Raw genomic sequence first — 288,358 nt, forward strand, 5'->3', positions numbered from 1 at the left:
TATTTTTTTAAATTTAAGAATATAGATTAAATTGGCATTTTAAAAAAATGTTTTTCTGGGGATTGGATAGTTGATGAGTAGATTTTTCTTTTTCATCTTTCTAAAAAGCTGAGTTTAAAAAAATCAAATAATTCTATGGAAGTTATGATTTTAAAGTCAATTCTGTGAAAAGGAGCATTCTCCTGCTCCCACTCCCATTTTTTATTCTGTAAAAGCAACCACTTTCAATTGAGTTTTAAAAAATTTATCTCCATATTTTTCAATAGCTTTTTCTTGATTTATGAATTTTAGGTTATTTTTACTGATTTTCTGTGTAGAGGAAAGTTTAGGTTTACTTCTCTGCCCCTAACATACACACATCTCAGTCCCTATCCCCTCGACTTTGAATCTAGGTATATGGTAATTTTGTTGACTATGGAATGATAACCAGAGCTCAGTCATGAAGTAAACTGATGACTTTAACTTTCCTGAACAACTTGTTTTCCCTGGAATTAACAATTTATCTTTTTTATTTTGTTTGTTTATGTACTTATGATTAATTTGACCCCAAACCATCCACCACTTGTCTAAGTCTTCTCTTGGGAAGCTCAGACATAACTAGAGCCTTCTGACTGGAGAACTGGTGTGTTCCTGGTGCATACTTTCCTTCTGGGTCTTCTACTCAAACTGTTGGTTTCCTTTTTTCGGTAGCCTTTCTCTTAGTTTATTTCCTCATTTTCATAGAGCTGCTTCTTTAGTAGCTTCCTGGGAAAGGGTGCATGGCTCATAATTTTTTTTACATCTTGCATATTTGAAAATGTGTTTTCACGATCCCTTTGTATAAAATCCAATTTTTTCTCTCAGGAAGCTTTTAGGATATTTTTGGCCCCTCTATTCTGAAATTTCCTAAGGTATAGCTTTGGTGTGGGTCTGTTTTTCTCTATTTTCTGGGCATATTTCATTCTGGAAACCATGCCCTTAAGTCTTAGGAATTTTGTTGTTGTTGTTTGTTTAATTTCCCTCCTCCACCACCCTAATCTCTATTAACTATTTCTACAATTCCTGCTGTTTCTGCTGTAGTCTTCTTAGACTAGTTCTTTGATTTACTTATGTTTTCTTTGATTTTCATTTTTTGTCTTTTTGTTGTACTTTGTGGGAGATTCACTTCACCTTTATCTTCCAACTCTTGAATTTTACATTTCTTCAATCATATTTTCAATTCTTAGAATATTTTTGTGTGTATTCCTTTATGAGTTTGTGCTTTTGTTTGTGGTTGTAGCATCTTATATCCCTGAAGATATTAATGATAATTTCTTGATGTTCTTAATGAATAATGGATTTTCTCCAAAATTGCTTGCTTGCTTTTCCTTCCTTCCTTCCTTCCTTCCTTCCTTCCTTCCTTCCTTCCTTCCTTCCTTCCTTCCTTCCTTCCTTCCTTCCTTCCTTCCTTCCTTCCTTCCTCTTTCTTTCCTCTCTCTCTCTCCCTCCCTCCCTCCCTCCCTCCCTCCCTCCCTCCCTCCCTCCCTCCCTCTCTCTCTTTCTTTACTTGTTTCAATTGATTTTAGAAAGAGAGGAAGAGAGAAACATCACTTGGCTGCCTCCTATAGGCATCCTGACTGGGATCGAACCTGCAACCTGGGTATGTGCCCTGATGGAGAATCGAACCAGTGACACTTCAGTGCACCGGACAATGCTCAACCAACTGAACCACACTAGCCAGGGCTCCTTTCTTTTTTTATCTCCATCTTTATCATGTTAAAGAGATTTCTCAGATGTCTAGTAGTTCTTGCTTGTATTTTTTTTTAATAAATATATTTTATTGATTTTTTACAGAGAGTAAGGGACAGGGATAGAGAGTTAGAAACATCAATGAGAGAGAAACATCGATCAGCTGCCTCCTGCACACTCCCTACTGGGGATGTGCCCGCAACCAAGGTACATGCCCTTGACCGGAATCGAACCCGGGACCCTTCAGTCCGCAGGCCGACGCTCTATCCACTGAGCCAAACCAGTCAGGGCTTGCTTGTATTTTTTATAGTGTTACTTTACTAGAGACTCAAAATTATGCCTAGAAAACACACCCTAACTATTTTAATTATCATCTTTCTTGGAGTGGGATAGCTATTTTAAATTTGAAATTGGGAAGGGAATATTATCTGGATAGTTTTCAATCCTGTGTTTAAACACGAGGGTTTTATATATATTCTATGTGGCTTTTCTCCAGTAGTGGGCAATAGTAGCACATCTGTTGTAATGAAATATGAGGCAGAGGAGGTGCCAGCTGCTGAGAGTGAGGATTTAGGGGTTTCTGGGATCAGTGCACATTTTCTCTCAGCCACTCCTTAGATGTTATCTTATTTTGCAATATATAATTTATCTTGGTAGCCTAATGCCACGAGTAGTATTGCCAGATAAAACATAGGACTCCCACTTACATGTGAATTTCAGATAAAACAACAAATCATCTTTTAGTATACGTGTGTTCTAAATATTGCATGGGACATGCTGGGACTAAAAAGGATTGTTTTTCTGAAATTCAAATGTAACTGGGAGTACAAAAGCTCCCTCTTAGGTGAGGGGAGATACATCCTAAGACCCTCAGCGGATGCCTGAAACTGCAGGTAATACTGAACCCTAGATATATTATGTTTTTTCCTATGCATATGTACCTATACAAAGTTTAATTTATAAATTAGGCATACTAAGAGATTAACAACTAATAATAAAATAGAACAATTATAACAATATGCTGTCATAAAACGTACATGAATGTGGTCTCTATCTCAAAGTATCTTAGTGTAGTGTACGTACAGTGTGGATTATGCTGGACAAAGGGATGATACATGTCCAAGGTGGGAAGGAATGGGACAGTGCAAGTTTTCATCATGCTACTCAGAAAGGCCCAGAGTTAAATACTTAGGAATTATTTATTTCTGAGATTTTCCATTTAATATTTTCAGACTGTGGTTGACCACTGGTAACTTGAGACCATGGAATGTGAAACTGTGGATAAGAAGGGACTATTTAGCCGAAACCGGTTTGGCTCAGTGGATAGAGCGTCGGCCTGCGGACTGAAAGGTCCCAGGTTCCATTCCGGTCAAGGGCATGTACCTGGGTTGCGGGCACATCCCCAGTGGGAGATGTGCAGGAAGCAGCTGATTGATGTTTCTCTCTCATCGATGTTTCTAACTCTCTATCTCTCTCCCTTCCTCTCTGTGAAAAATCAATAAAAATATATATTTTTTTTTTTAAAAAAGAAGGGACTATTTATGCCGGAAGCCGGTCCATCCTTGCTGCTTGACACAGTCACTGCAGGATAGAAACATCTGCACAGCATATGTTTCAAGGGACCTGGCGTATATAGCATACTGTTCTTAATATGTTTGCTCCCCTTAACGCTGTGTGTTTTAACCAAGGTCACCTCTCCAAGAAAGGTTGTTTCCCCAGGTAGGAATTTTTCCCTGAAGTCAGGGAGGGGATGCCTCTCCTAGAAAGGTTGTTTCCCCAGGTAGGAATTTTTCCCTGAAGTCAGGGAGGGGATGAAACTCCTTAACTAAGTGCCAGGCGGGTAGTTAATCACTACAAACAATCATGCTTAAGCTACATAATCTTTACTCCCTGGAATGGAGATAAGAAACGCCCTAACCTTTGTAATAGAAATTGACAGGATTAAAATCAACTGGTATAAATATGGATGTAACAAGACAATAAACAGCAGAACTTCGCTGGAGATCCAGACCAGAACTTGGCTGGAGATCCTGGCTAGAGATCCTGGCTAGGCTGCTGATCAACTGAACACTGTCTCCGTGTCCTTCCTTCTTCGCCGACTCCATCCACACCTTTGGGGACCCCTGGACCTGCTGGGGTTGGACCCCGGCATCTGGCGCCCGAACAGGGTTCCCTTAGGTAAGTCCCCCCATATTTGGGACGGATAGGACTGCACCGTAGGGTGCTTCAGACCCCCCCTATAGAGGATAAGTAGGGTAAGCGGGTAGTTAGTACAGAACTTAGATTGACAAGATGGGTCATACTGAGTCTAAAGAAAAAAGACTCTGTATTAATCTTTTAACGCATATGCTTGCTAGCAGAGGAGTTAAGGTTACTCCCAGTCAGACAGAAAGTTTTATAGAAGACGTATGTGAATGGCTTCCTGAGGATGGAACTGTTAATTTAGAAACTTGGACTAAAGTAGGAGAGCAATTAAAGAACTATTACAGCTACCATGGATCTGAGAAGGTCCCGGCAGTTACCTTTTCTCTCTGGAATTCAATTTGTGAAACCTTGGCACCAGAGGCAAAAACGGCTGAACTTTCTCAAAATTTAAATAGTCCCTCGGCTCCACCCAGAGAAGATACATCATTATTGTCTTCAGCTCAATCTAAAAGCAATTTAGCTATGCCTAGTGATCGGGAGGAGAATAAATATCATAAACATGACCATTGGTCCTTTCCAGTCAGTAGAGAGGAGAATGGCCCTCCCATTCAAAACAGGCTCCCCAAATTAGAAAGGAAGCCTAAACCAGGTCCTGTGGCTCCTATGAGCTCCATGTCTAAATTTCAAAGGGCCATAAGAGAAGCTGAAGCTAATGGAGATCTTGAATTCTCACTCTGCTTCCCAGTTACATATGAGAATGAGTCTGGTGGGAATAGAAACCCCACCTTGGAGCCTATACCTTACAAAGTACTTAAAGAATTAAAATTGGCCTGCTCTGAATATGGACCTCTAGCTCCTTACACACAAACCTTGGTAGAAACCCTAGCCAGTAAATGGATGACTCCTTATGATTGGTCACAGGTTTGTAAATCCTGTCTCTCAGGAGGCGATTACTTATTATGGAAAACTGAATATGAAGATCTTGCTAAGAAAGCTGTAGCCACTAGCGAAAAAACCAGAAAAGGAATAACCCTAGACATGATATTAGGAGAAGGTGATTTTAACACGGCTGAGGAGCAAATGAATATGCCCACAGAGGCACTTACCAAAGTAACCAGTTGTGCAGTAAGTGCCTGGAAATCCCTACCTTATACAGCAGGAGAAACAACCACCCTTACAGAGGTTAAACAGAAGGTCGAGGAACCATATCAGGATTTCCTTTCTCGCCTCATACAGGCAGTCAAGAGAGTAATCAATAACAAAGAGGCAGCCGATATCCTAATCAAACAACTGGCTTTTGAAAATGCTAATAATACCTGTCAGGCTTTATTAAGGCCGATTCGCAGAACAGGAACTATAAATGATTTTATAAAACAGTGTGCTGATGTAAGTCCAGCATTTATACAGGGTGTAGCTATAGCTGCAGCTCTCAAAGGGGAGACATACCCTCAATATGTACAGGCTATAGGACAAGCCAGCAATACTACAGGTAATAAAAGAAATATGAACTGCTACTCTTGTGGCTTATCTGGGCACTTTAGCAGAGAATGCCCAAATAAAAATAATAATACTCAGGCCAGATGGCAAGCTCCTCGACAGCCTGGAAATACATTAGGGAATAATATTAATCCTCCAAAAACCGTCTGTCCCCGATGTCAGAAAGGATTCCATTGGGCAAAGGAATGTAGATCAAAATACCATAAAAATGGTCAGCCTTTAAACTCTACAAATAGCTCCCAAGGAGGTTATATCCCATCACCTCAATCGGGAAACTTGAGAAGGGGCCAGCCCCAGGCCCCTGCAATAATAGGGGCATCAACCTTCAACCCCTTTGCAAATTTCGATCAGTCAGTGACCTCTTCAGGGCAACCCCAGGCAGTGCAGGATTGGACCTCCACTCAACCACCCATGCAGTACTAACCCCAGACTCGCCAGTAGCAGCCATTCCTACAGGAGTGTCTGGGCCACTGCCTGAGGGAACTGTAGGTTTAATATTAGGACGGAGCTCCACCTCGTTACAGGGGATCTTAGTCATCCCAGGAGTTGTTGATGCAGACTACACAGGAGAAATACAGATTTTACTTTCCCCACCCACCACAACTATACAGATTCAGCCCAACCAGAGAATTGCCCAATTAATCCTATTACCAATACATAAAATAGGGACAGCTGTTACCCAGGAAGCTAGAGGGGCCGGAGGCTTTGGATCTAGTGATGCAGCATTTTGGATACAAGAAATCCATGCTACTAGACCTACAAAAATTTTACAAATTCAGGGAAAACCAATTGAAGGTCTATTGGATACAGGAGCAGATGTTTCCTGCATAGCAGAGAAGGATTGGCCCTCTTCATGGCCCACGCACACCACCTCCACTTCCCTAGTAGGACTAGGCAAGGCATCTAATGTAAAAAAGAGTTCTCAAATTCTAACTTGGACTGATGAAGATCAACATTCAGGAACATTCTGTCCCTATGTAATTACGACTATCCCCTTTACATTATGGGGAAGAGATATCTTGTCTCAAATGGGAGTTGTATTATATAGCCCCAGTGATAGAGTAACATCACAGATGCTAGACACGAGATTTAATCCAGGAAAGGGATTAGGAAAGGAAAGTTATACCTCACACTCCTCGACAGGATCTGTAATTGGGGCCATTGCCCTTAGGACTGCTGATCCCATAGTCTGGAAATCGTCACAACCAGTATGGGTTGAGCAATGGCCCTTAACATCTGAGAAAATATCAGCAGCCCGACAATTAATTGATCAGCAATTAGCAGAGGGACATATAGAGCCATCAAATAGTCCCTGGAACACACCCATATTTGTAATAAGAAAGAAATCAGGCAAGTGGAGACTTTTGCAAGATCTAAGAGCCATAAATGCCACCATGGAAGATATGGGCTCCTTACAACCTGGATTGCCCTCCCCTGTGGCAATTCCACAGGAGTATTGTGTTGTTGTTATTGACTTACAGGATTGTTTTTTCACTATACCTCTTCACCCAGCTGATTGTCAAAGATTCGCATTCAGCATACCATCAGAAAACTTTAAACAGCCTTATCAGAGATACCAATGGAAGGTTCTCCCACAAGGGATGAAAAATAGTCCTACATTATGTCAAAAGTTTGTAGATCAGGCATTGCAAGTTATTAGAAAGAAATTTTCAGATCTATATCTTATTCATTATATGGATGATATTTTACTAGCTCATAAAGATAGGGCTACTTTACAGGAAATTCTTACTCAGACCATCCTTGCTTTAGAAGAACATGGTCTAAAAATAGCCCCAGAAAAGATTCAGACTGAACCTTCTTTTTCATACTTAGGCAGAATATTACATACCTCTACTATCACCCATCAGCCTCTACAATTAAGAAAAGATCATTTAAACACATTGAATGATTATCAGAAACTATTAGGTGATATCAACTGGGTCAGGCCATATCTAAAAATAACCACTCTTGACTTAAAACCTCTATTTGACATTTTAAAGGGAGATTCTAACCCTAAGTCTCCCCGACAATTAACTGTAGAAGGAGAAAAGGCTATAGCAAAAATAGAACAGGCCATCAATAAACAGCAACTACAGTATCTAGATTATTCCAAATCTTGGGCCTTAATTATTCTAGCCACTAAATATACTCCTACAGGATGCTTGTGGCAGGAAGGACCATTAGAATGGATACATTTACCTGTCACTCCTAGGAAGATTGTACCACCCTATCCCTCCCTAGTGGCCACTCTCATTATCAAAGGTAGACGACGCAGTATCGAACTCTTTGGAAGAGAAGTTACTGAGATAATAATACCTTATAAAAGAGAACAATTAGACACACTATTACAATTTGAAGAAGAGTGGCAAATAGCTATAGGTAACTTCCCAGGACAAATTTTACATCATTTGCCAAGATCACCTATATTGCAATTTCTCTCCCTACATCCGTTTATATTTCCTATTAAATGTTCAAAAGAACCATTATCACCTCCTGCCTCCTTAGTATTCACAGATGGTTCCTCTAATGGTAGGGCAGTAACAATCATTGACTCAATAACCCATGTTCAACAAACTCTAGAGACGTCAGCTCAGAGAACAGAGCTTTTGGCAGTCATTTATGCTTTTGAACAATTGCAAGAGGTTCCCTTTAACTTGTACACTGACTCTCAATATATAGTTAAATTATTTCCTCATATTGAGACCGCCTCTCTCCCACAAGGAAGAACAGCCATTTTCTCTTTGTTAACTCAGCTACAAACTTGCATTCACAAACGAGAAAAGGCTTTCTATATTGGACATATTAGAGCTCATTCCTGCCTACCAGGACCCTTAAGCGAAGGAAATTATCAGGCGGATTTACTAACTCGCCCAGTAGTTTGTACAGCTCTAGAAGAAGCCCGGCGGTCTCATGCCATTCACCATCAAAATGCTTCTGCTCTCCGTCTATATTATCGCATACCTAGAGAAGCTGCTCGAAGTATTGTGCGTGACTGCGGCCATTGTCCTACTCATTTTCCTAGCCCTGCTACTGGAGTTAATCCAAGAGGACTTAGACCCTGTGACTTATGGCAGATGGATATTACTCATGTCCCATCTTTTGGCAAACTTTGCTATGTGCATGTTTGTATTGATACCTTTTCTCATGTTATCCTTGCTTCTGCACGTACAGGAGAAGCCTTTAAAGATGTAAGTCAACATCTATTCCAATGCTTTTCCTACCTAGGAATACCAAGGGCACTTAAAACTGACAATGGGCCTGCCTATACCTCTAGAGCTTTTAAAAACTTATGCTCTACATTCGGCATCGCACATACTACAGGAATACCCTACAATCCTCAAGGCCAAGCAATAGTAGAAAGGGCTCACCAAACTTTAAAAACACAAATTAAAAAATTACAAGAAAATGAGTTTAAATATTCCTCTCCTCATCATGTTCTACAACATGCTCAATTTGTAATTAATATACTAAATGTAGATTCTGAGGGAAATTCCCCGATGTACAGGCATTGGAACCCTGATCTAACTAAACCTAAAGCCCTCGTCAAATGGAGAGACTTGCTTACAGGAGCCTGGAAGGGACCTGATGTACTTTTAACCCAGGGGAGAGGATATGCTTGTATATTTCCACAGGACGCAGACTCACCTGTGTGGATTCCAGACCGTCTAGTCCGACCTTATGTCTCACCGCCCGCCATCTCTGCCTCATCATAGCACACCTGACCAGTGCCCGTCTGCAGCAGATGTGCAGACCTGAGCTGGAACAATCTGTCCATTGGGAGGATCACATGTGCCTCCGTTTTGTCTTTCCACATGTCCCAGCTTTGCCCCACATCTCCTTTCCTTTTTCCTTTTTTTAAAATCTAACTACTTGTTTGCTGGTTCTTTGGCCTTTCTCCTTCTTTCCTGAACACAGCCTTTTCTAGAATCTCCCTACCCTACTGTTCCAGGAAGGGCATCTCCCTTTTATGCCGTGACTAGGGGTGTTTGGTATATGCCCCATACATGGAGTTGTCTTGGGCCAAGAGCCTGACATCCTGGGCTGAGAAAGCCCTGTTCCAGGACTCTCCTTTGTCCTGTATTGGCCCCTCTTACCCTTGTGTCAAGAGGGACCCTCTTCTTACAATCCAATTGCCCATAGATGTTGCCTGAGCTCTCTGTTCATGCTGAGGTTGAAGCCGCATGGTGGCTGGTACCATGGATCTGTCTCTGGCCCAATGGCGTAAGCTGGGCCCTCTCTAGAGAAGAAACCTGAGTTCCCTATGATCAATGCCAGAGCCCCGCCAGCAGGCAAGGGGATCCCAAGGCAGTTGCTGGGCATGGAGGCCAGAGGGACATAGGCTATCAAGGAGACAAAACTGAACCTCACATCACCCTACTTGGCCCAGAGATGGCTGGTAGTCAACGACGGGTAAGACTCCACAGGGTGGGGCAACCTAAGACAGGCACAGTCGGGGGCCAGTAGGAGAAAACTTGGGGTGCAACAAAGGTGGGGCACAGACCCCCCTCCCCAATGGTGCAGGGGCTTGAACACTCGGCCCTTCTGAGGAAGGTCTCCTGTCCCCATGGCTGCTTCCTGCTTCCCATGCCCAGCTCAGATTAGGACCCAGGTAAAGACAGAGACTGGCTGACAGCAGCTGCCCTCTCACTGAAACAGGACTTGTTTCCCATTTCTACCTGGGACCACAGGGAAAGGGGAAGCTGAAGGAAAGGGCTGTGTCAGGATGCTGCCTTCTTCCCTTTCTTCTCCCTCTTTTTTCTAAACACTTCCATGCCTTGTAGTTCTTTTGCTTTCTCTTCTTTTTCTACTACCCTCCATTTTCCATATCAGCTGGATCCAGAGGGCACAGCTTACTCCTCCTCGGACATCAACACCACCATCAACCACGGCCCTGATGGACCCTTTGATGCAGCCCTTCAACTTGCTGACGCTTCGGGAAGCCTGTCGCCAGTGACGCCGCCCGCTAGCCAGACCAACAAAGACAATCAAACCAACAACTTGAGGACAGCTGAAATCCCTTGACTGAAGAGGCTGGCAACCTTCTACAGGAATGGGGCTCCTTGTGCACTCCATCCACTATGTTTATGGTTATACTCACTGTCATTGCTTGCCAGTCTTCTTCTGAGTTTTAAACGGCCCAATCTGAGAGGTGGCCACTGATTTGCATGTGCTATCATTTAAAAAATAAAAAAGGGGGAATTTGCCGGAAGCCGGTCCATCCTTGCTGCTTGACACAGTCACTGCAGGATAGAAACATCTGCACAGCATATGTTTCAAGGGACCTGGCGTATATAGCATACTGTTCTTAATATGTTTGCTCCCCTTAACGCTGTGTGTTTTAACCAAGGTCACCTCTCCAAGAAAGGTTGTTTCCCCAGGTAGGAATTTTTCCCTGAAGTCAGGGAGGGGATGCCTCTCCTAGAAAGGTTGTTTCCCCAGGTAGGAATTTTTCCCTGAAGTCAGGGAGGGGATGAAACTCCTTAACTAAGTGCCAGGCGGGTAGTTAATCACTACAAACAATCATGCTTAAGCTACATAATCTTTACTCCCTGGAATGGAGATAAGAAACGCCCTAACCTTTGTAATAGAAATTGACAGGATTAAAATCAACTGGTATAAATATGGATGTAACAAGACAATAAACAGCAGAACTTCGCTGGAGATCCAGACCAGAACTTGGCTGGAGATCCTGGCTAGAGATCCTGGCTAGGCTGCTGATCAACTGAACACTGTCTCCGTGTCCTTCCTTCTTCGCCGACTCCATCCACACCTTTGGGGACCCCTGGACCTGCTGGGGTTGGACCCCGGCATATTTACTGTATTTTTAAAATTATTTTGAGATAATTATAAAGTCACATGCAGTTTCAAGAAATAATGCAGAGCTTTCATGTACCCTTTACCCAGTTTTCATCAAGGGTAATATATTGCAAATCTTGCTGCAATGTCACAATCAGGATATCGACATTCATATAGTCAAGATATAGAACAATTCCATCGTCACACTTTTTCCCCCTCTTGCCCTTTTATAGGCACACTTGCTTCTGTTTTCCAACCATACTAAAAACCCCTGGTAACCACTAATCTCTTCTCCATTTCTAAATTTTGTCATTTCAAGAATGTTATGTAAGTAGAATGGTACAGTATGTTAACATTAGAGAGACTGGCTTTTTTTCCACTCGGCATAATTCTCTTGAGATTTAGCCAAGTTGTTTCCTCTATCAGTACTTTTTTTATTGCCAAGGAGTAGTCTGAGATATGGATGTAGCACAGTTTAACCATTCACCTGTTGAAGGACACCTGGGTTGTTTCCAGTTTGAGGTTCTTACAAATAAAGCTGTTTTTATGTATATTCATGTACAGGTTTTTGTGGGACATAGTTTGTTTCTTTGGGATAAATGCCCAGGAGTGTAATTCTGGGTCATATGATAGTTGCATGTTTAATTTTTAAAGAAACTACCAAACTTTTCTAGAGTGGCTATACCATTTTACATTTTCACCAACAATGTATGAATTTCTCTGCATCCTTGCCATTATTTGGTGTCACTATTTTTTTTAAGCCATTCTGATGGGTGTGTAATGATATCTCATTGTGGTTTAATTTGCATTTCCTTAATGGTTAATGATGTTGAACATCTTTTCATGTGTTTATCTGCCATCTGTATATTCTGTTCCATAAAATGCCTATGCGTGTCTTTACCCATTTTCTAACTGGACTTATTTTAATAAACTTATTTTAGAATATTTAGATTTACAAAAAAATTATTGCTATACTACAGACTTTCTACTTTAAATTAGTTTTGTAGATTTGTTACAATTAATGGACCATATTAATACATTCTTATTAACTAAAGTCAATACTATATTTAAATTTCCTTGGTTTCTATCTAACATCCTTTTCCTCTTCTAGGTTTCCATTTAGGATACCACATTACATTTAGTCATCACATCTCCTTAGAAGCCTCTTGGATGTGACAGTTTCTTAGACTTTTCTAATTTTTGATGACTCTGACAGTCCTAAGGAGTTCTGGTCAGATATTTTGTAGAATGTCCCTCAAATGGGATTTGTCTGATGTTTTTCTCATAATTACACTTGGGCTGTGGGTTTATGGAAGACCACAGAGGTAAGTGCCCTTCTCATCATGTAACAGATGTATATACTGTCAACACAACTTATGCTGTTGATGCTAACCTTAATCACCTGGCTGAGGTAGTGTTGTTAGGTTTTTCCACTATAAAGCTGCTCTTCCCCCCCTCCCCCCCTTTTTCAATACTGTACTCTTTGGAAGAAAGTCACCATATGCAGTTCCACACTTAAGGAGTGGGGGAGCTAGCTTCCACCTCCTTGAGAATGTTTATCTACATAAAATATTTGGAATTTCCTTGCAAGGGAGGTTTGTCTAATCTCTCTCACTTATTTTAGTCAATAATTTATATCAATATGGACTCATTTATTTTATACTTTGTATTATGATCTAATACTACCTTATTTTGTTACTTATATTGTCTTGATTTGGCCATTGGGAGCTCTTTCAGTTGTGTCCTTTTGATATGCCCCCTCATTGTGTGGCTTTTTTCTTTAAGTCCTTCCTTCCTTTCTAGCACTACAAGGTTCTCCAGACTCATCTTGTGTATTTCCTGTTCTAGTTGTAGAATCAGTTATTTCTTCAAGAAGGCCTGGTTCTTCTTATTGAAGAAGGGTATTAAAACCAAACTTGGGGTCCATTATTTGTATTTTCATTGTGGAATTTTAAGAATTCTTTGTTTTCCAGATATGACTGCTTTGTTGGATATGTGGTTTATAAATATTTTATCTCAGTCTATAGCTTGTCTTTTCATCATTTTTTTAAAAAAATGTGTTTTTATTGATTTTAGAGAGAGGAAGGGAAAAGGGAGAGAGAGAAACATCCATTTGTTGCCTCCTGTACATCCTGCACCAGGGATGGAATCTATGACTTGGCTCGACTTCTTGGTGCATGGGACAATGCTCAACCATCTGAGCCACACCGGCCAGGGCATCTTTTCATCTTCATAACAGTCTTTTACAGAACAAAACTTTCAAATTTTGGTGAAATCCTATTTACCACTTTTCCTTTTTAAGGATTGCCAGGTCTCTAAGATGTCCTTGTTCACCCAAGGTTCCAGAAGATTTGCTCCTGGTGTTTTGTTTTTTTTTCTTTTCTGAAAGTATTATACTTTATAGTTGCATGTGCTACATTTACATTTGCTCAATCTGATCACCGTTGCCAAGAGGACTTGGCTTGATGGAAACCTCCATGGGCTAGGAAAGCCACCTTGCTGTACCATTTAACTGAAGTTACCAGCTTTCAAAACAAACAGCCCTCAATGAAGTAAGACAGAGAAATCATAAGGAAAGTATAAATTACTTTCCTCATAGTAAAAAAATCTAAGATTATTCAAGTTGAGGGCAGGAACTATTCAGTTGCACTAAATAAAATAATAAAATGCCTTTTCATTAATGGTTATGGACTTATGAAAACCACCAACTTTGGGCTGGAATAGAATATCACACTGGATGTCTACGTTTTCTTCTAGTTCTAACATTCTGATTTTATAAACAAAGTAAGTGGTACAGCTGAAATTATAGCTCAGGTCTTCTGTGTTCCTGATTTAAGCACCTTTCCTCACAGTAGCAGCCTGTATACTTTTCTTTTTTTTAAATACATTTTTATTGATTTCAGAGAGGAACGGAGAGGAAGAGAGAGATAGAAACATCAAATGATGAGAGAGAATCCCCCGCCCAGGATCCAGCTGGAAACCTGGGAATCGAACCAACAAACTTTCAATGCATGGGATAAAGCCTAACCAACTGAGCCACACTGACCAGGGCTCCACCTTCATAATTTTTACTGTTATCAGGTTTTCCGTGTCCCATAGTATTAATTTTTTTTTTAATATCTTAACTGCCGTTTTATTTCCATCCAGGCCCAGGGACAATTTAGAAAGGGCTCTGTTCTGAGGGCGCAGACTTAGGAGGGCAGAAGGCTGCCGATGCGGTGTTGAAGTTAGCCTGTCAGTCATCGTGATTGAAACATAACCGGGTGGCTTCCGCAGGGTAATAAAATGCTGAGCAAAAGGTTGCCGAATTGGAGGATGTAATAAAGTCTGCTTGGCTTCATTTCCAATGCCGCAGAGTCCTGAGAACAGGCCCATTTCCTTATGCCTTGGGATTTGTTTGAGTTGCTTTTCATGCCTGCATCACTGAAAGTAGGCCCGCAGCGCCCCGGCTTCTGCTGCCATTTCCTCCTCCGATCTCCACAGGGCCGGGGAGTCCGCTTCCTCTTTGTCATGTTTCTGGAGCTCATCATAGACGCTGTCATTCCTGTGAAAGTCTCCAGCCTTCCTGGGCAGAACATGGATGTGAACGTGCTTCACAGTCTGTCCGGCTTCGGGGCCATCCTGCATAGCAAAAGTAAGAGAAGTCCCCTGGAAATGCTTTTCCACCGCCGTGCCGACCCTCTGGGCGGCTTGAAACAAATCAGCCACTTCATCAGGACGCAGGTCTCGGAAGCGCTCCACTGGCCGAAGGGGACACACCAGGACATGCCCTGGGACCACAGGTTTCCTGTTCACGAGGGCGAAGGACAGTTCTGTCCTGAGAAACACCACAGAGGGCTTGATGAGATGTTGGCCGAATCTGAATGACATGTTCTCTCGGTTGGAATCTCTGTCCTTGGCGCCTCTGCACCTCCTACTCAGTCTCAATGCGGGTCTTTCTTTCCTTCTAGTTGTAGAACTTCCACTCAGCCAGCTTTCCCGTGGGTCTGGATGATAGCTGTTCGTTGGGGTCCAACCCCAGCAGGTCCAGGGGTTCCCAAAGGTGTGGATGGAGTCGGCGAAGAAGGAATGACACGGAGACAGCGTTCAGTTGATCAGCAGCCTAGCCAGGTTCTCTAGCCAGGATCTCTAGCCAAGTTCTGTCGCAGCCTGTATACTTTTTAAAAATAATTTTTAATTGATTTTTAGAGAGCGAGAGGGATAGGGAGAGAAACATTGATGTGAGAGTGAAACATCAATCTGCTGCCTCCTGCATGCCCCCTACTGGGGATCGAGCACATAACCCGGGCATGTGCCCTGACTGGGAATCGAACCAGCAACCTTTTGGTGCACAGGAAGATGCCCAACCAACTGAGCCACACCAGCCAGAGCCAGCCTGTATATTCTTGATCAAAATGTAGATTCATGACCTCTCTAATTACACAGAACATCTGAGTGTTGGGTCTGAAAGATCTACATTTTAAAGAATCTACTTAGCATGTTCAAACATTTATTAGGGTTTGAGAATCCCTGTCACAGCCCAAAGCCCTGGTCTTATTTTATAGTCAGAGCATCAGAGATGAGTTTTCTCAACTCTGGATGCCTAGGTGTCTACCAGGGACCGAGGACTGCTGCCTCTAAAAACTATGTATCCTTGTACCTTGATAGGCACTCAACACATACTTTTAGAATATTGAAATATTGTTTATTCTGGAAAGAAATGAGAATTCAAATTGATGCCTAAAATTATTCCAACTTTGGATATGAAATCCATTTGACCCTCAGATTCTTCCTTTTGCTATTTAGGCAACTTACTGGCCATTAGCATTAATTTTTGCTCTGGAGCATGAAGTCTGCAAACTACCACCAGAGACCAAATTTAAGCCTGGTTTTGTAAGTAAAGTTTTTTTTTTTTAAATATATTTTATTGATTTTGTACAGAGAGGAAGGGAGAGAGATAGAGAGTTAGAAACATCGATGAGAGAGAAACATGGACCAGCTGCCTCCTGCACACCTCCTACTGGGGATGTGCCCGCAACCAAGGTACATGCCCTTGACCGGAATTGAACCTGGGACCCTTCAGTCCGCAGGCCAACGCTCTATCCACTGAGCCAAACCGGTTAAGGCTGTAAGTAAAGTTTTAGTGGGATAATGTCTTATGGCATCTCTCAAAAAACATACTCATTGTCTCTGGCTGCTTTTGGCCACAACAGGGGAACTGATTAGCTACGACAGAAACCTTATGACCCACAGGAGCCTAAAATATTTATCTGGCCCCCTGCACTAGAGAATTGAAAGGGAAAAAGTAGAGCTTATTTCAGATTTTACCTTTTAAGTCTTTGTTGGCAGACTTGTTTTTTAAATAACTGATTTAGAGAGAGGCAGACATCGATTGGTTGCCTCCTGCTTGTGCCCTGACCAGGAATCAAACCCACCACCCTTCAGTGCACGGAGCCATTAGCCAACCAAACCACACTGGCCAGGGTTTTGCTGGTAGATTTGTTATTTAGCTGCAAACAATAGCCAGTGAAACTAAGCAGTGTTTTTTGAGAGATATACCATAAGACATTATCTCTGATACTACCTACTGGGCCTTCTTGGGAACCTGAAATTTATACTGGTTAAGGCAGTTTTTCTCAAAGTGTGGATCTCACACTACCTGAATCTAAACCATCTGTAGTGCTTGTTTTAAAATGCAGACTCCTGAATCCCACCAAAGACTCACTGAAAGAAAATTTCTAGAGGTAAGGGTGGTCTTTGATTATTCTTTTGTAATCAAAGAGTAATTGATCCCTGCTTGTTATAGCATTCAACAAGATATATTTCTTTGCTTACCTGTTTGTCTCTCCTGTAAACTCCTTCAGAGTACGTATTGTATTATTCAATACTTTTATATCCCAAACCCTAGGGTGGGCATATTTAATTGCTATAGTTCTCAAAGGGTGGTCCATGGACTCTGGGGGTGAGGTTGTAGAAACCTTTTCAGGGATCACAAACTATTCCTTAATATCTAAGACATGATTTGCCTTTCCCCCCGCTCTGTTGATACAAAAGTACTGGTGGGTAAAACTGCTGGCGCCTTAGGCAGGAATTAAGGCAGTGGAAACAAACTGTACAATCAGTCATTGTCCACTGCTGTGCATTCATAATAAAAAACAGTACCAGTTTCACTTAAGAATACTCTTCATCAAGCAGCAAAAACCAATTTTATTAACCCTAAGTTCATACTTTTTCATATTCTATATGACAAAATAATATGCATAAAACATTTCCACCTTCTGAAGTATGCTGGTCTCTTGAGGAAAAGGCACTTGACTATTTGAATTGGTAACTGAACCAGCTACTCTTTTTTTCATGGAACATTTTTATTTGACTTGCTATTGCAATTGTTAGGTATTTGGCAGAACTTTTCTTGAAAATATGGGAAGGGAAAAATTCCCCTTTCCTTCCTCTGGTTCTTTTGGCTGGCTGAATAATCAAATCAACAAGAAGAAATTGACAAGAGAAAATAAAATTTACTTTCATGTGCATAGGAACCCCACATACATGAGAGGTTTAAACAGAAAGGGAAAATGGATATATAAAACATTTGAGGTAGAAATCAGGGAAGGCACCTTGGGGCTTCAGAAGGTCATTGCAGGGAGAGCACATGTTCAGTAATTAGTAGTTTGTCCTACCATATAAGTAGGTCCAAAAAGGTTATCCCTGATAATCTCTTATTATGGGCAAGGCTTCTCATTCAAAGTCCTCCAGATAGTGAAGGGTGTGGGGGAAGAAGTTTCTCTTGAGCCCACAAGATCTCCTTTGCCTTTAGCTCAAAAATAATCCACATACCACTTAACGCACATCATGGGATGGCTCTTCTGAATCCCCACAAAAACAAAGTGAGCTTGTCACTGCAAGGAAAACAATGGACAGTATTTGTTGCCAGTGGTAAAATCTGACCTTTTCAAGAAAAAAGTAGAATTTTGGAAAACTTTGCTGTGCTATGAACTTGACAGCTTTACAATACTTAAAAGATTTTTCTGAGATTGGTGGTAATTTTAAAAAATATTTAATAAAATCTGGTAACATTTGGAAGACTGCATAGCTCAAGTGAACTAGCATTTTCCAAGACAACAACACATGTCATAAATAGTTTATAGGTAAAAGATCCATTTAAAGTGCCAAGCAGACCAATGGATTTTAATGTATTAGAGTACTACAAAAAATTCATTGATATATTTTCAGATTTCACATTGCAACTAATTTTTAAGAAGCTACCATTTGCTGAATTTTAGTGTAGTTATTAAAAAGAATATCTACAATTACCTGAAAAGGCTATGAAAATTACTCTTTCCTTCTCCAACTACATAGTTGAGTGAGGCTGGATTGTCTTCATATACTTCAAAACTAAAATTGTAATAGATTAAATGCAGAAGCAAATTTGAGAATCCAATGGTTTTCTGTTAAGCCAGACATTAAAGAAATTTATGAAAATGTGAAGCAACATCATTCTTTTCTATGATTTTTAAGTTATTTTGAAAAAGTTATTTTTTTATAAAAATATTTACACAAAATGTTATTTTAAAATGAATAAATTTTAAATTTCTCAGTTTTAATTTCTAGTATAGTAAATAGTTATAAGTACAACCTACATACACATCACTCTTTAGGATCCAGTTCTGTCACTTAAATTACTCTGATTTTAGGTAAGTTATTTAGGTGCAGGCTGTGAAGACAGGACTGTTTATAATTTTGGCTCTATATTTGCTGGTAGTACGGCTTTTGGTAAGTCATTTTACCTCTGCAAATAGGGAAACTATAGTATCTACTTCATTAGGTTGCTCTGAGGACTAAATGGGATTATACTTGTAAAATGCTTACTTTACACCTGTGCCTACAACATAGTAAGAGCTCAGTAAATGCTAGTTACTATTTTTATTAGTTTATTATATTAGCCAATCATCTGACAAGATCCTAGAGAATGGGGCGCAGTCCTGGCTTTCTTCATCCTCTCCGTAGAGAACAGAAGTTATTTAGGTGTTATAAATTTGAGAAGGTATAAATAAACTTGTTGATATATATGCGAGGCTGTTAAACCTATAGGATAATTGATGCTATAAAATTTTCCTCTTTCAGTTTTTCTTTTTCTCAGTGTCTAAAGAAATAACAAAACTGATGCCCAGCAGGTGTGGTTCAGTGGCTGAGCGTGAACCTATGAACCAAGAAGTCTCTGTTTCTATTCCCAGTCAGGACACATGCGGGGGTTCCAGGCTCAATCCCCAGTAGGGAATATGAAGGAGGCAGCCAACTGATGTCTCCCTTCCTCTCATATTAAAAACAAAACAAAACTGAAAAACATTACCTAAACCCTTGCCCTAGAATACTCAATTATTACCCCAAAGGAGTTGAGGTCTTCCAGAGAAATAACTGGTCAGCTTCATGACTGTGGGAAATTCGTTTAACTTTTCACTTCATTTATGTCATCTTGTTTGAACAAAAACAAGCTCTCCTCTACCTCTATTAGAGATACCTTTTTTTGCAGCCCCTAGATCCAAATAAATGCAAGGGGGCGGGGGCCAAGCCCTAGTCTAGAGATAACCCTTTATCCTTGCAAGTGCCAATTGCATCCGTTCTCCCCAGCACCCAGATGTGGAAGTCTGGATAGACATAGCTGCTGGCGCCCTATCGTCCTATTTTCCACCAGGGGCGTGGCACCCAGCGTCTCCCGTGGCTTCCCGCACCACCCCTGGGGGCCCATCAGTAGGGTAAGGGTTAGCCAGAGCGTCTGGGCAGGCGGCCTGTTTTCCCAAGTATTAAGCGAGAGGGCTGGGCTTTCCTCCTTCCTCTAACTCAAGTGCCAAGGGCTGCCCTACAGCTACGAGGTCTTCTTCCGCAACCCAGCCGCCTACTGACCTCCGGCCTCACACCGCCCGCGGGCTCAGGGCGGAGGGCACAGCGCACTTACGACCCGCACGCCCAGCGGCCCCGCGCTCCGGCTCTCTGCCCGCAGGGAGGAGCCACATCTCGCGCGATTCCCTCCACCTCTCGCGACACTTCCTGGCAGTACCCCTGCGGCCCTCCTCGTCCCACGCGTCGTGTACGCGCCGGGGTCACAGCCGCCTCACCTTTGCTCTCCGCAGCCTGGTGCGCTGCTCGCCCGCAGGGAGCGCGGTGGAGCCGAGCGTCGGGCGCGAACCTGGCGAGGCCACAGGCTCCGCCCCGCTCCGCCCCGCCCCACCCCGCCCGGGCTCTGGATAAAGGCCGCCGCGCGGGGCTATGTCGTGTCCCCCTCAGCGAGGGCAGGAGAGCGTGAAAGGCAGCGAGGTTGCCAGGTGAGTACGCGACGGCGAGTTGGGGTGGGCGGTGGACCGGTGGACCGCGGGAGGCCCGACTGAGGTGCGGGATGGAGACGGGGGATGGAGATGCCGGGGCAGCGGAGGATGCGATGCCCGAGGCCGGGAATGGAGGTGCTGGGAGGACCCGGCCGGGTGGGGGTGATTTCGGTTCCAGGGAAGTGGCCCTTTGTGTCGACTGTGCCCCAAGTTGCCTTGTTTCCATGGGTGGCCCCGCTCCTCTCGGCGGGGCCGGAGGCGGTCGGAGACCGGTCCCCGAGCTCCAAAGGTGCGAGATCTGAGCTGCAGGCGTCGAGGTTCGTGGGGCCGAAGAGACACGCCCCGGTGGCTGGGTGATTTGTGTGGGACGCGGAGCTGGAGCGGCCGACCGCCCGGGGAGCGTCCGCTCCGGAGGCCAGGTGTTGGCCACCCCGCTGCGCCGGGGGCCGAGCGAGGGGGGTTGTGCGCGCTCCGCGGGGGTGGGGGGCGCCGCAGGACACTCCCCAGGTCTGCACTGCGGGGTGCGCTGAGCGTTCCGCGCGTGAAGGCATAGAGACGCGGCGGTCCGGCTTTTAAGGGAAGGCGGCTCTCGAGGTCACCTGTTACTCTACCTGGGACGCGGACGGTGCGCGTGCGCACAGTGGCCCCAGGCGAGGGTTTGTGTGTGCGGTCAGAATCTGTATCGGAGTCCCTAATTCGGCACACCTCAAGGATCAATGAAAAACGACTAGTTCTTAAGTGAATAGTTTCATTTTCAATATTTTAAGATTCCAGTTGATCATGGAAGTGGGTAATGATAGGGGGCCTGGATAGTAGGCGTTAAGAGGGAGCAAAATTTTTGCCTTTGGCACCAGACTTAGATTGGAAATTGGGGTAAAGTGTTTTTGTTGCAATCAAGTTTTTGACCATGTGTTTCTTGTGCTTCTGGGTTTGTTTTATAACTTGTCGAAAACCATGCAGTTTTCTGAGAGAATTGGGAGATCAGTACAAAGTGGTTGCTCTGACTACAGGAAGCATTTTGTTTAAAGCTCTCTCCTCTCCACCCCTCCATCCAGCTATTAATATAAAATAAATTAATCGCTGCTTTAAATTATGTAACCCCCCTAGATTGCTGGGTTTTTTAATTGTTATTTTGCAGAAATGACTGTTAATAGGAGGAATATAATTTTTCTGATAGTTTTCTTTTATCTTGTGTTTTAGAGAGAGAAATGTCATCAGTGGAATCACACCAGAAACAGTTGACTTGTCAGATCCATCCCCATCACCAAACTCATGTAGTTCCTTTGAGCTAATAGACATGGATGCTGGCAGTTTGTATGAACCAGTTTCTCCTCATTGGTTTTATTGTAAAGTAATAGATTCTAAGGAGACATGGATTCCTTTCAACTCTGAGGATTCACAGCAGCTGGAAGAAGCATGTAGCTCTGGTAGGAGAAAAATGATGACTTACCATAGACAAAGACTTAATGTTCTCTCTCTCAAACTATAATATTAGTCCTTATAGCGAATGCTATTAAAAGTAAATTTTAGATTTTCCCCCCTAGGCATCCCTGATAGCGTTTTTATACAGAAGCTCTGCATTACTAGTAACCCAGACAATTGATAATGTTTAAGAATTTGGTCTTTATCTCAGTACCTATTGTAATTTCTGCATAGTTATCCAATAATATTTCTTAGTTCTAGGTTATGTTTCAGTTTTTGTTTATAAAGAGTGTGTATGTGTGGGGAGGTCACATTCACATTGTAACAGAATGAATTCTTTAATTTGTCACTTGTTTTTTTCTTCTTTTATGAAACATGATGCTAGTTACTACTTTATCATCATGATTGTCATGGTCATTAACTTACCTTTTGGTCCCTCGAGGAAAAAATTCAGAAAAGCTGTCTTATATACATTAATATATATATAGATAGATAGATAGATAGATATAGATATATAGATATATTGATTTCAGAGAGGAAGGGAGAGGAAGAGAGAGATAGAAACCTCAGTGATGAGAGAATCATTGATCGGCAACCTGGCATGTGCCCTGACTAGGAATTGAACCACAACCTCCTAGTTCATAGGTGGACACTCAACCACTGAGCCACTGGCCAGGCTTAAATACATTTTTGTTGTTGTTAATCCTCACCCAAGGATATTTTTCCATTGATTTTAGAGAGAGTGGAAGGGAGGGGGAGAGACAGAAAGAGACAAACATTGATGTGAGAGAGACCCCTCAGCTGGTTGCCTCCCGCAGACGCCCCAGAGGTTTGTGCTCTTGACTGGAGTTAAACCCAAGACCCTTCAGTTCTTGGACCAATGCTCTATCCACTGAGCCAAACTGGCGAGGGCTATATACATTTTCTTTCTTTTTTTTTAAAGGGACACTACTATCTCCTCAGAAAAAGAACAGAACAGTGTTTGGGTATTATTTTTTTCATGTTTCATTAAAACCAATAATGGTTTTGATGGTTTGTAAAATAGTGGAAGGTAGCAATTAAATTCCATTTTGTTTAATGTTTATCCAAGTAGAAAATGTTCATTCATGTGTTTCTTGACATTATTTAGAGTATAACTCAGAACTGTATTTCGGGAGATTTATTTTTATATTTGTACTTCTTTTCCTCTTCTCAATTCTTGTTAGGAAAAGATTGTAATGGGAAAGTTGTCCCCACCGATGGGGGCCGGTATGACGTTCATTTGGGGGAGAGGATGCGGTATGCTGTGTATTGGGATGAGCAAGCATCAGAAGTGAGACGATGTACCTGGTTTTACAAGGGAGACAAAGATAATAAGTATGTTCCCTATTCAGAGAGCTTCAGCCAAGTATTAGAGGTATTCCTTTTACCCCTTTAAACTAATTTTCTTTATTTTTTTTTCTTATTTAATCTTTTCTTCCTCTATGGCTTATATTGTTTTGAAAATTTCAGCAAGAGTTTGGTTCTATCTGCACACAGTTTATAGTCTTTCTTTGTGCAAATTAGTTTCAGGATAAAGTAGTTTTTATTTCCAGATTTTAAAATATACTATGGAAGTTGTTATGCCCTTAAATGAAAAAGTGTTTTCCCTAATGGTGATTATTGTTAATATTTAAACTATGACCACAGGATTTTCTTTTTGCCTTTTATTTTTCTTGCTCTGAAAACTGCCTGAAATTTGCTTAAAGTAGGACATTATTATTATTGAAATAAATATATAAAAATGTGAACAATGATGATCTCTAGTCTAGATGGTGGAATTAGGATTGATTTTTTTCTTTGTCCTATATTAATGTTGCATTTAAAAAGAATTTAAAATAAATTTGATAAATCAAGAGAAAGAGCTATATATGTAATATATTCCTAATTTTATGGAAAATATACATGCATTAATATTATTGAAAGAAATATATAAGAATGTGAAAAATACTTATCTCCAGTCTAAATGATGGAAGTAGGAGTGATTTTTTTTTCTTTGTCCCATACTATTACCTGTTGTAATTTTAAAAATGAATTCAATTAATTGGAATAGGATATTCTTATTGTAATTGTTTACTTAGTAGTATCCTCTTGAATAAGGTTAGTTTTAATAGGAAAGCAATAAGAGAAATGTAATGAAATGTGTTTTCTTTTTGTGTGTGTATGTGTGTGTGTGCGTCTTTGTGTGTTTTCTTTTAAGGAAACTTACATGCTTGCTGTAACTCAGGATGACTGGAAAAAGAAACTGGAGTCTCCCAACAGAGAAATTATTGTATTACACAATCCAAAGGTAAAGCAAATTAAAAAGCCTTTCTCTAATATTGGGATTGAAAGTTAATTGCATTACTAAGGAGAACTTTTATTGGTTTCTTTTTCTTAGGAATTCTTCTTTGGATGACCTTTGGGAATTTTATATTATGTGAACAATTATGAAACTTAAAAGTTGTAGCCACTACCATTTTTATTTACCTGTTCACTTTATACAGAATATTTTCTTAGGGAAAGTTATGCCTCTGTAAATTCAGACTATCACTAATACATTACGTGGCATGTTTTTCCATGTGTAGGCTATTGTTGAAAGTCTGTTAGCTTGATGTTTGTTTTCTTTTTTTTTTAGCTTTATTGAGATAGAATTGACAAAATTATAAGATTTTTTTAGTTTTTTAATTCTCATCCAAGGCTATTTTTATTGATTTAGGAGAGAGAGAGAGAGGAAGAGAGAGAGAGAGAGAGAGAGAGAGAGAGAGAGAGAGAGAGAGAGGGAGAGAGAGAGAAAGAGAGACATCCATTGGCTGCCTCATGTACATGCCCTGATTGGGGATTGAACTCACAATCTAGGTCAGTGATGGTGAACCTTTTGAGCTCGGCGTGTCAGCATTTTGAAAAACCCTAACTTAACTCTGGTGCCATGTCACATATAGAAGTTTTTTGATATTTGAAACCATAGTAAAACAAAGACTTATATTTTTGATATTTATTTTATATATTTAAATGCCATTTAACAAAGAAAAATCAACCAAAAAAATTAGTTCACGTGTCACCTCTGACACGCGTGTCATAGGTTCGCCATCACTGATCTAGGTGCATGTCCTGACTGGGAACTGAACCCATAGCTTTTTGGTGTACGGAACGATGCTCAACCAACTGAGCGTCCCAACTGGGCATAAGATATTTAAATTGTACAACATTAGCCAAATATATTTTCAGGGTTCTCATTTCCAACTGTAGTAATTGCATATCAAAACTCCATTTGAGATTTGACTATGTATTATGTTTTGAAAAACATGTTCCTGCCCCTCATTGTATAAATAGAGATGTCTTTAATGTAGAATATCTTCATATCTATTCATTGTGAATGTTTTATTTTATTGATTAAACTACTATAGAACCAGAAAAGATTCAGTGGTATGTGCTGAAAATAGCTTATAGGATTAAACAGTTTTTGGCATCTTTTTTATTTAAGCTTATGGTGCATTACCAGCCAGTTGCAGGGTCTGATGAATGGGGTTCCACACCCACTGAGCAGGGTCGACCAAGAACAGTGAAGAGAGGGGTTGAGAACATCTCTGTTGACATTCATTGTGGTAATGTTAATTATTAAATTTTTTTTCTGATATACTGATTTATTTATGGCTTACATTGTGACCTTTTTCTATGGCTTTGGAGTATCTCAAGGCTTAAACATGATCTTTAATTACATCAGCTTATTTGGAGTTAATATTAGCATCACTTCACCTACTACGAATCTTAATAGGTAGAGAAATCTCTTTTAAAGTTGCTAAGTATGTATAGTAGGATGGATAAAATTTTGCAGTACTAATCAGAAATTCATTAAGTACAGATGAACTGACTTAGTCCTAATTCTAAGAAATATGATTCCACCTGTTTGATTAGAAATTTAGTACTTGTAACTCCTGTAGTTGAAGATTTTCAACTAAGGAAGAGTATTTTCCAGTACAACCTTGATAGTTATCCATTGCTATCTAGGGTTGTTTATGTTTAGTTTTATAATGTATTTAACTGGATTACAAAATTCTTTTTATCTTGCAGAGGTGATAGCTTGTCTCTTGCACAAAGTCTTAGATATACTATAATTAAAAAGATGGGTTTATAATTTTAGGTTTCAAATACATGCCAGACATTATTGGTACAACTGATAAAAATTGAATATTAGGTAAGATTATTTATTAATGTTAAAAATTGCTTGAATTCAATAACTGCACTGCGGTTATGTAAGAGAATATTCTTAGGAAATATACATTTAAATATTAAAGGTTTAAGAGTATGATGTGTGCAGTCTGATGTATGCAACCTGCTCCTAACTGGTCAGAAAAATAAATGTGTATGTATGCATAATGAAGCATATTGGTAAATGTTAGAGTGTTGAATCTGGGTAAAAAGTACATGTGAGTTTCTGTACTATTCTTCCAGGTTTTCTGTAAGATTGCAGTTATTTCAAAGTAAAAAGTTTTAAAAACGTGGAATTTTTTTCACAGACTTATTTTAAGATAAATTAGAAACAAAGTAAAATCACTGTGCTTTTACTAAGAGTTATGTGCAGGATTATTTTGTGTCCATTAAATTATCTGCTCATATTTCATCTTGCTTATTTTTATAACCCATTCATTGTGAATGTTTGATTTTAGAATATGGGACTAGTTCTGTAGAATAATTTTTCTTTTTAATTTCATTTAAAGGGGAACCTTTACAAATAGACCATTTGGTTTTTGTAGTCCATGGGATTGGACCAGCTTGTGATCTCCGCTTTCGAAGCATTGTACAATGTGGTAGGTTTGCAAAGCATGTAAGATTAGGTCACTTAAGGAGAATATTAGTCAGTGCTCCTGTGAGCTGAAATAAAATGTTGTCTTTAGTCTGTTATTCCAGCTGCATAAAAACATTTGGAGCGCTCAAGACAGGTGGCAAGATAGTAAAGCTTCCCATCTGAGGCATAAAGTACTAGTGAATTCCGTAGGCTAATAGTTTATACTCTTAACTAATAACTCTTGAATGAATAAGCCCTTAATCCTTTAAAATGCTTTTATGATGTGATAATCCTATGCCTAACCATTCCAAATTTAAAGAAACTGTTAAGATGATATAGTTTAAATGAATAACAGAAACCAGTCATTTTTGTAATTTATACTGTGATAAACCTCTTGAAATACTAATTGGACTATTTAGGTCATTAGCATAACTTGATCTTGAAAGGTAGTGTCCTCTAAAACTTGATAGTATTTAAAGTCTAATTGTCCCAATTTGACTTATCCTACTGGCTGATGCTTCTAAGCCTAACCCTTCTTAGAAGGTTAAGATTGCTATAATATGAATTTCAAACAGCTGTGTATTTTTTTAAAATCTAAAATATTGGGTAGTGGTTGTTTGTAAGAACTAGAAAGTTAGAATTGGAATCTGACTGCAAGTTATGTGATATTTTTTTTTTCTTTTTAAAATTGAAACAGTTCCCATGACACATTAGAAATTTTGAAGTTAGGTTTTTCTTTGATGAAATATACTAGTATTGTATAGTAAAAGCAAGTATTAAAGGAACAGCTTTCCTTATATGCATTCATAATTTTTCTGAATACCACTTTGCTACTTTTGACTCAAGTGAATGCATGTTCTAAGCAAATGTAGATAGAGATTATATTTATATGATCTATTGCAAATTCATTGCTTCACTGTTGATGCATAAGTTAATTTTCTTTTCAGTTAATGATTTTCGCAGTGTTTCCTTAAACCTGCTACAAACACATTTTAAGAAAGCCCAAGAAAATCAGCAGATTGGGAGGATAGAATTTCTTCCAGTCAACTGGCACAGTCCTTTGCATTCTACTGGTGTGGATGTGTAAGTAATACCAACCATGATTGTAATGTGTTCTCTGATCATTAAAATGCTTAGGGATATTTCTGCAATAACTGATTGTATATTTAAAATTTTGTTCAATGAAAAGATTTTTGTACTTCTGTCTTTTTTTTTTTAGAGATACATTATTAAATGCTAAATAATCCACTCAGCCGGTATGGCTCCATGGTTGAGTGTCAACCCATGAACCAGGTCACTGTTTAGTTTCTGGTCAGGGCACATGCCTGGGTTGTGGGTTCAATTTCTAGTAGGAGGCGTGCAGGAAGCAGCCAATCCATGATTCTCTTTCATCGTTGATGTTTCTATCTCCCCCTCTCCCTTCTCTCTAAAATCAATTATAGAGATATTTAAAAAATAATAAATGCTAACTAGTACCTTGGTTTAACTAGTCCAAGTTAGGAATAAAGAGCTGTTTGTTTTTTCTTCTAGTATGTTTTACTGGCTCATTAGTATTTACCATTACAGCTTTTCTTATTTCTTTAGCATTAAAGCCAAACATTGCTTTCTCCCTATAGAGGATAAACATTTCCATCTTCGGATGTCAAAAGTCCACCTACCTTAAGATGTATATAGTATTTTGTTGTTTCTTTTTTTTTAAATATATTTTTATTAATTTCAGAGAGGAAGCGAAAGGGAGAAAGAGAGATAGAAACATCACTGATGAGAGAGAATCATTGATCGGCTGCCTCCTGCACACCCCCCACTGGGGACTGAGCCTGCAACCCGGGCATGTGCCCCTGACCAGAATTGAACCCGGACCCTTTGGTCTGCAGGCCGACACTCTGTCCACTGTGCCAAACCAGCTAGGGCTTTTGTTGTTTCTTTTATGACCATATTTAGATAATATTTGTCCCAATTTGGGAAAAAGGGAAATCCCCAAACATTAAATTATTAGCACTTATACCTTGGGATATAATTGGTACAACTCCTTTTATGTGATGGTTTTCTTAAGTTACAAGCCCAATAGTTTTGTTTGTAAATTTTATGGTAATGTCAGAGAAGATTGCCTTATATTAAGGATATTCAGCTATGCGCTCTCCAGAAAGAAGTATGTTCATCATATACTTCTACGATAGAACTAGGAGATGCTTCTTTAGAAGATAAAGAAAGCTGTCAGCATTATTTCCATGCTGGTCTTGGAAATGGCTTCCCTGATTCTGTGTCTCTAAGTTCTTAATGACCTAGGATTTGAGCATATTCCATGTGCCAGATGCTCCACTGTAGTGTTTATTTTAATGGGATGACGTTCACATCATATTTAAGCTGATGCTCAGAGGTGACTAAGGTCATTTAGCCTTCTCTAAACTACAGAAACTGTTGAATCTTTAAGGAATTTCTCTGGGAATTTTGAGAAAGTTAACTGGAAGTTGATTTAGAAAATGTCAGCATGGTTTTCCTTTGTGAGACATGAGTTCTGTTTGCCTTTGGCTTCTTTCAACTTTAAGAAATTCTACATTGAGAGCTGATCTAATTTGTCATTTGGCTTGTGATCAAACAACTTTAATGCTGAGGATTCTGGGGAAACCCTCTTGTATCTTTTGTATTTTTAACATTAAAAAAATGATTTGGAGAGAGAAACATAGATATGAGAGCAAAATATTGTCAGCTGCCTTTTGCATGCCCGCTACTAAGGATTGAGCCAGAAACTCAGGCATGTGCCCTGACTAGTAATAGAACCGGCAGACTTTTGATGCATGGGGTAATGCCCAACCAACTGAGCCATACCAACCAGGGCTCTTTTGTCTTTAAAAAAATCCTTTTTATTACAGAGAATTCTTTACACAAAAGTAGCATATATGATGAATTTTTCTGTACTGATTATGATTACCCATTCCCAATAAGCCTCAACACATTGCCAGTTTGGCCCTATCCCTGTCAACATACCCCTGTCTACTGCCCATCCCTCCATTATATTGTTTTTGAGTCAAATCACAGATATATTATTTCTTCTGTTAGCTTTTTCTGAATACCACTTTGCTACTTTAATGATGTGATAATCCTATGTAAATGCTTCAGTTTGTATGTTTTAAAGGACTTTTAATAAAATACAACCGTAATACTATTCACACCTAAAAATTCTTAATATCAGCAAATATACAGTGTTCAATTTTCCAATTTTATAATAAATCTTATGATTTATATACACACACATATATAATATATACATACACACAAAATCGATGTTTTTCTCTCTCTAATAAAATGCACACATATATACATATATACATACATAGTTTAAGCTAGAATCCATGGGTGCCTTTTAAGTCTCTTTTAATTTCTTTTTTTTTTTTTTTTTTTTATATTTTATTGATTTTTCACAGAGAGGAAGGGAAAGAGATAGAAAGTTAGAAACATCGATGAGAGAGAAACATCGATCAGCTGCCTCCTGCACATCTCCCACTGGGGATGTGCCCGCAACCCAGGTACATGCCCTTGACCGGAATCGAACCCGGGACCTTTCAGTCCGCAGGCCGACGCTCTATCCACTGAGCCAAACCGGTTTCGGCTCTTTTAATTTCTTGATTACTTTTTCATCTGTTATTTTCTTGCAATTTATGTATTGAAGAAACTGAGTTGTTTGTCTCTGAATTTTGTTGATCACATCCCTTTGGCTTCATTAAACCTTTCTCTCTGTCCTCTATTTCCTATAAGTTGATAATTGCCTCTTCTATCTTTAACTATCTAAGTCTAAACTTGGAGGCTAAGCTAGATAACTTAGAGGAAGTTACAGAATGTATTTTGGTTTTCTTTTTTCTTTTAATATATTTTATTAATTTCAGAAATAGGAAGGGAGAGGGAGGGAAACATTAATGATGAGAGAGAATCATTGATCGACTGCTTCCTGCATGCTGCCCTACCTAGATGGAGCCTGCAACCTGGGCATGTGCTTTGACCAGGAATCGAACCCTGATCTCCTGGTTCATGGGTTGACATTCAACCACTGAGCACTCCGGCCAGGTGTATTTTGGTTTTCTGCTTAAAACATCTTTCCTTTTTTTCAGAGATCTACAGCGAATAACCCTGCCCAGCATTAATCGCCTAAGGCACTTCACCAATGACACAATTCTGGATGTCTTCTTCTACAATAGCCCCACCTACTGTCAGACTATTGTGGACACAGTTGCTTCTGAAATGAACCGAATATATATACTTTTTCTGCAGAGAAACCCTGATTTCAAAGGGGGTGTATCCATTGCTGGTCATAGTTTAGGTAACAAATGAATTCTCTGTAACCAGAGAGGACGATCACACTTTTAGGACACCTGTTTTTGAAGAACAATGTCTTTTATCAGTATCAGATGCAGAGGTCTAGAACTGGTCTGTGATGAAGAATTTGGAAAGGGTTGGAAGGGTGGTGGTGGAGTGGAAAGAAGACTCCCTGCTTCATAGATTTTGCTACATGGGTAATTGACTTATTATTTTTTCGTATAAAAGACAACTATTTAGAAATTGTTCCTTCTTTCTTCTATTTTACTTATAGGTTCGCTTATATTGTTTGATATCCTAACAAATCAGAAAGATTCTTTGGGGGATATTGACAGTAAAAAGGTAATTTAGATGTTCAGATAGGTTCTCTTTGCTTAGTAAGAATTTTTTCACTTAGTTTAGTCTCATACCATAACTTCAAATTTACATTTATTTTAATAGACTTGTGATTATCTCTGTCATTCTTTGATGATAGAAGCAAGATAGCAATACACTTCTAGAAATATTTGCCAGTCTAAAATAACTATACATATCTTATTTTCCATTATGAGTATATACTACTGATCTATTATTAGAATTATAAAATTGAGCTGAAATGGAGTTTGCATATGATAAAATGAAGAATGAATTAGATACAGATTGATATAATTTATAGTAATTGTTTGAAAGCAGTGGGAGGACTTAGTGTTTAAACATCTTTTAGTAAAATAAAGTCCTCTGAACACTTATCTCTAGTGCTGAGTTAGTACTTAGCAAAACTGTCTTATATTTTTTCTCTCTTTGATGCAAATGTCCTGTGAGTTCTCCCAGGGCAGGGGCTTTGCCTTAGATTGTTTTATGTCTTAGACTATATCCCTAATAAGAGCTCAGTAAATGTTTTGTTAATGATAGTGAACAATGCTTTGATAATTATTCACTCATTCATTTATTTTAAAACATATTAAGTTTCAGATGAAGTTGCAGAAACTTAAAGATCAGCACCTCTTAATTTATATTTTGTATAAATCACAATTTAAAGTTAAGATACATCTCTGTGGAAATCTTAGCTAGTACATATATTTATTGTAAAATGGTATTAATAAAGGAAAATATAAGGAATGTAGAGAATAATGAGCTTTACAATTTAATTTTTAGGATTCACCAAATATGGATCAAGGAGACACACCGACAATAGAGGAAGATCTGAAGAAACTTCAACTCTCTGAATTCTTTAGTATCTTTGAGAAGGAGAAAATAGATAAAAAAGCTCTGGTAAAAAATAACCTTTTATAACTTCATGCCATACCATTTTTAATATTTTTAATTGTTTCATCATACTGCTTAGTAAGAGCCTGCCCTTTGGAAGCATTTTAGTCATAAATACTTTGTTATCATTAGTAATGTTCTTTAGCATTATTTATGTGTCTTAAAATCATATCAGGTGATCTTTGCTTTGTGGGAGTTTAAAGTTCAGAAAAGTCATATTGATATGCATATAGCAATAGAGCAAAGATTAAAAAACAGCACATCTCAGAAAACATGAGAGCAAGAAGAAATGACCAGTAACTATTCCAACTCTTATTTTCTGTTATACTTTCAAGAGCACTACTATAGATATTTGCTTGTTTAGTTTTTGTTTTTTTTGCCACTTATATTGTGTTTTTACTTTAGTTTTGATATGTTAATTCAGTGGATATTTAGTAAATCTTTACTATATTATACCAAGTACTAAAGATAGAGTGGTGAATAAGACAGAAATGGTCCCTAACCTCATGGTGTTTATAGTTTACGGCTAAAGACACCTATTAAGTAATCGAAAACAAAATTAAATTACAATTGTGATAAGTTCTAAGTAGGAAAAGTACACAGTGGTATAAGAATGCATAGTAGGATGAACTGATCTAGTTTGGGAGGGTGAAGGAAGACTTCCCTAGTCAAGTGAGTAGCACATCAGCTGAGTCTTGACTGTTATTCTGTTTCATGCTCTCTGTTTGCTTTATGTTCTTACTGTTTGTGTCCAGGAGTAGGAATATTTCTCAGGATGTGACAGCCAAGTGAGCATGGAAATCAAGGAGGGTTTTTCTGTCATGAACTTAAATACCTACTTCTGTTGATTTTTAAAAATAATACAGTGTTATCTATATTAATATAGCATTGATACTATAGTATTGATATTTTAAATTCTTCTTTAGGCTCTTTTATGAATAAAATACTATTTCCTTCTCTAAGTTATTAATGATGTACTACTAGGAAGCCCTAGTAATATAAATCAAAGAATAGCAGAGTACTTAAGTCTTATCCTTCTAAGAGAACAGGGCATTTAATTGATTTTATTATACCTAGAAATAAGAAAGATATTTGATTTTCTATCCCTAGGCTTTATGTACAGACAAAGATCTTCAGGAAATTGGAATTCCCTTAGGACCAAGAAAGAAGATATTAAATTACTTTAGGACCAGAGAAAATTCAATGGTATGTGCTTAATATATATAGTTTATAGCAGTAAACAATTTTTTACATCGTATCTTTTTGCTTTGTGAAGTCTAGAGAGCTAAATAATTTTGTTAATTGGTTTTTGGCTCTATTCAAGAAATTAAACACATTTATTGATGCCTTGACAGTATTATTAGCTTAAAAAGTCATATCTCCCCTAGACTCTTGCTACAATTCTCATTTTTCTTTTTTTTGTCTTGTAACCGCGTTATTGAAATATAATTTACATCTCATACCATAAAATTCTTCCTTGAAGAGTTTACAATTTAGCCCTGACTGGGTAGCTCAGATGGTTAGAGCATCGTCTCAATACACCAAGGTTGTGGGTTCAATCCCCCATCAGAGCACATCTTCTAATTAATATATATACATATAAAACAGAGAAATATGCTAATTAACTGGGACGCTGCAACAGGTCACCCGGACAGGAGGTTGCGCGTGCAGCGTCAGGGGCAGGGGCAGGGGCAGGGGCGGCAGAGGCCTGATCAGCAGCAGCTGCAGCTGCTTCAAGGGCCGGAGAGGGAGGCAGGCCTGACGGGAGGGTGGGCGGTGCCGCGCGATTTGGAATCGCCCTGGGCTCCTAGTACTAGTATAAGAATCAGTCAGTGAATGAATGCATAAATAATTGGAACAACAAATTGATGTTTTTCTCTCTCTAATAAATAAAAAATATACAATTCAGTGGTTTTTAATATATTCAGAGCTGTGTTACCATTACCACCGTCTAATTCCATTACCCTCCTCCCCACCAAAAGAAACCTCATACCCCTTAGCAGTCACTCCTATTCCTCCCTGCTGTGGACCACTGATCTGCTTTCTGCCTTTATGGATTTTCTTATTCTGGGCATTTTCCTATAAATGGAATCACACAATATGTGCCTTATTGTAACTGTCTTCTTTCTCTTAGCATAACATACTCAATGTTTGTCCATGTTGTAATACTACTAATACATTCTGTTTGGCCCCTAAATTCCTTTCTGTATTTTAGTAGTTAATTATTTTTCAACTTTTTTAGCAGGTTGCTCAGTTCTTATTTAAGGCCCAGTATTTGCATCATTTTCTATACCCATAGAGACATTCTACTTGCTTTCATCAGAAAGGTATAGCACTTTATTGAACTCCTTAGCAATCCTCAACATTCTTTTCCACAGTGCTCTGCTATTGTTTCCTCTCATGATGGTTGCCTAGATGGCTGTGTACCACTTTCATCATTTTAGAGCAAATAGGGATGTCAATTCATAATTCAAGCCAACTTTTGTTTTTATCAACTTTATTGTGTTTTCATCAGCTTTATCTTGTTTTCTGAGAGACTTGTCTTGGAATTATTGGCTGTCATTTCAGAACTTTCCCACACATTTTTTCAAACCAATAGAAAACTATATAATCCTTTGGATATTTTTTTACTGCATAGTTCCACAAAACTATTTTTATTCTTTAGGGCATTATTACATCAACTCCACAATCAGCTTCAGGGTTGAATATGTCTAATATCCCCAAAGAATCTGAGTTCTGCAGTAGTGCTGATGGTACTGGAAATGACTATCTGGATGTTGGCATTGGGCAGGTAACAATACTAATTCTCTTTGTTCATTTTATCGCCTGCCATTCATATGGTAAGAACAGATGTAACTTGTTATTGAGAAATGCTTTTAGCCCTGGCCAGTGTTTCTAAATGGTTAGAGGGTCTCGGGTTTAATTCCTGGTCAAGGGTATGTACCTGGGTTGCAGGTTTGCTCCCCAACCCAATCCAGTTGGGTGCAGGAGTCAACCAGTTGATGTATCTCTCTCACATCAAATGTTTCTTTCTTTTTCTCTCTTCCCTCTTTGCCCCCGTCCTCCGTTCCACTCTTTCTGAAAAAGCAATGGAAAAATATCCTCAGGTGAAGATTAACAAAAAGGAAAAAAAAATAGAGTAAGAGTGATGCTTTTATTTTCTCCTTCCAGGTATCTGTAAAATACCCTCGACTCATCTATAAACCAGAAATATTCTTTGCTTTTGGATCTCCCATTGGAATGTTTCTTACTGTCCGAGGACTAAAAAGAATTGATCCCAACTACAAATTTCCAACATGCAAAGGTTTCTTCAATATTTATCACCCTGTAAGCATTGGACAGCTCTTGTGGTTTACCTGAATATTAGGTTTTATGGTAAAGACCATATAATTTTCTGTTGTGTTGTTTTACTTTTTATGTACTCTTCTCTAGTAATGAGATAACATAAATAGTATGAGTTCAGAAGTGATATGGCAGAACAACTGTGCATTTAAAAAAAAAATGAGCTTATAATCATTCTTGCCTGATAAACATTAGCAGTTCCTCAGACTATCTTCAGCAAAGGTATAGGTAGCTGTTGTTTTTCCTATGTAGTTTGATCCTGTGGCCTATAGGATTGAACCAATGGTGGTCCCAGGAGTGGAATTTGAGCCAATGCTGATCCCACATCATAAAGGCAGGAAGCGGATGCACTTAGGTAAGACTGAGTATAGAACTTGCTAATTCCAGACCTCTGGTCAGTGCAAACTGACTACCTCATTCACTTTGTTTAGTTGTATTGGGCCCTAAACTCATGGTAAACCATGTAATTTTCTTTATTCATATGTGTTTCAGAACTGAGAGAGGGCTTGACCAGGATGAGTATGGACCTTAAGAACAACTTGCTAGGCTCACTGCGGATGGCCTGGAAGTCTTTCACCAGAACTCCAGACCCTGTCTTACAATCTTCTGAAACCACAGAAGAAACTGAAGCAGAACCTGTGTCAAGTTCAGAGAAGCCTAGTGGTCAGTGACACTGCACATTGATTTCCTACATCAGGCCTGATACGAGGGACTCCATGGTGTATAGTTCTTATTCTCAGAGGGACTTCTTACTTGACCCTGTTTTATTGTATAGGACCCATGCTGTGAGTCATGATGGGCCTTCATCTCTGCTAGCCTTTTCTATCATTTAATACCCACAAATTATGGAAGAACATTATTTGTGAAGAAGAATGTCAAGAGAAGCCAAGCATTGATAATGAGACTTTATTAAAACATCCCCAACTTGGGATCTATGGGGGTAATGTTAAGAGCCTACTCTCTGAAGCACCTTTTTTTTTTTTTTTTTTAATATATTTTATTGATTTTTTACAGAGAGGAAGTGAGAGAGATAGAGAGTTAGAAACATCGATGAGAGAGAAACATCGATCAGCTGCCTCCTGCACATCTCCTACTGGGGATGTGCCCGCAACCCAGGTACATGCCCTTGACCGGAATCGAACCTGGGACCTTTCAGTCCGCAGGCTGACGCTCTATCCACTGAGCCAAACCGGTTTCGGCTGAAGCACCTTTTACAGGGGAATGTCTGTGTATTCATGGGCCAGTTTTGTTTCCCTGGCTGGGGACTAGCTAGGATACTCTCCTCTTAGTTTTACAGTTAACATTGTATTTTTTTATTTAGTTTTCAACTGTCTAAAGAGTTTTATCCCTGTGCTTGCATTTCGTTTATAAACTAAAGGTAAATGAATTAGCTATCAAAGGTGCAAGAAAGAAAACAGGGATTAGATAAATTCAGTGTGATCTGAGAGCCTTTAAAGGAAGATGGGAGAGAGCTTTCTGAAGAGAGAGTAGCTCATCTTACAGTAAACTTGGAGTCCGAGTAGAGGTAAGGAAGCCTGGAGGCTTTAGGATCTTATTATGGTTCTTCCATATCCAGATGTTAACACAGAAGAGACCTCTGAGGCAGTTAAAGAAGAAGTCCCCCCGATCAATGTGGGAATGCTGAATGGAGGCCAACGCATTGACTACGTGCTACAGGAGAAGCCCATTGAGAGTTTCAATGAGTATTTGTTTGCTTTACAAAGCCATCTATGCTACTGGTAAGTGTGGGCATTTTTTGTTTTATTTGTTTTCATGTTTTTGGTCTAATTGTTTCATAGTCTCCAGGGGATCACTGATCTGCTTCTGTCACTATAGATTAGTTTGCACATGACTTTTATATAAATGGAATCATACTATATACTCTTTTTTGTATGGCTTCTTTCATTCACTGTGTTGTGTGTATTGGTAGTTCTCTCCTTTTTATTGCTGAGTAGTATATATCTGTACCACAATTGGTTTAGCCATTCATTCACCTGTTGATGGACACTTGGGTTGTTTCTAGTTTTTGGCTGTTACTGAACTGCTGTGTTCAAGATTTTGTATGAACATATTCTTTAACTTCTCTTGGGTAAATATCTAAGAGTAGAGTGATGGGTAAAATGATTTTTAAAAGAAATTGCCAAACTGATTTTCTGCCAGCATTTTCCATTCTCATTAGCGGTGTTTGAGAATTCCAGTTGCCCCATAGCCTCAACAGCACTTGATATGATTGGTCTCTCAACCTTTCTAAATGGGTTGTTATGGCACCTCATTACAGTTTTAATTTGCATGTTCCTAATGCATAACGACATTGAACGTATTTTCATGTCTTTGCCATCCATACATCTTCACTGGTGAACTATCTATTCAAATCTTTTCCCCATTAAAAGTTGGATTATCTTAGTAAGTTGCAAGAATTCTGTGTTCTAGTTACAAGTCCTTTACAGGTATATTTTTCCCCAGGATGTGGTTTGTTTTCCATTTTATTTTGAAAGCAGAAGTTTTTGATTTTTATGAAATCCAGTTTATTAATGTTCATGTTTCTGGACATTTTTAAGAAATATCTGCCAAATCTAGCCTTTAAGATTTCTTCTGTGTTGTAAAAGTTATATCGGTTTAGCTTTTAAAGTTAGGTCTATGATCCATTTTGACCGAGTTAATTTTTAATATGATGTGAGGTTAGGATTAAGGTTTATTGTTTTGCAATTGTCCTAGCAACAGTTGTTGATAAGTTTATTGAGAACCACTGAATTGCCTTTGCTATATTTTGTCCCATTGATCTATTTATCTATCATTATGCCAGTAAAACAGTCTTGATTACTATAGCTTTGTAAGTCTTAGAAATCAGGTATGTGGGTCCACCAATTTTATTATTTGAAGTTATTTTAGCTATTGAAGGTCCTTTGCATTTCCATAGAGGGGTGTGTGTGTGTGTGTGTGTGTGTGTGTGTGTGTGTGTATATATATATATATATATATATATATATATATTCCTAAATATTTTTATTTATTGTCTAAAGTTTTACATATGTCTCCTTTTCCCCCAATTGATCCCCCCCACCCCCCAGCCATTCCCACCCTGGGCAAGCCCCTACCACCCCAGTGTCTGTGTCCATTGTATGCATGCATATTAGCATAACCAAGTCCTTTGGTTGCTCTCTAACCCTCCCCTCCCCTACCATTTGTCTCTAGATTCATCTATTCTTGTTCATCAAATTATGTTGATCATTATATCCCACATATGAGTGAGATCATCTGATATTTATCTTTCTCTGACTGGCTTATTTCGCTTAGCTTAATGCTCTCCAGTTCCATCCATGTTGTTGCAAATGGTAAAAGTTCCTTCTTATTTTATAGCGGCATAGTGTTCCATTGTGTAGATGTACCAGTTTTTTAATTCACTTATCTGCTGATGGGCACTTAGGCTGTTTCCAACTCTAATAGAACTAGACCTAATAAATGAATTTGGCAATGTAGCAGGATACAAAATTAACACCCAGAAATCTATGGCCTTTTTATACACCAATAATGAACTCACAGAAAGAAATAAAAAAACAATCCCATTTACCATTGCACCAAAAAAATTAAGATACCTAGGAATAAACTTAACTAAGGACGTAAAAGACCTGTACTTGGAAAACTTCATGACATTGAAAAAAGAGATAGAGGAAGACATAAACAAATGGAAGAACATACCATGTTCATGGATTGGTAGAATCTACATCATTAAAATGTCTATACTACCCAAAGCAATCTACAGATTGAATGCAATACCTATTAAAATACCAATGGCGTATTTCAAAGATCTGGAACAAACGCTCCAAAATTCATCTGGAATAAAAAAAGACACTGAATAGCCACAGCAATCCTGAGAAAGAAGAATAAAGTTGGAGGGATCACAATACCAGATATCAAGCTATATTACCAAGCCACAGTTCTCAAAATTGCCTGGTACTGGCACAAGAACAGACATATAGACCAATGGAACAGAACAGAGAACCCAGAAATCGACCCAAGCCATTATGCTCAATTTTATTTGGCAAAGGAGGCAAGAGCATACAGTGGAGTCAAAACAGTTTCTTTAATAAATGGTGCTGGGAAATTTGGACAGATATATGCAAAAAAATGAAACTAGATCTCCAACTTATACCATACATAAAAACAAACTCAAAATGGCTAAAGGACTTGAATGTAAGATGGGAAACCATAAAAATCCTATAAGACTCCATAGGCAGCAAAATAGCAGACATGTCATAGCAATATCTTTACAGACACAGCTCCTAGGGCAAACAGGGGTGAACAGTTTGCTGGCTGGTATGGCTCAGTACTGAGTGTTGTTGACATATGAACTAGGACAGTGGTTGGCAAACTGCAGCTCGGCAAACCGCAGCTTGCGAGCCACATGCGGCTCTTTGGCCCCTTAAGCGTGACTCTTCCACAAAATACCGGCTCTTCCACAAAATACCGACTTCTACGCATGGGCCACGAAGTTTCAACTGCACTGTACGTGCGCGCCCGAACGTGGTATTTTGTGGAAGACCAACACTCAAGGGGCCAAAGAGCCGCATGTGGCTCGTGACCCGTGGTTTGCTGACCACGGAACTAGGAGATCACGGTTTGATTCCTGGTCAGGGCACATGCCTGGGTGGTGGGCTCGATCCCTGGTGGTGGATATGCAGGAGACAGCCAATTGATGATTCTCTCTCATCATTGATATTTCTATCTCTCCCTCTCCCCTTCCTCTCTGAAATCAATAAAAAATATATTTCTTAAAAAGGGAATAGTTCTTGGTTATTTACTGCTAGTTTTTTTATATTACTGGACATACCGGTAATGCTAGACTTCCAAACCACTGCCAATTACATAACCTTTGAGTCTGACTTTTTGCAGTAGTAAAAAGATGAATCTGCAAGGTGTTGCATAGATTGAGTTAATATATGTAAAGCATCTAGTTGCCGAAACCGGTTTGGCTCAGTGGATAGAGCGTCGGCCTGCGGACTGAAGGGTCCCGGGTTCGATTCCGGTCAAGGGCATGTACCTGGGTTGCGGGCACATCCCCAGTGGGAGATGTGCAGGAGGCAGCTGATCGATGTTTCTAACTCTGTATCTCTTTCCCTTCCTCTCTGTAAAAAATCAATAAAATATATTTAAAAAAATATATATGTAAAGCATCTAGTATAAATGTTAGTTCCTTCTTTTTTTTTTTGGTATACTTTATTTTTTAAGTTCCTTCTTTTTACAACATAATTTTTTCTCCTTACAGGGAGTCTGAAGATACAGTATTGCTGGTCCTCAAAGAAATCTATCAAACCCAGGGTATCTTCCTTGATCAGCCTTTACAATAAAAATGAATCTTCTATGGCTATCTAATGTAAGTTTTTAAATGTCATGTATATAGCATAGTTCCTACATATTAACATGTTATAAAGAACTAAGGAGTTGGGCTCTTTATAAATATACTTTTCTGTTGCCTGTCACTAAACTCTAATTTTTCTATGAAATGTTTTAGTTATTATTCATTTTTAAAGGGACTCTGATTAACATTCATGGGGAAAAGGTATATAGTGCTGTGATTAGTGTGTATGTGAGCGTGCATGTGTGCACACGGGCTTTGCTAGTGATTTGGCCCAATAATATTTGTCATTTTTAGGATCCAAACTCAGAATCTTAATAGTTCTGATCATCTAAGAATTACCATGGCAACAGTTATAATTTTAATTACAAACAGCCCATCCTGAGATTTACTCGGTCTTTTAGATGTGTATTATATCTAACTAGAGGCCAGGTGCACAAATTCTTGCACGGTGGGGTCCCTTGGCCTGGCTGCCTATTGGGGGGCTGGCTGGCTGGGGGGAAGGGACTGTGGGAGGTTGGCTGGCCAGGGGGAGGGGTCGCAGGAGGTTGGCTGTGGGAGTGCACTGACCACCAGGGGGCAGCTCCTGCGTTGAGCGTCTGTCCCCTGGTAGTTGGTGCGTATCATAGCTACTGGTCAACTGGTCATTTCGGTTGTTGGGTTGTAACGGTCACTTAGGCATATATATATATAGTATTTATTAGGTTCTGGCATTCTCCCTTGGTGCCTTCCAGTTGTGCCTGCATGGTGACTTCTTTTCCCCTTTCTCCCTAGATGGACATGGAGGGGTCCTTCAACAGAAAATCCACCTGTTTGTTGCTGCAGTTTTCCTCTCAGCTGCGTCATTTCTTGCATGTTGCCTGTCACTCACCGTTGGGGGCTTTGGAAGATTATCTTCCATTTTGGAAGTGAGTGGAAAAGCAAAGGAAAGACACCCTATTATTTTTTACCACTGGCTTCATATAAATACTTGCCATTCTTTCTTTATAGCTGGGGGTGGTTTGCGTCCTTAATTCTTTGATGACATTATATAGGTACCAGACTTTATTGCCTATCACTTGAGATGGTAGTAAATCTGCTTTGAGTTTGATTTGTTTTGGGTTGGTAAGATTTTTCCTAGGAAATGTTTTAGTTTGGAAGCACACTGTTGAGAGTCAGCAGGTAATTGGGGCACATTCTTCTCTCACTAGTGTTCTCTGCATTGAAGGCTACGTCTAAATGGATATGGAAAAGACTGTTGGGCAGTCAAATTCTGTTGAGCTATCTTTTCTTTTCTATGAATTCTGCATGAAGAAAGACTAAAATGTAACTTGAAGAAATTATTACTTACTCTCTACAATTGAGTGACAGGTTTATTGTTAGGAATCACTGATGCTATGCTGTTCATTGTTTTTCCAGCTGTTTGGATTCCTCTGAGAGTCTAAAGTGGACAGTTTAGTTCACATTTGGTACACCTTTATAAAGCAAAGATGCTGTATATCTCGATGAAGTCTGATTTATTATTTGGTAGTAGCTTCTGTTCTTAAGTTGAGGGTAAAGCTATAAAGGCTGACAAACCTGAAATTATACAGCCTTGAATAAGTAAAATCTTACTCTTGCATTTATGGTGAAATACAATTTGTGTCAGTCACCTGCCATGTTAACTTGAACGGAGGTAGTATTGTGTGTCCTCTTTAAAAACACCTTGTGAGCATCATTGCCTACTTAGGGACCCATACAGCAGAGCGCTTATTTAAAAGGCTCACGGCACAGGCAGTATTGGTTGAGCAGGTAGGTTTGGCTATGCAGTAGTCAAGGAACAGCTACTCCAGAGTCAGTGTCAGAACATGCAAAGTGAGATGTATCTTGAAGAAAATGGGTGAATGTGACTGATTTTTTTCCAAGGCATCTACTCACCACTGTCTTTCTCATTGGTCAGTTTGTCATTGTCTTTGCAGTGTTCTTTGTGATACACTCCTCTCAGATTTCCACAGGCCATTGAGTGGCATGCCAGGCAAGCTGTTTTTTGTTTGTTTTTAATAAAGGTAGCAAGGTATTGTGAAAGCACTGGCATTTAACATTCACTTAAGCCATCCCTTGGAAAGTAGTGTTTATCCCTTTCTGAAGAAAAAAGGAAGGGGAAAATTAATTACTGTCATCTAGAGATGGTAGAGGTGAGGTTGGGGTATAGGTCAGAGCCTGGCCTTTCTTTGCCCATCTGCTTTATAGACTAATGATGACTAACCCACTAAGTAGTTTCAGATAATATTGAATACTTTATTTCCTTTGTATGTAAATTCTGAGTTTGAAATAAGGGTTGAGAATTAAGTAGCATTCAATATATATTAGAGGGGAAGCTTTTGCCCTTCATATCAGCAGAATTGGTACTATTTAGAAGTAAACCAAAGGACAAGCAAGAGTGAGTATAACCAAAGATGAACGGCATAACCCTGGATAGCTGGATAAACCACTGCTTGTTATAAGAAATGTTTCTATCCTGCTGGTATGGGGCAGTAACTGTGAAAGAGCTTTATATGTTGTCTATCCACCTATGGTGTTATCATGATTATATATTATAGAGGGTAATAAGCTTGATTTTTTCCTCTGGAAACAAATATTTATTTATGTAGTTGTACAGCTTTATAAAGAAAAGTAATGAAGGCAAATAACTTAGAGCTAGAAATTCTTAAGTATTTTTAGAATCTACCAATTTCAACATCTGCAGAATAAGGCAAGCTTGAGTGGATAGCAAAATTGTCTCTTAGTTTCCGTCTGTCCTTAGTAGTTGAATCAATGGATATCCTTAATGAAGTTATACTGTCAGTAAAGGTTAATTGTTTCACAATTAACCAGTCATCTCTGTACTAGTCATAACAGTGAAACATTAAAAAATGATGACCAAATGGATGTCAAATATACTCTTAAATAACACCTAACATAGCAAGTTTCACTTGATTCAGAGAACTGCTGGGTAGGTGAACACGTGGAGGTGCAGTGCAGGGAGTGGTGCGCCAGGAGAGGGCATGGAAGTTCCCCATCCCTTCCCACCCTGGCCTTGTGCATTGTCTCCATCTGGCTGCTTTTGCATTCAGCTGTCAACGTAAGAACATCCAGACCTGCCTCTCTCCGTCCTTGCATGTCCACTGCCTTAATCATAAGCCCTAAAGACGATTAGTTTTGGTCAGCAGCAGCCTTAAGTACGAAGCCTCGGGTCTTATTAACATGACCATTTTTCTTCTTTGTATTTTTTGCAACTTCCCCAAATCTCCAGAAAGATCAGATATGCTTATTTCTTGTTCAGTTAACAGCCAGATGAAGAGATTTCATAGGGCCAGGTCTTGAACAAAGTTTCTGTTGTCTTAGAACTTGGGGGCCCTTGCATGCTGGCCCATGAAAGGATTCCGATTCCTCAACTTGGCAACCCCAATAAGCTTGATTTAAGTCCTTTATTCAGTTGTATATCTTGTTAATCATTTTTTTAATTAGTTGACATACAATAGTTTCAGGTGTACAACCCAGTGGTTAGACATTCTGTAGTTTACTAGGTGACCATCCTGATAAATCTCGTATCCATAGGACACCATACATAGCTACCAGACTGTTATTGACTATATGCCCTATGCTGTACTTTATATCCCATGACTGTTCTGTAACTACCAATTTATACTTGTTAATCCCTTCAACCCCCCTCCCATCTGGCAACCATTAAAATGTTCTCTGTATTTATGAGTCTGTTTCTGTTCTGCTTGTCCGTTTGTTTTTTTAGATTCAAGTGTTGATAGGTTAAGTATTACTGCCATTTTATTATTCAATTTTGGTCTTTTTTCCCCCCTTCTTCCCCTTCCCCCAGAAGACCCTTTACCATTTCATGTAATACTAGTTTGGTGGTGACTAACTTCTTTAGCTTTTTCTTGCCTGGAGAGTGCTTCTTTATATGATCATCACTTTGAATATTTCTTGCCAATCCCATCAGGCTTGCAAAGTTTCTGTTGAGAAATCAGCCGACAGTTTTATGGGAGCTCCCTTGTAGGTAACTATTTTTCTCTTGCTGCTTTTAAGATTGTTTTTAACTTTTTGCTTTTTAATTATGATGTGCTTGGTGTGGGTCTTTTGGGGTCCATCTTGTTTGGAACTCTCTGAACTTCCTGGATTTGTGTGTCTATTTCCTTTACCAGGTTAGGGGTTTTCTGTCATTTTTTTCAAACAGATTTTCAATTTCTTGCTCTCTCTTCTCCTCTGGCCACCCAATGATGCGACTGTTGGTATGCTTGAAGTTGTCCCAGAGCTCCTTACACTGTTCTCATTTTTTTGGATTATTATTTTGCTGTTCTGATCGGGTGTTTTTTGCTTCCTTATAGTCCAAATTGCTGATTTGATTCTTAGCTTTTTCTACTCTATTGTTGATTCCTTGTAAATTATTCTTCATTTCAGTTAGTATATCCTTCATTTCTGACTGGTTCTTTTTTTATGGTTTCCATGTCGTTTTTCATGCTGCTGAAGTTCTAAGTTAGTTGAGCATCCTTATAATCAGTGTTTTGAACTCTGCATCTAGATTTCTTGTTTCCATTTTGTTTAGTTCTTTTTCTGGAGTTTTGTTCTTCATTTGGGACATTTCTTTGTCTCCTCATTTTGATAGTTTCCCTGTGTTTGTTTCTGTGTATTAAGTAGAGCTGCTACATCTCTCAGGCTTTGTAGAGTGACCTAATGCAGTGGGTTTCCTATGGTGTCCAGTGGCATAGCCTCCTCGATCACTCAAGCCGGGCACTCCAGGTGCATCCCATGTGTGGGCTGCATACCTCCTGTAGTTGAGCCTTGATTATTGTTGGCACCTCAATGGGAGGGATTTTAGTTGTGTATTATTTGCACTATTTCTGTTGTGTCATGTGCAATCTCTTGACCAAGCCTATTTTAAAACTCTGGTAGAGTACCATTTTATACATAGTCTCAACTCCAGAATTGGTATTGTTTGCATGGAAAGATTAATAGCACTGATTAGCTTTGTAATATTTTGCACTTTTTGAAATGTCTGGTTTTTTTACATGATTATATTTAAAACTCGAGTAAATACTGAAATAAAACCATATTGACCCGTTGCCTACCGTTACCTGGTTCATTCACCATAAAGAAATTCTGTATAATAACCATTTTCTCTTCCCCTGTGGATTGCTAAACACATTTAAAAAATAAAACTTTTGAGCAAAAAGCTAATATTTAAGTTCTTTTCCCTTGCCTGGTGTTTTCATTGTCATAGGCAGATATAGTTGAGAGTTTATAGCATGGCGGTTTAAAGGCAAATACTGAGACTGTCCTTTGAAGTTTACAGAAATCAGCTACTACTGTAGTATAATCACTTATGTCAGAAGGGGAAACCAGTGCTTTACTCTGAAAATGTTCCAGCTCTCAAACGCTACACACACATTCACCATTTTATCTGAGTATCGCATTTACTAAAGGGAAAAGATACACTGAAAATATGTTATAGAAATTAATGTATAAGACAAGGTCATATCTAATATAATAAAAGAGAAACATGCAAAGTGACCGTACCTCTGCTACGCCCAACAGCCAATCAGAGCAATTATATGCAAATTAACCCAGCCAAGATGATAGCCGCAGCCACGGAGCTAGAGCAAGCAGGAGGGTTGGTTGCCCCAGCAATGGAGGAAGCCAAGCTTCCTGCCTGCCCTGACTGGCTGTGGCCTCTGCTCAAGGCAACAAAGTTTTAATTATAGAAGATAAATAAATCCCAGATACCTGCTTCCAGCCAGCCTCCACTGGGAGCTTAGGTGGCTGGGGGCCGTGGCCAGCCTGCAAACAGCCATCAGCCCCTCACCCAGGATGGCCACACCCTCATGGGGTAAGGGTCCCCCCTGGGGGGCTTGGCCAGCCTGCAAATAGCCATCAGCCCCTCACCCAGGCTGGCCAGGCACCCCATTGGGGACCCCCACCCTGATCCGGGACACCCTTCAGGGCAAACCAGCCGGCCCCACCCATGAACCAGGCCTCTATCCTATATAATAAAAGGGTAATATGCAAATTGACCCTAACAGCAGAACAATTGGGAATGACTGGTCACTATGATACACACTGACCACCAGGGGGCAGACGCTCAATGTAGGAGCTGCCCCCTGGTGGTCAGTGCATTCCCACAGGGGGAGCTTTGCTCAGCCACAAGCCAGGTTGATGGCTGCCAGTACAGCGGTGGTGCTGGGAGCCTCTCCCACCTCAGCAGCACTAAGGATGTCCAACTGCAGCTTAGGCCTGCTCCCCACTGGCAAGTGGACATCCCCCGAGGGCTGTTGGGCTGCCAGAGGGATGTCTGACTGCCAGCTTAGGCCCAATCCCCCTGGGGAGCAGGCCTAAGCCAGCAGGTGGATGGACATCCCCTGAGGAGTCCCAGACTTGAGAGGGCACGGCCTGGCTGAGGGACCCCCTTCCCGAGTGCACAAATTTTTGTGCACCAGGCCTCTAGTTTAACATATAACCTCAATAGAGAAAGTTAGTTGTAGGTACGAGAGCATCCATTCTAATGATATCCTGTAATTGTTCCTTTTAGTTCATTATGAAGAGGGACAGAAAAAGATTTGTCCTTCAGATAATGATCTCTGTTATTTTTCTTTCTTGCCTTAGCCATTTGGCAAAGTTGATGCATTTGGGAGGATCTTCGGTCATGAAGGGAGAGAAAGAAGCTCATGAACACAGTTAAGGACAAATGAGGTAGAAACAGTCATCAGTTATTAGCACTGAAACCACACTCCTAACCATTTTCTTTTTTATTGTGTTTACTTAGTAATTTGACAAATCACTTATGTCCACAGTATTAAAAATAGACAGCACTATCTAGCTGGACTTGGATAAGATATGCAAAGCAGTGGTAAACCAGCCAGAAACGGATACTTCCCTAGTTAAGGCTTAATGGAACTGTCACCAGAGAAAGTAAACAGAACTAAAATAATCTAGTTGGTCATGCCCTAAATTTTAAGATTTTGAGGTATAGGAAATGAAGTTTTGAGAATTGACTCTAGCTTTTAGGATAAAGTAGGGCTATGTAAAGGCTTCCTTGTGACAAGATCCTTCTAAGGGAGGCATTTATGCCCTAGCCAGTTTGGCTCAGTAGATAGTCAGCCTATGGACTGAAGGATCTCGGGTTCGATTCCAGTCAAGGGCATGTACCTCAGTTGGACACTCAATCCTCAGGGTTGGAGTATGTGAGGGAGGCAACCAATCTATGTTTCTCTCCCTCTGTCTCTCCCCCTCCCTCCCACTCTCTCACAAAATCAATGGAAAAAAATATCCTTGGGTGAGGATTAACAACAACAAAGGCATTATATGTAGAAACACCTCTGTAGACCTTGGGATACCAATCTTATGAACCAGATTCGTACGCTGTTGGAGTATTATTGAAGGATCTCTTATGAGAATGCATGGCATACAATAGTGAAAAGGAACCTCCTCATGATGAATTCATGTGAGCAGGGGAAAAACTGCATAATCATATGGAACAGAATGAAATGCTGATGTCCTCACTTGTATCTTTTAACAGGTGAAAAGGTAGGAAATTCTTGTCTTCCCATGGTCCAGAGAGGAGGGGCCGATTCACCTATTCTTCTCCATTGAGGTAGCTCCAGTTTCTAAATATCAAGATGATAAGGATCCATAGAATTCTTTTGTGCAGTGGGTAGTACAAGTGTGTTGTGAAATGGTTTATGGCATTCTGCATCAGTCAGAGGAGGGTAATACTGCCGGTAGCAGACATAGGCAAATGTCAGGCCAATCACGGATCCAGTTAGAACATCTGAAGAGAGAGGAGATGAAGTCTTCTCTTAATCATATTAGACTAGCGGTTCTCAACCTGTGGGTCGCGACCCCTTTGGGGGATTGAATGCCCCTTTCACAGGGGTCGCCTAAGACCATCGGAAAACACATATTGTTTTTGTGATTAATCACTATGCTTTAATTATGTTCAATTTGTAACAATGAAAATACATCCTGCATATCAGATATTTACATTATGATTCATAACGGTAGCAAAATTACAGTTATGAAGTAGCAATAATTTTATGGTTGGGGGGTCACCACAACATGAGGAACTGTATTAAAGGGTCATGGCATTAGGAAGGTTGAGAACCACTGTATTAGACTCTTCAATCATGTCAGACAGCACACAGTATAGAGAACTTGGCCCTCTAGGTTATTCTCATTGTTTGGGTTGCAAAAACCCAGGTTTAGGGCCTTCTCAGTTTGACCATAAAGTTTATAGGATTATCAGATTGCTCTCTAAGCACCAAAGCAAAACACATTTTTAGTTAAGTATAAGAAGCCTTTTTCAAGTACATTAGATTAACAAAGGTTCACTTCATGCTATTAACAATTTTCCTTGTTTTCACCACTTAAAGCATTCTAGAGGAAGGAATAAACTCTTCAGGAGTCGTCTCTCTTTTAAAAAAATTAGTTTACGTTGAATGAATTTTAGTTTCATTTCTGAACAAGATCTCAGACAACTTGATTTTTATTTTAAGACAGTAAATAAATTTGAGCTTTGAGGTTTGTTGTAAAACATTTCTTATACAGTGGGGCCTTGACTTACGAGTGTCCCGACTAACGAGGTTTTCGAGATATGAGCCGTCTCTCGGCCGATTTTTTGCTTTGAGTTGCGAGCTAAAATTCGCATTATGAGCCAGCTTCAGATACCCCACCACTAGTTGGCGCAGCGAACGTCACAGTGAACGCCACATCAGCCCAGCATCACGTGTCTCACTCGTTCACAATTGACTTGACATATGAGTAATTTGAGTTACGAGCTCCATCACGGAACGAATTAAACTCATAAGTCAAGGCCCCACTGTAGTTTATTCTAAATTTATGATGCTCAAAATAATGGAAAAATTAGGACATTAATTCTTGGTTATCTCTTTAAAAGGTCCAGTCTCCTTTCTCATCTTTCATATAGTTATAAATGCATTCTCTTAGGATAGGCCCCAGACCATCTCATACTCACTGGTTTATTCATTCAACAGACTCTTAATGAGCATCTCCTCTGTGCCAGGTGCTGGAGATAAAATGATGAGTGATAGATACATGGAAGCTTCCATGGCATTAAGACCTTGCTTACCTTGCCAGTGATGCTTGTAGTCACAGGTGCGGGACAGTGCAATCACAGTTGCTAGAAGAAGAGGTGACAGAAAGGCACAGAACCTCCAAGATTTTCCACGGCCTTGTGGTGTGAAGCAGTGTAACTTCCCTGCCAGGTAGAAGGAAGCAAAGGCCAGCCCAGCAAATGCAACTAGAAGAGAGAAGACCTGTAAGTGTACGATTTAAAGGAAGCTACTCACTAATCTGCAAGTAGGAGGCCAGGGGACACGAACATATTTTATCCCTTTTTTTTGTATATTTCTGGAGTAGAACACTGATTATGAGGGAGAGGGAAACTAAAGGAAAAATTAAACACTTTATTTTGTGATGCAAAATTAATTATTTATCCTAATAGTTTTTGGAGTACTGGGTGTATGACTTTGGGCAGGTTACTTTACTTCTCGATGCCTTAGTTTTCTCATGTATAAATGGGAATCGTAAAAATAATAGTACCCACTTCATTGGGCTAGTAGAGTGTCAAATGAGGTAGAATCTAAAATGCTTTCCACTAGCTGGTGTGGCTCAGTGATTGAGAGTCAACCTATGAATCAGGAGGTCACGGTTCGATTCCTGGTTTGGGCACATGCCCGGGTTGTGGGCTCAATCTCCATTTTGGGGTGTGCAGGAGGCAGCCACTTGATGTTTCTCTCTCATCACTGATGTTTCTCTCTCTCTTTCCCTTCCTCTCTGAAATCAATAAAAACATATTTTAAAAAATATAATGCTTTTCAAAACACCTGACACACAGTGTCAAAGGTTAGTTAATATTTCTATGACTAGTCCCAGGTGGTAAGATCTAACAAATAATACAATAGTAATAGTAATAAAATGTTCACATCTCATGAAGGTAAACTACCTCCCCTATTTTTGAATATTTACCCTAATATTTGAGGCTCAGGCTTGTGAAATCTTGGGGTTCTTAAAAGATACAAGAACAAGAGTAGTACGATGTTTCCATCCTCACAAGCTTCCTACGGTAAATGCAATGATCCCCCAAACCACAGAAGTAGAGTCCGCAGGGTAGGCATACAGGAAGCATGTCCACTAGGGAAGCTCTTACGGCCCTCATTCACCACATCCTCATCTCCTGTGCACGTCAGGTCAGAATGGGCTTGCCCATCAGGGAAGCAGCGGTAGAAGAAGTCCGGGCGTGGTCTGGAAGAAATGAGCAGATGCCATTTCTAGTCACAACTCCAGAAATTATATTTTAGTGTATCAGACACCCATAATCCTGTTAACTGTTGGTTAAATAGTGTCCCAGGCAAAATCGTGCGATTGGGACCGAAAAGAGCCCAGTGTCATCCGCAGGACTGAGGGGCAGGGAAGGGAGCAAGAACAGGCTGAGAGCAAAGAAGAGAAGGATGAGGGGAAAGATGTGTGCCGAGTGCCATCAACCATCTCTCCTGCCGCGGGAAGGCCGAGGCAGGCACTGGTGGCTCCCTCTTGTCACTTACCTCCCCACTATCAGCTTTACTGTGTTGGTAAAAACACCATTCAGAACCAGGGCAAGGCTGGCAGCTGGAAGACAAAGAAACCCATCGTTAGTGGCATCCACTTCGAAGGAACTGCATGGTCACTGCCTCAGTGACAACAGACATGGCCTTTCTGAGTTAGAGGAATGGTCGGGCTCAGGCTGACTACACAGTGGGGAATGCCAGCTGCGCTCCAAAGGGTCTCGGTTCAACATACCCTGGTTGTTGCAGGTTCAATCCCTGGCCTCTGTTGGGACGTGTGCTGGAGGCAACCAATCGATGTGTCTCTGTCACATCAATGTTTCTAGCTCTCCCCTTCCCTTCGACTCTCTCTGAAAATCAATGGAAAAAATATCCTCAGGTGAGGATTAACAACAACAACATGATTCTGGCCCTCAGTTGGCTGCTCAGGGTGGCACAGGAGAACTTCTGTGCAGGCTGAAGGCATTTCTGAGGCACACATCACCCAGGGCATGCAGGCACACCTGTGAGGCTGAAAGTTCTTACAGTGCTATTTCTCTGTCTCCCAGGGTAACAAGTGGGGTCCAGGGCAGATACAAGTACTTCAGGAATGTAGAACTCGGTGGCTTCCACACACTGAGGCCACACCCTGCCTTCCCAGTCCAGCACTAAGGCAAGACACCAGCTAGAAAGGGTTAGCTCTCACCCAGGCAGGCTTGTTTGCTGTCCGTTGTGTCCGCCTTCTTGAGACATTTGGCCAGGAGGATCAGAGACAGTGGAGAGAGAAATGCAATGACCTGAACCAGAAATGCCAAAGGTTAACAATCAAACAAAACCACAAAACCAGTTGGTGAAGGAGCTCCCACACGCAGTGGTTCTCAACCTTCCTAATGCCGCGACCCTTTAATACAGTTCCTCATGTTGTGGTGACCCCCAACCATAAAATTTTCGTTGCTACTTCATAACTGTAATTTTGCTACCGTTATGAATCGTAATGTAAATATCTGATATGCAGGATGTATTTAGGCGACCCCTGTGAAAGGGTCGTTCAACCCCCAAAGGGGTCGCGACCCACAGGTTGAGAACCGCTGTCCCACAGGAAGAGGGATGGAAGTGACAGAACTCATGTCAGACCCAACCGCTTCCCAGGAAGACAAACTCAGGTTCAGCCTCTCTAATGGCCCGACACCCTCGGGCACTGCGCTCACAGACCTTGGCTCCCAACGCACTGGCGAGGGCGCCCTAAACCTGACTCAAACATTAGGAAGCAACATCTTCGCACGTTATCAAAGCGAGTAGTAAGCTCCCCACAAAGCCCATTTTGGAGCCAGAATGACCGCTTTGGCTTCCCAGCTTTAAAGCCCAGTTTGCAGTCCCCAGGGGCAGGAGGAAGGGCTCGTTCTCCACGCACAAACATCGACTTGGTAGGGAAATACTCTGCTTCCACATACGGATTCCGGTACAGCCACATCTCCTCGGGCTGGATAAGCCTCTGGAAGGGAGGGAGCAGCTCTGTTACCCTGAAGGGAAACAAAAAAGTGCGGAGCACGTTGGTCTGCTTCCCTCCGGCTCCCCGCGACCTCGACCTCGGAAGAGCCTGCAGCGCTGCGGGGCCCCTCCCACCCGGTCCATGCAAGAGGGTGTCGCGCCCTGGAGTCCGATCCGTAAGCCGCTTACAGGAAGGCCGTGAACAGTGCGATCCGCACGCCCAGTTCGGCCCCGAGGGCCGCCGCTGTCTTCCTCATCCCAGCCATGCCGCCGCTCAGCCCGGACGCGCGCTGACGTGGCAGCCGCTGCGGCGAGGACGCGAGGCCGTCCCGGAGGCTGGGTCTCAGCGGCTGTCAGCGCCCCCTGGCGGGCACTCGGGGAACTGCACGCAGGGGAGGCGCTCAGCCTCCTTAGCCGGGCTCACAGGCAGTCAGCCGTCCAGGAAGGAGCGGCAGCTTGGCGTGTTCTCAGATCACCTAGCAAAAGGGACGGAAAGCAAGCAGTGCTGCTCTCCGGTGCATTCGGCAAGGAGCTAGTTCCCAGTGTCCTGCCACGCAGGCTACCTTCCCGTCTGATAAACCAATGGGATGAAAGTGGTTTCAGCTTCCCAGTCATGTCCTTCGCCAACTGGCCAGTGCCTGGATATTCTCAGAGGATACCAAAGCACGTAGCACCATTCTCCAAGGACCTTTCCTCCACTAACACAAAACCTCTGCATTTCCGGGTCCCAGTTTATTAGCAGCGTTGCATTTTGAAGGAAGGTGTACTTACCTCGCACCCAGGACTTGCTGTGCTGCAGGCCTTGCTGACTGAGAGTTGGCACACTGTGTAGGGCGGCACTGCAGCCAGTCCCCTCCCCCCCAGGAAGGCCTCTGGCCCAGTGACTTATAGCAAGAAACCACAGGCAGTGAACAAGTCCACATATTTAATTTGGAACATACAGGACAATTTATTGAAGTCAATCTCAAGCAAAATCTGAAATCAGTGGAATGTCATTAAAAACCTTTCCAAATTAATCCTCATGGAAGCAAAAAACCCCCAACAAAACAAGCCACATTTGAATTCCAAAGTATTTATAAAATAAAAAAGGCAACATCTCAGTAAATATAATATACAAAAATTGTATATTCCTACCAGCACAGATAGCAGTAAGCAGCTTAAATATTACAGGCAATCCTAAATACACGGTAACGAGTCAACAATAAGCTATCTATATACAGGTTAACCAAGCTTTTCACACTCCACACTATGCAATAAAACATAGGCCAATCAACAAAATCCCCAAAATATATATCTTGAAGTCTGTGTGGCAACATCAAGTCGATATACAGTAATGCCCTAGTGGAACACCCCCAGGAAAAATGGTCACTAATCCTTTAGTGTCGAGCTTCTAGCCAAGTCACAGAAACTCAAAAGAGATTGACTTTAGTGAATATTGGTGCTTTGTTATTAAAGACTCAAGTCTCAAGTGATTTAGGTAAAATAACATTTCACAGGATCTACAAAGTTTATTACAGATAAAGTACAGAAATAACCAATCTACAAAGGTTGTTATCATAGATAAAGATCACAAGGAAATGAAAACAGAATCTGTAGGTATCTGTGTTTGTGCAATATCACAAGTGAGTAAAAATGAATTTCTCATATCAATTCAAATTTGCACACACCCTTGTATATAAAAAGAATCTTATTATTAGCCAGTTGTAATCATCATTTAGCAACTTGGTTGTCTGTGGCAATAATAATTTTCTTTTTTAACATAGGGTATGTGACAGCATAAATGAAATAAAGGGAGAGATATAAACAAATTTTATCCAGTCCACTTCCAAACTGACAAGAATACCTATCAATACCTAATCCAGATAATCTGCATTCACGCATATCAGAAGTCTGGTGGGCAGGGAAGGGAGTACTGAACCTGAGGGTGCTTCTTACCAATATGCAGATACAGTAACGTCACATAAGAAAACTAAGGACTGAATAAATGACTTTGGCAACTACTCATCTTTTCCCTTTTATTACATGTTAATGACTTTCAGAGGCTACCAAAAAACAGGTAACTCTCTCTCTCCTCCCCCTTCATACGTATGTGCCACAGCACCTAACTGGTCACTTAAGCAATGGACTGACAAAAAAAAGAATGGAAATGGTTTTTAAACACACAGGTTACACCCAGCATTTCAAGAGTGTAACATAAGTGCAAATTCCCCCCACCCCCTTCCCAGGCAGGCATACATGAGAAAGAAAGAAGAGGTGCTTAGGTTGACAAAAGGATAAAGAACATACATAGGAAATATTCATCAAAATGCTGCTGGTGTCCCATGCAGGAGTCTCTCCCTCAGATGTGTACATTAGATCTGAGAAACCTACTGTGAACACACTCTCCCACTTGCAGAACTTCACCTTTAATCCGAGTGAAAGAGGAGAAGAGACTAGGCTATTTTCAAAACAGTATATAAAACAATGTTTTCTACTTCATAAATTTTAAAATAACTGTTAACATAAGGAGAATCTGAAGAATTTCAAGTACTTAAAAAACCTGAATTCATGAGGCAGAGGTCTCAAAGTTAAAGTGACTACTTCGCACCTGTGGTAAACATCATCGCCCCCCTCCCTTATCCTACTCTCCCACCCCCTTTTCTCCCTGTGCCCCACCCCAGGTAAAAGTTGGTAGACTTCAGTATATACAAATTTCCAACTTTTCAATATTTGTCAATACATGACAAAGCTGACTAATTATATCTATGCCCTCGCTAATCTGAAAATGGGAGAAAGTTCTCTTCTTTGTTGACAAATAACCACAGACCGGTTCTATGTGGCCCTAGGTCAAAGGACATTACTCCAAATGATCATTTCGTGTCTGCAGCAACTTGGACAACTTGGGGGTGGCTAGATACATCAGCCTTGTAGGAAGTATGACAAGTCTAACTGCACTGCCCATGGAGCCGCTTCCCAGGATCATCGTACCTCACGGACAAGCACGTCACACATAGCTTCCCAAGCGTGACTGTTTTCTTATCCTGCTGGGACACAGCATGTGGCAGCACCTTGACTTTAGGGTGAACGTTAAAGGAAGCTTTGTGTTTAAAAATGAAACAAAAGACAAGCAATAAATGCTGGGTAGTCCAGAGATTACATTCTGTACAGCTGGCCTATGTATCCGTTTCCAAACTGCAGATCTGGTTGGACCCTGATTGGAACACATACCATGCAACAAACGACTCCATAAGGAGGCCCTACTTCATGAACCAGGAAAGAGTTGCCCAACAACCTGCCCTGTCTCAGAGTCCTTTACATGATTACCTCAGAATTGCACAACATTATTTACAAATACTTGGGAATGGCAGAAGGGAACTGGAGCAGTCTTACCTGCCCCCATTATTATTATTATTATTTTAGTTTTGAGGTATGTTCCTGCCTTGAACATACAAGTTTCGATGATTCTAAAAGTAAGCCTATTCTATAACTTAGGCCAGATTATTTTTGAGAATTAAGATAGAATGGGAGCTTGTTAAAACAAACAGGAAAGTAAACCCCGCCTCGCCCCTAACTCGAGCCCTGATTAAACACTGAGGAAGTGACTGTGTCCTCGGGCTGCTTCAGCCTTCTCAGCCACTACGGCCGCTCCTGCTTCCTCATGCCGGCCACGGCCCAGCCCCTCTCTCACGGCACAGCGTCTGGAATTTTTATCAGGATTTCATCTTTAGTTTGTTACTGATCCAATTTCCGATGCTTTATGATGATTATAAAAAACCTTATTTTCACTTCTTCCTCCCAAGAATTAACATGAGGTTAAAAAAAATACCATTATCCCAAGCTGCTTTAAGTTATTTCATTTTGGACAATAATAAAAACCAACCACGTATGCTCTGACCACATACAGTTAAAAGTTAACAAATACCAACCTCAGACTGAGTGAGCAGTGTGTGTTTGGAATATTTCATTGGGGAAGCACAGACAAGCACAGTGCATGTATACTATGCACATTTAAAGCACAATTTATTCTTTTTCTGCTTCCAGAACCTGCAACTTCACATGTATTCAATAGTCAACAGTAACACGACGGAGGTGTAAGAAGAGCTCCTTGGCACTGGCATGACTAAAACCACTTTTTAGACCATGAAAGAACACTCATGCACAGACCCAGAGCTAGGGTTAGCTATTTTGTTTCCTACCCTGATTTCTGAAATGTCAGAACAAACCTATTAGTCACCCCGCCCCCCTAATTAAGAAGGCTCAGCAGAGCTCTATTATATATACACAAACAAAATGTGACACAATGAAGAACTGCATAAAAATACTTAAACCTAATGTATTTGTGTTTATAGACTAGACCCTGGCTTACCATATAAAAGTCATCAGATATCAAATAGCACTAAGGAGATAAGATTTCATGTTGGATATTGTTTTAACAAGAGTTACATTTTGAATATGAAAGGAAATCCTTCATGTTAGTAAGTTTAGAAAAGCAAACATTTATCATATATATATATATAAAATAAAGTTTTAGTATGATAAAACCTAGATTTTCTTAAATTATTTTTTAAAAGGACATCAAGCTATATAATTGTTCAAGAGCAAAGGTTAGTGTTTTGGCGAGATGTAATCCATGTTACTTGCAGCAATTACAGTTGCTAACATGTATAGCATTTTCCATTTTGCTCTTTCTTTTGGGACCATATCTAATCAACAGAACTATTGGAGGCCCAATAAGTTACCTCAAAATTAATTGCCAGAATCAGGCAAGTGGCAGTTTAGGAGCTTAAGTAAAGGAAATGTAGTGTTGTTTTTTGTTTTGTTTTTCCCCCCCACAAGACAAAATCCAGTATAATTGCACATTTACATACAAAAAAAAGAGAGGCACAAAACAGCTTTTCTTCTTTTTTCCAGAGAAGAGCTCTAAATTGATAAGAAAAAGAAACACATATAACACAACTGAAGGAGTGTGGTAGAGCATCTACCCTCCCTACCTTCATAAGATTACTAGGTACTTCTTGAGGGAAAATAAATGTTATCAGGTACCAGCAATTTATGTAAGCAGTCAAAATTCACAGAGAAAGTTAACTTTCATTCAAGCTAATTCTAGACTTCTACTTAGTACAGTGTTACAACAATGTCTGACATTACTAATTATTTCATACAAGGAATACTGGGATATACATATTCCTAGGGGTTAAAAACAAGTGAGTTTTGTGGGCAGACATCTTTGTACACTTGCATCTATGAGATGCAAGCACCACAGCCAATCATTTTGGCTAACACTGCTTCCTTGGGAGCTTTTCCTAAGTGGTTCCTAAGATGAAGTGTATTTGTGTGGCTACTATACACCCTGTAGAAGGGCTTCCCCTCCCTTCTTCTATGGGGACAATGTTAAGTACCAGATAATAGAAATTGTTGACATATAACTTTGAGATGTGCCTGTCCCTACCCCTCCCCCAACCCCAATAGGAACTACACCAAAAAGAGCTATTCAAAAACAATTCAAATTCATCTGTGTAGTTTCACCAGGAAACTTGAGGAGTCAGTTGATAAAGGGAATGTTTGATTAGGAGAGGGAAGCAGAGACAAAATAAAATACCCTTAATTCTTTCCAAGTCAACCAGGGTGTGACAGCAAATGGTGCTTATATCATCCAACTTTTTTGGTCTGTGCCTTTTGTCTCCTCCCTCTAGCTGCCTTTATCTGTCAAGAAATAGGAATGAGCCTGGCCAGTGTGGTCAGTGGTTGAACGTTAACCTATGAACCAGGAGGTCATGGTTCGATTCCCTGCCAGGGCACATGCCTGGGTTATGAGCTCGATCCCCAGTAGGGGGCGTGCAGGAGGCAGCTGATCAATGATTCTCCCCTATTACTGATGTTTCTATCTCTCTCTCCCTCTCCCTTCCTCTCTGAAATCAATAAAAATATGTATAAAAAAGAAATAGGAATGGCCACTCTAATACTGCATTCATATCTACATAAATGCACTTCATCAAAAATACCCACTATCAATGGAGAACACTTCAAACTCAGTAAGTACATCCATTTCTTTTTTTCTCCAAACCAAAACCAAAACCAAAATCACACTATATAACTTTCTAGGTAAAGTTATTGTATCACAAAGCCCACCTAGTTTAAGACCACAGAGGTAAAATCCACAGGAGCATTTTGTTTTCAAGAGGCCAGATTCGATGCTTCCATAGAACCCTTCTCAAAGGCTATGAAAGACATTTGAAAGGAAAGAGAAGTTAGCCTACCTACTACCCAGTAAAGAGGTATATAAAGATCGTCATATCCTTTGCTAGAGGGCTTTCTCCAATTCCTACTTAACACACTCACACATACACTGATTAGACTATCTGAACTACACTTCTCAACATTTTAAAAAATGAAAATAAATAAAGGAATGATGGCGACTTTTGCTTTTTACATCCAAGGACTTTACACTTATGTCATTAACAAAACTTTCTTTTCTCTTTGTTCTTATTTTAAAAGCAAAGACATATCTTTTTCCAACTGCAAGGCCTTGAAGCACAATAAAAGGCAAGCAAGGGCCAAGGGAATCGAACCCTCCACTCAAGAATCACCAAAACAACAAAATCAAACAAAACCCAGATATCACCAACTGCTTCTGCCTCAGGACCAGGCTCCCAGTCTCTTAATAAGGCAGTACTGATGGCAAAGGCTGTGCACACTGCAGCAGTCTCTCCTTTACTAACACACCATCTATTTACGTCCTGCTTTTCCTTTTTGTTCAAAGAGAAAGGAAAAAAGGAAATCACCACCCATTCATTCTTTTGCTTCTTCTCCATGATCTTGTGATTCCAATTTACATTTGATCTTGCTCCAGTATTCTGGTGGCACAGGAGCCCCGGGGTCATGTTCGGAGCAGCAGAGAAGGCCTTCCAGTGCAGAGGGGACCAGAGCCCCCTTCCCATGATCTTTACAGAAGGAACGTGGACAGAACTCACAGAAGGAAACAGCTGCACTGCTGCACTCATCACACTGATGCCACGGGCACTCCCATTTTCCTACGGGGTGGGCAGGAGGAGAAGAGCCCAAGTTAGTGCCTATCTTGATTACCCACGAAAAACCCAGGTTCCCACTTTCTCTGGAGACTGGTCAATTGAATACAACTCCAAATTTCAGCCAAACATTGGTCTGGCTGGATGAACCATTAGGTACAGACGTGAGAGACTGCCCACAGTAGTCACCTATCTATATATATAAAAGCCTAAGCGACTGTTAGGATGGGATGACTGGCCGGTCGCTATGACATGCACTGACCACCAGGGGACAGCTGCTCAATGCAGGAGCTGCCCACTGGTGGTCAGTGCACTCCCACAGCCAACCTCCTGCTGCTGGTCAACCTCCCACGGTCCCTACCCCTGGCTGGCCAGCCCCGATCGGCCCTGATTGCCAGCCAGGCCAAGGGACCCCACCTGTGCACGAATTCACGCACCAGGTCTCTAGTGGTAATAGAAAGGAGAAACCAATCCTTGCTGGCTCACATGTATCCCTAATTCACAAACAGACTTTCACTAGCATAATTTTTGTTTGCTGTGGTTGTTTGTCCTAGTCAATGATTCCTATTCCATGGCTCCACTAAGGACAGTGGAATATATTCTGAGTTATACATAGTTGGCAAAAATGCAAGTCTGAGAAAAGGTCTTAAAGATCTCGCTTACCATATGGTGGCTGAGTCAGGTTAAGGCATAGGAGGTGGTATGCTTTGGGACAGTCCTTTTTATCACACATGACCAGCTCTCCACCATCTCCACATTGAAAACAGTAATCTTCATGCATCTGCTTTGATTCTGTTTTGATTTTTCGTCTCTTCTGCTTTAACTTAGCATTTCTTGCCCTTTCTTCAGTTGTTGCCACACATGTTGACTGGCAGGAAAAAAGGATCATACTTTTAATGATCGTAATGCATGAAGCTTTACAGAGAAGGGAAAATCCTACAACACATTCATTTAATTTAATCTGTTGTTCAATTAACTAAAAACACCAGGAGGACTCATCCCATAAAATACTAAAATAAGCTGGTGTGGCTCAGTTGGTGGGGCTTTGTCCCATGCTCCAAAAGGTGGCCAGGTCAATTCCCGGTCAGGGCACATGCCCAGGTTATGGCTCAAACCCCAGTGGAGGGCATGTAGGAGGCAGCTGATCAATGTTTCTACCGCTTTCTCCTTCTCCCTTCCTCTCTCTCTAAAATCAATAAAAAATATTTTTAAAAAATTACAAGGACACTGAGATATAATTCACATACCATTAAAGCCATCATTTTGTAAAATTAATTATCTTTTTAAAAAGATTTCTTTTAGAGAAAGAGAGAGAGAGAGAGAGAGGGGAAAGGAGAGAGAGAAACATAGATTTGTTGTTCCACTCATTATGCATTCATTGGTTGATTCTTGTATGTGCCCTGACTGGGGATCAAACCCACAACTTTGGCATGTTGTGACTACACTCTGAGCTACCTGGACAAAAGTCACCATTTTATAGTATACTAGAGGCCCAGTGCATAAAATTCGTGCAGGGGGGCGGGGGGCAGCTCTCAGCTCAGCCTGCACCCTTTCGCAATCTGGGACCCCTTGGGGGATGTCCGACTGCTGGTTTAGGCCGATCCCTGTGGGCAATCGGACATCTCTCTTGCAATTCAGGACCGCTGGCTCCTAACTGCTCGCCTGCCTACCTGCCTGCCTGGTCACCCATAACCACTGTGCCTGCCTGCCTCATCACCCCTGACCACTTGCCTGCCTGCTGACTGCCCCTAACCACTCTGCCTGCCTGCCTACCTGATTGCCCCTAACCCCTCTGCCTACCTGCCTGACCGGCCCTAACCACTTGCCTGCCTGCCTGATCGATCCTAACCACCTCTGCCTCAGGCCCCGCCGTGGCAGCTTTGTCCGGAAGGACGTCTGGAATGATGTCTGAAAGGTCGTTCAGCTGTTCGGTCTAATTAGCATATTACGTTTTTATTATTATAGACTAGAGGCCCGGTGCACAAAAATGTGTGCACTCGGGGGGAAGGGGGGGGTCCCTCAGCCCAGCCTGTGCCCTCTTGCAGAATGGGACCCCTCGGGAGATAACGACCTGCTGGCTTAGGCCTGCTCCTGGGTGGCAGAGGGCAGGCCCAATCCCTAGGTATAGCCCCTGGTCAGGCTCAGAGAAAGGCTGATTGGGGAGTTGGGGCGCCGCCCCTGTCATGCACAGAGCAGGGCGGATCGGGAGGTTGCAATGCCACCCTCAGTCACGCTCAGGGTAGGGCTGATTGGGGGGTTGGGGCACAGCCCCCTGTCACACTCAAGGCAGGGTCGATGGGCAGGTTGCGGCACCACCCCCTGTCACGCACAGAGCAGGGCCAATTGGGGTTGGGGCGCTTCCCCCTGTCACTCACAGAGCAGGGCCGATCAGGGGGGTTGGGGCTCCGTACCCTGTCACGCACAGAGCAGGGCCGATCAGAGGGTTGGGGAGCTCCCCCCTGTCACTCACAGAGTAGGGCCGATAGGGGAGTTGGGGCACCACCCCGTCACACACAGAGCAGGGCGGATCAGGGGGTTGGGGCGCCGCACCCTGTCGCACTCAGGGCAGGACCGATGGGGAGGTTATGGCTCAACCCCGTCACACACAGAGCAGGGCTGATCAGGGGGTTGGGGCACCGCAGCCTGTCACACACAGAGCCGCAGGGCAATCAGGGGGTTGGGGCGCCTTCCCCTGTCACGAACAGAGCAGGGCGGATAGGGAGGTTGTGGCCCCGCCCCGTCACACACAGAGCCGTAGGGTGATCAGGGGGTTTGGGTGCTGCCCCCTGTTACGCTGATCCCAGTGCTGGGAGGCATATTACCCTTTTACTATATAGAGGCCTGGTGCACGGGTGGGGGCCGGCTGGTTTGCCCTAAAGGGTGTCCTGGATCAGGGTGGGGGTCCCCACTGGGGTGCCTGGCCAGCCTGGATGAGGGGATGATGGCTGTTTCCAGCTGGTCACACACCCTTCAGGGTGGGGGTCCCCATCAGGGTGCCTGGCCAGTCTGGGTGAGGGGCTGAGGGCTGTTTTCAGGCTGGTGGGTGACTGAAGCTCCCAACCGCTCCTTTTTTTCTTTTTCTTTTTTTTATTCTGGGCCAGCTTTAGCTCTGAGGCTCCAGCTCTTAGGCCTCGGCTGCTGAAAGCAGGTTTCTGGCCTTTGTTTACCTTCTGTATTTGAAACAATGTTGCGATCCTGCTGGCCGAAGCAGGTTTTTGGGGTTTTGTTTAGCTTCTATATTTGTAACATAGCTGCTTAGAGTTGCAGCTCAGAGGCCGGCAGGCGGGGAACGTTGGAGTCTTCTGTCACTGAAGCAAGCAAGCCTCATGTTAGTTTCAAGCTGCCTGGCTGCCGGCCGCCATCTTGGCTGGCAGTTAATTTGCATATCGCCCTGATTAGCCAATGGGAAGGGTAGCGGTCGTATGCTAATTACCATGTTTCTCTTTTATTAGATAGGATAATTAAGTGGGTTTTAGTATATTGTGAATTTAAAAAGAAGTTTTCTAAAAGGATTTTGCTAACTTCAAATTCTATCAGAAATACAAATACATTTTCAGAAACTAACAGATCTTACTAAGATATGCTTCATTGGAAAGTCAGAGTCTAAACTCTGGGTAAACACCACTGAAGATCAGTGAAAGAAACCAGGTACCCATTTGCCAGTATTTTCCTGAGATGGTCATAAGCAAACTTCTGCAGTAGCCCCTCCATACTCCTCCTGGCTCAGGGCATGCCCCTGCACACTGACCTTGGGCCGCACTCCAAGAAAACCACTGCAGTTCTCTGCCCCACAGTGGCACTCCGTCCTGCCGTTGCCCAGGCAATCCAGGTTATAATTAAAAGTTAACTCCATTCCTAAAACAAAAGAGAAATAACTATTCATATTCAAGTCACAGGCAAGAAACTGCTGTCATAGACACTCTCGTAATGAAAAAAAGAGACATCAACTTTTCCCTCCCCCACATTCTACATCGAAGACAGTGATGGAAAAAAGAAAAAAGGCAAAAATATATCTAGAGGAAAACATCCCGACCCACCCATGATTACAGCAAAAATAAAGTCTACAAAAGTCGTCACATCCTTTTCATTGAAGTGGTCAAAAACTATGTAATAGAGACCAGGATTTGAAATCTCTGTTTAAGAAAAATGAGTTCTAGTTTAGCTCTCTTTTCTAAAGCTAATTTAAACTAGTTTCTGAATGAACAATATGTCTGTGGAATTATGACGGCCACACTGTTTCCAGTAATTAATGCCTTGTATTATGATCAGAAAAGAGTTTCGGTTTACTATCTACACCAAAGATCCAGTGATTCAAATTAGGAGGCCCAGCTTTCTTTTAGCTGGGCTTGAACAATCCACCATGAGTCTAGAAATACAACTGAAAGTTGCTACAAACTTAACAAAGGAGAAACTAAGATTTGCTGTTAAGATGCTGGATGGGTAAGAAAAAATGAAAACTCTTGCTTCAGAAGTGTTTTACATCTAATTTGAAACAGAATGATCTTTCAAAATAAACCCGCCCCCCCTCAACAAACCAAGAAACCCACTGATGTTAACACAGGCTTTTAATACTTTAAAAAAAGAAAACAAAAGCTTAACCATCTGGTTACATTATATAGACAGCAATAATGTGGAGATTTAATTCAGAAAGATTGTGCATATAGAGAATTCTGTAATATCCTCTCTTACAGAAAAGCTCTTACTAAGCTCCCCTTTGCAGAATACCGATTTTTACTTCTTACTGGCAGATAACAATTCTAAATGTAACACTTTATCTTATTTGAATAAATATTTGAGGACCAAACCTTGAAGAATGTCCTGCTTTCAAAGGATATACTTGCTTCCTAGGGAGGGGGGCATGGGGAGCAAGTTAGTTTTTTTACCTGCAGGAATATCACAAAGAGCAAAAAGTCCAACTCGAACGTCTCCATTCACTGTCCACTTTTGTGTTTCACAGTTTGGATTACAACTGTGGTTCATAAAGCGAGAGTAATTTCCTTTTGGGCCGGCATCAATTATACGGTCCTTCAGAAAAAAAAGAAAGGAAAGGTACCTTTGATATAAAACTAAAATATAAACATCTTAGAAACATCCAATGCAGTCAAGAGCCACCAGGCAGCAGCATTTTGCTACCAGCTGATGCCTGACGACTGCAAATCTGAAAATGTGGTGCTCTCTGTACATTTAGTAAGTTATCTACTTTCTCTCATGACTTTCAAATCAAAACAATCAAGATGAAGTGGAAACAAACAGACCGTGGAATAATGCTTAGAAGATTATCTGGTCTTTGGTTTAGGAAAAGTATTTCTGAGAGAGCTCTGAGTGCAGACAGCTCCTTGTGATGGGAACAAGGGTGCTGAGCTGTCGGCCCTCCTTTCCTGCTCTGAGCAGAAGCACAACTAGAACAGGGCTAGAGGCTCAGGGCTCAGGCCATGAAGATTAAGTAGGAAAAATGAGAAATTTCTCTTCTGAATAAAGACTTGCAGACATGCTTGAGTGATTTTCTTTCTTTTTTGATTAGTAATAATCACACCTTGGATAAGCCTCACTGGCTATGATACTGCCACTATGCAAAGCAAATAATTTTTTAATTGTTCTAATTTTACTTGTATAGTAAAGTCTAAAATACAATACAAACCTCCCCATTGGGCCCTTAAATTTAAATTCTGATAATATGGATAAGCCCTATAAGATGGATCCTCTGAGTGTTATAAAGATGGCTGGAGGGGTCACTGGCAGTGAAGATAGGATTTAGGGGCCAATCAACAATCTATACATATAAAAGCCCAGCAACTGCTATGGCGAAATGACCAGAATGACCGGTCGCTATGATGTGCATTGACCACCAGGGAGCAGATGCTCAACACAGGAGCTGCCCCCTGGTTATCAGTGCGCTCCCACAGCAGGAGCACTGCTTAGCCAGAAGCTGGGCTCATGGCTGGCGAGTGCAGCGGCGGTGGCGAGAGCTTTGCCTGCCTCTGTGGCAGCGCTAAGGAGCGGTGAACCAAGCGGTAAGGAGCAAGCAGGTGGGTGGTAAGGAGCGAGCAGGCGGGCGGTAAGGAGCGAGCAGGTGGGCGGGCAGTTAGGAGCGAGGGGTCCTGGATTGCGAGAGGGCACAGGCCAGGCTGAGGGGCACCGCCCCCCCATGCACGAATTTTGTGCATTGGGCCTCTAGTCATAAATAAATGGCATTGTATGTTTATGGAATATATATTCATGAAAGCTGTAAAAAGTTTCAAACAATACCATATGAGTTAAAATAATATTTCTTTTACATGATCTCCAGTTCTTAACTTTAATGACATTCTGACTTGATTTTAGGAATGGCCTGGAACACAGGAAACATGGGTACTAATCTTAGCTCTTCATTAAACTGTAACAAGGTATTCAACCATTTACCATGGCTAAACCTCAGTTTCTTGTTCTCTGTAAATCAGAAGACCAGTGAAGAAATTGAATGAGATAATGGACACAGGGTGCATAAATAGGACTTACAACTGCATGTATTAAACCAGCAGTTCTGTCATTTCTCTTATGACAGCATCCATTTCTCCTAACTCATTAAAAAAGTTTAAATGTGCAGAACAATTTTCAGAGTTAGAATTTTGGCTAAATCTGAATTTTAATGGTGGCTTATAACTTAGAATTAGAGCTCCTTCCCTCCTTCAGTGATAAGGCAACTGAGGGCAAGTCTTTCAGTGCCTAAGAGGAGCTGGGACCAGAATCCAGGTGTGTCAACCTTTCCTGCTTCACTCTTACATGACCTGTGCAAGGCTGCAGCAAGCGTTCATTTTGTGCTCTGGTATAATTAGCACATTATAGTGGGAAGCACTCTGGCTACCGCTAATCATTATACTTTGCCTGAAAAAAAATCAAATTAGAGGAAACAGTTCAACCTAAGATCATGAAAACAAAAACAAACAAACAAAGTAATTTTACCTTGGTGACAGTTAACATATAAAAATTGGTTACGCTGTTCTCGTGGGCTCGCTTGATTCGCAATCTGCATTCTTCTTCATCAATTAATTCGCCAACATATTCATTTACAAATTCACCCTACAGAGAAGCATGCAATATGAAAATATGAAACCAATGTATTATATTAGAAAGCATTCCTTAACACAGCATGTATGATCCAAGAGAATTAACCAAAAAGAACCATAGAAATATAACTTCAACCATCAAAACAAATAGTTGCTATTATTCATGAGCATTCAGGTGGCACTATTTTTCTTGTACCAGTGCTGCAAAATATAACGATCTGCTTGTCTCTTTTTGCTGACAATATTATTTCAATAGTCCAAGTGACACAGTTATGGTCTATCACTGGGATCTGGGATAAGGCAACCTCGAGCCTTGAAACTGTACTATAACATTATAAACCATTTATTATGGTTTATATTTGTTATTCTATGAAAATGAATGAATACAGAAAAATTAAAGTGCTGATATCAAATATGAGTGCATGTGCCAAAACTTGATATACCACTGTGAATAAATATCTCTAGCTATTTTGTAAAAGAAATACTTTTGATGTCCAAAGTGACAAACCGTTAACATCAAAGAGTTGTTTACTGAACCACGAGCTGTAAATTAAACTGTGAACTAAAAGAAAATACAGACCTTAGAAAGTGCTAGAAATCTGTTCTTAAAGACGATAAAGAGAGGGTGTAGTTCAGTGTTTATACATGTTTTCCAGTTTCTAAGAAGCCACCTCACAGCAGGAAGGGCATGCTTGACGCTGGCACACGGTCAGGATTTAGGTGTGAAGAGGGGACTCAGTGTGTTTTCAGTTTCATATTTGGCATCTGTCACCTAAATGTACCAAAAATCTTTCCCATGTTGCTACAAAGTCTTGATGATTCTGCTTTTCAGAGACCATATATTTCTAGCTGTTTTGTAAAAGATCAATTATCTTACACTAGCAATTCCTCAAGTGCTAAAGGGCAGAACAATCCTGATTATATTTTCTTTTCTCTTGATTACAGTTGACCCTTGAACAAGATAGTTTTGAACTGTGCAGGTCTATTCACACATGGATTCTTTCAATAAATACCTGTACCATTTTCCATCCGTGGCTGGGAGCCCACAGACAGAGGCTGACTGTGTGCACTGATGTATACCTTTTACATAGGGGACTTGAATATCCTCAGATTCCGGTGTCTGGAGGGGCCTGGAACCAGTCCCTTGTGCCACAACTCGTTTGGGGAAGTCAAAAAAGTTCAACTATGTGTGTGGTCAGTGTCCCTAACCTGTGTGTATTCAAGGGTCAACTGTATATCATGAATTAAGTAAATTAAAACACATTTTAAACTGATAAGAACAGATACTACACTTGATCTTAGCAAAAAGGCCGAGAAGCGATAAAAAAACACATTTTAGAATAAATACAACTACTATTAAAAGGTGTTAAAAAGACATTAAGCTGTACAGTTTTCAGGATGACTCCAAACATTCCCCTGAAATCATAGGCAAAAAAATTTGTATGTGTGATATGCATGGCATTAAAATAATATTAAAAAAATTTGAATCACATAACATTTTACATGCTGATGGCCTTTGAGCAGCCCAATACACATATCCAATGCACTAGCAAGTCCTATTGGCTCTAACTTCAAAATGTCAGAAATCCACCCTCTCCTCTCCTGCACAGCTACAACCCTAGTAGTCTATGCCACCATCACCTCTCTCCTGGATTATAATGGTCTCCTTTTTATCACTTTCCCCATTACCATAAATTCTCCATACTACAGCCAAATTATTCTTTTGAAACTCAAATGTGGCAGACAGACTCTGAAGGTGGGCCCCATGACCTCTGCTTCTTGGTCTTCACATGGCTCTGTGATCCTCTCCCCTCAAGTGAACAGAACCTGTGACTTGCAATAGAGCATGACAAAGGTGATGGATATATGTGATTACATGAATCTGTTACATTATGACTTTAGCATACATCTTGCTGGCTGTAAGGAAGCAAAGAGCCATGTTGGGGAACCTCATTTGGCAAGGAATTGCAGGCAGTCTCCAGAGGACAACAAAACAGTAACAACAAATGAAACAAACAAACAAAAACACCTGAAGCTCTCAGGCTTACAGCTGGCAAGGAACATAATTCTGCCAACAGCCATGCAGGCAGGGAAGCGGATCCTTCCTTAGCCCAGGCACAGGAGTGAGAATCCAGCCCTGGGCAGCACCCTGACTGCACCGAGAGGACCCAGCTAAGCATTACCCGGACCCCTCACCCACAGGAACTCAGATAACCAAATGTGTGTTATATTTTAAGTTGCCAAGTTTGTGGTAACATTGTTATGCAGCAACAGAAAACGAGTACATCAAGTCTCAGATCAAATCAGTCCCTACTAAAATGCTCCAGAAATTTCCCATCCTGTGGCCTGTAACGCCCATATCATCTATTGATGCTAGCCTCTTTCCTGTCCCCTACCTGCCACTCTTCTCCTTGCCATTCTTCTCCTGGTGCTTTCTTGTTGTTGCTGGAATATACTGAGGTACTTGTACTTGGTTTACTTTAGTCTGAAATACTCTTCTCGATATCCATCTCCGTGACTTTCTCCCTCACATATTCAGGTGAAATGTCCCCTCCAGGCCTTCCTTAGCCAATCAATTTAAAGTAGCAATCCCAGTCACTAGCTATCCCCTCTGACAGCTTAGTTTTCTTTGCAGCATTTAGTGGTACTCAGCATTAGATATCTGTTCATCATTTGTCTTGTTCACTACTGTTTTTCCAGGTACTGCTGGAACAGTACCTGGCACACAGAAGCTTCACAAGTATGTACCAAATGAATGAGTCTCATCACAAGCAATCTAACCTATAGAAACAGGTGCATAAAGAGAGATGACCAAGAATGTTCACTACAGAATTTTAAAAAATCTGTAAGAGTGTGTGTGTGTGTGTGTGTGTGTTTGCGCGCGCGTGTATATTTATTGGAAAATAGGTTATATAAATTATGGTACATAATTTGATACATTTTACTATGGAATACAGTGAGATTGTTTAACAAAAAGAATGAGTTGAAAAAACAAAAAAAACAGTAAGTTGAAATCTCTATGTACTGATATAAAAATATATGTATGATATATTAAGTGGGAAATACGTATGATCATATTTGTTTTAAAAACCCTACAAATACAGAATATATGAATATATATTTGCATATGTGTTAATACTTACAACTGCACAGAAAAAGTTCTAAAAGGCTACATACCAACCTATTAACAATGGTCATCTTTTGTGAGACCAAGAATTGAAGGATGAAGGAGGAATAGCTTTCTTGTACTGATTTACTTTACTACATTATGTGGTATTTTTTAATCACAAAGGTGATTTTTTAAAAAGGTAGAAATATGACTCAGTGATTGAGTGCCAACCTATAAACCAGGAGGTCACAGTTCGATTTCCGGTCAGGGCACATGCCTGGGTTTCAGCTTTGATCCCCAGTAGGGGGCATGCAAGAAGAAGCTGATCAATATTTATCTCTCATCATTTTTGTTTCTATCTCTCCCCCTCTCTCTTCCTCTCTGAAATAAATAAAAATATATATTAAAAAAAAAGTAATTACAAATTCTCACTAGGTCCACCTCTCTCAATGAATATATCTCCAAGTTCTATATATTGGCATTTGGCAAGCAGGGGTAAGGGGCAAAGGGGGGCAGGGCAGGAACTTGTTATAAAATGCAGAAGATACTGTCCCAGATATTTCTGTGTGATACTGTTTTTAAGGGCCCCAGGCCCTAGCTGGTTTGGTTCAGTGGATAGAGCATCAGCCTGCAGACCAAAGTCCCAGGTACAGTCAAGGGCATGTACCTTGGTTGCAGGGCCCTGTACAAGGCTCGTGCAGGAGGCAACCAATCGATGTGTTTCTCTCACATCTATGTTTCTCTCTGTCTTTCCCTCTCCCTTTCACTCTCCTTAAAAATGAATGGAAAACTATCCTCAGGTGAGGATAAACAATAATAATAATAATAACCTCAGGAGATTCTCAGAATCTCTAAAGTTTGAGAGCCTTTGAGCAGTAGGATATACTGGTGATTTTCATTTTTTTCCTTTGAGTTATTTGTATGTAGAAAATGTTCTGCAATAGACAGTGCATTTCTGTGTTAATCAAAGGGACTGTTTTGAAAAATTGCCTCAAAGTACTAACTTGTTCCGGTTGCTTTTGCGTATATAATCTAATTTGAGACTAGCAGCAACGCTGACACGTGTAGGGCAGGGGTTACTGTGTCCATTTTAGAGATGAGGAAACTGAGGCTCAGGGAGGATGACTGACGTGGCCACGGTTTCACACCTAATGCATTATGACACTGGAGCAAAGTCCTGGGCTTCGCCTTTACTAGGTCTTTTACATCCAGGTCTATTTTGCTTAACAAGTAAAAAATTACTTTAAACAGAAAATGACCCATGTCCCTTCTGCTTTTTATGACTGATCATTAGACAACCAAAGTTTTGTATGTTTTATCACTACCACTTCCTATAGCTTCTTTGCCTAAGAAGTGCCAAACTCTCAACTTGGGAAATTTCAAGATTCTACCAGGAACCACCATACATTTCATCCCCATTGAAGCTTCTTTGAGAGGCACAGGCCCTGATCTGTCTCTGACCACCAGTGCCCCTGCCCCAAGTTACCTTCTTAATGCTCCTTTTGGTCCTGAGGCCCCAGCCTCTTCGCTCCGTTTTGATGATTTCTGCATCAGGGTAGAGCCTCTTTGTGAAGCACTGGTTCTGGCAACGATCTCCGGCTGGGCACACCTGCGGGTGACACTCGTACTGCAGCATTCTGTTCAGGCACTCGGATTCTAAGCCGCAAGGGTTCTCATCGGCTGGCTTGCAGTTACAGCGGGGAATCTCTGACAGGTCTGCAACCTGGATCTGTACCTTTCCTATGACTTTGTTAGCCTAGAAAACAAAATCACAGATGAGGGGGAGGAATTTAAACAGAACACCTGAAACTTCCATGCTGTTCTTGGCTCTGCTACTGCCTTGCAGCATGACTATGAAAGGCTCGTTATTGTAATAGCAATTTCCCCACAAATAAACTAAGAATAAAAACTGCCTCTTCTTAGTTGGCAAAAATACCAAAAACTTGATGTGAATTCTCATTTATCTGTTCTGTGTATTTCTCCTTCTACTAATTGATGGAAATTTCATAACTGGAAACAACTCTGGACTGTCTGGACGAACGGGGCAAATCTCTCTATTCTCATTTGGTGGCAGGATAACCTGGTAGAGCAAGTAGGAACAGGATTTCCCATCAAACATGTCGCTCCCAGGTGCCAGAGCACTTATCTGAGACCTCATCCCCACAGCACACAGCTCCCGCTCCCAGCTCCCTCGCTCCCATCTGACTATGACACTGCCAACAAAAGCTCTGTTTGTTTTACAGAAGATTGGGTGAAAATTAGCAAAAGTTTTCACAAGTCAAAATGGGTTTTCTCACTACAAAGAGAATATTGCACTTCATCTTGCCCGTCAAATACCGATCTCTCAGGGTAGAGACTCACTTTGATGTGTTTGTAAGGAGGAGGTTTTCTTGAGTTTTTTTCAATCTCTAGTGCTTCTTTACTTTCTCTTTGTGCTTTCAACTCCTGGAAACGTTTTGCAGCTTCTTCCAGAGCTGCCAATAAGACCAAACAAAGTATATAAATGCCAACAAACAAACAAACAAACAAACAAACAAACAAACAAACAATACCTGTTAGGAGAGCAGTTTTACTCTGCCTTCACAATGCACTTAATAGGGCTGCTTTTTTCTTTTTAAAATTGTTTCTGGAAATAACCACTTACCAGCAGGATCGGGTAGCACTGAAATAGGATATGACTCACTGTTGGCTGAACACTGCTCTGTGCAAGCTGCAGCCTCAAGAGATGAGGTTCTGCTTCCGTGATCAGAGGCTTCCACGTGAACCCAAGGGGAGCCTTTCACCTGGAACTAGCTTTAAATTCACTTTGCTCTTGCCCAGAAAGCCAAACTTCCGGGTACCTTGTTGCAAAACCAGTTGTAAGGCTCTCCATGAGAAGCTCTGCTACTCTTCTGTGGTAAAGGAGCTTCATGTGATTAAGAAAACTATTCCCAGAAAAATCTATGTCTAGAAAGATCACTGAAGAAACTCCGTTCACTTACTCAGCAGAGCCTACCAAACTGAAAATGTTATTTTCCTAATTGATTAGATTCTGACATGGTTCTAATGGGGTTAACCTGGTGAAAATTCTCTACTACCAGAATATGTCATATGCGAGGTGGAAGATGTTGAGAAATCAACAGTGAATTCTTAGTTTTGAGCCATTGTAAACATCATTCCAACTTACCTTTTTTGAAGGTCTTGTTAATACTAGTCTGTCCCTCAGCAAAGCTTTTGTCTCCTTCAACATAAGGGAACACTCTGCCCTGGTGCACCCAATAGTAGTCATGAGAACCAAAGAAGAACACAGGGAAGTCCCCCAAGTTATGCTTAAGGCCCTGGATGTTCAGTGGCACAGACCTGGGATTGCAGATCTCTGCTGGCCACCATCTGAAAACAAAAACAATTTTAGACCAAGGGTATGAAAAACAGACTATTCTTTACAGGGCTGGCAGGAGGGAATAAGAGGTTTTTTACCGTGACATTTTCATTCAGACTCTAAGGACACAAAATACCTTGATCATCTTTAATCTTGCTCAAACCACACAGCATTTAAAATCATATTAGTTAATGAATTTATTAATGAAATAGTGAACATAGACTAAACAAACTAGGCCCTAAACATCCAATCCAGCTATTTTCTTTAAAAAATTAATATCTCATATTTATAAAAGAATATATATCATGGAAATATAAGCTATAAAGCATAATAAAATAATACTTAACCCACTACCCACCTTAAGAATTAGAAATTACCAATATTATTCCGAACCAAATTTCTATCCTAGAAAAGTTGTTTTTCTCCAAACTTGGCATTCTTAAACCAACATCATCCTCCAAGGTGTAAAAGTTTATTTCTAGTAGTCAAGGGGCTCATTTGAGAATAAACTGATGCTATAGCAAAGAATGACCATTCCCATTCAAATGAGCATTTTCTGACTAATCACTCAGGGTAAATACTTTTTGGTCAAATGTACTAGGCTTATGTCACTGTGTATTTCAGAATCTAATTCATCTTGGATCACAATAAACGTGGACTTGGGGACAGAATGAAACAGAACTGTTTCATGCCATGATGACTGAAACCACAGCAATCCCTAAATGAAACCATCTGTGAGGCGCATGTGACAATTTCCAGCAACTGGGCGAGTCAGCAATTGAAAGGTGGAGCTTTTATAGTATGTAAAACCATCAATATGAATAGTAAACATACACAAACTTAAAATTTGTCAGCCACTTATTTTATAGATGCCTAATAAAACCATTTATCTAATACTTGTATTATTTAGAAGCTAAATGACAGCATGGCCACACTCTCAGGGTCATAGTGCAGAACTTGAATATGCTTCATCTAAAAGGTACCTGTCCATCTAAGAATTAATGAAAAACATGGGCAAGAGCCTGTGCTCAAATTGTTCAAACAAAACAAACCAATGTTTTGTGTAATCAGTGTTTGGTTTCCCTCAAAGTGGACTAGGAAATGGCTATTTCTAAACCATTTAAAGGCAGTTAAGTATGTACATGCGGACTGCACTCATGGGGTCAGGAAGAGGCACTCTGTGCCAGGGGTTGTTCCAGGTCCTTATATTTCCCCCAGGAAGCTGCACACTGGAGCAACTAGTTACTGAAAAGAAACAGCTTCATGTGGCCCAGCTGGGCCTGACTGGAAAAAATACATTAAGACTTAGTCATGGATGGAAGTCTTTGCAGAACATACAAGAAGAATCTGATCTGCATATAAATCTCACTGGGCTGTGAACTGGAGAACTGCTTTGGGGTTCTTTAAATGCAATGTAATTAAAACTTAAGTATTTAAGTTAAGGCAAAGATCTTTTTACACTCATAACTTCTTAATAAAGAAAATATATAATGTACAACATGGTGACTATAGTTAATAATACTGTATTATATATTTGAAAGTTGCTAAGAGAGTAGATTTAAAAATTCTCATCAGGAGAACAGAAAATTGTAACTATGTATGGAGAAGAATGTCAACTAGACTTATTGTGGTGATCATTTCACAATACTATATACCAGTGATGGCGAACCTATGACACGGGTGTCAGAGGTGTCACGCGAACTCATTTTTTTGGTTGATTTTTCTTTGTTAAATGGCATTTAAATATATAAAATAAATATCAAAAATATAAGTCTTTGTTTTACTATGGTTGCAAATATCAAAAAATTTCTATATGTGACACGGCACCAGAGTTAAGTTAGGGTTTTTTCAAAATGCTAACACGCCGAGCTCAAAAGGTTCGCCATTGCTGCTATATACAAATACTGAAACAATATGTTGTACAACTGAAACTACTATGTCAACAATATCTCAAAAAAAGCCCCCCAAAATTAAATATAAAGAAAATATTCTGAAATTTACTTGAAGAGCTAAAGGTTTCTTATATTGGTTTAGGTATTTGTTATCCAGGAATGTCTTATCTAGTAATTGTCAAACCCATGCCCTCCCACCCCCAAATATATATATAATATATTAATTATAAAAGCAGAGTTTCTTTTAAAAATAAAACAATGCACAAATGTATAACAGAAAAACTGAAAATGTCTCTCCTTGTAGTCTCATGCCTAACACTATTAACATTACATGTGTTTCTTTCCATATTATATCTAGAGCTACAATTTTTAAAAATTGTATAAATACATGGAAAGATAATGTACATACTGTTTAACATGTTTTCTAAATTCAACTATATAGCGGATATCTTCCTATGTTACTATACAGACCTGCATTATTCTTTTATTGGCTTCAAGATACTCTACAATATGGATATAGTATAATTTATTTGACAAATCCCTTATGGACTGAGCATTTGGGTTATTTCAAATAATACCACAATGAGTACCCCAACAAATACATTTTTGCCTGTTTGTCCAATATTTTTTCCTTAGATAAATTTCTTGAAAGGGAAGCGCTGGGTCAAGAAGTATACAGAGTTACAATTTTAATACTCATTTCCCTATGCCCTCCCTGGCCGCAAAATTATTACTCTTTTATATCTCTGCCAATCTGTTAAGGGGGTTGGGGGGGGCTCTTTGTTTTTAGTGAACATTTATTTTTTAGTGAGGCTGGGCATTTTTCACGTTTATTTTCCATTTGCTATTCTTTTGCAAACTGGCTCTTTCTCTTCTTTGTCCTTTCTTTTTCTAGATAAGGTATTTGTCTTTTCTCATTGAAAGTAGAATAGCAAACACTTTATCCTGGTTTGAGATTTGCTTTTTAAAACTTTATAATATCGTTTGCCATACAGTCTAAAATTGTTTATGTATTCAAACTGTCCATCTTTTTAGGACTTGGAGATTTCTTATCATATGTTAAAAAAATAGTTGGGAGAGCTTCTCAATGCCACTTATCTCAGCTAAATAACAAAGATTTTAAAGTTAAACAGGTAAGCAAGCAGTATATTTAAAACAGAGAAAACAACATAGCCCTTGCTAAAAGGAATTACAGTATGTCTGAGATTCTATAGAAATATATCTTACTTAGGATTCTAATTGAAAAGTAGAATTCTCTTGAACAGTATCTATTTTCATTGCAGAGTTTTAAAAAATATGTCACTATTCTTGTGCAGTGAAGGCTTGTAAAAAAACAGGCTTCTTAAAAGGAGAGAGTTTTATTAAAATAATAGCAATCACACATACTTCTTACTCATTCTCTTAAGAGCTAAAGGCTCTTAATGAAACAATCTCTCTCTTTAAATCCTAAAATGCTCTCTTTTGCACACAGGTTAAAGTATGGACCAGATTAAGGGGCAAAGAGGGCTATTTTGGCCAGGGAAAAACTTGATTTTATTAGAAATCACAGATCAATATAAAGTTAATTAGGGCACAAAGAAAACATCTTCTCCATTAATCACATAAGACTTTTTATTCCAAAATCTAGTAGCACATAGTTCATTAATATAAAACAACTTCTGGAACTTAAAAACAAAAGCCAACCAACCAATCAAAAAAAATTCCACAACTAACCTTCTCAATCTTGTAAAAACCCAGACTCAAAATATGTTTCTTGCCCAGCTGGTGTGACTCAGTGGATAATCGTTAACCTATGAACCAGAAGGTCCCGGTTTGATTCCCGGTCAGGGCACGTGCCCGGCTTATGGGCTCCAATCCCCTGTAGGGAGCGTGCAGGAGGCAGCTAATCAATGATTTTCTCTCATCATTGATGTTTCTTTCTATCTCTCTCTCTCCCTCTCCCTTCCTCTCTGAAATCAATAAACATATTTTTAAAATAAAATAAATATATGTTTCTTCTCTCTCTCTCTTTTTTAAGGAAGTAGCTTTGCTATTCTACCTGTCTGCTAGCCAGTTTGTAACAGTTTATGAAACTAGGTCTAAACAATGATTGAATACTTCCTCTTTGTCCTTGGAAAAACTTGCCTGTAATTTCCCAATTTGACCCAAACAATCTGCTTGTAATGCAGTTTCTTGCCAGCTTTACAGTCATTACAATTCCAGCAGCCTTCTGGCATTTCTATGCTCAGGCATTCTGGATGGAAGGAAGCTGGGCACGATTCACAGCAGAGCAATCTTCCACCTTGAAACAAATAAACAGTCTTAATAACTGAGAAAAGAGCAAAGACAAAAAGAAAGAAAAAGGAGAAAATTATCATTTAAGTGCATTAACTTTGATTCAAATTGGGAGAAAATAACAAAGGATGGAGTCATATCTATGGTGATGGATTAAAATAGAAAGCAAATGAACAGATTTTGCTTCTTCCCTTTTCAGACCTTCAATGGCCAGAAACTCAGCTTTTGAATAGGAAGAGAAACATTATTGTACTCCTTACCCCTGTAAAACGTGGGCTATTGAGCTATCCGTTTAGTAGGAAGTTAAAATTCCTAACATATGACAAAATAGGTGTATTAAAAATCTTTAGACTGAGTAAATTTGAGAGCAGATTTTCAAAGAAATATGTAGCAGCTTACTTTCTTTTCTCCTTGAGAGCTAAGAAAGCAAGCAATGGTCATCTTTGTATTTTAATCCAGTGCCATAGTCGACTAAATCACTTTATAATTAAATTAGCAAGAATGAAAACAGGCAATAGGTTGATCAGTATTTCTTACTTCCCATAAAAGGATACAAAAAAGCAAAAGGATTGCACTTGCTCAAGGTGATGATTACATATATCATCATTACCTTTTTAGTGAAGATAAAGTCAAACAAGCTATAGAGCAGTGGTTTGCAATTTTTTCATCACCAAGGATCCCCTTCCCTTCCCTCATGAACTTATATGCTTCCAATATTTTATCAACCAAAAATAAAACCCAAAAACAAACCCCTACACTAAAAAATAACATTTTTCTGATGTTATTAACCAGAGAAATATAAAACTGCCAATCAGAGCTTCTGAATCCAATAACAAAACTAGCATTATCACACTGTATTATTTAAATCATAGCCAAATATAAAGAAACTCATGCAGCCATAGTTTGTGTGCTTCTGTTAGATTTTCTGAAATATTAAGAATAGTTCAAAAATGTTACTTACATAAGTCTTTTCTGACTTCATATTGAGAACCACTGCTTTATAGTATAAAATTAAGTAAATATCAGTGTGGAATGAAGTACTACACGCAAGGAGATCCCTCCAACTTGCCTAGAAAAATCCTCTCCTTTTAAATACATAAAATGATCTCTGGATTAAGACCAAAATAGGTGTGGCTAACAAAACAAAATAATATTTCTAAATGCAAAGAAATGAAAAAGATGGGGGAGGGGAAGATTAGGTATTTCTAATAGGTATTTCAACAAGTGATGGAAAAGGATGTTAACTAATGAAGATGAAGTATGATAAAGACATTTACTGCAAAAAAAATCATCCTCCCATTGGAAAATCAGGTCTATAACCCACAAGTACACTAAGATTTAAAGTCTCATTAGCTAGAGGTTAGGAGCCTTCTCTACAACTTTATCAAATCACATGCTCCAACCTTTTGAAGGTTAGCTAGCTATCAATTTTCCAGAAAATCTTATCTTACTGCAGACGTTCAAACTTCTGATTGTCATAAAAACAAAAAGAAAAAATCCATATACAATCAGTGATGAATTAAATTACTATATTTCCTCTGCTTAAAAGCTTTTTCTTCAATCATTGGGATTTGTTCCTTTGTCTGCAAATCTTAATATGGATTAACAGTTCCAATTCCCCAACCTAGAGATTAGCTGTCTGAGTGCTCTTAGCCTAGGAATTCTTCTATAAGTTTAAACTAAAATGAGAAAGCCCATTTTTATAACAGAAAGAAATAACCAATAGAGAGAGCAGCCTTTGCAAATAGCTTTTAGAGGGCATGTCATTCTTAGAGCTGACGGGGAAAAGTAAGGCTGGCCATTTTTAATATTATAGAATAGTCCTGAATTTTAAGTCTTATTTCAGAGGAAATACAGACCGAGAGTTATCAGTGAAAGTCATCATGATTTTTTGACAAAAAACAAAAACAACAGAAAAACAGGGAAATAGAAAAATAAAAATATGAACAATCCACCTTGGTGCTATGCAAGAAAACTGCTTTAGGATGCATGAAAAGATGTGGTTCAAGCTAAGCAAACAGAGGGCTCAAAATAATTTCAATTTATGTCAAGGTCAATACCAAGTACTGAAAACAAAATAAGCAACAATTGCATTAATCTCATTTCAATGGCACCAGCAGGAATATAAGGCATTTCCTAAAACGTCTCAGGCAGTCTAATTTTATTGCATTATGGAGTTAGTCAAGCCTATGCCCATCTTTGTTTTGGAAGTTGGTGGTGTCACCAGTAAGGTGACTTCAATGGAAAACTGTGACTTCAATGGAAAACAAAGAAAAAAACCTAATACCTCTCCAACATACTTCTCCAGGTTCTAATCAGCTTGCTTAGTTATACTTCCTTTTAGTCATGGGTTGCCTCTTAAGAATTCTGACAAAGAACAAAGATACATCAAGCAGGCAACACAAAGGGAAAAAAAGAGGCCCATTTCCAATGTACACACTGTATTAGATATGAATTAATTTTTCTTTAAAGAATCTGCACTTGGCCCCAGATCATAATGGGAATGCATACAGGAAAAGGCATTCACCTTCCAGGTTAATTTACTTGCTGAGACAGTAACTTCCCAAATAATACATTATTGTTAAATCACTTTTCACCTTTATTACAAGTATGCTATGTAAAGCTAAACACAGAAGATTTTCTTCCACAGACTAAATTAACTGGGAGAATATAAATATACATGTAGCTCCTGATTCTCTGTGGATAATATGTTATCTATAAGCAATTCTTCAGCTCACCTGGACTGCCTTTCAATATCCAATATTTGGGGTACCCTCCCCAGCTGCCCACCAATTATCCTGAGAGAAGGACAACTAGTTTTCATAGCAACTGAATAAAACATTTAAGAAACAAAATGATAGAATGTATTCTAAAATAAAACCTTTAAGTATCAGTATCTTTATTTCCCTCTATTTAACAACCTATCTTACTATTTAGTTAAAAGTCAGTAACAAATTATATTGTGTCTAGTCTATTCTAACATGAATGTTAGTTCTACATCAGGCAAAAGAGAAAGAGCCCTTAGACTATTCCTCTACACTAAGCAAAATCCAAGTCTTTCAATTTTAATAGCCCATAGATATATAAAATGTGTGAAAATTTATTCAAGGAGAAGAGTAAGTAAAAATTTGCAATAAATGGAATTATTTTAAGCCCTTTTTAATAAATTTGCAGCCATATGAAGACAGTTACAACCACCACGGTAGAAAAGCAACAGATGGTGCTTGACAGGCATACATTTCCCCCCTTCATTTAAAAAAAAAAATAGGAAATGCAAAAAGAAAGCAAGAGATAAACTATTTTGATTATTACCTTTCTCATATTTCTTTTTGGAAGCTGACGAAGAAGGAATCATAGGTAATTTCATCAACTCTGCACGATTTGATTCATTCAGTAGGTAGTGGGACTTATAGGCATATGAACTGAACATGGGGTCTGAATGATCCTGAACTATCAGCCCTATACGAAACAAACAGAAAGAGATGAACTGCAATGAAACTACCCATGATTCCATGAGGAGAAAAAATAAACCAGTCCCTATTATGTAGCTGTGCTTAAAATTGGGAGGAAAAAAGAAAGTATGAAGAAAAAGAAAGATCTGACAGAAAAAGCTATCTATAGTTATTAAAGGGAGTTTAAATGACTCAATGCCTTATTCCCTACCTAGAAACCTATATACCCAGAAGAAAACTCCAAATTAATTTTGAAGATGTAAACTGCATTTAACATCATATGAAAAACTCTCTATGAAAAATAAAACCACATTCCTTAATATTTAGAATTACTATAATGACAATCCAGACAACAAAATAACATATCACTTGACTGCTAGAAATGAGAACTATATCCATAATATAGAACCTTGATCTAATGTATCAAGTAGCACTTAAAGGAAGAACTGAGTCTCTCCTCTTTCCTATTCATGTCTTAGATATTCTCAAACAGGTTCTAGCTTTTTCTGCCAGATAATAAAGCTTTTCTCTATCAATACAATATGTACTTTTAAAGGGGACATACTTTGTTGAACTTTACTAAGGTAATACAAACCATTTTTTCTCTGCCATGATATAAAGTAATTAACAACTTTAAAGGTTTATAGAGTCCTTTTGATCTACCAATACAGCTCTATCTTATTTGGAGGAAGTAAAATCTGCTCTAACCCACCTGTGACATTCACTTCTCTCCCTCCCATTTCCCTTCCCCTAGTTAAGTTCATAACATAGATAAAGGCAATTCCTAAATCTGGGGAACTGTGAGACCAGGGAAAATTTCTCTATTTGGTTATTGGTCAGTTTATAATGATCTAGCACTTTATATTAAAACTAGAGGCCCGGTGCACAAAAATTCGTGCACTTGGGGGGGGGGGGGGAGTGTCTCTCAGCCCAGCCTGCACTCTATCACAATCCGGGACCCCTCAGGTAGGGTCCAGTCCCATTGCAGCATGGCTCTAGTTCCCTGGACCTGTGGGCCAGTGGGGAGGGACCAAGAGGCCAGTCTGATCGCAGCATGGCTCCGGTTCCCCAGAGCCTGCGGGCAAGGGGAGGGACCAGAAGTCAGTCCAATGGCAGCATGGCTCCGTTCCCACAGCTCCCTCCTGTCGCCGCGCTGTGGGCAGCCGGGATACAGGGCTGACTTCCGCCATGACGGCCAGGACCCTAGTGTGCTGTTTGGTCATCTGTCTGGTCGTTTAGGTCGTGACAGACCCTGGCTCTTTATATATTAGGATCATGACAACAGTTTCACAGAGATCATTTTGAGAAGAGGAAAGAGTTTTTGTTTTTTAAGGGGATACCATTTACTTTTCTGTGGATCTTATCTTCATTAGTGCTACTGTACACTGAGATATTCAAGAAATATCTCTGATCCAGATGACAGAATGGAACTTGAAATTGCTAATTGGTAATAAAAGGCATATGATGTCAAATGAATTTCATACATTTAATAGAAAAAGGTAGTGTAAAATAAAATAACGTGGGTTTTAAAATAAGAAAGATCAGGTACACATGGTCCCTCTATTTAACAACTTTTAAATATTTCATCTGGGCTTCAGTGTTCTCATCCACATAAAATGGGGAAATAACTTCTTAGGGCAATTGTGGCAATTCATTCAGATAGTTAACAGGGGTCCTCAAACTACGGCCCGCGGGCCACATGCAAATACAAATTTTGTATTTGTTCCCATTTTGTTTTTTTACTTCAAAATAAGATACATGCAGTGTGCATAGGAATTTGTTCATAATTTTTTTTTAAACTATAGTCCAGCCCTCCAACGGTCTGAGGGACAGTGAACTGGCCCCCTGTTTAAAAAGTTTGAGGACCCCTGAGATAGTATTTAGTAGAGTTTGATTTACAGATGCAAAATAAATTGCTATTATTATTATTTTTTAAAATATATTTTATTGATATTTTACAGAGAGGAAGGGAGAGGGATAGAGAATTAGAAACATTGATGAGAGAGAAACATTGATCAGCTGCCTCCTGCACACTCCCTACTGGGGATGTGCCCGCAGCCAAGGTACATGCCCTTGACTGGAATCGAACCTGGGACTCTTCAGTCCGAAGGCCGATGCTCTATTCATTGAGCCAAACCGGTTAGGGCAAATTGCTATTATTATTAAAATTAAAAGAAAACCCTAATCTAACTTCTCCGTTTAAAATTACCATTACAAAGAAAGGCATAGAAGTTAGCTAACTATTATTTTACACCAACCTCCTGATGAAAGATGCTGAGTAATATTCAAGGGTGGGCAAAGTAGGTTTACAGGTGTGAGTATGCGAAACGCAGAGTTTATTCTTGTATTATTATTTATTAATTATTGTATTATTTGTTGTATTATGTATATCTACTTTTGCACACTCCTGTTTATGACACTGAAATATAACTGAACATTTTCTATGCACCATGGGGAGGGCGAGGGAGGAGGAATGTTCCTCTAAACCAGGAGTGGGGAACCTTTTTTCTGCCAACCACTTTGATATTTATAACACCATTCTTAGGCTATATAAAATTATCAACTTAAAAATTAGCCTGTTATATTTGGTCAAACATTTAATTAACTCACCCCTAATGCCTTGGCAAGGACAGACCAAATGATTTCTTGGGCCGTACATTCCTCACTCCTGCAAACCTTAAAACATTTCTAAAAAATATTTCTAGATATTTGTGTCCTTAAGAATTAGCTTAATGATTTTAAACAAGCAATAACCAAGAACTAAGAAAAATCCTCTCAGAGGAGGGAAAAACTGTATGAGACAAGAAACAAAACAAAACAAGCTAAGTTTTCTAATAGCAAAAACAAACGATTAAAGTACTCCTTTAAATGTGTGGATTTATTACAATTAGGTCTCTTTTTAAAAAAGGAAACTGCTACAAATAATGAATAAAGAACACATATTATGTATTTCTGAAAAACTTTTAAGCCTTCTCAAATCCCAACATTTGATCAATTTAGAATAAGATTTTATAAAATTCTGGAAAGGAAAATAAAAGTTACTGTTTACTGGACAAAGTTCCAGTTAAAATACTTGGGAATTAAATAATCTTGCTTAAGCAGGCATTTAAATGTAGTAATACTTTAGAATAATTGCCAAATTGATAAGATGCAAATACAGATCCTAGTATTAAAACATGGGTTTTTCCTATTTCCATTATCTCAAGCTTTTAATCAAGGCATATAAGTTAAACTTAACAAAATGGCTAGATTTTCTACAAAACAAGGTTCCTTGACAATGGGCCATTTTTCTACCTGTCTTAAGTTGAAAATACCTGTTTTTAAAGGTTTCCCAATTATTGAATGAAATAGAGCCAAAGAAAATATTGGTTAATACATACTGATGGTACTTGATTGATTCAAAATGTACTCCCAAGTACATCAACATGAGAGTTAGTAACTTGATATTTAAAATGTTGGCTCAGTTACACATGCACAAACAGAAACACAAACTAGTAAAAGTGAGTAAAAATAAGTAACACACACTCCTAGTAAAAGTGAGTAAAAGTAAAATTAAGTGCTTTACTCATTTTTACGAGAAACACAAACCAGTAAAAGTGAGTAAAAGTAAGAAACACACACTCCTGGTAAAATTAAGTAAAGTAAGTGCTTAGATAGTAGAATAAAATACTAACAAAGCCATAGAGACTTTATGTTCTCATTGACACTCATCTGTTTAAAGGTCTCTAAAGCTAGCCACTCAATTGGATAAGTCAGTATTTCCATCCTATCATTACTTTCTTAGGGACGGGGTTTATTTTTTTTATTTGAATCGTTTTAGTCACCTGTTACAATGTGGCACGAAATATGTCAGACCTACTTCTCCATGTACCAGCCAGGTTTCAAAGAAGGATACAACTATGTAATTGCTCTAGTGAGGAAAGAAAACTCTGGCATACTGGAAGCAGTACACACAATGGACCCCGCTGGCTGCTACAGAAAGGATACCATTTATTTAAACTTTTACTGCCCACTTCCTCTAGTTATTATTTTAAAAATGTGAGACACAAAAGTAAAGTAACTCAAGATCTATAATACTACCTAAATTCTATTTAAAAATATTTTATGGTACTTTCACCAAATTAAAGAACTGTCTCCTAAAGAAAAAAAAAGATAAATATTCTGTATCATATTCGACTAATGAATTTCTATTTTATGTTTATCATGAACTCAAGCTCACTGACCTCCTGAGGGACACAATATTGTTTTTAGTTGATCAATCTCTTGACATACCTACATATCAACAGCCTGCATTTCTGGCTCTTAACTAACACCACCACATATGTTGCTTTGGCTGTATCCCATCAGGCCTTCCTCAATGCCAGACTAAAACATGATAAAATACGACATAAACGACTAAAAAATAAATGTGCTCATTTTGCCTTCCAAGTGAAATCTCAATAGGTTGTAAGCTCTGGATTAAAGAATATGACACGGGAAGGCCCTGCTTTGAATAGAAGAATTGTTTGCAGAAGGAAATAGATTAATCTTTTGATGCTCCAAGTAGAAATGCTAAGGACTTATGCATAATTCTAAGTTATTAAAAAATTCAGACTTTAGCTTAATTTATGGAAGAATTAATATTCTAACAATTTGAATGTCTAATGATATAAAAGGGACTAGCTACTGGAAATGTTCATCTGTCTTGGGGATATTATTGAAACTCTATTTTAATGCCAGTGAACTCAGAAAGAACTAAGAGAAAGGACTGACACTCACCTCTCGCACAAACGAAACAAAAGCCTACATTTACAGCAGAGGATGAATTACTGCTCCGTTTGGAATGATTACTACAGATGAGAATGTAGGAGGACACGAATATGCTTCCAGCAGCAACACAAGCATCTCCAGAGTGATAGGCTACTGGACATCTCAAACACCTCATCATGCGACCTGTTTAAAGACAAATCAAAAAGGAATCTACATAATAAGGCATCAGCTGGATATATAAAATGAAATTTTTGGAGTTGGGTTCTTTTGGGTTCCTGTGTGATGCTGAATATAGTAAGATAAAAATATTTTCTTCACTTGTTTGGCTCTGTCATTCCTATGCTATATGGCCCCTAAATGCAGCACCCTTCTAGAGATCAAAGAAATATTTGTCTGCTCCGATGCTGGGGAGATGGTGGTCTCCAATATTGCAGCTGTTTAAGGAATTTCCAAGGGTAATTTTGAACATATGGAATTTTCTTCTCATTGTCTGAATGAGAACCTAATCTCTACTTATTATGCTATCTACTGTGGCTGAGCTCATGTATCTACAGACAAACAGAGGGAGAATGCCTGATGCTCCTTATAACAATATGCTTATTATTTGCTACTGAACTTAAAAAAGTAGCTCTTTTTTATCTTAGCTCTGTTTTACCTTTACTTGCTTTGTGGATATCTTTCTCCATAGAGCAGGCAGAACAGCAGTGCTGGGGACAGCGGAATCCTTTTGATTCAAAGACGGCAGTGGGGAATTTGCGGACACAGGCTTCATGATAAAATTTCCCACAAGCACCGACAGAGCAACGCTTCACATCTGTACCAGACACCTTACATGAAAAACATGGGTGCTTTCCTGGGAAATTGGTGAAGAACAGAGATTAAATAAAAGCTAATTAAAGCATATTCCTTTTAAATAGAAGCAGCTACTGAGATGAACACGGAAAATAAATGGTTAAATTAAAATATTTAATAAATTTTGTTAGAATAATTGATTTGCTATTATAATTGACTAGAGGCCTGGTGCATGACATTCGTGCACTGGGGGTCGGGAGGGGTCCCCTCAGCCCGGCCTGTGCCCTCCTGCAGTCTGGGACCCCTTGGGGGATGTCTGCCTGCAGCAAAGGTGGGAGAGGCTCCTGCCACCAACCCTTCCTTCACCAGCCATGAGCCCGGCTTCTGGCTGAGCAGCCCTTGCTCCAGTGGGAGTGCACTGACCACCAGGGGGAAGCTCCTGCATTGAGCGTCTGCCCCCTAGTGGTCAGTGTGCATCATAATGACCGGTCATTCTGCCTTTCAGTCTATTTGCACATTAGCCTTATATTATATAGGATTTGGAGATGTAGCAGTATAAATAATTTAGATCTCCACTTTTTACTCTACACTAAAATTATTTCCATAGAAAACCCAAACCAGAATTTTTCAACACCTGAGAGGTGAGAGTGTCAAGGTCTTTCCAACACAGAATAAGTAAAAGAAACTACCAAAGAAAAGGCAGATTCCATTAGATAATCACTTAAAATTTCCATATGTAAAACAGGGATAAGATGAAAACTCAAAATTACCCCTTCAAAACAAAAAAATGACAGCTAGACATCTTATTCTAACTGTACAAAATCAGGGACAAAAAAGAAAATATTAAAATTACCCACACAAAAGACAAGTATCTTCAACAAAGCAACAATAACACTAATAGCTGACTGAAAGAAAAATAAAAACCAGAAAATAACGAGATGCTATCTTTAAAGCTGAAAGAAAATTGTTACCAAGCCAGAATTCTATATCCACTGAAAACATTCTTCAAAAATGAAGTGAAATTAATATACATTGGGAAATATTAAAAACAAAAACAAAAATTGGCACTTTGAAAAAGATTAATAAAACAGATATCCCTGCCTGGCCAGTGTGGCTCAAGGGTTGAGCATCGACCTGCGCACCAGGAGGTGGCTGGCCAGTTTGATTCCCAGTCAGAGTACATGCCAGGTTCTGGGCTTTGATCCCCAATAGGAGGTGAGCAAGAGGCAATCAATTGATGCTGCTGTTTCACTCTCATTGATGTTTCTATTTCTCTCCACCTCTCCTTCCCTCTCTCTCTAAAAATTAATAAAAACATATTTTAAAAAAGCTGATATCCCTGGTAACAATGACTAATTAAAAAAAAACACACACACAAGAAAAAGTAGCAATACATATAACTATCAGAAATAAATAATGATATATCACTACATATCCTACAAAGTTAAAAAGATAATACACGGTGATCATTACATTTTTGCCAATAAATTTTACAACTTAGATAAGTAAACAGATTCCTAGAAAAACAGAACTTACCAACAATGGCACAAAAACAAATAGAAAATATTATTAGTTATATAAACTATTAAAGAAAGTGAAACTATAATTAAAAATCTTCCAACAAAAGAAAACTTTAAGCCCAGATGGCTCTACTGGTCAATCTGCCAAATATTTAAAGGAAGAAATAATCCCAATTAGAATGGAAAAAAAGAAGGAACACGTAAAAGACAAACAGATGTGGAAAAATATATGCAACAAAGATGATAAAGGATTGTTTTGTTACACAATGTTCAAATATAGTGAAAATATATGCAACCTATATAAGCAAAGATAGCTAAACAAGACTTATAAAGAACTATCAATCAAAATAGAAACAAAATAGCCTAATAAACGCGAGCAAAAGGAATGAACAGACAATTTACAGAAAGCAGAAAGACAGCCAATAAACATGAAAAATGCTCAACTTCACTAGTAATCAGATAAATGCTAATTAAAACCACAAGTTACATTTTACTGTAAAAATTCATCAATAGGAAAAAAACTTTCAAAGTCTGATAATATCAGTTGTTGATCAGGGTATAGGGAGAAAAGGTACTCTTGCATAGTGCTCGTAGGAATTTAAATTGGAAGGAACTACTTTAGAAGGAAACAAGGCAGAATCCATTTTTCAAAAAAGTACATCCACTTTTTGCGGCCTAGAAATTATACTTCTTACTCTCTACATTAGAATAGACTTGTATACGTAAAAGGATGCTGACTAAAGCACTGTTTGTAACTGCAAACAACTGAAAGCAACTCAAACTTCCCTCAATAGGAGAATAGTTAAACTGTGACATAGGCATACTATAGAACAGCAATTGAATATATTTGCATTGACATAAAAAGAGCTCAAAAACCAATGGAAAAAATATCCTCAGGTGAAGATTAACAAAAAAAAGGTGATAATGTGAAAAAGAAATTTATATTTATTTACAGATGTAATGACTCATGCATTGATATTTTAAAACAGCAATACAATTGCTTTTTTGTAGCATAGTATAATTAACATGACTGCTTCATGGTGGTAAGGAAATTTCTAAAAGATGTTCCAAGAGACAGTATTTATTGGAAAAAAATCTGCATATAAGTGGACTCATGTAGTTCAAACCTGTGGTGTCAACTGTGATTGTTTTTGTTTAAAAAACTTTTTTAAAATCCTCACCAGAGGATATTTTTTCCATTGCTTTCTAGGGAGAGTGAAAGGGAGGCAGGTGGAGGAGCGAGACACACATCAATTAGTTGCCTCCTGCACACACCCTTATTGGGCTGGGGAACTTGCAACCAAGGTACATGCCCTTGACAGGGAATCGAACCTGGTACCCTTTGGTCCGCAGGCTGATGCTCTAAACACTGAGGAAAACTGGCCAGGGCAGTAATTGTTTTTTGTTCTTTTTAAAATTGTAGTTAAAATATAAAACATGAGCCCGGCTGGTGTGACTCAATAGTTGCGCGTCGACCCAGGAATCAAAAGGTCGCAGGTTTGATTCCCAGTCAGAGCTTGTGCCTGGGCTGTAGGCTCGATCCCCAGTAGGGGTATGTGCAGGAGACAGCTGATAGATGATGTTTCTCTTTCATTGATGTTTCTATCTCTCTATCCCTCTTCCTTCCTCTCTCTCTAAAAATCAATTTAAAAACATATTAAAAAAATATAAAACATAAAATTTGCCATTTTTAAGTATACAGTGACATTAAATCCATTTACATTATTTTGCAATCATCACCAATATACAGCTCCAGAATTTTTTCATCATCCCATACTGACTACCCACCACTCTTCTCTCCTAACCAACCCCTGGTAACAACTGTTCTACTTTTTTTTTTTTTTTTTTAATATATTTTATTGAGTTTTTACAGAGAGGAAAGGAGAGAGATAGAGAGTTAGAAACATCGATGAGAGAGAAACATCGATCAGCTGCCTCCTGCACACTCCCCACTGGGGATGTGCCCGCAACCAAGGTACATGCCCTTGACCGGAATCGAACCTGGGACCTTTCAGTCCGTAGGCCAACGCTCTATCCACTGAGCCAAACCGGTTTCGGCAACTGTTCTACTTTCTGTCTCTATGAATTTGATTACTCTAGGTAACTCATGTACTAGTAAGTGGAACCATAAAATATTTGTCCTTATAAATGGCTTATTTCACTCGGCATAGTGTCTTCAAGGTTCATCCATGTTGTAGCATATATCAGTATTTATTTCATTTCTTTTTAAAGCTGAATAATATTCCATTGTTTATTTATCCATTGTTTACTATTCTACATGTTATTTATCCATTCATCCATTGATGGACATTTGAGTTGTTTCTACCTTTTAGTCATTGTGAATAGTGCTGCAACCAACATGGGTGTACCAATATCTGCTAAGAGACCCTGCTTTCAATTCTTTTGGGTATATACCCAGAAATGGAATTACTGGGTCACATGTATTCTATGTTTAATAGAGGAACTGCCATACTGTTTTCCACAGCACTTATGCCACTTTAAATTCCCACCAACAGTGTACAAGTGTTTCAATTCATCCATATTCTGCTTTCTTGGTAATAGCCATTCTAATAGGCATGAAGTGGCATCTCATTGTGGTTTTGATTTGTATTTGCCTGATTACTAATGAATGATGTTGAACATCTTTTCATGTGCTTATTGGCCATATGTATAAGTTCTTTGGAGAAAAATCTATTCAAGTTCTTTGCCTAATTTTGAATTGGGTTGTGGGCTTCTTGTTAAGTTATAGGAGTTCTTTATGTATGATTTTGGATATTAATTCTTTGTCAGATAGGTTATTTGCAAATATTTTCTCCCATTTTGTAGGTTGCTTTTTCACCCAGTTGATAGTGTCATTTGATGTACAGTACTGTGTTGTTGTTTTTTGTAATAGAGACATCATTTTATTGATTTTTTAAAATTTTCTTTTAGAGAGAGGAAGGGAGAGGGGGGGAGAGAGAGAGAGAGAGAGAGAGAGAGAGAGAGAGAGAGAGAGAGAGAACGAACCACTGATGTGAGAAACATCCATGGGCTACCTCCTGCACATACCCCCAATCAGGAATGAAACAAGAAACCTGGGTATGTGTCCTGATTGGGAACTGAACCAGCAACCTTCTGTTGCGCAATATGACACTCAACCAACTGAGCCAATTTTTAATTTTGATAAAGTCCAATTTGTTTATTTTTTCTCTTGTTGCCTGTGCCTTTGATGTCATATCAGGAAATCACTGCTTAATCCAATGTCACAAACATTTCTTTTATGTTTCCTTCTAAGAGTTTTATAGTTTTAGCTCTTATGTTTGAACCCTGACACATTTTGAATTATTTTTTGTATATGGTTGTTAGTTAAGGTTCTAATTTCATTCTTTTGCATGTGGATATCCAGTTTTCCCAGCATCATTTGCTGTAAAGTCTGTCATTTTCCCATGAAATGGTCTTTGTACCCTTCTCAAAAAATCATTCCTGTATATGTGAATATTTATTTCTGGACTCCCAATTCTATTCCATTGGGTATATGTCTGTCTTTATGCCAGTATCACACTGTTTTAATTGATGTAGCTTTTAGTAAATTTTGAAATGAGGGCATATGAATCCTCCAACTTTGTTCCATTTAATTGTTTTTAAAGCAAATTTCCTTCTTAAATTTCTTAATAGATGTGTACCAATTTAGTTTATATCTAACCATGGCAGAATTCAGCTGGATTCCAGAGTTAGGAGAGAAGCCTCAAAAGAGTGTTTTAATACTGAGCTATTCGGTCCTTCCTATCAGTAGTTGGAATCAGAGATTGCAAACTTAAGTGTTTGAAGGGACTGGACAGGTTATATAAATGGCTGGAGTGACAGGGTTTCAGAAAAAGGGAATGACAGAGAATTGAGGAACCAGGAGTACATGCCTGATCCATGTTCACACATTCAAAACAGATTTTGAAGGACAAATAAAACAATGTGCAGATAATCTGACCCCAAGCCTGCCAGTTGGCCAATTGTTCAAATGTTTTACTGTAGGGTCTACATGTGATGAATAAAATATCTTATGTAGGAAAAAATATGTTATATGTTCAAAACAGCTTTAATAGCTTAATTTTTGCATGTGTATGTTTGTGAGAGAGCAAGAGCAAGAGCGAGAAAGCACATGTGTGTTAAAATATATGATACATGATCTCTATCCTACTTAATCAAGGTGGTAGAAGGCAATGGTAAACAGCAAGGATCCGGGGGTCAAGCTGCCTCCTGGGCATAACTGCCAGTTTCATCAACTTGTTTTCATGACTTTGGACAAGGTACTAAACTAAACCCTCTAATCCTTAGTTTCACCCTCTGCAAAATGAAAATAATAACAGTATCTATCTTATTATGCTATGAGGGTAAAATGAGATCTATATAATAAAAGCCTAAGTAACCATTACGGCGGAATGACCAGAACAACCAGTTGCTATGATGTGCACTGACCACCAGGGGGGCAGACGCTCAACGCAGGAGCTGCCCCCTTGGTGGTCTGTGTGCTCCCACAAGGGGAGTGCCACTCAGCCAGAAGCCAGGCTCATGCTGGTGAGTGCAGCGGTGGAGGGGGAGCGCTAAGGAACAGTGAGCCGAGCGGTAAGGAGCAGCGAACCGGTCCCGGACTGCAAGAAGGCGCAGGCTGGGCTGAGGGACGAGGGACATCCCCCGCCCCCGGCAGTGCACAAATTTCAGGTACTGGGCCTCTAGTAATAGGATATAATGCTTAGTATTAACAGCACCTGGCATTTACTCAGTGTTCAGAAAAAATTACCACTCTAACAATTTTAGCATGCACTGATTCAAATAAAGAAGGATAAAATCAAATAAAGAAGGATAAAACTATTTATGAGAATCCAAAGAAAAAGGGAAAAGGAGTAGGAAAATAAAGTGTCACGGGTAAGATGAGCATATCATAAATACTTGATAACCAGTTGGCTCATAGTTTCTCACAGCAAAAAATAAAACAAAAAACCGTACATAGTTCCTGGATGCACTACCATGCTATGTTCAGTTGACTCTTCACTTGCCTTGTTACAGATTAAACAACTCTACTTCCAGCTTTCCATGACTTTAAATAGAATCATGGGTACACAGGGAAGAAATACAAACTTGTCTACTTCTTTCTCTATAAATTATTTTGATAGGTGGTAGTCTGTATTGGGGTGGGGTGGTGAGAACTAAATGGTGAATCCAAAACCTGCATTTTTTATTTTTTTAAATTATTCTTAATATTTTTAACTGATTTCAGAGAGGAAGGTAGAAACATCAATGAGAGAGAATCATTGATCAGCTGCCTCCTGCATGCCCTTTACCAGGGATCAAATCTGCAAACCTGGGAATGTGCCCTGACCAGGAATCCAACTGTGTGTGACCTCTAGGTTCATGAGTCAATGTTCAACCACTGAGCCACACCAACCGGGCCAAAACCCACAAGTTTTAAAAACAATTTCCAGTAGCTCCATCTTTCCACTAAAAGTACTGTCACCATGGTTACGCTTTGCAATCGACACTTACTCTAGTCTATTGAAGTCAAGGGACTTTAAACCAATTTATTGAGCATAACAACCTTAAACCCATTTGAAAAATAATTTACTCTATATACTTTGTATAGCTCTTTAGATAAAATACAAGTACATCTGGATGAATTGATAGATTTTTATGATTAAGGCACAGGTAGGAGGAAATTTTGTAATAATATTGCTAACTACTCTTTCAATTTTATGAAGCCTAAACAGCAAATGATCTTCATTTGTTGAAATACTTATGGGAGAAGAGCTACATAACAGCGGTAAGAAAATTAGATATCATGGCAGGTGCTGGCATTGCACATTCCTCCTTATCCATCTTTTCATATCTACCAAAACAAGAAAGCTCACCGGTTTTACATTCCATGCAGATGAACTTCCCATCGGGGAGTGATGTCACCCCCAGGCACTCCAGGTGAAAGTATTTGTAGCACTCTCCCTCACAAGGAATCAGAGAGTCACCAGAGCTTTCACAGATCTGCAACAAAGCAAAGAGCAGTGGGTCTCAAACTTTAGCAGGCATCAGAATCACCTGGAGGGTCTATTACAACACAGAGCACAGGGTTCCTCTCCTATAGTTTGATTCAGTAGGTGTGGGGGTGGGGGAAAAGAATATGCATTTACAAGTATCCTGACAATGCTGCTGCTGCTGGTCCTTGGCCCTCACTGTGAGAACCACTGAACTAGATAACTATTTCCAGACCCAATATGGTATAGTTTAAAAGTCAAACTTAATCTTTTATGATTCCGTTTTTGGAATCTGGATACTTACAGTTTTTTCACAGGGCAAAGCAGCATTTTTCAGAAAGGGTAAAATACATTAAAAACTTAATACCAATTTAAGAAAATGGTTTTGAAATCAGTCATTTGCCACTTACTTCCATTTCATAACACAATCTCACAATGGAGATTTATATCTGCATATGAATAGTACATATTCCAACTCAAAAAGTGAAGAGCCCAAAATGGCTTTTAGATCTTGCTTTAAACCAGTATCATAATTTAGAAAGACACTACCCTCTCCAATAGGTGGTAAATTAATTTATTACTGGCAGAGTATGATAGCAATTCTTTCAAGCTATAGGACAGGCCACTTGCCTACCTGACACACAGTGTCCTTCTTACTCGTTCCAAAGCCTCTTCTTGACAAACTTGAGTCCACGGACTGCACATCAGAAATGTCTGCATCTGCAGTAGCTGAAGGGCTATCTACTTGCTTTCCAAAGCCTACCTACATGGAAAACATAGCACATTTTTAAGAAAAACAAAACAAAAATTTCCTCAGTTAGGTGCTATAAAGATCCTAGTAAGAGTTGCTCAAATAAACCTGGACACGACCTCTTTCCTTTCTTTCTAAAACATCTGGATACCATGTCTGGTGTTTTGACAAAAACTTTAGTTAAAAAAAAAAAAAAAAAAGCTATGCTTCTGTTATGTAAGAAACTAGCAAAATTAAGATGCGCATCATTACAAAATAACCCAAATGACTTCTTCACTGTGAATATTTTAAAAATCCCCATGCTCCCAAAGAAGTTGGGTAAAGCAATTATGTATGTTACTTGGTTTTGCAAAGCAAAAAAGTGCACTGTGCTCAGACCCTTGAACATATTTACCTGCAGGTCACTCAGGCCTCTAGAATCAGAGTCAGATGTGTCTCTGTATGCTGAACTAGTCATTTCTACATCAGTTGAGGCGCGACTCCTTTTCTTTAGAGGTTTACAGGAATCTGAAATCTCGCTGGCACCTTAATACAATACACCGAAATTAATCCTAAAATAGTGCTTAAAGTTTGTTCTGTTAACTTTTTTGTGGGAGAATATTTTCTTTCCCCAAACTCATCTGTGGTGTGAAGAAAGCACAGCTCCCTTTGTAACACTGAAGTCACGAGTCAAAACTTCATAAGCTTCTGACTTTTCCTCACAGTGATTTCTTTACAACCGCTCTATTAAAACATTTAATGCAGTGCCCCTGTTCTAAAGCTATTTTCAGTCAACAGAGCCCAAATTCCAACCTAAAAACCAATTCTACCAAAACTACACGATAGCTGATTTGTTTGGAACCATCCAAAGAACCATTCAATTTGGAGGGGGAAGACATAAAACCCAACACACTATGTAGCTTACAGATATGGTCGCAGAGACATCTCCAAATTGTTTTTATTAGGGATGTGACAAATCTCTGATTTGTATTCGATTCGTACACGGATAGTGCCATTTTCCCCCAATTTTGCAATTTAGTTGAGTATTGCCCCCCCCCACCAATAAATTCTGGATGTTCATAATTGTTCATCTGAGACTTCCTTGGTGAAGTGTCATTTATTGTGACCATTAACAAGTGCTGCAGCACATCTACACATGTCATGCCATGTAGGAGGCACATTGCTGAGGGCTGTAAACAGACAATCAATGTTCAAGTGCAGCCAAATCACGAAGAGCTGGATGAGCGGCCTCTATGTGGAATTTGTGCGGGAAGAAATAAATATGGAAAAAAAAGGCAGAGAATAGTGTGGAATTTTTTTTAAAACTGTGTGTAATACAAATCCAGCCAAAACAATAGTGCAAAAAGTTACAAAGCAACAATCTCTTGGGCTAATGCAGTATAGGCTATACAGAAACAGCCACGATGAAATGTGCAGATCAGGCACGGTGAATACCAAGGAACCAAGGAGACGGTTAATATTTCAACCCACAGTTTGTGTTTTGGATATTTCCCCCAAATTTTCCATACAACAAACAGACTCTAGATCAGCCCAGCAAGCTATGGTGGAAGTGTGCAGTCCAGAAGAGACCATGGAGAAACAAGTCTCCCAGGGCCATGAAGATCCGCAACAGGCTGAGTGAGAGTAGCACTTGGTACATAGCCATGTTCTGTGGTGGAGGATGTGGGTCTCTTTAGACTGCTCAGATTACTGGAACCTCGTTATCACATCCCAGTCTACAAGTTTTTCACTGAATGTTTCCTTACATCTATAAATGAGGGTGCCTGCCCATGTTAACGCTGATTAAAAAACACAAGTACACAAATCTATCTCCTTCATTGCTGGTGTATGGACCCAGAACACCACCATAAAATATTTCCTTGGCCTAAAAGATCACTGGATTAACAAGGAGTTTTAACAGAGGAACAGGAGTGCTGTACTGAGGCTTTCGAAGGGAAACACAGGTACCGCCATTTCCGATGAGTTTCTGAAAATGCTAGAAAAATGACAGACTGCCAAAGACAGCTGCCATACTTATGTTCTCCATGATAACAGCACTAACATTAAAAAAAAAAGCTTTTAATTATTGTAATGTACACAGTTTGGGCTGTTTGGCAAAACCCTGCAGACGCGCATTAATGATGCTTTATTTAAAAACAAAAAACAAAAACAGTCCATGTTGAAATTGATCAGTGTAAGTTAAACGGTGGTTTTTAGGCTGGACCCATGATTTAAGCTGTACCTATCCAGCTCAGACCAAGAAAAAAAAAATCATTTGAATGTTAAAGCAATTGTTCAGAGTCTTGAAGAAGAAACCAGTCAGGAAAATGCCAATAATGATGATTGGCAAAATCAAAATTGGAAACAAAGAAACTGTTTATCGAGCCGCCGACAAAGAAATCTTGCATGGAGACTACAAGTCTGGAGTTTCTGGGATGAAATTGTACAGGAATCTCAGTCCACAGTTTCCTCAATCGCTGCGGAGACGGAGCTGTCACTGAATCTGACAGAGCCCTGCACTCCCCGGTCCGCCGACCCTGTGGAATGGTGGAAACACAACGCAATCAGGCCTCCTAATCTCGCAGCGATCGCGATGTCTTTTCTTGGAGCTCCGCCAAGCAGTGTTCCCTCCGAGAGGCTGTTCAGTTCTGCTGAGGATCTCCACGGAGACCATCGCTGCAGACTTCTCCCCGAGAATGCAGAGAGGCTGGTGTTTTTTATTTTTTAATAATGCAATTTGCCCAGAGTAAACTACAGGTATTAAATACAGTCTGAATGATCTCACCAAAAACGCACGAATCATGCTATGGAGTTTGTACTGTAGTCAAATTGCACACAGAAAATACAGATATAAGTTTAAGGTTTCTTAAACTTTGTGCATATCTCAAATAGATTTGCATTAAGGTCATCTAATAATGGCCATAAATATGCTATGAATCATTTTAATTTACAAAAAGATTTTACAGCACTGTAAAAATAAATGTGGCAAGATATTTTTTCAATCAGGTTGTCTCGTCTGATTTGTCATAGTCCATGTTTGACAAACATTAATAGGTACTATTCGGTATTCAGTCGAATACCAAAAAAAGTGGATTCGTCACATCCCTAGTTTATAAACCAGTGAAACCCCAGAACCTTATGGAGAAAAGTTGGAAACAGTATCAAGTCTAAGTGGTGTTCTCCAATTTACATAAAACAAATAAGACTTTTCACATGGAGGTACAGAATAGTATCAACTCTAGAAGTCACACACACACACACACACACACACACACACCGGGGAATACTTCCATTTCACACAAATTATTGACTGAAGAGCAACAACAATGATTTACAGAGACAAACAAAAATACATGAAGTACAAATAATTGTTTAAAACTGGTTTTAATCAAGGAAATGAAAATCAACATTATAAAACTCACCTTTCTGTAATCCAGTCTTCACTGTAGTCTGAGGAACTGTTTCAACCTGTTTGGACAGAAAAATCAGCATTAATGAGGAATTTTTTTTCACTTTTAATTAACAGAGGGAAAAAATAATACTTCTATCAATCTAAGTAATGATGAGTGGTTAATGTATCTGAAATCCGAACTCAGTCCCATCTGCTGGGTAAAAGTCTCTGTCTCAAGGTCAGGGAGGGTTTAAATCCTAACTGCCTGTGCTGAATACCAAGTGTCAACACACAGCCACATGCTCTCTAGCATAGACTTTCCCACCATTCCCTTGGTAGATTAAGAGAACAAGAATACTTTCCTCAGTGTCTGGGAGGCAGGAGAGGGGTTGTTTCTGCAACCATCCCGATGTTGCTATAAACCCCTCCCGCCCCAAAGACGTTAGGATAAATTTTTACTTACTATGATACTCAGGTTAATGTAACTCACGCCACTTTAAGACCCTTCCGCGCCTGCACTCACAGCTAAGTTGCTGGGAATCAGGACCCTCTCTGTAGAGGGTGCTACAGGGCTCCATACAGCTGGAAGCTCAATACTTTTGCTGCTAGTACAAACTTAATAAGTTTGTGATATTGCAAAAGCACTTTCTTGAGTGTCTTATGAACAGTGTCTTGATCCTACATTAGGAGAGCGAGATCAGAAGTTATTCTGCCAATGTATATGTAAAACACGTGGAAATTTGAGGATTGAACCATTAGAATTAAAGAAAGGATGCTGTTTGGAGGAGTTCCTGTTTAAGCTATGAATTGAATTTTATGTTTCTTAAAGATGTGGTGAAATATGCATGTTGAAACACATTTTGTAAATATTTAAGGATTGTTCTAAGCTTTTAAAAAATATTTTTATTTTTTTTACAACAGGTAAAAAAAACATACAACAGAAGCGCTTTTATAGGATACAATTAGTAATACAAATATAAAATCTTCTAAACAATCACTGGTATTGTTCTACTACTAACTATAACACAGTGGCATTAACAATTTGTCCCATTTTGTACTTGTTCTGCTTATTAATTTTAAACTGACTGGTCACAGACTGAATTTGGAAACGAGCAAAATCACAATTTCATTTTGGTAATGAATACTGTAGGTTTGCAAGAGCTTAAAAAGATTTTTTGGAATATGATTTCTTAAGTACAAAAGTTAATTATGATAAATGAATGACAAATTAGTAATTATTGAAAATTTTAGTTAACTATTTCTGGAAAAATTGTTTTACATACTTGATGATACCATAGAGCACCCACAAAGTCACCTTTTAAGTTTGGAAGTTTAAAATTATGAAGAAAATAAATAGGAAATTTCACACTCTTCCATATCAAGTGGTTTTAAAAATATAAAGCTTATTGGAACTAATATCATTCAGAATTGTCTGTTTAATAGCAGCTATCTGGGCTGTAAAAATGGATATTTTTTCAGTTTAATAAATTAAGAAAAATTCTGATTGTAAGTTTAATTAAAGGGATTATGGTTTCTAAAAATGTCTTTGAAAAGGTAATTTAATATGAATATCACTACATTGATTACACTGGTTTAAACCCCTTCAAAAATGCTCCTCCTCTTCCCTCACCCCACTTGAAACATGTTTATCTGATAACCCAATAACAGGTGAGTGCAATTCCATTGGGAAAATAACATTCCAAAAAATCTGTGATACCAACAGAAAAACCAGATCAACTATGATCATCTGTTTCTTAAATATAATTCTTGTACTTAAATTAATTTGATTTGTTTAAAAAATAAAAACAATACATACCAGCAGCTTAAAACAAAAATAAAAAAAAATTTTTTTTTTTAAAAGGGAACTCACTCACTGATGGTTCCAAATAAAAATCATGAAAACATGAAATCATTTTGCTTATAACAGAAATTTCATAATAAATGTGAGGACTTCTTTAAGTCTTGCACCACTGGCTTCCCATCTCCCGAAGCCTGACTGTGTTCTGTGAAAATGCTTGAAGCAGAATCACAGGGATGGCTGGGTTAAAGCAAGGCCGTGGAATTCACTAGGACAGAAGCATTAGATAGTCCAGAAAGGAAACCCAGGGTGGGGAAAGTTTTTCTTTAAGGTACCAATATTAAGCCACAACATTTACAAATACAATGCTTTAACTCTCTACATGTAGGAAGCCAACCTGCTCCTTTTTGATCTTCTTCTTTGGCACAACCTCAGTGGATTTCTCTGATTCGGAACGAGTTCTAATTGATCTTCTCTGTTGCTTCTTTTCTGAGCCTAAAATATAATTTAAACAAATAAATAAAAACTCATTTAAGGATGGCTTGACATTTATGTAAGATCTGACCAAATTCCCTGCGTTTCTAAGTTGCAGAGACATAGTTTAGTCTTCTTGAAAGCAGATGAACACATTTACGTATCTATAATTGAAGAGATGAAGGGATTGAGATGGATGACAGCGACTTTATTCTCAGTTGACATTAGGAAATACTGATTCAAAATTCAATCAGTACTACATATTTTGCATTTTAACAAATGAATTAATTCAATATGTAAGTGCTTAACAGTGCTTAGTGCACTTAATACAAGTATTGTTATTGTTATATTATTAACAACAAAAGGGGAAAAGGTAGGAAATGCACAAAAAATGCTGGCCAAAACCAAATTATTAACGTGACTATCAAGGGACTTGTTATAACAGAAATACTTAATCGTTGAAACAAATTTTCAAGTGCTTTAATGTTAAATGGTAAAACAAGAAGCTACTGAGATTTTTAAACAGTAAAATTCTTTAAAAGTAAACAGAAGATGACTCACATGGACCCCATTTTGGAAAGGATAAAACTTAGATTGAAGATCACAACTTGAAAGACTACTATATCAGGAATGATTTCATTCTGTGACCCTGAGAAGGAATGGTACCTTCAGTGCAGCTGTTCTCCGTCTTTTAAGTGCTTGGACCACCTAAATGGTCCTTCCTAGATAATAATCATCTTTCACTTACCAAAGGAGAAAGCTGCTAAGACTTCCTATAAAATCAGGCAGAAGCTGCTTCAGTAAAGCCTTCATATCACCTGCATAGTATTTTGTTTCATTGTTCTTGCCTATGTGTAAATAGATTCATTGGTTTCATTGTTCTTGCCTATGTGTAAATAGATTTTTTCACCTTAGTTCAAGGCCAAAACAGAGAAGGATCCCACTACCTTTGTTTTGGGGAAGGAGTAGGTAGTTTGATAATGACATATTTTTTCTGAGCTGTAGTTAATCATTTCTCGCAGAGAAGTCACAAATGAAGTTGCTAACCCCTTCCTTTACTCTTACTGATGAAAATGTTTATCAAAACAACAGATATTCTGCCCTCATAGACACCTGAGTATACTAGAAATCCATACTTTAGTGTACTTATCAATGTTCGAGTACCTACTAGGGAAGAAGAAAATGAAAACAGAACTGCTTAAAACAAACAAAAATCTCTACTTGTTTTGAGGATGACAACATAACTGTTCCATAAAGTACAGATATTTGAGGTATTGTCTTATAGAAGATAAGGCAACACGACTTCTTAAAATTCTGAAAGCTACCCATAGAACACATAAATTCCACTACTTTTAAAACCACTAAAAAGTATGTTTACATTCTAAGAAAAGGAGGTAACCATCTTTGGGTTTGGAAAATAGCTTAGAAACCGAGTATAAATGCAAATGCAATTCTACAAACCATAGAAATGCAGCTGTGCCACACACTCTATGCATCCCCTAAATTTACTAGGAAAGGCTTAGGAATTCTCCCTAGGTAGTTAACACCCGTTGAGATGATGATATAACTTGTTTCAGGAGGAAAAGAAAATCTTTTTTCTGACTTTCAACTACAGGCATACCTCAGAGATATTGTGGGTTCAGTTCCAGACCATCGCAACAAAGTGAGTCGTAATCTTTTGGCTGGTGGAGGGTCTTGCCTTCAATTTGGAAGAAATGCAACATATGTGAAGTGCAAAAAAAGAAATGAAGCACAATAAAACGAGGTATGCCTGTACTGAAGTTATTTTTATAAGAAGCAAAATGGTCATTTAAAATGACAAAATACACTTATCAACACAGCGGTAACCAAATTTAAGCCAAGGTCAAAGCTTTAGTACACTCATCCTGCCCTGAATGGTTTGGCTCAGTGGATAGTGTCAATCCTTGGACTGAAGGGTCCCGGGTTTTATTCCACTCAACGGCATGTACCTTGGTTGCAGACTTGATCCCAGTCAGGGTGCGGTGCAAGAGGCAGCCAATGGATTTGTCTCTCTCACATCGATATTTCTCTCTCTCTTTCCCCCTCCCTTCCACTCTCTCAAAAAATTAATGGAAAAATATACTCCAGTGAGGATTACAAAAAAAACCCCAAAAAACAAAAACAAAAACAAAACACTCATCCCTATATTAAGGTCCCAACATTAATTTACAGCCTAATTATATGTGCTTGCCTAAGGAGGAAACTGGGCTTTTACCAGATATAAAGAATGATAAAATTCCACGTTACCATTCTCTTATAAGAAAGTAAAGAGAAAAAGTACATTGCAGAACTTAAATCTTACAATGAAAAGACTACATGAAAATAAAATGTTCTGTAGCTGAGAAGGAAAAAAATCAACTCAATTAAAAATACAAGTATAGACTGGCCAGTGTTGCTCAGTGGTTGAGCATTGGCCCACAAACCAAAGGTTCTAAGGTTCAATTCCCAGTCAAGGGCACATACATACCTGTGTTGCAGGTTCGATCCCCAGCCCCGGTCGGGGTAATTGCAGGAGGCAACCAATCGATGTGTCTCTCTCACTGTAATGTTTATCTCTGTCTCTCTCCCTCCTTTCCTTCCAGTCTAAAATCAATGGAAAAATATCCTCAGATGAGATTTAAAAAAAAATTAAAAAGTCCTGGCCAGTTTGGGTCAATGGTGAGAGAACTGGCCCGAGGATTAAAGGGTCTTGGGTTAGATTCCTGGTCAAGGGCATGTATCTCGGTTGCAGGCTCAATCCCTGGTGAGAGTGGGAGACAACCAATGCATGTGACTCTCTCACATCAATGTTTCTCTCTCCCCCTCCTCTCTCCCTTCCACTCTAAAAATCAATGAGAAAAATATCCTTGAGTGAGGATTTAAAAAATAATAATAACAAAATAAAAAATAAAAAAGTATAATTTAAGACCAGTCTAATATTATATGAAGAATTTACTTTCTCCCTAGTTAGGAGAATATAGATGTTTAAATAAAGATCCTCCTAGTCTATGTATCATATTTAAATTCAGATAAATCACCAACAGTTTAATGTAAAGAAAGACAATAAAACTGATTATGGAGAGCTGAGGCCAAAAGAGTATTTTAATGTTCAAAGAAAGAAACAAATATTTTCAATTATGGCTAATTAATGTAAAATCTAAGTCCATTTATTCATTCCTTCAACATAATAATTTCATTTGTTTACACAGTATTTTGAAATATGTAGTAGGCAGTTAGACAGGCATGAGCAGAGCAAGGATGATAGACCAGGTACGGTAGGTCACCAGGTTGGAAAGCCCCAGGTACCTAGCAATGGGCAAAAGTGGGAAAAACAATTACTGTAGAGGGGGACCTTGCTCCCAGGGTAACCTCTCCTCTTCCAACAAGCGTATCACTGGTATGAGGTTTAGACCTTCTGACCTTCATATCACTTGTCGTGGAGTTCGGACCCCCCCCAACCCCCATCTTTCCTCCCCTGGCATGTTGCTAGTCATGGGGTAGACTCCTTTAGAGGAGGAACAAGGGGGCCAGAGGTTAGCCTCACATGACTCCCATACAAGCCCATGCACAACCACTCCCTTAAGCACATTAAGCCCTCAGGACAATGAGGTTCTAACCTGCATCAAATGTTCTTGGAGGCAGAGCCTCAGGGTCTGCTGACCACAGACTCAGAGCTTTGGTTAAACTAGAGATGACATTTAGGCCTCAGTTGTGCTTCAGCTCCAGGCCCAGAAAAGCACCAAAACCAGACTAACCTACGCCATATCTGACATCATGAACAGATGCAACAACTAATGACCCCGGGCCCTTGCACTGAAAATCAGTGGAGACTGACCCGGAAAGGACACACCTGGAAAGCTGATGAATAGTCTACTGAGATACTCCCCTAAGATCCCCACCTTTAGAGAGCAGATAAAACACCCCCTAGCACCCAGCACCAGCCAGCACCTTTCCCCACTCTCTCCTTCCCCCAGGCACCTGCTCTCCACATTTCTTTTTGCTAAGTTCCAAGGGCCCTTCTTTTGCCTCTGTAACTCATTTCCTGAGCCCTCGAAGCCCACCTGACTCACCTTTGCTATCTCTGTGACTTTCTAAATGAAGTTTCTCTTATAATTTGAGCTTCTTGGCTCTGAATTCTTTCTTTGCCAAACTGAAGTATTGGGATTTACTGAACGCGAGGTCTGGTAACATTCTGGTTCCATTTTGTCCCTAAGACTTCCCCTAACCCCTGAAAATGAAGGTCCCATGGAGCTCTTTCTCCAGGAAGCATGGTCTGGGCCATTCCCTTCCCCTTCTTTTCCCCCATAGGCATGCATCACCTAACTTCTAAGGGAACCCATGAGACTTGTAACTAGGAGAGCAATGGGCAGCAGCAGCTCAGGCTAAACCTCTGAGCCTGTCCCCAAGGCCCCCTTTTCTCTGACTAGGCTCTCTTATTGCTTCTTCTATGCCCTTCCTTGTTTCACTGCACTAAATATATTTTTGCTGCATTCAAATTCTTGCTTGCTTTTCTACACTTTGTCTCTTGATTGAAATCTTTCCTTCAAGAAGACAAGAACTGAAGTCTTGTCATCTTGCTGGTAACACCATTATTTAAATTCCTGTAGGAAAAATAACTGTTACTATAAGCTCTCTAGCCCCTAAACCAGTGATGGTGAACCTTTTGAGCTCAGCGTGTCAGCATTTTGAAAAACCCTAACTTAACTCTGGTGCCGTGTCACATATAGAAATTTTTTGATATTTGCAACCATAGTAAAACAAAGATGTATATTTTTGATATTTATTTTATATATTTAAATGCCATTTAACAAGAAAAATCAACCAAAAAATGAGTTCGTGTGTCACCTCTGACACGCGTGTCATAGGTTCGCCATCACTGCCCTAAACCATTCTTTCCTATTGAAATAATTGCTTTTATAGTTTGATTTTTTAAAAATAAAATTAGATTTTGATCACTTAAAGTTTCTTAGGAACATAGCTACCATGTTATAGTAGAGCAGAACTATGACCTCAAAATGGATCAATATACTCTTCATTCATACCCACCTGCAGAACCAGATGTTGCTTCAGGAGATGATACATTCTGTGTTGCCTTTTCATTTCTCTGGTTTGGTGTAGAAATTATAAGTCTGTCTTGTCCCCTGACACTTATTTCCGTTTTGTTACCAATTCCCTTCAAAATAAGGCAAATAAAAAATAGGTATCGGGGACATATGTAATACTTTCAACAATAAAGATTTTAAAATATAGCTCAAGATTATAATTTGCTTGAATTTTATATGGCCTTGATTGCAGCTAATTATCTGAGTCATTATCAGAACAATTTTATTAAAAGTCATCAGGGTGAATTCCAAAACGTACAATGAGATAATGTAGAAAAAAAACCTATATGTCTAAGTCCAGATGATGAATATCACTAAAAAATATATGTGTATCACACAATTTTCTGTAAAAAACAAAGTATTTTCTGGTCTGAACAGTCTCTCCCTTCACTCATGTCACAGTAAGAGAACTCTAGGCATCTTCATTTGGTGAAGTACTCTACTACACAGCTGAGACTTTCAACAAATCTTGAAAGACAAGAACATCCATAGATACAGAAACATGCCATTCATGGTGAGCAAAATGTGCACCCAATAAGCAATTTGGAACAGACAGGTTTAGGTATTTTTAACACACTGAAAAAAAAGGAGTGATTTATAAATATGTATATATATATTTTTATAAGCTTTCATTTATAAAAGGTCAGTTTTATCTCAAATTTCATTTACACAGCACTCTTTGGAGAGGGTTATAAAAATTTGATCTGTGCATCTAAAAGCAGATAAAAAACTAGCTCCACTACTGGAGCCAATCTGCATTCAAAACAGATATAGAGTGCTCATTTGCCATTCAAAGCTATGAACAGGCCCTAACCGGTTTGGCTCAGTGGATAGAGCACTCAGTGGACAGAGCGTCGACCTGCGGACTGAAGGGTCCCAGGTTCGATTCCGGTCAAGGGCCTGTACCTTGGTTGCGGGCACATCCCCAGTAGGGGGGTGTGCAGGAGGCAACTGATCAATGTTTCTCTCTCATGATGTTTCTAACTCTCTATCCCTCTCCCTTCCTCTCTGTAAAGAATCAATAAAATATATTTAACAAACAAACAAAAACCAAAGCTATCAGCAGAACCACGTGGGAACTGAACTGTAACTTAAGTTTTTCCAAGCAGTTTGGCCTTAATGAAATCAGTTGCACCTAAAGGCAGAAACAGGCAGAGGACCTTACACTTTTCTGTAGGGAAACATATCAATAATAAAGCATATCTATATTTAATTATTTTAATGTCCATATGACAATGTTAGGAAATAGAGATTTCTTTAAAAATATACATCCATGAGGTGCCACTAACTCGAATTCACAAGCCCACGATTGTGGTACTGGTGGGAGGTAGTGAAGAGGTCTATGGAATAAGTATTATAAATCTTATGAAAGAGTTTTAAAGTATTAAAACTAAAGTATAAGTACACTAAATGGAGGCCTGGAGCTGGCTGATAGAGACATTCAGTTCCAAGAAGCTATTTTCACCCCATACCCAAGCTATACCACAGTTAAAGAACTAACGTAAGTTCTGGTATTTCTCTAAAATACATCAGCTATCCCAAGCCAACGTGAGCTTAACAAAATTGCTGGTGCAACCAAACAGATTGCTTGCACCCAGCACCAGCCAGCACCTTTCTCTACCCTCTCCTTCCCCCAGGCACCTGCTCTCCACCTTTCTTTTTGCTAAGTTCCAAGGGCCCTTCTTTTGCCTCTGTAACTCGTTTCCTGAGCCCTTGAAGCCCACCTGATTCACCTTTTCTATCTCTGTGACTTTCCAAATGAAGTTTCTCTTATAATTTGCATTTCTTAGCTCTGAATTCTTTCTTTGCTGAACTTAAGTATTGAGATGTGCTGAACTGATTGATTAGTGGGTACAATTATTTCAAAGGTTAATTCAGATAACTGACAAAATGATTTAATAAGAAGCACACTTTTCAACTAAGAAAATTTAACTATACAAACTTAGAAACAGGCAAATTGCCCAGTTTTTTTCCATGACTTTAGGGAGCTAGGCTAAATTTTGGCTGCACAGCTAAAGATTAATCAAGTTCAGATGGGGATAATACAAAAGATGGGGGAGGAGAACACAGTCTTTTTGCCTGTGTCTTTTTTGCCCTATGTGCAACAGAGTAAACTGGCTGTACATTTCAAATGCAGTGGATATTTAAATTATGACCCGGTGTTGTGTCTTTTTTAAATGCCAAGGTTAACTACTTATTAAACACCATTTCCGGGGGGGGGGGGGACCATACAACGATATGAAAAAAGGAGGTACCTTTGTTGAATAAACAAACTGATCGATAAATTTCCCATCTCCTGTAGCATTCTGAAGAGCAAATACTTGTTCAATTTTCACAACTGGAGACATGTTGCACTTCTGCAAATCCAAGCTCCCTTTGTGCATTGTAATAGAAGCTGGTAACGATTTCCTGGCTGCTGCTGTTTTCCAGGCTATTTTAACAGGAGGTGGTTCTTCCTCTTCCACACTCGTGTGCCGCCTCTGGCTATGTCTCCGAATCTCAGTACTTGATAGTGAGGAGGCCACCTCACCTGTATTGGTCTGTTCTGGCTGAGTATTCAGCACTGATCTTGGTCTCCGGGGTTTTTTAACTTCCGCTTTGGAGGCAACATTCTTTTTCGCTTGGGATAAAGACTCCTCAGGCTGTTTATCAATATAGATAAAAGTATACTGTTCTATTCTTTCCTCTCGGGTCATTTTCAATGCTTTCTCTGCATGGGCAATGCCAATATCCCATTGAGCACGTTCTCTCTGTGGTCGGGGTTTCCGAATCTTTAAAGAGAGATATAGGCATTATCAGACACACTTCAAGCTAACAAGTGCACTTAAACCACAGGTATTTCCCATGTGAGCCTGTCATCTTTCTAGGTATACATAAATATCTTCAGGTTCTTCAGTCAAATCAATGAAATGTTCTTACGTTATAACTTGGATAAATTGGTATTACTATTGGATGACATGCAGGTCTATTCCCTTTTATAAATCCCCCTTTGGTGACCACTCTTCATAAAAAGTTAGTAGTAATTCCCCAGCGTGGCTCATGGTTGAGCATCGACCTATGAACCAAGAGGTTACGGTTAGATTCCTGGTCAGGGCACATGCTCAGGTTGCAGGCTCAATCCCCAGTAAGGGACATGCAGGAGGCAGCCATCTATGATTCTCTCTCATCAATGATGTTTCCATCTCTCCCTCTCCCTTACTCTCTGAAATCAATTATTTATTTATTTATTTATTTACTTTTAAAAGAATGCTACCCCTACAGCTGCAGGGTGCTACAGAGATCACAAAAAAGCTAACAGGCCGAAAACGGTTTGGCTCAGTGGAGAGAATGTCGGCCTGCGGACTGAAAGGTCCCAGGTTCGACTCTGGTCAAGGGCATGTACCTGGGTTGTGGGCACATCCCCAGTAGGAGATGTGCAGGAGGCAGTTGATCGATGTTTCTCTCTCATCGATGTTTCTAACTCTCTATCTCTCTCCCTTCCTCTCTGTAAAAAATGAATAAAATATATTTTTTAAAATAAAAAATAAAAAAGCTAACAGGCACTTGAAGCCAGCATTTGAAGCTGTGCTGCTATTTTGTAACAATGCACACAGGGGCAGAATGGGGAGAGAAAGGAGAGAGCCCTGAGGAACAAATGTAAGTTGACAAGACATAGTAAAGCAGAAATGTATGAGAGAAAAAGTAAACCTGAATCAGAGTTTTCATAGGTATCTATGTCCAGGGTTGATTAAAAAAAAAAACTTTGGATTGGCAAGAAAGGTACGGAAACTCTAAATAGCCATGTGAGATGACCAAAGCAATTAAAAATTATCCAGGGGGTTAATTTCTGACCGAGATAGCCAGAAATTAGCTAAAAAACCATGAGATGTTATAGTGTATGTCAAACACTGATGTATAAATCTGTAAAATGTTAAGTGGGATAAAATTAATCAAAATCCTGTGATCAATTTTAGTTTTTAAAGTGTAAAAATATGACAAATTACTGAATCACAAGAGACCCACACTAAAATTAATTAGTTGAGTTTAAAAATCTCAACCAGCCCACCCAGTATGGCTCAGCAGTTGAGCATCAATCCAGGAACCAAGAGATCACTGGTTCGATTCCTGGTCAGGGCACATGTCCAGGCTGCAAGCTCGATCCTTGGTGGGGGGCATGCAGGAGGCAGTCGATTGATGATGTTTCTCTATGACTGATGTTTCTATCTATCTATCCCTCTCCTTTCCTCTCTAAAAATCAATGGAAAATATCTTTAAAAATATTTAAATATCTCAACCAAACAGAGTATCACAAGTTTATGTCAAAATTCTAAAATATCTACCACCACATCAAACATGTTTCTTGGTTCATCACCTGTGTGACCTGAGTTGAACCAGTTAAGCTTTCTGTCTTGATTTCTTCATCTGTAGAAACAAGAATAATAGTATCTACCTCATTTAAATTTTATGAAGATTAAATACAAGCATTGCCTCTCTCACAATAGATACGAAATAGTTTTAAAACTTTATGTTCATAAAAATTTTGCTAAATAAGAATGAAGAACAAGTATGGAAAGATGTTAAAATAGAAAAAATAATAAAAATCCTTGGCAAAATCCATATTTCACTAGCATCTACTAGACTTATATATGTTAATTCAATTCAAAATAGAATCCAACATTATACTGAGTAGACAGGTCAAGTTTTTAATAGTACTATATCACTTACAAAACTATTTACATAGTAAGTTATTAAATTGGAATACAAGGAATGAAAAGAACAAGTCATTCTAACAATTGTCTGAATTCAAGTATTAAAAGTTCTACTAAATTATGAAGTCCTTTAAAAACTATATTTGCTTGATAATGTTAACATGTTGTCAATTACCTTTTGTTTCTCAGAGTGATTGCTGGCTTGTTTGGTTGCCTCTGCCAGTAATTCTTCATATTGTTTATGACCTTTATACTCTCGTACCCGTTTTTCATGTACCCATGCCCTCTCTGGTTGGTTGCTAAAAAATTGGACGTGATATTCCCGGGCACCTGAAAGTAAAAATCCTTATTAACCATTTCAGAACATACTCATGCACATATACTTTGCAAAAAACATGAACCTAAGCTGGTTACCTAGTATTATTCCCATTAAAAGCTGTAGTTTTGCAACAGGAAATGTTCGCTTGACATGACAACTTAGCATACTTTCAATGGCAGTAGTTAAAACACATGTCAGTTCCTCAAACATCTTTCTGTAAAATCTTCACACACATTTCAAGCACATCCTTTTTTTCTTCTGTACATACTAGAGGCCTGGTACACGAAATTCGTGCATGCGTAGGGTCCCTAGGCCTGGCCGGTGGTCAGGGCCAATCTGTGGGTGGGCCCCACTGGCACTTGCTTTGGCTGGCCTGGCACCGCCCGCTTGCCAGCCCTGCTCCCATTGCCACCGCTGGTCACCTCCCTCTGTGGGGCAACCCGCGGGGCCCCCGCTGGCATCAGCTTTGGCTGGCCTGGGGCCTGTAGGCTGGGGCCAGCTCCTGCATTGAGCGTCTTCCCCCTGGTGGTCAGTGCACGTCATAGCGACCGGTCATTTCACCATTCAGTGGATTTGCATATTAGGCTTTTATTATATTGGAGGATTTGTGCTGTTGGAGACAACAAAGGAGGCCTACTCTCAGACACTGGCAGGCATACGTGCGGAGGGAGCCGGATGCCGGCATGGAGATTGCCCACCACCTCTGGGATGGAACGGCACCAGCGTTCTAGGTATCTAGTGGTGGCTTGGTAGGAGGGGGCCTCATGTTTACAAACATGCCAGCTGTATGGAAAATGCCTTCACATGGATGAAGATCCTGTTTGAGTTCAATTTATCTTATCTATAACCTAGGTCAGCGATTTTCAACCTATGTGCTACAAAATTTTTTAAAGCATGTAACTCGTCTTCCCTTAGATCATCAAATAAAAAATGAGAAGAGTCAACACACACACACACACACACACACAAATGAAAATTGTAGTTTTGGGCTGTCCAAAGATGTAATCCAATATTGACCAATTATACACCTAACAGTTATTACAAAAATCACCCCAAATGATTAAAATTAGTATATCAAGGTTTAAAAGAAAATCATAAATTCTGCTAATTATCAGATTTATGTTGGTTGCACAGTTTATTTTTACTTGCCTCAAAACTTTTTACAAACAAATCTGAGTTAGATAAATAAATTTTCCTTCAAAAAATGTATAACATCTTTTCCTGGACTTGTAAAAGCCAACTGCTGGTCAAATTGCTTTTCTAACTGTGTAGAAGTGTGGTACACAGACCTGGGGTTAAGATAGGAGGCTACTAAAACTCTTCCAGGGATCCTGCGAGGTCAAACTATCTGCATAAAAATACTGAGAAGTTACCTATCTTTTTACTATGCTGACATTTGCATCTATATTGCAAAAGCAATGGCAGATAAGAGTGCTGGCATCTTAGCACAAATAGAGGCAATGAGTGACACCAAACTAGTATCATATTCTTCACAGCCATATACTGGCAGTTGAAAAAAAAAAAGCAAGATTTACTTCATGTCCTTCATGAAGCAGTAAAAATGACTAATTTAATTAAATCTCAATACCTATCTTTTTAATATTATGTGTGACGAAATGGGAAGAAGGCATAAAGCATTTTTTATATATATGACAGTTATCTAGAGGAAAAGTACTTGTATGATTGTTTGAGTTGCTGCAAGGTGAACTGGCCACTTTTACACAGAATAACCCTTTTACTTGAAAGAATGACTAACAGAAGAAATATGGTTATTTGAACTTGAGCATCTGGCAGCTATTTCTTCATAAATGAAAAAAAGCAAGTTTGTCACTTCAAGGAAAGTGGACATTTGTTGGCCATAATAAAATGTGGTCTTTCAAGTAAAAAGTAAAATTTTGAAAAAATTCTGCCACTAATTAGTTTTCCAACTTCCCAATAATCAAATAATTTTCTGATGAAATAAAATTTCTGATGTTAACTAATGTGATTTTTAAAAATATACATATATTATTGATTTTTTACAGAGAGGAAGGGAGAGGGATAGAGAGCAAGAAACATCGCTGAGAGAGAAACATGGACCAGCTGCCTCCTACGCACCTCCTACTGGGGATGTGCCAGCAACCCAGGTACATGCCCTTGACCGGAATCGAACCTGGGACCTTTCAGTCTGCAGGCCGACACTCTATCCACTCAGCCAAACTGGCTAGAGCCTAATGTGATTTTAAAAAATATGTATAAAGAAGTGTGTCAACATTTGAAAGTCGTGTATGACTTAGTTAACCAATATTTTTAAATGGCCAATCTATATATAATGTTACAAAATCACGAAAGGTTAAAGATCCATTCAAAGTGCAAGACAGAACCAATGGGTTTTAATGTAACAAAGTACAAAAAGTTTATCAATATGATTTCAAATTCCACACTGTAATTAACACACCATCTGTTGTGTTTTGGTGTAAAAACAAAGAAATATATCCACAATTATATGAAAAGGCTACTAAACAATAAACTACTCTTCCATTTACATGTACATATCTGTGTGAGGCCAAATTAACTTTAAATACTTCAACCAAAACAAGAAGTCAGAACAGCTGAATAAAGAAGCAGATACAAAAATCTAGTGTCTTCACCTAAGTCAGACATTAAAGAGATTTATAAAAATGTAAAACAGCCCTGGTCTGGTGGCTCAGTTGAATAGAGCATTGCCCCATACTACCAAAATGTTGCAGGTTCCCAGGCAGAGCACATACTTACGTTGCCGGTTTGATCCCTGTCCGGGGCATGTATGGGAGTCAACTGATGGATATTTCTATCTCATATTTTTCTCCCTCCCTCTCTCCCCACTCCCTCCCCTTTTTCTCTCTCAAATCAATAAACATCCTCATGTGAGGATTTTTAAAAAAGTAAAAATAACATTCTTCTCATTAATTTGTTTGTGAAAACAGTTATTTTTCATCAAAACACAGTAACGTATATGAGTTCTTCTAAAATAAATTAGTAAACACTTAAAACTTTTCTCAGCTTTAATTTCTAAAGTAAAATAAATAGTAATAGATATAACCCAATATAAACAAAGCTTCTTGGAGTCCTCAAATTTTAAGAATAAAAGGGACCTTAGGACCAAAACATCTGAGAAGAGTTGCTGCAGAGTAGTGCTACTCCGAAAATGTGGTTACCAAAATAAGCCAGTCTGTGACAAAATAAGCACAAAAGTTAAAAGTGGGCATCTAGAACCTATGATAATTTGACATTGCTGTGGCACATAATTAGGTCTGTATTTTTTGGAGAAGGAGGCCTATCATTTCTCTAATAGTTAATTTTAATGTATTTGATAGAAATATTGGTCGATGGTAGACTAGAAATGAAAAACAACAACAACAAAAAAACTAGTCCTTTACCAAACACAGTTTGAAAAACACTATTCTAGAGAAATTCTCAGGTCAACTGAGAAACATAGAAACCGATCTTTTTGGGGAATCCAAGATAATTCAGGTAGAGAGAGAGAGACAACAAACAGATCCTGACTAGAAAAATGTAGGTATTACGCCTAAATTGAACTAAGTTATCTGAAATCTATTAAACCTTAGATTTGAAGAATTTTAATTTTATTAGACATTAAACAGATTATATAAGGAATTTTGAAACCAAATTAAAATTTTATATAAAAAATAGCCTCTAAGAGAAAACATACACACAATTCGGATTTCCATATCTTTTAATCTGAGAAAGAAGAGTGACACACAGATTCTATTATAATTAATCAAAGAAGGTTTATCAAAAGTCCAAAGGTATTGAGGGACAAAAACAGAAATATAACCTAAACCAGGGATGGGCAACCCCTGGAACACGTGCCAAACATGGCACACCAGTAACGTTTGCTGGCACGCGAAACCCTCTCTTATAATCTTCCATTTACAATTTTTTCCTTAATATCGACTTTTTATTTTTCAGATAAATTCAGTGTAGGTGCATCTTAGATAAATAAATAATTTTACATAACAAGTTATCTTAAAGACCATAGACATGGATTGACGAGAGAGGGGAAGAGCAATTTCTATGCCTCTGCCTTAACTCTCCCTGCCTTCCTAGATCCGACCAGTGTTTTGGTTTCATCCACATACGCTTGTGAATCTTTGTTCTCAGTGATGAATTTTGTTAAGTCTCATAATTGGAGTAGCCCGACGGATGAAAGTAGTAGCTCGTGCATAACTCTGAAGGTCACAAAATATAAACCTGATGTAAAATCTCTGTCATCAGTGATGCAACAGCAAAAGTCCCATTGATAATATCAAACAGACTCATGAAGTTTTCTGTCGGACTATCAGTGTACATGTATACATTAAAAAATAAATGTATTTTTCATCATCATATACTGTGTTTTTGTCGTTCGAATAAATTTTATTATTTCTTCAAGGTTTTTCACATACGTACACCTTAAGAGATATCAAGTAGGTGTAACATGTTTTCAAAAAATTAGGGTTGGCACGCAGAAGAATTTTTGAGTCAGAGATTTTGCTGGTTTTCTCACGCACTCACAAAAAGGTTGCCCACCCTTGACCTAACTAAACTAATAGGTGAGTCTGAAGGATAGGGTGATGAGTTACAGGGTTGAAAGATCATAGGACATAATCTGTTTCCAAGATTCAGAATTATTTATTCAGAAGCAAACAGACAATCCCAAAGGACTTGATAGTCAAAGACTAAAACTAATATATAATCCAAACTCATTTTACTCTTTATTTTCAACTTTTTCATCTATTAAATCATTTACTATGGATGAAAAAAATGAAACTATGTGCCTCTTCGTTAGTACTTTGCTTCCTGCTGTCTGGAAAACCATAAAATAAAAGTGTAAAACCGAAAGACCTGAAAGATTGAGAAATAAGCATTTCTCTCTCTGAATAATGGACTAAATTTTCCAATAGAAAAATGTTGAGGAAATGTTTTTATATAAGAAAAATAATATAAAGGTAAAACCATCCAGTTTTAAACTTAAAAAATATATTAATGATCAAAAGTTACAATGGGTATAATGTGATACCATTTAAAACTCAATAAAAATGTTTATTTTCATATCTATTAACTACACTTACACTATGCAGAGAAAAAGAATTACTCTCAAACTCTTAATAGTACTTACATATCTGGAGGACAAAGTATGGACACCTCTCACTTCTGACCATATATATTTTTGTATTGTTATAAAGAGAAAAAGCACTTCATTTTTAAATTTAAAATGAGACCTAAACAATGAAATACAACTTAAAATAGACATGTGATCCAAACATCTTTTTTTTAAAATTAACTTTTAGCCAAAACCGGTTTGGCTCAGTGGATAGAGCGTCGGCTTGCGGACTGAAAGGTCCCAGGTTCGATTCCGGTCAAGGGCATGTACCTGGGTTATGGGCACATCCCCAGTAGGAGATGTGCAGGAGGCAGCTGATCAATGTTTCTCTCTCATTGATGTTTCTAACTCTCTATCTCTCTCCCTTCCTCTCTGTAAAAAAATCAATAAAATATATTAAAAAAAAAAAATTAACTTTTATTATTATTACTACTAGTGGCCTGGTGCACGAAATTCATGCACATTAAAAGGGGATTAGAGGAAATATTTTAGTAAAAGGCGAAAGATTTATGCGATCTGAAGAGAAACCAGAGTATAGAGGAAATATTTTAATTTTGCTTTTTCTATAATAGAAGTGTCAGAGATGAAAAAAAATCAGTAAAATATATATGAAAATCTTCCTCCTGTCAGAGTCTGGGGTGCGCTGTGGGACCCAGAGTTAAGTCCCCGCCCACCCACGGTGCCTCAAAATCACGCAAGACCCAGACCCAGCTGGCCCCACACCCATTGGGCGAGATCCAGACCCAGCCAGCCCCACCCTTGTGAAGCCCCGCTGGGTGCGAGGGTGCAGCCTCAGGGCCCCCGTCGAGCCCTGCTGGGTCAGGGGTGCGGCCTGAGGTCACCTGGTGCCAGGGTGGGGTGTATGGCTAAGGTCCCCCGGCCCAGCACCAGGATGGGGGGCACACCTTGAGGTTCCCTATCAAGCCCCACCAGGCGGGGGGTGCAGCCTGAGGTCCCATGTCAAGCCCCATTGGGCAGGGGGTGTGGCCTCAGTCCCCTGGCCCGGTGTCGGGGCAGGGGGCGTGGCCTGATGTCCCTTGGTCCGGCACCAGGGTTGGGGTTGGGGGGTGCAGCCTGAGGTCCCCTGTCAAGCCCCACTGGGCTGGGGGCGCAGCCTCAGGTTCCCTGCCCTGGCCCAGTGCCACGCAGCCTCAGGTCCCTGCTGACTGCTCCTTAAGGCTCATTATGGGAACTCGGCCTCCGCTGTGGGTGCAGCCATCTTGTGTTATGAAAACCCTGCCTCTGCTGTGGGCGCTGCCATCTTTGTGATGGCATGATGGTCAATTTGCATATTTCCTCTTTATTAGATAGTATTTGAATATATTTTTATTGATTTCAGAGAGGAAGGGAGAGGGAGAGATAGATGAAAGAGATAATACTGAGGGAGAATTAATGATCAGCAGGCCTCCTGCATGAGCCCGCAACCTGGGCATGTACCCTTGACCAGAATCGAACCCAGGACCCTTCAGTCCGCAGGCCGACACTCTATCCACTGAGCCAAACCAGCTAGGGCCAAACATCTTTCAACAAGCTCCTGCAAAGAATTTTAAGGGTGAAATTTTATGTAAGAAAACCTTTAAGAATACATTTCCAATGGTAAGAATCTGACTAATAATAATATAGAAACCAATGATTACTATATAAAATCAAGGCAAATTTTAAAGCAGTTTAGATAATAAGCAACACAAAATGCTTCACAGGCATCATGTGTGCTACATAACAAAATTAAGTTTTATGCTGTGTTTTTTGATTTTCAGAAAACTACTTCATTTAAACCTGTACAGCACAGCCATACAATAGAATGTTATTTTGCTATAAAAAGGAATGAAGTACTAAAACACACCACAACACAGATAAACCTCTAAAACATGATGCTAAGTCAGCAGTTCTCAACCTGTGGGTGGTGACCCCTTTGGGGGTCAAACAACCCTTTCACAGGGGTCGCCTAAGACCATCGGAAAACATATATAATTACATATTGTTTTTGTGATTAATCACTATGCTTTAATTATGTTCAATTTGTAACAATGAAAATACATCCTGAGAACCAAGATGGCGGCATAGGTTAACGCTGGAGTTTGCTGCTTTGAACAACTACTTCAAAAGTGAAACCAAAAAACGGAAGGGACATCACCCAGAACCACAGGAACGCTGCCTGAGTGGAAGTCCTACAACTAGGAGGAAAGAGAAACGCATGCGGACACTCAGAGGAGGCGCAGTGCTGAAGTCAAATTCTGAGGTGCGGAGTGCGCGGAGCGGGCTGGCGGCGGAGGGCGCGGTTGGCGTTTTCAATCGGGAGGGAGTCGCAGACTCTGAGCTCCAGATACAGGCGAGTCTTTAGGGACCCAGACTCAAACGGGAGAAGCGGGACTGTCTGGCTTCGGTCAGAGCGAGTGCAGCTTTCTCTCTGAGCTTTGCAGCGGGTGCTGGGACTCAGAGAGGCAGAGCCCCTGGGGACAGGACTGAGAGCCGCCATAACTGCTCTCTCCCGCCCACCCTGTTGATCCTGTGCGACCCGCCCCGCCCAAGCCCTGCACACAGGCATTTGCCGGATAGCCTCAGGCAAACGCCAGATTAGCACCTCCCTAGAGGACAGAAGTTCTCTCACTGCTGACACAGCTGATTCTCATAGCCACTTGGCCTGGAGGTCAAACCCTCCCTGGAATTAGCTACAACAATCAAGATTTAACTATAAGACTGCGAACAAAGACCACTAGGGGGTGCACCAAGGAAGCATAACAAAATGCGGAGACAAAGAAACAGGACAAAATTGTCAATGGAAGATATAGAGTTCAGAACCACACTTTTAAGGTCTCTCAAGAACTGTTTAGAAGCCGTCGATAAACTTAATGAGATCTACAAGAAAACTAATGAGACCCTCGATCTTATATTGGGGAACCAACTAGAAATTAAGCATACACGGACTGAAATAACGAATATTATACAGACTCCCGACAGCAGACCAGAGGAGCGCAAGAATCAAGTCAATGATTTGAAATGCGAGGAAGCAAAAAACACCCAACCGGAAAAGCAAAATGAAAAAAGAATCCAAAAATGCGAGGATAGTGTAAGGAGCCTCTGGGACAGCTTCAAGCGTACCAACATCAGAATTATAGGGGTGCCAGAAGATGAGAGAGAGCAAGATATTGAAAACCTATTTGAAGAAATAATGACAGAAAACTTCCCCCACCTGGTGAAAGAAATGGACTTACAGGTCCAAGAAGCGCGGAGAACCCCAAACAAAAGGAATCCAAAGAGGACCACACCAAGACACATCATAATTAAAATGCCAAGAGCAAAAGATAAAGAGAGAATCTTAAAAACAGCAAGAGAAAGAAACTCCGTTACCTACAAGGGAATACCCATACGACTGTCAGCTGATTTCTCAACAGAAACTTTGCAGGCCAGAAGGGAGTGGCAAGAAATATTCAAAGTGATGAATACCAAGAACCTACAACCAAGATTACTTTATCCAGCAAAGCTATCATTCAGAATTGAAGGTCAGATAAAGAGCTTCACAGATAAGGAAAAGCTAAAGGAGTTCATCACCACCAAACCAGGATTATATGAAATGCTGAAAGGTATCCTTTAAGAAGGGGAAGAGGAAGAAAAAGGTAAAGATACAAATTATGAACAACAAATATGCATCTATCAACAAGTGAATCTAAGAATCAAGTGAATAAATAATCTGATGAACAGAATGAACTGTTGATTATAATAGAATCAGGGACATAGAAAGGGAATGGACTGACTATTCCTGGGGGGGAAAGGGGTGTGGGAGATGCGGGAAGAGACTGGACAAAAATCGTGCACCTATGGATGAGGACAGTGGGTGGGGAGTGAGGGCGGAGGGTGGGGCGGGAACTGGGAGGAGGGGAGTTATGGGGGGAAAAAAAAGAGGAACAAATGTAATAATCTGAACAATAAAGATTTAATTAAAATTAAAAAAAAAAAAAAAAAAGAAAATACATCCTGCATATCAGATATTTACATGACGATTCATAACAGTAGCAAAATTACAGTTATGAAGTAGCAACGAAAATAATTTTATGGTTGGGGGTCACCACAACATGAGGAACTGTATTAAAGGGTCGCGGCATTAGGAAGGTTGAGAACCACTGTGCTAAGTGAAAGAACCCAGACACAGAAGATCACATAGTGTATATGAAACGTCCAAAAAAGGCAAATCTATAGCAGTAGGAAGTAATTAGTGGCTGCTTAGGGGACAAGGGAAGGAATGGGTAGTGACTGCTAAGAGATATGGGATTTCTTTTTGGTTGATCAAAATGTTCTAAAATTAGATAGTGGTGGTGGCCACAAAACTCTATAATTATACTCAAATCACTGAATTGCACACTTTAAAAGGGTGAATCTTATAGTAGGTAAATCATAGCTCAAGAAAGCTTATTATTTAAAATACTACTGAAGAAAAAAATAAAATTTGAAATATAATCAGAATAGATATTTTTAAAACCTAAATTCTGAGATTTCTGGTTGCCACAAATAATACAAACAAAATCAGTTTTTCCTCCACTTGAAGACTGCTCAGGAGGTACCAGACCAGACTAGATTAATTCATAAAACTAAATTTAAATATGTCCTTTGAAATATAGATGAGGCATAAACTGTGCTTTCATTTGCATCCTATAAAAAGGTGAAATTAGCAGGTTCTCATACAGTAATTAAATGTGAAGGTCTTTATATAACCTCAAAAGGATGCTTTTCTAAGGGGAGAGAACTGAAGAGTCACAAATCTCACATACTATATCTTAGAATCCTCTGGAGGCACAGATATAGACAGGCATTTATTTAATTAAGAAGACTTGGCCCTCTTGGAAAATACTTGTTTAATCTCCCTCATAGAATCAGTTACAGATTATTAGATCTGCAGAGATTACTAGTCCAACACCCATTTTATATAAATGATGGTACTAGAGGAGAGGGTATACAATAAGATTTGAGACTCGATTAACTTATCTGAAACGTAAGAATAACAATGGTATGTACTTTATAATGCTGCTGCTAAGAGGACTGCATAAGAAAATATACAAGAGAACTGTTTTAACACAGTGTCTTACACAGAAGTAGATGTTCAACAATTTTTTTCTTGCTCCTGCCCTACTGATGCTTTCAGTTACCCCAACCTTTAATAGGCAGGTTATAATGACGAGATGACTGCCTTCCTTACCAGGGCAGATTCCTGGATGTGCAACACAAAAGTTACAAATATGGTTGATTCTGTCACAAATCTGACTCACCAGACTTAGACTCAGACACTTTTTCTCCTCAGAACAGTGAACAGGGCTCTGGCTACAACACAAGTCTATTCCAAATGCCATCAGTAACCTAATCTACGTTTTTTGGTCAAATCTGTGAGCAGGAGTTGAGAAAAGTTAGAACACACCTTTTCTTAATATTTAATATTCCTAAGGTAGGATTTGATGCTACATAGCTAAATTCAAGCTATACTTCTATGTCATATTGAATTTATAAGAATATCTCAGTAAATGTAGATTCAAAAATGGAGTGGAGGAAGAAAAATAATCCTGCAAAATTTATCAGGGTGAAAAATATTTATCTGGCTAAAAATGCCTATTAAAGCTCATGTTAGACATCTTATAGTTATCCATCTGCTTTCTTTTAGAATTCATATGAAAGGTCAGATTAAGGTCTTTTTAAAAAAAAATGTGAAAGAAATTATAAAACAAATATTCTTTGTGTGAAAGAAATTATAAAAATTTCTTTCTTCATATTTAACACTAGAGGCCCGGTGCATGAAATTCATGCACGGAGGGTGGGGTGTGTGTGTGTGGGGGGGGTTCCCTCAGCCCAGCCTGCACCCTCTCGCAATCCAGGACCACTGGCTCCTAATCACTCACCTGCCTGCCTGCCTCATTGCCCCTAACCACTCGCCTGCCTGCCTGATCATCCCTAACTGCCTCTGCCTTGGCCCCTCCCACAGTGGCTTCGTTCGGAATGACGTCAGGAAGGTCGTTTGGCTGTCCAGTCTAATTAGCATATTACACTTTTATTATTATAGATTCCTAAGGTAGAGCTTCTATAACTGATATAGTCCTTTTAAGAGAAAACAAGGACTGTATCAGTTATAGAGGTTCTGCCAGTTAAAATGTCCATAAGTGTTTCACTGGTTAAAAACTGATGTAGATGTGCATATTTTGATGTCAGATCATATGTCATGTGTATATTCTTACATTTAAATACAACATTTAAGATTCACTTTTTCCTTTCCAACCTTTTACTTAATATCTATTTATACCATTTCTTACCTCTTGTGTTAATTTTGGTATGAACCTCAAGCTGGGGATCGCTTGAAACCATACAAGGCCACCAAGGATAGGTTCCCACCTTCGACCAAACAAGATCGCCAACCTGGAACTTAATGCCAGCGGACACCTCTGTTGTTGGAACAGAAGATAATATTGGCTGAACCTGTAGAAAAAGGTCATAAAACTACATCAGCAGAGAAATTTTGAAGAAGAAACTATGCAAAGTACATTTAACATGCTCTCCGTGTAGAATTACCTTCAATTATACTTTTATCTGATACCTGCTATCCATAACTAACAAAGGGAAGAGAGGAGAAAAATAATAAGCCCAACTCCAAATATTAAAAATAGGATTGATGATTTCTATTACCACATTATAAGGTATCTTGAGAATTCACATAATCTATTAAAAAGTGGTTATAATTTTGGAAAGGAAAATAATTCACTGAAAATATCTTCCTTTTAAACCAGTTATAAGATTTATTTCAGTATAACTTCTAAAATAAAGAAGTATGGACTATAATGTGTTAAATGTGTTGTAATCTAATCATTCTATTTTCACCTTCTTATGCCATATTTGATTAGACAGTATTCAATAAAGTAACTCACCAAGGTTTCCTCTTTTAGTACCGGTTCTTCTCTGGGTTTTTCAGAAACAGGATCAACCCTCTCATTTGGTCTCTACATGAAAAGGTATAGGGGAAAAGAATAAAATGGTAAACCAAAGAATAGTGATACACACACACACACAAAGAAAACTAAATATAGCAAAGAGAATAAAGGACACTTATTAACTGGATAATGTAAAGAGTAAGAATACAACTTATGCAGTAATTAATGCTATGTCTTAACAGTCATTTTCTATTCTATGCCATAGCTATACCTCCCATCTATTTTATTACTTTTAAAACTGAATTTTTTAATTTGCTTGTTTTGGTGTTTGTTTGTTTTTTAAACCTATCAGGGAGCAGAAAAATGAGCACTCTGAAATTGCTAAGATGTAGCTTGGATTTTTTCTGAAGAGCAATTTGGCAAAAATGTATGAAAAGCATTAAATTTTCAGACTCTGACCCAGCAAATCCACTTCTAAAAACATATATTGAAAAAGCATATAAAGAGAAAAAGAAGAGAGAGAAAAAGAAGATATACACACCAGTGCTATTTGTAAAAGTGAGCATTAGAAACAGTCTAGACGTTCAAAATGTAGAGTTTGTTAAATTAATTGTGGTATAACTAGACAGTAAAATAATATAAATACATTTTAATATGACATGAGAAAATAAAAACATAATGCTACTTAAAAAGAGCAAATTGCAAAGCAATTTGTATAGTATGATTCCAACCTTGGAAAAATAATTTTTATGTGCACAGAAAAAAAAGACTAGAAGGATACCACCACATGATGGAATATGTGACTTTTTGTGTGTGTGCGTTTCTGTATTTGTTAAACTGTCTATAATAATAAACATCGCGTTGCTTTTCTAATAACAAAACCCACAAATCTGTTACTTAAAAATGAATTTCTACAATCCTTGGGGAGGTAATTTAAAAGTATCTATCAAAATTCAAATTATGTACACTCTTTAATTTCCTATATTTTAGGAACCTATTCTACAGAAATACAAAAAATGAGAAAAATCTAAGCAGAGGGATGGTAACTATAGAAGTGTATCATGTCAGTAATCTACGTGTCTACCAACATCTTCCTACTTTTTATCTGATACATTGTACACCAAATTGATAAAAGCAGTTATCTTTGGGAAATAAGATTAGGAAAACATGAGGGAAGAGCTATACTTTTGTATTATCTGCATTTTCTGTAAAAAAGCAAATTACTTTTGTAATGTAAATTTTAAAAAAATTTCTCACTTGTCAAAGAACAGAATTTAGTTTAGATGGCTTAGAAAGAGGAATATATCCATCAAATAAGGTCTTAATTCCATTAAAAAATATAGCTAATTTTATTTTTTTATTTTCACCCAAGGATATATTTATTGATTTTTAGAGAGACAAAGAGAGGGAGAGAGAAAGAGAGAGAGAGAGAAGAGAGAGAGAGAAAGAGAGAGCGAGAGAGTGAGAGAAAGACATCAATGTAAGAGAGAAACATTGACTGGTGACCTTCCTGTATTTGCCCTGCCTGGGGATTGGACCCACAACCTTTTGGTGTATGGGACGATGCTCCAACCAACTGAGCCACCTAACCAGGGCAAAAAAATATGGCTAATTTTAGAAGCTACTCATAATTCTCATTCAATTAATTAAAGACATTTAAAACACTATTGTAGCCCTAACTGGTTTGGCTCAGTGGACAGAGCGTCGGCCTGCGGACTGAAAGGTCCCAGGTTCGATCCTGGTCAAGGGCATGTACCTTGGTTGTGGGCACATCCCCAGTAGGAGGTGTGCAGGAGGCAGCTGATTGATGTTTCTCTCATCGATGTTTCTAACTCTCTATCCCTCTCCTTTCCTCTCTGTAAAAAATCAATAAAATAAAAAAACAAAAACAAAACAAAACACTGTTGTAAAAACAAAGTTTTATTAAATAAAGCTAATTGTAGAAAGATTTTTAATTGGTAGGAAATTATAAGCTAGACTAATATATCCCCAATCCCAAGTATTAATTGTTCATTCAATAGTGCCCACAACTTTCCAGGAACTGTTCTAGAAGTTTGGTATACAATAGTGAAACAGATTGTGATCCCTGACCTCATAGAACTCTACAGTTGTGTAGGATAGACATTAACCAAACAAAAACACAAGCAATATACTAATACAATGTAAATGTATGAAGAAAAACAATGGTGTGTGGGTGTGTAGGGCAGTGTAAGGAGTTGGATGTGGGTGTGTGTATCTTTACAAAGCTCAGGAAAGGCGTCAGAAAGTAAATTACAATCTGAAAATCAAAGGAAGAGGAGTTAGTCTAGTAGAAAGTGGGGGAAAGACCATCCCAAAAAGAAGTGGCATATGTGAGGTCCCTGAGGTTAAAAAACAAAGGCAGAAATTTTAAGAAGGCCATTACAACTGACTTAACTGCCCCAAAGAGGAGAGAGGATACAAGATGAAAGTAGAGATGCAGGCTACATTACAAGGGCCTTGTAAGCCATGTTCAAATGTTTTATCATCCGTGTAGTGAAAAACCACTGAAGAGGATTAGGTAGAGAAGTAACATGCCAATTTGTTTTTAAAAGATCATGTTAGCAGTTATATGGAGAATATTTTGGAAGGAAGGACGAGGAGAAGCAAAATGTTTAATAGGAGGTTAAGAAAAATAATGGAAATGGCCCAGGTGAAAGAAGGTACTAGCAACTTGTTGATGGCACAAAATTAGCTCCATCAGATGCATTTGTGGTAGTCCCCAAAATATCTAATATAATAGGACACACTCAACTGAGCAAGGAAAAAAAATATCTATGTTCAAAAGAAAAAAATTTTTTCCTGATCACTAGTGTAATAATAAAGCAGTTTAGAAATACTGTTCACATTTGCATAGGCCCATTAGGTAGCTTCATTTCAGTCTACAGGTGTAGCTTACACCTTAACCTCGGTTTCTCCTTCTCAAGCTACAGCAGGAACACAGGGCCACTTAAGAAGCAAAAATGTAGTCAAGAAAGTGAGTCATCCTCCCCACATTTAATCTTCATGATGTTTGGGTGTAAGGAATCTCTATAACTCTTTCTGAGGGCAGATAGGTAAGGAGTAACTAATCTTTGCCAAACAACAGAATCTTATTATTGTAAGAACTGGTCTGAACCCCATTAGCTTTTTTCCCTTTCTGGATTAAAGACAGAATTTCCTTCAAAACTTTTAAATTACTCAAATGTCTTATCTTTATTTAATTTTTTGTTTTGTTTTAGATTATTCGTGTTTCCTTCAGGCTGGCTTGAAATACTGTTAAAATCACTTTCCTAGAATTGATTTTTTTTTTTTTTTGCGCAGTCATTTTAAAAGAAAACAAATGGCAAGGGAGAGAAAGAGAACCAAGAAGATTTATTCCAGCTTTCAAAACCATATAACTAAAAGAAGGAAAAAGAAGTCAAATAAAGATGCTGCAATGATAGAAAAGGAATACTAGGAATACTCTGCACATAAATTGGAAAATGTGCTAATGCATGAGCAAAATAGAATTATCTAGGTGGTATTTAGAGATCTCCAATGAGCTCAAAAGAAAGGTAAAAGGATAAACCAAGAGATAGCATAGTAACACAAAAGTTAATTAAGGAGAGAAGTTTTTAAGACAAAATGGTCAACAGAAATCAAACATTTAAATTCAAGAAAAAATAAGGAGCCAGAAAATGTCAACAAATAAAATCCACTTTCTTTAATTGTTCAAAGGATAGATAAGCTTAAGAGTAATTAAAATCAAGTAAGGGCAGAAAATACCGTTTTGGTACTAAATTTATGACTTTATGTATATACCACTTTTTCATATTTTAGTTGATTCCACATGGAAAGATCTCTATTCCAGGAAAGAATCACAGGAAATTTCTTAAACAGGAGAAAAATGTTAAGAGAGTAGCTGAAACAAAATTACATTATTCTAAATACCCCTCTTTAAAAATTTGGTCTACTACTTTTATTCAAACCCAAGCAATTTATTAATATGAATAATATGCATCAAATTTGGCAGAATTCAAAACCCTTAATAATTTTCAAAACATTAAGCAAAATCCTATTATCTAAAAGAACCAAAAACTTATGTCAATATTTTAAGGTGAAAAGAAAAATTTTAAAAATATTTGTACTGATTTTGAGAGAGAGGAAGGGAGAGGGAGAGAGAGAAACATCTGATGTGAGAAAGATTGACTGGCTGCCTTCTGTAGACCCTCCCACTGGGGATCCAGCAGCAACCCACACATGTGCCCTGACCTAGAATTGAACCAGCAACTTTTTGGTGCACAGGATGACGCCCAACCAACTGAGCCACACTGGCCAAGGCGAAAAGAAAAATTTAAAGGCAAAATAAATTGTCCATTTTTTAATTTTCTGAATAACTGCTTAAGTTCATAATCTTAAAAACTAAAAAATATGTACAAAAAGAACATTTTACATGTGAACAGGTTCTAAGAATTTTAAGACCTAATACTCTGAGGCTAGAAAACTAAATATAACCCCTAACGTAGTGCTAATGGGACTGAATCAGCTCTTTGGCTTTTTATAAGTAAAAATGGCAAGCTAAAAGTTAATGAGACTAGCATTAGTGGATAAGCCCAGAGGTGCTGGTGGAAGACCAATGTTTGAACAGGGCCTTCACTCACATGCCTGAGGCATTACACCTGCCGAGGAGGAAGAAATGCAGAAACACTTCCACATGTTTCTAATTTGGTGGGAGTAAAAACAGCTAAAGCAGCTTTAAAAAATATACAACTTCAATAGTGATCTGAGGTCCCCTGCTGCCTAGATGTTTGGACATTTTTTTTCATTGTTGAGAAGATATACTTAGGTTGTTCTAAATAACAGCCACTCTTTAGAAGGCCAAACAGCTCAGAATTGGGAGGAAATACTTGTAGATCAAATACTAATAAAAAAGAAAAAGTGAAATCTTAAAGTGAGATTTTGTTTGCTCAAAAAAGAACCTATGAATATATATCAGCTTGAGGAAAAACATTCCAAACTTTTCCTGCAGGCACACAGTTCGCATTATGCTTCCCTAAGGTACTGGGGGAAGGGAACTGTCCAGTGGAGTCAGCACTTTTACTGGGGCTTCGCTTTCACTCCTAAGCCCTTTATAATGCTAAACACCCAAGGTTTGGACCCCTAGTGACAACCAGAGGCACAAAGGTGTCAAAAACTAAAACATTTTTTAAAACTGTCCTGAATGAAGCAAAAACAGATGTTCTAGTTAAGGAAATGCCATTAAAAAACATAAGTTTACAAAACATTAATTTGTGCGCATCAGTAGCTATCTATAGAGCTTAGCAAAAGCATGATACCAACAACAAGCAAGAGCGAGCCTTGGGAGCTCTAGCTTTAAAGTTCTACTGTCAGAATAAAGTACAATTTTTATGGCACCCACTTCTTTTTTTCAAAAAAAATTTATTTTCTTGATTTTAGAGAGGAAAGGAGAGGGAGAAAGAGATAGAAACATCAATGGTAAGAGAGAATCACTGATTGGCTGCCTCCTGCACGCCCCCCACTGGGGAGCAAGCCTGCAATCCAGGTATGTGCCCTTGGCCGGAATCGAACCTAGGACCCCTCAGTCCGCAGGCCAACGCTCTATCCACTGAGCCAAACTAGCCAGGGCTGCTGCTGCTTCTTTTCCTTCCTTCCTTCCTTCCTTCCTTCCTTCCTTCCTTCCTTCCTTCCTTCCTTCCTTCCTTCTTTCCTTTCTTTCTTTCTTTCTTTCTTTCTTTCTTTCTTTCTTTCTTTCTTTCTTTCTTTCTTTCTTTCTATATATATATATATATATATATATATATATATATATATATATATATTTTATTGTTTGTTTACAGAGAGGAAGGGAGAGGGATAGAGAATTAGAAACATCGATGAGAGAGAAACATCAATCAGCTGCCTCCTGCACACCCTCTACTGGAGATGTGCCTGCAACCAAGGTACATGCATGCCCTTGACCGGAATCAAACCTGGGACCCTTCAGTCCACAGGCCGATGCTCTATCCACTGAGCCAAACCGGTCAGGGCTGGCATCCACTTCTTAAGATTCTAACTGCCCTCCACTTGTGATAAAATTTTAATTAATCAAAATTCAACTTACAAGAACTTAGCTTTTCATTTCTTTGAAGGAAAAGATAGGAAGGAGGGGAGAAAGAGAAGAATGGGGGAGGAAGAAAAGGATGGGCGAGGAAGAAAAGGAGAAGGAAAAGAGAGGATAGTGAGGAGAGGGAGAGAAATAAGAAAAAAATCTACATTCCCCCCCCCCCCCCCAAACACTCAACTTTCAGGCAATGGCCTTGTTAATATTTAATGCAATCAATGCCAGTTTCTACAGCTGTATCTACAAATTGACATTCCCTTACTTGAAGATATTATATAATCCTAAATAATGAAATATTAATTTATGTTTCACATGATTTACTAAAAAAGAAAATAACCATAACTCTTAAATTATATCTAGCCTTTCTAATGCCTGGATATGATAGTTAACTGAAGTTTTAAGTGATATAAAGCATAACGGATATCCAACAAAGACAGAATTGGCTTTAAAATCTCATTGCAGAGTGATTACTAGAAATATCACTGCACTGAATTTTTCCTAGATTCCAATAAAGCAAAAAGTAGATATGAAAAATAGCCTGTCTTATCCTGCCTCTAATTGCATCCAGCCCTATTTCTATTTTGATAAATATTTTAAGTCATTTTATCAATAAAGGGAAAAAATCTAGCCTATTAAATAAAATTGGACATTCTTCTACTTGCCAGATTCTCTAGAGCAAAAGCAAGATGGAGCCAGCAAGACAGTTCTTAGGAACTGAGCTAAAACCAAATTCAGTTTTGTGCATTTTCGTGATTCCCAAAGGTCACAGTGCATCACATATATTTTCATTTCAGATCTAGGGAAGAAATGCTACAGTGAATGTATCTGGAGTGCAAAAAGTTAACTTCTTTTGTTTATTCATTTACTTAATTGTCAATATAAGATACTATGTGAGGTAAGTTCTGTGTGGGGCATTTAATAAACAATAGAAGAAATCGAAAGGCATTTAAGAAACTATTTAGTTCCAAACCCTTCATTTTACAGTTCTTACAAAACTAAGACACCATAATAGCTAGTGTCCCTGATTACTCTTTATCTCATTACCTGGTTTTATTTTCTTCATCTGAACTTACATATGTACACACTAGAATAGAAGCACACAAAAAGCAGGCATCTTTACTTTTCATTCATTGCCCTACTTTTAATTCTAAGTGCCTAGCACAGAGTAGGTACTCAATGGATATCTGTTAAGTAAATAAGAAAACTATAGGGATTGGGCCTAAACCGGCAGTCAGAGATCCCCCGTGGGGTCCCAGATTGGAGAGGTTGCAGGCTGGGCTGAGGGACACCACCCCCTAGTGCACAAATTTGAGTGTACGAATTTGGTGCATCAGGCCTCTAGTCATAAATAAATCAATAAACCAATAAACAACAAGTGCTGGAGAAGATGAGGAGAAAAGGGAACCTGGGTGTACTGTTGGTGGGATTGTACATTAGTGTAGCCATTATGAAAAACAGTATGGAGATTCCTCAAAAAATTAAAAATGGAACTGCCATACAATCCTGCAATTCCATTTCCCAGCATTTATCTGAAGAAAACAAATACACTAATTTGGAAAGATATATGCACCCCTAAGTTCACTATAGCATTACTAGTAATAGCCAATATATGAAAGCAATCTAGATAGATGTCCATCAAAGATGAATGAAGATGTGGTACACACACACACACACACACTCACTGAAATATTATTCAGTAATAAAAAAGAATGAAATCTTGCCATTTGTGACAACATAGATGGACCCAGAGGGTATTACGCTAAGTGGAATAAGTCAGACAGAGAAAGACATACCACATAATCTATAATAATAAAAGTGTAATATGCTAATTAGACTGGACAGCCGAACGACCTTCTGGACGACCATCCGGACGAAGCCGGGGCTGCAAGGGCTGAGGTAGCAGCCGCCGTGGCTGCGAGGGCTGAGCCCTTGCACAAATTTGGTGCACTGGGCCTCTAGTCTCACATATATGTAGACTATAAAAAACACCAGCCCTAACTGGTTTGTCTCAGTGGATAGAGCGTCGGCCTGCGGACTCAAGGGTCCCAGGTTCGATTCCGGTCAAGGGCATGTACCTTGGTTGCAGGCACATCCCCAGTGGGGGGGAGGGGGGGCGTGCAGGAGGCAGCTGATCGATGTTTCTCTCTCATCAATGTTTCTAACTCTCTATCCCTCTCCCTTCCTCTCTGTAAAAAATCAATAAATATATTTAAAAAAACACACACACCACCACCAAAATAAATGTATAAACAAAACAAAGCAGAAATAGACCCATATATAGAGAGAACAAGCTGATGGGTTGTCAAAAGGGAAGGGATGGGAGGATGTGGCTAAAAAATAATGTATATAAAAAAAAATCATGCCTGAAGGTGCCCAACCCACATGAGGGATCACAAGATTAGGTGTTACCATGGTTCTTTCCACTGTCGTGTGACACTGATTACTAAAACAAAAAGTGTGAATAAATATGAACCAAAAACTTAAACGAGAGTGAGTCTCTAGACCTAACTACCAGTTTACAAGAAATATAGGGACAGAACTTGGTAATGATGCCATTGGGACGCAATCAACAAAATCCGGAATATGAAACCCTCTGAAGGAGAAATACCCCATTTCTTTAATAAATACATTGTAAGAAAAAAAGCAGTGAGGGGAACCTGTTGATTTAAGAAGTCCTAAGAAACATATCTACCAGATGCAACGTATGGGCTTTACCTAAATTCTGCTTTAAACCTATCAACTGAAAAGCAAGCATACACCTTAAGTTACCTAAGAAGGATAACCCTTCTAAAAACTGTGGCTGGAGTTTTAATCAATATATACAAAAACAAACTCTGATTTTAATAAAAAGAGGTCCTTTATTGCTTTAGGTTATTTTGTAGCAAACACAATAGTAGGGAGTGCTAAATCTAGGAATCTAGGATCTACTGGCAAAAGTTGGTCTAAAAAACATATAAACAAACATCTTCTCTTTGCCTTTACTCTTCATTTTCAGAAACAAATTTATTAGAAGCAAATAAAAATAAAGGTATTAGACAAAGAAACATAAAAAGCAAGTTCTTAGTGCCACATGTTATAATATTGTTTCACTCTAATGATGTCCATTCATTTATTCAACAAATATTTTCTCAGCACTTATTGTATTAGCCTAAGCTCCTTATTAGAGATTAGAAGAAAGAAGTTAACAGAAATATTTACATTTAAAGAGATAAACACTGAAACATAGCTCTAGGATCTCCAGTAAATGTGAAACATTACAGAATTTTTCAAAAAGATGTTTCAACTTACATTTTGTTCCTCTGGTTCTAATTTGGGGATTTTGTGTGACTTGCGCTCTTCAGATCTAGATGAGTCATGTTTGTTGCTTTTTTTCCTCTTTTCTTTTCTGCTTTCATGCTTTGACTTTGTGTGCTCACTTGCCTGTACTTCATTTAAAAGGTCTCCACAGAGGGAAGACTCAAACAATTCCCTGCCATTCTGGATAGTTTTGGTTATTTTCAGTTTAATTTCAGGTGAGCCAGTCTTCTTTGGAATCACAGTTTGTGGTACCGAAGGAGGTGGTAGCTGTGGAGGAGAAGGTTTTTCCAGAATTTCATGTGGTCTTGTGTTTGGAATTTCTGAATGGTAATAGTCAGTGGGGCTAAAGTTTCTAACTGCACCAAAGCCATTGGCTGATCCATTGGGATACTGATTATAAGACTGGTATTTGGTTTGAGTTTCATACATGCTGATTGATGGTGGATAGCCATTTGTGAGTGGAGGAAGATCTTCTGTTGTAGGTGCATACTGAAAGCCTTGCTGCAAGGTAGCTTCATATGGTGTATGGCCACCATCTTCAACAATGTCACTGCTGTTATCAAAGGCATCCTCCTGACGGATGTTGACGGAGTCAATAAGTTGAGGTGGTTGCTGAATTGTGTTTCCCATGATCCCTTGCATGAAAGAGAAAGAGAAATCCATTGTTCTGCTCCAGCATCCTTAACTTTCCCTTTTTCTCATCGGGCCTAAAGTTTTAAAGGGGAAATTAAAAGGTATTAATATCCTCACAAGCTAAAAGCTAATCAATTGAAAAAGTAATAAACTAAAATATTCTGAACCCAATTTTGATATCCAGATATGCAGAAACACTAAATATTTTTAAAACAGGTAGCCAATATAATTGTAACACAACACAAATACATTTTTATCTTAAAGTCTTATATGCTTAAAAAATCTCAATTACTTTCAAAATAATTTTAGTACAATTTTTATTCTCTTTGTAAACATGCAAGATAGCTTTCTGTTTTCCAAGTTAGAGATCATAATTCTAATGTTAAACCTGGTATTTGCAATATAAGCAGTTCAGACACATATAAATTAGGTCCCTCAAAGCTTCCTTTAAATCACTCATGTTCTGTCCAGTGGTTCTTTTGTCATTACAAAAAGACTAAAATCTTATTGCAAGTACATACGTACATATATATATATATATATAAAACCCTAATATGCAAATAGACCAAACAGCAGAACAACCAAACAACCGGTCTCTATGACCCGTGTTGACCACCAGGGGGTGCACGTGGAACATGGCAGGCGTCGGCTACGGCAGGATGGTGGAACAGGTGAACGGGGGCTCCAGACCAAGGCAGGGCGCTGGTCACTATCATCGGGGCGAGCCTCTGAAAATTCTTTGTTCCCATGTGCCGTGGTCCCACCCGGTGCTCTCACCTACTTCTGGTGCAGGCCCAGCTTGCACCTGCTGCCAGTGCCATCAGTGGTTGCAAGCAGCAGTTGCCAGCCTTGATCATCCGAGGGCTTCTCCACCTCCCTCTGCTCCTGAGGGGAGATCGGGGCCGGCAACCGCCTCTCACATCCGTTGCTGGCAACAACCCTGCTCACACCTGCTTCTCGGGCCTGGCACCGATCCCAATCACTCTGCACTGTCAGCAGGTGAGAGCAGGGCCGGCATTGTCATGGCGGCAGCAGGAGCGGGGCTGCTGGCAGAGAGGGGCCAGGCAGGGGTGTGGAGGATGGGCTGAGACCCACCCCTGTGCCCATGGCAGCTTCGCAGCCCACAGTTCAAGGTTCACGAATTCGTGCACTGGGCCCCTAGTTTTAAATACAAAAGTATAAATGCCTATTGCTCTCCTTCATCATCCCCATTATTCTATGTCATGAAAAACTACTGTAAACACCTTGCTGGGTATTCTTCCAAATATTTCTTCATACATACTATATAATAAAAGGCTAATATGCAAATTGTCCTCTCGACCAGGAGTTTGACTGGGAGTTCGACCAGAGGCCCCCCACCTGGATCGGGGGCCAGCCAACCTCCCACGTCTCCTCCCCACAGCCAGCTCAGCCTGATCGGGGCAGGCTGGCTGGACCCCGCCTGTGCACCGGGCCTCTAGTTTACATATAAAATTTTAAAAATGGGGTTTAGGCCCAAGCTGGTTTGGCTCAATGGATAGAGCATCGGCCTGTGGACTGAAGGGTCCAGGGTTCAATTCCCGTCAAGGACACATGCCTGGGGTTGCAGGCTCAATCCCCAGTAGGAAGCATGCAGGAGGCAGCCAATCAATGATTCTCTCTCATCATTGATGTTTTTATCTTTCTCCCTCTCCCTTCCTCTCTGAAATCAGTAAAAATATCTTTTTCTAAAAAAACAAGGTTTATTCTGTGACTTGCTTGTTCAGCTCAATATATCCTATATATCTTTCTACATCAGCATGTATAAATTTCATGCATACTTCATTCTTTAAAGCAGTGGTTCTCAACCTTCTGGCCCTTTAAATACAGTTGTGACCCAACCATAAAATTATTTTCGTTGATACTTCATAACTGTAATGTTGCTACTGTTATGAATCGTAATGTAAATATCTGATATGCAGAATGGTCTTAAGTGACCCCTGTGAAAGGGTTGTTCGACCGCCAAAGGGGTTGCGACCCACAGGTTGAGAACCGCTGCTTTAAAGTAAACTGTGTTATCTACCATAATGTATTTAACCATTTGTGTACTGACAATCATTTAACTATTCACAATTGTTTGAGATTATAAACAGGTCTACAGGAAACTTTCTTAAAACTGCATATTTGTGCACATATGTATTCCCATCATACAGATTTGAAATTTTGAGAGACTGCAAAAATATTCTATAGTTTGCACTACAGCAATTTACATTCATACCAATAGTGTGTGAAGATATCTGATTCTCTAGACCAGCCGTGGGCAAACTACGGCCCGCTTGAAATGAATAAAACTATTGAAAAAAAAGACCGTACCCTTTTATGTAATGATGTTTACTTTGAATTTATATTAGTTCACACAAACACTCCATCCATGCTTTTGTTCCGGCCCTCCGGTCCAGTTTAAGAACCCATTGTGGCCCTCGAGTCAAAAAGTTTGCCCACCCCTACTCTAGACTCTTGTCAGTATCTAGTTGTTTTTAACCAATAGTATAAATAGCAGAATCATCTGGGATACTTTTACAAAATGCATATGTCAAGGTCTATCTACTGATAAATACGATTCAATAAATCTGGGATGAGGCCTAGAGCATGAGCATTTTTTTAATATGTTTTTATTGATTTTTTTCTTAGAGAGGAAGGGAAAGGGAGAGGCAGAAGAAAAGGAAGAAGGAAAAAGACATCAATCAGTTGCCTCCCATAAGCACCCCTACCGGGAGTGGAACCTACAACCTAACCTGGGTATGTGCCCTGACTGGGAATTGAGCCAGTGACCTTTTGTTGCATGGGATGAAGCCCAACCAACTGAGTCACAACAGCCAAGGCTAGAGCAAGAGTATTTTTAAGACTACATTCCAGCTGATTCTGATGCACGCTCTTTTTCAAGTTATTGCACTATAATCTTTACATTATAGTCATTAATTATATTCTTAAAATTATTGTACCCCATCTAGAAGATGTCTAAAGATGACCGTATTATGTAAGAATGTTATAATATAGAAAATCATCTGTTAGGAAATGCTCTAAGACTACACTGCTTTTTCATAAGGTTTGATGAGCTCACATCTTGAGACCTAGGATTAACAGAGTCAGATATTATTTTGATAATTCCATAAACATTTCTTCTAGAAAGCTCTAAAGCAGAGGACTTCACTACTGCATGAAGTCTTATGAACTGATTATAGATACCTGAGATACTATGAAGAAGGATTCTGACGCTACAGCTCAGTTCAACTCTGTGACTGATTAATCATGTCTACCATCTTGCCCTGGCCAGTGTGGCTCAGTTGGTTGGAGTGTTATCCTGTACACCAAAAGGTGGCAGGTTCGATTCCTGGTCAGGGCACACACCCAGGTTGCAGGTTTGATCCCTAGTCGGGTCACCAATTTTCCTTCCTTTTTTCCTCCCTCCCACCCTCCCTCCCTCATCTCTCTCTCTAAAAAAACAATGAAATAATAATAACAATGTCTACCATCTTGGTTCTAGCAGGATTTACCATAATAAGGTATGTAACCCAAAAAGCAAACGGGGTGGGGGATCTGACAATACACTTTTAAAGGTGTATCCAATTAAACAACTGCTGTTTATTCTGTCAGCAAATGGGAAAGCAAAAGTTTTTAGAAGTTTCTAAAATTTTAAACAAATGTATACAAGCAAACAAGAAATCAAACTGCCCATACTGCTCTATAGTGGAACAGGGGTAGAGGTATCAGAGAGCAAGGTCATTTTTTTTAGCAGCTACTCTGGGACAAGCGCTTTATACATTATCTCATTTAATTTTCATAACACCTCTGTAAAATAGGTGGCATTCAGTTATACGTTCTGAGAGGATTCATTTCTTTTGTTCACGTACTTTAGTCCTTAGTCACTGCCAAAATAACTACTCTATAATAACCATCACCAACACTTAAATCATGCTTAGTATATGCCAGGAACCATTCTATATGCTTTACATACAATACGACATTTAATTCTCCCAACAACCTTCAGGTAGATATTAGTATTTAGTTCCATTATAGATGGGGAAATAGAGAACAGAGAGGTTAAATGACTTGCTTAAATGCGCAACACTAGTTCTTAAATGACAGAAATGGGCCTCGATCAAGGCAGTCTGGTTGCAGTCTGTGATCCTAACCAGCATAAATACCGATAATGCTGATATTAAAAATTATTTCTTTATATATAGTTTAAAATTGAAACATTACGCTAATTTGACCCTTGGCAAAAATGTATAGCTCACAGACACAGAGATATGCTCTAAAGTTCTGTAAATACACATGGGGCAACTATACCGGTGGAATTCAAAAGTTTTTCCAACTTCCAACTTGAAGGCAAGTTAACTATTGACATGTGACAAGATGCAACCTATGTTTTTGGTTCTCATTCCTGTCATATAGATCAGCTTCCAGATTAACCTCCCAAATTATACAGAGGTAAACTGAATCTCAAAATGAGGAAACAATCAGACAAACCCAAAAGGTAAAAATACTCTCAGACAACTGGCCTGAGCTCTTCAGAAACCACAGGTGGAAAGAAAGAGTATTCTAGATTTTAAAAGACAAGATTTAGACAACCCAATTCAGTGCACAGACTTTGATTAAATCCTGGATTTAAACACACACCCACAGATAAAATATACATATTTTGGAGAAAACTGATAATTTTAAATATGGACTGGCTATTAAACAATGGAGCTATTAATTTTCAAGGGTATGACAATAATAGTATTTTGTTTATATAAGAGAATGTCCTTATTCTTAGGAGAGCCATGCTGAAATATTTAAAGTGTCATGGGATCCACAACTTTCAAATGGTTTAAGATTTAAAAGTACATATACATAGAAGGAAGGCATAATGTTAACAACTGGCTAATCCAAGTGTGAACTGTAATATTCTTTTTAACTTTCTTAAAAGTTTGAAAATGTGAAAAGTAAAATGTTGGGAAAATCAATAATTTGACTAAGGTAAAGTGGTGAAGCCTGCATTAAATCTTGACACCATATTCTGACCAATTAAGCCAAAAAGTCCACAGTATATTTTCTAGAAAGTTCAAGCATTAATAGACACACACATTTTCATATTATTTATCCAAATAATACAATAATGCAATCAAGAAAGCAGTTTTGATCATTTTTTAAAAAGCTATTTTAGGACTATAACTAAAATCCTTTACAATGATTTTTATAATTACAGGAGCCTGGGAGCCAGTCTCCAAAGACCAGACGTACTGACTGACATCAAAGTTAAGACCTTATAGAAGTAGGGGGGCTCTTTAGTGAGCATAGGCTCAGAATCAAACTGCCAGATTAAAAAACCAGATCCAAGGCTTTAATTTAGGCAACTTAATCTCCCTAAATCTCAGTTTCCTTATCAAGAAACTGTAGATACTTACAATTTTCTGTTTACCTTGTGTTGTTAAGAATTAAGAGTTAATCCATGAGCAGTACTTAGGACATTGCCTGGAGTATAGCTAGAGCTCAATATCAATTGGCTAGTATCATTGGAGTGCAATGCTGGGCAGAAGAGCTTGTGAAAAACTTGAACTTTCACCTAAAGTTGTTTTAAAATAGTATAATAGACCAGATATGATTTTATGGTCAAGACTCAAAATAACAGTGTACCTGTAGAACAGAAGGTAACTAAGAATTAAACTGTGTGACCATTATAATTATAAAAGACATTTGAGAAGAACAATGTTCACTAGGAAAGGAGGCAGTCTGACCATGAAAGACAGGTAGGATGTGGAAGTTAGGTGTTTTTAACCCACTAATTTTAAAACTACTCAGTACAGGCCACCAAATATTCTCACCTATGTCCTCGATAAATCCCTGATAAAGGTGATATATTTTAATTTTTTATATTACTAAAATAGTAGTAATAATCTAATCTAATGAAAGAGAAACATGCAAATTGACCGCACCTCTACTACAACCCAAGGCACGCCCACCAGCCAATCAGAGCGACTATATGAAAATTAACCCAACCAAAATGGCGGCCGGCAGCCATGGAGCTGGAGCAAGCAGGAGGCTTGGTTGCCCCAGCAAGGGAGGAAGCCAAGCTTCCCACCTGCCCTGGCTGGCTGTGGCCTCCGCTCAAAGCAACAAAGTTTCAATTATAGAAGATAAATAAATACCAGATACCTGCTTCCAGCCAGCCTCCACTGGCAGCTTAGGTGGCTGGGGGCCGTGGCCAGCCTGCAAACAGCCATCAGCTCCTCACCCAGGCTGGCCAGGCACCCCAGCGGGGACCCCCACCCTGAAGGGGCTGTGGCCAGCCAGCAAACAGCTGTCAGCCCCTCACCCACACTGGCCAGGCACCCCAGCGGGAACCCCACCCTGATCTGGGACACCCTTCAGGGCAAACCAGCCGGCCCCCACCCATGCACCAGGCCTCTATCCTATATAATAAAAGGGTAATATGCAAACTGACCCTGACAGCAGAACGACTGGTCACTATGACACACACTGACCACCAGGGGGCAGACGCTCAATGCAGGAGCTGCCCCCTGGTGGTCACTGCGCTCCCACAGGGGGAGCTCTGCTCAGCCATAAGCCAGGCTGATCGCTGCCAGTACAGCAGTGGTGGTAGGAGCCTCTCACGCCTACTCAGCCACACTAAGGATGTCCGACTGCAGCTTAGGCCTGCTCCCCGCTGGCAAGTGGACAACCCCCGAGGGCTCCCAGGCTGCCAGAGGGATGTCTGACTGCCAGTTTAGGCCCAATCCCCCCGGGGAGCGGGCCTAAGCCAGCAGGTGGACATCCCCCGAGGGGTCCCAGACTGCGAGAGGGCACAGGCCAGGCTGAGGGGACCCCCCCCTCAAGTGCACAAATTTTTGTGCACCGTGCCTCTAGTAGTAATAATAATAATAATAGCTAACATTTGAGGACTTATTATGTGTCAATACCATCCTAACTGCTTCATATTGGTTATATTATTTAACTCCTCATACCATCCCTTTGAGGAAATACTGTTACTACCCCCATTTTACAAATGAAAAGTGAAGGCCAGCATAATTAAGTAACTTGCCCATAGGCACACATCTTGTAAATGGAGGATTCAAACACAAGCACTCTGTTCCACAGCACTGGCTTGTTAAGTAAGCTAATTTCCTACAATCCATAAGTATGTAAAGTAAATAGCAACAAAAACAAAAATATTCACACTTTATACTTCAGGCATGCTCAAGAGTTAACAATTTGGTGGGAAATACCATAATGATACTAGTCTTCCAAGTAAATGATCCCACCACAGGCAAACAATTTATGGCAAATTCTTCCTTAGACCAGTTTCTAGTTTTTTTAAAGAAAAATAAATCAACAAATACTTTTTTCTTAATTTTGTTTAAGCTGTCTATAAATAGTTTTAAAAGAAAAAAAGTTGAAAATTATCAACTAAAGATTTAAGGCTCTGATTTATTTACCAACTTATTCATGAGGGTAGTCTAAGAGGAAAGTTTATAGAATTCTTAAGTGAAATCTATCTCAGACACAGAGTTTTAAAAAAAGGAAGCATGTCACGTGATTCAACTTGAGACTATAAGTATCAACTATTCATGATATGTTAAAATGTATAGTTTAAGTCAGTTTAAAAAAATCTCAAAATGAACAATTCTCTGGTAGACCATACATATTGCTGGATTCTATCTTACAGAGTTACATGCTATACTGTATATACTTATTTTTCTATCCTTAACACCAGTGTTTCTCAATAAGAGAAAACTTTCTATTTTACTAGAGGCCCAGCGCACAAAATTGTGTGCAGTTAGGGTCCCTAGACCTAGCTTGTGATCAGGGCCATGTTCCACCCCGCTGCCGCCACAGATCAATTGGAGCCTGAGGGCTGGGAGGAGGGACCAAGAGGTCTGCCTTCCACCCGCTCACCAGTCGTTGCCATGCCACTCACCCCGGTTCCCCCACTAGCCATCCCCTGATCAGTTGGAGCCTGCAGGATGGGGGGAGGGACCAAGTGGTCTGCCTTCGTCCTACTCACCAGACCCCAGTACTGCCCCACCACTGCCACCCATTGATCGGAACCTGGCCGACCTGATCGGGGTGTTGGGGGTAATCCGGCCTGAATCAGGCTGGTTCGCTGGCCACAGTGGATGTCATAGCGACTAGTCATTAGGTTGTTATGGTTGTGATGGCATTATGGTCTCTGGCTTTTTATATATATAGATTATACATCAAAATTCCTCATGTTGGTACCATTATTCAAGCTTTTGGAAATAACAATCATTCTAAGATGTCATATGCCTACTTCTGTTTTCAGACCTATCTATCCCTTAAATACATTCCTAGGTTACTTAACTTATAAATGCAACCACAACACTTATTAAAATTCCTCAATGACTCCTAGAAAAAGTTGAAGCACCTTGGCTTACAGAGCACACCCTCCAAGCAAGGTCTCTACCAACCTCTCCAACCTAATGTCACTTCTGTACACTAGTAATGTCAAATTTCTGAGAATTACTACACCCACTATGATTCTGTACCACTGTGCCTTCACTAATGTTATGCCTGATGCCTAATATGCCCCTTTACACATTTTTTGGCTTGACCTTTAACCAACTTTTGAGCTCAACAAGTCATCTCCAAGTAGTAACTTAAGCTGTAGGCTAGTCTGAGTAACTTCCCTCTGTGTTTCTAAGATATACTATGCAGGCCTCTTAGAATTAATCATGAAACAACCTGTTTATGTGGTTTTTCTTAAGAGCAGGAAGTAATTTTTTCATCCATGTGCTCCAAGAACCCAAAGCCAATGCTCAGAGGAGAGGCTTAATCTTTTAAACTGAACTATGTAAACTTAAGGGAGTTATTACATATAAATGAAATGCTTTAAAGAGTTGTTGAGGATTTTTCCGTGGAGAATGCGAGATAATATAAATGCAATTACAGCCTCCTATGCAGGTACTATCCTTGGCAAAATCTGACTGCTTACCTCGCCACTAATGACTGAGATTCTCCTTAGTTCTTGGCTAACTTTCCCTTCAAGGCTTAAAACACCAAGAGACTGATATGAAGTCAAATAAATTTCCAGAGAGTCTAATTAACCCAATAAAAATCCCCAAGAGATATGTGATTTCCATAATTCAGAAAAAAAGGGTGGTCTTCTTTTACCCCAGAATAAACAAGGGATCCAGATGTTTCTTTTTGTGAACTGTTGGAAGGAACAATTCTCATGGTTTATGATAAATCCACAGTCTGTATGTTTCTATAGTAACAAGAAAAGAATGCATGCACACAATCTGCAGTAATGTACCAGCTATGCTGGTTCTTGAAAACCTGGCATTTTTACTGTTTGAAGATTTCCATGGCAAAACATTTAAAAACAAAATTTTAAGACACATACTGTTGAAAAATTAGAGGGTCATTTTGTTTTAAAGCAAAAAGTCTAAATAAATTCAGTATACAAAGGCACCTTTAAGTATACATTCTTTGAGGTATTACAAGATAAAGCTATCAAATATATTAATGTACTGATTTCTAACTGAATGATCACTTACCATTTCAAAATCAGATCCTATCTATATATATAAAAGGTTAATATGCAAAGTGTCCCCTTGGGAGTTCAACCCAGAGTTTGATCGCTTGTTATGACATGCGCTGACCACCAGGGGGCGGCGCAAAACCAAGGAAGGCCCCCATCGGCCCTGATTGCTGGCCAGGCCTAGGGACCCTACCTGTGCATGAATTTCGTGCACCAGGCCTCTAATATTGAAAATAATTTAAGCCCTGACTGGTTTGGCTCAGTGGATAGAGAGTTGGCCTACAGACTCAAAGGTCCCAGGTTCAATTCCAGTCAAGGGCATGTACTTTGCTTGCGGGCACATCCCCAGTAGGGGGTGTGCAGGAGGCAGCTGATCGATGTTTCTAACTATCCCTTTCCCTTCCTCTCTGTAAAAAAATCAATAAAATATATTTTTTGAAAAAGAAAGATAATTTAATACATACACAAATAAGCCTCCTTAAAACTTCAGTCATGAATCATATTTAATTACTGAATATGAAGATTTCTTTTTAAAAAATATTTATTGATTTTTTTAGAGAGGGAGGAAAGGGAAGGAGAGGGAGCAGTAAAGGGAGAAGTGGCGGGGGCGGGGGAGAGGTGAGAAACATTGACCAGTTGCCTCTCGCATGCACTCCAACCTCGGATTGAACCCACACCCCCAGTATGTGCCCTGACCAGGAATCTAACCGGTGACCTTTCTGTGCACAGGATGATGCTCAACCAACTGAGCCACACTGGCCAAGGCTGAATATGAAGACTTCTTGATGACAGCATCAAGGGATATTTTCATTTTATTATTTTTCCCCAAAAAACTACACAGAAAAAAAGTAGAGAGGGGAATTAAATTTTTTTTCCCTTAGAGAGTGAGGAAGTGAGAGGGAGAGAGAAACATCAATATAATAGCAAAACATCAATCAGCTGCCTACTGCATGTCCCCAAGGGATGGAGCCTGAAACCCAGGCATGTACCCTGATGGGAGAATCAAACCAGTAATCTTTCAGTGCATGGAATGATACCCAATCAACTGAGCCACACTAGCCAGGGTTAATTTCTTTTAAAATATGGTCCACTATTTTCAATACACAGGTTATCAAGAGTGAAACCAGAGGCTCTATAAAGTAAAAATGTGAAAACAATGCTTAACCTATAGGAAGAATGCTAAAATCCCCACATGCCAGGGGTTTTAAAACAGACTCCTTTCTTTTTGGTTCTTTGTTCTACTCACATTTTAATCTGATTATATGATCAGAGTAATCTGTATTGCACATTTGGCTTTCAAAATTTAAAAATCATTTAATTGTTAGTAATGTAATAACAACGGAGGAGGAGGGGGAGGGGGAGGGGGAGGGGGAGGGGGAGGGGGAGGGGGAAGGGGAGGATGATAGAGCCCTGCTACCATCAACATATCAACAAATGACCAAGTAAGTGCTGGAGAGGATGTGGAGAAAAGGGAACCCTAGTATGCTGCTGGTGGGAATGCAGACTGGTGCAGCCATTATGGAAAACAGTATGGAGTTTCCTTAAAAAATTAAATATAGAACTGCCATTTGGCCCAGTGATCCCACTTCTAGGACTATATCCTAAGAAAACCAAAACACCAATCAGAAAGAATGTATGCACCCCTATGTTCACAGCAGCACAATTTACAATAACTAAGATCTGGAAACAGCCCAAGTGCCCATCAGTAGATGAGTGAATAAAAAAAGCTGTGGTACATTCATACCATGGAATACTATGCAACAGCAAAAAAGAAGTGTCTCTTACCCTTTGAGATAGCATGGAGAGACCTGGAAAATACTATGCTAAGTTAAATGTCAGTCAGAGAAACACAAGTATCACATAATCTCACTCATATGTGGAATCTAAGTAACAAAATAAACTGATGAACGGAATGGATCCAGAGACATGGAAGCAGGGAACACAGTGTGGAATCTCGGAGGGAAGATGGGGGAGGGTTGGTGGGTGGGAGTTAATCAAGATACCCTGTTATTTAAAAAAGCACACAAAATACAGAAGGCAGCAGGAAAAGAGGAAGGCCAAATTTGAGATGGATTGACTCCATAAGAGTAGCCATAGGCGTGAGTCTACCAGAGCTGAGCAAAGCTGTTCAGGACAGAACACTGGACATCGCTCATTCATAGGGTCGCCAGGAATTGGAGCTGACTCAAAGCACAGTAACACACACACACACACACACACACACACACACACACACACACACACACACGAGATGAATATTTTTAGAGTCCAAACACACACATTTAAAAATCAGCAAACACAAACTGCTATTAAGTATGAACAGGATGCAAATTACACTAAAAAAAAATCAATATTCTTCCAGAACAAGCCTTTCTACATTTTAACAACAACAAAAATAATTGTGGGTAAGGGTGGGGGTTATGGAAAAAGAAAATCAACCACTTGGTTCTAAGAACTTGACCACACCTATAGAGTACCAAAAAGGAAATGAACAACAATGTTTACCTTTTAATCACTAAAAGCAGCTAGAATTGATAGTATCTAATCTACCTCTGCTACAGACAAAGAGCAATAACTGAATTTGGTTACAGTGACTACGACACAACACTTTGTCAATCTTTGAAACAAAAAGAATCCTGCTTGGAAATCTTTGTCAAAGAAATACAAACAACATTACAAATGTAAGCAGTTGTTCCATCTGTCTTCAGATGATCTTATCCTTTGAGGGGACAAAAACATATTAGATTACAATATTTACTATTTTATCCACAAACAAAAGAAAGCACTTTTAATAGCATCCAAGTGCTATACAGTTGCTAGTTACAATTATCCATAAAAGTTTTAACCAAGGTATAGAAGCTAATTATTTCTGAATAAAATTTGAGCATTTTCTTCCCCCAAATTTGTTAAATTCCCATAGTAATACAAATGCTTGGACTTCTGAGACTTTGAGACCATTGTGTAATGATATTAACTCTAGAGGTACTTAACAAATTTTTAGTTTCCTCATTACTTTTCTAAAAATATTTTTTTATTCATTTCAGAGAGGAAGAGAGAGAGAGAGAGAGAGAGAGAGAGAGAGAGAGAGAGAGAGAGAGAGAGAGAGAATATCATTGATTGGCTGCCTCCTGAACGCCCCCCCAGTGTGCCCTGGTTCACAGGTAAACGCTCAACCACTAAGTAACACTGGTTGGGCCTTGTTACTTTTTAAATGAAAATTTGAGGATTCAAAATTATAAGGTTCAATAAGGCTGCTTGTCAAACTTTTGAATCTTTTAAAGTGGTTTACATTCTGGTTGAGGCTCTTTGGAAGATTAATGCTATGATTTAGGGAGAAACATTTTCTTTTCTGAGCTATTTTCAGCACTTTCACTGAAATAAAATATCAGTTCTCCAAATGACAAAGGGCTTACAGTATTTTAGTATGTTAAGTAAATGTTCTGTATTAGTAAACCTTATCTGGGTGGGTATCTTGACTTAAAGGTACTTTCCGAGGTAGCCTTTTAAAAAGGACTCTAAGCTACTGACTAATTTCTACATTAAAGTGGAAAATCTGCTTGTTTTAAAAATTATTCAGGACAGAATATATTCCCTTTATATTTTCACATGATTGTACTCACTTATCCACAAGACATAAAGCAATTCATGCCACTTTAGTATAATCACTAACAGCATGCATCCAAATCAAAGTGCTCTCACTCTGTCTATATACAATAAACCCAAAAGGTATCATTAGAAGATACTCTTCTACAACAGGATTTGCTACAAGACATTTGCTCACTGAGGAACTAAGCAAAAGCATAAAATTGACCATTCTCTTCAATAAAATATAGATTCGATGCTTAAACAATAAAAGCAAAGCAGAAATAAATACTGGTGGTATTTACTCTTCTTCCTCCTTTTAAGGCACAGTATTTTGTCATACTTTCTAAAAGACACAGTAATATTCCTATAGAATGCCCTGTTAATCTACCAATTTTACTCAATTTAAATAAGAATGTTCTCACAAAAGGCTACATATTGTATATTTCCATTTATATGAAATGTTCAGGATAGGAAAATCTGTAGAGAGAAAGATTAGAGGCTGCCAGGGGCTAGAGGAGAGAGAAATGGAGGGTGATTGCCAATGGATATAGGATCTCTTTTTGTGGTGATGAAACCACAGAAATGTATACTATAAAGGGTGAATTGTCTAGTATGTAAATTACAGCTTTTAAAACATGCTCCAAAAGAAATCAAGAAAGCAGTTACATGTTTCTCAACAATAGTGCACAATATCCATTCAAAAAATTACTGGTGTAAACACACACATTAAATGTGCTTAAAATAAACTTTATACTTATAAAGCTACAGTAATGAAAATATGAGGTATTGGGCCTAATATATGGTGTTGGAAGATGATTTGACTTTGGGTGGTGGGCATAGAATGCAATATACAGATCTTGCATCATAGAAATCTATGCCTGAAACCTGTATGGTCCTTTTAACCAATGTGACCCCCAATACAATTAATTAAAAAATTAAATTAAGCCAGTAGCTGAATAGTGTGGGGGAAAATAAAGTCTGTAACACTAAAAAATAAAAAATAAAAATCAATCAATGAATATATATTTTAAAAAAACACACACATAGCCCTGGCTGGTTTGGCTCAGTGGATAGAGCGTCAGTCTGTGGACTGAAGGGTCACAGGTTCGATTCTGGTCAAGGGTATGTACCTTGGTTGCGGGCACATCCCCAGTGGGAGGTGTGTAGGAGGCAGCTGATCGATGTTTCTCTCTCATTGATGTTTCTAACTCTCTATCCCTCTCCCTTCCTCTCTATAAAAAAAAAAAAAATGAATAAAATATATTTAAAAAACAAACAAAAAAACACACACACATAAAAATAAAATATGAGGTACTGGTGAAGGAGCAGACAATGAAACAGAGTAAGATCCTTGACAAAGACCAAGCCTATATAGGAATTTAGTATATAACAGAAGAACTAGATATTAGTGAGGAAAGGACAGAAGATACAAAGAATGGTACTAGAAAATGGCTTATCAATATAGAAAAAAATTAGATCTTTACCGTATAATATACCAAACTCCAAGTGGTTTAAAGACCAAATATGAAAAGTAAAACTTAAAAACTTTTAAGAAAAAACATAAAACAAGAATACATCTTTATGAACTCAAGGTGGGGAAGGATTTCTTAAACAATGCATAAAGAGTATGAGCCAAAGGAAATAATAAACTCAACAGTATTAATTTTAAAAACTGTATGCCAAAAGATAAACAAGTGAAAAGACAAGCCCCCAGACTGGGAGAGGATAAATACAATGCATAAAAAAAAGCCAAGTTCTACCCCCCAACTTTTTAAAAAATATATATTTTATTGATTTTACAGAGGAAAGGAGGACAGAGTTTGAAACATTGATCACAAATATTGATCAGCTGCCTCCTGTATGCCCCCTACCGGGGATTGAACTTGAAACCAAGGTACATGCCCTTGACCAGAATTGAACCCGGGACCCTTCAGTCCACGGGCCAACACTCTATCCACTGAGCCAAACTAGTTAGGGCCCTTCCCCAACTTTCTTGCAAATGTTCCCAGTTTGTACTATGTTCATCAGTTCTGCCTTATCATTTCTCATCTGGATAAGAGCAACAGCTTCCAAACTGTTCTGCCTATTTCCGAAATTGTCCACCTCCAATCTGCTCTGTAGAGCACTGACAGAACTTAAAAAGAAAAACAGAAAAAAACAACAACCCACAAATTTAATAACCTTCCATGGCTCTCCATGCCTTAGGATGAACATCCAAAAGCAGAAGATCTTTTTTGATTTGGCTCCTTGTTCAGCCTCCTCTCCTGCTGCTGCTTCAGCTTTCCCACCTTGCCCTCCACCAATCTAACATTTCCTCTCATCAACCACTCATCCTTTAAGAGTCTAGTCTATTCAGATGTGTTAAAATATTCCAAGAAACTTTTCCAGATTGCCCCCTCACACATCACACACCCTCTGTAGGCAGGTCAAGTACCCTCTCCTGCTAGCATAGCATTCTACCTCTACTCTACCATAACACTTAATACATTGTACAGGGCCATCTTGACCTAAAGGAAGGGTGAGCGTATGTGTAAATGAACATGATCCTAAAACATCTGTGTGTAAGAAATAATAGCAAAATACTCTATTACATCAATTCTGGATACCAGCTGCTGTCTGTTAATTGCCCTCTGTAGGCTGAGGCAATGTTGGGCTAAGGTTCATGCCAGCTCCTCCCTCCTTCTCATTCTGCTGCTGCTAAGTTTTGGGAAGGAGACCAAAAGTTACAGCCAGGCTGTCCCCATCCCAACCTACACAGGCTTCTCTAATAAAATATTTATTGAACACCTACTATTTACCAGACACTGGACTAAGCACAATAGTTACAGGGATGAAAATTTAGGCATGCTTCCTACAATCATACATTATTACTGGAGACAGGAAAGCAATAAAGGAAAAGTGCAGGAGATGAGGCTCAGAAATTGCTTCTGGTAAGGTTTGTTTATTCATTTCATATTGAGTGCCTGTATTATGTTTAATCCTAAGGACTAGAGATAAAAGATAAGGAAGACAGAGGCCTGCTGAGAGAAAGGGACAAGTGCCCTGGATGACAAAAGAAAACTTTCGGGTTGAGAAGCTAGGTGATGTGAGAACAGAGAGGATGCAAGGGAGCTCCAACATTTCCAGGCTTAGGAAACAAAAAGTCCTAACCTGTGGGAAGGGAGAGGAGTGCCTTCCCCACATTAAACTAAAAGCATTTTCAATTCCGTTTAAAACTTTCTTGGCTTCTTAACATCACAGCTTCAAAATGATCTAGTTTATTATTAGAAAGACCTTTCTTGATATGTTACAAAACAAAATTATAAGTATTTAATGAAAGCACACAACTTAATTCAGGAAAGTAAAAACAAATTAGATGCCAGAGAATATAGAAAGACTGAAGTTTATTTTGAGGACATAAGACTACTTCATCTCTGAATCCCCAGGCCAACTACAATACCTGGCACATTATCAATAAACAAATCAATCATAAACAGAATGGAGTACTACAGTTAAGGGGCCATAGGACTGGATTAACAACTGAAAAATTAAATATGAACTAATAGCCATTATGTAATTAGTATTGCTGAAATCCCATGGGCTGTTTGTTAACACCATGCATTTAGAACTGATTGTACAGATTTGCTTTTTCCTTCCTAAGAAAGGTCATGAATAAAGCTAGAAAATATCTGCACTTTGATTATTTATATGTCCAACACAAAACCAAACTAAGCAGAAGAAAGATTGGGTAGCTCAGAAGAAGGCAAGCTTCCTCAGAGCTCAGGAACGAGCTGCTAAGAGCTAAAAAACCAACCACAATTTTCTATGATGATATTTCAAATAAAGACAATAATAAACTTATTGGCCAAGCTAAAAAAAAAAAAAAAGATTATGGGTCCTTTTACTACTAAAATTTTTAATATTTTTGATTCCTAACAACTGAAATCTCTGGGTCACATGGATTTTGTAGTTGATTTTCACAAAAATATGTAGGGGAGGAGAAAATTTGCAGTGGTAAAGACAGCACTATAATAACCATTTTTCAAAGTCTGTTCATTTAAACATATAGTCGTTAAAGTTAAAAAAGAAAAACCCTTATAACTATCCAAAAGAACTATATTAAGCCAATAGTTTTCCTAATGAATAACCTCTAAGTGGAAATTTATTTTACAAAAATAAATAAAAAGGCTTTTGTTCACATCTTAAAACATTGTTTAGCTATTTTAAAATGTGTAGCAATAGATAAGTAAAAATAAAGTCCTTTCTACACTTACCATGTTGGCATTTCAAAATCAGAATTATACACTAATTTACTATAAGAAATATTTACTACAAGAAAAATTTGATCTCCAACTACTCTCAGATAACTCAAACCAGTATCAGCCAAATATTGCTTGTATCAGTTAAAGTGACTATGTCTGCTACACAGTGATGTTCATTCATAGATCGTAAGTCAAAACAATATACTGGAAAATAAGGACTTGGCAGTTCTCCTTTCTAGTTCAACCAATGGCATACAAATGACTTTCAGTAAATTCCTTAATCTCTGCCTAAGAGATTAGAAAATGAAGCTACTCAAAAACTGACCATGGATATATATTCTCATATTTGTGTCCATTTTGTCAACTCCATTGCATTTTAAGTGGACAGGATTTAGTTAGTACATGTGTGTGTCTGGACAAAAGTTTCTTTTAAAAATAAGAGTTCCCAGAGAAACATTTCTATATGAAATCGTAACTAGTCATCTTAAATTACCCAAATCAACATCACCAAGTAAATAATTCTCTAAGTAAATAATCAAAAGCTGAGTCTCACCTTGCCTATTCCCAGACTCCAAGTGGTATGATACTCCAGATATATATCTTAGTCCTCATAGAGTCCTTTTTTTAAATTTTGGTTTTGTTTATGACATAGTTCATTACTGAACACCAACAATGTACCAGACCCTGTTCTAGGTCCTAGAAAATCAAAGGAAAGAGATTCTGGTCTCATGAAAAAGAAAATTTCAGAAAGTGTTAAGCTAATAAAACAGGGTAATATGATACAGTGACTGGGGGGCTATATTGTTATAAAAAGGTTTAATGGAATAAAAACCAGGAATTAATCATATAGAAAGATTGGAGGAAAAGAAGTGAAGACATAATCATCACACATGTCTTTTATTTTCTATCGAGTCCTCTTTGTTTCAGAGGCTTCTAAGGTATGGCTATAGTAAAATGATTTAATAGTTTTGTCAAGTATTCCATGTAATTTAAAAAGTTTAAGTTTTAAATATGTTTTTATTGATTTGAGAGATCAGATGCCTCTTGTACACATTCCAACTGGGGACTGAATCTGCAACCTAGGTATGTGCCCTGACTGGGAACTGAATTAGTGGCCTCTCAGACAACACCCAACCAACTGAGCCACACTGGCCAGGGCTAGAGCAACACTATTTTTAAAAGCATTAACGGTACTACTCCAGAATCTGCTTAACTCTATTATTGTCACCCCAAATATTTTCTGAAACTTACACATAAAATGTTTCTACTAAAAATGTGCTAAAAGGAAAATGATCAAGGATATTAAAATATCCTATATGAGGAAGTGACCTGCATGAAATGAAACATAATTATAAAATTCAAAAATCTATATCTGATTTTGGTGAACCAGAAACCTTATCACTAAATACAATCACACAATTTTCATTTGACCATGATTCCACTAAGTTACACACCATTTTGGTTGCTTTGTCAATCTTATTTTTTCCTACCTAAACCACATTACTATTGAACTGCCTGTATCAATATAAAACTTAATAATAGAACAGCCTATTTCACCCTATTTTCTTTATCTATTTGGCTTAACCTCAACTTTCTTCACTTAATTCTTGACCACACCCATCAAGAACAGACGTGTTATTACCACTTGAAGAAAATTTACAGTCCCTTACATCAAGGTACTGTCTCACACTGAAAATTACTACAAACTAAGTAACACATCAGTCATCCTGTTCTATTCACTATGAAATCTAGTAAACTAACAAGTTCACCCACATATTTTCCTACCTCTTTCCCCAACACACTTAAATTGTAAAACTAGAGGCCCGGTGCATGAATTTGTGCACGTCTGGGGTCCCACAACCTGGATGGCAACTGGGGTGGATAGGGGCCGGCTGGCCGGGGGGAGGGACCACGGGAGGTTGGCTGTGGGAGCACACTGACCACCAGGGGGCAGCTCCTGCGTTGAGCGTCTGCCCCCTGGTGGTCAGTGTTGTCATAGCAACCTGTTGTTCGGTTGACCGGTTGTAAAGGTTGCTTAGGCTTTTATATATATAGATAAGATGTTTTCTCAGTTTTTTTTTTAAGTTTGGTTCTTAAAACTTCGCAAATGTTCAAATTTTACTTTCTTTTCCACTGTAGTCTTCATTCCCCATAGCAAGATATAAAAAGAATAAGTTATATGTAGTTTTTAAAGTACTAAGCAACTGATCATAATATCTAAAATAATATATACTAAGTTTATCTTTCCTGTAAAGACCAGGTTTTTTTTTTGTTTCATCAGGTTTAGCACTTTAGTGTTTTAGGTTCAACTGTATTCAACATTTCATTTTAAAATAAGCAATAAAAGTCAGAACGTAAGTAACTTCATACCATAAATTCAAAATGTACATTATCACCTATTTGCTTAATCAGAAGACTAAGTGTTGGTGAAGCTGTAGCCTTCATGCTGTTGTTATAACAACAGTGTAAGCAAATTTGGACTGGAAAATTAACTTCATGTTTATACTTGTACCAGCACGAATTCTCTTACCAACTGAGCAACGCCCACATAACCCATGCAAACATTCTGATCATGCATTAGTTAACTTTCAACTTTTAAGTTCTATGAAAGTGAGTTTGAGCCAACTGAGTTTATTTCTTCATCCATTAAATGTGCAACTAAAAATTAGTTCATTTTGCATGTTAGTTTTCTTATATTAAAAAGTCATTTATGCCTAACCAGTTTGGCTCAGTGGATAAAGCATCGGCCTGTGGACTCAAGGGTCCCAGGTTTGATTCTGGTCAAGGGCATGTACCTTGGTTGTGGGCACATCCCCAGTGGGGAGTGTGCAGGAGGCAGCTGATCGATGTTTCTCTCTCATCGATGTTTCTAACTCTCTATCTCTCTCCCTTCCTCTCTGTAAAAAATCAATAAAATATATTTTTTAAAAAAGAGTCATTTATTATCACCTATATGCCTGTTACAGTTCTAAACATCATACTCTATCATGCCTGAGATAAACCCCACTGTTATGACACTGCCGCTGAATAAAGCTCTAGGCACACTCTAGCACGTCTAATTTAGATCCCTGTAACTCCAGAAAAATAGTCATTTTCATCTCTATTTCAGAGATAAGAATTCTGAGCATCAGAGGTAAAAGGTACAGTGGGGACAGGAACTCAGATTTCCTTGGCTCTTGGCCTACACTCCACTGACCACTGAGTTAAAAAAAAAAAAAAAAGATGTTTAATTAAATGGCTTATGGCAAATAGAACAACTGTCAGGGTGAAGGTCAGTCAGAGCAAAGCAAATCTCTCTTAAAAAAACAAAACCATACTTTCCAAATGGTAACAAGGTTGCAACAATTAATTATATAGGCATAGCATAATTTTTATAAACATTTTCTAAAACAAAGTAGTTCTAAATAAAATTTGAACGAAAAAAAATATTTTAAAATGCATACAACACTCTCTCTGTTGCAATGCACACTTTAAATGGGTGAATTGTATGGTATGTGATTTATTTCTCAATAAAACTTATTTTTAAAAAACTTTCTGGAGAACAAATTGAAAATGTGTGTCAAAAGCTTCTGAAATGTTTATTTTTTAAAATATATTTTTACTGATTTCAGAGAGGGAGGAGACAGACACATCAATGATGAGAGAATCAACCACTGAGCTACACTGCCCAGGCTGAAATGTTCATATTTCTAAAGTAATTTTACTTCCAGGAATTGACTATAATAAAATATCAGTCATACAGTGGTTTTTTTTTTTTAAATGTATAAATATGTCTCAAATGATAATATCCCCATGTTCTAACCTGCCTAAAATACCATCAACAGAAGAAGGGTAAACATTCGTTACAATGAAATGTTAACAATTCTTAAGACTACATTCTCAAAATATTATTTCACAATAAAGCATGTTACAAAATAATACAAATGTACAATTTCAATTTGTAAAGAAAATACAATACTGTAGAGATAACAAAAAAACCCCACGAAGAATATAGAACAAAGTGTTAATAGTAGTTACTTCCAGTTGGTAACATTTTAGGCGATTTTAAATGGTTTTCAATTTCCCTACAATAAACCATCCTTTCATAAACATAACAAATGTTATTTTTAAACTACTGGCCACTTTGGAAAGTGCAAATTTTCCATTAAAAGATAAAAATTAAAAGGGCCATCACATTTCTTAGGGATATTATGTGTGTGCATGTATGTATATGTTTGCAATATCTTAACCTTAACTAACAATATCTCAGTCACCCAAAAAAATTTCTTTTCTATTTTTTAAAATATGCTTTTATTTCACAGATAAGAAGGGAGAGGGAGAGAGAGACAGAAACATCGAAGAGAGAAATATTGACCAGCTGCCTACTGTACACCTCATATTGGGGATTGAGCCTGCAACCCTGGCATTTGCCCTGACCTCCTGGACTACGCTCAACTGAGCCATACCAGTGGGGCAAAAAAATGTATTCTAATGACTAATGCATAATTGTGCAGGTGATAACAATACAGAAACCCTACGGTAACTTTTTCAGACACAAAGTAAACTACCTAATTTAGATTTAAAAAATAAGTATATCAATTCATGTTAGCTTCCACTTTTAGGAAAACTCAACATCTTTTCAGGGGGAAATTAGTAAGGCATATCTTTAACCTTCAAATAAAAAAAAAAAGAGTACCATTCTATTGCATTACAGAAAGGAATTCAAGTTTATAGTAGTTACTCACCACAGTCAAACATGAAATACTACATCCTAATGTATCAGGATCCTGTAGAAATCATAAACACGAAGAAAGCTTAAACTTACAAAATTATAATAACCAAATAAAGGCTTTAAATTTATGTATGTAGAAGTGTTATAAAAATGTCTTTCTCTGCCGAAACCGGTTTGGCTCAGTGGATAGAGCGTCGGCCTGCGGACTGAAGGGTCCCAGGTTCGATTCCGGTCAAGGGCATGTACCTGGGTTGCGGGCACATCCCCGGTGGGGGATGTGCAGGAGGCGGCTGGTCGATGTTTCTCTCTCATCGATGTTTCTGACTCTCTATCTCTCTCCCTTCCTCTCTGTAAAAAATCAATAAAATATATTTAAAAAAAAAAAAAAAAGTCTTTCTCAAAGTCCACACTGCAGTTTTATGCAAATAGACTGTATTTGGAAGAGGGGGCAGATGGCAGGGGGGCGCGAACTGTCAACTTTTTCTATCAAAATCCTCAAAAGTCAACATTTACCTTTTCCAAACATATTTTAAAAAAATAGTCTAGGAAACCCAATCAATAAGGTTCTTCAGTTTCAAAAGAAATGTGGTTCACCTAGCCAAAATAGAGAAAAGGTGAGAATCTAGCAGAGGCACCAAGGATGAAGAGTCAAACAGAGATTGTCACTACTGATTACTTAATGCGAAAGCAAGAAAATCAAACTTGTTTTTATAAAATAAGAAACAAATTAGGAGGTTATTAGTACTACTAGTGACCCCTTGTGAGAAATTGCACGAAACCCCGGACCCCCCACCCCAACCCTCCCTGCTGGCACCCCACAGGATGGCCCCCGAGTCCTGGAGTGCTGCCCCAATGCCCTGCCTCTGGGTTGTGCAGAGCAGCCGCCAGGCCCCGCCCCCGCGGCACGCATGTGGGGCTGCAAAAACCCTGGCAGAAGCAGTGCAAGTGGCTGCCAGGACCCCCATGCGCAGAGCGGCCACCGGCCCTGCCCCCGCCTCCGCTGTGCATGCTGCCATCTTGTCAGTGTTACGGTGTGGGGGTCAATTTGCATATTACCTCATTATTATACAGGACTAGAGGCCTGGTGCACGGATTCATGCACTGGTGGGGTTCCTCGGTCTGGCCTGTGGGGATTGGGCTGAAACTGGCTCTCTGACATCCCCTGAGGGGTCCCTGATTGCGAGAGGGCAGTTCTTGGGTGACGCACCCCGGAATTGGGCTGCTTCCTCTTTGGTTCCAGCTCCTGTGTTGAGTATCTGCCCCCTGGTGGTCATTGCGTGTCATAGCTACCGGTCAAACGGTCGCTTAGGATTTTATATATATACTAGGGGCCCGGTGCATGAAGATTCGTGCACTGGGGGTGGGTCCCTCAGCCCGACCTACACCCTCTCCAATCTGGGAGCCCTCTCCAATCCAGGAGTTTCTGTCTGTCTTTGCAATCATATGAGCGAATTGTCTGAGACCACCCCCCCCAACCCAGTTTGGTTTGTTGCTCACAGAATAGAGGCTCTTTTTTTCTTTGCTTCATTGGTGGAGATTTCCTGGAAGTTTTAGGATGTCTTCCCTTTAATATTTCCTAGACACTCTGATTTTACTTATGTCTCTCACCTTTGCTTTCTCTCCATCCCCCACTGTCGCAACAGTAACTTGCTCCAGGTTCACTTTGTTTTTGTGTCTAGGAGATCCGTCTGCCACCAGAACTACGATTCCCAGCATTCCTGGTACTCCCTGCGCTCTGGGCTTTCGCTTCAGGTCCTGGGGCTGCCAGCAGAACTATTCCCAGAATTCCTGGTGCTCCCTGAGCTCTTGGTTTTCCCTTCCTGCTCTGTCTCTGTCCCACAGCCTCCCTCTCTGTTCTCCGTCTGGCAGCTTGGGGAGCCAAGTTCCCCAAACCACTCCACTCTCTGCCGGCTCTCCAGCTCTATTCTCCGCCTGGCACCTGTGCATGCAAATTAACCCGCCATCTTTGTTGGGTTGATTTGCATACTCACTCCTGATTGGCTGGTGAGCATAGCGGAGGGATGGTCAATTTACATGTTCCTCTTTTAATATATAGGATAGGCAAATTTGACATGTTCTAAGCAAAAGTCTAAAAGATTAGAGTTTGCAAAGTAATCTATAGGCAAGTCACTAAATCCTATAAAAAAATGCAAAAGAGCCTGGCCAGCATGGCTCAGTGGTTGTGTATTGACCTATGAACCAGGAGGTCACGGTTCAATTCATGGCTAGATTCCTGGTCAAGGCACATGCCTGGGTTGAGGGCTCGATCCCTTGTGTGGGGTGTGTAGGAGGTGGTCAATCAATGATAATCTCTCATCATTAGGGCTTCTATCTCCCTCTTCCTCTCCTTTCCTCCCTGAAATTAATGAAAAAAAATTTTTTTTAAATGCAAAAGAGATGAATTCCGAATAAATAATACTTTGTATAAAATGGCATAATTCTTGTAGGATTTGGAATTTTTTGATGTTAGTAATCACCCAAGGATATTTTTTTTCCATTGATTTTTAGAGAGAGTGAAAGGGAGGGAGGGAGGAAAGGAGAGAGAGGGAGGGAGAGAGAGAGAGAGATATGTGAGAGGCACATAGATTGGTTGCCTCCCGGATGCACCTAGACTGGATGATCCTGCAACCCAGGTATAAGCCCATGACTGGGAATCAAATCTAAGACCCTTAATGCGGGAGGGCCTCATGCAGTATTATTTTTGTTTCATATTTATTAATACAGCCCAAGGTTTCAAATCACTAAATGATTACACTAAATGCAAGAAAGCTATTCTTGTTTAACTGTCTAGATCAGTGGTCGGCAAACTCATTAGTCAACAGAGCCAAATATCAACAGTACAACGATTGAAATTTCTTTTGAGAGCCAAATTTTTTAACTTAAACTATATAGGTAGGTACATTGTTATTAACTTAATTAGGGTACTCCTAAGCTGGCCTTTGCTAAAAACGTCCTCAATCTGACTGAGGTACGTGCACTGAGGTCGACCCCTTCCAACTCTCCCATCCACACTCGTCTTGTAGCCAGTCTCACTCAACTCGTGCATGAATTGCGTGTGCCTCCCCTGCGCTGCGTATCCCGCAGCCTGCCTGTGCTGTGTCTCCCATCGCCTGACGAACCGACACCCCCACTTCTTGTGGCATGAAAAGAAGGTTAAAGGCATATTTCCTAGACACTCTGATTTTACTTATGTCTCTCACCTTTGCTTTCCCTCCCGTCGCCCGACGAACCAATACATGCCACTTCTTCAAAATAGACTCGCCCAGACCGAAAACCAACTTCAGCGCATGGGCCACGAAATTTCAATCACACTGTACGTGCGCGCCCTTTTGTGGAAGAGCCACACTCAAGGGGCCAAAGAGCCACATGAGGCTCGAGAGCCTCGGTTTGCCAACCACTGGTCTAGATAATCCTTTTGATAATAACATAAAAAAACTGGTCGTTCAGTTTTCACATCCGCTGAACCCTCAGGGCTATTAATTTTTAGGTTATTTTTCAGCATACTTTTATTCCTAAAGTCCAAATACCAGGAAGTCAATACCAGCTACCCTAATGGGGTTATTTCTGCAGCTTTTCTTAAAGAGTTTATTACTTGGGTGGGGCCTACATGATGTTCACTTTCTAATTATTTGTTTGTACTGTACATTTAGGTTTTATGGTCTTTTCTTTATAACAAGTTTCACAACTTAAAAGTGTTTTAAATGCTTATTTTAAAAAGTTTTTGGGTGTGTTTTTTGTTTGTTTAATGTACAACTTTCTTAAGACTCCACAACTAAGATGTCAGAAACACAAAACTCAACAGATGTAATACTGTCTTGGCTATGGCCAAAATGCCACTGCGCAACTCTCCATATGACACTTCTTAATTTTCTTCTTCATCTCAAATCAATTTGATGAGCTAAATTTTGCTGTACCCACAAAATCTCAGGAAGCCACACAGTTCTTAAATTTAAAATATCTACTTATATATTTCAAGGCCCTTGAATATAAGTTATACCAAAATAAGAAATAGCATGTTCTATGGCAGAAAAATGCTCTGCCCTTACATTAAAAATTAATGTTTGTCTATCAAGGTAAGGATAAAGCAGGCTATGAAGAAAAAGTCAAGAAACACCTACCCACATATATATTTTTAACCTTCTAAAAAGTATTCAGACTGAAATCTGAGAATCTAATTATACTTAACATGACAGTCTATTAGGCCTCAGGAGTTCCTCAAGTCGCTTAGGTGAAATAATTCTTGTGCTTTCTTACTTCACATTACAAAAGAAAAGAGTTGAGTTATTGTGTGGGAATTCTATCAACATTTCAGAAGGTATAATATAAACTCGAATAATAATATATTCCTATGATTAAAAATGGAAACTGTATGAATATAAAAAACTTTCATTTTCATTTTCACTTTCTCCTCAATACAGCCCTAAGTCCAGATGAAAAAGGGAACCTAGTAAGGAAAGAGTTATCATTGTCGATGAATCAACTATGACACAGATCCACACTGAAATATTTTAAAAAGCCAAGAACCCATTTTCAAATTCAAAATCTTGTCAATAAACAGATGTGCCTTAGGAATAACAACATACATCCATCTAGTAAAAAACTGAACATTCTCTAAATTCACAAAACTGAAAATATGCCTTTAACCTTCTTTTCATGCCACACTAAAGAGACACAATATGAAACAGAAGTGTTTAAACGTATTTATTAAGCACTTAGTAAGGTCAACAATAAAAACCAAAAACAAAACTTGGTAAGCTTTTTAAAAAATGTGTTAGGTAGCCATCATATAATCAATTTTTTAAATTTACAATTATTAATATTTATAAAAATATTAGCTTTAAGAAATAAAGCTCATCATTCATAGAAAACTCAAACACTGGACATATTTATTAACAAAGGAATAAATCACCTTAGTTGCTCTTTCAAATATGACAGACTCCACTTAATGTACAACTAAACACAGCATTTCATCAAGAAGCAGATTTTATGGATACCAAATTCTAAACCTTTTTAAAGCTTTAATGATTTTAATTTTTTAAGTGTCTAAAGTAAACTACCTTTGCCCTAGCTGGTTTGGCTCAGTGGATAGGGCATTGGCCTGAGGACTGAAGGGTCCCAGGTTTGATTCAGTCAAGGGCACATGTCTGGGTTGTGGGCTTGATCCCTAGTGCGGGGTGTGCAGGAGGCAGCCGATCAATGATTCGTCCTCATCACTGATGTTTCTATCTCTCTCTCCCTCTCCCTTCCTCTCTGAAATCAATAAAAATATATTTAAAAAAAATAAAATAGACTACCTTTTTGTTTTTTAAAGAACCCAATAAATAAATACCCAAAACTTATTTTCTTCCTGATAGACAAAAATAATAAAAAGTAATCAACAGTGCCTGCTAAGATTATTTAAAAACTTTTTAATGAGGTATTTTTAGTTCATTTTTAAAAATTTACCAGTGTTTCAATTTTCTTTCCAAGTTGTTTTCCAGGACCATAATGAACCTCTTACTTTTTTATTTCATTGCTATCGTATTTCATTGATAATTTTATTAAAATAGGAAAAATTCTGCCCTAAACCACTTCATTACACAAAACACAAACTTCCAAGATACTTGGAAATGCCTAGCTGATGTGGCTCATGGTTTGATTCCCACTCAGGCACATGACCAGGTTGCAGGCTCCATCCCCGGTGCAGTGTAAGGGGCATGCAAGAGGCAGCCAATCAATGATGCTCTCTCATCATTGCTGTTTCTATCTCCCTTCCTCTCTGAAATCAATAAAAAAATACATTTTAAAAAAAGATACTTGGACATGATTAATTTATGTATGCAAAAATATTCTGTACATATGCTATATATAAATCATAGTAAATAAAATATGAAAAAGTAGAAGCATAATCCTTTACCTCACTACAACTTAATCCTCTTGCATTCATTATACTAAACGTGCCTAATCTTGAGAATTCCCCCTCACCTTGAGCTTTCACAGAGAGCTCAAATACTTTCATAATAATGATGTAATGTGATGTGGTGTAAAGAGCCAGGTAACAGGGTGCCTCCAAAACGTCAGTTTTCTCTCTTGTAAAATATAGCTGTACTCTATCTCCTCTATTTAAATAGACTGTTAGGGACCTGCTCAATGACTTATAACAGCAAAAACCTGTTAACATCCTAATGTGAACCAACATTCCAAACAATGAAATACTATATGACCCTTAAAAAAGAAAATGCTATAGATTTATAAGTGTTCATTTAGAAGGATGTCCCAGATAGCCTGTTAAAACAAAAATGCAAAATGCATAGTATGGCCCAATTTAAGACAGACATACATATATGTACAGAAATATTCTAGGACACACAAGAAACTTCAAACGATCATCAGTGGGAAATAGGGTAACTTTTAAAACCTCTTAGTCTTTTATAATAATTGGAAAAAAATAATGAACATGTATTATTTCAGTGAATTTTTAAAAAACCTAAAAGTAAAGATCTACTGATTCAGGTTATATAATTAGAAAAAACCTGGGTTCAAATACTGGTTTTGCTATTTACTGTATGTGATGTTGTTAAGCTACTTAAACCTCAATTTTTCCATTTGTAAAAAGGAGTTAATAGTACTAACCTCACACAACTGTCTGGAAGGTGAAGAAAACCATACATGTAAGACACTCAGCTTAGCTTATTTTAAGAGGACAACTATTATCAGCTATAACTATGATTATTAAGAATGTTATTATAAACTCCATAAACTGAGAGTATTTAGAATCAGATTTGACAAATCACTCAAGGATGATCAATCTCAAAGACAACCAATTTCCTTTAACCAAAACTCAAAACTCATTCAACCGGGTCCACATAAGAGCATAAGGTTAAAAAAAAAAAACAGCTCTCACAGCCCTGGCCGGTTTGCTCAGTGGTCAAAGCGTCCGCCTATGCACCAAAGGGTCACGCGTTCAATTCCGGGGGGTCACAGGTTCTTGATCCCTGGCCCTGTTTGGGGCTCCTGGGGGAGGCAACCAATCGATATCTCTGTCTGTCTCTCCAGCCCTCCCTCCCTTCCATTCTCTCTAAAAAGCAATGGAAAAAATATCCTTGGGTGAGGATTTAAAAAAAAAAAGCTCTCACAGGTAGCAGGTGGGCTGATGGATATGGTAATCAGAGTAAAGTTTGGGTTTTAATTAAGTATCATCTAACTAGAATAGTCTTCTTCACTATACGGATACCTATGCAAGATACCAGACTACTCATGACAACTGGGCAAGGGACCCTGATCTTGACAAAATGCTGTATACATAGGAATACACTTTATTTTTAGTAATTCAAGCTGCCAATGTGAGTTGTTTATTTTAATATACAATAATTTTTCAGTTTCCTAAAAATGTATGGCACTAATAGTTCACGCACATAATTTGCAATTTAATTACAAATAACATGTCAAATAAGTGGAGATATAAAAATGCAATCTGCATAAAAATAAATTCCAAAAAACTTCTCAATAGCTTTTTGAGTGGAACTTTTTCTCACAAAGTTTTCAAAAATTTGGGCTTAATTTTATCAAATCAAAATACTCCCAAGTTGTAAACGTGGCCTTTATACTGAAAGCACTCTCACAAAGTACCACTCTAACAATATTCAATTTCATTTTTTTTCAAAAGATCAAGAACACATCCTAACTTCTATATAACAACTGAAAAAAAGTTGCATTAGGTAGATTAAGTCAATATGTAGTGCAACTGGTTTGGGTCCATTATATTACAATTTTAACAAGCCTTCCTGGTATTAAAGAACAGTTTCAATATCGACATAATTAAAGTTTAGAGTACTCCAATTATAATTATAAAACAAAACAAGAGGTCACACACATTTAATCCTTTTCAATATGAAAATAAGAGTCTCCACCTAATTTATCTACTGTAAATTTGTCAGGATTTAAACTGAATTTCATACCACACACATAATTACAATTGAATATACTGAGGGATTACTGTAGCTTTCCTGAGAGTAACCTAAAGTTCCCACCAAAAATATTGACACTTCAATGAGGCTCTGAGAACTGCATGCCTGCTTCATTGATTATTGCAGTATGCTGAACTGGTGTTGAAGCTTGTATCAAGCTAGCTACACGAAAGTGAAGCTTTCAGTTGTTACAGCGTTTATAAAAAAAGAAAATGCTTCTTAACCTATAAGTAAGAGCTATCAGAAACACACATTTTAAAATTCTACACACATTTTCTAATATTCAAAATACAGCAAGCAGATAATCTATGACAAGCAGATCTTCCTATCCCTTCTCACCCCCACACAATGCTTTGCCAAGAGCCCAAGTCCAAGTAAAATAACCGATGCAATTTCCTTGTTTACTTAAAGAATTGCAGAAAACATGTTGACTGCTTCCGAGGCCTCTGAAACCAATGAATATTTAAAAGATCTTTCACGGTCATGTTTGAAATAAGAGAGTAGTAATGATTCCTTCAAGCTAGAAAATATACAGTCCTAACTTTATAAAAAGGGTTAAATTTTACACTGCGGTTCATTAGTATGCCTAGTTTGCAACCAGAAGGAAGAGGAAAGAGGGAAGGGGGGGGGGCAGCAAAACACACAAGATGGAAAACATCACTACCTCCTTTTGGTGGTTAAGAATAATTTTAAATGACCTCAAGATGGAAGCGAAGAGTTCATGAATAGAAAGAAAGGGGGTTAACCATCTGAAATGGCCCCTTCCAGACTCATACTGCTGTCGGAGAAGGAATTTATTTACACTGCAGTGCCTGGCAGCAAACATGGCTGCCCCTGCCCCCTTTAAATCTGAAGAGTCTCCACTCCCTCACCAAGACCATCAAATTGTGGCCATGTCTCTCCCCGTCTTGCTACCATAACACTAACACTTCTCCCTCAAAATGGCAAAGCCCACGCCTCCCCATTTCACAACCACCGTAACAGCATAACCACTTGCTTCTCCATTCTCCAGCCTTGAAAGAAGAGGCACAGAATACACACACATATAGGAACAAAAGGCTTTCCCTTCCTAACACTTGAACAACCCCCGTCCCCGTCTTCCCCTCCCACTCCGTGAGGTTGGGTCGGCTGGTTCCCACCCGTGTCCACGCTCAGTGCTTTCCCCTCCCTGTCCCCAAAACTAGGTCCTCCAGTTTCCTGCGTCTGTTTTCCTACCTTCCCCTGGCATCCTGTCTCCGTCACTGCGCCTCTCTCCTCCTAGCCCACCTTTGCCTCCACTCCCTCGTTTCTCCCTGGACGCCCATTTCTCCATCCAATTCTCTCCCCTCTCCCCCGGGGTCCCGGTCCCCACCCGACACCCCCAAACCCATTTCCCAGTCCGCCCAGGTCTCGAAACCTAACTCGGCTCCGCGGGGCCTGCCCCTCCCCCGGCCCCATCGCTATCCCCGCCCCCATCCCACCTCTACTCCCAATTCCCAGCCCCGCGCCACTCCGGCTCTTACCCGCACCCCACCGCCCCTGCCCCACCTCCCGACACCCTGCACACCCCGCACCCGGCCATCCGCTTCTCCTCCCAGGCTCCCCTCGAGCCCCGGCGGGCCGCTCGCGTGTCCTCCCACTCGGGCTCGAGTCCCTCTCCCCACCCCGGTCCCGTCCCCGGCTCGGCCCCTCCGATACACGGACCCACGAACACGCGCGCATCCACTTTACCTTCAGTTTGTTCCATTCTAACCCCCAGCCGTGTCCGTAGGATCACAGGAGAGACACGGAGGCCCGGAGCGGAACTGGGGTGCGGGCAGCCGCCCGGGCTGCGGGGGGAGGAGACGGAGCCGAGCTAGGCCGCATGAAATCCCCGGGCTAGATTTCTCTCGCGCCGGATGCCTCTGCCATGGCGGCGGGCACGGAAGGAGGCCACCGGGCCGGCCAGGCCAGGCCGGCAGCGGGGAGGAGGAAGGCGGCCGGGGGCGGGGTGGGCAGGGGCGGCGAGGGAGGGGGTCGCCGCGGAGCCGCCGCTACCAGAGAGGAGCCGGGGGGCCGGCGGCCGGCGGGGGCAGCTGGGTCCGCCGGGCTCCTGCCGGCCTCCGCACGTCTGTCCGCGACCACCAGTGGGCAGGTCTCCGCGGCCTCCGCCTCGGATCTGGCCGCCGCCGCCGCCCGCTCCCGCCGCCGCCACCGACGCCGCGCACAAAGCCCCCCCACCCGGACTCTCGGGGCGCCGCCGCCGCCGCCAAATCTTGAGCCGCTTATTGGCTGCCCCGGCGCCTACCGGGAAATGCAGTCCCGGGTTCGGGGCGCGGGGCGCGCGAGGAGGAAGCGGCTGGTGCGGGGCGGGGAGGAGGGGCCAGAGCGCGAAGCAGAACTGGAAGCCGCCCGAGGGAGGCCCGGCCGGCAGCGAGGCCGCGGGCGGGGAAGGCGGAGGGACAGGAAGGAAAGAGAGACGCGGCCGAGAGCAAAACCAAAACAGAACCGGAGGTGGGGGCGGCCGGGAGGGAGGGGAGCCGTGCTCGTGCGCGTCACATACTGAGTCGCGGGGCGCACAGGAGACACCGGGGGGGCGGGGGGGACCCCGCGGCGGGGCTCTGCCGCGCCACCCCCAGACCTTCGAGGAACCTACTGGCGGGTGCCCCGTCCCGACGGCCGGGAAGGGGACAGCAACGTGTGTGGCTCCTCGGCCGCCTGCGGTCCGACAGCTGTCAGAGAGGAGCTGCCCGGGCCACCTGGGGCTGCGTGTGGGCACCATGGCAGCGACTTCCTCCTGGGTCCTCGGGGGGGGGGGGGGGGGGGCGGCAAGCCTTTCCGTCAGCCGCGCGCGTTTCAGCCGGAGGTTGCCCCACGGCGAGCGTCGGGAGGCCCCGGCGGCCCCTCGGCCTCTGTGCGGGGGCGCCCACCTCCCTCGCGGGCGCCGGGCTCCGCGCGCCTGCTTCCTGCTGGCACGGCGGGCCCGGAGGCTTGTGGGTAACGAGGGGGACCCCAGACCTCGGGGGGCTCTGTGCCCGTCGCGTGCCCGGGCCTTCTGCTTGCTGCCAGGTCTTTCTTTTCAGGGATGGGAGGGCCTGTGCACTAGACAGAGTGCACGCAAGAGGGAGAGGAAGAAGAGAGTCAAAACCCTCTGTAACCCTAACACCACCGCCCCCCATCCTAGGAAATGTCTACTGAACAATGGAAGGTCTGGGAGGTGTGCCGCAGTGAACTGTTCTTGCCGGAGTGTGCAGAGTTGGTGATATTTCCGGAGGCTGTTTGATAATGACTAGAACATTGCAGCTCGGAGAATAAAGGAACCACAGGCAGCAATCAGATGAGGAAACCAAAACTCTGTTCCGAGATTAATAAAGCCGTATCGCTGCCAGATGCTATCCTCTCTATAGCCGTTACAGTGGTGGATCTATTGGATACACTTACAAGAAGTTCCTGATATCTTTACCACTTACATAAGGAATTAAGACATTCCCACAGATCAACTATTTTAATGACTACTAATTATGTATTAGTTTTTAAAAACATAACCCTGTTAATAATACTAAGGGTGATATTCAAATTAAGCATTCCCATTGCTATTAATCACTATTTCTAAAACTATGCTTGTGTAGTATGTATGCTTAGTGTAGCAACAAACACTAAAGGAATCAATAAAATCACATTTTTGTTGGTTTTAAATGCCTAGATGTCTTTTTGGAGCTCAGACCTCCGAAGGGGGCCACCTGAGCTTATTTTAGTTTGATTCTATCTCCTGCGAAGAAAGGTTAAATGGGTTTTTTATTCCTATGAGCCTTTCCACCTCCACCCTTCTTTTCCACCTTCCCATATTTAACCTGTTTTGTTGATAAACTGTTGCCTTGACCAGACACCTGGATTTTCCCCTTGAGAAGAATTTGGTTGTCCCTAGGGATTTTATTTTTATTTTCTTCTAAAACTTTGCTGACAAAAGTTTAAAATTAAAGTTATGTGAGGTAGATGCATAGTCTGTTTCTGCAAAACACTAGAAAATACATTATATTTCTAATAATATTTTATCTGAAGCCACATTTAGGGACATGCCCACTAAAAATTACATTTTTAACATCTAACATCTGAAGGCCAGAACATGCTTTCTCTTCTCCAAAGAAAATGAGCAAACAGGTCATGAAGACAGCAGTCTAACAATCAGGGCCAGAGTTAGGGAGAAAAACATTTTGTTTCCTGTTTGAAGATTATAACTAAAAACTCCTTATGTTATAAATCACTTACCCTGAAAGTAAAAAAGTCACCAGTCCTAATAACAGGATAAGGCAGACATTGCTTTGAACAAACGAATTTCAATAAGAAAGATTCTTACCCCTTCCCTTTGCAGAATAGGATTGCCAACATATGGCCATGGGAGAAAATCTAGCTCATCTTTCAAATAGTGATTCGTGCATCTGGTTTATGAATACTTAATGATTTTCACTGTGCCTGGTTGTAAGTGAACACAATGCATGAATAAGAATATTTCCCGATATAAAATGTCGCCCGGGAACTACTAAGAGGAATATTTTTGTATCCTTTATGATCTTTTCCAGAAAAGTATGGGTACATGGTTGTGCAGTGATTAATTTATAAAATTAATGTGACAATTGCACCCTAGCCTTTTAGAGCTCATAATTTACTATCGGAAATTTTCAGGCAAAGAAAGCAAAGGTAAAAAAGACCAAAGCTTTGTAGAATCTGTTAAGTCTAGTAAACATAGAACATGAAGTGAAACCATTCTGTGGACAGTTGGGCATCAGACATGCACTAAGTGCCCTCTCGTGGCCAAACGGAAAAGTTTTGCCTCGTTAACAGTTAATTCATTTAGTTACTAGCTGAAAAATGCTTTGTGAATTAAAAGCAGTCGGCATTTAAAAACAAAACAAACAGGCCAAGAAAACCCTGAAGTGTAATATCCGTCATCTTTCATTCTTTCAAATGTGCAGCCCAGATGGCACATGTCCGCCAACATGTTAAGAGAAGTGTTCTCCGTGAGAAAGGTATTCCTTGCTGTCTGGTGTTAGTCAAAGGAGAGCCACTAAAATTTTTTTCTTCCTAGAGCCAGATAAAATGGGTGGGTAGAGAGAACCAGGGAGCGAGGACACTTCTAGATCTTTCACTTTCCCAAGATGGCTCAGTTGCTCATCTTAGAAACTGAAGTCCTCCCCCCTCCAAACCTTCACAGCTACTATAATATATATTTTAAATATGAGAATTTTTACAGAAAATACTGATCAGAAGCAATGCCGGCTAAGAGAACATTTATAATGCATATTGAGAGTACACAGCATTCCAGTCTTGGTCCAGAGGGATGTTTTCTTTACCATTCCCGCCCTTTCTGCCACTCCCTCCTTCCACTGCTTCCTCCCCCGCAATTGCGCAGTTGGAGGGGGTGGGGGAAAGGAAGGAAAAACATGAAAGTGATGTAATTCATGATTCCAAGATGGTTACCATGGCGACTATCAGGCATATTGCGCTCTCCGGAGGGCAAACGCTCCTTTCACCCAGCTTTCAGCAAAGGGTTTCGGGGAGAGCTGGTCCACGGCCTAGAGACTGTGGACAGGTAGGAAAACGTCGGTCTTGCCTTCCTCCCACCCCTGGACACGGAGTCTCCTTCAACTAAACCCAGCAGGGACGTAAGTCAGGTTGCCGGTGGGAACTAGGCTTCGCAGCCTCCAGGGATGCCGCGGCGAAGGACACCCTCGCTCCGCGGACTCCGAGAGCCCATTGGTGAGCGATGTCGTCACTCAGAGTGACGTCACCGCGAGGAACGAGGAGGAGCCATAGAGACGGCCGCGGGCCCTTCTAGCGTGGGGAGCGGGGGAGGGGGGCCTCGGGAAGGCACTGGAGGACTGAGGCGGCCGTTCGCGGGAGCCGGCCGAGGAGGTAGGGCTGGGCCGGCCTAGTCCTCGGGCAGTGACTCGGGGGACCGCGCCCGCCTGTGTCCGGCAGAGTCCGCTCCCTTGGCATCTGGTTTCCGCCCTCGGCGCCCAGTTCCCCCGACCGCTGCCAGTGGCCCGGCGCGCTCTCCTCGGCACTAGACCTCGTCCCCCTGCCCGCCCAACAGCCTTGGAGCTCAGCCTCCGTCCCCCCTCTTTCGTGCTTCGCTTCCTCCTTTCTCTTCTGTACCCCGCGTCCTGCTTTCTCGTCTGCCTCCCATAAACCCGGATCGCCCGCAAGGTTGGTGCCTGCACCACTCCCGCACCAAAATACAGAGAAACACTGCATCCAGACGCCGCCGCAGTACACGCAGCCGTCCACGCCACGCGCGCGAAAGCCGCCGGCCAAGGGAAGCGAGGGCGCCGGGGCCCCCGGTCCTGCAGCGCCGGAAGCCCACGTATCCGGCGGCCGCGGCTCGGCGTGCGGGCGTGGGCGGGGCGTGGGCGCGGGCGGGGCTCGCCGCCCGCCGGGGAAGTGGTAGCCCGCAGCCCGGAGCCCGAGCGCCCGGGGCCGGAGAGCGGGTTGGCCGCCGGATGGGGTCTGGTCTCCCTCCAGCAGGAGGACGCCCGTCCTTAGTCTGGGTTCGGATGTTCCCAAGTATTATTTGAGCCCTTGATCAAAATGTCTGTTCTGTGGTTGAGGTTTCCGTCCGCGAAAGACCCTAGTACTTTCCCCCCAGCTGCAGGGAAGCGGAGGTGATGCTGAGAGAGGTACCGAGGCTCCTGCTGCCCTGGGCTGAGAAGCGCCGCAGGAAGGAGGAAGGTTTCTGTAAAGCGCATGTCAAGGCGGAAAGCTCTGCGGAGAATCACTAGCTCAGGAAACCGGTTTCCCTCCACTTGAACTGTTAGCGGGTACCATGTACATCTGCCCTGCTACTTAAATGAATACTTTCACTCTTAAAAAAAAAAAAGAATTCGTTTTATTTATTTTAATATATATTTTTATTGATTTCAGAAAGGAAGGGAGAGGGAGAGAAACATCAATGATGAGAGAGCATCATTGATTGGCTGCCTCCTGCACGCCCCCCACTGGGGACTGAGCCTGCACCCGGGCATATGCTCTGACCGGGAATCTCCTGGTTCATAGATCTGCTCAACCACTGAGCCATGCCCTCCGGGCAATAATTCGTTTTATATATATATATTTTAATATATTTTATTGATTTTTTACAGAGAGGAAGGGAGAGAGATAGAGAGTTAGAAACATCGATGAGAGAGAAACATCGATCAGCTGCCTCCTGCACATCTCCTACTGGGGATATGCCCGCAACCCAGGTACATGCCCTTGACCAGAATCAAACCTGGGACCTTTCAGTCCACAGGCCGACGCTCTATCCACTGAGCCAAACCGGTTTTGGCTCGTTTTATATTTAAAAATATGTTTTTACTGTGTGTGTGTGTGAGAGAGAGAGAGAGAGAGAGATTGATATGAAGTTGCCTCCCCCATGCCAACCGGGACCAGGCCCCTGACCGGGAATCCACCGGTGACCTTTCCGTGCATGGGAGGATGGCTCAACCAGCTGACCCACACTGGCCAGGGCAATACTTTCCATCTTTTAAAGTTTGGGGCAGCTTGGCCAAGTATGGAAAAAAAAAGCTAATTGAAAACAAATCCAGGATATTTATTTTCTACCTGTATTTTTAGGTACAAATAAGTGTACCTTCCTCAGCTTAAATACTTGGCAACCATATAAGTAGATTACTGGGTACTATTGACCAGAAATCAAAATGTCTTTGAAAACTTTCACTGTCGTGTCCATCATCGTATTAAAAGTCATTTCTCTTTGTTGGGGTCTCAAGGTACCATTCTCAAATCCAGGACTAAGAAAACATTCATGATTGTTGGAAGGGAACTTGAAAGAAATGTTACACCTTGAATAGAATATGCAAATATTTTACCCTGGCAGTAGTTAAAAACACTTAAATCCTGATACCTTTATAATTGATGTGTTTTTTCAAATACTGAATTGTTTACTTACTCCTTCTGCCTAGGTCCCAATGTTGACTAGTTGAGACAAATATAAATATGGCTGTCTACTGTTATAATACAGTCTTAGTTATTGCCCGAACAAGGTAAGCCTTGGAATTTCCCTCCTGCCCCCAATATTAATGTGAACTTTATTCTTCTAGATGGAAAAGTATATGTAAAAAGATAGGCTTAGTACACAGATAAAGCTTTGTTGTTTTTAACTGTGTCGGTGTTTAGGAAGCTGACATTTTAATGTATTTAAACTTATCCCAAATTTTCAATATGCTTTAGAACTCAGCTGAGTCATTTTGTGGATGTGTAGTACAGGTAGGATAGAAGATGTAATGGTTTTAGAATGTCATGGATGAATATTACATGAGGCCCTTACATATAAAAAGGAGTCAAGTGGCTGGCAAACAAGCCAGTCCTAGGGCCTATACCTGCCCCAGCAAGATCTGTTATCACTTATTTATTACAAAGAATATTCACCAAGAACGTACTATGTGCTGGATACATTGGACATATTCCCTTTTAGCTATTCAAAAAGTGTTAAATCTTGGCATGCTTCAAAAACAAAGAATGGAAAAAGCCATCTCTTTGCCAAAAGAAGTCTCTTTGCCAGGAACTTTCTTTGCCTAGATAATCTTATTTTAATTTTCAAACAACCTGATGTGCTAGTCTAACTGAAGACTGTGAGCTATTGCCAAAGTAGACTGTAGAGATCCCTGGCTGGGGTGCCCAATTCAAATTCTTATTCCTAAGGTTCTTCAGGAATCTTAGGTGAAGGCCGTTTTGGTTGTCAGTGCCTCTCACTTGAGGGAATCTATGGGAAGGCAGCACGTAAACAAGGCAATTTTATGTGGTTGGTTAACCCCCAAAAGGACCTTGAACTGCTTTGTTCAAATAACATTCCTATTGTCAGTAGAGTAGGTGACGGCACAAGTCTTCCACCTGCTTTCTGGTAGTAGATAAAGAACTTTCAAACATAACCCCTAGTGGGAAAATATTTGCTATTAGATTTTTAAATGAATAGTTGCAGAGTTTCTACTTCTACTATAGCAATTATTCTTGGAATGAACTTACTAATATTTCTCATAGAGTATATTATTCGACCATAAAGGTTACTGTTCTTCAACTGGGATAAAAAGTTATATTTCATTCACTACCGAACATCATCTACTTTAAAATACAGGCTTTAAAACTACTTATTTTAACCTGATACAGTATCTATTTCTTTAACTTTTAAGTTTGTAATAGTTTGTGCTCAACTCAGAGGATGTTGCTCTTTATTCCAGATTCCCTAGCCATTTTGTACATCCTACCTGCTCTTCTTGTTTCCCATCACTTGCATTTCTTCACTTGCCAGATTCCCATTTAAATAAAACATATACGAAGAACTATGGAAGCAGGAAGTACTCCTATCCTAGTCAGTCAGGCAATAAAGGACATCACTTACGAACTAGGATAATACAAAAGCTACACACATCAACTTGCTGGCTACAAAAGGTCCCTGGTGAACCTCAGCTGGAGCAACCCACCCCAGAACCCCAGGTGACAAGCTCTCAGCCCACAGAAGAAACTGGTATGGAGACTAAGGAAGAAAAGCGATCTTATAGACAAAGAATTATGGATGAACTTAAATATTATTACAATGGATTCTATTTTCTTTGGATTGACACCAAAGTTGCTGTCAAAATGATTTGGAGGCTGTTGCATGGACAGATGCTGACCAGACGAGATAGACGAAGGGTAGGCAAGAATCGTATTTTAAAAAAAGAAAGTGTAAAGTTAAAATGAACTATTTAGGAACCAAGTTTTAAACTCAACTTAGAATTCATTTAAAAAATCCCAAAGTAGGAATAGTAACATGGTAAGATTGGGAATTTCTGAGTTTCTTGTCTGCTACTGACTTATTGTACAACTTTAGGCAAAATTTTAAAATTTGTATATATTTGCCTATATAGAATGGTTATAATTATGTTTCTAATCTCTTCAAGGAGTTGAGAGGCTGCAGGTTTGATCTGTGCATCTGAAATACAAACTGTTGTTAATATATTAAGAATATGCATTAAAAAACAATTTTAACAGATACTGTGCTATTCAAGTCCAGACCCCTAAGATAGATGAAAGCTACAAGATACCAATAATATATTTTGATTGTTACAGATTTCCTTGAGGATATCCCATAAATGTTACTTCAGAGCTATGATAAAGAGGAAAATCCCACCTTTCCATTTCCTAAACAGCTGCAGACTGTCAGAGCCAAAGCAGCCTTTTTAGTTTTAGGGGTTTCTGTTTTGTTTTGTTTTTGGCACATTCTAAAATAATGAATATTGCATATGCATTTAATTCTTTAGCTATTGAGGACTTGTGTTGATTTCTTCCGCTTGGTTCCATTTATGGTGTTCATAATTGTACCCTTCATGGAATTCTTATTACCAGTGTTTCTGAAGTTCTTCCCAGAGATGTTGCCATCAACTTTTGAAAGTAAATCTAAAAAGGTACGTAGGAATTTTTAACTTTTAAAAAAATCAGTAGGCTTGCTTCAGTGTTTAGAGAAGTTTTTAGGTTTACAGAAAAATTGAACAGAAAGTACAGAGAATCCCCAGGCACCTCTTCCTCCATTTCCACTATTATTAACATCTTGCATTAATGTGGTACATTTGTTCCAACTGGAAGAACCAATATCTATACATTATGATTAATTAAAGCTTATACTCTACATCAGGGTTCACTCTTTATGTTGTATAGTTTTATTGGTTTTGACAAATGCATAATGTCATGTATCCACCCTCCTACTGCCCTAAAAATCCCCTGTGGCTCACATGTTTGTCCCTCTTCCCTCTATCCTTCAACCTGTGGCAACCACTGATCTTTTTACTGTCTCTGTAGTTTTGCCTTTTCTAGAATGTCATATAGTTGGAATCATATAGTGTGTAGTTTTTTTCAGACTGGCTCCTTTGCCTTAGCAATATGTTTCCTCCATGTCTTTTCATGCCTCATTTCTTTCTGTCACTGCATACTATTTCACGGTATGGATATGCCACAGTTTATTCACTTACCTATTGAAGGACATCTTGGTAGCTTCCAATTTTTGGCGATTATGAATAAAACTGCTAAAAATGCCATGTGTAGGTTTTTGTGTGGACATATGCTTTCAACCCATTTGGGTAAATACCTAAGAGAACAGTTGCTGGATTGTATAGTAAAACTGTTTAGTTTTGAAAAAAATCAATAAACTATCTTCCAAAATAGCTGCATCATTTTGTATTCCCACTAGCAATGAATGAGAGCTTCTTTTGCTCTATATCTTTATCGGCATTTGTGTTGTAGTGCTTTGAGTATTAGCCATTCTAATAGGTGTGCAGTGGAATCTCATTGTTATTTTAATTTATAATTGTTTAATGATATCTGATATGGAGCATCTTTTCATATGCTTCTTTGCCATCTCTATATTTCTTTTGATTTCAGAGAGGAAGGGAAAGGGAGAGAGAGATAGAAACATCAATGATGAGAGAGAATCATTGGTTGGCCGCCTCCTACAGGCTCCGCACGGGGATCGAGCCTGCAATCCTGGCATGTACCCTAACTGGGAATCGAACTGTGACCTCCTGGTTTTTAGGTTGACACTCAACCACTGAGCCGTGCGGGCCAGGCCTATATATCTTCTTTGGAAAGGTGTCTATTCAAATCTTTTTCCCACTTATTAATGGGGTTGTTCATTTTCTTATTGTTGGGATTTAAGAGTTCTTTGTATATTTTTGTATTCAGGTTCTTTATCAGATATCTGTTTTGCAAATATTTTCTTTCAGACTGTGGCTTATCTTTTCATTCCCTTAACTGTGTCTTTTGCAGAACAAATGTTTTAAATTTTAATAACACACAACTTGATGTTTTTTTTCTTGGATCGTGCTTTTTGTGTTGTATCTAAAAACTCTTGCCATATCCAAGATCATCTAAGATTTTCTCCTAGGTGTTTTATAGTTTTGAGTCTATGATCCATGTTGAGTTAATTTACTTAATTTTTTTCCCCTGAAAAAAATTGTATAACAATAAGGAAAGTTGTATAACACCTTTACTGCTTTGGGGTGGAGCAGCCGCTTCCCCTTCACCATCACAGGTTTCTGGCTGTGCAGGATGGTGCTGCCCGGCGGGTGGCCATCTTGCCAGATCCGCAGATCTGGGCAGTACATGTTTTTGCATCATGTACCACCTGATGTTTGTAGGCAAATTAGCCGTACACTGCATCGTATGGGATATGGAAGCCGAAGGCCTGTTCAAACACCTTTGCTGTCTGCAGTTACCAAGATAAAACGTCTCCAATTCTCACAGGAACACAAGGATTGGACAGTCGAGCATTGGAAAAAAGTCATGTGGTCCGATGAATCACGTTTCCAGTTACATCATCCAGATGGCAGAGTGAGAATTTGGTGGAAACAGCATGAAAGCATGTACCCCACATGCATGAGTACAACCCTTCAAGCTGGTGGGGGCAGTGTTATGGTTTGGGGCATGTTTTCCTGGCATGTTTGGGCCCTTTAATTCGTGTGGAACAACGTCTGAATAGCACAACATACCTAAGTATCATTGCTGATCAAGTTCATCCTATCATGTTGCTGGCGTATCCCAATGGAGATGGCTTCTTCCAACAAGACAATGCGCCATGCCACGGTGCTCGTATTGTGCAGGAATGGTTTCAAGAACATGAGGGAGACTTTACCTTGCTTAGGTGGCCCCCACAATCACCAGGTCTCAATCCAATTGAGCATTTGTGGAACGAAGTTAAAAGAGCCATCAGGCAGCTGGTTCCACAACCATCAAATCTCACAGAACTAGACAGTGCTATTCATCAGGCATGGTGTCAGATTCCTCGCATCACCTTTCAACATCTAGTGGAGTCAATGCCAAGAAGAATCGCCGCAGTATTGAAGGCAAAAGGTGGCCCAACGAAGTACTGATGGGGTGGTTATAATAATCTGGCCACTCATGTTCAAATATATCCTACGTTCAAAGGCTGTTAAATCGCGTTGTTTACCTGTATCTTCAGAAAAAAAATCACTTCTACTGTCATGGTAAACAACCTGTTTCCCTATTTATAATGGTCTGGCCCTCTAGCAACTTCAGCTCAAAATTATAGCTAATTTGCCTACAAACGTCAGGTGGTCATAATAATCTGGCCACTCAGTGTATATACATCATGGACACAGTCCTAGAAAATACTTTCTTGTTTTCTTTGTTGCATGAAAAGAGAGACAGCAAGCAAACAAGAGTGCTAGCTTTCTGTTTACATCGGAGCACAGTACCATGCATTTCTCTTTCATAGTACTTCTCAGTTACACTTTCACATCCATTTTTGGAGTTACTAGTTTATCTTTAGGCACTAATGTTTGTCTCTCCCATTAGACTAGAAGTTCCATAACTGTTTTTGCTCATTTTTTCTCTAGCGCATGGTAGATGCTCAATAAGTGGACAGATGGATGGATATGGATATGTATTTAAAACACATTTTTATTGATTTCAGAGAGTAAGGAAGAGAGAGAGAAAGATAGAAACATCAATGATGAGAGAGAATCATTGATTGGCTACCTCCTGCACACCCCACACTGGGGAACGAGCTCACAACCCGGGCATGTGCCCTGACCAGGAATTGAACCCTGACCTCCTGGTTCGTAGATTGACACTCTATGTGGATGTGTATATGGATGTGGATGTAGTTGAGTGCAATGGATGACTAAAAATGGTATTGACTAATGGTAATGACTAATCATGGTATTGCCGTTGTGTGAGTTTATGGCTGAGTCCTTTAAGATCTTTCTAAAAACCAAAGATTGCCATAATTGGGTGATCATTAGAATCTCTTGGGCAACTTAAAAATATGTATATATAAGATATATATGCCAAAGCCGGTTTGGCTCAGTGGATAGAGCGTCGGCCTGCGGACTGAAAGGTCCCAGGTTCGATTCCGGTCAGGGGCATGTACGTTGGTTGCAGGCAGCTGATCGATGTTTCTCTCTCATCGATGTTTCTAACTCTCTATCTCTCTCCCTTCCTCTCTGTAAAAAAATCAATAAAATATATTTAAAAAAAAAAGATATATATTTCTGCTTCTCGGTATTGTCCTGAATCCTGACCGTGGTTATTTTGAAAATGCCACTGCATTGCATTTCTTTTAAAATATATTTTTATTGATTTCAGAGAGGAAGGTAGAGGGAGAGAGAAATAGAAACATCAGTGGTGAGAGAGAATCATTAATTGGCTGCCTTCTGCATGTTCCACCCTGGGGACCAAGCCTGCAACCCAGGCAAGTGCCCTTACTGGGAACAAATCGTAGCCTCCTGGTTCATAGGTCAATGCCCAATCACTGAGTCATGCTGGCTGGGCCACACAGCATTTCTGATGATGAACAAGGATTTAGAAATAATGATCAACATAGTGTCTTAAGAGTGTACACTCAATTCTCTTCTGTGTAGTGCTTTGTTCATATCTGTTATAGCACTTAACTCATTATATTGTAATAAATTGTGTTTGTTTTACATAAACTATAAGCTACTTTAGGGTAGAGTTAATTACCTAGTTTTCTTTGTTTATGGCTCAAGAAAAATCCAGGGCCACTCAGACTAGGGGTTTGTTCAACTAGAAGTCTAGATTGTTTATACCAGATTTAGAAATAGTATCTCATTTATTTATGTATGTGTTTTATTATTATTTTAAAATATATTTTTATTAATTTCAGAGATGAAGGGAGAGAGAGATATAAACATCAATGATGAGAGAGAAATATTGGTTGGATGCCTCCTGAATGCCCCTCCTGGGGTTTGAGCCCACAACCCCGGCAAGTGTCCTTGACCGGAATTGAACCCGGGACTCTTCAGGCCAAGGCTCTATCTACTGAGCCAAACCAGCTAGGGCAAGAAATAGTATCTCATTTATAAATAACTCAGACAATGCAAGTGTCTATCAGTAGACAAATGGGTTAAAAACCTGTAGTACTGGTACATATATACAATGGAATATTACTCGGCCATAAAAAAGAATGCAACGTTACTATTTGTGACAGCATGGGTGGACCTTGAGGGTATTAAGCTAAGTGAAATAAGTCAGACAGAGAATGACAAATACCATATGATTTCACTTACATGTAAAATCTAAAGAGCAAAATAAATGATTAAACAAAACAGAAACAGACCCATAGATGTGGAGAACAGATTGCTGGTTGCCAGAGGGGAGAGGGGTTGGGGGTTGGGTGAAAAAGGTGAAAGGAGTAAGTATTACTAATTGGTGGTTACAAAATAATCATGGGATGTAAAGTATAGCATAGGAAATATAATCAATAATATTGTAATAACTATTTTGGTGCCAGGTGGGTGTTTGAAATATCGGGAAGATTGTGTAAAGCAGTGGTTCTCAACCTTCCTAATGCCGTGACCCTTTAATACAGTTCCTCATGTTGTGGTGACCCCCAATTTCATTGTTACAAATTGAACATAATTAAAGGATAGTGATTAATCACAAAAACAATATGTAATTACATATGTGTTTTCCGATGGTCTTAGGCGACCCCTGTGAAAGGGTCGCGACCCACAGGTTGAGAACCGCTGGTGTAAAGTATATGATTGTCTAACCACTATACTGTACACCTGAAATGAATACAAAATAGTGTTGACTATAAACTGTAGTTGAAAAATAAAATGTAAAAAAGGAAATAGTATCTCATTCTAAATAATGACAAAGCCTATCATTGAGGGGATATTTTGGATCTATCAAATATTTATGACCATTGTATTAGCAATAAATAAAGAGGATGGCTTTGTGACAAAAATTAAGGAGATAAGTTGCAAACAGAGACTACTTTTTATTTGCTCTGGTTCTCACAGAAACCATTCATTTAGGTTTGAGAATAATATTGATACATGAACTAGGGATGAACAAGAACAAGGTAACAGTTCTTTTTCTTGCATCCTTATCTACCAAGTTGTAATCATGAAGGACTGATGAACTTTTCCTCTTCTATTATTAAGGAAGAAAAACAGAAAAAGAAAATGGCTGCAAAGTTGAAACTAGCAAGATTTCTTCAAGAAACAATGACAGAAATGGCAAAGAGGAAGAGGACCAGGCTGGGAGAGGCCTCTACACAGTTCTCATCCTATGTCGAACAGGTGTCAGTCTTTGATATAATACCAAACAGCTTCTGGGCTGGGACTCTTATGAAATATGCATGTTATCATGGATCTTCCAAATTGTTTACAATCTTTGAATTTGCAAATCTAAGTTATATAGATATGATATTCCAAATGTTTATAGTTTTGTGGGTTTTTTGGGTTTTTTTTTGCAGAAATGTTTATCTTAAAGCAGCCAATGTGCTGAAGACAATGATAACTTCTTGGAAAGAACAGAATTAGGCAAATGTTTGAACTATTCCTGATTTTTCAGTTGATTTAGGCCGACTTCAGATTTCTTTACTCCTCTTTGTACCCACTTCTAGACCTAAGACAGAATCCATAAATGCTTTGATCTGTCTTTCAAATAGTCTATTGGGAATGTTATTAAGTAGGAAGCACATTTTAATTGTTTAATTGAGCCCGTTTGTCCTGCTGCCTAGGTCCAAATAGGCCACAAGCCCAGCACAAAGGAGATAGTTCGCTTTTCCAAACTGTTTGAAGATGAGCTCACCCTTAACCACTTAGATCGCGCACAGCTGGTCGCCCTTTGCAAACTGCTAGAACTGCCGTATTTTGGAACCAACAATTTGCTCCGCTTTCAGCTTCGGATGAAACTGAAGTCTATAAAAGCAGATGATGAAGTAAGAGCTTAACTCTGTCTCCAGGGAATTCGCAAGGCTTCGGGAGATATCTTAGAATGGCCTTGTGATAAAGTGCAGTATCTTCTGTTAGGTCTGCTCATGGACTGGTTCTAGGAAAAGGAGTGGTTTTAACCACTGTTACCATGACAGCCTGAACCTTGATTTCTCTTTTTAGGAGTTACTGTACGCTGACCCATTTTCTTGAGAAGGCCATTATAAGCAATTAGTAATTTGGAAGTCTTAGCTGGGACTAATCTGAAGGAAGTTAGGACCCACTGGGAAGGAGCGGCAGCCCCGTAGATTCCTGACTCTTCCGCCAAGGACAGGACTCCACCCCCACACCTCTGCTCCCTTCCCGCAGAGCTGGTGCCAAAGTAAATGTTCTGCTGGGTGAGCTGGCTTGGTAAGAAGGGGTGGCAAGACAGGGAGGGAAAGCAGTGCCTAGACATCTGTGAAAGAAAGGCACAATTTGGACTATAACTACTAATTAGACTCCTTTAAAAAATGGAAAGAATCTTCCTTGAATCTGTATCAGCTGCTTCAAAGCATTCTGTCTGGTTTGGCTCAGTGGATAGAGCATCGGGTTTGGGTTCTGGTCAAGAGCACATGCCTGGGTTAGGGGCTTGATGCCCAGTAGGGAGCGTGCAGGAGGCAGCCAATCAGTGATTCTCATAATTGATGTTTCTATCTCCCTCTCTCTGTCCCTTCCTCTCTGAAATCAATAAAAAAAATATGTTAAAAAAAAAAAGGCATTCTGCCTTCGGGAAGCAGGATTCTCAGAACTGAGACTCACGATCCCACCGGCCCCATTTAGATTTCAGTTGTTGTTTTCAGAACTTTGGAATAAACAATACTGGTCCCAGGAGTATCATGGTTTTGTGTCACACCAAGCAGAAACTGTGTTATTTACTGAGGGAGTTTTGTGGACCAGAGAGTTAAGGCCATTCCTGGGGTGTTGGTGCGGGACAATGGGGGAAAGAATACCACCGGAACAGACAACAGGTGGTACAAAGCTTTTCAAGTGAAATATTTTCTAAATGAAACTGAAAGCTGCCATGACAGGAAGGAGTAGAGACGTCACAAGTAGGTAAATGCAAATCAAGAGGGAAAATAATTACTTTGGTGACAGAATGTTGAGGAGAAGTTATGTAAATATCTCTGATGTTATTAACTAGAGGCATGAATTCCTGCATGGGTGGGGTCTGGCCAGCCCTGCCCCTGATCATGGTGGGGGGTGGGCCCGGCTGGGGGGAAGGGCTGCAGGAGGTTGGCCGGCCAGCCACGCCCCCCTGGTCAAACTCCTGGTCGAGGGGACAATTTGCATATTAGGCTTTTATTATATAAGATACCTTTTGGCAGGATGCCCTTCATCTCAACTGCCACACCTTCCTAAGTCACCTTGTTTTTATAGGTGGCTGACCTTTGCAGCAGTCAGTATGGGCACTAAGTATTGGAAGCATCAGATCCTGTGTTTCCCCTGACTCGGTGGAGTTAGGTGAAATTGGAACCAAAGATCCAACACCATTCCTTACATTTCTTCCAGGTAATTGCCGAAGAAGGGGTGAGTGCTTTGAGTGTGCCAGAACTACAGTCTGCATGTAGGGCCCGAGGGATGAGATCACTGGGTCTCACTGAGGAGCAACTGGTACAACAGCTCACAGAGGCAAGTAGCAGCTTTCCAGGGCCTTTTCACTGGCTCTCTTCCCTACACATTGCAGACTTATTTTGTGATTTCTATTTTGCAAGTGAGCCATCTTACCTAATTTGCTTTATTTAATTGAGCGGTGGGATACCAAAGCAGCTAGATTTTTTGGACGGAGACAAAGTACTGTATTAGTTTTCTATGGCTGCATAACCAATGACCACATTTACTGGCTTAAAACAACGCCCATTTATTTGTTCCCTGTCCTGTAGGTTAGAGGTGCAGGCTGCATTCCTTTCTGGAGGCTGTGGGGGAGACCCCACTTCCAAGCTCATTCCACTTGTTGGCTGAATTTAGTTCTGAATTTAGCTGCGGGACTGAGGTGCTCGTTTCCTCACTGGCTGTCAGCCCTGGGCTACTCACTCCCGGAGGCCACCAGCATTCCTTACCTCTAGGTCGCCTCCATCTGCAAAGAACTTCTCTTATGCCAACCTTCCACATGCTTTAAATCTCGGAGTTCCTTTGGTTTTGATCTCTAGTCCCAGATTTAAAGATCTCATGTGATTAGGTGAGGCCTCCCGGATAATCTTCCCATCTTAAGGGGGAAAGCAGTAGATGATCCTGGGTCACATCCAGGCCTCCCATTCTGTGACTCTGTCATGTTTTATTCCCCAGTGGCAGGACCTCCACCTGAAGGAGAACGTCCCTCCTTCTCTTTTGCTCCTGTCACGAACCTTCTATTTGATAGATGTGAAGCCAAAGCCAATTGAGATCCCACTAAGTGGAGAGGTGAGTAGCTGGGCTCAGGGGCCCCCTCCCCAAAATCTCTTATTTCCTACTGCAGTCAGAGTAGGCATTTCTTTTGGCATATCTTTTGGAATTTTGGCCAACTGGCCTTAAAATCCTTTTTAAATTACTAAAAATATTAAAATCACGAAAACTATCTCTAGCTCTAGGGATGTTACTGCCTTTGATCCCAGCTTGATTTGGTTTCACTAATAGGTGTCCCGATCATTCCTTCTTATTAACAATCTAGTCTTCAGACTGTTTTCACTACTTTCTCCTTTGAGACTGAATGGTTCTTGTTCTATTACATCTGTTTCATTTGTCCAGATTCCTATTAATTTTTAAGCAGTGAATGGCCAATTTAGAATCTAAACTTTTGGTCTTTCTACAACTTATTGTCTTAATGTTTGTTGTTGTTGTCTTTAACTCAGTAGCCTTTTTTTCTTCTTGTATTTTACTGAAGAACCAGGACTGGCCCAATCACTAGCATCTTGCTCTGGGTCCACCAGAAAGGGCCTCTCACTGTTCTACTTTGTGGCTTCTTGTCTAATCAGAACCTGCATGGGTGAGCAAGGAAAAGACCTATTGAGCATGCTGCACATGTGTTTTAGTAGATTAGATGAAATATTCTGGAGTGAGGACCAACCATTTTAAATCTTAGTTATGCTGTTGACTCCTTGGACAAGCCAAGGAAAATGGTATGAATTCAGCATGAAAAATACACTTCAGGAGACCCCATCTTGCTTTCCTTTTGCAGAGTTCCAGAGACTAATCTGGATTTGGGCTTTGTCCAGGAAGGATTCTAGGGAGACTAGGTAGGAGCAATTTTGGAGCACAGACCATGTTCAAAAAAGGCAGGCTATTGGGTTCTTCTTCTTACTCTATCTTTGGTCTTCAAGTCAGATCAAAGTTATCTGTCATTCATTGACTGCTGTCAGGAGCAAGGAAATCTTGGAATAGCACAATGTCTCAGAGCTAAATTTGGGTTCTCAGACTTATTGTAGATGGGCAGAAACTCTTTATCCAGATGTTGTTTTCTGGAATGGTTGAGAAAGACCTAGGAATTAAGGACAAAATGACAACCTCCTAGCCATTTTATTGCTTTGCTTTAAAAAAAATATCCAATTTTAAAACTCCTATTCTCCATATGTACAAAATGAAAACAAGTAGTATGCTAGGCTCTATAAAAAATTTAGAGACATCAAATAGAATATTTTATAATTTTGGATATACGTAGCCCTTTTCCCTCCAAAGTACACAAAGAAATTACTTATTTCCAAAGAGCAGTGCTATATTTTTAAATCTAATTAATTCTTAAAGACAAGTTAACTATCTATTCTAAAATGCCACCCTCTCCCTCGTTTTATAGGAGCCATTTAAATAACTTTTATCATTAGGAGCCAGCAATGATAAATGTCAGTCTTGACCAAGTTATATCCATGCCATTAGAAATAGATGGTAATTGAGAAATGGCACCTTTTTTGAGACTAGAATACCACCAGAATTGGCAAACCAGTAGCTTGTTAATGATTGAAGATTTTAAATAATGGAATCTAATTAGAGTGCAACTTGTGTTCAAAATTGCAAGATAAATAATACTAAGTTGTTATTTCAGGGACATATTTCATATGTTACTCATAAAGGGTATATAGTTGGAGCAAGTTAGGGATTTAGTGGAAAGTGAATTGTTCTAGAAAGCATTGACTACTTACTGTGGAAGTGCTTCTGAGTTTCAGGAAGACCATAAAGTTCATGCTTATATAACATCTCTCTCCCTAGGCTCCGAAGACACATAGTCCTGTGGAATCACCTACTTCACCTGAGTCTAAAGAGAACTTGGTGGACTTAGCACCTCAACTGAAGGGAACTAAGGTTACACCATTACTTTTCATATGATTAATTAGGTTAAACATGAAAATAAGTTCATTTCTCTATCTGTAACCCCTTAATGAAACTGAACTTCAATGGTGTTCTTTAATAAGTAATATTTGTTGTATTATTTGCTGTTTCTAAGAAAGTTCAACATTTGGTTATATGTAATTAGGTTCCAGACTTTGCCTCTTGAGTCCTGTGCCAGAATCTGAAGTAGTTGTTGTAGGTTCCTGGTAGTCATGGCAGTAGGACTATCTATCTCATGCACATTATTTTAAAACTAGTAACCCACCTCTCAATTCTGATGTTTAAGGATGAAAAATTTATGAAACTGCCACCAATTACATCATCACCCATAACACCATCAACACCTATTTCATTACCTAAAGGATCCGTGACTTCTGCTAAAGAAGCTGTAAGTATGACCTAAAAAAAGAAAACCCCTTTCCCTCTAGTTCTTTTTAAGGGCAGTGAAAATCTAGAATCTTAACTATTGTAAAACACTGCACAGCTCTTCCTGTCATTCAAACAGGAAGCTGTAGGCTGAATTTTAGTCATCTTATAACCACTACATTTTTTAAACTCAATTATCCAAAAGTGAAAAAAAAAAAAAATCAACCAATGCAACCGTGGATCAGACCTAAACATGTTAAGTCTAGAAGCTAATTACAATATAGGCAGATTCTTATTTTCCTTTGTGCCAGATGGAAATAGTTCCCATATGTTGTATATTTCACACAGGATTCATGTCAGGAAATACTAGCAGGAAAGCAATTTAAATCTTAGGAGAAATGCTTGTAAATAACAAATTACTTACCTATTTTTCCATTTGGATAAAGGCATTTGGGGCAAGAGAAAAAAGCATAATACAAGTAAACAGTATAGGGGTCATGGGAGAGTTGAACTGTGCAGTGAGCAGCTCTCCTGGCTCCTGAGGACCAGAGCACCAGGCAACAGGTAGATGGGGCAAATTGCATCGAGGCCTGGTTTGCAAGTCTTTATTTTTATTACCAAGATAAATTACAAACTCAGATTTGACCTTGTGGTCTGTCATTTTGATTTAAGAAAACAAAGTAACTCCTGAAGAACTTACACATCTAATTGTGACCAGGGGCTAACATCCTTATGTTTTGTACCTAGACACTCCAGGCCAAATCACAAGACAACTCAGAGCAGCACCACTAGTTCCAAAGGAGCCCTGGAGGATGAAGCTCACGCTCTCAGCTTCCTGCCCTCAGCAGTGGCATCCGTAAAGCACCTCCCAGCTAAGACTGTGTCTAGTTTGAGTAGAGGATCAGGGGCAGTCCTTTGAGACCTTGTAAACACTCCTGATGATGTCAGCAGTCAGACCAAGTTCAGACCATTTAGAAAACTATAATTGCAAAGCCCATTTCCTTTGTGTCATTATGTCATCCCACTAAACTTTGTGTAAAGCACCCCCCACCCCATGTTATTTGTAACAGCTTCGTATTTGTGCCCATTTCCTCCCTTTAGGGGAGGAAATTTTTTTTGCATAATGGAATCAGCTTAGTCCTTAGATAACTCTGCCTCCTATGACTTGGCAATCTGAGTAAGAACTTAGAAACTCCAACCACCATTGTAAGAGCACCTCACCAACTCGTTCAGAGTGATCCGCCGGTAGGAACAGTGCTCTGGAAACAAAGTGCTTAGGAGATGGAATGGACATTCCTCAGTGAGGTCTTTCTGGATATAAAGGAAAAACTTCCTGGAGAATAAAATGGGGAATTAGACTGGCAATCAAAAGAGGTTTGGCTGCTGCTTGGCTGTTCTGAGACTTCCCCTCTGGGTCTGCAGGAATCCAGGAGGCGGCCATGATTCTAGCACATATGGCTTTCATTAGTCACCATTTTGCTAGGAAGCATAATTAAGGGTTTAAGACTTAACCATTTGTTTGTGCTGGGTGTGTGTTTTTCTGGTCTGTTTGTCTTTCACAAACAAGACTATTTATTAGTCATAGGGGTGGTTAAAGTCTGATATAATCCCTATGCTACCCAGTAACAAATATTATGTTCAGATATTTGTTTGGTGTTTTCTGTATTGTCAAAACGGGAAAAAAAACACAACATAATAGGTTGCTGTGTAGCTGACCCACAGCCTTTTTCCCTTGGGGAGCGCTTAGGAGGGAAAAGGTATTTCAGCCTGTGGGTGATGAAATTAGATCGCTTTACTTGCTGTGAAATTGAGAGCAGTTGGATGGGAATCAGTCAAACCAAATAAAATGCAAATATCCTTGTCTGGGATCACCTAAATGAGGACCGTCATCAGCATTTCATGGCAAGGATGTGTGCTTTTATAAGCTTCCTAAACATCCTCTCCACGAGACGACAAGCCCCACCATGTTCTGCTAATGAACTCCGTCCTATTCCTTGCGAAGAATGAATCCCTACTATGCAGCATTCCATGGATCTCCCCATTGGACTAACAAGGTGATTCATAATAAATGTCCCCACTTTTAAAATGTTGGGTGTTTATTTTAATGAGTTCCAATTTCAAGTGTTGAGTGTGGGAAAGGGATTAGCTACTTAACTTGTTGAATCCTGTTCTGGCTGAATGATTCATATCTGCTGTTGGACTACAATCTTTCTGGCTTTCCCTATGAGCAGAGTAAGAATGATTAAGTCAAGGGGCCCCTGGTCAGTGGGATTATTAGCAGAATGAGAATGAGTAGGTCAAGGGGCTCCTGGTCACTTTTGGCCCCAGTTGGCCTTCACCCATTTTTGCTTCATAAACAGGCATCTAAGACACATGATACACCTCCCTTCCCCTTCTTATGATAGTAGCTCAGAGAAGTTGAGATAGTTCCTTTTGTTCTCATCACTTAGAGGGCATGGCTGTTGGGTTCCATGATTGTTAGACCTAGCCCCATGCTGAGTTGGAGTTGGTGGTGTTCAGAGAAATGGTTAACAAACTGGAGGGGAAGAGGGGCTGATTTGTAGCACTTGCCAATTCCAGTGGTGTAAATACTCCCACACGGTTGATTTCAAGCTACCAACAGGTCACCCGAACACCAGTTGGGAAGAGATCTACACAGTTGGCTCAAGAACCAGTCCCGGCACAATAATGACTTTAGTGCCTACTGGAGTAACAAGAAACAAACTTCTAGTTGTCATGCTCACTAAATGCACCACTTTTGTGCACCAGAAGTATAAATGGTTCTAAATTCAGTTACTTGCTAACCTAGCAAGAACTTGCCGAAAACTGCGTCTTCCTGAACACTTGGGTTCTTGCTGACCTTCCCTTTTCCTGGCTCTCAACCAAAGGAGTGGAAGGCTGTGCCAGGTTGCTGCAAAGCGCTCTCCCTTCCTTGTTCTCTACTCTTCCCTGCAGATGCATATACCTCAGTGTATCAGCTGCTAATAAACCCACTGAGTATAATTTTAGGAACTTTCTGAAACCCAATCTGAGTGGTGGTTATCAGCCATGGCCTGTATCTTAGACATTGAGAATTCTGTTCCAGGTAGGTATCATTGGCACTTGACATCCTCGGACCTACACTTGTGCTGTGTCTAATTCTGTACTTCGATTATTATATGTCATGTTGGTGATATCCAATAAATGCCCAGTAATGCTAAAATCTAGGCTAAAGACCTCCCAGTCACCACCAATACACACCTAATGGAACTTCAAAGCAGGCTGGCCTATTACCTAATTTGACTGAGATAATGGCCTGCTGGCTCCTCCCAGTGGCCGCTGATACACAGCGACTTCATTGTCATTGAGATACATTTGTTTCATGAGGTTCCATCTTACTTACCTGAGATCAATTACATTACATTACATTAGCAGTACCAAGGGACTGATCCCCAGTCTATGGCAATTAGAAAAGGCAGAAACGCAGTATTGATTAATATTGTGGTAATCCCAGGCCCTAATCTTTTCACTCTCAGGAAACCAGACAAGTTCAGGGCCTTGACAGCACTTCGCCTTCACTAGATAAACTAGATTCCTTTTCTCAGGAGACCCAATCTGGTCATCTAAGTAAAATGGTCATTTCATTTTCTCTCAGGTCAATTTCACTATCTTTTATTAGACAGCCAGGCTCAGTCTCTGGGGAAATCCGTGGGTGATTTGAGTAGTAACAACAAAGACATCACTTATAATAGTGCCTTATATATTTCTCTAGCACCTCTCCCACAGGGATATAAAGCCCTTCATAGATCATCCATTCTCACAACATTGCTTCAAGGACCAAGGCAGAAATGATCATCCCTATTTTACAAGGAAAGATACCACTATAAGGTCTGAAAGCAAATGTTTTTAAGAGCTAAAATTCATTTCCTGGCTCTGTTCACCAAATTATGCCTTCATTAAACATAAACACAAACTGTAATAGATTGACAGTTGCATATTTACAGAGACACAAGGAAAGAGAACTAATTTACAATTGTAGCCAACATTGCAGCTGCCAAAAAACCCCCAGCTAGCTCAGAAAGGAACATAGGGCAGCAATCCCATTTTCTCTACAGAAATGAAAGCACAGTGAACTTTCTTCTGTATTTAGCCGTACGGCAAAAAAAGAAGCTTTCGGTCTAGACGCAGTGGTTCTCAACCTTCTGGCCCTTTAAATACAGTTCCTCATGTGGTGACCCAACCATAAAGTTATTTTCGTTGCTACTTCATAACTGTAATGTTGCTACTGTTATGAATTGTAATTAAATATCTGATATGCAGGATGGTCTTAGGAGACCCTTGTGAAAGGGTCGTTCGACCGCCAAAGGGGTCGCAACCCACAGGTTGAGAACCGCTGGCTAGACTCTGCACAGGAGCAGGTTGAGCACGGAGCTCAGAGGAGCCAGGACACACTTGGCAAGTGCAGAGACGACCAGCAGGTGGCAGAGGAAGTGAATTTCCAAGCTGCCATAAACATTTAGAGCATTTTTCCCTTCCTGAGGGAGGGGGTGGGGTTTGTACAGGAAGAACTATAGGAAGCCAAGATCTGTGATAGTCCCAACGCATGCAGTTTGATCACGTGGGGACTGGTGTGGGGGAGGATCACAAACACAGAGCAGGCTGGAAAACATGAAGCAAGGGACTTTAATGTAGACCTCGTCCTAGGTGACAAGCTTCTCCTTCCACAGCAGCACAAGCAAAACCACACGCACACAGAGGGCGTAGATGCAAATCTGGGTCTGAGTTTCTGCACGCCCCTGTCGGAATCATCCTTAGCATTCCTCCACCTCTTTAGTTCTACGCCTTGGCTATTCTGAGAGAGGCTCCCAGCTCCCTCTCTGACCCTCTGACCTGCCCGACCCCACCAGTTTCCCCTGAGGAAACAATTTGTGGTTGAGGGCTGCGGGGGGGGGGGGGGGGTTCTTGGCTTTGGCCCAGGCACCTCTGGTGCACTGGCAGGAGGTTCCTGCTCCCTACGCAGATGTCTTCTTTTCCTGCCTTTCCAAAAGCATCCAAGAAGTGGGCGTTTTGTCCGGAGGTCTCAGTCCGGGACCTAAAAGGAAGAGGTTAGGAGGAAACTGCAGGGAATGTGCAGGGCCCTCCGGACAGACACAGACCAGGGCCCATCATTTTTGCTCCTTTTTGGTTGACATTCTCTCCCTTGTCACACAGCCCATATAAAAATGAAGCAGCAGCAATTTTTATTTGAGGGACCTAAACTGAAAATAGGTTTAGAACATAATTTAAAAAAATAAAACAGCAAAAGTAGCAAAAAATATATGACCTTTTAAAAAACATTTTCCTTTTTTTTTCTTTTTTCTTTGTTTTTAATATATAGCAACTGATGTCTCCCAGCCACCAGGAGCATCTTACCCAGTGGGTAAATCTCTGGTAACAACCCTTTTAAAAAGACATGTAAATATATACTCAGATTTATACACTTTGTGTTTTCTTCATAGCTATGTACAAAGCCCCCAGTTGGGGCTGGGCCCCAGGGCCACGGCACTGCTCCCAGCCTTCGCCTCCCTGTCCTCTGGTACCAAGTGTTTGGTCAGCAAAGCAAATTAGTATCAGAATTAATAAGCCAATGGCACCATCTCTCTGGAGCAGAGGTTGCCTTCAACCGAGGCCCGAAGCAGAGACTTCCCCTCCCTACTACTGTAGCCTTGAGGACGAGGCACCTGCTACCGGAACACAAGGGCTTATGGGTGGCGGTGAAGCAGACAAAACCAACACGAGAAAGCTCCGTCAGCTCTCGCCAACCTGCCTGCTCAGCACGCTTACCTCCCACTCACCCCTCTAGGCAGTGCCAGGTGGCGGGGAGGGGTCTTGGTCCACCATTGGGGAGGGAACGGAGTGGCCATCAGCAAGTACCAGCCTCCCTACTCCTCTCTCTCATAAGCAGGTTGAGAGGAGGAGGAGGAAGAGAGGCGAACTCAGTGGGGTGAAGGCCTCAGGTAGGCAGCTGGCTCCCGCCAGCAGGGAAGGGGCAAAGGGGAGGCAGTGAATCCTGTGGGGAGTGATGGGTGAGTTACAGCTGATGATGGAGTTTGGGGAGGGCAGTGCTGGGGTGCTAGTCAGCGTCGTTTGAGTCCGCCATTGGCAAGCTGGGCTGGGTGTCGGGGCAGACAGGGCTCCTCAGGCAACGGCTCATGAGAGAAGACAGAATCTTCCCCCGAGGAGCAGGTAGAGCTTCGGGTGTCGGGAAAGCTGGGAGAGTATTGGTCCAGGGGCATTGACAGGTCCAGATACTCCTGTGTTGGGAGAAACAGAAGAGCAATGGATCAGCACTCTCCTCCCTAAGGCAGTTTAATTCACAGAGACGCACCTAAGTGATGACGACTGAAGGGCTAGCACGGACAGCCTCACCTGGTTGGAGGTCAAGGCCACAATGCGGTCCAGGTCTTCTACCAGCTGCTTGAAGGTAGGCCTCTGAGAGGGTACTGCGTGCCAACAATCCCGCATCATCATGTACCTGCGGCAGGATTGTAAGGTCGGGGGAGGAAACACGTAAGTGGAGAGATGAAGTAGCTTACGGAGGAGGAACTGTGGGAGGAGTTGCCAGGAGTGGCTGTGTTCTCTAGCTAAACACCCCTTTTCTTCCTCTTCCCGGCAAACCCGCTCGCTCGGCCTCCAGGGCCTAGCTCAGGACCTTGGGCATCTTCTCATGCTTACAGCTCGTTGGTGCAGTTGCTGGGCTTGTCCATACGATGACCCTCCTTCAGCAGCTTGAACAGCTCCTCCACAGGCACGCCAGGATATGGGGAGCCTCCCAGAGTGAAGATTTCCCACAGGAGCACCCCAAAAGACCACCTGTGGATGAGCACAGAGCCCATGGGTGTTGTGGGCACAGGAATGGGCCAACCTAAAATCCTTTCCATCTCTCCTTCTCCAGCATGTCAGCTACTCATCCCAAAACCACCCTCTCCAATGAAAACCCTTAATTCCCAGGGGAATACCAGGGGGGAGCAGAAAACAGGCCTTTCCACTGCCAGGAACAAAGTAAATGGTTATATACAACATATTGTTTTGTTTTCTCCTCAAAATAGAAGGAGACCCTCTTCAATTCAGAGGGGAGGACAGGACTCTATTGTACCAGGCATTTTCTATCCCAAGCATCCCTGGCAATTGCCCATGTCAAACTCACACATCACTCTGGTGGGTGTAGATCCGGTCAAACAATGCCTCGGGTGCCATCCACTTCACAGGCAGTCGGCCCTGCAAGCAGCATGGGGAAGTTGGGGTGGCCCAGGGCAGAGCAACGAGGGAGTAGGGAGGGAGGGAGGCGGGTACGTGAGGGACTGGACGTGGGAAGGAATGCACACATTCAGCTCATCCCACCCCAGTTTCTCAGGCAAAGCCACCTGCACTGGGCTACAGCAGAGAAGTGCACGTGGGAGAAAGCCTGGCACAGCAGAGTCTTGGGGCAGAGGACATGCACCTAGTGGCCTCGTCAGCACTTACATTGGTTGTCTTTTTATAGTAGTCGATGTGGTGAATGTCCCGAGCGAGGCCAAAGTCCGCGATCTTCATCACATTGTCCTCCGTCACCAGGACATTCCTGGCAGCCAGGTCTCGGTGTATGCACTGTGGAGGCAGGAGGGGAAGGCGGGGGAGGAAGAGATGGGAGAGAGGAGGGTGGGATGCAGGTGAGGCCATAAAACTGTAGACAGGTGTCCGCATCCAGCTGTCTGAGTCACACTGCACGCCAGCACTCACTTTGCAGCTGGCGGGCAGGCCCAGCTACTCCCAGGCTTTCTCCTGCTACACGCTCACCTCCTAAACATGCCCGTTCCCTGCTACAAGGTCCCTCTTCTCCACTTCAGACCCAGCCATTCAAACACCCCCAGCTCCCGGCTTCTCGATCACTTTAGCAAGCGCCCCTGTATTTGCCTCCTCTCCTGGTCCTTCCAACTCTTAGCTTTGGATCTGTACCCGGAAAGGCTGAACCTTGATGCTTCTATCCAATCTATACGGAAGTGTGCTCACAAGCTCCATCTCCCCAGGCCCAGCATAACTGCACTGGGCTGGGGCCCAAAGCCAGCATTTACTGAGCACCCAAAACTGGTCCTTAACACTCTCACTCTTCATATTTCTCCCATAATCGTTACTTTATATTTGAAGAAACAGAAAATGTTAAGTAGCTGCCCGAGGCTGCTCGGAAAGTGGCAGTGCACAGAGCTGAACCTAGCCCAGGCCACACAGGTTACACTGGCTCTCCTGATTTTGGTGTCTCCTGAGAGCCTAAGACAGCACATACAGTCAGTCAGTGATCAGTCTACCATTCCACCAAGGACAGAGAGTCATAAACTGGACATCTGTTCCTACCCCGACATCACCCAGGGGAGCCGGCAGGTGCCATACCTTCTTGGAGGCCAGATACTCCATGCCTCGGGCCACCTGGTAGGCGCAGGATACCAGGTCCTTGGAGGAGAGCTGCTCCTCGGGGTTGTGGCTGGGGTTGTAACAGTATTCCAGCCCAGGAGGCCTCCGGGCCTGCAGGTACTCGCGGAGGTTGCCCTTGGAGGCATACTCCACGATGACGTACAAAGGACCTGGGGGAAGGGGGCGGGTGAGTGTGGATGGAGAGGCCATCAGGCCAGTACGCAGGTTTCGCTTCACCTGGAGAAAACCCCACACCCAATGGCACACCCTGACCTAAGCTCCCCTCTAGGGAACCAGGGAAATTCATTCCACTGCTCAGAGAGAGGCAGGGAACTAATTCTTCCCAGCATAGTCCAGAAAGCTGCCAAACAAAACTGGGATTAATAGCCCTAATCTAGACCACTATTACTACCCACCTGTTCCTATCCACACAGTGTCTTTGAATCTAGGTACCTGTATTCTCAGATGAATACAAAGGGGAATCAGCTCAGACCCCATACATTCCAACTACTGCTGACCCTGCCTCTCTCCTTATGCCGCTTCCCTACGTGGCTAACAGATGCCTGGTCACCGATACCCCAGCTCAGTATCTTCTCCCTGGCAGATACTGTATGGGAGCAGCAGGCCCAGGTTCCCATCTGAGACCCTCCCCCAGAGCGGGTGGGAGCACGGCCTGGCTCAGTGCCTACCATCCTGTGTGCAGGCCCCCAGCAGGTTGATGATGTTCTTGTGCTTCCCGATCATCTTCATCATCTCCATTTCTGAGATCAGGTCAGACAGGTCTTTCTCTGTTGCATCCGCTTTGCACACAAACAAGAGAAGGGGAGGAGACTCATTTACTTTGGGAGGGAGGGCGACAGGAGAAAAGCTAAGGGACGGGGATGAGGTGAGGTGTATGCCCAAGGAGTCCCTTTTCTCCTCGAGTGGCTTCTCTCCTCCCCTTCCCCTTCCCTCTCATGACAGCCATTGTGGAAATATGCGGTGCTGAGTGGGGCAGCGGTAAGGACAATTAGCTAGCAATGGAATTTAGAATGAACACCTGACCACAACCCAGGCTGGCCCCAGGTCATGGCACTCCCCGGGGGCAGAGTGCCCCCTCCACTCCCAGGCCACCCTAGGCAGGCGTGTAGCAGGTGTGGGCAAGGAAAGAGCACCAGAGAGGGTGTTCCACTTGGCCCAAGGCCCACAGTTCGCTTGGCAAGGGAAGGCGCCGTTTTTACCAGGACGGAAGCATCACTTACACTTCAACATCTTCACAGCCACTTTGGTCACACGGTTGGGTTTGTCCTTGTCCAGGCCAATGGCCTCTGCCAACACCACCTGCCCAAAGCAGCCCTCTCCCAGGGGTTTGCCTAGAACCAGTCTTTGGGGAAACAAAGAGTGGTATAAGATGGGGCTGGTGAAGTTCAAGGGCATCCCATCACTACTTCTCCGTATTTCACCCAACTGGGCGGAAATTACTTCTGGGTACACCTGGTGCACCTTCGCTCCCTAGAAGGTCTCTGTACATACAACTCCCACTGTCAGAATTACACGCAGGGGACTTCCTCACAAGCTGAGAGAATTACCTGTCTCGAGGCAGCTCCCAGCGAGGGTCTTCGGGAAGCTCATACTCAGAGACCCCAGCCAGCATGGGGGTTCCGCTGGAGGAGAGGCGGGAGGGCCGCACGAGCAGAACCCCGGAGTTCATGGATGCGCTGGAGTCAGCCGACACCTACAGGGAAGCGTTAGGTCACCCTTCTAGCGAGGAGGCGGGGAGTGACGCAGATTCTTCCAACTGCTAGTCAGGGCTTTTCACCAGTGGCAGAGGGATAATCTGTTACCTGATGTCCCTTCCCAGGCAGAGCGGCAGAGAGACTACAAAGAGGTCAGAAGGCCGAAGGTCTAAATTGGACTTCTTTTGCCACCAGCTAGCCTTACTGGGCTTCAGTTAACTCACCTTTAACATGAACAGACCTTACGTACCTCTCCCAAACGGACAGAAATGGTCACTGCAACAACAGCTCTACCCTGTCCTGACTCTGTGAAAACCCTGCCTCTGATCATGGATTTCTAACTTTCAAAGCGCCTCCCATAATTAGCATAGTTCTGCATGAACGTTCCCTCCTCTTACAGCCTTCACCTTCTGTTCCAGTTCCTTGGAGGAGGGGAGGGTGGGCACACAGGAGAGGGCATCTTGGGACCCAATTCAGGTCTTCCTTTCTATTCTGTATCTTTGCACCTCTAACTGGCCTTTGGGGATAGTTCCAACGTGCAGTAGCCAATGCACATTTGCCCCAGCTAGGACTTTCTCCCGATCCATGTGCCAGGTGGGCAGGGGACTTGCAGCTGGGGTATGGTGGGCATCTGGAATTCATGGGCTGGGCACCTGACAAGGGAGCACCTGGGTCAGGACATTCCCCTGCCCCTGGCCCACAGCCAGAAAGCAAAGCTGGAAGCAGCAGGCTGGGGACAGTGGGGAGGCAGGCAGTTAGGGGTTCCTCGAGAAGCCCCTGGGGGCACAGGGAGAGAAGGGAGGCAGAGCGTGCAAATCCCCTATCTACTTTCTGTTACCTGTCTGCGCAGAGGAATGCTCTTGGCCAGCTTATGCACGGCCATCTGGCTATGGAAGTCGCTCTTCTTGGTGCCACTCTTCATCTTGTAGATGATGACAGACCCCACCATGCAGGAGATGAGGAAGGCCCCTGTGCAGTAGATGATGATCTCCAGGTACAGGGGCGAGGTCATCACTGCGGGTCTCTCTTCCAGGGCTGAGTCAGTGTGAATAGGGTGTTAGCAAGCTCCGGGGGCCCAGCCACTAGGATTCCTAGCTCCTAGCTCCATAGAACAAACAACACCCATCTCCTTTCCTCTGGGGATCTTTAGGGCAGAGAAGAATCCTAGCTAGGATTGGGGCTCTGGCATGGAGCAGATCAGATATCTTGTGCTCCTTGGAGCTTGCTGATCCTGACCCGAATCCTCCTGGAGGGATGAGCTAGAACCATGTTGCTACACGTGGCCCATCCTCATTAATTCGGGAGCCCTTTGCTCAGCTGGACTGCTGGGCTACATGGGAACCAGGTACCCTGCAAGGGGCGGATGACATCCCTCTCAGCCTCCTCATGAAAGCACATGGCCCTTCTCTGCAGCGCCTCAGCTCGGTGTGCACACACCTATCACCTGGGGCAGATTGACCATCGTGTCTCTGACGGTCTGAGGGTGGGGATGGCACCTTGGTTATTTTTCTGTAGTCCACAGCGCCTGGCTTATAGTGGCACTTGCAGGAGGACAAATGAGGGTGGGAGGAAAGAGTGTGCCTATGTCCTCACTTCATATCTCACCTTTCACTTCTGTCATCTGTCTCAGGTCAGATGTGTAAATATTTACACCTAGCCAAACCACAGGCAAAACTGACTAATTTCCCAACGTGTCTGCACTGCTCGAGATGAGAAGTGTAAATGTTTCTGTAGTTCTTGGGAATACTGCCCACAGCCCGAACTCCTCAAACTGAGGGGGCATGCTCTATTCAGTTCTTGCATCTTCCACTTAGAATCCACCCCGTTCCCACAGAGACCCATCCATTCAATGCACTGTTCCCTCCCACATGAGAATGGGTTACATCCAGCACCCACAGCGCTGGCTGCGGAGAACACACCATCCTCACCAGTGTGCACATCCCATTTCCTTCCACAGCCTTCCCCCAACCCTCCCCTTTAAAACACTCCAGCCAGCCCAGAGGCAAGCCCACTGGGGACCTCCCCCAAGAGGCACTGGTGTGACCCTGCTTGAGCCCCAAGAGAACTTCAGGCCTGACAAGGAGACTGCAGAGCTGATACCAAGAAGTGTTTCTGTTTTTCTCTTTCCCCAGCATTGAGAAACGAAGACAAGTGAGTGGGAGCACACACTGACAAAGACAGTGACAACGACAAAAACAGAACACTTCTCTGCCTCGAGCAGGGGCGTTATCAGACCCTGGAGGGCAAGCAGGGCAGAGGAGGAGGGAGAAGAGAGGGCAGTGTGAGCAGCAACAAGAACAGCACAGCACCCAGACCCACATGCAGGACCCTCAGAGAGGCAGCGACAACCAACTCCAGCCCTGCAGTCACCAGCCCACCACCCGGAACAGGCTGCGGGCTCCTTCCTTCCTGGCCCAACACCCAGACTCAAAGAGGATACACGGGCACCAGCAGCCCCCGTGACTAGGCCTCACTCAGCTCAAGTCGACTCAACTGGGTAGAACCTCTCCCGAGATCAGAGGGCGGCCGTACAGGAGGCTGGGCTAGCAATGCTAGCAAGCCCCTCTTTAGAGTGCCTACACTCAGTTAGAGGAGAAGTGGGGCCCTCTCTGAGACTTTGGGGGGCTGGACAAAAAGGGTCAGACAAGTCAGGGACAGTCGCTGGACCGAAGGATGGAAGGAGCCTGCCCTGGAGGAGAGCCCAGTCAAGGTTAAATCCAGATCTCATGCATGCATTACGTGGGCCCAGGGGAGAGCCAGATGCAGGTGTACAGGTGGAGGCCTCCGTGTTCTTGCAAACGAGGAAAGCTCCTGTGGGAGCCTGAGGAATCGGCTCTCATGGTTGGACAAATGGCTGGAGCCGCCTACCGGCCCCCTGGAGCCCATTCCTCGACCTCTCCTGCCTCTGTGTCTCCCCCAGCCCCGCAATGCATGGTCCCCCCGTGCCCGTGGCGAGGGCAGGACATCGAGAGGAGAAGTACAGTGTATACCTTCCAGAACGGTCAACCATGCAGAGTGATGGGAGAGTCCGATAGAGTTACCCGCCAAGCACGTATACTCCCCCGCGTCCTCAAAGGAGACATTCCTTAAGTGAAGCACTTCCATCTCTTTGTCGGTGGTATTAACTCCGGCAGTCTAGAAGAGACAACGGAAGCAAAATGGACAAGCACCGGACGTGAGACCTCTAAGAGACACAGAGAGAGGGAGGAAGAAAGAGGGGGTGGATAACCAGAGGAAGAGATGCTCCCCAGCGTCTCCTTTGCGACAACGAACAAACAAAACCACCAGGCAGCGAGACCTGTTAGAGGAAGAGAGTGAGACCCTGAGGAGGAACTCCGGCAGACCTGCGACGCCGCGGGCTGGTTACGACCCTTCACCAGACGCTGGCAGCCCCTGGCCCATCCAAGCATGCGGGCGGTGGGCAGCATGGAGAAATGGGGCCCGGCGGGTGGGGGGGCTGTTTGGTTTCAGGTAAAGAAAGTCAAAGGGCACACACAGGAGGGATGGAAAGGGTGCTGCAGTCACACACACACACACACACACACACACACACACACACACGGCCTGAGGGTGGTGGTTCTCTACGGAATGCCTGGTCCCTTCTCATACCCACCACTCAGACCTCCAGTCTGCACAAATGTAGTGCAGCAAGACTGTCCTGTGAATGCACACACAGCCAAGGGACACACAGGAGGCACAGAGGGAGCAGACACCAACACAGTACCAAACCAAACCAGCCTCCCAGGCCGGGTATTTTTCCATGGCTCTGGGCACTAGAAACACAGCAGGATAACAGGGAGAGCTGGGTGCTGGCTTCCCCACCGGCCCCAGCAGCTTGGGGCCGAAGTCAAATTCCCAGCACAGGGCCCCATCCATCTCCCCATTACCTTTTGCCACAGGTCTGGTGACAGTGAGCCACGCAGACTGGTTAGCTTCACCAATATAATTGGAAACCTTACACACATACTCCCCGCTTTGGGCCTCTGTCACATTGAACAGGGTCAGCACTTCCGCATCCGAGCTATTAATCCCCGAATGCTGGAACAAACCAACGACACGCCAGTCAGTTGGGCAAACACTGAGATGTTGCCATACTTTGCTCCCATGTGATGTGAAGACAGGGAGCTAAGGCAACGGAGACATTGAGATTTATCATCTTTCCCTTTTTAGGATGACAAAAGAAGTCTGAAGCATTTGACTGCAAAATAAACTTTAAAAAAAAAAAAGCACTGCCCCCAATCAAATGCTGTTTATACTGAACTCCTTTTTCCAAGACCACGGCAGGGACTATGAATGGCCAGGGACAGACCGTTTCCCACACCGCAGTTTCAGCACTCGTAGTGAAGAGAAGGGATGGCCAGTAAATCTCTGGGACAGCCGAGTGAGGGGAGGATGAGGTCTAACTCTGGGACCAGGAGGTAAACCACTTTCCCAGCTTCTGGTTACTTCCTGTTGCAAGATCCACTGGAGAATTAGGCAATTACCTTCCCTGGATTAATGGAGCATTCAGGGACAATCAAATGTCTGGGAGTGACAGGAAAAAGGAAGAAAATGCCATTACTCCTCGTGCTGCTTAGAATTTACCTGTGGCATTTGCTGTTTCAACTCTAATTAAGCCGTGCCCTTATCAGTCACCCTACTTGCCAGAAAGAATGTGACTTGGAAAAGAGGACCGAGACGGGGAAATGCTTGCTGGAAGGGCTATCTATGGTCCTGAGCAACGGGGAAGCGGGCCTCCGAAGGCCTTCCTTGAGTAGCTGACCCAGAAGTCACTCTCAAAGGTCTTCAGGAACCAGCAATGCCCAACCACCTCCCATCACACCTCCATTCTGTGACCTGTCACTAGTCCTGGGTAACGTGGCTAGGTCCCTATTTAAGATGGAGCATGTGCGCCGAAAGGGTAAGGGATGAGTCCCAGTCGTGGGCATGGAGCCAGGCCACAGCCACTTGGGTCCCAGGAAATACTGGTCTCCTTCCCAGCACCCAGCCCACGGAGACTGGGGTCAAGGTTACCTTCAAGATCTGGACATAAGGCAGGTTGTCCGGGCCAATCTTACTCCCATTCACCTCGATGTGCTTTAGCCACTGGATGTGGGGCTGTGGGTCACTGTACACCTTACACATGAACTCCACATTACTGCCCAGGGCCACGGTCTTGTTGGCAGGCAACCCTGCCTGCAGGATGGGCCGGTGAGGGGACCGCTCTGTGGAGGAAGGGAGAGGACAGGCTTGTCAGGAATGCTGACAGACAGCATCTCAAAGACCACAAAGGGAAGTCACTTAGCCTCTTGCTGTTACAAGTGTGGTCCCAGAGAAGCAGCCTAGCATCACCTACAAGCTTGTTGGAAATGCTGGATGGCCCAGAAGCTTCTTTTTAGACCATCTCCTCAAAACCAAGAAAGAATGCTGGTTGTGAAACTCTTTTACCTTAGGATTCCTAGAATGAGATTCAGACTGTCTACAAGGAATAGGCAGTCAGAACAGCCCCTTGGGTCTCAGGCGATGCCCTGGAGTCAGCATGGACCTCCCTGAGCCCATTTGTTCTGTACAGCAGGAATAACAGTGCCTGCCTTGCGGGGGTGCCAGGAGAATTGCAGGTGACGTGTTTAAGTGTGTAGCACACTGCTGACATTCACGAAGCAAGAGCCACTGTTAGGCTGAATTTCACATCCCTACTCCAGTCACCTCTTTCAGGAGAGACTATCAGCAGCACCTTTCACTTTGTGTAGTGAGTCATAGCACTATCTGATCCTCTTGACTCTATTTACAGATACGCGAGGCACAAAGAGGAAAGTGACCTGCTTAAAGTGACAGAGCTATAAAGTGCCTTCACCATCCTGGCTCTATCCCTAACTAAAGCTGGATCTCATGGCTGGTTTCTCAACGCCCCTGCTCTCTCTGTCCTCTAAGCTCCCTCCTGCCGCCATTGGCATTCTTACCCACAACGTCAAGCTGGTAGGTGTGGTTAATGCTGCCATACTCGTTTTCCACAATGCAGGTGTAGTTGCCCTTATCAGAAGGCACCACGGAGTCCATGATGATGCTCCAGGTGGCATAACGGACCTGAGGGGAGACATGCCGAAGGGCTCCACTGAGGGTGCGGAGGAAAATGCAGGCGGAAGCCACATGGCAGCATTGGCGCTTCCTGGCACTCACCCTCCAATCTGAGCAGAGCACAGGGCCCATGCAGCACGGGGAGACAGGACAAGGCAGGTCTGCCCACCCCAGCCCATTCACACTCAAACTCTGGATCTGCCCACAACAGCCAAGGCCATCATAACCTGGACAAATGTGCCTTCTGCACTCCCCCAAATACACCGGGAACTTTCCCAAATGCTGCGCTCTATCCAGGCTGTTCCTGTGCGGGTCTGGCTCCCTGGGAAGAGCCTGGCCCTGTCTGCCCTTGATGTCTCACTTCAAAAGCTGGCTCCTCCAGCCTGATCAGGGGTCAGCGTTGTTCTCACTGTCCCTCTAATGAAACACTGGTCACAGCCTGCTTTTCATGACAGTGCCCATGGACACCTGCCCTCCTGAGACTGAAATGCTTTACGGCAGGAGCGCTGTCTTGTACCATTCGCAGCACAGTGTCTTATACACAGCAACATTTAAAACGTTCCCTATTTTTCCTGCTCTCCAGTTCTTTTCTTGATAGGATTAATGAGAAAAGAGCAGCGAGGTGGGGATGGGAGAGAAACAGGGACTATGAGGAGGACCAGAGACTCTAAAAAAGAGGTTCCAGTGAAGATGTTCTTCCTACAACGTAGATGGGCAGAGAACACGGACAATTTACACAACAGGAAATGGAAATTGCTCATTAACATAAGAAAATTCTAAGTCTGTTGACAAGCAAAATAACACACAAGAAAACAAGATATTTTCACTTATCAAATCTGGGGGCAAAGGTCTAGTGAGCTTATTCTCATGCTTTGTTATGGGAGGGCGAATTAATTTCTTTTTAAAAAAGTAATTGTTACCACAATAAAATAAAATTTAAAAATAAAATAAGGCTATACTCAACTCATTACCCATATCATCCTCCATTAGAGCAAATGTCACAATAAAAATGTTACATCTTCCCACTGTATTTTGAACTCTCTCTTGCCTAGTATACTCTCTGGAAAGACATGTGTTCAAAGAAATGTTCATGTAATAAATGAATGTGAATAAAAAAAAAAAATCTAATTACCAGGAAAAAGGTAACTGAGTAATATGCATTAAGGGCTTAAAGAAAATGCTAGCACTTTGAATTAGTAATTTCACTTCTAGCAATCCTAAGGAAGAACATTTAAAAATGCCGACAAACATTTAAGTACAAAGATCCTAACTGTGATATTAATTATAATATTGAAAAACTAGAAAAAACTAGTAGCACAAAATAGTTCATCAAATTACTGGACATTTTAATAATGGAATATTACGCACTTGTGAAAAGTTATCTTTAAAATGCATGGCAAAAGACTCTTGCTATAATGTTAACATGTGACAAGTTAAGAAAGTACATACACGGTGAAATTAACTAACTAAAAACCATATACAGAAAAAAAGACTGAAAAATTCAACTCCATTTGCACATTTTTGTATTTGAAATGTTTATAAAATGTATTACTTCTATAGTTAGAAAGCATTATTTGAAACAAGTAAAGGCATAGAATAAGGATTTCTTTAACCAGCTTCTCCCGTTTCTACTCTAACGCTCATACAGACACACATACCTTGTAGCCTCCAATCCTGTGGTCAGGTTTGAATTCTTTGCCATTTTTCAACCAGCGCAGTGTGGGGTTAGGGGTCCCACTGGAAGGGCATTTGAACTTTACTGTTTTGGCAGCTGGTACTGCATGCAGTTTCTTTTCCATTTTTTCTGGAGACGTCCAGTACGGAGCCACGGCTGCCCAGGAAAAGCCAAGAGAGACAGGCGGGGCTGGTCAGGCTCAGGAGCAAGGGCCCAGGCCAGGACCTGGAGACACCCTGCCCACCGCCCAACACTTGTGAACAATGCCTGCACTGATCAGGATGCCCAAGGGATCCCACTGCCAAGCATCGTCACTCCATGTGCCCGCTCCTCCTCCCGTGCTCCAATCACCTGAACTCCCCCTTCCCACCCAACCCAACAGCCAGACCAAAGGGCAGTAAGGTAGGAAACAGTGTCTCACGCATACGGTTTGGTTTGGTGTTATCTGTCTCTTTCTCCTCTGAAGAGGAGTCATCATCGTCATCGTCGTCCTCCGAGGAGGGGAGCGCATCTACGAGAAGGAGAAGGGGCTCTGAGGTCCCTCCAGAGGGAGAGGTTCCTCTAGATTTCCATCCATATCAACAGCCCCTCCACATACTAGTAAAGGCCAGTCCAGTGATAGATGAACGCAGACACCTTCCCCATACCGACCCCCAGGCCCTCAGCGACTCTCTCTCTGTCAGTGGGAGAGAAACGGTTCACTAAGAACTGTACGCTCTATGCTTGTCCCTTTCCTTCCCCAACCTAATTCACTGCCCCTCTCTGCCCAGAGCTCTTTACACTTCATCAGGGGCAGCGGGCCTCTTTAATTTAATACCGCCCCACATTCAGAGGCTCTCCCCGCTCATGGTACCACTGGATGTGCTGGGTCTCAGAACTAGCACCCAGGGAACCTGGATCCTCCTTTGGCCAGCTAACCATTGGGAAATCAGACAGATCTAGACACACTGAGGCCAGAAGCTATTTCCAAAGCCATGAACAACTTACAGTTGGAATTTTTCTAGCATGCATCTGCTAAGGTTTGGAAGCTGCTCTTTTTGCCAGAGCAGATAGGGAGCCTAATACACAGTCCACAGCTGCCATCACCTCTCCCCAACAAGTATCCATCCCTTTTAAGAGGTTCGACACACATGTGACCACCAATCGGGGCCTATGCCAGATCTTTCTCTAGTCCTTGCTAGCGCTTTTGGTGTCTGGAGGGAAATAGAGGTGTCAAGTCCCTGTTAGGGGCAGGTTCTAGAGGACGCCCAAGTGGGGCAGGTGCCAAGCGTGCACCCGGAGATTCACAAATGGCATAAAGGAAATTTCCATTCTATTTTGTTTCATCCTGCTTTTGTGAAAGCTGCATTCTAAATGTGGCAGATTCCCAAAGTCACAGAGCTCTAGGGTTCCCTGGCTGCCCTAATTGCTCCAGAAGCTGGGGGACAGATCTTTTCTGTAACCCCTGTGGATATGGCGGTGCATCTGGATCCTTCCCCATCACAGCGGGGACCTCACAACGTTTTCTGGGGCTCTAATCACTAAACCAAGAAGCACCGAGCCCAAATGGCAAGGGAATGACAGGGTGGAAGCTGGCTGAGCCCTACGCAGCACCCTGGAATCTGGGCCAGCTGTGGTAGAGAAACCAGTGTTTGCCCCAAGAGTATCAGCAATCACCTTCCAGGTAGACCTGAGAAGCCTGGGGCCCACACCCCCTGGCCACCCCTCTGAGAGCTAAGCCGCGGCGGGCAGGGAGCAGTGTTAGTGGGCAGCAGTTTCTGAAGCAGAATGGGGGGCAGGTCATGGAAGGGGAGGAGATTCACCTCCCCCTGAGACTAGCAGAGAGGGGTGGGAGGGGGGAACCAGGAAGAAGGTGAGGGCAGGGCATGGCTACCAACCTGAGACATTGACGGAGAAGTAGGTGGTGTCGCTGCCCGAGGGGCTGCTGGTCACGCAAGCGTAGAGGCCGGAGTCAGCGGGCACAGAATCCCGCACCTCCACCTCCTCCCCTGTGATGCGGGTACGGTTGCTTTCCACCAGCTGTACCCCGTCCCGCAGCCAGTTGATGCTCTGGACATCGTCCCGCAGCCGACAGCGGAGCTGCAGCAGGTCACCAGGGTGGACCAGGAAGGACTCCACTTCCACAGGGGCTCCCCAGGGCTGGGCTGCAGCCACCACAGGGGCCAGGAAGAGGAACCAAGGGACCGGAGAGGAAGAGAGGGAGAGGGGAGGAGGGAGAGACAAAGGGAATTAAGCTAGAGGCACTGAGCTGCCACATCCCAGGGGCCACAGAGCTGGGGAGGTGGGGACTGGAATATGGGTCAGTCAGGAAATGGCTGGCTACCTGGGAACCCCCATCTCTTCTTCTCTACCCCCCTCTTCCAAAAGTCAAAGGTAGAAAGAGGAAAAGTTAGGAAGCAGCTGCAGCAGCATTAAGCGGTTCACATTTCATTTCCCTCCATCCTAGGGGGACACGGCCAGCCCTCCCCAGGACTTCTCTGTGTCCAGAGTGGTCCCTCCCCACACACTCAGTTCCCTGCCAAGAATGGCCACTTTCCAGAGAAACACCCCATTTCCTTTTGGCTAGGTCAGCCTTTCCCCTTTCCCCGAGTAACAGCTGAACAAACCCCAAACCCTCAAAATCTAGCAGCCCCTACCTAAGGTGAGAGAAGGCAATGTGTCAACCAGGTGGCTCTTGGTTCAAGTGATGGCGGGGTGGGGTTCTGGTCCCCCAATGAGTCAGACGCATAAGAAGAATATGGGGGAGAGAAAGCCCAGCAGAGGTCAGCTCAGGGGAGCCCCTAGCTAACAGGTGTCAGGCCAGAAGACTCGGAGCTTTTGCCTATATTAGGAATGGAGGCCTGCAGCTGCCACCAAACCCACACTTGTGCTGGCAGCCTAAGCCGGTGCACACAAAGCTCTTTTCTCCTCCCCACTGCCGGGCTCCCCCCCTAACCGCCCCCCACCTTCCCCTCCTCCTTCTCTCCCCCGACACACATGTCCAGTCTCCCTCACCTCCCTTTCCCTGGAGCCCATGTGGTTCACAACTCCCAAGATCTGATGGGATCCTGTCCATACACCCATCCCTCTCACCAACAGCTCCACACTCACACTGACAAGAGAGCCTAAAGCTAGACACACCCAGGAGTCCACCATGCCGGGCAGTTCCCCATCTCCTGAGCACCCCCCTCTTCACTAACCAGGGGGAAATGCAGATTCTATTTCCCTTTAAGAGCTGCAGGTGTGTTCCTGGCGTCTTCTGCAAGTGTCCACCCCACCAAAAAAGTGCTGGTTGCAGCTCAGATCTACCACCTGACTTAGTCTCCACTGTTTGGGGAAGCCTTATTTCTCACCAGGGTTCACCACCAGAGGCTCACACCGGGGACTCTTCACACGCCCCTCCCCCTGCAGGCCTCATGTCTCTACCTAGTTCTGTTCACTCACCCTCCAGGTCTCAGCCCAGCTGGTAGCTCTGTCCCAAAGCCTCTTCCGACTCTGTTGGGGTCAGGGGCCCTCCCATCACATCTGTCACACTGAAGAAAAGCCCCTTTCTCAACTGAGTTGTGAGGGTAGGGACGTGACATATTTACCTTTAAATCCCCAACACCTAGTATGGCGCCTGGCACACAAGAATTGCCCAATAAATGCTCGCTGGATAATGCAAGAATGACACATCCACAGCCACACTGTCCCTTCATTGCCTTCCTTTGTAAGTTCCCTTTCCTCCTTCACCACCCTCATTTTACAGAACTCATCCTGAAGTGCTAAACAGGTGTCCACTAGAAACCTTGCGAATGAAGAAGACAGGTGGCACCAGGGAGCAATTTTCCTCAGTGGGGCCTCAAAGCAGGCTTTGGTGCCAAGGCTGCAACCCAAGGGCTCTATCTTAAATATTGGGTAAATACTGAGTCATCAAAAGGGGGGTGTTGCTTTGAAAGGGTTTGGAAACCACTAGGTTAGCATTCATTTATTTTTGTGAATCGGGTCAAGAAGAACACCAACCACAAAGGTGAGCAGACCACACAACTGATTAAAAATAAGCTTTTGTGGGTCCTAAAAAAAAAAAAAATGTGATTCTTTCCATTTTTAACGGTTTGTGGTTTTGCCAAAAGAAAGTAGAAGAAAAGCAGTTCAGACTTGACCCTTAAGGAAACAGCAGACACTCCTATTGATCCAATCTCATTTCCCTTCAGTGACCTCACAGATTAAACATTTTGCAGCTCGTGATCTGTACCAGCCGTTGGTCAAACAGTAAACTCAGTCAACTCAAATTCTTAGTCGCTGGCATCACAGCCTATTTTGACAGGCCCCAGAGACAAAAAGGTAGCAAGGAGAACATGGGCAAGTCCCCAGGAGGAAGCAGGAAAGGGACCTGGCCCTGCTGGGACTGGCTCTGGCTGATTCCAGCTTGGATTCCTAACTTCCCACTCATCCCAACCAGGATGTGCAAACAAACCTCTTCTGCATGATCTACAAAAAGCCTCTAAACCTGCTTTCTTTTTCTTGCCCCCAGAGTTCAAACTCACCCTGATGCTCCAGGCCTTGGTGCGCTATGTCTATTATGCTCCTAATTAAGATCCTATATTGTGGGGCCCTGGCCAGTAGCTCAGTGGGTTAGAGCAGTGGTTGGCAAACTCGTTAGTCAACAGAGCCAAATATCAACAGTACAACGACTGAAATTGCTTTTGAGAGCCAAATTTTTTAAACTTAAACTATATAGGTAGGTACATTGTTATTAACTTAATTAGGGTACTCCTAAGCCTTAGGGTACTCCTAAGGCTTAGGAAGAGCCACACTCAAGGGGCCAAAGAGCCGCATGTGGCTTGCGAGCCGCAGTTTGCCGACCACGGGGTTAGAGCATTGTCCCCATATGCCAAGGTTGTGGGTCAGGGGACAAATAAGAAGCAACCAATGAATGCATAAATAAGGGGAATGACAAGTCAATGTTTCTCTCTCTCTCTCTCCCCCATTCCTTCTCTCTCTAAAATCAATAAATAAAAAATTTTTTTTAAAGTTTACACTGTGTATAGAGGATAAAATCTAAAGCCCTGCTTGATATCCAAGGTTCCTCACAATCTATTCCCACCTCTCCATGCAACCTTCTTTTCCCTACCTTCCACTCCAGGTCTGGCTGTTCTCTTCACCAAGTGCATTTTCCCCCCACAACAAAACTTACTTCTGGTCAAGCCTGTCAGCCATCTCTCTAGAGTCCTCCTACTCTAGCCTACTCAAAGCGCATCATCAAAGACATCCAGGAAGCCTTCTGTTGGCACTAGTGTCTCAACCCTAATTTTCTGTAAAATAGGTACTCTCAGAACCGAACAAAATTGCACTCAATTGCATATCATATGGTTTCTTTTGTAAACACCTTTATTGAGATATTATCCATATACCATAAAATTCACCCCTTTAGATCATACAGGGGTTGGAAAAGTAGGTTTACAGTTGCTCATATGACAAATAATACAATAATAAATAAATAATAATATAAGAATAAACTTTTTCACACTCACAACTGTAAACCTACTTCTGCCCACCCCTGTATAAATGCAATGCTTTTTAGTATATCCATAATTATGGATATACTAAATTAATTTTAGAACATTTTTATCATCCCCAAAAGAAACCCTATACCCGTTAGCAGTCACTATCTCTCCCTCAGTTTAAGCAACCACTGATATGCCCTATAGATGTGCCTATACTGGATATTGCATGTCAATGAAATCATACAATGTATAGTCTTTTGTGATAGCTTCTTTCATTTAGCATGTTTTGAAGGTTCTTCTGTGCTATTACATGGCTCAGTATTTCATTGTTTTTAATGGCTGAATAATATTTCATTATGTGGATATGCCACATTTTGTTTATTCATTCACTGGTTGATGGATAGTTGGGTGTATTGTTTCCTGTGAAAAGTGTCCATGTCTCACCTCTCTGAAGAAACAGCGTAAGCAACTCAGAGCAGAATTGACTATTATAATTTTCCCACGGTGCCCAACAAAGTCAGAAACAGGAAATGCCTAATGGGTCTTGAATTGAATTGAGCATCTGGCAAAGGCTAATTTTTAGAGGAACTAAAAGATCAGCCTATGGCCTTTGGGCTACAGTGGATTTTTTCACGGCTAACAGTGCTCTTAGATGTCAAAGTCTCCATTTACAAAGCAAGGATAATGCACTTTCTTCTGGGAGGAGATGGAAAGGTAACCAACCACTGGTTTACCAGGCCTCACCCACCTGTGTCACCACCCAGAGCTGAGGTCCTGACCTTGGGGGAGTCCCTATGTAAGGTGGCAGATGTGAGGGCATCACTGCTCACTGGTAGCCACAGCAATCTGGTCACTACTCTCCATTCTCTTTTGGTCTTTCCAGTCTCCCCATTTATGCCCTCATTGAAAGGCCCTTCATCTGTGGCTCCATCTCCTCTGAGCTGGCCTTTCTCTGGTCAAGACCGATGGTCCAGGGCTATCCTGTTGTTATATATTAGCTAACAAGAAAGGAGCTAATTGACACCTTTATTAGGCTGGCCATGAAAGATGAAGGAAAGAAAGCAGTTTATTGCTCAGCCACTTGAAACCAGCGTTACAAATCTTAGAGAACCTGATTAATTGCAACAGGGATACTGGGAGGGAAGTGCAGACCAAAGCACTCGCATTGTGCGTCTTGTTTCCTGAGAGACGAGATGGGGAATGGAAGCTGGAGGACATTTGGTATCTGGATTCCATGGTGACCTAGTAGGAGGCTGAAAATGTTTGGCGTGAGTCAAATTCGCTCTCACAGGGTCTAGGTGCCATGTGTTCAAAGTGCACTGTGGAAAAAAGGTGCATTGTGCTTCGAGGCGCACAACACAGAGTCACTATTATCTTCACTGGCAGCAGGGAGTTGAGGGTTAGGGCTAGGGCTTGACTTGAACATCCTTAGAGGATGAAGGCTGCCAATGCCTTAGAGAACTCTCCAGAAAACAAGAGAAAACAAAGACTCCTGCTTAGCAGTGTAAATCTGAGGCTGAGGAGGCCTCTGGCCCTGAGGCAGGTTCCTGGGACAGTGCAGGTAGCAATTTGCCCATGGAAAGCTGTGCAGGCTGGATGGGTACCCCTTCAGTGTGAGTGAAAGGGAGTCATACAGCAATCACCAATCCCATGTGCTTCTCTAATGAAGTCTCTCTATCCCCTCAAAGGAATCTAGGAGATCGGGGACCCACACTTTTTAATAATCCTCAAGGAAGCATCTAGCAAGACAGAGAGGTGGGAATGGTGTTTCCCATGGTGTTCTCAAGTCTAAGAACATGACAAATGTTAATAGGGCCCCACAAGTCCCTTTCCCTTCCTACTTTCCTCCCAAATACCACAGCTTTGTCATCCCTAACTAGCCATCAGGATGCAGCATTCTACTTATGACAGGACTAGCCAGAAACCTGCCACAGTCATCAAGCAGGCAGTTTTGCCTTGGGTACATCAGATCAGATCTGAGTTCTTGATTCTAAATCTCTGTGTCTCCTACTAGCCACGGGTGTCATGTGGGGCGGGAGGATGAAGTCACAGGAGGCCCAAACCTTTTATTCTTATGAGAGATGAGACCCCAGTTTCCCCGAATCCAAGAAGATGGGAACTTTCTTCAACATAGCTCTCATTCATTAGGTGCCTCTGTGAGCCCTTGTAAGGAGAAGAAACAGATTAAGCAAAGGAACAGCAGACCTATGTCTGGCCCTACCCAGAGTGATCAGATTTACATTACACGTTGATATGTGTAAGGCACTTTATCTGCAACATGAGACAACTGAAGAATGTTAAGAACCCAGTAGAGGCTCTGAGGTTACAGAACTTAAATATTGGTGGTCACGGCAGACAGCGGTATTCACAGCAGAGGTTGGACATAACGGTAAGGAACGGGGGCGGAGGGGGGGGGGATTAAATAAGGATTTAGAGTGAGGATGAAAACTTGGAGGGAAACAGAAAAGGTAAGGTGCTTAGGAGCAGGGTAGTGGTTGGGGATGAGGCGGGGTGGGACACGAGGTCAGACTCTATGGCCAGCAAGGAACTGAAGGTTCACGGTAGAAAATAGCAAAAAACAATAACAAACAAATAAAACCACTAAAAAAGTCCCAGGGAGCACATTCTCTGTAGACTATGAATGCAGGGCATTCACGTCACATGGACAAATATACCTGAACATGTATTTTGAAATACCACTTCACCAGCCCTGGTCCCATAACAGCCAGTTTGGTCTGGAAATTATCCACCCCCAAAACCCCACAACTTAACCTGAAACCAGTCACAAATAACAATATATTTGCATGGCACTCTGCAATTTAGCATGTGTCTTCCCATATATTGGTTTGGGATCCTGAAATAACTCTGAAAACGATAAAATTAATATTGGCCAATAATTTACAGCATGCTTACTATAACCCATATACTGTGATGGCTCTTAACACAGACTACCATTTAACCCACACAGCACTCCTATGATGGTGACACTATATTATCTCTACCCTCTGGATGTGTCCACTTACTTACTATGTGCTGAGCACAGTTCTCATTTAAGCCTCACACCAACCAGGTGAAGTAGACACTTATTACCCTCATTTTACACAGTGGACACTGAGGCACAGAGCCACCTAGCTTGGCCACCAGCCAGTGGCCAAGCTGCGATTCAAACCCAGCTGGCCTGGCTCTCAGAATCCACACAAATCTAGATCCCAAGGCCACTGCTTTGAAAGACAGCCTCTACCTTCACCGTGTCTTTTGCAATCCTTGACTTCAGAAAAATGATTGAAAACCTTTCTGTTCGATCGTCTGATCCTGTCTAATGGCACTGATGTCTCTTAGCTCACACGTGGGATTCTCAAGTTGGCTGCTTTGGCCTGACCCTCCCTTTTTCATTCCCTCAATTTCCTCAGCCCCACAACTATGACCTTACAACTTAGGGCTTTTAACTTACAAAAGCACGCTCCTGTCCACACTCTGGGCCTTTAAAGCTGAGCAGATGTGCCTGTGCACACCTGGCAGGTGAGGAAATAGGGGGAGAGGGAGCGCAGTGTGACAGTGGCAGACCAGTAACCATGCCCTGTTTGGTATGGCACTTGGTACTTTTACAAGGCATGTTAACTCATGTTCCTGTTATTCCTGTTCATTCTCATTCAAACATGAGACAATGGAGGGTGTGAGGAACTTCTCCCAAAGCCACAAAAGGGGTCAGCATTGGCTCTAGATGCTGGTTCCCCCCACCCCCACCCCCCTCTCCCATAGCACCTCACTCTCATGCAGCACACGGGAAAGCAAGGTGACCACTCAGGACTTACAGCTCTGCCTTGGCCACAGGTAGACAGCACAGCTCCTCCCTCCCTTCCTGTGTCCCTGGCTCAATCTTGGATCAGTCACCTGATACCTTGCCATGTCCCAAGCCCCTCACCCTTGATTAGTTTACAGCTGAGTTGATGACCTCCGATGACCCCTGCCTGACTCCACTGAGAAGATTAAGAACATTAGGCAAAGGGGCTCATCAACCGTCCCCTGGGGCCAGCTCTCCTGATCACACATCCTCAGCACAGCACTCTGCATCGCATGCCCTCAGCTCAGCACAGCACCCTGCCTCGCATCCCCTCACACTCCGGAGCCTCTGACTACCTCCCTTCCCCCACCTCAGCTGTCCAGTCTCCAGGTCCCACCTCTTCAGCCAAGCCAATGCCTTCACTGCCCCTTTTATTTTGCTTTCTCCCACCCAAAGGACTTTGCTTCTACAAGAATGTCTTTCTCCTCCTATTGCGCCATCACTTCCCTAAGACTTCCCCAACTACGTACATCTCATTTTTAATAGGATTTACACATTTTCATGGCTTTATCTTGTGCTTATTCCTTCCGCTTGGCTGTGGGTTGGTCCATGGACAGTGTGTGTCTTATCTACACTCCAAGTCAGGAGCGTGTCTCTGCATTCTAACTCCAAAGTTGGCAGGGCCTGAATATCCAGCCCCCAGCAAAATCCAGGCACGATGTTTCAGGGCCGCAATTTCTGTCATCCCTTTGAAATCCTTTTGATTTAGGATTTCTGGGTTAAGAAAATTAAGAGAGAACGCCATCCTCTTCAAGTAACGCGGGGGGGGGGGGGGGGGGGGCTGGTGGTCCAGGAATGTTTACAGTCTTGGCACAAACTCCCCAGAGATAAATGAGGGGGCAATTGTGGGTGGGGGAGGAACTAGGGGTGGCTTTGAAAGCAAACTTAAAAGAAACACAGAACAGCCCAGCAGGGCTCTGGGAGACCTCTGCGAAGGTTTTTTATTATGTTATTTTGGCTTTGAAATGGAACTGAAAACTTACTTTGGTCTGACAAGGCCAGGCCAGAGGGGGGATCTCACCCAAGTCCCGGGAACAACTATTATCTTACAAGGCTTGGGGTACAGAGAGGAAGCCCTAAAGATACAGGATGCCCTGAACTCATGAGGTCCCCAAGATGCAGGGAAAGCTGGGGACATGGGGAGTGCAGGCATGCATGGGAAGGAGACAGGAACACCAAATCAATTAGCGGGACCTGACACCCTGATCCAGCAGCCTGCACCCGTCCCCACCCAGGGGATTTGGAGTGTAGGGTGTGTTGTTTTCTTTAATAGAAAAAAGGGGGGGGGGAGTAAGAGGGACCTTTCTGCATGCAAATGGGCCACAGCCAGAAGAGCCCATTAAAATGTAAAAACTCCACATTCAGCCCCACAACACTGCAAACTGCTGTGTTTGCCAGAGGGGCAGCGATACAGCTCCCGACAAAGGGGCTGAGGAACAATGGTGGGCTGAATGGGCTCTGCCAGCAGGTCCCCTCACGTGTTGCCATGGGGACCCCACCGGGGCTTACTAAAGGTATTTCCTGAGGAGAAAGCAGTGCACACATGCCCAGGCAGCCCGGCTAATCCTGACAGGAAGCCATCGCCATTCAGCAGCCCAGAGGCTTGGGGCCGGCGTTTTGTTTTGTTTTTATTAAAAAAAGATTTCAGTCTTTTGTGTGTCCCACCTCATCACTGTAATTTAGTACAGAGCCACCTGCAAGGGCCAAAGCTGCAGCCGGGGCCCTGCGCCCACTGCACGACCCCCCAGATCCAGCTCCCCAGTAGTTGGGCAAGAGGAGCCCCAGGCGGAACGTAGCCGGGGCCCAGAGAGTTTTGTGGGAACCTTCAAACAGATGTCGCGAGGGGGTAACATAGTGTCAGATGGAGCCAGGGTTCAAGTTCCAGTGCTGGGTTCCACCTGAGGCCTCCTCCTTCATGCCTTCATAGCATACTGCTGTCCCAACTAGGGGTGGTGTCCCCCACCTCTCCCTACCTCCCACTGTGGGGAGAGCACTCTCACGCTGGGGACAAAGACTGTAATTAAGTGATTAACAAAGGAATGTGCCCAGGAGTTGTTTTAAAAGAAATCCTCCTTCTTCCTTTCTCCCCGGCAAAAGCTTTCACCCCAACTATTTACTGATGCACTTACCCGCAGATCCGGAATAAAAACCTCTTCTAATCCATTTCCCGAAAGGATTCCCAGGAAGAAAGAGGTGCTCTGGGGAGAGGCAAGTCCACTGGAGACGTGCCGGAGGTGTAGAACCCTCTTGCCCAGGGAGAGCAAAGGTAAAGGCAAAGGTGGGTGCCCTACAGTTAGGGGAAGGGTCTGGGCTCACAGTTCCTAGAAGTTTGTGTCACCATCTCCCAGTTGGCACCAGAGGAATCCGGCCTGGCAGATTCAGGGAAGAAAGCCAACAACACAGCTGGTGGTGGAGACAGAAACTCCCGTGTGACAACTGCCCCCCAGGACACAGTTTAGGGTAAATTAACATTTCCTGAGCAAACTTGTGTGTGGAAGGAGCTGTCCCCAATCAACCCAAGAATGGAGGTGGCTCTACTCATTCACTGTGATTTAAACCCAGGTCTTCGTGTTTGCAAAGTCCATGCCCTTGCATCTAGAACTCCCCCCAAAACATGTAGTGAACCTGGCATTTATAGACAGAATCGTGACGAGGAAAATGGGTCGTTTCGGAGGCATTAAAACTGTGCCCAACTACTCCCCTGGATACTTGTGAGCTTCTACAGCCATGTAGGCAGGTCCTATTTTGGAAAAGGAAGCCAGAGCACCTCTGTTCAACAATGGAAAACTCCCTCAAAAGAACCCCAAGCCCAGTAAGGGACACTTGTATAGGCTGAAATTTAGGGGGTCTTCTCCTGCCTTTATTAAAAATCACATCCTAAAGTCAAATCAAAAGTACAACTGGCCACCAGCTGTTACAACACAGAAGTAAAAACACCTTCCACTAAGTTGTAAGGGAAAAGCTGGACAAGTAGCTGAAGGGTGTGCATGCGTGTGTGTGTATTGTGTGCACGCGCATGTGTGCATGCTGTGTGTGTGTGTGTGTGTGTGTGTGTGTACGGTCCTGCTGCTAGAGGGGAGTGCAGACCCTCCGCAGACCCTCCCACCACTGGCCCAGAGCTCAGGCCTCCCAGCCATGTGTCTGCAGCTGCGACCTGTCATGCACTTCCTGGTCTGGGTTCTGTAATGGAAAGATCATTAAGCGTGGGGGAGGGAGGAGAGTGAGATGAATCAATGAGGAAAAGGTAACCCTGCAGCTCGCACTCCGCGGTGCTCTAACCTTAAAGTCCGGTCAGGTTCCTCAAAGAAAAGGAATGTATTGCCCTCCCCCCACCCCACCCCACCCCCTCCGAGGGCCTCTCTGATGGAGGGCCTCCCCTCCCCCATGCCCAGCAGAGCTAGTTTGGGGAAGGAAACACCACTAAGCAGCTGGACAGGAAAAAGTTGCTGCTCCCTAAACTTGCTGATGAATTAGTAGAGGTTTCAGCTGTGTCAGAATTTGCCTTTTAGCCCCCCAAAACAAAAATGGGTGCATGAGCGCACAATTCACCCGGGGCTCTCAGCACCCTAAGGCGTCTGCCATCTTCTCTCCCCATCTGATCCCATCGACGCCATGAAGGGTCTGGTCACAGAGCTCTGCATAAGAAGGGTCACTGCCCCCTGCAGCGGGGAAGGGAGTGGGCTCAATGTTAAAGAAATGCCCTTTGTTTTTCACATTTTGAGAATAAAGGTGCTAAACATCCTTTTAAAATGAAAGGTGTGGACCGGTGGTGGCCAGGATTGGGGAAGGGGAAGTGGGAAGAGCTGGTTGGGAAGGTGAACAAGCCATCTGGAGTGATGGCTGCACAGCAATGTGATGTGCTCACGCCACAGATCTGTACACTTGAAAAGGGTCGATTTTATGGGATGTTTATTTTATCACAATAAAAAATGGCAAGAGCAGTGTTGGTTTTTTTAAAACAGGTTTTTACTTGGCAAAATAAGTTGTCAACCCTATGTAGTGTCTAAAATATAGGAGGAGGGACACTTTGGCCCATGAAATTTAAACATCTGGGATGACTGGTCTGTCACAAAGAATTGCAGGATGGCAAGGACTTAGAGGGTCCATTCAGGTACCACCCATTCATTCTTCTCTCTCTCTCCTTTACACACTTCATGAAGATGGAGCATTTAGTACTTAGTATTTTATGAAATTAGAGGAACATGGTTTTTAGGGATCTTTCTACCTGAGAGGGTATGGCTGTCTGGTAGAGAGCAGGTAGAAGCAGCAGGACCAAAGGTTTGGGGGAGGGTACGGGCCAATATCTCCACTGGGGACGCCTTTGCTCAGACAACTTGAATAATCAGGATCTTGGGGGAGCTGTGTCAATATTCCAGATGTCCTAAGGCAGTGACGGCGAACCTTTTGAGCTCGGCGTGTCAGCATTTTGAAAAACCCTAACTTAACTCTGGTGCCGTGTCTCACATATAGAAATTTTTTGATATTTGCAACCATAGTAAAACAAAGACTTATATTTTTGACATTTATTTTATATATTTAAATGCCATTTAACAAAGAAAAATCAACCCAAAAAATGAGTTCGCGTGTCACCTCTGACACGCATGTCATAGGTTCATCATCACTGTCCTAAGGAATGAGAATGAGAACTTAGTTTGAAATCCTTAGTTCCAAACTCTGCTTGACCACAGGTGGGCTGGGTGCAGCAGAAAGGGCATTTGAGTAGAAATCACTGAGATGACAGGTGCCATCACTACCTGTGTGACTCCGGGCAAGTCCCCTCCACACTCAGGCCTCAAGTGTGACATGGAAAGGCTGATGATGGACTTGACAAGCTCCAGCTCTAGCCAACATTCCAAGTTTCAGCTGGGCCTTTGGAGTTGAGTGTAACTCACTGCTGTCCCCTCCTACCCCCAACTAGCACAAAGCTCCCCTGGGTGTGAAGGAAGGCAAGAGGGGGTTCTGTTTTGGTCACAGAGCTCCAGACATCAGCACCTTCAATAAGTATTTCTCTTCATCTCTTTTCTCTGGCCCGTTCTTACCAGAAGCCTTAGAATGGAAAATATGGAGTGGCCAAGAGGCTGTGCCTGGCAGAATGCTGGAGCCCAGTTATTCTAGAAGGATTTATTTCACGGAGACCTGGCAAAGTAAATAAATGTTCAAAATGGATTTGGAGTCTGAGGGTAGTTAAGGGCAGGCATAAAATAAATGCAGCCTCCAAATGTACCCTTCAGGCAGTGACACAGCCTTGGTTGCTCAGATAACATGGAAGGCCCAAGGGAGAACTTCACTCAGTAGTTAGTCAAGGAACCTGACTCTTCTAAGGTTCAAAAGCTAATTCCTAAAACCTAAGGAAAATAAACCTTAATTCCAAATGTAAACTCTGAAGGTTGACAATAAATGAGCAGAGATTTCTGGATGCAACCGGCTGGAGAGCTGATCAGCATCCCAAAGGCTCTGATAATTGACTTAAAGCTCCAGGAAGAAGGTCTCCTACTTTCCAAGGAAAGCTTCAGACCACCTTCCCTTTCTGTCCTTCCTCCCTCAATACCCACAGGCTAACGGACTTAGGACTTAGTCCTCTACTACCTTTCCCTTCTCCCTCCCTATCTATTGTTAATTTCTCTTCCTCAACTCTCAGGCTTTCCACCTTCCTCATCTCTCCCCAGCACTGAAAGCACTGATATCAGATAGCCCTGAGTCGGAACTCTAGCTCCACCACTTATTTGCTGCTTAACCTCGGCAAGTTTTTGTTTGAGAACTCTGAGTCAGTTTCCCAAAACTGTTAAGTGGAAATAACACCTACCTTATAGATGTTTTTCCGGGGAGAATTAATTGCATCAGAGATTCTCCAAGTGTGGCCCCTGGATGGGCAGCATACACATTCTCTAGGAACTTGTTAAAACCCTCAAGCTCGGGGTCCTGCTTTAGACTCAAGAGCTCTGGGAGGGAACGCAGCCATGGGTTTTAACAAGCCAGCCTGGTGAGGTCTGTGCAGTGAAAATCTGAGAATCACTGCCCTGGATAATATGAGCTCAATATGTGGTAGCAATAACTAGTTATCACCTATTTTCTGTACCTTCCTGTTGAAAAGGATTTTATTCCTATCTTTTCCTTTTTACAACTAGAAAGTTTAGGTACTTTTTAAACAAGAAAAATGATCGCCGAAACCGGTTTGGCTTAGTGGATAGAGCGTTGGCCTGCGGACTGAAAGGTCCCAGGTTCGATTCCGGTCAAGGGCATGTACCTGGGTTGCGGGCACATCCCCAGTAGGAGGTGTGCAGGAGGCAGCTGATCGATGTTTCTCTCTCATCGATGTTTCTAACTCTCTATCTCTCTCCCTTCCTCTCTGTAAAAAATCAATAAAATATATTAAAAAAAAAAGAAAAATGATCACTTAACTGTGTTCATGCATGAATTCATTTATTCAAAAAGTATTAGTTAATACGTATCACACAATAAATTATTCTAAGGTGCTGTAGTGAACAAAAGACAAAACCAAACCTTTCCTTTGTGGCTTACACACACGTACACCCATACACATACACACACAGACACACACACACCTCATCAGAGCCCACAAGTAATAGTTAATTTGTCCTTTCCCTTAAGGAAAGAGGCCCTCTCTATGTTTTCAGATGTTCTCATAACCTGGGTTTATGTCCTTATTTGATGTAGTCTTTGGATGACAATTCTTATATGAGTCACTTATTGTATTTGCGTAAGTCTCCTGAGAGTAACGCTGGCCAGGGCTGGGTCTAACCCATGGTGTGGCTAGGGGGAGGGATGATGGCATTTGTTCTGGGCTTCCCACAAGAGGGGCCTCCAAGACTCTTGATGTTTCTCCCCCAAAAGTTTACCCAGATAGTTGCTGACAGAACTGGAAGAAGACATTTACCAACTTCTGTAAATCCTTGTTTTTTTCCTGAGCATACACTTCAGATAGTATACCATAAGTTAATATGTACTTTAAAAATCCTGTAATTATTTGGTGACTAGGCCAACTACACTGTAATATATATCTTTAAAACCATTCATTTGTTAAATGTAAAGCCTAAGAAAAACAAAATTTTTCTTGCTCCCCCTTTTTTTACATCTTTTCCAGTTTTTAAAAAAATAACTGGCAACCTCAAAACAACGCCAATGGTGCAGCCTCTCTGAACCTCCATCCATCATACATCGTGGGACCACAGCCATTTCAGAAGCAATCTAGGTGGCTATGTGTCCCGGCAGCCCCACTGCATTCTAGAATAAGTGCGACCTGCCAAGAAAACCTGGCTGTAGCATCTGACACTTTGGGGACCTCTGACCCTAGATCTTCTCCATGTTGTAGGAGGTCTTGGCTACAGTGGAAAAGGCAGCCTCCCTCAATGGGGTTTTTCTTCTATAGATGATTCTGGGCTAGGAAACCACTTTTCATTAGGGCAGCTCACAGACCTATGACCGATGCATCACTTCGAAGTTAACAGCAGAACATCACACAAGAAATGGCACAAGGCGAGCATCTCCAGCGGCCCTTACCCCAGCCTCTCACACAGGCACATACCGCCCCAGAAAGGGAGGTGAAGCCTGGTTCCTGTGAGGTAAAGGGGCCTGACCTAGCCGTGTTTAAACTGAAGCGCTGGTCTGCCCCAAGTTTTGAGGAAAACCCAGTCTGATGTAGGAATAAACCTATGGTTATGGGATCGGCGCGAAGATACAAAAATGTAAAGCATGCAGGGTGTAAAGATGCAATAACTAGTATTTATTATTATTGTAAAATACATTTCTTTACTGTATAACGTTTTTAGGACAATTTTTTGTTGTTGTTGGTCCTCACCTGAGGTTATTTTTCTTTTTTTCGTTTTTTAAAAATATATTTTTATTGACTTCAGAGAGGAAGGGAGAGGGAGAGATAGAAACATCAGTGATGAGAGAGAATCATTGATCGGCTGCCTCCTGCACACCAGCTACTGGGGATTGACCCTGAAACCCAGGCATGGGCCCTAGACTGGAATCAAACCCGGGACCCATCAGCCCACAGGCCGACGACGCTCTATCTACCGAGCCAAACCAGCTAGGGCCGCCGAGGATATTTTCGCATTGATTATTTAGAGTGGAAGGGAGGGAGACAGAGAGGTGGGGGTCAGAGGGGCAGGGGGAGAGGGAGAGAGAGCAACGTTGATCTAAAAGAGAGACACATTGATTGCTTGTCTCCTAATACGCCTAGCCTGGCGCCAGGGATCAAACCTGCAACCCAGGTATGTACCCTTGACTAGGAATTGAATCGAGACTCCTGGATGCATGGGCAACACTCTAACCCCTGAGCAACAAGGGCAGGGCTTTTAAAGGCAACTTGGCACTATGTAATCAACAGTTTCGAAATGTAAGTATTCTTGGATACATGAACAACTTTTATTCATAAAAGTCTATTCACTTAAGTGAAAACATTGAAAATAGCCTAAACACCCAGCAGTAGAGGACTGGTAAGTAAATAAACTTTGCACACCCATACAATAGAGTTATATGTGGTTATTAAGCATGGTGAAAAATTTTTCTCTGCAATAAATATGTGCTTAAGTCACAAACAAGAATATAGCATATAAATCTATTGTTGAGAAGTTACATTTGTATAAATGCAAGAAAAATAGTCTAAAGCAGGGGTGAGGAACCTTTTTTCTGCCAAGGGCCATTTAGATATTTTATAACATCATTCCCAGGCCATACAAAATTATCAACCTAAAAATTAGCCTGCTGTTTTTGGTCAGATATTTAACCAACTCATCCCTAATGCCTAGGTAGGGCCAGACCAAATGATTTCATGGGCCTTATACGGCCCTCGGGCCAGACATTCCCCATCCCTGGTCTAAAGGTATATTCATAGCAGAGATTATTTTTGGATGATAGGAATGAGTTTTGCTTTTTAAATCTGTATTTTCTGAATTTTCTCTGATGACCCTAGATTACATACCAAAATGTCCATGTTTTAACAGCTATAAAAGTATTCTTTCTGATTGCTCTAAGTGGAGGAAACAGCTCTGTTAAAAACTACATATACTGTAAGGGAGAGTAAAGTTAAACAGAAAGGGGGAAAAAGAAATGATTAGTTTGGAGACAAAGGAAGGCTTCAAGGAGATGGCCCTAAACTATGCCTTAGGCTAAACCCAAGTTAAACCTTAAGCCAAGAATGGGAATTACCAAAAAATGTGAAAGGATCAAAGGATAGGGATGGCCATTTCCAGCAAGGGACCAGGATAAATAATGGTTAGGTAGGAATGTGTATGTTGCATTCAAAAAGGAAAAAGGAAGAGTTGGGTTTGCCTAATGGACAGGTGGGGAAGAACCGAGAGGGAGGGGAAATCAGTGAATGAAAAAAGAAAGGACCATTAGCCAGGGGCTAGGTCTCGCTTGAAATTCAACTTTCTTTGTTGATTAAGAATTGAAACTTCAGTGTTGCTGGTTTTTAACCTCTTTCCTTGTCCAGCTCACAACCACTGAAGTCCACACTTTGCTGAACTCCTTGACCTTTGAGGTTCAATGTGCCTACACATCCAAGGCCTGGGAAACACAGTGGCATTCAGTCAAATGGCAGGGTCTGCTGCCCCAACATTCACCTCCTTGTACACAACCCATCCCAGGAGGCTCAGCCACGCCACAACATGTGGGATGAGGAAGGAGCATTGAGTTTCAAGCTCTGCAGGAGCCAATCTTTCTCTGTGCCTGATCTCACTTGACTGACACCTCACCCCAGCATCCCCCAGCTTACAGGGCACAAACCCTTTATTTTTATTATTATTTTTAATAATCCGCATCTGAGGATATATTTTTATTGATGAGAGAGAGAGAGAGAAATCAACATAGATCGGTTGCCTCCTGTATGTGCCCTGAACGTGAATCGAATATACAACCTGGGTATGTGCCCTGACTGGGAATCAAACCTGCCACCTTTTGGTACATGGGAAGATGCTCCAAACAACTGAGGCACACTAGGTAGAGCAGGGCACAAACGCTTTATTTTTAAAAAAATATATTTTTATTTATTTCAGAGAGGAAGGGAGAGAGAGAGAGAGAGAGAGAGAGAGAGAGAGAGAGAGAGATAGGAACATCAATGATGAGAGATAATCATTGATCTGCTGCCTCCTGCACACCTCCTACTGGGGATCAAGCCTGCAACCTGGGCATGTGCCCTTTGACTGGAATTGAACCCGGGACCCTTCAGTCCATAGGATGACACTCTATCCACTGAGCTAAACCGGTTAGCGCCACAAACCCTTTAAATGCAGGCAGTGGCCACCTCATTTGGCCAGTGGAAAGGTAAGAAGAGTCTGCATGAACCAAGAATCAAGAGGGGAACTCTGAGGGCAGGAGCGCAATGTCTAAGAGGCAACAAACCTACCCTGGGGGGCTTCAGGCAATTGCTCCTCTATTTGGCCATCACCAGCTGGAAGTCAGAGCACTCCCCTCCTCCCAAGTTCGGGAGCAGCCTAAGGCTTCTTCTAAGAGGACAGTTTGGGATTTACTCCGGGTCCTCAGGAACCCAGATAGAGCAGTTAACTTTCAGCTCAATCACTGGGGCCTGGCATGGGAGGTGAGAGGTAGAGAGAAGAGAATGTTTGCACAATCACACTCCAGAGTGAACAGGGAGGCCTGGGCAGCTGGACTGGGGAGGCCAGGAGCTTCAGAGCAGCTGGACTTTCCCCAGTCAGCAGGGAAACAGTTGTCTCATTTCCAGGCTTCGGGGAAGGAAGGAAGAGGCATAGGTGGTGTCTACAGGGTGAGCTGGAGTCCCCAGCGGCCCCAGAGGAACCAGGCACTGTAAAAACAGGGCACAGCTGCTGGTCAGGCTCTCTGACCCTGGACCTCGCCCTCCCGGGATAATGACTCCCTAGGACTCACTTCTCCCAAGGCCATCCGTCAGCACCCCAGACACAAGCCGTCATTCACTGCTTCTGCCGGACCAGGAGCAAGCACCCTGGCCGAGCCCTGATGACCCACCTTTGTGCTAGGGCCATGCCAAAAGGAGGACACTCTCAGGTTCCTGTCTGCCACTCCAGACTCCAGGTAGTCACAGAATCCGGGTGACAGAATCCCGGCCTGATTCTTTGTTTAGGCTCCCTCCCCTCCCCCACTAAAGGCAAGGGCTCTGGACAGCCATTTGTTCTTCCCTGAGAAATTCCTCCTCCCAGACTTCGGGGAGCTGGCTGGCAAAGCCAGAGTGGAAAATCAGTGGAGCTAATGGTGTAGCAATGCAGAAGCGAGAGCCAAGAACACAGCTCTGGAGTGGCTTTGCTGCACTCGCTGGCCTGGTCAAGCACTCCTCCCTCACATTCTCTCACATGCTGAGCGCTGGCCTCCCTACCCCCACCCTGCTCAGCTCAGCAAAACACTTGCAAACACACTCTTTCAAAAGCACTCCAGACACCCCTCTCTGGGGAGAAGGATGTGGGACAGAGCAGATCCTCTGGGAAAACCTGGAGACTCAGCACCCTGCAGATTTCTACAGTCCTGAATCCACTGTCCTTGTTCTCAAGTGGGTCAGCCACCATCACCTTTTGCTCCATGTAATTCCAACTTGTCTTTTGGCAGAGGGTGAAGAAACTCCTCCCATACATACAGTGTGCGAATCAGAAGTAAACAGGTTCTTTTCGCAAGAAGAAATTATATTGGGGTGCGGTGGGGTGGAGGAGCGTTCCTGCATGTGTCCCAGGGCAGCCACTGGACACTGGTCCTCGAGCCACACCAATGGGCTGCATGCAGCCAGCGGGATCAGCGCCTGTCGGAGGCTGGTAGTGGGATAGCTTCAAGCACCTATTTGAAGGCTCCTCTGCAGATAGGCTGAGATGAATATCCCTTTGGGCCACAGGCAGCCATGGGACCTGTGGGGAGGGGGTTGCCTGGGGTGGCCAGGGCATAAACTTGAGGCTGGAGCCATGTCTCTGGTACCACTTGCAGCCTCTCCCCCATGGTCACAGGTTTCTGTGGAACACAAAGACAAAGCCTTGCTTTGTAGCGCACGGCATCCAGGGGGCTTGCAGCCAGAATTGGAAACTGCAGCTTTTCCATTAAGTGTAACCTCTCCCCCTTCAACCGGCCACCAGACTCCTTCAAATCTGGAGAGGTGGGAGGAGCTATAAACCCCTGCCCATTAAATTGCTTATTAGTTGCAGATTTCCAAGCATGTAGGCAAGTATTTTGAGACTGCATCGTCTCATACTGCCCCCTCAACCACAGAGTCTGGGGTACTTAACCACGTTATGCAGAAAAGGGGGCAGGACCCCCATTCCCAATTGCAAGAAGTGACCTTGCAAACGTTTTACTTGCTTTTCCCCAAGTCTTACTCTAAAAAAGAGAAAAAGGCACAAACACAACCCTCCTCAAGCTCAGAATGTCTTCAAGTTGGTGTTTATCTTTTTAAAGGGGTGTTCTGCCCATGACCCAGCTTTAGTCTATCCACACAACGCCCCCGCCCTCAAAGCCTGATCTGAAACAAGCTGAGTCTCTTTAAGTTCCTAAACCCGAGAAGAAAAAGGAGAGGGAGGGAGGGAGGCTGGTTTTCCTGGAACCCTTATTAAATCAACTTTCCAAAGACAGCCAGAAACTCCAGGCCCTCCCCACTCCCTCAGGAGCATTTGCAGACTGGGGGAGGGGTTTTCAACACACACACACACACACACACACACACACACACCTTCACACTCACAGCAAAGCCTTTCTGAAGAGGAAAAGCTCTCAGTGTGAGCAAGGTTTTGCGTAGTTTGCTTTAAACCTTTGCACAAACTTTTTATACACAGATTACACTCTTTTTCTGAGGACAACGGCAGGATTATTATTTAGCAATCAGAGGGCCAAGATTACATAACAATATTTTACATTTATTTGTGAGACACCCTATAGTTTACAAAGCATGAAGATAGACTGTCCCTTGTGACTTCGCAACAGTTCTCCAAAGACGATGGGGCATGTGTCCTGTTATCACAAAGCTCAAGAGGGATAAGTTATGTGAAAGGGCTGCACTAGGAGAGGGACTTATGCAATCAAACAGGGAACTATTCTCCAGGTCCAGTGGACTTCTACTTCTGTGTCCTCAGGCATTCCAAGTCCACCCATGACACAAGCCCCTCATCATGGGCTGTCTCCTGGGGGGAGGAGTCCCAGGAAATGGTACCCACAACTGCCGTTTATTGTTCTAGGAGCTTTGCATACAGTTTCATTTCATATTCACTATGACGTTAGGAGTAGATGTTTATTATCAATATAAGTTATTGAGGTGCAAAGAAGAACTTTCCCTAGAGCCAACAGTCAGGAAGAAGTAGAGCCCAAATCAAAACCAAGGCAGTCCAGAGAAAACTTATGCTCACACAAAGACTTGTACACAAATGTTCACAGGAATTTTAGTAATAAAGCCAAAACTGCTAACAACCTAAAGCAGCGGTCGCCAACCGGTATCTGTGGACCACTGGTGGTCTGTGAGGTCTGAAAGGTTGGCGACCGCTGACCTAAAGGATCATCAACAGGTGAATGAATACACATTCACCATATAATTCCATTATATATGATTCTAGAAGAAGCAAAGGTAAGCTGTAGTGACAGAAAGTGGATCAGGCTCAGCCGGTGTGGTTCAGTGGTTGAGCATTGACCTATGATCCAGGAGGTCAGGGTTCAATTCCCAGTTGGGGCACATGCCGGGGTTTTGGGCTCGATCTCCAGGAGGGGATGTGCAGGAGATAGCTGATCAATGATTCTCTTTCATTATTGATGTTTCTATCTCTCTCTCCCTTCCTCTCTGAAATCAATAAAAATATATTTTAAAAAAGAAAACGAAAAATAAGGAAGTGGATTAGTGGTTGCCAGGGGTCTGTGCTACAAAGGGGCCTGAGGGTAGTTTTGAGGGGGATGAAAATGTTCTATATCTTGATGGGGCTGGTAGCTACGTTTATCAAAACACATCGAACTATACAGTTAAAATGGTCTATTTTACAGAATGTAAATTATACCTCAATCAAGTTGACTTTTTTTTTAAGTGGCCATCTGACTTAACTCTTTACTGCTGCACAGCCTCCGAATGCCCCCTCCACCTCTCCTGTTCCCTCCTTCCTGTTCAGGGGCCTGCACTTTGTCCTCATCAGGACCTTCAGCACTCTGGCTCCATCCTCCATCACTGCCCTGGCTTCCTTTCCCTGCTTGGACCCACAGCCAGAAGCTTCATTACCCCCTCCACCACTTCTACCACCACTCCTAAAATTCCAATGCTTGTACCCTTAGACACCCCCTTTCTGCTTTTATAAGGGCCCAGGCTACCCTCCATTTTGGGGCTGCACAAGAGTTTCTTAGAGAAAGGTGTTTTTTTGTTTAAAAGTACGTTAGGGTCCATCATAAACTCACATTCTGACACCTCATCCAAGCCCTCCTTGCTTTTGGACTCTCTTATCACCATCTTCACTGTGGCAGATCCAAATCGTCTCTACGCCTCACAAACCTCTCCACCTAACTTACTCCTCTCACCTCACCTTGTCTGTGTCTCTAGTTACTGGAGTTGCCATCCAACCTACTTAAACCAACCCATAGATTCTATTTCTATAGTGTTGCCGATATTTTTTCCTTCCTTTACAACCTCAGGGCCCCCAACCTAGTTTATACCCTCACTTCATTTAGCTAAACATTAAAAACAAACTTCTAACTCTCTTTCCGGAGCTCCTAACATTTTACATTTAGGTGCTTTGTCTGGATCAGCTCACTTAATCCTTTATTGTTGTCCCCATGTTAAAGATGAGCGAACTGTCCTGGCTGAGTTGGTTAGCATGTCGTCCAAAACACCAAGCTTGTGGGTTCAATCCCTTGTCAGGGCACATACAAGAATCAATAGATGGCCCTAACCGGTTTGGCTCAGTGGATAGAGTGTCAGCCTGCGGACTGGAAGGTCCCAGGTTCAATTCTGGCCAAGGGCATGTACCTTGGTTGCGGGCACATCCCCGGTGGGGGGTGTACAGGAGGCAGCTGATCGATGTTTCTCTCTCATTGATATTTCTAACTCTCTGTTCCTCTCCTTTCCTCTCTGTGAAAAATCAATAAAATATATTTTTAAAAAAAGAATCAACAGATGAATGCATAAATAAGTGGAACAACAAATCAATGTATCTCTCTAAAAATCAATAAATAAGATTAAAAAAAAAAGATGAGCAAACCAAGGCTTAGTGTGTTTGACTAATTTGTCAAAGCAAGTAATGCAGCTATTAAGTGGTGGAGCAGAATTCAAACAAGTCCATCTTCTTCTTCCCATCCATCCAAATTCAGCTACCAGGTTAGTTTTCTAAAAGTGTAAAACTTTTCAAGATTCCCAGTATCTACCACTTAAGTATAGCAAGGCATTAAGGCCTTCCATATGCTCATAACTCAATCTAATTTTTCTGGGTGTTACTTCCCACGACTACCTACCTACTTACCAGGTAAATCATTCTCTGTACACCTGGTACATCCTGCCTCAGAACCGTCACTCATGCTGTCACACCTGGAATGCCTATCAGCTCCCTCTTCCAAACCCTTTCCCATCCCTCTGGACCCATCTCAAATGTTCTCTGCTTCCCTCGTCCTCTGCATGCCCACTGCATTTTGTTGTAACTCCATTATGTGGTTTAAACATGGTCTACCTTGTATTTAGATAATCTCTGTACTTACTGGTATCTCCCTACTACCAGATGGTGGAGAAGGTCTCTCCTGCTTTGGGTCTTTGTCATGCGCTAGCTCGGGTCTTGTCTTTAGTTCTGTTACTGAATGCAACATTAATCTGCCTGCTCCAGCCAGTGCACACTCTAGAAAGTCTCACGCACCCTTCCCTACTCCTTCCCCATCATTACGCAAGTGGACAAATATTCTCACTCATCATTTATGATTCAAACAGGTCCTGACAGCTGAGACTGACAACCCCTTTAAATGCAGTCACCATGCCATGGGCACACTGAGCCTTTTACCCACCGCCTGCCAACCTTCTCTATTTATGTAATCAGCCACTGAATCACACGCCACACACCCTTTGGCTGCAGAAAAGCTCAAATATTAATTCTTAGAGATCCATGAAAGTCCCCAGGTATGTTGTACCTGTAATCTCCATGAAGTATTTTTATAACTCCAGCAAATCCCATGAGCAGAAGGGCAAGTCCTTCCCATTACTAATATAATAAGCTCTCTGCTCTTCCAACAAGTTATAGATCTCTCCCGGCTCCCAGGCCCCATTATGCTCCCCGGTTCTCAATCTCTTCCAAATCTCTCCAACAGCACATACCCTCAGCCGACCTCCAAACAGGGCCTGTGAGATGTGGTCAAGAAAGGTAAATGGCAAGCCCGTGGCCATAGCTGCCAACCTTCACAGAAGATGTGTCTTTGGGACAATTTTAGAAGCCAGAGGTCTTTATCAAGCTCCCACATCCCTCAACATCCCCTGTAGCCTGATGTAAGTTCTAACCCCAAATTCATAGGTCATTCACTCCCCATTGCATCACCCAACCCCATTTTATTAATGGTCTAAGCTAGAGAGCTGGCTCTTGGATCCCAATCAAGAGTTCTTTTTTCAGAAGAGAAAAGCATAAAACCACCTAGAGCATGTCACCTCTGACAAATGATGTCACCAGCCTTCATGACCCAACTTTTCGTGAGGTTGGTTATGTTTATAATTAGGCCCGAACCAGCCCAGGTATCTTGGGAGTCTTTCCTACAGGAAAAGAGCCCTTTGTTCCACCAGGGATGAGCCTTCCACATCACCTCCAAACACATCACCTCCGTCCCAGCCTGCCCTGTTTCCGAGGGCCAGAAGTCCGGGCTGACCCTCAGCCAGTGCCTTACCTTGTTCAGGCAAGGTCGGGGCTGGCCTGGCAGTGCAGAGTGTGGCTGTGACCAGCACAGCCCAGAAGAGGAGGCACTTCCAGCTCCACATCCCAGTTCTGCAGTTAGAGGTTGGTGACAAGGCTCCACACCTCCATGGAGACTCCGCCCTGAGCTTGAACCTCCTTTTCAAGCTGACTCTGAGAAAAGAAAAAAGAAACAACAACAAATTAGGAGGGTCTGCATTGGTGGGGGGGAGAGCAAGGAGCAAAAGAAGGTAAAGCAGGCACACAGTCACCCTGTCCCGAGGGTGCTTGAAGTAATAACTTACTCCTTTAAGCACAGAGAACTGTGGTTTGCCCCAATGCAGAGTTCAAGGTTAAAGGCCTTACTCAGAGAAAGGAGTGTTTTCATCCAGTTCTACAATTATTTATTGAGTGTGAACTGTGTACAAGCTTTGCTGAGAAAATTGTCGTCATGAAGTTCTCTAAGGCATAAGCACCAAGATCACTTGTGCTGGGAAAGCAAATGACTTTATGAAAATCCCAAACAGGTCTGCCGCCTCATGGGCAATGGCATCTCAGAGTATGCTGGAGCCTTCAGTATGCTGATGACTCTAAGACTTCACTCCCTCCAGGGCAAAACAAAGGGTTTGGTGTGGGTAAAGAGAGACGAAGAGCCTGGCCTGTAGGGGGCGTGCAGGAGGCAGCCAATTGATGTTCAGCTCTCACATCTATGTCTCTCTCTCTCTCTCTCTCTCTCTCTCTCTCTCTGAGAGAGAGAGAGAGAGACAGAGAGAGAGAGACAGAGAGACAGAGAGAATATTAAGGCAAGGACTAGGAAATGGGAGCCAAGTAAGATACTGACCCTCTCTCGACCTATGTGAAGAGGAAGCTGAAAAAAAAAAAAAAGATCTCAAGGTGCTTTTTGTCTTGAGAACTATACGCAACGCAGGGATCTCAGGTTCTATCAGCTTCCCTCAGGGAGAGAACACAACTCTCGCCAACTCCTTAAAAAGAGCCTTAGAGTGCGGAACCGCGAGGTGGGTCCAGTTCTCTCCCCTGATGCTGAAAGGTGACAGCTGGTGTCTGATAGAAATGAATCCAGAAGTGGGAAACAAAGGGTTGTACTGAAGAGTCAAAGGGCTCTTGCTCATGTCAGCCCTGGTTAAAAGCATAGTCTACAGCCCTTTACCTTTCTCAGGTCTGGAGTGGTAAAATTTAAGACAACCCCCCAGGGTCTTAAGGAACAAGGGATTGTTGCTGCTAAACATTTACCGAGTGATAAGACTTTCTGGGCACTGTTTGGGCTATATCGGGGTGACCATCTCCATCTTCCAGGTGGCTTTTGTCCTAAATACTCTAGGGAACCATCCAAGTTATTCAGAGAATCCACTTCCCCGGAACATGCCCTAATGTGGTGCTTCAGCCCTGCCTCCTCTCAGCCAGACGGGGCCCCTGTGAGTGAGTCAGTCTCGGCTGGCAGAAACCCCCCGGATTCTTGGCTTCGTTCACATGTACTTGCCAGTGGGAGTACAAATACACTACCACCACCTCCCTCCGAAGGCTTCCCTAAAATTTCTTAATGATTTCAAATCAAAGGAGTAGTGAACTTTTCTATTTTTCTAAATTTAGGAAAGGGACCAGAAGAGAGAGATCGGAACAAATGTTTACTGAACACCCACTACATGTCAAGCATGTACTAGGTAAAATCTGTAAGTATAAAACTTCAGCCCTAGCCGGTTTTGCTCAGTGGATAGAGCAATGATGGCGAACCTTTTGAGCTCGGCATGTCAGCATTTTGAAAAAAACCCTAACTTAACTCTGGTGCTGTGTCACATATAGAAATTTTTTGATATTTGCAACCATAGTAAAACAAAGACATATTTTTGATATTTATTTATATATTTAAATGCCATTTAACAAAGAAAAATCAACCCAAAAAAATGAGTTCACGTGTCACCTCTGACACATGTGTCATAGGTTCGCCATCACTGGGATAGAGCATCAGCTTGCAGACTGAAGGGTCTCAGGTTCAATTCTATTCAAGGGCACATGCCTGGGTTTCTGGCTCAATCCCCAGTTGGGGGCATGCAGGAGGCAGCCAATTAATGATTCTCTCTCATCATTGATGTTTCTATCTCTCCCTCTCCCTTCCTCTCTGAAATCAATAAGAAAACAAACAAACAAAAAACAACTTCCTTGCTTCTTCACTATAAACTTATGGGGGGTAGGAATTATTATTCCCTTTTAGCCATGGGGAAACTGAGACTCAAAGAGGTTAAGTATTTTGCCCCAGGACGTGCAGCTGGTAAGCAACAGCACCAAAACTTTCATCACCCAGGTTTTCAGATGCTGGAGAACAAGGTGGGGCGGAAGCAAATTAGAGGTTGATCATATCTGGCTCTATCTGATGCAAACTCATTTTCTCCAAAGAGTATCCCTGTGCACGGAGAAACCAAGCAGGTAAGGACAGATTCCAGGTAACTCTGGAAATGAGAGAGCCTTCATTTTCAATTCCATTGGTTGAAAGACCCTTGGAAACAGTTCACAGATGTGCCACTTAGGACATAGGATGGGGCATGATCCCTGGCCTGGGATAGAGGGGACGCTTGCCAGAGGACATCCCTAAACCACTTCCACATCTCATTACCTCCCAAAGATACACCAAAGTGATGCAGGCCTATCACCCAAAAAGGTACACCCAACTAGAACCTAAGTCCCCAGGAACCATCAGTGTAATCAATGGATTTTTAGTATCCAGTGGGAAAGCGTGGTATCATCTTGAGATGATTAAACTTGTTTTCAAACGTAGCAGACAGGCAGTTTTCACCACCACCTGACCACTCTGTCCCCTGAAAAGCCTGCCCACCTCCTCACATGTGTGGGTTGGCTGTAGGCTGTCCTCTTTCAGCTGTGCATTCACTGTACTGCAAACTAATCTGGCAACTTCCCTACAAAAGTCTCTTCTTCTGCTTCCCCTCTCGGCCTCAAATCCCACATCTGTAAAACAAAGGATGTTAAGGAAACTCAGTCTCTGTCTGGCACCAACTCCTGGAATGAGAAGGTACATGGGCACACATCCCATTGCATTAAACAGTGAGGCAAACCATTAATGCACACACTGCCTGGGACCCTAGGTACTGCCACCTTCCCCTTCATCCCACCTTCTGCTCATTCTACTAATTAGTGAATTATTAAAATCCCTTAGAAACAGTCTCCTTCCTTCACTGCTGGACAGATGTGAAGGTGTGCACAGCAGCTTCCTCAGAGACCCTACAGCTGGCTCCACCATCAGTCTCTCCCATATGTCAGGTCTCCTGGGACTGGCTGCCAACTCTGCCTGGGTGCAGAGTTCCTCGCTAGCGAAGGGGGGAAGGGGACACACATACACATACATCTCAGTTTTCCCACTTGTTGGACGGGCTAAACTATTTGTCTTGCCTAAACCACAGGTGGTTATGAGGATCAAATGGGCAGTGCAGGTGAAAGTACCTGCTCTCTCCTCTCTAAGTACTAATTCAATGTAAAATGAAATAGTGGCTGGTGAGAAAGCAGGGGCTAGAATATATGACCTTGCATTTCTCTTGCATTCTAAGAGTAAAGATTCTATGACCATCACATCTCCTTGTCCAAAAAGAATGTAATGAAAACTAGCTTATGAGTTCGAGGCTTTTTCTTTTTATTCTGGAAAAAGTAACTAATTACTGCCCTTCCATTTATGACCCTGCCAGCCTGAGAGAGTCACTGAACCGTTCTGAGCCTCAGTTTCCCACTTGTTGGATGGGGGCTAAAATATTTGCCTTGCCTACATCACAGGTGATGAGGATCAAATGGGCAGCGTGGGTGAAAGTACCTGCTCTCTCTTCTCTGAAGTTCTAAGCAAATGTAAAGAATTCTAAACACTGTGCTTGGAGTCACTCCTAGAATGCACTCTCGGGATATTTTGGTAATTGCAGCAGTAGGACAAACTTCCTACCTTTACACAAAGCTAGTTCTCACTAGCCATCTTCAAGCCCCATACTCTAAAGTTTAAGAGTCTAAACCTAGCTGTCCCATCGGATGGCCACCAGCCACTCACTTGTGGCTACTGAGCAACTGAAACATGGCTAGTGGGAATTGGGGTGTACTAGAAATGAAAAGAAAACTTGGCATAGAAAAAAAGTAAAGTATCTCAATAATTTTACTATTGATTACATGTTTAAATTATAATATTTTGGCTATATTGGGCTAAACTAAGTATAGTATCAAAAGCTAAGCAAATTAATTAATAAAAAATTAATTCTGCCTGTTTCTTTTTACTTAATTTCTAACTTGGCTACTAGAAAATCTAAGATTACAAGTAGCTTATGTTTTATTTCTATGGGACAGTACAGTTCTAGGCAACCTCCATAGCCTGCCCAAGTGTTTCTTTGCCTTTTCCTCCATCTTCCATGAGCCTAGCTTTCACATTCTGAGCCCCATCTCAAAAAGCTACAACTCTTGGGCCTTCTAATGGAGGGTCTCATCCCTCTGAATTTCCAAAAAGCCCATGAGACCGCCAGGTCCTTAAGAGCAGGGTCTGGACCTGACTAGCCTTTGTTAATACCCTTAGCATCTAACATGTACACAGCAGATGCCGACACATTTATTAACTGGATGAATAAATGAATAAAAGAAAGAAAGGCTGATTGAAAAGAGACGGATATAGATACTCTTGCAGAAAAGAGGTTGAGAATGCCAGAGAAAAGCAATAGTCAAGTACTCCTTGTTAGCCAGCCAAGCTCAAAATACACCAACTGGGACGTTTTGTAAACCTCTCAATTCCTCAGACTTGAGGAAGTAACACCACAACATTAATTCCTTTAGACGGGAATAAGACTTACTTCTTAACAGAATGGTTGCTTTTCCCAAAAGTGAGCATTTTCTGCTCACTGTTGAGAGTGGCAGAGCAAATACTCATTAAACATCTGAAAAAAGTTATGCAGCTCAGCTTGCGGAATTTTAGTTGGTCCAAGGGAAACACGAATTTTAAATTTTTGAGTTCCTGTAAAAAAGTATCTAAATGTCCTTGGGGCCCTGGCCGGTTTGTTCAGTGGTGAGGGCGTTAGCCCTTGGACTGAAGGGTCTCAGGTTTGATTCCTCCTCAAGGGCATATACCTCGGTTGCAGGCTCGATTCCTGGCCCTGGTCAGGTTGCGTGTGGGAGGCAACTAATCAATATGCCTCCCTTATATCAATGTTTCTCTCTCTGTGTCTCTCCCCGTCCCTTCCACTCTCTATAAATATCAATGGAAAAAAATATCCTCAGATGAGAATTAACAACAAAGGTCCTTGGGAGTGAGGTATATAAACTAGGAAACCTTGCTATTGAAGACAGGATGGACTAGTGGACCACCACCATATTCTGGGAGTTGTTCACCCAGGGGAGGGCTATTTACTTGGGGACTAAACATAGTTCCTTTAATTGCAAGGGGGAATGGTGGTAAGGAGAGGATTTCTGTTTAAGGTAGATGCAAGCGTAGGGGGTGGGGGCGGGGGTGGGAGGCAAACATCCTAGCCTGAATCTGGCATTTAATCCTCTCTGGAAGCACCAGAATCTTCTCTAAAGCTCTACATCTGGACTCCCACCAGTCCCTGGCGCTTTCAGACCTTTTACAAAGCTCTTGGGAAAACAAATGCAAGACAAATTTCCCAAGAGGAAATTAAACTCGGGTGATGTGAATAAGACCTATGAATCAATTCTCTCTACCGCCCTTTCCTGCATCAGCAACAGGCTCCAACTTTCCAAGGAAGCTCTTAACTAACAGCCATTTTGATGAAAGAGATTAAAAAATGGAGGCAAGAAGAAAGCGTTCAGAGGAACTGGCTGCTAAAACCCCACTGTCACAGGAGCAAACCGCCTATTTTAAGGAGTCTTGTTTCAGGTCAACATCCAAAACAAACAAAAAAAGCAGACAACTCAAAGCAAAAACCCATGGCTTTGCCTTGGACTCCATGGCTGGACTCAGCCTACTCAAGGCTCAGCTCAATCTCCCTGCCCTCGGCAGTCTCCCAGGAAGAAAGCCAGCCCAGGCTTACGGTGCCTGGAGGTACTTACTCTAATCTTCTCCCTCCGGAGGGGTGGAACAATAGCATCTGTGAGGCCCCTTCTCTATTTCTCCCCGTGCCTTTTGCTTCCCTTACCATTCTAAGGGTGCCTAACCTAACATCCTCCGTGGCCAGAGGCAAAGATCGAGAGGCACCCAGGACTGTCTTCTTGAGAACCAATAGAAGAAGTCGTGCCCACTCCGGCCCAAATCCCATTTGTGAAAAAATGCCTCCAAGATGAGCATTTCTATGAGCATGAAAAGAACAGGCAGTGAAAGCACACGTGTCCAGTGGCTCTCCACCCGGATGGCCCCCAATAAAAAGCTGACACTCAGCTATGGCTAAGAAGAGTCAATGCAACAAATAGTTCAAGTCACTGATGCAGTCAGAATGCAACCATCTCAGCTGGAGCCAGGCCCCAGTAGCCTCCTTGTCCCCAACACCCTGTGCTCCTTTGGGGTCAGCAGCCGCCCTGGAACTTCTCCCAACCAAGTGGGGGGTGTGGGGAGATATGTAAACAAGCCATTAGATAAGCAGGCCACCAGGACAGCCTCCTTGGGCAATGGCTCTCCCTCTCCATCTCAGTCACTGAAAGGAAAGGAGATGACCCAGGCTTGGGGGTAATTAACCAGACCCGAGGCATGTCCCATGGGGTCCTACTACTTAGCTTTTCAACAAGCCTCAGAGAGGAAACTGTGCGCCTGGGCCAAGGGGAGAAAATGGCCACTTTCTGCTCAACAGTCTCAAGGCTAAGGTTCTACAATTTAGATGGCATTCCAAAAAAAGCACTGGTCCGGAGGTGCAAAGGGCAGGGCACATCTGCGGAGGAAACAGTCACCTTAATTACCATGTCTAGAGAAAGTGCGATTTCATTACAGCCTCCAAAACTACCGCCCAAAGGAGAAACCAGAGAAGTGTTTTCAATTTGAAAGAGACTGGAAAGGAGAGGGTGAGAGAGACCAACAACTCTCTCCACCCTCCCGCAACTCTGGACCACAAGGTGCTTTCCTACCTCAAAGGACATTACACACACACACACACACACACACACACACCCTTAACAATCCAACCCCCGCTTACAAAACCGTAGCTGTTATTTAAATGGTAAAATGTCCCACTTAAGTTTCCAGGGCTGCAGCCCAAATAACTCCTTTAAAACACACAGGGAGCGCCTCTGGCAGCAGCAGCTACAGCCCCTCCCCAACGCCCCCAGCCACTGCACTGGGGCCTTGCTCCCAGGAGGATGGAAAAGGGACCCGCAGGGACGCCACCCCCGGCAGGGTCAGATGCTCCTGCCGCCCCAGCTGTAACTGAAGGGACAAGAAGCAATACTTCAGTTCCAGAAACTTCCGTCAGGGCCAGTTCAGGAGCGACCCATGACCGAAAGTCCCCCGCCAGCAGATGAACCGTTTGCAAGTGCCACCCCCTAAAACCTTGGCCCCATGTTCTACGATGGATGCCTCTTTTCCGCACACTCTGTAAAGCACCATCAGATCCTAAACAACTTGGGATCCAGGTAACTTCTTCTGCTCCCCAAATTCCAACGCCTCATCTCCAAGTGTTAAGGCATTTTAAAGAGGGAGGTGGAAAGGGCAGTTTTAATTTGGGGGAGGGGGAAAGGGAAGAAGAAGGATGTTAATAACGTGGCTGCGGTGTACCCGTGTGGGGTAAAACCACCAGATGCGGCTGCTACATCTGGAAAATGGGGGTGGGGGGCGTGTTGGGGGAGAAAGACACCGCAGAAAGTTTTAAATGGGCTAATCGCTCCTGGGCCCAGAAAGGAGAAGCAGGCTTCACCCCCTCTCCCAAAGGTCTGGGTGCCTTCACAGGCTATGTGCTAAATGAGCTCCATCTACAGCGTCCATAAATTCCTCCGCAAAGGAGGGTTCTACTAGCCCTTCTTCCCCAACCCCAAACACGACAGGGGAGGGGGTGGTGTGTGTGTGTGGGGGGGCAGGAGGGTCGAGGCCAGAGAAGCAACAAGCATCGTCGCCGAGTGGACCGCACCGGACGAAACCCTCGTCCCCTCCCCCACCTCCTAGAAGCAGATTGGAATAGAACGTCCCCCTCCCCCAGGCCCCAGCGGAGGACTTCACACACCCGCTGGGCGCCCGCCCCTTCCCCACACTCCTGACCCTTTCGGAGCAGGGCTAAGTGGAAGATGAGCCCCTCTGGGAAAGGGAGTTCCTTTCTCGCTCCGAAAAAGCACATTCGGCCATTTGGTGACGACACAGGACTCAAAACCAATTCGGAGAGAAGCTAACTTAGCCCAGCACATCTTTCCTCCTTCTTGCCCCCCCTCCTCACCCCCCACCCCATCCCTAACCCCTGCCCGAGACTTTCCCGAGGTGACCAAGGACTTAGAAATACCCCGGATTTTTAACCTTCCATTCAAAGCTACCTGCGGAATTGGGGTGAGTCCCCGTGAGTGGACTGAGAAGAGAAGTGGAGCGCAAACACACACACACACACACACACACACACACACACACACACACACACACACACCTCGCTGCCCACTCCCACCCTCCTCCCCAGTCCGAGGACGTCGAGGGCCGCCGCCGCCTTCGTCCCGGCCGACCCTCCCCGACTCACCCAGGAGCCGCCGCCGCCTCGCCAGCTCCCAGCGCGAGTTGGCGGAAAAGTTGGGCGGCGGGACGGGCGCGGGCAGGGGGCGCAGAAGGCGACGCGAGCGGAGGGAAGGGAGGGGAGACAAAAGGGGGGCGCCGAGCGCTGGAGAGGGAGCCGGGGTGGAGGGGGCGGGCAGCCCGCGGAGGGAGGCGCCGGCCTCGAGCCGCCGGCGGCAGGGGCAGCGCGCAGCCAGGAGGCTCGGGCGCGGGGGGCGCGGGGGATGCCAAGCCCGCCCCGGATCTGGGGGCGCCGCGATTCCTACCTCACTCGGCGCTGCGGTTCCGCCTCTGGAGAGTCCGCCGTGGCTCGATCGGGCGGGCGGGCGCCCGCGTCCCCCGCTCCGGCCGCCGCCCCCGGGCTCCTGGCGGGGCCGCGACAGCCCCGCGGCCGGTTCTCGACTCCCGGCGGCGCCCGGCGCCCGGTGCCTCCAGTCCGGGCGGGAACAATGGAGCCGAAGCGGGTGCCCCGGAGGCGGGGCTGGGGGAGGGCTCCGTCCGCGCCCGGGGTCTCCAGACCCTGTGGCCCCCTCTCCAGACCCGGCGGCGGCGCCTCACGCTTCGGGCAGCCCGGGCTCCATCTCCGAGAGGGGCCCCGGCGCCGCGGCGTGCCCGGCTGCGGTCCTGGCACCGTGCGCCCCGCGGGGCGCCCCTCGGACCCGAGGAAAGTGCTCAGTCTCCGCGGCTTTCCCGCGGCGGCGCGCGCTCACGGCCGGGCCGGGCGAGGTCGCCGCAATGCGCTAAGCCGAGGTTCGGTCCTGTCCCGGCGTCGCCGCCCAGCGCCGGGCACCAGCCGGGCTTCTCCGCGCGCTGCGGCTGCACCCGAGTCCGGGCTCCCGCTCGCCGCCGTCCCAGTGCCCGCAGGAGCGCTCCGAGCGCTGTGCGCCGGCGAGGCGCGAGGCTGCTCTCTCACTCCCACCCGCGCTGGGCCCACCCCCTCCCCTCCCCTCCCCTCCCCTCCCCTGCAGCTGCCTGCTGGGCTTTGTAGTTCCCGAGCCGCGGCCGGGAGAAGGGGGAGCCGGCGTAGCGGCCCGCGCGGCCACTCCTCTCCTGCAGCCGGGTCAGCCCCGGAGTGCGCGCCGGCCCCTCCTCCCGAGCATCGCCCGGGAGGGCGCCCGAATTTCAGGCACTGGACAGAGTAGCAGTTTGGGGGGTGAGGTCGTACGTGGCAGCGCGGGCTTGGGAGTCTGATTGTGTGCTTGGGGTGGGGGTGGGGGGGGGGAAATATAATTTCCTTGCTCTACATCTCTGTTTCTCATTTGTAAAAGGAGGATAACAGTACTTTCCATGTAGAGTTGAGGATTGAGGGCCTGGCATACAGCGAATAAATGCAAATTTTTTATTCACGCGAAGGTCGACCCTTCCCTCCCATCTCATGTTCCCAGCCACAGTGGCTGGGTTTTGTGTTCCCTGGGAAGCGGGGTCCTGTAAGTTCTCAGCGCCATTCATGGCCTCCAGCCTGCGGCTCATGATTCCGGAGCGGAGAGTGAGTGGGGGAGTTGGGCGGTGTGGGTTTGGAAGTTAATCAGAGCCCACCCAGAACACACGCCAGTGCTCTATGGGACCGAAGGGAAAGTGACTAACACGTCCTTTGCCCCGGATCCTTCCACAGAGTGATGTGTAATCTGCTGGTTCTCTAATGGACATGAGTCCTTTGGGGAACTTCCGAAAAATACAAAATTCTTGGACCTGCTCAGATGGAGGAAGCGGACTGTCCCAGGAAGGAGCAAAGAGTCGGTATCTTTTCTACAGCTCCCGTGGTGCCAGGTTGGGGACGACTGGTAGGGTAAGAGGTATGTCACAGTAGGTATGAAAGACACCTCCATTCTGGTCCCCTGCTTATGAACTCTTTAATTTTGTTTGAGTCATGCATCTGAAAAAAAAAAAATCAAGACTTTATTTACATATTACCCCCAGTTGGTTGGGACTCCTTCACAAGGTTGTCATGAGAATCAAATTAAATAAAATAACAGATGCCAGCGCACCAAAAATGTCCCACAAATAGAAGTCACTATGTAAGTGAATGGTAGGGCCTGTTAGCTCATCCTCACCCGCCTAAACTCATAAGGTTGTGGAATCTCGAATACTGAACAAGGTAACAACTTCCTTCTCCCTACAATTAAGCAGCGTCTCTAAGTTATTTCTCTATTTGACCAGCAGGTGAAAGAATAGTGACCAACACAGCATCGTTCACATAGTAGGAGCTTGAGAAATATTTATTGACTGACCGAAGAGTAAATATTCAATAGATACTTATTGAATAAATGAGTAAGTTTAAAACTAAATAAAAAGCAGGAACACACATATTTGTGGAATAAATGAATGGCTGGAGTTTCTAGAGTTATTCTCCCTCGTAGGCCTGGCCTCTCTTTCCATCCTTCAACCATTCGGCTCTTGATCAGCCTGTTTATATCCTCCCATTTAAGCTGCCCAACCATTAGGCCTCCTTTATTTTAAATAATAAAATAGCTCTTTCGAGGTCTGTAAGAAGGGCAAACTAATGCCCCCCTCTTTTGGAGAGGCCTTCCCTGCCAATCTCAGTCCACCGAACCCCTACTGACCATCTGGTATGTCTCACTGATTTGATACCAAACATAACTTGGTTAGTTGTCTTTTTAACTCTTTCTCCTAAACTGTACTAGGGCAAGGATCCCATCTCTGTATCTGACCTAGCTCAGGACTACTCAGGAGGTGTGTCATATATATTTGTTGTTAGTGAGTTTGATGAGGGCCAGAGGAGTTTAGATGGGTGAGGATGAGCTAACAGGCCCTACCATTCACTTACATAGTGACTTCTATTTGTGGGACATTTTTGGTGCGCTGGCATCTGTTATTTTATTTAATTTGATCCTCATGACAACCTTGTGAAGGAGTCCCAACCAACTGGGGGTAATATGTAAATAAAGTCTTGATTTTTTTTTCCAGATGCATGACTCAAACAAAATTAAACCAGAGGAGAAAATACAAGTTGAGGGAATATGATTGGAAAGATAAGCCATGGAAAATGCAGCATTTAATATTAACACCTAACTACTATTTCCCCACTTTATTACTAAAAGAGAATATATGACTCTTCCTCTCTATGATTCTTTTAAAACCAGGGGTTTTCAAACCAGCTCTTTTTCCTTTTGATTTGCAAGCATCTTAGGAGTATCTTGAACCCAAAAGAGGAGGTTGATGAACATACCCTTGATTTAAACAGAAAGAGAATGATCTAAATGTTTGTCAGTTTGAAGTTAAAGGGCCTAGACCTGATACTGAACAAATTTCCCTATAGATTTAGCAAGAAACTGAAATGAAAGCGAGTGGCCAACTTGATAGCTCTCCCTCCCCCAGTTCTCAGGAAAACAGCCAAAGACAGGAGAATGGAGAAGGTGAGAAACCCAGAGAATGCATGGGCCATCCACAGACCACAGACATGGCTCCTGAATAATTGAGAGCTGCCTGCTTTTATCCTTCTAGCCTCACTCCCCTTGTGTGCTGCCTCTCCCCCTCCTCTTTCTGAAATGCAGACCCTCCACTTGGGGATCAGCCCCAGGCCAGTGGAGGGTCCTGACCAGCTCCAGGCAGAGGGGGTCAAACGATCGCTCTGCCTGCCTCTGTCCTGCTCTGAGGCCTCCTGGCACCTTGCCTCCCCACACAGAAATGTAATCTTCCCTTTGAGATAACAAAGAGCTGGGAGGGTCAGGGAGGATTTGTAGGCCCCTTGCCCTGCCAGCTAGATGTCTGAGGGGGAGACAAAAGCCCTCACGCTGAAGGACCTGATAACCAGTTGGGGGCCTGTTGCCTCCTGGATCTGTGGGAGGAGGGGACCTGTGCTGAATGAAGCAGAAGGAAACCGAGCTCTCCCCAAAGCCCGATCAGTTCTCTTTGTTTGGGAACACTGCAGAAAATCCCTTCCCTCTTCCTCCAGCCTCTGGTGTCCTCAGAGTTCTTCCTCTCTTCGGGCGCTCCTCTGCTCCGTCTGCGTTAAACGATTTCACTGCCGAGCTGTTCCCAGCCCCCTACACTGGGTTGGTACTACACAGTTAACAGCTCCCTGTTACAGAAAAAGTCGGGGGAGGCTAGCAGTCCCTATGCTGGGGCGAGACTGGGCCACAGAGCTGCCCCAGCCAGCTCTGAGAGGCCCTCAGACTGGTGGGAACCAACAGAGGCACAGCTGCTTGAGAGCGGTTGCAGAAGGGATTCAGGAGGAGGGACCTGTCTGGGATTGTCCCTACAAAGTGGATGTTCACAGGTCCCTGGGAGCAGGTGGGCGACCAAGCCTTTTGCCCCAGGCCCCTGGAGTTAGGGAGCAGCAGTCAATTACCATCTGGCTGCCATTTGGTGACCCCTGGCTGTTTTCAGCACAGCTTCAGCGTATCAGGAAAGGGAGGGACTTGATTGGCTTGGTGTTTTTGTAAATAACATTTCACGCTCTCCTACCAACTGGGAGTGGGGAAGGGAGCTGGGAGCTCATAGTAGTGACAACTCTGTTTGTCTGGCCCTAATACAACATTTATTTACTGAACATTGGGAGGGGGGAGCGCACTTCTCGTGTGTCAGGCACTGGGCTAGGCACAGTGAATCCAAAGATGGAAAAAACAAGGTTGCAGTCTTGAGGAGCTCACAGCCTGGTCGGGGAAACCAAGCATTGAAAATCATGCCACATCAAGGGCACCTGCAGAATATTTGGGGGTGGGGGGTGGGGGGAGAGATCAGGAAAGGAGACAAGTCAGGGGAACTGATGCCCGAGTCTTGAAAGATGACAAAGAGCATGCGAGAATCCACAAGCTCATCTGGATCATTGTGGGGTGTTGAAGCTTCTGTGTTCTCTTGTTCTGAAGGGATGGACTCAGTGCCTGGCACATAGTAAATGCTCAATAACTAGTAGCTGCTGTTGCTACAGTTTAGCTCAGGAACTTTTCTTGGCCCAAGACACCTCTCTCGGACCCTATTTTCCAGGTATCTTTGCAGTGTTACTATCTATTCACTGCCACCACCTCTAGGTTCTCCATCCCCCAAGACTTGCTACAGAAAAGGATATATTTTTTCCACTAATCTTCCCCTTCCTTGCTGACCCCCTCAAGATAAGCAGCCAGTTTTGTTAAAGGTCTTACTGTGAATCAAGAAAACAACAACACTACATACGGAAAAACTAACAAGGCTTATAAAACCTCAGCAGGTCTTTGCAACCATGGTTCCTGGTCTAGGTTTCAGACTCCCTTCAGAACGCTCGCTGCAAAGCTAGCCTCTGTCTTCTGCTTTTCTTCAGAGCTCCCCAAACTCTCCCCTCTTTCTGACCCCCACTTCTAACCCTTTCCCAGTAAAAGCCACTCATCCAAAGCACTGTGCTGGGGACTGAAGAGGTGACAGAGGTGGCAGTAGCAGAACAGTGGACAATTTGCATTTCTGAGGACTCCCCAGGAGCAGAGGACCTAGTCCCTTAGGCTTCTGCCCAGCGTTGGGACAAAGATCAAAGTTTCAGGTTAGACTGGGGTACTTGAGGATTCAACTTTGAAGTGGATTCTTTCCAAGGATATGCAGATGACAAGTTGCAGATGACATGTCCTGGGTTGTTAAGAACTTTTGGTGATATGGGAATGGGTGGGGTTGAAGAGGAAGACAATTTAAAAATAGACAGTGTTCTCCCAGATAAATTAAGAAGGGCAGATATGCATTTTAAAAGGCTGGAAGATAAAAGTGTTAGTGAGATTACGGGAAAGCTCAAAGCCATTGTTGGTAGGAGTGCCTCTTTGATAATGTTTGGATAGTGACCGGATAGCCTTTTTGATAAATGTTGATCAACATTTCATAAGTACCTACTTTACATACTGTCTGACCCAGTAATTCTTCTTCTAGGAATTTAATATACAGATGTTCTTGCATATGTATAGGAACACTATGTATATAATATACATACAATGATAATCATGACAGCATTGTGTGTAGCTGAAAAACACAGAAAACAGTATACATGTCCACCATCTGACTGGTCCATAGGGGACTTGGTGAAATAAATCATGGCTCATCTGTAAATGCAAAATTGCCCATCTGTTACAAGGAATAAGATGGATCTATATGTCCTAATATGAAGGGGAAAGAGCAAGAAACTCTGTGCTGTGTACTAGTATATGAGATCACTCGTGTAAAAAGACAGGGGCACACACACACACACACACACACACACTTACAGATGCCTATATACATGTGTGTTTATCTCCTGGAAGGAAACTCACACGTACACAGCTGGTGAAATGAGCAGCCAGCAGTTCAGGGATGTCAAGGGGACTTTTAGACAATGCCCTCTGGCACTATTTAAACATTTCATCATGTAGCTATCTGTATTCTGCCCCCCCCCCGCCCCCGCCCCTGCCAAACAGTTGAATTTCATTATTCTGCTTTAAATGAAACAAAGGTCTCTTAACTAACTGTCCAAAGTGATTTTCTTTGGGATGTGATTATACGAGTCTTACGCTTTCTTTTTTACATACCTTTGTACCATTTGAGTTTTTTGCAAGGAGTATGTTGACAGGGTCATCTGATGGTTAGCGGGTTGTGCAGGAGTGTGGCAGGGGCTGGAGTTCTGTGTGCCCCTCCAGAGCTACACCTGGCAAGAGGAAGTGACACCTTCTTTCGACTTGCTCAGAGTCACCCTGGCCCCGACCATGCACTACTTTTATGATTAGTGAAACAGTAATAATTGCATATTTACAAAAAGCAAGCATACACTGAGTGGTGTGATTTTATCTTTCGGCAAGAAGAGAGATCACGAAGAAAGGCCCTGCCACATGCAAGTGCATTTGGGCAACAGTGAAGTGGCCCCTTTCAAGCCTTCACAGGACACTTCTGAGCCCTCGTTCATAGTGTCACAACCCCGACCACCCTGCAAAATGGCCCTTCATCTGAAGAGAGAGAGAGAGAGAGAGAGAGAGAGAGAGAGAGAGAGAGAGAAGAGAATGTGAAAGCTGATCTGGGATCTCAGTTAACTGGACAGTACTTTGGCTTCAGCAAGGGCTGGAGACGCCTCTGAAGCCGGCTTTCCTCCACACCAGCCAGTGGAGAGCCCTCACGAGGCCCCTCTGTGGAGCCTGCCTGAGTCAGAGGCCTGCCATCCATACGTGACTTTGGTCATCAGCTGATGGGATGGGTTCTCCAGGCATGGCTTTTGCTGAGTCAGGGGGGTGGATTTCTGAGGCTTATCTAGAAAGCAATCTGGGTGGGTGTTGGGTCCTCTTAAGTCTTCCAGGAAGTTTCTTACTAAGGCGAGATAGAGGTTAAGAATTCACTGCTGTGTTCCGAAAGCCACTTGTGTGACTCTGATAGGTTTCCAAGCATGTGAGCTTATTTTCTAAGAAGTGTACCGAAAATACGAATAGTGTTAGATTTGATCTCTCTGCTTGAGGCTTTAAAAAAATGTCTTGTGTCCTGGCTGGTTTGGCTCAGTGGATAGAGTGTTGGCCTATGTACTGAAGGGTCCTGGGTTCGATTCCATCAAGGGCACATACCTCGGTTGCAGGCTCCTCCCTGGCCCGGGCCCTGGTCAGGGCTCATGCAGGGGGCAACCAGTTGATGTGTTTCGCTATTTCTCTCTGTCTTTCCCTCTCTCTCCCATGTTCTCTTAAAAAATCAATGGAAAAATATCCTCGGGTAAGGATTAAAAAAATAATAACAATTTTTTTTAATGTTTTGTTTTGAGGCCACACTAGCTGATAATTTAATGAATGCTTACTATGAGCAGGCACCTTGCTCAACCCTTTTATACAGGTCATCTCATTTAAACATCACAATGAGATAGATACAGGCACAACTTAGAGATATTGCAGGTTCACTTCCAGACCACTGTAACAAAGCAAGCATTGCAATAAAGTGAGTCAAAATCTCTTTGCTGGTTCCATTTGTAAAAACAAAAAAACACCCAAACACACACAAAAAAAACACAACATCTAGGAAGTACAATACAGTGAAGTGCAATAAAATAAGGGATGCCTATACTATTTTAGCTCCCATTTCATAAGTGAGAAGACTGAGGCTTAGAGAGGCTCAGTAGACCCACAAGTGGTTAGGTAAGGAGGCAAGGCTATACGTCCAGACAGTCTGACTCCAGAGCCTTCGTGCCAGCTATTCCACCTTCGGAAAGAGGCTGCTTGATTAACAGTGTCTACAGAAGGAAAATTAAAACCACTCCTTCTTTACAAATTCAACCATTAAAAAAAAAAAGTTTAAACCACACCAAACAGAATTGTAACAGTTTGAGTGTGTGTTTGAAAGAGAACTTGTTACTAATCTGCTTGAATCAACACCAGTGCCATTTTTCTAAAATAGTTCTGCCATGTGGGATCTTGTGACTGTATGTGTGTGTATGTGTGTGTGTGTGTGTGTGTGTGTGTGTGTGCGTGCGCTCTGGGGATAAGGAGTGGGGTTGTAGGGAAAAAAGAGCTGAAATATGATACCTGTGGGCCCAAGTCTCAGTGTCACTTAAGGGGTGTCAGTAAGTTTTAGAATCACTCTGTCTGCTCAAGTTCAACTGGCCCTGTTGGAGGTGTTGTTCGGGAATTATGAGTTAATGCCAAAGCAGGGGCTAGTGAAAATATGGAAGGCATTTTTTAAGGAGACTCAACCAGTCCATGCACAAACTGTATTTTAAGTAACCATATCTCTGTTATGAATAGGCCCACAGAGACTTGAGATGGAAAGAATCTTTCAAATAAATGTGCTTTCTGCTAGGTATGTTTCAAGTTTATTTTTCATTTTAATCTTTTTCCATACCCCCTACCCTCGCCTGCTTATCATTCCATCTCCTTCTGTCTTTCAGAGCTTCGAGGAGAGAAGCAGGAGGCAGTATTCTGATTAGAGCCATGGTTTGGTGTTTCACGTCACGGCCAGCTTCACTTCACCAGAAACTCCTGTGTGATTGGAGTGTTTCCTCGCCTCCATAAAAGATCCCGGAAGCAGGCCCCTGCCCCTGTCTCCCCCCTTCCCAAGAGTATATTTCGGGTCACTAGTTGCCCTAATTGGAGCTGTGCTTAATGCTGTGACTCCAAACCAAGTTTTAAAAGGCAGTGAACACTACTTAAACAATCAGAAAGTTTGTAATGGCAAAAAGTTGAATATGGGGGTGAAGGAAGACAATCCAGGAAGACAAGGACCCAACTCATACTTCGTGTCCCTGCCTGTCACCAGGCCTGTCCCTCCCCCGGGAGGGCCACCCTCCGCAGCAGCACCCTGGCCATCGGCACTGGAGCTACAAAGTCCTCTCTTCATGACTAAATGGAGACTCAGGGAAGACTTGCTGATCGGGCTCAACTCTGTGGCTTCTGCCTTCCTGCGTTTTTACTGAAACTTGGGGAAGGGAGCCAGGCATTTGATGATGTTTATTTCTACAGATTACTCCACTCCCCTTTTTACCTTCCAGATCAGATTATCGTGTGTTGGTGGCTGCAAAAAACACACACAAAAAAACAACACCCCCCCCCCCCCAACAACAACAATAACAACAACAACAAAACACAGAATGTTGCTGGCAGGTCGGGAACAGCTGGGAACACATTGGGACAATGACTGCACACCCAACTTAGTCCAGCCTTAGGTTGTGCTGCCCTGGCCCTGGCTGGAGGCGCTTTGTGCTGCGACTGGTGAGCAGTCATGCCCCCTTCCTGCCCTCCTTTTCCTGTTTCTGCTTCAGGTGGCCTTTTATTTAAACTCTAAAGCCGGTTGGAGGATCTCAATGAGACTTTCTCTAGCCTTGATCAAAAATACAGGATAACCAGAGCCCTCCTTAGCTTTCTGCTTCCCTGCCTTTCCCATATGCCCCTGAGGCTAGGTAAGCACTGGTCTGTCCACATTATGCATTTTTTCTTTTGTCACCTTGGTGAGTTGAGCAGCCTCTCTGGGACTCAATTTCCTCAGTTGTAAAATGGATATATAGGGGTCATGGGGATGTAAAAAAAATAATCCATCGAAAACCCTGAACAATGGCTGACACTTAGTAGGTGCCCCTTAAATGTGGACTGACTTAACCTGAGCCACTGCAGTCAGCACCCGGCAGGGAGCCCTGAATGATGCTCTAGCTTAGCATTCCGAGATTTGGGGGGTGGATATCAGGCCTGCCACCCCACTGAGCTATTTTAAAGCTATCACCCACATTTATCCCAGTGTGGCTCTAAAGAGGCAGGGATCTTCTCGGTGTTTCACCTTCTTTTTTCTTGTTTACCACCATCAATGGTCTTCACCTGCTCCCATCCCCACTCAGCATTTCATCCTGAGATGAACCCACAGCACCCAGGTTTCAGAAAGACAGATATCAAAGAAAAAGTAATTGAGGCAGAGAAAAAATGGTGAGCAAGCAAGAGAATGAAACAGACGGGTTCTCAAATTTCTTTTTCTCAATAACCTCCTTGGCAATCTCTCTCTCTCTCTTTCCCTCTGGCCTCAGATTCTCCTTCTCTTCGTGTCTCACAGCCAGGCTTGAAAAGAATGACGCAAAGCTAGAGATGTATGGAGTGTCCACAGTGTTCCCGGCCCTGGCTCCTGCCCTCTGCCTCCCTTCCCTCCTCCCTGGCACAGCCCGCTGCCCTTCTTGCCTCTCCCTTCCCATCCCTCCCCCATTGCATGATTCTTCTCCAGGGAATCCACTAGTGAACTAAGGAGGACCCTCAGTATTTCCTGACCACGTTTTGTGAAACACAGAGCCTTGTAATCCCCATTCAACAAGGCTGATTTTTTTACAGCTCTGGTTCCTAAAAGGTGCTGTGGGGGTGGGGAGTGCAGGCTGAGGGGTGAACAGAGAAGAAAAGCCAAGTAACAGAGGCTGAGCCTCCCCAGCAATGGGGCTTTGTGCAGACAGATCGGCAGCCCCAAGCCAGCCAGCCAGGCTGTAGGGAAGGCACCCAGGAGATGCCCTAAATGTGACCCTATGCCCATGTGTGGGTCAGCCATGGCTACTGGTGGCCCCTTTCACGGCAAATTGAGGAAGTGAGAATGGAAAGGTAAATGTACCTCATTGTGCATCTCCTGGATCAGACCTTTGAGATCTTCTTAATGGCAGAAAAAAAGAAGCCATCTTGCTTGTGCCTGGAGGAACTTTAAATAACTGGAGGGAATGGCCACACATACAATTATCTTACTTTACAGTAAGTTATTTCCAGTCACCTTGCTGACGCTACCACTCTTGCAGCAGAAGGGAAAGCATGATTTAAAAGCAGTCTCCTTGGAGTGGGGGTAGCAGGGTAGGGAGAGATGGTATGCACGTAAAGGAATAGCCATTGAGCTAGACAATCCAGGAGTAGCGTGGTCACATGGCATAGGGAAGGGTGATTTTGTGTCTAAGAGGGCATGATGGGAGATAGAACAGAAATTGAGGGGGAAGGGTGAAGGAGAAGAAACAAGTCAAAGGGAACAGGAGAATTAAAGTAACTAAAAGACAAAGATGACGAGAAAGAAAGGACAAGAAGGGAGAGAATCGCAGGAGAATGAGAGAGGAGTTTGCCCCATGGAGTGCTCACTGCTGAGAAGAGAGAGACCTATTCACAGGGAGCCTCTGCCGCTTGGCCATTGTGGGGCTCCAGGAGGGGCTCATTAGTGCCTGTCACATGGGCTGCATTGTCTCCAGACAACAGTCCCGCCAGAGAGTCCCACTGCAGTTTGTCCAGCAGGGCAGCTGTCCCTGGGCCTGCCTCAGGCTCCTGGGCTGTGTGGGGAATTGTTTCTGTGACCAAAGAAATGACAGTTCCAGGGAAGAGTGCCTCCCTTCCCGCTGGCTGATCTGGTGCTAAATTCCAGAGGCCGCAGCCTCCTTGGGGTGGGGTCTATAGAAACTGTGCACATACAGCCGCTTTTATCTGTGTAGACGCCGGCACCCCTGGGCCTCCGAGTACAGACATTAAATCCAGGATCCAGCCATGGGAAGACTGTACCGGCAAGCGCTGCAGCGATGAGTGAGACCCTGTCTCCTCCTGAGTGACCTACCGCCTCCTGTGGAAGCGGAAAGGAGGCGTCACTCGGCTTTTCGGAAGCAGAGAAAAATGGTGTCTAAAAAGGGAATGATAACTTGCATTCCAGGTCTCAGGAGGCACCTGCACAGAGCTTCGAGTGTGAGTCAAAGGGAGAGTGGGCACCTGGCCCAGGTGGGATTCAAACCATGGAATGTTCAGAGTCAGGAAGCTCCTCTGAACTCATCTACTAGTTACCAGATTCTGGAGTTAGTTTTCCTCTGTGCGGAAGCGTTCACTAGTGTGCAATGAAATGAGATAAGTAAGATTATGTGTAGTGGATTTTTCCATATATTTTTTAAAGGACTCTCCTTAGGCTTCTAAGATTATGTCTCTTTTTTCAGGACTGATATGCGTGTGTTTTGTTTTTTATTGTTGTTAATCCTTAACTGAGGATATTTTTTCCTTTTTTTTTTTTTTTTTTTGAGAGAGAGAGTGGAAGGGAGGGAGGGGGAAAGAGAGAGAGGGAGAGAGAAAGAAACATCAATGTGAGAGAGACATTGATTGGTTGCCTCCCGCACATGCCCTGACTGGGGCCTGGGCATTGAACCTGCAACCCAGGTTTTGTGCCCTTGACCAGGAATCGGAATCTGCAACCCTTTGGTGCACAGGTCAACGTTCTAACCACTGAGCACACTGGCCAGGGCTAGGTGGTGATATTTTAAAAATATTCTTGTTTGGCAATATAAAGTTGTTTTAGCAAACTTTTAGTACATTGGACTGGCTCAAAATTTAGGAATCATTGATCAAATTGAACCCCTTCCCAATGTAGGTGGGAAAACTGCAGCCCAACAAGCACCAGAGACTTGTCCGAGGTCATGCGGCAGGTAAGCAGCCTCAGCCATGCTGTGCCTGTTTTCATCAGTGCTCCCCACTCAGGGGGCGCTGTGCCATGGGCCTGTGGAATGTTAGTGCATGGTCCCTGAAAATGCGACGACTTCCCTCTGTTAAATCTGCCCCCACTCTCTCTGGGTCTGGTTTTAGAGCCTCAGTCCCTGTCTTCTAACCAGCAGCCATCGGCTCTCTGTGTGTTGGCTCCTTTGGGTGGTGCACCGCATCTCCCCTTACAAAGCAGACAGGAGCTTGCACTCCCCTTCATGGCAGCTCAGAGCTGGGCTTCCGCACAAAGTCCTCCCTAAAAGGCAGGAATGAAACACACTGAGCAATGCTCCCCGCCAGACCTGCAGTAGATCTGAGGCTGGCTCGTAAATTCTGTATTTAACTGGCTTAGCGTTGTGCTCACCTAATCTAAATTAAACTTCCTGAGGGAAGAGACAGTTTCTTCCCTTTGTTCTACAACTCTCCACCCCTTTGGGCCCATTATCTCTAACAATGTAATGCACTCTGTTCTGAGTTCCATAAGGTCAGATGGGCTGAATAATGAGGCAGACTGGAGCTGGGAGGTGGGAGGGAAGGATTCTGGAAACACAACTTGAAAGGAGAGGAAAGCCTAGTCTGGCAGACCCCAGAGTATTGGGAAGGAACCAGGTTCTAAGGCTTCTGGACATGGAGGAGAGAGTTTGAAGGCCCCAGAAGTCAGAGCGAGGCTGATTGAGAGTGGAGAAGGCTCCTTCCTGTTGTAGAACCTTCCCGGCTTCCTCCCTCTGGCAGGCTACTGGAGTGGGGAGTGGATTCACCCAGCCCTCCATCTCCGAGCAAAAAAACAACGATCCAGTCCAGTACCTCCCCTTGGCATTGTTACCTCTGAGGGAACCGCTGTCTGCTGCCTGCGTTGTGTTTACGTGTCCTAACCAAGGAGGGTGGGGCTCCAGTAAAACAGAAGTTACATTTTGCCTTAGGGCAAAAAAATAAAGCAAAAAGAGGAGCACAGAGCACTCCTCACTCTGCCGAAAGGGCTCTCAGCCCAGTTTGCAGATGAAATGAGGGTTGAATAGATCATTCAGACCTTTGTGCTGTGTCCTGTGGTAGGCCCTCCTCTGCGGAGAGATTGTGCTAGGAGTGGGCCTAACTGCCTTCTGGAATAAAAGCATTCGGAGAGGGAGGAGGAGAGAGCACTCCCTGCAGAAGGAAGTTAGTTATGTCAGTGGAGAGTTTCATTATGGAGGGGCTTAAGGGCAGCAATCTGGTCTGAAGCCAGGGCTTGAAGCATCCCCCTGAAGCCGAGAAAGGATCATTTTCCGAATCAAAGACGATGAAGGAAGTGCCCCATGACCCCCATGCCCTCCTGGCATGTCAATCCTTTTCACAACAACTTATTTATCTTGTGTTTGGTACTAAAGGACGGCAGTCTGGATTTACAGAAGCAAAAGCCGAACTTTTTACATTCCAATACCCTTTAGGTTAACAAGATGTGGATTTTGGAATCAGGCGGGCGTTGGCTCAAATACTGAGGTTAGGGAATTTGGACAGTTGCCTCACCCCTTTGAGACTCAGCTTCCACATCTGTAAAGTGGAGATAAGGAATAATATTTCAGCCGGAGGGAATGCAAAAGTTTAAATGAGGACAAGGCACATGAAAAACCTGGTGTTTCGGAGGCTCTCAGAATGGCTCGTTCCTTCCTGCTTCTTGCTACCTATCTGGCTATTATCAGACTTCTGAAAAGGGGAAAGTAAATAATTAATTCTCTCATTTCAAGAGCTGTATATGCCCTGTCCCCAGGCAGCTGAGTGAACGCTATCATCATTAGAAGTCATTGTCCTACCACTCATCTGTTTAGAGGCAGCATGGCCTGGTGGAAAGACTAGAGAATCAGAATCCAGAAGACAGGCTCTGTTCCTGGCCCACCGCTTACTGGTCACCTGGTCTCAGAGACATCACGGACTCTCTGGATAGGGCGGTACCTCCAACATCAGGTTCTCTAACCACACATCTGAAGCTTGACCCTCACTCTGCGTGCTCCTCCTACACCCCGCCCCCCCCCCCCCCCCCGGCCCCAATCCCCATAAAGTGGCTATCCAGCTTCAGTAAGGACAACTCAAACACTCAAAACATCTTGCTGCATCTTTAGGCAATTCCACTCTGACAATGTTTTTCTTTCTGTTCAAGTGAAATGTGTCTTCCTGGTGTTTCTTCCTATTCATCATGGTTCGGTTTCTTCAGGCCATAAAGAAAAATGGACTCCCTTGCCCTCATGACAGACCATCTTACATGACTTAAAGGTGATGACCGTGTCTGCCTGAGTTTTCTCTTCTCGGGCCCTTCACATTCTGTCTTCAGTCCCTTTGCCATCCCAGTGGTCCTCCTCTGAATTCACCCATATGCGACACCCCTCATTTTAAAAACAAGGGAACTTGTTCCTGACTTAAAAGATGGCAGTGAGGATTTAACAATGAAATGTGCCCTTCGACCCAGGTCGTGCTAGATTAATATTTGATGATGAGTGAGTAGATGGAACAGTATGTGGAAGCACTGTGTAAACAGCAATGTGCTCACTGCTGTAGTCTGCTTGAGCTGCTATAAAAATGACACCAACTGGATGGCTTACATAACCCCAATTTATTTTCTCACACTTCTGGAGGCTGGAAGTCCAAGATCAAAATGTTGGCAAGTTTGGTTTCCTCTGAGGCCTCTCTCCTTAGCCTGCAGATGGTCATCTTCTCCCTGTGACCTCACTTGGTTGTCCCTTGGTTTGTGTTGTTTGTGTCCTAATCTCTTTTTATAAGGACACCAGTCATATTGTCTTAGTGCCTACCCTATAAACTTCATTTAACGCATTGAACTCTTTTTAAAATTGATTGAAAGAGAGAGAGAGAGAGAGAGAGAGAGAGAGAACACATTAATTTGTTGTTCCACTTATTTATGCATTCATTGGTTGCTTCTTGCACGTGCCCTGGCCAGAAATTGAACCTGCAGCCTTGGCATATTGGGATGACCCTCTAACCAACTGAGCTACCTGACCAGGGTGACTTAATTGCCTCTTTAAAGACCTTACATTCTGAGATATTGGGAGTAAGGGCTTCAACATATGAATTTTTCAAGGAGGGGGTGCAATTCAGCTCATAACACTCATCAATGCGTTGTTAGCAATTTTATTTATTGTGATACTGTTCAGAGGTAGTATTGTGTGCTTTGGGGGAGAGTGGTGGAGCCCTTTGCATGTGGGAAATAAGATATTGCAGGCACATCTTAATAAATATATATTTTTTGAATAGGTAATACATTCATGTTTCAAAATTAAAAAAGTCATTGAAGAGGAGACATGAAGGGACAATAAACATAAGAAGAGGCACTAGTAACCAAGAGAAATGTAAATGAAGCTCATAATAGCACATCATGTCATACACACTAGATTGGCAAAAAAACTAAAATCTGTTAATATTAAGTGTTGGTGAGAATGCAAAAGAACAAAACCCCTTCATGCTGCTGGTGGGAATGTAAATTGGCACAACTACTTTGGAAACCATTTGGCAAATGGTCGCTGAGGTAGAAGGCCCACCACTGGCCCAGCAGTCCCACTGCCAGGATCAAACCCTCCAGGACTCTCTCAAGTGCACCCAGAGCTGGGCATGAGGAAGTTCACAACAGCCCAAATGGGAAATAGCCCAATGCTTCACACCAGGACAATAGATAAATAAAGTGGGCATACTCACCCAAAGGAATTTACATTACAATGAAAATACATGACTTAAAGTTGCAAGCATCAGCATGGATGAATCTTAGAACAATGGTGAGGGAAATTTGCTTGTTACAGAAAAATACATACAGTGTGACACCAGTTTCACAAAGTTCAAAACAAGTCAAGTGAGCTAATAATGTATCACTTAGAGAGACATATATTTGTGATAAAACTCTAGAAGCAAGCAAAATAGAGGATAACAGGATAATGGTTGCCTCTGTGGGGTCAGGGAGGAGATGCAGGGAGTAGCAACACTATTGGCAATGTCCCATATGCTACGATGGATGGTGGATCCACAGGGCAGAATTGATTATTGTTCAATCTCAGTATATACATTCATTTCAGATATTCTTTGTACATATGATATAATTCATTATAAAAATGTTTGAAAAGTTCAAAAGGTAGAAGAGTGTATGTAACACAAATCTTTCTCTGAAGGCAAAATCTGTTTTTCCCCCCCAGCTTTTTGTGCATCATTCAGAGACAATGTATACTTACAGAGATAATTTATACTGACATCATTCAAAGATAAGTCATATTTGACAGCAAAACATGCATGTACATGTGTGTGTGTGGATTCTGTCTCCCCTGGTTTTTATACAATGACAGCATTTCTGCAGGCTCCTTTTGAACAACACTACCATTAGATAGTAGATGGTCAGGGTAAGTAGAAAGTCTGGGGGGGGGGGGGAAGAAGATGGAGTTGTTCTGTCTGTCCAGTAGTTAGGCTAAAAAAAATCAGAGAGAGAATTGCCGCATGTCAGTAAAGAGACTGTCTGGACAGGACTGTCTGGAACTCCTATCTGAGCTTTGCAGCTAGGGCTGATGAGACATGGGATTTGGACCTGTTTAGAGTAGAGAGGATGGAGTCCTGATTGAATCAACCAAAGGACAGAGGCAAGCAATTCTCTCTTCTTGATAATGAGACCCCTGAATTAGATGTGACTCAGACAAACAACACAGGCATGAGGAAGTAAGGGGAGGGCAGGCTCGTGACCAAATAAAAGCAGGAGGCGAATACATCAAGAGACAATAAAATCAAAATCAAATATATGTCAAGGATGTGACTGGGATCAGGGCAGACTGGCAAACAGCAGAGACCGGGGAGTTTCTTGCTCAGAAGCCAGGAGAGGAAGTGGAAGCTTGGCCTAGCCGCTGGGAGTGGAGGCCCAGGCCAAGGGCCCGTGGAGGTGGAAGGTGGGTGAGGTGGGTGAGGAACACCCAAGGAAGTACTAGGTTCAGACAGGGCCAACCCCTGGTGGCTGCCAGTAGCTTAGTTGATCTGGGAAGACTTCCCAGAGGAGAGGCTTTCAGGAGCAGCTTGAATGAGGAGAGAAACAGGCTGGTGAACAGATTGAGGGCGGGAGTTTGAGGCGTGCTGCCGATCCATGCTGGCGGAGCTCCAAAGGAACCCTTGCTTATCATCCTTCTGTTGTGTCTTTCACTCTCATGTGTTTCCTTAAAGATCCCAGAGTCTGGCATGGGTGTTTGGTTATAGGATAAGCTGTGGAGAGTGGGTGTGCACTAACATGCAAATGAAGGCTGTTGGGCTGGGTTGCTGGTGCTGGGGGTGAGATGGAGATGTTTAGCGCCAGAAGAATGGGCGCTGGCAGAGACAGAACAATGTGGCATGATGCGTGAGCCCCGTGTGGGAATCAGGAGCCCTGGGCTGTGGGCCTGGCTCAGACACAAACTTCTTCTGGGACGTCCAGAGGTCAGAGAATCACATACTCTAGCTTTTCTCCAGGACGAGATGAATGTGTTGGGCTGAATGACTTACACGACTCTTTTCAATCTAAGCAACTCGGTGTATGACAGCCAGAGGAAGCCAAGTCTCCCAGATCAATGGACCTGAATCTCTTAACAGCCTTGAAGCTTACAATATAAACATCATTTGTTACAGTCAGGTTCCCCGAGCACTTTACACAGGCCCTTTCCCATATATCATTTCATCTGCACCTCATAATTACCCAGCAAGCAGGTGAGGCAGGTATAAAATTAGCCCCGTTTTTCAAATGGGGAAACTGAGAGACAGACTAACTCGTTCAAGGTCCCTGTGCTAAACACTGGCTGGCACTGGCTGGGCTGAGCTAGACTCCCAAGGCTCTATTCTCTCCACTATCCCACTTGGATGTTGAGTGACATTTAGAGCATGCCCAGTACTAGCTCTGGGACAAGAGCCTACTGTCCTGATGCCAGGTCCACTCTCCCAGCCTCAACTTCAAGGTCATGCCGGGCCACTTTCATCTGAGCACCACCCATTGGCAGTACGTCTGCTCCACCTGCCACATCCCAGCTGTACTTGAGCTGGGGCAGGCACACCCTTTGCTTCCCTGAGTATGTGCCCTGAGCTGGCACTCAGACCCCAGGGGACTGATCCTCTGGGCTCCTGAAGCAGTGGCAGCAGCCTGCCTGGCAGCCTCTGGGCTCCAGCACGAGGGGAGTGTCCTTGCTTTTCTCTCAGCCTGGCTTCCTGTCTAGACATCTCGAATGGTCCACTGGATTTAGCATGCCGAGTTTGCTTGCCAGCTAAGTCAAACCCACGCAGTTCAGTACCCAGTGGCTGCCTCCCCCTCACCAGGACCGAGTCCTGGAGGATTGAAGTGAAGAAATTATATAAAGAAGAGACTCAGGGGAGGATAAAGATGACAACACCTTAACAACAGCTCTACATCCTAGAATCTTTTTCAGAACGAACACAGGCATTCTCCTCTCCCACACACCTGGAAGGATGGGTTGTCAAGGCAACTTCTCTGTAAGTCCCAGGATCCATAGTCTCATAGGTCCCCATGGACTCACTGAACCCTTGGCTAACTCTGGAAAGATGCGAACAGAGACAAGTCCTCTGAAATATCTAGTCCCAAGTTGAGAACCTCTCCCTCTTGGATCCATCTTGGCGGGAGGCTGGACCAGGCGAAGCTGGAGGAAATATCAGGCCCAGTGCTAGTGGGGTGAGGATGCCAGGGGCGTTTTTTGAACAGCCCAATGCTCCCTGAAGCATGGGTTTACCCAGCTGCCCTGGCTCCTCAGTGTCCTGGACACAGAGTCCTCATAATGCAGGGAAGTGGAAGTGCCCCACCCCTCTCACTTGCCCAGGGGGAAGAAGAGAAAAACATCAGATAAATCCTGACGGAGGGACATTCTACAAAATACCTGATTGGTGCTTCTCAAAACTGCCAAGGTCATCAAAGCAAGGCAAGTCTGAGAAAGAGTCACAACCAAGAGGCGCTTAAAGAGACAGACATGATATGTCTAGCAAAACCGTGATGGGACAGGATGCACACTGGACGGACAGTCTGTTATGAGCTAAGAATGGTAGTGTGCTTTTACTGTTTCTTTTTTTAAAAAATATTTTTATTGATTTCAGAGAGGAAGGGAGAGAGAGAGAGAGAGAGAGAGAGAGAGAGAGAGAGAGAGAGAGAGAAACATCAGTGATGAAAGAACCATTGATTGGCTGCCTCCTGCACACCCCACACTGGGGATCAAACCCGCAACCCGGGCATGTGCCCTAACTGGGAATCAAAATGTGACCTCATGGTTCATAGGTCAATGCTCAACCACTGAACCACTCCAGCCGGGTAGCTTTTACTGTTTCAAAGCATAATTTTAAAAATTAAATTTGCTTTTAGAACAGTTTAGACTTACAGAAGAAAAGCAAAGATAGTATAGCAAGTTCCCATATGCCCCCAATCCGTTTCCCCTGTTATTAACATTTTACATTAATATGGTCCATTTGTGACAATTAATGAACCAGTGTTGATACATTATTATTAACTAAAGTCTCTAAACTCTATTTAGATCTCTTTCAGGTTCCTTTTCTATTCCAGGATTCCACATTACATTTATTCATCATGTCTCCTGAGCCTCTTCTTAGCTGTGACAGTTTTCTCAGAATTTCCTTGTGTTTGATGACCTTGTCCGTTTGAGGAATATTGGTCAGGTGTTTTGTAGACTGTCCCTCTGTTGGGATCCTGATGTTTTTGTCATGATTCGACTGGAGTTATGTTTGGGGAGAAAGAATGCAGGAGTAAAGTGCCATGTTCAGCATATCATAGCTAGAGCAGGTATTATCAGCATGACTTGTCATTGTTGGTGTTGATCTTGGTCATGTGATTGAGATGGTATTTATTGTTATCCACTGTAAAGTTATTTCATGGTTGACTTTTTTAAAAAAAAAATATATTTTATTGATTTTTTACAGAGAGGAAGGGAGAGAGATAGAGAGTTAGAAACATCAATGAGAGAGAAACATCGATCAGCTGCCTCCTGCACATCTCCCACTGGGGATGTGCCCGCAACCCAGGTACATGCCCTTGACTGGAATCGAACCTGGGACCTTTCAGTCCACAGGCCGACGCTCTATCCACTGAGCCAAACTGGTTTCGGCATAGTTGACTTTTTAATTTAATTTACCTATTTAATCTTCACCAGAGGATATTTTTTTTTCCATTGATTTCTAGAGAGTGTGGAAGGGAGGGAGAGAGAGAGAGAGAGAAACATTGACATGAGAGAGACTCATTGATCGGTTGCCTCCCACACACACCCCTACCGGGGCTGGGGAACCTGCAGCCGAGTTATGTGCCCTTGACTGGGAATTGAACCCATGACACTCCTGTGGGCAGGCCAATGCTCTAACCACTGAGCAACCAGCCAGGGCAAAAGCTGATTTTTTAAATGTATGATTTCATCTATTCACCTTTGGGCCTTTGCATAGCCACTTACTATCCCCAGGCTTTGGCTGTAAAAGGAAGACATAGAATATCTCTGAGGTCCTAGTTCTAAGATTCTGAATTACACTCTATTACTACACTCTGACCTGTGGAGGTGGCAGCCACCGGACTGCTCAGGGTAGCAAGCCAACTTTCCTCAGAAATGCCACCCTCACACAGCTGGGAGCAGGCTGGATGTGGGCTCTCACTTTTCTGAGAGTGAAAAATCATTCTAGGAGCTCAGTGAGTGGGCAAGCAAGTAGATACTAAATGAATGAGCAAGATAATAAGTTTTTTTTGAGAACTTAGGCATTACAGGGGATGAAGAGGTATAAGACATAAGCACAATTTAGTGTGGGAGAGAAGATGTAAGCTGATGAACAATGAAATAACACATTCATCCTGTCCTTGAGCACCATCTGCTCTATGAAGCCTTTTCTGATTCCTATCCAGATATTTTCTCTTCCCCTTCTGAACCCTTATAAGACTATTAAGCAATGGCACTTAGTCCTGGCAGATGCTGCTCAGTGATTAGAGCATCTGCCCTCACACTGAAGGGTCATGGGTTCAATTCCCAGTCAAGGGCATGTACCTGGGTTGCAGGTTCCATCCCCAGCCCCAGCGGGGGCACGTGCAGGAGGCAACTGATCCAAGTGTGTCTGTCTCTCACATCGATGTTTTTCTCTCTCTCTCTCCTTCCCTCCCTTTCGCCCTTCCACTCTCTCTAAAAATCAATGGAAAAAACATCCTCAGGTGAGGATTAACAACAGCAACAAAAGGTTGCTAGTATGCCTCTGAATTTATATAACTTGCCCTGGTAGATAGGGATTCTGCTCTTTACATCAGGGAGTTATCATGAAAACTGACTGTGTGCTGAATTGGTCTAACTGTGAGATGACAAGAAAACAGTCTTAAGGCAACAAATGAAATGGACTGGGCTCCGAGGAGGGAGAGATCTCGGGTGGCTTCCTGGAGGAGGTGAGCCTGGAAGAATGGCTGAAGGACATCCAGATGCCTTTCTCCTTCCTCAGGTGAAGCAAAGATGAGTTTAAAACCAGGCTCCTAACCTCAGAGTAACCCAGGGAATAGAGTCCAGGGGTGGGCAAACTTTTTGACTCGAGGGCCACAATGGGTTCTTAAACTGGACCGGAGGGCCAGAACAAAAGCATGGATGGAGTGTTTGTGTGAACTAATATAAATTCAAAGTAAACATCATTACATGAAAGGGTACGGTCTTTTTTTTTTATTTTTAGTTTTATTCATTTCAAACGGGCCGGATCCGGCCCGCGGGCCGTAGTTTGCCCACAGCTGGACTAGACCCTTTACCCTCGATTTTTCCAAGCTGGCTCCTCATCTCACACCTTCCATAGTCCTGCCTTTAAGTCTGAGCACACATGTTCTTCCCTTCTCCTCTGATCACTCCAGCCCATGGTGGCTCTGCCCCTCTCTGACTGCCCAGACTAGCACGTGTGGCTCGAAAGCCTTTGTTTGGTATGTCATGTACTGCCCTTGGCTGTGGGTTTTCTTTGGTGAATTGGCTCGGTGTCTCCTCGGTGGTCTCAGAGGCCCCTTAGCTCAGCCCTGGCACCGAGTTGATGCTCAGTCAACAGTGGCTGTTGAGTTTATTGGTTTCACAGCCTCCAGGGGCCGAAGCTGCTCTTCCTCACGCGGCAGTTGAGCATCTCTCCAACGCCCAGTTGCTTCTGCCTGTTGGGTTTCTTGTGCTTTATTGCCCATCTGCCCTTCCAGTGGTGGGAAGACGCTGCAGAAGGGAACATGACTCCCGCTTCCCTGAGCCGTGCTCCCAAGCAGCGTGGGGACTTGCCATTGCTCCATCACACCCACAGGGTCTGTCTCCTAGCGACTGTGGAAAGTTGCACCCCCAGACTTTCGTGAATGAAGAAAAGCTCTCTTCTGTGGCCTCAGAGGTAATACTGGATGTATGTGTATGACTATGTGTGAATGAGTGTGTGTGAGGGGGTGTGTGTGTGTTGCACGTGTATATGTGGAGAGTGGGATAAGGGGTTATGCGTTATAAAATGTGGATTGTGGGGGTGTATATAAGTGTGAGTGTGTATGTATGTAAGTATATGTGTGCTATGTGAGTGTGAGTGTGTGAGGGCCTGAGTGTGCGGCAATGTCGCATGTGTTTGTGTGTGAGTGTGTGGGAGCAGATGGGCATGAGTGTGCACACGTATGAGCATAGTGGGCTGCATGTGTGAGAAGGTGCATGTACACTGTATATATGTGAATGAGAGTGTGAGCACGTGTTTGAGTCTGAGTGGTGCATGTGTGTATGTAAGGGTGTGGGTGGGGTGTATGTGTGCAAGTACAGCGGTTGTGTGTGTAGGATACAGGAGTGTGGGTTGTATGTGTACCTGTGGGGGTGTGTGAGGGCATATGTGTATGTGTATGTAAGGAAGGGAAAGCCTTCCAGACGATCCTGTTAGGAGACTCAGGCCTTTATTTACCCCCGTGGGCACAAGACTGTGTGGTCCTGAGCCTCCTTGACTGGCATCTGGGCCCTCGGCCAGTGTTCATCCCCCTGCCCCTCCAGCCCCAACTTCTCCCTCAAGTCATCTGCTCCACTGGACACAGTCCCAGCTGTGCAGGTCAGTCCTCGCTCCCATAGGGGCCTTGCCCTCTTCTAGCAAGGGCAGGACAACCGCAGATGATCCAGGAAGTGGTTTCCCGTTCCACCCAGGCCACGTTCCAAACCTTTGGAGTCCCCCAGTCCCCAGCGAGGGAGATGACTTTGGCAGCATTCACTGGATGAAAAGAAACTGCTGACACAGGCCCGAGGTTGTGCGGGCCCTGCCGGGGTGATGGATGATGAGTTTCCAAGTGAAATCTAATAGAAAGTCCATGCATAATATATCTTTATGGGAGCAAATTCCAATTTGCATCCCATTAGGCCGCTGAAGTCCCAGAGGCCCAGCCGTGCCTCTCAAGCCTTCCCGCAGAAGGACCCAGAGCAGGGGGTGCCTGCGCCAGCAGAGGCCGGACCCCTCCGGGGCAGCGGCCCACAATAGAACCTGACGTCACAGGAGGGGCCGCGGGAGGGCGGCTCTCCCGCAAGCTGTCCCTTGTGCTGTCTCGGGCCCCAATCCTGGCAGCGTTTCTCATGTTCTGTGCCTCCACATGCTCCTCAAAGCAAGATCAAAGGGGAGCCTGGCTTCCTGGCACTGCTATAATTCACAGTCAGTGCCCCAGTTTCCGAAGAGGTAAAAGAGGCTTGAGGAAGAGCAAGGTCCTTCCTGGCAAGGGCAGGTGCCCTGGGACAGCAAGAGGAACATGGAGAGGTTAGATGTCACAGAGAGCGCTGAGCTGGGGACCAGTGCGCCGGCTCAATTCTTGCTCTGCCACTCACTGTCCCCACCACCTTTCTACCCTATTGGCTTAATTAACCCTCTGAGCCTCAGTTTCCTTATCTGTGGAAGAAGTAATATATCCTGCCCTGCAGGGCTTTTGCACATGTGGGAAAGTACATTTGAGACTCTACAATGCTGCAGAACTGGGGGCGCTTTCCAAACCCCAAATGCGATGTGGCTGAGTGTGCGACTGTGTGTTAGGGGTGGGCAGGGGAAGGGGGAGGTGGAATATAGTGCCCGGTCCTGGAGGTCAGGAACCTCAGCCTTCTGCTTCTTCCTGCTTCCATCAGCCCTCAGACTTCCTCTGGAGGCTGCAGGGCAGGTAAGGATCATGGCAGTGGGTGTGTGTGTGTGGGGGGGTGTCTAGAGGTGGGGGCCCATCTGAGAATGTAGATTGGTTTCCCTTTCAGGGGCAGGAGAGGAGCCTGAGGTGTGAGGTCAGCGCAGTTAAACTGGAGCTCTGATATTTTAAGGGCAGAAAGAACCCTGGGTGGGGCAGGCGCAGAGATGGGTGGCATGCAATCTGGTCCAGGAGAGGAAGGCCCGAGCTCTGTGGCTGGACAGCAGAGTGGATCATTCCTGCTGACAGTAACTGGGGCCTCCCCGGACCCCTTCAAAACGCATCAGAGACTTAGGACCCAGGCCACACCTGTTGCCTCCCAAGAGGCCTTCACCTGGTCCTTACCTGCTTGCGGGGAGGGTCTCGGTGCCGCAGGACACAGCCCTTTCGTGAGCACCGCCCAATTCCCGTTGGGCTCTCTGTCCAGCTGACCACTGTCCTTTCCTCTTCTGCTGTGCAGTCCAGGCTTCCCTGACCTGAGGCCTCAGTGGCTCTGTGAGGCCTTCCCTCCCAGAGGCTGGGGCGATGGGCACTCCAGATGCCCAAACTCCTAAATCACTCCCTGCAGTTCATGGAGAGGCACAGGGCTGTGATTAGGGGAGTCAGAGGCTAGGGCAAGGTCGTCATGGGGGGTGTGCATGGCACTGGTGATGCGGCAGAGCCGGGGACAGGACGGGAGGGAGTGCCCATTCTACCAGCTCTCAGAGCCATACAGATCTTTTGGTTTCCATGGCACTAAATGAGGTGCAGGTTTGGCAATTGTCTAGCAACTTAGGGCCCCGAACACTTCTGACATTTCTTCTCAATTATTGGGTAACACGGGGGAAGGCATCATTTGTAAAAGGCGAAAGATTTATGCGGTCTGAAGAGAAACCAGAGCAGAAGGTATCATTTGGAATGACCTGTGGGGACGTGTCCGTGAAGGGGTGACTGTCCCCATGTAGCAACAATGATGGCACCGGCCACAAGACAGGGCTGGGGCGCCCTGGAAGACCCTGGTCTCTCTCTCCAGTAAATGCTACTTCAGCTCATCCCGTAGCTTTCGTGGAGTAGTAAAATGGGAGAAACAACATAGAAACAAAAGTATACATTTTATAAAAGGGCCAACAGTGCTTTGAAAGTGTTTTATTTACTGTGGAATGTTAAGGGAGAGCATTACTGTGTTTATGTAACTTCTTATAACAGTCTCTGCTGTATTAGCCAAGAACGTGAGAGTAGCCTGTTGTTGGGACAGGAATGTCATACTGATACAGCCATCGTTTAGCTCAAGCGTGTCAAACTCAAAGGCTAACACGGGCCAAACAAACAAGGTTTAAGTTCATGGGGGCCGCAAAAAAAAGCAAAAGCTTCCATTTTCATAGAAACGTAGGTTTATTTCGATAGAGACATGCTGAATGCAAAGGGCTGAAATAAATGCGTCATCATTGATTAGTATTCCTTGTTGGCCGTATGCGGCCCGCGGGCTGCAAGTCTGACATGCTTGGTCTAGATGTACTGCTTTTTGACTTGATGCCAAAGCATGTTGGGTCCTGAAACCTGAAAGATGGGCAGTGAGTGTCCGGGCACCGCTCCAGTTTCCAAAGGGAAGGCCGGTTTTACTCTATGCGTTTCTCAGGTTCCACAGTCGCTCCAGGCCGTTCTGCCAGGGACACACATTGTTTTATTTTTCTAAATAGGTTTTGTGATGTTTCTACCAGGACTATTGTGCTTCTGTCAATTACGTCCACGGTAATTATTCATTTTCTTCAATAGACAGACTGTTTGCTCAGTTGGACAGGATATGTTGATGGGCTGTTAGGGCTCAATTCCAGGACATTTCGTGGTGGTTATTTCCCAAAGCGTGCTTCAGTGTGTGCTATCGTGTTGCACGATCCATTTATCAGCCCACATTTGAGGGCTGACGGCTGCTGTGTAATTGCTATATACCTGTTGCATGATCTGCGGCAGACGGGGTGCGTGCCCTCCCATTAAACCTTCCGTCATGTCCTCAGTTGGTGCTATGGAGCAAGTTCTTGTTTCTTACGTGCCTGTCATAATTTCAGTGGTGAATGTATGACCCTGGATCAAGTAAACACATTTGCAGTCCAAACACTTCACTTCATTTCAGTTACAAGTCAGACGTTGCTTTATCTGTATAATTTTGTTTGAGCTACTTCAATAGGCACCGGAAGGTGTTTTAGGTTGTCCTGCGTATATTGGCTACAGGGTCTCCCTCTCCCCATCCCATGTTTTACTGTGGTCGAATACATATAACATACAATGTACCATCTTAACCGGTTTTTGTTTTTGTTCTAAATATGTTTTTATTGATTTTCAGAGAAAGAAGAGGTGAGAGGGAGGGAGAGAAAGAGAGAGAGAGAGAGAGAGAGAGAGATGGATCTGAGAGAGAAACATTGATTGGCTGCCTCCCACAACCTGGGCATGTGCCCTGACCAGGAATTGAACCAGAGACCTTTCAGTGCACAGGTTGACAGCCAACGGAGCCACACTGGCCAGGGCCCATCTTAACCGTTTTTTAAATGTACAGTTCACTGGTGTTAAATACATTTATAATGTTGTACAGCCGTCACCACCATCCATCTCCATAACTCTTCTCAAATGGTAAAACTCTATACCTATTAAACAATAGCGCCCCATTCCTCTCTACCCCCAGCCCTGCAACCACCGTTCTACTTTCTTTCTCTATTATTTTGACGGCTCTAAGTATCTTGTATAAGTGGAATCATACAGCGTTTATCTTTCTGTGGCTGACTTACTTCACTTAGCATAATGTCCTCCAGGTTCATCCATGTTTGCAGCATATGTCAGAGTCTCCTTCCTCCTGGGTCTTTAAAAAAAAAAGTTTCCTAGTAGATTTTGCTGCTCAGTTTTCAGGTTTTAATGCAAAACTGCCATAATTTTCACAGACCAACTAGGTTGCTATGATACTCACTGGAAATTTGCCTAATTTTGCAATCATGGAGCGGTATCTATTGTCAGTGTGAATTATTTCCTCTCCACCTGAGCCAGAGCGAGGCTTTCAATAGGAGCGCTTCCACAGGTAGTTGTTACTCATTAACACTTGGACATTTTCTACAAGGTCTGCCTCGGGCCAGTTTATAATACCATCAATGTGTTCGAACAGACACGGCAAATGGCAAATATTGCCTAAACCTCATTGCTTAAGTTGAGGCAAGTTCTTAATTTTTTTTTCAAGTTCTTAATTTTTTCCCCCCCATGGGAACGAGATGCTTTCATCAGCTTTTCCCTCCCCTCTTATTCATCTAGAATGGTATCTACTGTGCACAAGGCAGTGTGCCAAGTGCTAAGGAGATCAGGTAAGTAAAGACCCAGCCACTCTCTGCACATCTGTTGGGACAGATGGACAATCAGGTGCTATACACATCTGTAAGCAATCTATCTTACGCAACTTTGGAGGTTAGGCTACCCTCGTAGGGGAACCCAAGAGGTAGCAAGTCCTCTGGGCAGGGACTACATCTTCACCTGTCCCCCTAGTCATCAACCTCCCACTTGATTATGATGGGTGTAAAATTTCTCCTTGTACTGAGTTTTCAATCATCTAAATGAGGGATTCTCTTTGGAGTTGGGGTGGGGGTAGGGCAGGATGTCAAATTGGCAGGGTGCTGTGTAATTTGGAAACTTTTTTTCCTATAGTATTCTATAGCTTTGCATTTATAAAATGTAAAAAGAGCTTATTACATTCAAAACACCAACCAGAGAAAGGGCAACATCGCCTGGGAGGGTAGAGGGATGTAGATTCAGTATCAGTTATTCTCAGGGGGAGGGAGGAGCACTCGGTCTTTATCACGAGTTGTTCCTTCACAACTTGGTTCAGTTTACACTTCTTCTTGGCAGACGGCATCTGTGCCTGGGAGCACAGGGACCTGGCAGACCTGTCGGGTGTACCTCCTCGGTTTGGAAATGAACCATTGTCTGGCAGACCAGGGAGCCCAGGGCCAGTGCGTGCTGCTTTGTGGGACTTTTGCAAAATTGAGCCTTTTCCAGAACCCTGTCTTTAAAATGAGAGAAGCCATGTGAAAGATAGGTGTTTAGTCTCTGGCTCTTGAAGGCAGAGGCAGTTTGATTTAGGGAATAGGAAATAGCCAAGAGAAAAAAAAAAATTTAAAAAAAAAAAAAAGCGCAACCTGAATACAGAAAGGATTCCTTTGGAAGGGCGGGGCCGGTGGGAAATTGCAACCTTATCCCCTGGGACTCGGGCTGGGGAGCCGAGCTGCGAGGTTCAGTGAACCCGTTAGTAACATGAACTTGGTTGCTGTATTTCCCAGCCTGAGCTCATGCATTATTTACCTGGCATACGTAAACCTGCTTCTCCCACTGTTGCTGGGGAAACCACTTTGATTTCGCGAGTTCTGCCGTACTCTCTAACTAAAACACCGCGGAGTGGTTGGGGGTGCGAGGGGTGATGGGGGGCCTCAGAGCTCAGGGTGAAGATCTGCTAGTATGGAGGGTCGGCCCTGCTAGGGAGCCCACACCTGCCGCATCCGAGTGCCCCTCTGTCGTCCGCTCGGGGACTCCCAAGCAGCGAGGCGTGCCTCCTCTAAGGCCCGAGTGAAGGCCGCTAGCTGGTCTCACACCGGCTGCTCTCAGAGAGATAGACATCGGTGTGTGCAGCGCAGGGAGAGGCAGGGAGTCAAGTTTCCCCAGAGGCTGTTTCCCAGGTGAATCGGCCTTGGCCAGCCAACTCCATAAACACCGGCAAAGGGGTTGTCTCTCCTTCCAAACTGGCCGTGGCTCATGTTCCATGCGTGTCCTCACGGATCAGGCAGATGTGCTGGCTGAGAAAGAGCTTGGCCGGAGGGTTTGGGACTCTGGGTTCAAATCTCAGCGCTTTTAATTTATGATGGGAATGGGAGCAAGTTATGTAATCTTTCTCACTCTTGATCCCCGTGTTTGGAAGACGGATACTAGTGTCTGGTAGTCATCGGCACAATTGGGCCAGGAAGTGGCCTGGGAACACTCACATGCCCAGACCCCGTGATGTGGGGTGAAGGACCATCTACCCAGACCACTGCCTGCTTCCTTTTCTCTTTTTTCTAAAGATGTTTGTATTGATTTCAGAGAAGAAGGGAGAGGGAGAGACAGAAACATGGATGATGAGACAGAATCATTGATCGGCTGCCTCCTGCACGCCCCCTACTGGGGATCAAGCCTGCAACCCTGGCATGTGCCCTGGCCAGGAATCGAACCATGTCCTCTTGGTTCATAGGTTGATGCTGAGCACCACTGGCTGGGCCGCTCCCCTTTCTTGCCAGCAAGATTCAGACATCAAGCTGGCTCCCTTCCTCCTCTTCCTGCATTATTGACTTTTCCTTTCCTCCCTTTGTTCTATTTGTGGCTTCTCTGGCCCCTGACAATTGCATTATTTCTTCAGAAGTGCACCGGATGAGGAGGTCTGTTTGTGCACATCAGTGCCTGGGGTGTTCTCCCTGTCCGTGACCTTGTTGCATTCTTGTCTCTAAGACGTGCTGGCTGAGAAAGAGCTTGGCCGGAGGGATTGGGACTCTTGTGGAACCTTTCATACCTTCCAGGTTCTCTCTCTGCTTGTACAGGGAGGACCATGCTATTTGTCAGGTGAGTGTGGGCGTGTCTGCCTGGGTCATGCACACCAGAGGTACGTCAAGAGTGTACTTACCTCTGTATTGACAAAAGCCATAAGTTAATGAACTTTGATTTTGTTTGTTTTTTTGGATAACTACAATGAGACTATGTTAAAAGAAGAAACACATTCTTTAGGTATCTCTCACTTTACTATTTTTAGTAACATCTTTCTAGATTTTCCTTTGCCTTCCTGGAGCTATTTTGTTACTTTCAAGCTTATGTGTTAGTCTGTACTTAGCTACTGAGGTTAGGATACGGGTGCTAACTACCCCCTTGAAATTCCTGCTTTCACATTAGGTGCTAAATATCCCCAACTGACTTAGTTTCTCTCCACATTCAGCCAGTTCACCTGCTCCAGCCTCTGTGCTTGCCATGCGCTCTTTCTGAAATGGCCCTGTGGCCAGGAAACCTACGTGTCCCTGTGCTCGCCCCCAGCTCCTCTGACCACATCCAGCCAGAACTGTTCCCACGGGGGTTCTAAACTGGCCTCTGGAAGAGGCTTCTCCTTTCTTCCAAAGTAAATGATCAATCAACAAGGAAGACACGGGCCACTTGGCAAGCCTCCTGGTGGCAGGCATTCTTCTGAGAGGCAGAAGGGGGACTTCCTCCAGGGGACAGAGCCAGGCGTGAGGAGAGCAGAGGGAAGAGTGCCCTGGACCAGAGGTTCGTTAACGGTCATGTGCGCCCGCGCGTGCACAGATTGCTGGGCCTGGCCCAGAGTTCGCGATAGGAGGGCTGGGGTGGGGCTGGAGAATGGTCATTTCCAGCAAGTTCCCAGAGGATGCTGTAGCTTCCAGCCTAGGAACTACTTGTTAAAGCGGAAGGGACAGACAGCTAAGGCCGCGAAGCAGGAAGAGCTTGGTGGGTTCAAGGACTTAGAAAGGAGTCTGGAGGGTAAAGAACAAGGGACAGGTCCGCAGGCAGGGGCCATAGCATGTAGTGAGGACACACACACAAGCACACACGAGATTTTTGAAGGGAGGTGTGTGTGTGGGGAGGGTTCACAACAGGATTTGCTTTACATTTATTATTTTATTTGATTCTCTTCACAGTTACCACACTTTAAGCTCTGCGTTTTTGATGGAACCCCAGCATTTTCCACAGGGAGCTACTGGATAAACTTTATAATCAGCCAGACACGGTACTAAGCTCTTTATAAGTCTCAACTTCTTTAATCCTCCTAATGACCCTGTGAAGTAGGAACTATTATAATAATCCCATTTTACAGATGAGGAACACCGAGGCATCAGAGAAGTTTTTTATTTTTTTTTTATTTATTGCTTAAAGTATTACAAAGGGTATTACATATGTGTCCATTTTATCCCCCCGCCCTAGACAGTCCCCTAGCCTCCCCTATCCCCCAGTGTCTTATGTCCGTTGGTTATGCTTATATGCATGCATACAAGTCCTTTAGTTGATATGTAACTTACCCAGAGTTGCATAACTAGGAAATAGCAGACTGATATGTGAACCCAGGCAGCTTCATGCAGGAGCCGAGCCCGTAGCCTTCACCCAGGCTGCCTCCTGCACTCCTTATAAGTGAGTGAACAACCTGGAGAGACGGCTCGGTCAGACACGATTCTCACCGCCACTTTAAAGATGAGGGAGAGGAGGCTCTGACAGACAGGAGGTCCCAGGTGGAAGGAGGGTGTCAACCTAGATCTCCTGATTCCACATCTCCAGGTCTTGCCACAAAACTGAGCTGCTAATAAACCACAGCCCTAATTGAAAGTCTCCCATGTGCCCAAATGCTGAACTAAATGGACAAAGAAGTTTACCAAGAAAGAGAAGGCCCGCCTGGCAGGTGTGAGGGCGAGGCTGGTACCCTGCAGAGATGGGGCTGATAGCTTTGTTCTCCTTCTGGGCGGCCTGTCAGCAGCCTCCCTCCCTGGGCTGGGCTAGAGCAGCAGCTGGGCTCCTGGGCCGGGAGGTGCCAAGGGGGCCAGCCATTCAAAAAGCTCCAGTTGGGTTCTGCAGCCATAGAGAGAGATACAGCCCTTCCCTCCAGGGAGTGAAAGTTGATACTGTAAACATTCAGGGCTTTATCTTTGATCTGGTGGGTCATCAGAGCTGCTTTTCTCCCCAGGTAGAGTTACCAGGAGAGGCTGACCTAAGGCTTTGGAAAGCTATGCCCTGCTGAACAGATGGTGCACACGGGGTGGAGGGAAGCTGTAGACACGCATGTGGGCAGGCCTGAAAAGGGAGGCCAACCATTACCCCCAAATCTGGAACCCAGACACCAAATTCCAGGCCGTAGGGAAATTCCCAGGTTTAAAATTAATTCTTGGGTGTTGTAGCTTGAACAGTTTAGAAACAGTTCCTCTCTAGATAATGGAATATAATAACATGCATAATTTAAAATGCTCCAAACATAAAAGTACGTAAAGCCAAGTGCCAGGCCCCGAAGAGCCCTGAGTGTGAATGATTGATGGTGTAGCCAGCTCGGAAGCACTGTTCTTGCTTCCAGTCAGCTACTTCTGATGTGAGATCTTTTCCTGAGCAGTTGCAATTATATTCAAGCTTACTTTTACTATGGGAAGTGGCTTCTCTTATTTTGTTTCCTCTGCTTGTGGTACTGTTGTTGGTTTTTGGCTTTGTGAACCCCTGTTCATCCTTCAAGATCCTATATAAACCACCTTCCAAACTGTCATCTTCTACTCTCCTTCCAACCCTAGAAAATCACCAAAACCATCCAATTACCCTTCCACTCTCCTCCCTTCAAGAGTGCCTCCTCAATCACGATTCCTTATAACGTGTGAGAGATTACGATCAAGGGTATTTTTCTGGCAGATGGACCACAGAACTTGAGAAGAAGAGATTAATTCTGATGTATCATTGTATCCCCATTACCCAGCACAAGGCCTACCCTTTAACAAATGACCTCAAATTGATATTGTTGAACAAATATTCTTATTTTTTCGGCATCAGGAGTGAGGGGAAAGAAATATGCAATAGTATTTATCATAAGCCACATACTGTCTGCCCATCATTTATATGTTATTTAATTTGATCTCTATTACTTGTGTTTTCATTTGTTTAAATCTTAACACAGGGACCAAAAGAAAACAGTTGATTGTGGGTGGTGCAAAGGAAACTATGTCTTTCTTCTAGGAGTTTCAAATCTTACTGAGGGTAGACACATATATGCACATGTGTGCACGCATGCCCACACCTATGTGTATACACACACACCATAGACCATATCCTTTCCAAGAAAGACTATCAATATTATAAAACATTAATGTCTAGGTACCTAACACAGCCCCAAATGTAATCGAAATGGAAAAATGTGAGGTTGTTGTGGGTCTGGTTGCTTTAAGGGAACCACGGACATCAGTCTCTCCCAGTGGCCTGTGTTCTCATATGCGGAGAGACTGGGAACAGATGACATAACCTCCAGCACTCTGCTGGCTGGTGAACTGGAGAATTGTTTAGAATACCTTATATTTATAACTTTTCAAAAAGTGCTGTAACATCTATGATCATGTTTTTATCCCCAAAGTCACACAGCTCATAAAGGAGTGTGGCCTGGCGACTATATTCTGTCTCTGTCACTTGTTAGCAGGGCTTCTGCTTGCCCATGTGGCATCGCTGTGCAGATTAGAAAAAGGTGCCCCTCCTCAAGTACAATTCGGTTACAGTTAGAATCTCACGGCGTAGCGTGAGCAGCGTACAAGGCAGCCCTAGCCTGGCTGTGCCCCGCAGAGGGCTGCGATGAACCCCAGCTGCAGCAGTCTGAGAGAGACACACATGTGCCCACCCTTCACATATTCCCTGCCCACCCCTTTTCTTACTGCCAGGACCCCCCCCCCCCCCCCCCCCGGCAGACCATCTCCATCCACCCTCATCCTCCCATGAAGCAAAGGGGTCATATCAGATTCAAAGTAAGGCGGGGTAAGGAATGAGACCTCCAAGGGTGGAAGGCAAGCAAGAGACCTAGTGTTCGGGAGCACCTGGAGTGTGGCACGGACGTTGACACAGATGAGAGTGTGCCAGCGATGCATGCCCATGTTCTGCGTGTGCGCATGTTCCAGGGTACGGGTGGGGGTTGAAGTAGGAGAGGACTCTTCCCCTGCAGCTTCAGGACTGGGATCTGCACCCTCCCTTTCACTCTCTCACGTCCTCAATGTGACTGCCTCCTCCCTACCAGATCCCGTGCGGTGCTCAATCTGAACAATTGTATATAGTGCCTCTTGAACTTAAAGAAGTACTTTAAATTATTTTTTATTTGAAAAGTTACAAAAGTTACATGCTCTGTTAATAACCAATGAAACTAAATAAAAGGGTATAAAAACAAATTGAACAATCACCCTCTCTATCTTTTGCTTCTCTTGCTTATAATACTAAAAAGTGTTATTTGCTTCCATATCTTTACTACTTTATGAATGCTAAGAGAAATGTAAGCAAACATATATAGGGTTTTTTTCTTAAGTGTTTTAACAAAATGGAATCATAATATAGATGCATTTTTTATAGTTAAGAATATATCATGGAAATCCTGAGTCTGGGTCAATATATAGGGATCCATTTATTAATATATTTGATAGCTACATGATAGAATTGTACTGTAAAATTATTCAATCATTTCTCAGTTAATGAACTTTAAGGTCATTTCCTTTTTTTATTTTTGGCTACTTCAAACAATGCTATAATAAACATTTTTACATATTTCATTATGTACTGGTGCTCATTTTTGTAGCTTAAATTTACTAAAGTGGGATTTTTAGGTCAATGTGTATGTATAATTTTAATTTTTCCAAATAATATTCCAAAAATATTTTAGCATTCACATTTCTATCTGTCTTGTATATACATACTCCTTCTCCTACACCCTGGCAAGTATCAATCCTTTTGCTATATTTAATGTGTTAAATAATTATGTATATAGCTCATCATTGCTTCATATTGCCTTTTTCTAACAATAGCCAACAAGGAAGGTTGATTGTATCTTCATACAATAATTGTCTATTTGTATTTTCTCTTTGATGAGTTGCTTTTATATCCTTTCTCCCTTTTCTTTTGTCTTTTTCTAATCAATTTGTAGGCATTACAATGTTTGAACATTAGGTTTATTCATTCTTATGTTATATGTGTTGTAAATATTTTCTTTTAGTGTTTCATCTTTTAACTTTATTGAACTTATCGTTTACCAAATTTTACATTTTATGTAATCAATCTATCTTTTCTTTATGTCTTCTAGTACAGAGTCTGTGCAGGTCTCCAGTGTCCTGAGGTTATACAAATATTCTATATTTCTTCATTTAAAAAATACATTTAAATTGCTAATCCACTTGGATTTCATTTAATTTATTTTTTTTAAGTGCTTTGAAAGGACTTTTTTTCACTAAAATTTTTTTTTCAATTACAGTTGACATTCAACATTATATTAGTCTCAGGGTACAGCAAAGTGGTTAGATATTTCTGTAATCATTTGGATTTTATCTTTTAAAGTAATATGCGGTATGGAGAAGTTTTCAGATTTCTCTGAGCCTTGGCTTCTTCAGCTGTAACACCGGCATCGTTAGGATAATCCTAAGCGATTCCTCCAGCCAGGTTGCTGTGTATGCACCTGTCATCATCCATGTTTGATTTCATCAATTATCCTCATAAGGTTCTCTGTAACTATTTTTTTCCGGTTCAGGATCCAATCCAGGGTCACACATTGCATTTAATTGTCATGGTCTCTTTAGGATACTTCTTTAGCCTTTCATGACCTTGAATTTTTTTAAATTAAAGGTTTTCAAATTAGACTTTGTCATTTTAAAATAGTACAAGTCAATCATTACGTAAAATTTCCCTCAATTTGTTTTTTCTGACATTTTCCTGTGATTAGATTAGGCTATGTGTTTGGACAGATAGACGCGAAGGGATGCTGTGGCCTTCACAGTGCACCATATCAGAAACACACGAGGTTGATTTATTCCAACGTTGGTGACATTAATTTTTATCATTGTTTAAGGCAGTGGCCTCCAGGTTTCATCACTATAAAGTTACTATTGTTTCCCCTTTGTAAATTTTAAAAAAAATATATATTTTTATTGATTTCAGGGAGGAAGGTAGAGAGAGAGAGAGAAAGAAAGAAACATCAATGATGAGAGAGAATCATTGATTGGCTGCCTCCAGCACACCCCACACTGGGGATCAAGCCTGCAGCTGGGGCATGTGCCCTGACCAGGAATTGAACCGTGTCCTCCTGGTTCACTGGTCGACGCTCAACCACTTAGCCACACTGGCCCGGCTCTTTGTAATTAGTAAAAAATCTATGGGGAGATATCTTGAAACTTTGTAAATATCCTGTTTTTCATCAAACTTCACCCTCTAATATCCACTGATGGTTTTCAAGCTTCACTGTTCCTTCTAGTTGACATTTTACCCTAAAGAAGAACTTTTCCTTTTCCTTCTCATGTATGCATGCATGTATGTATCTATGTATATCAGTTTGAATTCATAGACTTTTATTTTATTCATGGATTATATTCCATTACTATCATCATTTATTTTGTTGATCAAATTGCCATGGATTTGACCAGTGGGTGTTTTATGTTTTTTCAGCCTATTATTATCTCATTTATTCACAGAGACACCCATAAACTTTTCTTTCAACTTGTAAACTTCCAACTTTATCTGACATTGAGTCAAATATTTAAAGCTGAAGATAACATCAGATATTGTGCTTTGCCTGGTCCCTTTATTTCTATAAATGAGGACTCTGACACCAGAGAACTTAAGACACTTGTTCCAGATCATATCATATGGCTTCTTACAGGCAGAACTTGAGCTGGAACCCAGGTATCTGGCTTTTAGGACGTTTCCAGCCTCCACATCATTGAGGAACCTTGTGTCCTTACAGCTCTTTAGGCAACTGGTATTCCCCACAGTCTGGAACTGATGGTTCCTGTGTTTACTGACAAGAGTTCTCAGGCTGTTCTTGGGCATTTCACCATGCTCTTAACTTTGGCAATGGGAGAAGAAGGTCCTTAGAGTCTTCAGAATTTTTATTATTGTGTAGAACGATTTCCAAGGGCCTTATGGTTCCCAAGGGATGACAGGTACAAACAACCAACACCTGCCGGTTTCTTACAGTTTACAATTTGCTGGTAGGTTTCAATGTGACATTGCGATGTGTATCTATGATCAGCTTTCCCAGCATCCCTTCCTTCTCCCTTTCGTACCATCTTTCCATTTTGGATGAGAGATCAGTCCCCCATTCCGAATCCATGTGATCTGGGAAGGGCTGATTTAGCCTGGTCAATCACATCGCCATGGTAATTAATTCAAGAATGGGGGCGTGGCTCCAGCTGGGCCCACCAGAGTCACCCCTGGCACTTTTGCTGAAACTAAGCGCTTTATTTTCATTGGAATAGATAATTGCAAGGGACCAAGTAACACGGAATTTCTGAAACTGTCTTTGCTGCGATGTCAAAAGAACTTGCCTGAAAAATGAAGCCAGCACAGGAAAACAGAGCTGAGAAACAGAGACAGAATGATTGATCTAAGTTAAGTCCAGATCCCACTCAGCCATCTACTCATGGACATTTTTAGTTATGACAGCCAAATAATTCAATGTTTTGCCTAAGCTGGTTTGAGTTTGGTTTCAGTCACTTGCAATGAAGAGCCCTGACTACTACAGCGTCCTTTCATGCCAGGTCCCATTCCCAGAGCTTCAGACTCTCAAGGGAGATAAAATAGAGCCAGGCAGTGCCAAGTCAGATACTCTCCTGGCCAAGGTGTCCAAGGGACCCCAGCATTACTACTGTCCTGGACGAATGGGTAGCTGCCCGGTGCCCATCATAAGGCTATAGGGGATATTGCTTCCCTGAACCTTAGGCTATCCCTCTGTTGGTCTCCTCTTGCCTTGTTCTGCAGTTTCTAGTGTATGCTTGAGTGTGTGTGTGTGTGTGCGCTCGTGTGTCCCCTTTCCTCCTACCTGGCTGAATTATTATAAGGATCAAATGGGATGAGGTAGGCACTGTGCCTGGCACATACAGCAAACCCTCTTTCTTTCCCCCTTCCCTCCTCCTGATTCAGGATATGATTTAAGAATCTGTGATGTGTTCCAATTTTCAATGCCCTGGATAAATAATGGGGAGTTGGAGTACAGTTGCCAGAAACTTGCACTAGTTTTAATTAATTTTATCTATTTAGAGTGAGATATTTCAAAGTCATTGAATACATTTATGTCACATATGTTTATGTAAATCAGTATTTTTCTTTTGAGCTGACAGCTGGAGTCCTTGTTTTGTTCCATGATGCTACCGCAGAGGCCAAATGTGCCATGTTTTCTCAAGTGATGGCTGCCAGCTCTCCGAATGTCATTATAGCTACGGCACTTCACATGGGCAAGCTCCGATGGTGAGTGTGGCCAGTAATCGTCTTCAAGCCCGTTATCATTCTCTTCATTATTTTTTTTCTGATATTTTTATTTATTGATTTTTTACACACACACAGAGAGCGAGAGAGATCAATTTGTTGTTACACTATTACAGAGAGAGAGAGAGAGAGAGAGAGAGAGAGAGAGAGAGAGAGAGATCAATTTGTTGTTCCACTAATTTATGTATTCATTGGTTGATTCTTGTATGTACCCTGACTGGGGATTGAACCCAGAATCTTAGCATATCAGGACGATGTTCTAACCAACTGAGCTACCCAGCCAGGGCTATCCTCTTTATTTTTACAATATATTTTATTCTTCTTTATTAAAGTTATAAGAATAATTCATGTTTATAAATAAAACAATACATAGTTTATGAAAAATTAATTTTCTTACCCATTCCAACCACCCTCTGGAGTAACCAAGGTCAACAATTTCCCATGTGTCCTTCCATGTTTTTTCCATACACACAGTTTTCCATATTATTCTACACAATCATATTATCCCCACTTTTTTATATATGCAAACATATGTAAACATATATCTACTTATAGGCTACCCCTTTTAAATGTTTAAATACAAAATAAGATCATATTCTGTAACTTGCTTTTTTTTAACCTAATAATCACTTTTCAAGTCAATGCATGTAGATATAATTCTTTCTTCTTCACAGCGGCATTGTTATACGTTGTATGGATGTACCATGATTTATTTAACTGATCTATTAAAAATTTTTTTCAGGTTGTTTATATCTTTTTTTTTTTTTTTTTGCTATTACATATAATTCTGAAAGAAATACTCTTGTAAATATATTTATTTATATTCAAGGACACATTTGGTTATTCTTTTTGGCCCAGGTGCTACGTGCGAGGGACACTTACTATATTGATATTTACTTCGTTTGTCAGTCTGTTCACCACACAAGAAGACATCCTAACTCTCTTTCCTAAGCCAGGTGTTTAGCAGAGCTCTGTTTAAAAAACACCGTTCTGTGAATACAGAACCTGGCCTCAGGTGTAAGACCAGCCTTTCTCTAGCTCTGATCAGATTTCTCTGTCCTTCCCATTTGCCCTGCCCTGTCAGTGCCCTCTGCATCCCAGCAACCTCCACACTCCGTGATGAGATGATTGGAGTTAAAGGGCTTTGAAGTCCAAATAAATGAGATAATCAATCTCTGCCCTCCAGGGATGCAGGGCAGAGGCTGTGCCTACTGAATGGGCTCTGCAGCACTGTGTGTCTAGTAAGTACTTAATTAATATGAAATAAGAACAATAAATCCAGTGGCTGAAGTGATCCCTTTAAAGTCCCGGTCAACTCTGAGCCATCTGAGAAGAATGAATGGAATGGTTAATTGACTCATAGATAATCCCAAGCCTCGTCTTCATTGTTATATATTCAGGCTTTGTGTGTGTGTGTGTGTGTGTGTGGCACAAGTGAAATTGAGCAGTGAAACAGCTACCAGAAAGTGGAAGAGAAAAATCAGGAGTTCTGAGTGAGACATTCATAGATGTCTCATAAGTAATGTGTGAATCACAAAGTGTCAAGTCTGCCAGAGGACCTGGTCAGTTACGGACATGAAGACCTAAGAACTGGTCTCCTGGGGGGCTCCTCCTGACCTGGGTGGGGTGAGCGTGAGGCCCTAGGAGAAGAGATGACTCTAGGTCTACAGCCATCTCGCCAGAGATGCCCCAGCTTTGCCTATGAGGTTATTCCCAGACTAGAACACAACATCAGTGCTTCATTCCATGGGAGGGTGTGGGTGCATTTTAGTAAAAAAGTGATCTCATCACATGCCTGAGGAGGAAGGAAGACGGACCCACTCTGTGCCAGTGGGCAGAGGTCTGGGGCGGGAGTGGGCCATCAGGACATCTCGTCCCCACCTGGCTTTGCCATAAGCCAGCTCTGTGGCTCTGGGACCACGGTGCTGGCTTTCTCTGCCACAGTTTTCTTTCTTTAAAAGCAGGGGTTGAAATTCAGGGTTCTAAGATTGTGGTTATCTCTGATTCTGAAAACAACCCCTTAAGCCTGAAGAATTTAACACTGCTGCTCCCTAGATAGAGGGTTTCAGCAGGAAGGGGGACAGATGGCTTTCTCTGGAACAGGTTCAGAAATGTGGTGTGTGATGTACGGTGTGAATGAAGCCTGGTGCCTTTTAAATACAGCTTCACCCTGGGAGTGCTCTGCCCTCCGCTGCGCTGTCTGGCTTTCATTCACATTCCAGCGTCACTGTGGGCATGAGCCGCCCTGGCAGGCTGCACGCTGGAACACACACACACACACACACACACACACACACACACACACACACACACACACGGCCCAGCTCTGACACACGCTCCATGACTCACGGACTGACAGGATCATTACACACACGGGATGACTCACCGGGGACCTTTACACACGCAGGCTCACACTCACGGAGACCTGTGGACGTGCCTAAGCCCACAGCGACAGGCACTCCCACAGGAGCCTTGGAGGTTGAGGCTCCCACTGGCGTCTGCAAATGATTTGCGTTCTTGGCTCTTTGGAACTGCCTGTTCTTTGTCTTTCTGTGCACTGTTCAACCCTTTCCTTCCCTTCCGTCCCCGACTTGGCTGGTTTTGGTCTCTTGCTCCAATGCTCCTCAGCCAGTTTCCTGGACGGACCCCCACAATCTCCAAGGCCCTTTCCAGGTCCGAGGCTCTTTGTTTTTAATAAACGGTAGCAGCGAGGAGTCCTTTCCCCATGGGGTCTCATCCCCTCCCTGACCTGGGTGTGTATCTCCTCCTGGCTTCCTCAGAGGGTCTTGGCAGAGGGTCTCCAGGACCTGTGCCCTCACAGGAGAGGGGGACTGAGGGTTGGTCACCTGGGAGGCCCTGCCAGCACCTCTGGAGGATGGTCTCTGAGAACACACCTTCTCTCGCCAGGAGCCTGGGCAGTAGGAAGGGTGGGGCATCTGGAGGTCCCATCTCTGGGCCCAGCTGTTTCTGAAGGCGTAGAGAAGAAAAGGTGCTGCACACCTGAAGGCAGGTAATGCGCTGCAGGCCTTGGTTCTTTCGAGGTGCCTACCCCACAGTGGGAACCAATCGGGGTGCGGGGAGATTGCAGAGGAAGGAGGGGCTCACTGCCCCTGCCCTGAGATCTGTGTGAGGTGGTGGCTGAGCTGCCTCCCCTGCAGGGAATGGGAAGATAGGAGCAGAACACTTGTTTTTTCCTCTTTCCCTTGGGGATCCCTCCGAGATGAGAGGGAATGTAATGGATTCTGATGAAGAGCACAGGCATTTGCCTAAGTCACTAATAGCTATGTGGCCCTGGTGTGTCATTACTTACTTCCTTGGCTGTCGGACGTGTTGGTGGGACTCCAGTGGGATTAGAGATGTGATTGTTCTTTGACACACTCCTCTGTCTAGGAGAGAGGATGGTGGCACCTGCTTTGCAGATCGCCCCTCCATGGCTGTGCTCTGAGGAGGTTCACACCTAAGGAGGCGCTGGTTCAGTGACGCTGAGACCCGGGGCCTTCTGTACCTGGAAACATGGAAACTCTCAGCTCTTGGCTGGCTGCGTTTAGCTGAGGGATGAAATGCCCCCTTTCAACGCTGAAATTTTAAGAGAGTAAGCCTGAGAGCATCCCCCCCCCCCCCCCCCCCCGCTACTTGTGTGACCACCTTCTAGTCATCTGAAGTACGAGATTCCAGAGGGCCCTGTCTTGTCTTACCCAACCGAGTCTTTGCCTCAAGCTATACCCTCGGAGTATCCTCTGCTCCCCTCCCCATGTCAACATTAGAAAAGGCTTCCTCAGCAAACTGAGAGAGATTTCCCGTTAACTCCTTCCTTCTAACTGATCTGCTGACTTTGGATTTTGGGTTACTCTACCTAGAATAGCTAAGGTTTTCTTGGAGATACCCTGGCAGGCTCAGCAGGCCCCAGCCTGCTTCTGCCAAGACCCTCTGTCCCTAAGGGGAGAAGCTCTAAGATGAAGATGACAGGGTTGCTCTGAACACACCATGTTGAGCTTTCAATGGAAGTAGGCAGAAGTTGCTTTACAAATTCTTAGCGTCTGCATATAATCCTCCAGAGGACATGCTGCAGAGAGTAGAGAGGCTGCACTGTACTTCAGCATGCATTGGTGTGGGGGAGGACCAATCAAACGTGTATGGCAGTCCACCCTAACAGGGCAAACCATCCACAGCCATAGGTGTTCTTTGCACCTCTGCTCCAGGGAAATGTGATCTATGGAAACCTAACACAATGTTTACTTAACTCTCAGTTAAATATTTAACTTGCATAGCACTTACTATGTGCCAGACAGGCTCTAAGCATTTTTCCACAATATTGACATTTATTTTAATAAAACCCTTAGGAGGTAGGTACCTTTCTCCTCATTACATAGATGAGGATCCCAGGAAAGAGCTTACAGGGCATGCAGGGCTCATGGGTGGTGGGTGTGGCGTTCCACTCAGGCCATCTGCCTTGGGAAATCAGCCCCTGACCCCAGCTCTCCCTGCTGTTTGGTAGACAGTTGTTCCAGCCTCATGATTCTCTGGTCAGTTTTTTTGAAGGCAGCTGGGATGCTTGACTGCTGGTGGTGAGGAGAAACGAAGACCCACCCCACACCTCTGTTCAGGCCCAGGGCCACAACTGAGGAGTCCCCTTTGTCTTAGCCCAGGTCTGTCCCTTTCCAGGCTCCCAGCAAGCGGCGTCCAGAGAGAATAGAGCGAAGCTGCCGCTCTTTCCCTAACTGCCTCCAACCCGCTCCAGGGGGGTCCCACCGAGCCATTGTTCTCCCAGCCCCAGCTCTTGGGCCCCTTTTGGCAAGAACCGTGGGGCTTCTCTTATTTACCCATTAACAATTAAGCTCTAGGTATTTAACATATAAACACAGAAAACATCAGCATAATTACAGCAAGGATTTCAAAAGCTCTTTGGCAAGGAAGGGCCTGGATATTTACTTAACAAAAGAATTCCTTACTTTAGTCTTTAGTAAATAATTCACAATAAGACTTAACTAGCCAGCTTCTGCAGTAAATTAAAAACATTCTTTTGCTCACTAAGAATATGGCTTGTGTTTCTAAAAAATGTGACTCACACACCACTTTTGAAGAGACTATTCAAACTTCCTTCTGAGGACCCTGTTCCCACATTATCTCCCAATATTTCTCACTTGTTGATACAGTCCCTCTGAGCAAAGAGAGATGGTGTGTGTGTGTGTGTGTGTGTGACCTTAGAGTCTGAACTTCTACCATTAGAGACCCTTTCCTTTGTTTTAAGCTTGCTTTCTACACATGGGTTTCTCTTCCCATCCAAGAGTGTATGTTCGGAGTAATGCCTCCTTGTTAAGTATTTCTTCCGTGATTAGAGAGCCTTAAGCCAGTCCAATAAGTCCAGGGCCCTTGGGAAGAGGAGGGAGGAGGAGGAGAAAACACTAGTGGGTTTATTGGAGGCAGGAAGGATATTCACCTGTCCGTTCATTTATTTGTTCTTTTAGTTATTCATAATGATTCTTATATTTCTACCATTGCCAGGCATCTGGGATACAAAAATAAATAAGAAAACAATATAGTCAGAAAGACAGACAAATAGTTAAGCAAGGTGGAAAGTCAGGATGGAGTGCTCAGTTCTCCTTGGCCCAGGATTGATAGATGGATTAGGCATGGGGACAGTGTTGGGGAAAGTTAAACAGAGATGACAGTTGAGTTTCAAAAGATGAGGAATAATAATAATAATTTTTAAAAACTTGAACACATATTGTATTTGCTATGGCATTATACTAAGCATTTTACGTTTTAATTCGTGCAACCCTCACAAAAATACTATTACCATTATCCTTATTTTACAGATAAGGAGACTGAGGCTCAGAAAAGTGAAGTAATTTTTTCTAAGTCGCATAGCGAGAGAGCAGTAGAAAGGGGATCAGAGCCTGGGCAGCCAGCTGCAGTGCTCACTTCTAAGGCTCTAACCACTGGTATGTGTATTACTGTCTGCCGTGGTAACTATTATTTTGATTATGAAATACTTCAAATATTTTTAAAAACACAATAACATGATGAAGTCCCATGAATCCACCATCCATCTCCACTGAATTCTAATTTTGCCTTGCTTGGTTTTTCTTAAAAAGAAACGAAATTACACACACAATTTAGTGTGTTGTACCCTGAACACATTTCTCTTTCCCCTGAGATAGTACCTATACCGAGTTTGTGTTTATTTTTCCTAGGCATGCTTTTATACTATTAAAGCATTTATATATAGCCATCAACGATATAGAACATTGTTCCTCATGTTTTCAAACTTTATGTAGTGTCATTTTACAACTTGCTTTTGCATTCAACATTCTATATTTGAGATTTTTGTCTAAGCTGATTTCACATAGTTCTAAGTCCATTTATTTAAAATAGCTTATCATGAAATATCATTTAAAATATTGTATAGTATTTCAGTATGAATAATGTACCATGTATTAATTCTCTAACTTTAAAAAATGTTTTGTTCTTATAGACAATGTTGCAAATGATCCTTCTTGGGCATGTGCTTTTTTGTGTTCCTATGAGAATTTCAGAAGAGGCATTGCAGGGGTGGGGAGTGGGAGCACAGGGGGGCAGGCCCATTTTTAGCTTCAGCTTGTGAAATTCCACTCCAGGGGAGCAGGCAGCTGTAGTCTTACCTGTAGTAAGAGAGAGTCCTGCTGTCTGCAGCCTCCCAGTACTTGCTTTGATCACACTTTCGATACCAAATGACTTTTTACTATTATTTTAATTGCATTCTCTGATGACTAGGGAAGTTTAATATCTTTCCAGTTTGGATATGGGTTTTTTTTTTTTCTGTATATTTCCTATTTACTTTTGTCCATTTTGATATTCATTAATTTGGCTTTTCCTGAATTGATCCCCCCCCCCCCCCCAATTTTTAGAATTAGAGTAAATTTGACTTTTTTGAGGAGGGGCGCTGGTAATTCTGAGTTTTAAGGTATGTGTAGGTTCATGGAATCTCTACAGCAGTTGGATTAGAGAACAATTTCATTACCCCAAGAAACTATCAAATACTTTATTAATTCAATGTCTTACTAGATATGGATTGGGTTATCTATCTCTTCTTAGGGAAGCTTTGGTCATTTGTGGCTTTCAAGGAATTGCTTCATTTTATCTAAGTTGTCATATTTGTGCAGAGTTATTATTCTTTAATGTCTGTGGGGTCTGTAGTGATATCTTCTCTTTCATTCCAGATATTGATAATTTGTGTGTCTGCCCCCCCCCCCCGCCCTCCTTTATTTGTCTGGCTAGAGATTTATCAAAGTTATTGACATTTTTAAAAATCAGCTCTTCATCATTGATGGTCTCTATTGTTGTTTTAAATTTCATTGGTTTCTTTATTGTCTTTATTCTTTCCTTTCCTCTGATTTTTTTGGGTTTACTTTGCTCTTCTTTTTCTAGTTCCTTAAGGTGGGAGTTTAGACTTAAAATCTTTATTTCAAATATAAGCATTTGATAGTATGTATTTACCTCTAAATACAGCATTAGCGGCACCCCACAAATTCTGATGTTTCATTTAGGTCAAAATATTTTCTAATTTCCCTTGAGAGATTCTCTTTGACCCATGGATTATTATAGTATTTAGTTTTCAAGTGTTTGGAGGTTTTCCAGTTATCTTTCTCTTATTGATTGCTAGTTTAATTTCATTATGGTCATACTTTGTATGATTTCAAATCTATTAAAGTTATTAAGGTTTGTTTTATGACTCCGGGTATAATCTATCACAGTGACTGTTCTATGTTCTTTTGACAAGAATGCATATTATGTTATTGTTGGGGAGAGTGTTCCATAAATGTCAACTGAATCCAGTTAGCAGATGGAATAGTTCAGTTCTTCTATATATTAGCTGATTTTCTGTTGGCTTGTTCTATCAATTATTGAGAGAGGAGTGTTGAAGTCCCCAAATATAATTGTGGATTTCTCTAATTCTTTCAATTCTGTTAGCCTTTGTTGCGTGTATTTTGAAGCTCTTTTGTTTGGTACATGCACATTTAAAATTGCTATGACTTCTTGATGAATTTACTCTTTTATTATTATGTATTGCTCTGCTTTATTCCTGGAAATTATCCTTGCTATGCATTCTTTATTTTTGTCTAATATTAATACAGCCACTCTGGCTTCCTTTTGATTAGTGTTTGCATGTATATCTTTTCCTATTCTTTTACTTTTAACTTGCCTATATTATAAAATTATAGACAGCAAATAATTGGGTTTTGTTAGTTTGTCCGTTTTTAAATCTAATCTGATAACCCTTGTCTTTCAGACCACTTTCATTTAATATAAGTATTAATGTGTCTGAAATCAGATCTACATTTTTAGTATTTTGTATCCCATTTTAATTTACTTGTTGAGTTTTACACTATATCTCTTTGCATATTTAAAAATTTTTCAGTGGTTGCTCAGGGACTATACTATATATACTTAATATTTCATTGTCTACTTAGATTAATATTTTATCACTTCATGTAGAATGTAGAAACCTTACCATCACATAGGTACCATAATCCTCCCCCTTCATCTTGTAGTTGTCATATGTATTACATCTATATACACCCAAAATTCACTGAACTTGTTATAATTTTTATTTTCAGTTGTTATACATATTTTAAAGAACTTAAGAGAAGAATAGTCTATTATATTTAACCAGATTTTTACCATTTTTGTTTCTTTTTCTTCATTCCTGATAGTCTAAATTTCTTTTAGGTATTATTCTCCTTCCAGCTGAAGGAATTTTTTTAAAGCATATTTAAGAACAAGTCTGCTGATGACAAATCCTGTTAGTTTTTTATTATTTGAGAATGTCTCTATTTTACTCTCACTCTTGAAGAATAATTTCACTGAATATAGAATTCTTTTTGTTAATTGAGGTGAAGTTCACATAATATATAATTCGCCATTTTAACCATTTGAAGTGTATAGTTTAGTGGCTTTTAGTACATTCATAATGTTGTGCAACCGTCATCGCTATCTAACTCCAGATCACTATCTAATCTATCTTTATTACCCCCAAAATAAATTCCATACCCATTAAGCAGTTATTTCCTATTTCATCCCCCCCCCCCCCCCCCCGGCACTGCCCCAAGTCTCTGGAAACCACTAATCTGCTCGTTGTCTCTATAGAGTTGCCTATTCTGGACATTTCCTATAAATACGATCATAAAAAAATGTGACATTTTATGTTTGGCTTCTTTCACTTAGCATAATGTTTTCAAGGTTTATCCACGTCATAGCATGTATCAGTACTTCATTCTTTTCTATGATTGAATAATATCCTATTGTATGAATACATCACATCTTGTTTATCCATTCATCAGTTGACTGACATTTGGGTTTTTCTCACTTTTTGGCTATTATGAATAATGATGCTATGAACATTCATGTACAAGTTTTTTGTTTGAACACCTGTTTTCAATTCTCTTGGATATATACCCGGGAATGGAATTGCTAGGTCATACAATAATTCTATGTTTAACTTTGTGAGGAACTGCCAAACTGTTTTTCCACAGTGGCTGCACCATTTTATATTCCCATCAGCAATGTATGAGGTTTTCAATTTTTCCACATCCTTACAACACTTGCTATTTTTTGTTTATTTTATTTTATTTTAGCCATGGGTGTGAAGTGGCATCTCATTGTGTTTTTTTTTATTTTATTTGCATTTTCCTACTGCTAATAACGCTGAACATCTTTTTTGTTTTTTTAATATATTTTATTGATTTTTTACAGAGAGGAAGGGAGAGAGATAGAGAGAGTTAGAAACATCGATGAGAGAGAAACATCGATCAGCCGCCTCCTGCACATCTCCCACTGGGGATGTGCCCGCAACCCAGGTACATGCCCTTGACTGGAATCGAACCTGGGACCTTTCAGTCCGCAAGCCGACGCTCTATCCACTGAGCCAAACCGGTTTGGGCCCAAAATTTTTTATTTTGATAAAGTCTAATTTATCTATTATCTTGTACTTTTGTGTCATATCTAAGACTTCATTACCAAATCTAAGATCACAGAGACTTACACTTAAGGTTTATTGTAAGAGACTTACTGTTTTAGCTCTTATATTTAGGTCTTTGACCCTTTTGAGTTCATTTTTGCACTGGTCTGAGATAAAGGCACAACTTCATTTTTTTTTTTTTTTTTTTTGCATCTGGTTATCTAGTTATTATTTGTTGAAAACGATTCTTTCCCCAATTGTCTTCCATCCTAGTAAAAAATTAATTAAATATAGACATATTGGTTTATATCTAGACCATCAGTTCTATTCCTTTGATCTATGTATTTTTCTTATGCCAGTACGACACTGTTTTGATTCCTGTAGCTTTGTATAGGGGTTGAAATAGGGAAATATGAATCCTCCAACTTTGTTTCTCTTTTTCAAAATTGATTTGGCTATTAGGGGTCCATTGCAATTCTATATGAATTCCAGGATCAGTTTGTCCATTGCTGCCAAAATAACAATTGGTATTTTGATAGGGCTTACGTTGAAATAGATATAAATATGCATTGAAATTTTGGTCCACAGGTTTTTCCCATTTAGCACTTTAAAAATGTTGTTTCTCCTCCTTCCGGCCTCCATGGTTTCTGATGAGAGATCTGCAGTCATTTAAACCAGAGAGTAACTCAAAATGGGACCTTGCCCGACACTCTGGAGACCACAGCTCCACTGTGTCCATCTGAGTTTTGGCACCTGCAATAGCATGCCTTCGCTTCATTGCTGCCAAGAGCTGTTGTGGGAGAGGAGAAAAAAAAAGAGAGAGAGAGAGAGAGAGCAAAATAACACACAAAATAGTGAACTTTTTCTGACGCAATTGGTCCTCTTTCCCCTTCCTCAGACCAGAAATAGTAGGTTTCTCTTGGAGCTCTTTCTATCCTCATCTTTTATGTACTTCTGGATTTTGGGCTTTCTTCAGGCCAGATAATATTAAAGAGGAGAACATGGTAACCTCGCCACTGGTTGGATAGAACTTTGAATTCTGGTGTCTTTCTCTAGTCTGCTGATTACCGTTTACTTTTCAGTGTCTTTTGATTGCTAGCTGCTCCATACAGTCTGTGTGAAATTTATAATTGCATTTAATGGGAGAGACAAGGTGGGTCATGCTTACTTCATCTTGCTGGAACTGGAAACTCTCTTACATTGATATTAAGAACTCCTTATCATATAGGTATACTGATCTTTGTCTTTAAATTTTTAGAAGTAATATCTTAAATTGAAGTTTTACATTTCATAAGTCAAATTTATCAGTCTTTTCCTTTATGGAAAAGACTTTAGTGTTTTATTTAAGTACTCCTTTTCAATACTGACCTCATAAAGATATCCTCCTATATATTTTTTTCATCTTATATTTTCTTCTAAAAGTTATAATTTTTATATTTATGTCCTTTGAACACCTGGATTTTATGTTTTCTAAATGGTGTGAAATAGATATCTGATTTTTTTTCCCAGGTGAATATCCTAGTACCATTTACAAAATAATTTATTCTTTTTCTACTGATGTTTAGGGCTATTTCCTGTCATATGTCAAATTTCCAAAGATAGCCAAGTTTCTGGGCTTTTTATTCTATTTCATTGTCTGTTATCTATTCCTCCTCAGTTATCTTACTGAGTTAACTATTAAACGTTTAGAAGAAGCTTTGATATCTGTTAGGGCAAGTTATCGCTCTCTTTCTTTTTCAAAATTGTCTGATTTTTTTGACTCTTGATCTTTTTAATGTGAATTTTAGATAACCTTGTGAAGTTTTAAGAAAACACTGGTTGGGATTTTCATTGGAATTGCATTAAATTCATATATTAAATTTGGAGTCATTGATATTTTTACAAGATTGAAGCTTCCTGTTTGTAAACATGATATCCTTACTCATTTATTCAAGTTTTCTTCTAGGTTCTTTAATAATAATGTCTTGTAATTTTCTTCAGAAAGCATCTCCTTCATTAGATTTACTCCTGGATACTGGATTATTCTTGTTGTGACTGTAAATATCATTTTTTTCCCTTATTAGACTTCCTTGCTGAGCTTTTCTATTAGTTTTAATAGTTTGCTAGTTTAAATTATTTTTATATATACTATCATATTATCTGCAGACAAGGATAGTTTTTCCCTCTATCCTCAACCCTCAATTCTTATACGTCTTCTTTCTTTTCCTTCTTTTATTGTATTGGCTAGGACCTCTAGTAGGTGAGTAGAAGCAGTGATAATAAGCATCTTCATCTAGTTCTTGATTTAATAGCAATGTTTTTAAGTTCCTCTACAAAAGTGATTTTAACTCTAAGTTTGATACATGACTTTTGTCAAGGTAAGGGCATTGACTTCTGTTCCTTTTTTTTTTTTTTAAGTCATGACTGTTGGCTTACGGTAAGTCTTGTTTTACTAGTAGTGATATCTCTGCTAAATTCTTCCCTTTCTGTGTTATCTGAAACAAAGGTCAGACATTACATCATGTTATCTGTAAATATTTTAGTATGTATCTCTAAAAGATAAGAATTCTTTAAAAAGGGAAAATAACCGTAATCCCATTGTCAAAGAAATTTAACAATAATTCTTTTACATTATTAACTATACACTCCATTTTACATATCCAATTGTATGAGTATTGAATTTTAGTAAATATTTTTTTCTGAATCTATTGTGTTGATTAGGTGGGTTTGTCTTCTTTAATCTGTTCAAGTAGTATACTTTAATAGATTTTCTAATGTTGAACCATTCTATGCTTGAATTACTGAGATAAACACAA

The 288,358-nt window shown here is 42.2% G+C and overlaps 7 protein-coding genes, 1 long non-coding RNA gene and 1 pseudogene across 32 annotated transcripts; 3 read left to right on the plus strand and 6 right to left on the minus strand.

The window, feature by feature from the left end:
• Positions 1–12,882: 12,882 nt before the first annotated feature.
• Positions 12,883–15,163, minus strand: LOC118651800 (bis(5'-adenosyl)-triphosphatase). Its single transcript, XM_036301365.1, has one exon. It carries the CDS (start codon positions 15,013–15,015, stop codon positions 14,566–14,568), a length of 450 nt encoding a protein of 149 aa, XP_036157258.1. The 5' UTR covers positions 15,016–15,163; the 3' UTR covers positions 12,883–14,565.
• A 990-nt stretch (positions 15,164–16,153) lies between these two features.
• On the minus strand, positions 16,154–20,224 carry LOC118650252. Its single transcript, XR_004965920.1, has 3 exons — positions 20,023–20,224; positions 18,436–18,516; positions 16,154–18,020 (listed from the first exon to the last, which is right to left on the minus strand). It is a non-coding gene; the product is annotated as an uncharacterized LOC118650252 (long non-coding RNA).
• Positions 20,225–21,649: 1,425 nt separating this feature from the next.
• Positions 21,650–44,595, plus strand: DDHD2 (DDHD domain containing 2). The gene is given in 18 exon segments (XM_036298483.1): positions 21,650–21,683; positions 21,686–21,868; positions 23,069–23,259; positions 24,082–24,171; positions 25,345–25,465; positions 26,579–26,668; positions 27,594–27,729; positions 30,750–30,958; positions 31,229–31,296; positions 32,089–32,205; positions 33,310–33,405; positions 34,865–34,990; positions 35,371–35,526; positions 35,794–35,896; positions 36,034–36,204; positions 37,118–37,280; positions 40,805–40,912; positions 41,669–44,595. Coding segments are annotated over 17 exon segments (2,136 nt in total). The 3' UTR covers positions 40,887–40,912; positions 41,669–44,595.
• A 3,038-nt stretch (positions 44,596–47,633) lies between these two features.
• On the minus strand, positions 47,634–53,734 carry PLPP5 (phospholipid phosphatase 5). Of its 3 annotated transcripts, XM_036298742.1 has the most exons (7): positions 53,116–53,734; positions 52,850–52,958; positions 52,145–52,235; positions 51,460–51,523; positions 51,036–51,160; positions 49,986–50,156; positions 47,634–48,668 (listed from the first exon to the last, which is right to left on the minus strand). In XM_036298742.1, exons 1-7 carry the CDS (start codon positions 53,190–53,192, stop codon positions 48,505–48,507), a joined length of 801 nt encoding a protein of 266 aa, XP_036154635.1. In that variant the 5' UTR covers positions 53,193–53,734; the 3' UTR covers positions 47,634–48,504. The 3 variants fall into 3 exon arrangements, 1 of the variants encoding a protein (XP_036154635.1); XR_004966011.1 differs by lacking the exon at positions 47,634–48,668 and having other exon boundaries at positions 50,019–50,156; positions 50,885–51,160; XR_004966012.1 differs by lacking the exon at positions 47,634–48,668 and having other exon boundaries at positions 50,037–50,172; positions 50,885–51,160.
• A 116-nt stretch (positions 53,735–53,850) lies between these two features.
• Positions 53,851–164,494, minus strand: NSD3 (nuclear receptor binding SET domain protein 3). 7 transcript variants are annotated; one of them, XM_036298736.1, is made up of 25 exons: positions 164,364–164,494; positions 132,027–132,742; positions 122,636–122,707; positions 122,027–122,189; positions 110,471–110,625; positions 107,863–108,378; positions 105,552–105,678; positions 100,429–100,526; positions 98,265–98,310; positions 95,258–95,388; positions 94,747–94,875; positions 93,996–94,122; positions 86,463–86,660; positions 85,817–85,990; positions 80,919–81,065; positions 77,457–77,640; positions 73,249–73,451; positions 72,444–72,556; positions 71,569–71,838; positions 66,870–66,986; positions 64,814–64,955; positions 63,679–63,785; positions 60,594–60,798; positions 59,688–59,936; positions 53,851–59,123 (listed from the first exon to the last, which is right to left on the minus strand). In XM_036298736.1, exons 2-24 carry the CDS (start codon positions 132,696–132,698, stop codon positions 59,695–59,697), a joined length of 4,338 nt encoding a protein of 1,445 aa, XP_036154629.1. In that variant the 5' UTR covers positions 132,699–132,742; positions 164,364–164,494; the 3' UTR covers positions 53,851–59,123; positions 59,688–59,694. The 7 variants fall into 7 exon arrangements, with proteins under 7 accessions (XP_036154629.1, XP_036154630.1, XP_036154632.1 ...); XM_036298737.1 differs by lacking the exon at positions 164,364–164,494 and adding exons at positions 150,550–150,692; positions 154,721–154,762 and having other exon boundaries at positions 53,851–59,936; XM_036298739.1 differs by having other exon boundaries at positions 53,851–59,936; positions 77,457–77,613.
• On the minus strand, positions 68,194–68,295 carry LOC118652414 (annotated as a pseudogene).
• Positions 164,495–164,509: 15 nt separating the features above from the next.
• Positions 164,510–166,311, plus strand: LOC118650350 (insulin receptor substrate 4-like). Its single transcript, XM_036298743.1, has 2 exons — positions 164,510–165,125; positions 165,796–166,311. The coding sequence occupies exons 1-2, from the start codon at positions 164,542–164,544 to the stop codon at positions 165,872–165,874; spliced, it is 663 nt and encodes a 220-aa protein (XP_036154636.1). The 5' UTR covers positions 164,510–164,541; the 3' UTR covers positions 165,875–166,311.
• A 1,775-nt stretch (positions 166,312–168,086) lies between these two features.
• LETM2 (leucine zipper and EF-hand containing transmembrane protein 2) lies at positions 168,087–184,958 on the plus strand. Its single transcript, XM_036296774.1, has 11 exons — positions 168,087–168,521; positions 170,567–170,647; positions 171,839–172,292; positions 172,901–173,044; positions 178,562–178,699; positions 179,143–179,343; positions 180,887–181,006; positions 181,661–181,774; positions 183,551–183,643; positions 183,957–184,058; positions 184,784–184,958. The coding sequence occupies exons 2-11, from the start codon at positions 170,601–170,603 to the stop codon at positions 184,826–184,828; spliced, it is 1,458 nt and encodes a 485-aa protein (XP_036152667.1). The 5' UTR covers positions 168,087–168,521; positions 170,567–170,600; the 3' UTR covers positions 184,829–184,958.
• A 2,713-nt stretch (positions 184,959–187,671) lies between these two features.
• Positions 187,672–237,371, minus strand: FGFR1 (fibroblast growth factor receptor 1). Of its 17 annotated transcripts, none has more exons than XM_036296766.1 (18): positions 236,938–237,371; positions 227,999–228,177; positions 203,761–204,027; positions 202,311–202,394; positions 201,867–202,039; positions 200,094–200,217; positions 199,168–199,358; positions 197,145–197,289; positions 194,987–195,189; positions 194,008–194,153; positions 193,681–193,802; positions 193,129–193,239; positions 192,419–192,609; positions 191,519–191,641; positions 191,202–191,272; positions 190,730–190,867; positions 190,424–190,529; positions 187,672–190,308 (listed from the first exon to the last, which is right to left on the minus strand). In XM_036296766.1, the coding sequence occupies exons 2-18, from the start codon at positions 228,087–228,089 to the stop codon at positions 190,132–190,134; spliced, it is 2,463 nt and encodes an 820-aa protein (XP_036152659.1). In that variant the 5' UTR covers positions 228,090–228,177; positions 236,938–237,371; the 3' UTR covers positions 187,672–190,131. The 17 variants fall into 17 exon arrangements, with proteins under 17 accessions (XP_036152659.1, XP_036152653.1, XP_036152658.1 ...); XM_036296760.1 differs by lacking the exon at positions 197,145–197,289 and adding an exon at positions 198,042–198,279 and having other exon boundaries at positions 202,305–202,394; XM_036296765.1 differs by having other exon boundaries at positions 194,993–195,189; positions 236,938–237,069.
• Between the last annotated feature and the right edge of the window lie 50,987 nt (positions 237,372–288,358).

The sequence above is a fragment of the Myotis myotis genome, unplaced genomic scaffold (assembly GCF_014108235.1).
Source record: "Myotis myotis isolate mMyoMyo1 unplaced genomic scaffold, mMyoMyo1.p scaffold_m19_p_3, whole genome shotgun sequence".
Lineage (NCBI taxonomy): Eukaryota > Metazoa > Chordata > Mammalia > Chiroptera > Vespertilionidae > Myotis > Myotis myotis.

What these genes read in the sequence shown, in the direction of transcription:
- LOC118651800 (XM_036301365.1), bottom strand. Translation starts at nt 15,015, where the DNA reads ATGTCATTCAGATTCGGCCAACATCTCATCAAGCCCTCTGTGGTGTTT.
- LETM2 (XM_036296774.1), top strand. Translation starts at nt 170,601, where the DNA reads ATGGCTGTCTACTGTTATAATACAGTCTTAGTTATTGCCCGAACAAG. An exon ending in TTAGTTATTGCCCGAACAAG is followed by an intron (nt 170,648 to 171,838) that starts GTAAGCCTTGGA and finishes TCTTTATTCCAG; the next exon opens with ATTCCCTAGCCATTTTGTAC. An exon ending in CCAGACGAGATAGACGAAGG is followed by an intron (nt 172,293 to 172,900) that starts GTAGGCAAGAAT and finishes TTAATTCTTTAG; the next exon opens with CTATTGAGGACTTGTGTTGA.
- FGFR1 (XM_036296760.1), bottom strand. Translation starts at nt 228,089, where the DNA reads ATGTGGAGCTGGAAGTGCCTCCTCTTCTGGGCTGTGCTGGTCACAGCC. An exon ending in CACCAGACCTGTGGCAAAAG is followed by an intron (nt 195,190 to 198,041) that starts GTAATGGGGAGA and finishes ACACTGACTCAG; the next exon opens with CCCTGGAAGAGAGACCCGCA. An exon ending in GGCTGTGAAGATGTTGAAGT is followed by an intron (nt 193,240 to 193,680) that starts GTAAGTGATGCT and finishes TTGTGTGCAAAG; the next exon opens with CGGATGCAACAGAGAAAGAC.
- PLPP5 (XM_036298742.1), bottom strand. Translation starts at nt 53,192, where the DNA reads ATGGCTGGGATGAGGAAGACAGCGGCGGCCCTCGGGGCCGAACTGGGC. An exon ending in GTAAAGCTGATAGTGGGGAG is followed by an intron (nt 51,161 to 51,459) that starts GTAAGTGACAAG and finishes CATTTCTTCCAG; the next exon opens with ACCACGCCCGGACTTCTTCT. An exon ending in CTACAAGCATCACTGGCAAG is followed by an intron (nt 48,669 to 49,985) that starts GTAAGCAAGGTC and finishes CTCTCTCTTCAG; the next exon opens with ATGTTCTAACTGGATCCGTG.
- NSD3 (XM_036298736.1), bottom strand. Translation starts at nt 132,698, where the DNA reads ATGGATTTCTCTTTCTCTTTCATGCAAGGGATCATGGGAAACACAATT. An exon ending in TTGTTTCGTTTGTGCGAGAG is followed by an intron (nt 81,066 to 85,816) that starts GTGAGTGTCAGT and finishes TGTTTCGTATAG; the next exon opens with GGCTGATAGTTCAGGATCAT. An exon ending in CCTGACTCAGCCACCATATG is followed by an intron (nt 59,937 to 60,593) that starts GTAAGCGAGATC and finishes CCCACCCCGTAG; the next exon opens with GAAAATGGGAGTGCCCGTGG.
- LOC118650350 (XM_036298743.1), top strand. Translation starts at nt 164,542, where the DNA reads ATGGCGGCGGGCACGGAAGGAGGCCACCGGGCCGGCCAGGCCAGGCCG. An exon ending in AAACCAAAACAGAACCGGAG is followed by an intron (nt 165,126 to 165,795) that starts GTGGGGGCGGCC and finishes CCCCCATCCTAG; the next exon opens with GAAATGTCTACTGAACAATG.